We start from the raw sequence: 288,358 nt of genomic DNA, 5'->3' as shown, positions 1-288,358 counted from the left end.
ATCGCCCGTTATTGCATTTTATTGCAAAGTTGTAGCGACCAAAAAAACTTAATTCTGGCGTTTAAAATTTTTTTCTCGTTACGCCGTTTACTGATTGTATTAATTCTTCTTTTATATTGATAGATCGGGCGATTCTGAACGCGGCGATACCAAATATGTGTATGTGTTTTTTTTTTATATATATATATTTTATTTTGAATGGGGCGAAAGGGGGGTGACTTAAACCTTTATATATTTTTTATTTTTTTTTATTTTTTTAAAAACTTTTTTTTTACACTTTCTGCTTGCTTCTATAGTCTCCAGAGGAGACTAGAAGCAGCAGTTGTCTGATTGCTTCTACTGCATACAAGCGATGAGCAGATCGCTTGTATGCAGGAGAAATGCTCACTTGCTATGAGCGCTGACCACTAGGTGGCGCTCATAGCAATTGAGACATGACAACCACAGGCGTCTGCTGCAGACCCTGAGTTGTCATGCCCACCCATTGGTGACCCGCGATCACGTGACGGGGTCACTGATGGGCGGGGCTTAGGACTCCCGGAAGCGCGAGTTAAATGCCACTGTCAGAGATTTAACATGTTAACAGCAGCGGGTGGATTGCGATTCCAATAATCAGCTGACATGTGCTCGCTTCAGTGCGGCCTCACCGCCGGAGCCCCCGCTGAACCGGCCTTCCTGACCTGGTGCGTACTATTACTGACCAGGTCGGAAAGGGGTTAAGGAACATCCTTTCCAGGGTAAAGACTTGTGTATAAGGTAAAATAAATAACCAAAAACAAAAATACTCCTCCACACCTTGGGCTATGTTCACAAGTAGCATTTTTTATGCTTTTTTGGACGTTTGTATTGCTTTCAACCGTGACAAATGCATTCACCGGGAAATGTCATTTTAACATTTTACAGCCTTATCTGGCCATGTGCTGTGTGACACATGCATACAGTGCTAAAAAGACATGGGAACAGCATGGGGAAGACCCCTGGAAGCATCTCTGACACCCAGGTCACTGCCTAAAAGTGTGCCCATCAGAAGTGATCCTTGCCGCATCAGAAGATGCTGACTTGCAACTATCCATGTGCAAGTCCTTGTCCCAGGGCAGTGTTCAATTGTACCTCCCCCATAACTTGCAATACAAGCGCAAGTATGCAGCCTGCCACCCACCCACCCCCAGGCTGCAATACCATACTGCTAGCTTACTTGCACTTGAAATTGGGCCTTTTAGGCATGTGGAGGTGGAATCTGGCCACCACGTCATGGCTGTGTCGGTAGCCTGGTATTCATACTGAGTCCCCAGCCGCCCGGCGGCCGGGTGTCCACGCTTGGTCCCCAGCCGCCAGGGGGCGGCCGGGCGTCCATATTCAGTCCCCAGCCGCCCCGCGGCCGGGTGCCCACACACAGTCCCCAGCCACGTGAGGGTGGCCGGGTGTCCATAAACGGTCCCCAGCCGCCCCTATTTGTCCCGGTGCGCCTTATACACAAGCGCGGATACCAAAACATTACCTGTGCCCTCCCCAGTGCATTTAGTGGGAAGGACAGCCTAACCACAAACACGTGGACAAGTGAATGTGGCCAGAATGGTCCATCTCACTGACGCCTTCACACTGGGTTAATATTGTGGAAGCCAGGACACAGTTGGACACTGGGATGCAACACGTCCTCCAGACATAGAGGATTGCGGGTCCTGGGTCAATCAGGCTTCAACACAAAGTTCAGAAGGTAGACAGCAGCAGTGGTCGGCCTCCTACACAACGAGTAAATTATTCATGATCATGAGGCCATCCACCTCCTTAGCTTTCTGTTCCTTGGAATGCAAGCGCATGTATGTAGTAGCAGCTAGGCCTGAGGTGGTCCGCGTTTTGGCGCATATCCTACCTCCTCCGAGGATTGCTGGATGTTTTCCTGCTACTATCCCAGTTCTATGACTCCCGTTAAAACAAAGCTTCAGGTGATGAATGATGGATGAGGTGGTGGCAAAGGAGAAAGAGCAGGAGGAACAGGGACCATTCACATCAATATCAGGCCAGCCAACCACACATGTCTTGTAGGATATGTTTCTGTAACAAAAGGAGCGGTTCAGCTACACAGTTATAAGGCATACAGTGAATGCAATGCCTACCAAAAATTTTGAGGCACTCCAATGCCCCTTGGAAGTGACATGGAGGTCAGAGGACCTTAACTAAACCGTTTTTTCCATTTATAGCAACTGGGTCTCCTGTACACTGTTGGCCTAAGCAGGGAATGGAAGGCTTTCCAAAAATTATGAGGAACTGCAATGCCCCTTACAAGAGCCATGTGTGGCACCCCAGGGGTCTGGTCACCACAGTAATAGAGATATTACGTCGGAGAGCAAGTGGGAGGTTTCCTGGTCAGGATCCCTTAAACATGCAACATCCTCCTGCCCCAGTCCTGGGAGGGGAGAATTCTGCCCTTATAAACTGGATCTGGGGCGGGGTTGAGTGAGTCAGAGAACAGTCAGAGTCAGAGTGAGAGCAAGGGAAAGTATCAGCAAGGAGCTCTGTAGGAGCTAGGAGCTAAAGACCAGGGGCTGGAAGCTGAGCAGAGTTCGCCCTGGCAGAAGACAATAGGAACCGGACACAGGAGTCCGAAGCTGTGAGGACTTATATATCCAGCAGCAGAAACCAGCCGGCAGGGGATTTCAGGTCCTCTGGCCATAGAAGCCCGGAGGCTCAGTCACAAGCAAGGGACCAGCACCGCCGTCGTGGAGCGGAGGCTAACAGAAGGCCCCAAGTCACCAGCCATACGGGTGAGCACTACATGGTACACTCAGGGACGTGGGCTACTTCTACCTGCTTACAGCAAGGTAGCCAGGAAGAGTGCAGACAGACGGGGAGGCCTACAACTCCACAGGGGAACTCCTGCTTGCTCACAGACTGACCAGGCCTCTTATGCTAGCCAGTACTCCCGGGAGGGTCTACCTTATAATCATCAGTAAAGACCCTGAACTGCACTGCAAAGACTCTGAGTCGTTCCTGCTGCGCTCGTGCACCATCACCCCCATCATCCACACTCACTGCCCTGAGGCTATACTCCTCCCGAGGGAAGTTATCCCATTCTATGCTGCGCACACAACACCAGCCTCAGCGGTCTGCCTCGCAGCGGTGGTACTCCCTGACCGCAATTCACGGGTGGCGCAGTTGGACAATTAACCTCAAAACCTAAGAAAGACTGCCACTGGTTTGACCAGCCTGAGCCACGGGACTGGGTCACCGCCACAGAGACTACAGACCCCAGAGACCCGGCACCGGGTATCCCACACACGTGTACACACGGCCCAGGTGGCGCGTCACATGCAGTACAGCATATTACAAACATAAGTCCCATTATTGGGGAGTGGGTGTCCCATAGTATTTGCTTATGCCTTGCAAGCAAAAGCTGCCAAAAATTAGGACGGAGCAACTTGCAATGCCCCTTACAAGAGCCATGCAGTACAGCATATTACAAACATAAGTCCCATTATTGGGGAGTGGGTCTCCCATAGTATTTGCTTATGCTTTCCCAGCAAAAGCTGCCAAAAATTAGGACGGAGCAACTTGCAATGCCCCTTACAAGAGCCATGCAGTACAGCATATTACAAACATAAGTCCCATTATTGGGGAGTGGGTGTCCCATGGTATTTGCTTATGCTTTCCCAGCAAAAGCTGCCAAAAATTTGGACGGAGGAACTTGCAATGCTGGCACCCTGGTGGTATAGTGGTGGTGGAGGCTGAGGATAAGGAGAAGAAGATTAAACAACTGAAACGAGGAAGCGTATACCCATGTGTGGGTGTGAAGCGGTGCATGTGAATACACCTCCCGAAATAACCCAGTGGATTTGACTTTATGTTACTCTGCTGTCATTTGGTGGTGATGAGAAGTCTGGCCCAATCCAGCCCTTGTTCATTTTGATAAGGGTCAGCTTGTCAGCATTGTCAGTTGACAGGCGAGTGCGCTTATCAGTTATAATTCCCCCAGCGGCACTAAAAACACGCTCCGATAACACGCTAGCGGCAGGGCAGGCCAGGACCTCCAAGGCGTACAGAGCGAGTTCATTCCAAGTGTCCAGCTTGGATACCCAATAATTAAAAGGCACAGAGGAATCACAGAGGACGCTGGTACGATCGGCAAGGTACTCCCTCACCATCTTTTGAAACTTTCCACTCCTTGTGAGAGTACCCCGCGTCTCAGGGCCTGTAAGCTGGGCGGGTGTCAGAAAACTGTCCCAGAACGTTGACAGTGTTCCCCTACCTCTGCTGGATTGGAGTTGCATCTCTCTCGCCTGTACGCCTTGGTTGGGCAACGAACTGTGACCTCTGCCGCTAGCGTGTTCAGATGGGAATTTTTTTAAGAGTTCTGCAGCAAGGGCCTTCTGGTATTGCCCCATTTTTGTAGACCTCTCCACCTCAGGAATAAGAGAGTGAAAGTTCTCCTTGTAGCGGGGGTCTACAAGTGTCACCAACCAGGGTCACGGTTAAGGCAGCGTAACATAAAGTCAGCCATGCGTGCCAGACTGGTAACGGGCAAGATTTCCGTGTCCTCACCAAGATGACGACTGACCATGCTCTCCTCCTCCTCCTCTTCCTCCTCCCCCCTGTCCTCAGGCCACCCACGCTGAACCGACGGTATGACACTTGTACAGGTACTACCGTCTACAACGCATGATAGCAGCTCCTGTTCTTCCTCCTCCTCCTCCTCTCCCTCATTGTCCCCCAATGCACGTTGGGATTAGATGAGGCTGGGCTGTGTGTAATCGCCTGCTACGGCTTCTTGATCCATCTCATCATACTCTGGCTGCAATGCCTCCTCTTTAATTCTCTGCAGAGAGCGTTGCAAAAGACAGACAAGTGGTGGGATGCTGACACTAATGATGGCGTCATCGCCACTCACCATCTGGGTGGCCTCCTCAAAGTTTGTCAGGATGGTACATATGTCAGACATCCAGGTCCACTCCTGAGGTCTTATGTGTGGAGTCTGACCTGAATATCGACGGCCTTGTTGCCACTGGTACTCCACAACTGCTCTCTTCTGCTCACAAATCCTTTGCAACATGTGGAGGGTAGAGTTCCAACGTGTGGGGACATCACACACCAGTCGGTGTGCGGGAAGCTGCAAACGCTGCTGCAACACAGCAAGGGCGGCGGAAGCTGTAGCCGACTTGCGAAAATGAGCTGACAGGCAGCGTACTTTCACGAGCAGATCTGGCAACTCGGGGTACGATTTAAGAAACCGCTGAGCCACGAGGTTAAGCACATGAGCCAGGCATGGTACGTGTGTGATCTCACCTCGCCTCAGAGCCACCACCAGGTTACGGCCATTGTCACACACGACCATGCCGGGATGTAGGTTCAGCGGTCTCAGCCACAGATCTGCCTGCTCTTTCACAGCTGTCCACAACTCACAAGCAGTGTGAGGTTTATCACCTAAGCTTATGAGTTTCAGCACAGCCTGTTGCCGCTTGGCGGAGGCAGTACTGCAATGCTTCCAGCTTGTAACTGATGTGGTGATATCTGAGATGGAGGCTGAACATGAGGAGGAGGAAGAGGATGCGCAGGAGCTGTACACTGTGGGGGCAACTCTGACTGACATAGGGCCCGCAATCCTCGGTGTGGGGAGGATGTGTTCCGTACCAAGGTCCGACTGGGTCCCGGCTTCCACTATGTTTACCCAGTGTGCCGTCAGAGAGATGTACCGTCCCTGGCCACAAGCACTTGTCCACGTGTCCGTTGTCAGGTGGACTCTCCCAGTAACTGCGTTGTTGAGGGCACGGCAGATGCTTTGGGACACGTGCTTGTGTAGTGCGGGGATGGCACACCGGGCAAAATAGTGTCGGCTGGGGACCGAGTACCGAGGGACGGCCACCGCCATAAGATTGCGGAAGGATTCCGTCTCCACCAGCCTAAAAGGCAGCATTTCCAATGCAAGCAGTCGTGAAATGTGCGAATTTAGGACTGTGGCCTGTGGGGCGTTAGCTGCGAATTTCCGCTTTCGTTCAAGGGTCTGGGATATGGACAATTGAACGCTGCGGTGGGACGTGGACGTGGACGTTGATGCTGTTTCTTGAGAAACTGCCATAACAATTGAAGACTGAGAGGAGGGGGCATCTTTACATGCAGTATGGACAGGGGATTGCCTTGCACACACAACAGGGGGTTCTATTGCACGCACAACAGTGGAAGAAGCAGTGGTGACACCCGCTGACACTGGTCGTGGACCCTGGGTTTCGCCCCACAAAGTCGGGTGCTTTGCTGCCATGTGCCTGATCATGCTGGTGGTGGTCAGGCTGGTAGTTTTGTCACCCCTGCTGATGCTGGCATGTCAGGTGGAACATATGGCCTTTTTGGGGTTATCAGCAGAGTCTTTAAAAAAATTCCAGACTCTGGAAGACCTACCGCTTGTACTGGCAACGTCCCTCGTGTTGGTGTTACGGGAAACGGTTGCCTGCCTTCTGTCTGCGGCCACCACACTGCTTCTTCCTGCCTGTTGGGGTACTCTGCCTCCCTCCCCCTGTGTGCTGCTGGCCTCACTCAGCATGTCCTCCTTCCATGTTGAGTCAGTTACTAGATCATCCACCACCTCCTCCTCTTCCACTTGCGCACCACGATCCTCCTCCTCACTTCCTGGCAATTGTGTCTCGTCATCGTCCACCTCTTGTGACAGATTGCCAACGTCGACTTCCTGTGGCCGTGGCTGTTCAAATATTTGGGCATCGCAACATGGGATCTCCTCTTCCACCACTTCAAGCGTATCAGGCGAGGGGCCCAAATATGGAAATGGACCAGTGAACAGCTCTTCAGAGTGTCCAAGTGTGGGATCACTTGCTGTCTGACGACACTCGGCATGGTGGGAGGAAGGAGCATCAGGGTGAGGAGGAGTATGCGGTCGAGACTCACGGCTACTAAGAGTTGACCGTGTGGAAGACAGACCGGAGTTGGTGGTGCCCAGGTAACTGGAAGTATTGTCTGCTATCCAATTAATAACCTGTTCACACTGATCAGTTCTCAATACTGGTGTTGTTCTGTGCTTCCCTAGTAATTCGGTCAAGAAGTGGGAGCGAGAAGATGTGGCTGTTGGTTTTGTCACATTTTCACCTTGGCCACGGCCCCGTCCTCTGCACGAACCATCACCAGAACGTCCACTTCCACGTCCCTTGCCACGCGCCTTGCCCATTGTAAATGAAGTAAAATAGCTTACACTTGCACTATCAATGGAAAAAGGGTAATAAAGAGTAGATTAGAACCGTGGAAGAGGAAAACCACAGTTATTGTTTACTGGGGTATACCACACTTTTTTAAATAGAGATATTTGCGGCTGAACAGTGAGCGACACACTCAAACTGCTTTTTTTTAGATACCAAAGGCCCAAAACTGGATAGTACAGCGATTTGACCCGTGGAACTGCGAAACCACATTGGGATGTCGGGCCTACACAAGACTATTTTCAACAGATATATTTTTGTGTCACAACAGTCAGGAGACACTACTGTTTTTCTTTACGGAAAAAACTACCTAAACCTGAATAATAGAGATTTTTTACCGTGGAACAGCAAAACCACAGTTATAATTTACTGGTGTATACCAGGCTTTTTAAAATATATATATATTTGCGGCTGAACAGTGAGCGACACACTCAAACTGGTTTTTTTAGATACAAATGGCCCAAAAGTGGATAATACAGAGGTTTGTACCGTGGAACTGCAAAACCACACTTGTATTTCTTGGGCCTACACCAGACTATTTTCAACAGATATATTTGCATCTGAAAAATCAGGGAGACACTATTTTTTTTTACAGCAAAAAATGCAAAAAGCAGGATAATAGAGATTTTTTACCGTGGAACAGCAAAAGCACACTTCTGTCTCTCTGGCCTACACCAGACTATTTTCAACAGATATATTTGTGTCTGAAAAATCAGGGAGACACTATTATTATTTTTATACAGCAAAAAATGCCAAAAACAGGATAATAGAGATGTTTTACCGTGGAACATCAAAACCACAGTAATAATTTACTGGTGTATACCAGGCTTTTTAAAATATATATATATTTGTGGCTGAACAGTGAGCAACACACTCAAGCTGTTTTTTTTAGATACAAATGGCCCAAAAGTGGATAATACAGAGGTTTGTACCGTGGAACTGCAAAACCACACTTGTATTTCTCGGGCCTACACCAGACTATTTTCAACAGATATATTTGTGTCTGAAAAATCAGGGAGACACTATTTTTTTTTTTACAGCAAAAAATGCAAAAAGCAGGATAATAGAGATTTTTTACCGTGGAACAGCAAAAGCACACTTCTGTCTCTCTGGCCTACACCAGACTATTTTCAACAGATATATTTGTGTCTGAAAAATCAGGGAGACACTATTATTATTTTTATACAGCAAAAAATGCCAAAAACAGGATAATAGAGATGTTTTACCGTGGAACATCAAAACCACAGTAATAATTTACTGGTGTATACCAGGCTTTTTAAAATATATATATATTTGCGGCTGAACAGTGAGCGACACACTCAAACTGTTTTTTTTAGATACAAATGGCCCAAAAGTGGATAATACAGAGGTTTGTACCGTGGAACTGCAAAACCACACTTGTATTTCTCGGGCCTACACCAGACTATTTTCAACAGATATATTTGTGTCTGAAAAATCAGGGAGACACTATTATTATTTTTATACAGCAAAAAATGCCAAAAACAGGATAATACAACAGTGAGCGACACACTCAAACTGTTTTTTTTTAGATACAAATGGCCCATAGAACTGCAAAACCACACTTCTATTTCTTTGGCCTACACCAGACTAATTTCAACAGATATATTTGTGTCTGAAAAATCAGAGGCACACTTTTTTTTTTTTTGGGGGGGGGGGGGGCACCAAAAGGTTAATAAGATGGGTATTTGTACATTGTGAAGGAGGAAAAAAAAAAGAGGATTTAGATAAAAAAAAAGGATTTTTCCTGGCCCCCGGGACCTGGAGCTAAATCCAGCAATTTCAGCAACAGGAGCAGCACACAGGACTGTAATGCAGCGTTTGCTGGTATAACCACTGCATCTCCTATACAGCCTGCCTGCCTGCCTGATATACCTGGGATGGATATTAGTCCTGAGAAGGACTGTTTGTTTGATCTGGCAGCCTTTACAGAACCTACACTAACTACTTTGCAGGATATATCTCTCCCTAAATCAGCAGCGCTGTCCCTACACTGTCTGATCCGGAGCGACTGTGTCCAAGATGGCGGCGCCCGGTTTTAAATACTCGAGGTGACGCTGTGCGGCCAGCCAATCACTGTAATGCCCACAAACAACATGGCTGCGGCATTACAGTGACTGGCAGGGCGGAGACCCGAGCTCCCGCCCGAGTAACCCGGAAATGCTCGGTGCTCGCCGAACATCCCGAGTAGCGTGATGCTCGGGCGAGTAACGAGCAGTGTCGAGCATGTTCGCTCAACACTAGTTATGGATTGTTCACTATCATTGTTAGGAAAGGCGAGGTGATGTAAATTTCCCAGCTTTATAAAAACCCAGCTTCCTCTAATCTTGTGCCAAAAACAGCAGCCATGGGTTCTCCTAAGTAGCTGTCTAGCACTCTGAAAATGAAAATGGTGGAGGCCCTCAAAGCAGGAGAAGGCTATAAGAAGATAACAAAGCGTTTTCAAGTTGCTCTTTCCTCAGTTTGAAATGTAATTAAGAAATGGCAGTTAACAGAAATAGTGGAGGTCAAAATAAGGTCTGGAAGACTAAGCAAAACTTCAGTGCGATGCTCGTAGGATTGCTAGAGAGGTAAATCAGAACTCTTGCTTGACTGCAAAAGACCTTCAGAAAGATTTAGCAGACTCTGGAGTTGTGCTACATTGTTCTACTGTTCAGAGACACCTGCACAAATATGGCCTTCATGGAAGAGTCATGAGAAGAAATCCTCTCCTGCATCCTCACCATAAAATTTAGCGTCAGAAGTATGTAAAAGAACATCGAAACAAGCCTGATTAATTTTGGAAACAAGTTCTGTGGACCAAGGAGGTTAAAATAGAACTCTTTGGCCACAATGATCAAAGGTATGTGTGGAGAAAAAAGGGCACAAAATTTCAGTAAAAGAACATCTTGCCAACTAGTAAAGAGGTTGTCCACTACATTTACATTGATGACCTATATTTAGGATAGGTCATCAATGTCTGATCGACCGGGGTCTGACACCCGACACCCTCGCCGATCAGCTGCAATCGGTGGCGGCTGCCGGCCGAAGTACTTACTTTCAGAGCTGGCCGTCTACTTGTAGTGCCGGTGCTTGTTACTGCACATCCGCCTCCTATTCAAATCAATAGGAGGCGGATATGTAGCACCCTGCAGTGGCCACTACAAGTAGACGGTCAGCTCCACAAGTAAGAACCTCCGGTTGGCAGCCGCCACCACCGATAACAGCTGATCGGTGTAACATACCTGGCGGCGTCCTTGCATAGTGGTCCATCTCCCACTGTGCAAGAGCGCGCACTTGATTTCCAGTCCAGACAATCACTTTGGCTTCTTTCCATAATCTCTGCTTTGCTCTGCTCTGGCTGTTTAGGGCGACGCCCGCCGAACTTCCTGTTTCTTGTAGCTGCTGCAGACACACCCCTATGCGTCCTCAGCCTATTGCTGTCTGTCACCTGGTATTTAAACCAGCTCCTCCCTAGAATCCTTGCCTGAGCATCGTGTTCTGTCAGTTGGCTTCTATTCACTGATGTGCCAGGTCCTGTCTATGTTTCCTGCCTTGCGGTATCAGTTCCCGTGTCTGAACTGTGTCCTGTCTGAACTATCTTCTAGCCTGTTGTCTTCTGCCTATCCTGGAGGCTGTATTTCCAGGCCAGTGTGAACACGCTCCTAGCCTGTTCTTTCTGCCTTCTAGGGGCCGCATACCTAGACCCGTTCCTGTATCTTGCCTGTTCCTGTCTGAACACACTCCTAGCCTGTTCGTTCCGCCTTCTAGGGGCCGCATACCTAAACCCGCTCCTGTATCTTGCTGCTGTGTCTGTTCTTGTCTGAATACTCTCCTAGCCTGTTACCTGTTTTTCTCTATGTCCGTACCTTCCCTTTTCCTGCAGAATCTGAACCTGTACCTAACTCCTACTCGTTGTCCCTGTACTCCCGTTTGTGAGTTTAGAGTCCACTCGCTACTTCATTGCAAGTATCTTGTGTGTATCTGGTTCTGCCTTTCCCTTCCAGTCTGTTCCGTGTGAACAGAGCCCTGTCCCCTCTGCTCTGCCTTGCTCACCGCTCCGGCGGTTCTTGCCTGCTCTGCCTTGCTCACCGCTCCGGCGGTTTCCGCTCTGCCTTGCTCACCGCTCCTGCAGTTTCCGCTCTGCTCTGCCTTGCTCACCGCTCCTGCAGTTTCCGCTCTGCTCTGCCTTGCTCACCGCTCCTGCGGTTTCCACTCTGCTCTGCCTTGCTCACCGCTCCTGCGGTTTCCGCTCTGCTCTGCCTTGCTCACCGCTCCTGCGGTTTCCGCTCTGCTCTGCCTTGCTCACCGCTCCTGCAGTTTCCGCTCTGCTCTGCCTTGCTCACCGCTCCTGCGGTTTCTGCTCTGCTCTGCCTTGCTCACCGCTCCTGCGGTTTCTGCTCTGCTCTGCCTTGCTCACCGCTCCTGCGGTTTCTGCTCTGCTCTGCCTTGCTCACCGCTCCTGCGGTTTCCGCTATGCTCTGCCTTGCTCACCGCTCCTGCGGTTTCCGCTCTGCTCTGCCTTGCTCACCTCTCCTGCGGTTTCCGCTCTGCTCTGACCCTTTGCTCGCTGCTCCTGCGGTTTCTGCTCTGCTCTGACCCTTTGCTCGCTGCTCTGGCAGTCTCGCTCTGCTCTGACCCTTTGCTCGCTGCTCCGGCAGTCTCGCTCTGCTCTGACCCTTTGCTCGCTGCTCCGGCAGTCTCGCTCTGCTCTGACCCTTTGCTCGCTGCTCTGGCAGTCTCGCTCTGCTCTGACCCTGTGCTCGTTGCTCCGGCAGTCTCGCTCTGCTCTGACCCTTTGCTCGCTGCTCAGGCAGTCTCGCTCTGCTCTGACCCTTTGCTCGCTGCTTCGGCAGTCTCGCTCTGCTCTGACCCTTTGCTCGCTGCTTCGGCAGTCTCGTCCTGCTCCTCTCTTGCTCACCACTTTGGCAGTCTCATCCTGCTCCTCTCTTGCTCACCGCTCCAGGCGGCCTCGTCCTGCTCTTTTCTCGCTCACCGCTCCAGGCGGTCTCATCTTGTTCTGCTCTTGCTCGCCGCTCTGGGCGGCCTCACTCTGCTGTGTTTGTCCACCGCATCTGCGGGTCTGTTCCTGAGTCCCAGTCTGTACTGGGTCCTATCCACTCGGTGCTCCAACCTGTCGTACCTGCCAGTACCTCCCTGCCTGCATACCAGTCGTGCTTTCCAGCATCCGCCAGTCTGCATACCGCCGTGTCTGCCTATACCCAGCAGTCTGTGTGCCAGCCTAGCCAGCCTGTTCCTGTATTCCCCTGTGTGGGTCAACAGCCATATCCGGGGTCTGTCCTGGAGTAGCACCTGGTCCCTCTGCTCGGTTCCTCCTTGGTGCACTGGCGTCGTATGCCGTCGTGCGACCCTGGTCGAATCGGGTGGATACTTAGTTACGCCCCTCCAGGCATTCACTCTCCGGCACGGTCCAGAGGAATCACTACATATACACGCACATGCCACTCAGCCCAGGCGTGTGCATTACAATCAGTTTGTTTTTACATCATTGTTGTCACGATTCCTCCTCTTGGTGTGCTGAGTGGCAGCTCAGCCATCCAATCTGGGGCAGGGGCATGCTGAGCTCTCAGTATCATGATAGGCAGCTAAGTAACAGTCCAGTAGCCAAATCAGGGCTGGAATGTGCTGGGTTTCTTACAGGTGTCTCCTGTTTGGAATGCGTCACAGGCTATTTAGCTGTCTGTCTGTCTCTTATCTCTGCCAGATATAGCTCTGCTCTATGTGGTGTGTGTTTTCTCTGTGCTTTGAGTTCTAGTATTTTGATCTTTGTTGACCGACCATGGATTTGCCTTTGACTATCCATTTGCCTTGCGCCTTTGTCTTTATCCACTACCTTCTTGGAATTCTGACCCCAGACTATGACTTGACTATGCCTCACCCCTCAGTTAATGACGTATTCTCCTGGTTTTTGACCTCAGATTCCTTGACTTCCCCAGGAGTTAACTGGTTACTAGGAGAGCTCAACTCTCCTGTAACATAGCTTGTAATGACTAGGCAGTGCAGTGCTAAGTTGTGTTTGTTGCCTGCTGCTGAAAAAACAGTCATGTGAAATTGCAAATACTACTCTATTGATACATATAGCAGAAGATACTCTTCTGTCATATGTATAAAAACAGTGGAATTTTCAGCATTATTGTAACCTGCAACTATGTATAAGATTACATATTCCTGCTATTCCTGTAAGACAGAAATTGTGGTTCGCTCAAAGTGTGATGTACGGCAAGTGTATCATGTTGATGGCCATGTACCTTAAAGGTAACTTGTCACTTGATTCATACTGCCCAAACTGTGGGCAGCATAAATCAGAACCCGGCTGCATGATTTCAGCCAGGTGCATTACAGAGAAAACAGTTTAAGGCTACGTGCGCACGTTCTGGATTTGAATGCAGAAAATTCCTTAAGGTTTCTTCATCTCTTGGCAGGAAAAACGCTGCAGAAAAAAACGTGTGCTTTGGATGCGCTTTTATGATGCTTTTTTTAGCATTTTTTGATACATTTTTGTACATCAATGAATGCTTTTTGGAGCTAAATAAAGATATTTGAAAAAAGAAACATGGGATATTGCTTTAACCCTCTGATTACCTTCAGACCTGGGGTGAGTATATTGGTTAATTTAAACGATTAAAGAATCTATCTGTTGTATTTCAAATAAAGTTTTTACTGTGTGTGTGCTTATTTAACGCTTTACTTTACTTTAATTAGGTTTAGTAATGAAAGGGTCTGATTGACACCTTGTCATCACTAAACAAAAGGCCTAGATGTCAGCTAATCCCATAAACCCATTCATGTCATTTCTGGAGCAGCTGAGAGCTGCTATTTTTAGCCTAGGAAGGTGCCATTAGGCAAACATGTTCCAAGACTATTAATAACAGCTCACAGCTGTTTCGTTAGCTGCTACGTCCCCATGATCAGCAACCAGAAGCACTTTGGACACAGCGTATTTTTGCTGCATCTAAAACACTGTGTTCTAATGCCGCACTTTCGTTGTCAATACATGCGGATCCATCGCATATAATGACATTTAAATCGGTCAAAATCTGACGTCTCCGCTACAGAAATTTACATGCTGCAGGTGAGTTTGGGTACGTGCCCACGATCAGGAGCCGCTGCAGGTTTGAAGCTGTTTATGCAGCGTCAAACCCACAGTGTCTAGATGTTACAGCATAGTGGATTGGATTTCTAGAAATACCATGTCCACTATGCGTACATCAGAGGCTGCGGATCACCCTCGGAAACTGACATGCGACGTGTCTTTCAGGACCGCAGCATGTCAAATTCTCTGGCAGAGTTGCTAGTCTCCACAACAGAAATTTGACCACTAGAATGTATTGAATGTGGTAAATGTACATGGTTCAATGAGCACATGCAAATTTACCTGCAAACAATAGAACGCAGCGTTTTGGACGCAGCAAAAATATGCTGTGTCCAAAGCACTGCTACATCCGATTCATGGGCACATAGCCTAAAATTAAAAAAAATGGCGTTGGCTCCCTCATCATTTTCATAACCAGTAGAGGGAAAGCCGACCACTGGGAGCTGATATTAGTTGCCAGGGAAGGGGCCATTAGTAGTAATGAGCGAGCACTAAAATGCTCGGGTACTCATTGCTCGGGTCGAGCAAATTGGAATACTCGGGTGCTCGACCCGAGCAACGAGCCCAATGTAAGTCTATGGGAAACTCGAGCATTTTTCAGGAGGCTCCCCCCGGCGGTCTGCAGAGGGCCTAAAAATTGCCCAAATCGATGGGAACAGTGCTCAAATGACATGGGAACAGCATGGGGAAGACCCCTGAAAGCATATCTGACTCCCAGGTCACTGCTGTCAACAACGTTGTCAGAGTATTACGCAACTTTTAAGGACTCACAATAAAACATACAAAAACAAAACCAAAATGGATTTTCCTGGGAAATATATTAAGGAACATCCTTTCCATGGCAATGACTTGTATATAAGGCAAAATAAATAGCCCAAACCAAAAATACTCCTCCACACCTTGGGCTATGTTCACACGTAGGGTTTTTGATGCGTTTTTGCACTTTTGCATTGCTTTCAACAAAGACAAATGCATTCACTGGGAAATGTCATTTTAACATTTTACAACCTTATCTGGCCATGTGGGGTGTGACACATCATCAGTGCTGAAAAGACATGTGAACAGCATGGGGAAGACCTCTGGAAGTATTTCTGACTCCCAGGTCACTGCCTAAAAGTGTGCCCATCATAAGTGATCCTTGGCGCATGCGAAGATGCCTCCCGCCATGCACCTGTCGTTGCAGACTTGCAACAATCACCGTCCACGTCCTTGTCCCACTGCAGCGTTCAGTTGTCCCTAACCCATTCCTTGGAATGCAAGCAAATGTATGCAGCCACCCACCCACAGGCTGCAATACTAAACTGCCAAATTTTTGACAGTTGCTTGCACTTGAAATGTGGCCTTTAAGGCTCGTGGAGGCGGAAGCTTTTCATAACCTCATGCCGGCGGCGGCTGGGTGTCCATACTTGGTCCCCAGCTGCCACTGTTTCTCCCGGTGTCGTCTCCGCCTTTCACAAGCACGGGTCCCACAACATTACTAGTGCCCTCCCCAGTGCACTTACTGGGAAGGACCGCCTAACAACAAACACGTGGACAGGTGAATGTGGCCAGGAATGGTACGGAGCCAGTCCACAGTTTTTTTTGCTGAGTTGTATTTCACCAGAGCCATATTCTTTAGCTCGGTGAAAGGACTTGGGAAACCATATCTACCCAGCTGTCATTTCTCCCAGGAAGTCCTCTAAAGCTGCTTTCACTTGAAATGTGGCCTTTTAGGCTCGTGGAGGCAAAAGCTTTTCATAACCTCATGCCGGCAGCGGCCAGGTGTCCATACTCGGTCCCCGGCCGCCACTATTTCTCCCAGTATCGTCTCTGCCTTCCACAAGCACGGGTCCCATAACATTACCCGTGACCTCCCCAGTACACTCACTGGGAAGGACCACCTAACCCCAAACACGTGGACAGGTGAATGTGGCCAGGGACGGTACAGAGCCAGCTTTTTTTGCTGAGAGTTGTATTTAGCTCGGTGAAAGGACTGGCATAGAGGGAAACCGTATCTACCCTGGGTGTCATTTCTCCAAGGAAGTCCTCTAATGCAGCTTATTGCAGAAGCAATGGCAGCCTGTCCAACATCAACTCGCACTTGTCGGTGGTGCTTTGACACACAAACATCTTTCTTTGCGCATTTAATTTCATGATTACAGAGTTGGGCAATGGCCTGATCTCCAATGCGGTTTGGGAAATGACATGCATAAACACGTCTGATCCGCATTAAAAAAGCAGCCATAGAGTGTCCGGGAACCTTCCCCCACACTTTTCTTAGCCAGGACTGCTTCTCGGCAGGGTTGGACGGTCCCACCAGAGAATCCTCTGGTGTGCCTTGGCTTCTACCTCAGGAGAGTTCATGATAGCTCTAACTTTGCAGCTGCTATCATGAAAAACATTGTGCCCACCAGAGGATTTGATTCTGAGGGCTCTTGATCGGGAGAGAAAGGTGAGTCCTCAGAATCAAATCCTCTGGTGGGCACAATGTTTTTCAATCTGAAACAGCTTCTCAGGGGAAGTTGTATTTCACCACAGCCATATTCTTTAGCTCGGTGAAAGGACTGGCATAGAGGGAAACCTTATCTACTCCGGCTATCATTTCTCCATCACCAGGTTCCGCCCATTGTCACACACGACCATGTCTGGCTGTATGTTCAGCGGTTAGAGCCACAGATCAGGCTGCTGTATTACAGCTTTCAACAACTCTGCAGCGCTGTACGGTTTGTCAATTAAGCATTAAGCATATTATCTTCAGCACAGCCTGTTGCTGCTTGGCCAAGGCAGTGCTGCAGTGCTGTCAGCTTGTGACTGATGTGGTCATTTCGGAAATGGAGGAGGTGGTGCAGGAGCTGAACAATGTGATTACATTGAGGTTAAATTGGTGGTGCTGTTTTTTATACTAAAGAAAGATCCTATTGTTTTGTTTTTTACGTTATTTTTTAAGACAAATGCATTCACCGGGAAATGTCATTTTAACATTTTACAACCTTATCTGTCAATGTCGTGTGTGACACATCATCAGACACATCCTGTTTTATTTATGATGGAGGGACTCTGAAAGTCATAAAGCCTATTTTATAGGGCCATCAGACGGCCCTTACTATTCTTAAAAGGCCAGTAGTCGGCCCTCGCTATTGTTAGAGAGCCATCAGGCAGCTATGCTTTGTTGTTCCTATTATTAACAAGTGGGTCTCTAATACTGTTATTGCGTATCCAGTGACTGCAAGGGCTGCCAAAAATTTGGACACAACCCAATACCCCTTTGAAGAGACATAGAGGAGGGTCTCAGTAAAAAAAATGTTCCTATTATAAAGGAGCGGGTCTCCTATAGTGGTAATGCCCATGCTGTGACTGCAAGGGCAGCCAAAATTTGGGAAAAACAAGATACAGTAACAAGGTACGACATGTTCCCATTAGAAGGGAGGGTGTCTGCTATACAGTTATAGGGTATGCAGTGAGTCCAACAGCTGACCAAATTTAGGAAAAACCCCACTAAGAAAGTAAAGAAGCATAGAGCAGGGCCACAGTAACGACAAATTCCTATTAGAAAGGAGAGAGTCTGCTATACAGTTATAAGGTATAAAAAAACAAGCAATGTGAACTGAGGTCTAAGATGGTACACATGCAAGAAATAGGAGCATGTTCACACTAGCAAAAAGATGCAAAACCTGCAAAAAACAAAAAATATCTCATACCCTACCATCATTATATATAAATGTAAAGCAAAGTTGCATATGAAATATAGGGTACTTAGTGAACTATTTTTGATCAAAAAAAGTATTCAAGCCGTCCCACCAGCGACAAGGTGACCCTAAATTGGGACGGTCCTACACTGTCTATATTAAAAACCTTACTGTATATCAAAGTTGAAGTAATGCATATAAAAGGGTAGACAAATAGAACCGGGTCCCAATATCAGACCACCCAAGCCCGTGGTAAGCTACATATATACTAACCAGCTCAACAAGGGGGATGCCACACCCCTAATTTGCACAGAATGCAAACAAGACAAAAAAAACAAGCAATGTGAACTGAGGTCTAAGATGGTACACATGCAAGAAATAGGAGCATGTTCACACTAGCAAAAAGATGCAAAACCTACAAAAAACACAAAATATCTCATACCCTACCATCATTATATATAAATGTAAAGCAAAGTTGCATATGAAATATAGGGTACTTAGTGAATTATTTTTGATCAAAAAAGTATACAAGCCGTCCCACCAGCGACAAGGTGACCCTAAATTGGGACGGTCCTACACTGTCTATATTAAAAACCTTACTGTATATCAAAGACACATAGAGCAGGGCCACAGTAACAAGGTACGACATGTTCCCATTAGAAAAGAGAGGGTCTGCTATACAGTTATAGAGTATGCAGTGACTCCAACGGCTGACCAAATTTAGGAAAAACCCCACTAACAATTTAAAGAGACATAGAGCAGGGCCACAGAAACGACAAATTCCCATTAGAAAGGAGAGAGTCTCCCATAGTGTTGGCCTATATAGTGAATGCAAGGGCTACCAAAAATTTGGAGGCACTTCAATGCCCCTTGGAAGAGACGTGGAGGAGGGCCTTATAAAAAAATGTTCCCATTAGAAAGGAGCGGGCCTCCTATACTTGTACAAGTGTATGGGCTGACAAACATTTACTCCTGGGGGGTATACATGAACATACTGTATAATTTTTTTTTTTACGGGCATCATAAACACCCTTTAAAAAAATTATGTGGGTGTTGCATCATGGACCACGGTCACCCTGGTGATATGGTGGTGGAGGATGAGGAGAAGGAGGAGGACAAGAGCAAATAGCCAAAATCAGGAAGCGTATACCCTTGTGTGGGTGTGAAAAGGTGCATGGGAATACACCTCCCAAGAAAAGAAACTGGATTTGAGTTTATGTTACGCTGCTATCATTCGGTGGTGTTGAGAAGTCTGGCCCAATCCAGCCCTTGTTCATTTTTATAAGAGTCAGACTGTCAGCATTTTCATCTGACAGGCGAATGCGCTTATCAGTTATAATTCCACCAGCGGCACTAAAAACCTGCTCTGATAAAACACTGGCGGCAGGGCAGGTCAGGACCTCCAAGGCATAGAGAGCCAGTTCATTCCACGAATCCAGCTTGGATACCCAATAATTATAAGGCACAGAGGAATCACAGAGGACGTTGGTACGGTCGGCAAGGCATTCCCTCAGCATCTTCCAAAACTTTGCACTCCTTGTGAGAGTACTCCGTGCCTCAGGGCCTGTGCGATGGGAGGGTCTGAGAAAACTCTCCCAGAACTTTGACAGTGCTCCCCTGCCTCTGCTGGATTGAAGTTGTGTCTCTCTCGCCTGTAGTCCTTGGTTGTCCAACGAAGTGTGCCCTCTGCCGCCAGAGTTTTCAGATGGGAATTTTTTTAATAGTTCAGAAACAAGGGCCTTCTGGTAGAGCCCCATTTTTGTAGACCTGTCCTCCTCAGGAATAAGAGATATAAAGTTCTCCTTGTAGCGTGGGTCTAGAAGTGTCACCAACCAGTAATGACTGTCACCCAAAATTTTGAGAACGCGAGGGTCATGGGAAAGGCAGCACAACATAAACTCAGCCATGAATGCCAGACTATTAACAGGCAAGACTTCCGTGTCCTCACCAAGAGGATGACTGACCGTGCTCTCCTCCTCCTTCTCCTCCTCTCTGTCCTCTGGCAATCCACGCTGAACAGACGGTATGACAATTGTGCAGGTAGTACCGTCTATAGTGCATGAAACTAGCTCCTGTCCTTCCTCCTCCTCCTCGTCCTCATTGTCACCCAATCCACATTGGGATGAGATGAGGCTTGGCCGTGTGTAATCACCCTGTATGGTTCCTTGCTCCATCTCATCGTGCTCAGCCTGCAATGCATCCTCTTTGATTGTGAGCAGAGAGCGTTTCAGAAGATAGAGAAGCGGGATGGGAACGCTAATTATGGCGTCATTGCCACTCACCATCTTGGTGGAGTCCTCAAAGTTTTGGAGGATGGTACATATGTCTGACATCTATGTCCACTCCTGAGGTCTTATGTGTGGAGTCTGAACTGAATACCGACGGCCTTCTTGATGCTGGTACTCAACAACTGCCCTCTTCTGCTCACAAATCCTTCCCAACATCTGCAGTGTAGAGTTCCAATGCGTTGGAACATCACACACCAGTCTGTGAGCCGGAAGCTGCAAACGCTGCTGAAACAGGACAAGGGCGGCAGAAGCTGTACCTGACTTTCTAAAATGGGCACACAGGCGGCGTACTCCGGGTAGGATTTGAGAAACCGCTGAACCACGAGGTTAAGCCCATGGGCCAGGCATGGTACGTGTGTGAGCTCGTCTTGCCTCAGAGCCGCCACCAGGTTCCGTCCATTGTCACACACGACCATGCCTGGCTGAAGGCTCAGTGGTGTGAGCCACAGATCTGCCTGCTCTTTCAGAGCTGTCCACAACTCTTCAGCATTGTGTGGTTTGTCACCTAAGCATATTAGCTTCAGCACAGCCTGTTGCCACTTTGCCGAGGCAGTTCTGCAGTGCTTCCAGCTTGTGATTGATGTGGTCATTCTGGAGATGGAGGCTGAAGAGGAGGAGGAGGCTGAGGAGGTTGAGGTGCAGGAGCTGTAGACCATGGGGGCAACCTTAATTGACCTAGGGCCTGCAAGCCTTGGCTTCGGGAGGACGTGTTCCGTCCCAAGGTCCGACTGGGTCCCGGCTTCCACTATGTTAACCCAGTGTGCCGTCAGCGAGATGTACCGTCCCTGCCCACAAGCACTTGTCCACGTGTCCGTGGTTAGGTGGACTTTACCGGTAACTGCGTTGTTGAGGGCACGGCTAATGTTTTGGGACACATGCTTGTGTAATGCGGGGAGGGCACACCGGGAGAAATAGTGGCGGCTGGGGACCGAGTACCGAGGGATGGCCGCTGCCATCAGGTTGCGAAATGCTTCCATCTCCACAAGCCTAAAAGGCAACATTTCGAGCGCAAGCAGTCGGGTATGGACAACTGAACGCTGCACTGGGACAAGGACATGGACGTGTTTCCTGATGCTGCTACTTGGGAGTGCGCAACGACAGGTGTAGGGCAGGAGGCATCTTCGCATGCACCATAGACAGGGGATTGGCTTGCATGCACAACAGCGGGAAGAAGCAAGGTGCCACCTATAGACACTGTTCCTGGACCCTGGGGTTCGGCCCACAAAGTCGAGTGCTTTGCTGCCATGTGCCTGATCATGCTGGTGGTGGTCAGGCTGGTCGTTTTGCCACCCCTGCTGATGCTGGCCTGGCAGGTGGTGCAAATGGCCTTTTTGGGGTTATCGGCAGAGTATTTAAAAAACAACCAGACTTGGGAAGACCTAACAGTTGTACTGGCAACTTCCTTCATGTTGGTGTTACGGGGAACGGTTGCCTGCCTTCCGTCTGCGGCCACCACACTGCTTCTTCCTGCCTGTTGGGGTGCTCTGCCTCCCTCCCCCTATGTGCTGCTGTCCTCGCTCTGCATGTCCTCCTGCCAGGTTGGGCCAGTTACTATATCATCCACCACCTCGTCTTCCACTTCCGCACACTGGTCCTCCTCCTGACTTTCTGGCAATTGTGTCTCATCATCGTCCACCTCTTGTGACACTTTCCCACCGTCGCCATTGTGTGACCGTGGCTGCTCAAATATTTGGGCATCGCTACACACGATCTCCTCTTGCCCCGCTTCAAGTGGACCAGGCGAGAGGCACAAATCTATAAATGGAAAAGTGAACAGCTCTTCAGAGTGTCCAAGTGTGGCATCAGTTGTCTCTGGTCACTTGGCATGGTGGGAGGAAGGAGGATCAGGGTGAGGAATATGCGGTCCAGACTCACGGCTACTGAGCCTTGACCGTGTGGAAGACAGGGTGGTGGTTAAGTGACTGGAAGCATTATCCGCTATCCAACCAACAACCTTTTGACACTGCCCTGGGTTCAATAGTGGTGTGCTGCGGTCCCCTAGGAATTGGGTCAGGAAGGTCAGTAGAGAAGATATGGGTGTTTGTTGTGGCACAATTTCAGCATGCCCACGGCCTTGTCCTTGCACCATCACATCCAGTTCCCCGTCCCTTGCCACTTGTCTTGCCCATTTTAGATGGAGAACAGTATCTTCCATGCTCACTACAAATGACTGAGTTTGGAGCGAACTTATATGTGATCCATGTGACGGAGAAAACAGAGTTTTGAATACCTGGCCTGTAGGTAAGTAATTTGAACAGCAAACTGGTGTGAATTGCTTCACTGACACACTGAAAGAAATTTTTAATGGAGGCCAGAAATGGCAGTATTTTCTGACAACGTATATGTGATCCGTGTGACGGAGAAAACATAGTTTTAAATACCTGGCCTGTAGGTAAGTAGTTTTAACAGCAAACTGGTGTGAATTGCTTCACTGACACACTGAAAGAAATTTTTAATGGAGGTCAGAAATGGCAGTATTTTCTGACAACGTATATGTGATCCATTTGACGGAGAAAACACAGTTTTAAATAGCTGGATTTCTAGCGCTGTAATATGGAAAGGACCTGGCTGTATTCTGCAGTGCCAACAAGCAAATAGCACAGAAAAACGGTCTTCTCCGGATTGCTTTTTAAGCAAATAATAAGGATTAAGATCCCCAAAAAAGTATTCCTGGCCCCTGAGACCTGGGCCTTTGTATGGAAATATCTAACAGCAGCAGAAGGCAGAATTGGAATGGAGCCTCTTGTGCTATATGCACTGCAGTCTGCTATATGCCCTGCCTGCCTGCCTATATACACTGCCTGCCTGATATCTCTGCAGATGGATTAGTTAGCCCTCAAAAGGACTGTTTGTTACGATGGATATGTGTAATGTACGGTTTTGCTCCCTACACTACCTAATACACAATCAAATCTCTCCCTGACGCAGCAGCACCTCTCCCTACTCTGCCTGATTCCGGAGTGACTATGACGAGCATGGTGGCGCCAGGTCTCATATAGACCTGATGACGCTGTGCGGCCAGCCAATCACTGTAATTCCACAACCAACATGGCTACGGCACTACAGTGAGTGGCAGGCAATCCCTGCATGTTGATTGGCGCTCTAAAGAGCGCCAAACAAGCAGGGAGGGGACCCGAGCTCCTGCCGAGCAACCCCGGAAATACTCAGCGAGCGCCAAGCATCTTGAGCTGTGAGATGCTCGGGTGAGCACTGAGCAGTAGCGAGCATGCTCGCTCATCACTAGCCATTAGCCAAAAATGTTCCCTGGTTATTAATAACAGCCCACAGCTATTTGCTTAGCCTTTACTGGCTAGATTACAGGGGAACCCCAGAAAAAAATTGACGTATGGTCCCCCTATAAAATCTAACCAGAAAAGGCTAAACAGACAGCTGCGGGATGATATTAATAGCCAGGGAAGTGGCTATAGATTCTAGCCTCCTCTGCGGCTAATAATATCAGCTCTCAGCAGTCCCAGAAATTGCGCATCCATAAGATGCGCCAAATCTGGCGCTTAGCCTCCGCTCTTCCCACTGCCGTGTAGCAGTGGCGAGTGGGGTAATAAGGTAGGGTTTCATGTCAGCATTGTATTGTCTTATTTGATTGTAAATAAATTGTCACACCCCTGGTGTAGGTTGGTGCTCGGGTAAGGTACCAAGCCAAATATCAATATATAATAAAACTTGGCACTCGGAGACTCAAATATTTTTGGTTTCGGTCACACATGACCTTCATCAGTGTACAGTTCTCAGTAGTAAGATTGCCTGTAGTGGACAATGTCCACAATGTTGGCTCTGGTGAAGTTGTAGTAAGGAAAATGGACCTGAACGTGGGAACACGGTATCCACCGCTAGTTCTAGCATTGTATTGTAGGCTGACATGAAGCCCAGGTTAGTAATGGAGGGCATCTATAAGACGACCCCATTACGAACCCCGCAGTAAGGTTTTTGACAGTTTTTCAATAAAGACACAGCCAGAATAAAGTCTTTTATTGAAATAAAATTACACACAGTTTTAATAATTTAGTTACACAATAAAAAACACTGTATACTCATTTAGCGCTCAATCCCTGAATCCCTTGTCTCCTGTAAAAAAAAAGACAAAAAAACCCCCATATCCCTCACTTTTCCGCCGTCATGATGTAATCCCAGTGTACCATGGAACCCGGGTCACTTCTACAGCAGTCACACCAGCAATCACTGATGGGATTGCTGTAGAAGTCAGCACTATACACTGACAGGAGCGTAGTCACTTCTGTCAGTGCACATTTCGGCGCTGCTGGGGCTGAGTTCATCAGCTGAAGATCAGCTGATAAGCCCCGATGCCCTCATTTACTGCATCAGTGTTGCACGGGAAAATTCCCGCACAACACCAGTGCCGTAGATAAGGTCCTGGAGCTCTCAGCTGATTCTCAGCTGATGAACTCAGGTGAACGGCAGTGTAGTGATGTACACTGCTGGGAGTGATCACGCTCCCATCAGTGTATCGCTAGTTGCCCAGTGAGCGGGTCGCCGTGGGACATTGGGAGGATGCCAGACAGGTGAGAATAAGGTGTTTTTATTTTAATATAGGTTTTTACTTTTTCTTTTTTAAACACCGAGCACAGATGCTGACTGAGGAGACTACGTCTCGCCTCAGCCGCACCTGGTCCCACTGTTATCAGCGGGAGTGGAGGTCGGATGATGGGAGGAGTAGTCGCCTTCCCCGGCCCGAGTACCATCCCTTGTGCGGTTTTGCAGTGTTTTTGCGGCATTTTTGACTCATTGACTTGAATTGACTCAAATATGCAGCAAACATCCGCAGCAAATACGCAAATTTATTTATACCTGCGTTTTTGCTGTGGATTTGACTGACTCAATTCAAGTTTATGGGTAAAAAGCGTTGCAGAAACGCACAAAGAATGGACATGCTGCAGATTTAAACGCAATGACAATCCTGTCAGGAAAATTCCTGATCATGTGCACAGCACATCAGGATTGGCATTGCATTAGCTGGCGCACAGATTACTTAGCGTTTTTGGTGCATTTCCGCACAGAAAAAACGCATCAAAAACGCGCAGTGTGCACATAGCCTAAGATTTTAGATGCATTCAATGTGACTTCTCCTCTCACTGCTCCAGGTCATTGACAAGTTTCTGTAGCGCCCCGAGGGTTCGGCCGCTACAGGGGTATTGCACCTCTGCCAGAGGTGTGGTATTTCACTCCCGGGTAAGGATGGAGTATGGACCAGGGCTCAGTTAGCTGCATACAGCACACTCACCCCATTTCCGAGGGACAGTTCAACGGTGCTCCCATTAGACAGAAATGCAGGCACGACAGACCATGTCCCTGGCTGGAGTGGGGAGGGGGGAGGAATACCCAGTGATGTAGGAGCAGATAGGGGACGGTTTCTGAGTGTAGATAGGAGCTCATTGGTTGCTGGTCACCTGGGCTCATGTTCTAAGGGAAGGTATAAAAGGCGGGCACCATCTTAGATCAGGGTCAGTCTGTCTGTTCAGTCGAGTTCTGTCCAGTGAGAGAGTACAGGGAGCAGAGGCTCTGTAGGAGCTCTGCTCAGAGGCAGGCCTAGAGAAAAGGCCAGGAACAGAAAGGAACAAGAACAGAAAGGAACAGAAACAGCAAGGAACAGCAGGGAAAGAGAGAGAAGAACAGAAGGGCTCAGGAACAAGAAGGCAGAAGGGACCCTAAGAACCCACGAGAATACAGGGTGAAGGGTCAGGCAGATTAAGGGTACCGGATCCCAAGTTGGTGGAGGAGAAACAACCCTCAGCCAAAGACCGGAGGTCGTGATCATTTATTGGTGCGACACCTCATTAAACCTGCTAGGAAGGCACCATATAGAACAGCGGGGAACGGGATCCATGTTTACCCGCACAAGTTCGCGGCAGCTGGACAATCCACGGGTGGCGTAGTCGGACATCACTTGCAACATATAAAGGACTGCCACTGGTCTGACCACCCTGAGCCACGGACCGGGTTGCCACTACTACCCCCATCGTCTCCCTACTGCCCGGCTCCGAGTGCCCCAAGGCCCAGGGGGCGAGTCAGCTTTGGCGTAGTCGGCAGGATCGTTACCAACCTGCCGCAAACGGGTATTGCGTGCCTGAAAAGAGACTGTTTCACTGTGTTAAAGATGGCGCCCACCCCAGAAGAACGAGCGCCATAATGTGCGCGCCAAAAGACCACAGGAAGCCAGCTCCCATCGTGGGCCAGGTCCCAGAATGGCGCCAAAGAAGGAGCCCACCCCCAACAGCCATGAGCGCGGCTGTGGAGATGTCCATCAAAGTGGGGGGGCTGCCCCTGAATGTGATTGTCACCAAGTTGCCCCGGGACCACCCCCAATGGGGGTGGGAAGAGAAGAAAACTGTGGGGCAGGGCGCGGTCTGGATCAGTCTAGACAGACCGCACCCGGGAATGGAAGAAACGTTCAGCAACACCAATGTCTTGGCCCGGAGCCTGCTGCAGGCTGAACCGCCATGCAGCCTAGCGGAGATCCTGGCGCAGCTCCCTAGAGATCCGGAGCGTGCGCAAGCTACGCTGGAGGACCTGGATCGGAGGATGGTCCGGGCGCAGCGGGATGCGCTTGCCGGGTGGAGAGAAGAACTGGCCCGGCAGGCTGGAACCCGCCAGTGGCAGGCATCACCCGCACCCCGGAGTACGCCTGCCTCTGAGGACGGTGAAGGAGGAGTGAGGGCCGGAGACGACGCCACGGAGGAAGCCGTGAGGACTGAGGCAGGTACAGGAGACGTAACCACCCCAGGCCCAGCAGCTGCCAGCCTGCCCCAGCCTCCCGTCGCAGAACCCGAAGCCCCACTCACCGCACCCATTGCCCCACCGCCACTGCTCCCAGCTAGGCCTCAAGCGGCGAGCGCCGCGCCCCGCCCGACGCCACGCCCCTTGACCCCGGGCGCCGTAAAGAAAGAAGCGTCATCGGCCCGGTCGCAAGGCCTGGTTAACCCGGGCGCCGCTACCCCACCGGCACCCCCCTCCCGGGCTGGGCCGCCACCAGACGTGACCAGAAGACCCCCGGCCTGGTCGCAAGGCCGAGTGCCCCTGGGCGCTGCTCCCAAACCGGGTCCCCCCACTATACCACCCCTGGGCGTGGACCTATTTGCTCATCATACTGGCCCGGATGGACTGCCGCTGGAGTGGCCGGCTGAACTGACCAGCGGTCAGCCCTGGAAAACACAGCCCCCGCGCGAGCCTCTGATACCAGCTCCGGAGCCCGTAGAGGTCACCCCGATCCCATTAGAAGACGCCCAATTTGAGTGGGACCCCGCCGGAGAGAACTTGATGGGGTTCACTCAAGAGACCCGGGCGGACGCGGTCTGTCGTCTGGAGGCTTGTCAGCAGCAACTTGCGATCTTCGAACGGGAACGGCGGGAGAGGCGCGTCAGGGAGGAGCGGCTCCAGGCTCGAAGCGCTGAGCAAAAGCGCAAAGCCCGTCAGGACCCCCGGGCCGCCCGCGGTCCCTGAATCACCGGGACCATAATTAAATTCCACATGGAAAACGGCTGGGGTTTCATCAGGGGCCCAGAAACGGCAGGCGACGTCTTTGCGACCCGCAGAGACGTTGAAAGCCACCTACCGGAGGGACACCGTGGACGTGACCTCTACCCTGGTGACGTGATCACCTTCACCCGACACGAGGGCGCAAAAGGACCATACGCCCTCCATGTCCATCGGCTTACAGAGGAGGAGCTGCAGCACTATGGCTATGAGGAAAGCCAAGAGGACCCGGACGGGTCTGAAGAACCGTATGAGGAGGAGGAAGAAGGAGCATCTGGAGGACACCGCTACTAGTAAGTAGCAAAGTACCTGTGTATATAGTTACCCGTCAGGGTACAAGAACTGTTAAAGAGGACTGTTATGAAACTGTTGACTGTGTGAACGTTACCCCCTACATCCCCTACCTGGCTGAGGACTGAGAGCAGCCATCCCCTTTCCCAACACTGGCCGAGGACTGAGAGCGGCCGCCCCTGTAAATAGTTGCGCTTCCTAAAGCGCCCCCTACTGGTTTTATAAAAAGACTACCACGTCTACCTCGGGACAACGAGTCCCTCATGTTTACAAGTTTGCCATGGTTCCTGCACTTAAAAGAAGAATGCACACCTGGTCGCAAGTTGCACCGCAGCCAGGATCCAAAAATGTGTTTTTGAAAATGTTTTCTTGCAAATGTTTTATATGAATAAGTTTTATATGCTGCCAACTAGTGTTGTGAATGTTTTCTATAATGTTTATATGTCAAAAGAGTTCCAGAAGTATTAGTACGTGTTTTATAATAGTGTAACAAGAAAAGGAAAGTGTTTCCCATAAAGGGAACTGAACCGTGTTGCCTGTTTCTTAATGTGAAAAGTTTTGAAAAAGTTTGCATGTCCTGTATTTAATTGTTTTTGCTCTGTTCCAGCCCGAGGGCGTGCTGTGGTTTACCAGGGGGGAATGTAGCGCCCCGAGGGTTCGGCCGCTACAGGGGTATTGCACCTCTGCCAGAGGTGTGGTATTCCACTCCCGGGTAAGGATGGAGTATGGACCAGGGCTCAGTTAGCTGCATGCAGCACACTCACCCCATTTCCGATGGACAGTTCAACGGTGCTCCCATTAGACAGAAATGCAGGCACGACAGACCATGTCCCTGGCTGGAGTGGGGAGGGGGGAGGAATACCCAGTGATGTAGGAGCAGATAGGGGACGGTTTCTGAGCGTAGATAGGAGCTCATTGGTTGCTGGTCACCTGGGCTCATGTTCTAAGGGAAGGTATAAAAGGCGGGCACCATCTTAGATCAGGGTCAGTCTGTCTGTTCAGTCGAGTTCTGTCCAGTGAGAGAGGACAGGGAGCAGAGGCTCTGCAGGAGCTCTGCTCAGAGGCAGGCCTAGAGAAAAGGCCAGGAACAGAAAGGAACAAGAACAGAAAGGAACAGAAACAGCAAGGAACAGCAGGGAAAGAGAGAGAAGAACAGAAGGGCTCAGGAACAAGAAGGCAGAAGGGACCCTAAGAACCCACGAGAATACAGGGTGAAGGGTCAGGCAGATTAAGGGTACCGAATCCCAAGTTGGTGGAGGAGAAACAACCCTCAGCCAAAGACCGGAGGTCGTGATCATTTATTGGTGCGACACATCATTAAACCTGCTAGGAAGGCACCATATAGAACAGCGGGGAACGGGATCCACGTTTACCCGCACAAGTTTGCGGCAGCTGGACAAAAGTGGGTCACTGGTGAGGCAGGCCAGAGAAAGGACAGAAGGGGGTCCTGGGCCATGCTCCTGAACTGCCTGGGGGTTGACCGAGCCCCTCACCTGGTGGACACCGCACGGCTTGGGTGGTCACTACCTGTACAGAAGTGAGCCGGAGCATCTGAACTGTGAGTTAAAGGCATTGGACTGCAGTATGTTGTCTGTGTCCTCTTTCGCTCCTCCAGCACTAACGGTACTGGGACTCCCTGCACCAACACCCCCACCATCCACTCCACTGCCCTGGGGCTGCACTCTTCCCATGGGGAGTTACACTATCTCAGCTGCATACACCATCAGCCCCAGCGGTCTGCCTTGCAGTGGCGGTTCATAATAGCCGCAATCCATGGGTGGCGTAGTCGGACATCACTTGCAACATATAAAGGGCTGCCACTGGTCTGACCACCCTGAGCCACGGACCGGGTGGCCACTACTACCCCCATCGTCTCCCTACTGCCCGGCTCCAAGTGCCCCAAGGCCCAGGGGGTAAGTCATTTCTCCCTATATACACACATGGGAAAGATTTGTCATGCATATGCAGCAGGGAGGAGAGACACTGTGTCAGACTTACCTCGTCTCTCTTGGCTGGAGCTTTAGGGTATGTGCCCATGATGCAGATTTCAAGCAGAAATTTCCTGAGCGTTTTTCCCTCTCCCTGGCAGAAAAAAGGCATGCAGATTTTACATGTGTTTTTTTCTGCCAGGGAGAAGCGTTTTTTAAGCGTTTTTTCATGCGATTTTGAGCATCACTTGGAAAAGTGCTTGACAAATTGGTCACACAATATAAATCCATTCAACTGCCATGGATTTAGATTGTGTGACCGAGATTTCTGCTTAAAATACTGACGTCACCTGACCGCTGACGTCAGCGGTCGCGTGACCATCAGCTGACTAAATGACGTCACCGCAGGTCCTGGCAGAATACCGTGGGCCACCGAGGAGACAGGACGCCATTGGGAGCAGACCAGGAGCCACAGGAGAGGTACGTATGAATATTTTTTTTATTTTTTACTTTATAATTCTTTTTGAACTTGCAAGAACCATGCTACCCGGGTTGGAGGATAGTCTCCTCTTCTCCAGACCCAGGTACCATCCACACACTGAACCGCATAACATCCGCATGTATACATGCGGATGTTATGCAGTTCAATGCAAGTCAATGGTGGCGATTTCGCCGCAAAGTCGCACAATAAATGGTTGTGCTGCGGATTTTTCCGCAATGATAATCCGCAGCGGAAATTTCCGCAACATGTGCAGAGCACGTGCGGATTATCATTGGGAAACATGGCAGACAAGCGATTTTAATGCATTGCCGCGGCGGAAATACCACAGCAGAAACGCATTAAATCCGCATCATGGGCACACAGCCTAAAACTATGTTTTGTATGAAGTTTTGGTGCATTTCAGAGAAAAACCTGTTTGGCTGCAGTCTTGCAGCTGGGTTCTCGTTTATGCTGCCCATGGTTTGGGCAGCATGAATCAAGTAGCAGGTTCCCTTTAAACTGTCAAGTTATATTCACTATAGAAGACTGCTGAGGTTGTGATGTAACCTGCAAGTTTATAGCCACAGTATTATATTGTAACTGACCAACTGCTTTGGATTGTTAAGACATGTACAATCCAGTATTACTAATCCATATGTTTTGAAAGTTTCTATGAAATGTTTTATGAAGTTCCTATGGCCATACACCGTAAATTTCTATAGACTGGGTTGTTTTGGAGGCACGTAAATGGTTTTCGGCAATGTGAAATTGCAGATATTGGTATATCAAATGTATCACATGTGAACACACTCTTGCTCATATACTACGAAAGTACTCCTGTATAACAACTACATTTGCTAAAAAAATGGAACTGCATCAAATTGGATATTTTTAGCATACAACGCTAACTATAATCATCAATTAGGGACAAGTATTCCAGAGTTTTTGCGGTCTGCAGGCAGCAGTGTGAAATCATATGATGTTCATCATCACACTTCAAAGCAATGAGAAAAAGCTCTCCCTCCTGAGATACTAAAACTTGTCTGCTCCTGTGATTTATGCAAATTGTGACTTTCACAGGGAAAGCTTTGCAATACAGTAAGTATTAACCTTGAATGAAGAACACAACATCATTGGGTGGATGCATTATTTATGCTGTGCATACTCTTTAGAAAACTGTAGACTGAACCTGACAATTATGGAGGGTTCAGCAAATGATATAATGTGTGAAAGGACAACTCAACTGTTTCCTGATATCCACTGTTGTAGGAATCAAGGTTCAGATTTGTTCAATTTTTATTGAATTCTCCAGCTCTTCAACATTGGTGTCCTATCAACTTAATGGAGGGACCTATTAATAGGACCAATCATTTGTTCTCTTGGGAGAAAATCTGCTGCAAAAGTGTCTGGAAGAGACTTATTCCCCTATTATAATATACCCTGGGTTGCATGTTTATAGGAGAGAGAAGGAACAGTTGGACTGGTTTTATTATGTTTACTTGGTCCATCGTAATGCCTACAAAATAATGAAGGTACAGATAGTTACTATCTTACGCACTATGTTCATGTTGAAGTGAAGATGGATCCAGCTCAACACACCAGGCAATTGATTAAAATTCAACAATCTTTATTGGCAAATCCTTTTAAAAATTTGTAGAAAAAACAAAAAATGGACATCTCAGACGACAAAGCATATATTATGGGGTGGTGTGTATAAAAAATGCCATACGCGTTTCGAGTAAAAAAAACTCTTGAACACTGGCTAGTGTAGAACTGGATCCATCTTCACTTCCTCATTGACCCAGGCGCTGTGCAGCAGCGAGGACTCCGTGCTCCATGCCAGACTGGGATTACATCTCAGGGGTGAGCTGAAACTTTTCTTTATTCATACTATGTTCATGTTGCAGAACTAAGCAGTGAAAGAAGATGATTTTTGAGGAGACACTTGAGAACCAAATGAAACTGGCAAAATTATTGAATATGGACATTTCAGTATATTAGTTTATGCTCTTGCATGGCAGCAGGACATTCTAGAGAGATGACAGTAGAGTTTTACTACCAAATCCTTTTCTGATGTGTACAAAATGGAGCAGTGGCTCTGTTGCTGCCCTTTGTTGGATACTGTGATCACACCACTTGTTGGGCTTACTGTGCAAGCCCAACTGCTGATTTCCAAGAAACCCAGACAAGGTCTTAAAATATGCTAAATATGTACACCTAAGGCTATGTTGAACTGTGCATTAGGGAGACTGTTGCAGATTTAATTATAGTTGACAGGAAAATTAGCCAAACATTCTTAGTGGAAACAAGTGGATGGCATTGTAGCCCATTGGAAGTGACTTTCATCTGTGATAATGCATGTTAAATTGTATTGCAGTAGTGTAATGCAGTGTTAACCTATGGAACACATTTTCAAAAACATGAGAGTACAAAAAAACTATAGTGTTGGTTTTGACGCGCCCCCTGGGCCAGTGTTGTTGGGGATACCCGGAGCCGGATCAGATGGGGGTTGTAGTCTCCGAGTGGCTGTGACCCGGTCCGTGCCCAGGGTGTCAAACTCAGTGTGTGGCAGTCCTTACTGATGTTACTAAAGTTCTTTATGTCGACTACGCCACCCGTTGAATTGCGGTCACTACGGCCGCCGCTGCAGCAGGGTCCGCTGAGGCTGATGGTGTTTGTGCAGCTTAGGTGGTATAACCCCCAACGGGAAGGGTATAGCCTCAGGGGGTCAGGTGCAGAGGATGGTGGTTGTGGAAGTGCAGGGAAGATGGTAATGAGAGTCAGAGTCGGGTTGTGCAGTTCAGGGTTCTTTACTTACTGCTGTTCTTGTACTGGTCACTCCGGCCTTGAGTGACCACCCGAGCCGTGCTGCGTCCACCAGGTCCTGGACTCGGCCAACCCCCAAGTAGTTCTGGAGCGTGGTTCTGAGCTCCCTTTCTGTCCTGTCCTCGTCTCTGGCCTTCCCCACCAGGGATCCACCTAAGTCCGGCTCCCTCGGGCCTCTTGTTGGCGAACCCTTGCCTCTGGGTTCCCTGACCCTATGCGTGGTCTGCCTTTCGGGTGGATTTGGTGGGTGGCCGTGGCAGATGCTGCCCACGGCCTCCGGTCTCTGGCTGAGGTATGCTGTAGCCCCCACCAGTTTGGGATCCGGTACCCTGTTGCCAACTCTTCACCCTTTGGTTGTATTTGGGCTCTCAGAGTTCCTTCTTTCTCCCCCTCTGGGTCTTTCGTTCTCTCCTCTCTCACTCTGGGCCTGGGGCTGCTCTGCTCCTCTGCTTTCTTCCACTGCTCTGCAAAGTCTTCACTACAACAGGCTGACTTCTCACAGACTGACCCTGATCTTAGATGGTTCCCACCTTTTATACTCCCTCTATGTGTGAGCTCAGTTGACCAGCACCCAATGAGCTCCTAGCACTACCCAGACTGCTCCCCCTATCTGCCCCTACACTACTGGGATGGTCCACCCCCCTCCCACTCCAGCCAAGGACAGACTCGGTCGTACCTGCACATTTCTAAGTGGGAGTACCATTGGTCTGCCCTCCGGAAATGGGATGTGTGTAGTGCATGCAGCCTTCTGAGCTCAGTTTCACACTCCATCCTTACCCGGGAGTGGAATACCACACCTCTGGGTTGAGGTGCAATACCCATGTAGCAGCCGAATCCTCAGGGTGCTACATTCCCCCCTGGTAAATCACAGCACGTCCTCGGGCTGTAAGATATAAACAACACCAAAACATACAATTTTTGCATAAACATAAACATATAAAACATATAAAACATCATATATATCAGCATAAACTTTTCATATAAACTTTTCATAAAAACATTCTTGTCTTCTGGTACCTCCGGTCACGGTGCAACTTGTGACCGGGTAAAGTGCGACAGTCTCTTGAAGAAACACGGTTTCCTATAAAACCGGAAGGGGGCGCTTTAGGAAGCGCAACTATATACAAGGGGATATGGCCGCTCTCAGTCCTCGGCCAGGTATTAGGAAAGGGATGACCGCTCTCAGTCCTCGGTCAGTGGGGAAATGGGACACACTGGAACAGTTCACACTTGTCCCAACGGGGACCATATTTAAATTAGCAGCATGGCATATACCCTAACGGGTAACTTTATACAGTCTCTTCACTACCGTACTCAACGACGGCGTCCTCCTGCTCTTTCTTTGTGGACAGTTTTAGTTTCAGACCCGTCCGGGTCCTCTTGCTCCTCTTCACACCGCAGCTCCTCCTCCGTCAGGCGATGTACATGGAGGGCGTAGGGTCCTTTGGCACACTTGTGCCGGGTGAAGGTGACCTCGTCCCCTAAATACAGGTCACGTCCTCTGTGTCCCTCCGGTAGGTGGGACTCAACGTCTCTCCTGGTCACGAAGACGTCGCCTGGGGTGCGGTGATCCCTGATGAAACCCCACCCATGCTGCAGATTAAATTTTATTACAGTCCCGATGGTTCGGGGACCATGCGCTGCACGGGGGTCTCTCCTGGTCTGGCTCTTCTGCTCCGCGCTCCTGACTTGGGCTTGCTGTTCCCGGACCCGCCTCTCTCTCCGCTCCCTCTCAAAGACCTCAAGCTGCTGCCGGCAGCACTCTGCACGCTCCGCTGCGGCTGCCCGAGTCTCCTGAGTGAACCCCATGAGGTCTTCTCCGGTGGGGTCCCACTCAAACTGGGTCTCTTCTAGCGGGGGCGAGATCCTCTTTATGGGCTTTGGAGCCGGGATCAGGGGTTCGTCTAGGGGTCTCTCTTTCCGGAGTAGAGGATGGTGAAACTCCGGTGGCCATATGAAGGGCTGCCCATCCGGGCACGTATGCTGGGCGAATAGGTCCTCACCCAGGTGCGGTACTTTAGGTGTTATGGGCGCCGTGGTGGTAGCGGCGCCCGGGTTAACCAGGCCTTGCGACCAGGCCTGGGGCACCTTGAAAGTAAAGGGCACCGTAAGAACGGCGGCGCCCTGTGTTACTTGGCCCTGCGACCAGGCCGGGGGCTCCGCGGAGGTAGGGGGCGCTGTTGGTATTGCGTCGCCCGGGGGTACTAGGCCTTGCGACCAGGCCGATGGTACTTCCTGCTTGGTCACGCTCGGGGTCGAGGCGTGTGACGTCACAGGGGTCGCGGCTCCCGTTTGAGGCCTAGTCTGCGGCGGTGACGTTGCAGCGACGGGCACGGCAGGGGATACTTCGGGCTCTGCGACGGGGAGCTGGGGCAGGTACGCGGTTTCCCGGTTTGGGGCAGAGACGTCCCCTTTACCTGCCTCCTTTCGTTCGGCTCCCTTCTCAGCGCCGTCTCCGGCCTTCAGTCCTCCTGCGCCATCCTCAGAGGCGGTCTGCCTCCTCGTCTCGGGTGGCGTGCTCCGCTGACGGGTTCTTGTCTGCTGGGCCATCTCACGGCTCCATTCTGCTAACGTCTCTCGCTGCACCCGGGCCATCCTCCGTGCGAGGCCCTCCAGCGCAGTCTGTGCACACTCCCGATCTCGGGGGAGCTGTGCCAAGACCTCCACTAAGCCTAGTGGGGTCGTTGCTTCTAGCAGGCTCCTGACCAACGGGTCGGTGCTGCTCTGCTCTCCTCCCGTTGTCTCCAGCAGGCCTTCTGGAGTGGCGACCGGCAACAGGCTCCTGACCACTGGGTCGGTGCTGCCTGGAGTGGCGGCCCGCATCAGGCTCCTGACCGCTGGGTCGGTGCTGCCTGGCTCTCCCTCCATCTCCGGGTAGGCTCTCTCTGGACTCTCTTCCAGACGTCTTGTCTCCGGGTGCGCTCTCTCCAGACTGCTCCAGGCGACACCCATCTTTGTTCTCTTCTTCTGTCTCCGCCCACATCGAGGGTGGTCCCGGGGCAACTTCAGTTCCAGGGGCAGTTCTCTCACGCTGATGGACACTTCCAGCATCACAGTCTCTATTGGTGGGCGCGGTTTCCGCTTTTGGCGCCATTCTTCGACCTGGCCCACGATGGGAGGTGGCCTCTTGCCACCCTCTGGCACACCCATAATGGCGTCCGCTCTTCCAAGGCGGGAAACCTTTGGAAATGGCGGGAATCGTCTCCCAGTGGCGGGAAACTCTGCAGATGGCGGGAAAAAGCTGTTAATGGCGGACAACCGGCGGGAAACGACCTGTGATGGGGCCCGATGGCGGGGACCCTCCGGAACCGGCAGGAGACTTCTTTTTAAGGTAACGATGAACTTTTCTTCAGGCACGCAGTACCCGGTTGTTGCGGGCACGTAATCCTGCCGACTACGCCAAAGTTGACGCGCCCCCTGGGCCAGTGTTGTTGGGGATACCCGGAGCCGGATCAGATGGGGGTTGTAGTCTCCGAGTGGCTGTGACCCGGTCCGTGCCCAGGGTGTCAAACTCAGTGTGTGGCAGTCCTTACTGATGTTACTAAAGTTCTTTATGTCGACTACGCCACCCGTTGAATTGCGGTCACTACGGCCGCCGCTGCAGCAGGGTCCGCTGAGGCTGATGGTGTTTGTGCAGCTTAGGTGGTATAACCCCCAACGGGAAGGGTATAGCCTCAGGGGGTCAGGTGCAGAGGATGGTGGTTGTGGAAGTGCAGGGAAGATGGTAATGAGAGTCAGAGTCGGGTTGTGCAGTTCAGGGTTCTTTACTTACTGCTGTTCTTGTACTGGTCACTCCGGCCTTGAGTGACCACCCGAGCCGTGCTGCGTCCACCAGGTCCTGGACTCGGCCAACCCCCAAGTAGTTCTGGAGCGTGGTTCTGAGCTCCCTTTCTGTCCTGTCCTCGTCTCTGGCCTTCCCCACCAGGGATCCACCTAAGTCCGGCTCCCTCGGGCCTCTTGTTGGCGAACCCTTGCCTCTGGGTTCCCTGACCCTATGTGTGGTCTGCCTTCCGGGTGGATTTGGTGGGTGGCCGTGGCAGATGCTGCCCACGGCCTCCGGTCTCTGGCTGAGGTATGCTGTAGCCCCCACCAGTTTGGGATCCGGTACCCTGTTGCCAACTCTTCACCCTTTGGTTGTATTTGGGCTCTCAGAGTTCCTTCTTTCTCCCCCTCTGGGTCTTTCGTTCTCTCCTCTCTCACTCTGGGCCTGGGGCTGCTCTGCTCCTCTGCTTTCTTCCACTGCTCTGCAAAGTCTTCACTACAACAGGCTGACTTCTCACAGACTGACCCTGATCTTAGATGGTTCCCACCTTTTATACTCCCTCTATGTGTGAGCTCAGGTGACCAGCACCCAATGAGCTCCTAGCACTACCCAGACTGCTCCCCCTATCTGCCCCTACACTACTGGGATGGTCCACCCCCCTCCCACTCCAGCCAAGGACAGACTCGGTCGTACCTGCACATTTCTAAGTGGGAGTACCATTGGTCTGCCCTCCGGAAATGGGATGTGTGTAGTGCATGCAGCCTTCTGAGCTCAGTTCCACACTCCATCCTTACCCGGTAGTGGAATACCACACCTCTGGGTTGAGGTGCAATACCCCTGTAGCAGCCGAATCCTCAGGGTGCTACAGTTTTAGTTTAATTATTGCAGAAAGAAAATTCATGACAACACAGCTCAACCTATCACGGATCAACATAGAAAGCAACATGGAGTCCTATTTAGTTGCGGAACTACCTGGGGGCACGAGTGCTTGTCATCCTGGGCTCACTTACAACTTGGGGCCGAACACAATCTCTGGGTGACAACCACACTTATTTGTATTAACCAAGAAAATACAGCTGAACTCTGAAATGCTATAATATGCAAACATTGAATATGTGAAATTGGAACTGCATTCATGCTGTAGAAAATATGTTTAAGAATGAACTTAGCTCACAAATTGACAAATTCATGAGAGCCCACCAGCCCCAACAAGGTGTACCCCTTTAATGGGACCCAAGCCTAAAATGCCTCCCATGGGCTGAAAGACTACAATTTTAAGGGCAGGCAGGATCCAGCTCTAATTTGGATTGGCATGCATAGTATGCTGATACAATTAAAGCTGCAAGTCAACATAGTCCTATGGCCTACAGAATGGCATGAGTGTGTTCACGACGTTAGAATCACATGCTGGAGAATTGGGTCACACTAAGCTGACACTCCGCTTAAACTCAGAACAGAGTTTGAGCTGAGTGTCATTAACATAATCCAGCTGATTCTCTTGCCCTGAGAGAACATACGCTCGTCTGACCCTGGCCTTAGGCTGTATATAACGGGGCTGAGAAGAGTGTTATACTGAAGGATGGGGATGTGTATAGAGGGATGGGATGGAGCGATGTACTTCAGGTTGGGGAAGAGCAATATTGCAGATATTGTACATACAACATTTTGCCTTTCACTTCATTTTTTGGGACGTTGAGTTATGAAAAATGTCAATTCTAAAGTTTTGATTTTTTTTTCACAGAGTTTACCGTGTGGTTTAAACAATTTTATATTTTGATAGATCCGACTTTTGTGAATTTGTCGACACCAACTATGCTCATCTTTGCTTAGGTTCTTTTTTGTTTTAGAATGAGAAAGAAGGTGATGTAAACTTTTACTTTTTAAAATATTTTTTAATATATTTTTGAACTATTTTTAAAGGGGTTTTCCCACGATAAAAGTACATTTTCACATTTAAACAGATCTGGGAATATTAATAACTTCCACTATTAGATATATTAAAAAAAGCTGAAATAATATTATAAATGTGCCCCTGCTATGTACTGTGTAATGGCTGTGTCTGACTATGCACCAGTTCATCGTCGGTACATACCACAGCTCCTGGCCAGGGAGGGAGGCATAAGTCATTTATGATAAGTGACTATACAGCTAAAACAGCAGGGGCTCACAGCTGCTTCTTTCTGAAGTAACTCTATCTGTTTTATCACAGGAGTGAGTGTTTCTGCTGCATAACCAGCCCTGTGAGCACATCATAAAACAAGTCGGTGACTTATAAGCTCAGCAGCTGCTGGAGCTCTTATGTCAGACTTGATATATGATGATTGCAAAGAACTGGAGAGATGCGTCAGAAACATTTACTCCTGTGCTACCTCATGCAGGGAAATGTGTTACCTCAGAAAGCAGCAGCTGTGAGTTCCTGCTATTTCATCTGCATACTTTCATATCAAAAGTGTCTTATGCTCCCCCCCCCAGCCAGGAGTTGTGGGATGTGCTGACCATGATCTGGAGCAGCTCCACGCAGTCAGACACAGCCATTACACAGTACATATTAACACATTAACATTTTTTAACACATCCAATTGTGGAATTTATTGTTATTTCAAGAGCTATTGATTAAAATGTACTTTGTTTGTGGGAAAACCCTTGTAAGTATTGTTGACATAACATTTGCAGTGCCCCTGATGGAATCATTTGATCACTTGCACAACATACTTATGAAGAATTCCGCTATTGTGTGTAACATCCCTGGGGCGTGCTGGCATGGCTTACCACCTCCCACCATGCAAGACCGCCACCTTACCTATCAGTCCAGGCTGCACACTTTTCTCCAGTACCTGTTGTGTGCATGTCTCTTGTCTGATTGCTTAGGGCGGCGGCGCGGTTACTGCCTGATTCTTATAGTTACTGCGTGCGCACTCCTAATGCGTCCCCAGCCTATTGCTGTGAGTCACTGGATCCTTAAACCCCCTCCACCCAGCAGGAGGTGCCTGAGCAACACTTTCTTTCAGTGTGTTCTGTGCAACTGAGTTGCCAGGTCCTGTCCTGTATCTTGTCTGTTTCCGCCACTCTGGGGGCTGTATACCCAGGCCTGTTACCTGTATCTGTGACTTCTAGTCTGTTCCGCCACCCTGGGGGCTGTATACCCAGGCCCGTTATCTGTATCTGTGACTTCTAGTCTGTTTCCGCCACCCTGGGGGCTGTATACCCAGGCCCGTTATCTGTATCTGTGACTTCAAGTCTGTTTCCGCCACCCTGGGGGCTGAGTTCCCAGGCTCGTTCCTGTATCTTGTTCCGGGTTCAGTTCCTGTCTGAACTGTGTCCTAGCCCGTTACCTGTTTGTCTCTATGTCCGTACCTGCCCTTTTCCTGCAGTGTCTGAACCTGCACCTAACTCCAACTCGTTGTCTCTGTACTTCTGTTTGTGAGTTTTGTGTACACTCGCTACTTCATTGTAAGTACCTTGTGTGTATCTGGTTCTGCTTGTCCCATTTCCCTGCCTCCGTATCTACTTCCTGTGTTCTAACTATATTCCTGTATTTTCCAGTCTGTTCCATGAGAACAAAGCCCTGTCCTGTCTGCCTGCACCTTCTGCTCTGCTTGTCCACCGCATCTGCAGTTTCGCTCTTCTGTGCCAGTCCACAGCATCTGCGGTTTCGCTCTGCTCTGCTTGTCCACCGCATCTGCGGTTTCGCTCTGCTCTGCTTGTCCACCGCACCTGCGGTTTTGCTCTGCTCTGCTTGTCCATCGCACCTGCGGTTTCGCTCTGCTCTGCTTGTCCACCGCACCTGCGGTTTCGCTCTGCTCTGCTTGTTCACTGCACTTGCGGTTTCGCTCTGCTCTGCTTGTCCACTGCATCTGTGGTTTCGCTCTGTTCTGCTTGTCCACCGTACCTGCGGTTTTGCTCTGCTCTGCTTGTCCACCGCACCTGCGTTTCGCTCTGCTCTGTTTGTCCATCGCACCTGCGGTTTCACTCTGCTTGTCCACCGCACCTGCGGTTTCGCTCTGCTTGTCCACCGCACCTGCGGTCTTGCTCTGCTTGTCCACCGCACCTGCGGTTTCGCTCTGCTTGTCCACCGCACCTGCGGTTTCGCTCTGCTTGTCCACCGCACCTGCGGTTTCGCTCTGCTCTGCTTGTCCACCGCACCTGCGGTTTCGCTCTGCTCTGCTTGTCCACCGCACCTGCGGTTTCGCTCTGCTCTGCTTATCCACCGCACCTGCGGTTTCACTCTGCTCTGATTGTCCACCGTACCTGCGGTTTCGCTCTGCTCTGCTTGTCCACCGCATCTGCGGTTTTGCTCTGCTCTGCTTGTCCACCGCATCTGCGGTTTCGCTCTGCTTGTCCACCACACCTGCGGTTTTGCTCTGCTCTGCTTGTCCTCCGCACCTGCGGTTTCGCTCTGCTTGTCCACTGCACATGCGGTTTCGCTCTACTCCGCTTGTCCTCCTCGCCTGCGGTTCTGTTCTGCTAGTCCACTGCACCCGCGGCTCTGTTCCTGTATCCCAGTCTGTACTGGTCCCTATCCAGCCTGCATTCCTACCTGCCAGTATCTGCCAGTCTGCATACCAGCTGTGCCTGCCAGCACCCGCCTGTCTGCATACCAGCCGTGCCTGCCAGTACCCGCCTGTCTGCATACCAGCTGTGCCTGCCAGTACCCACCTGTCTGCATACCAGCTGTGCCTGCCCGTTCCTGCATTCCCCGGTGTGGGTCAACAGCTGTGACCGGTGTCTGACCTGGAGTAGCACCTGGTCCCTCTGCTCAGTTCCTCCCTGGTTCACGGAGTCGACTGAGCCGCCGTGCGACCTTGGTTGGACCGAGTTGATACTTAGTCACGCCACTCCAGGCACTCCTCGGTTCATGGTCCAGTGGGATCACTAACCACCCTCACGCCAGTCAGTCTGGGCGTGTGCGTAACATTGTGTTGTGTTTGTGTGTGGGAGATAATCAAACCACTTAAATACCGCAGTCAGAAATTGATAGCAGCATCTAAGTGGTTAAACAGCAGCGATCGGAGCTGGCACCTACAATGCAAGGAGTGGGTTTAGCCCCTGAGCCTGCTCAATACATGCACACCCAACATATGATGTATACGCACTTCAAATGGCGGGAAGGGGTTAAAAGAAGTGATTGAGGATGTTAATTGTTGCTGTACTTAAATTTGTTGGGTTATCTAGTGAATGGATTTAATGTGTGATACTAAAGTGACATTTCATGTGTAATACTCGCACTAGACATCAATGATATTCCTTTCAGAGCACAGTTCTTGACTATGAATAAAATCACACATCTCAGCATAAAGCATACAGCTGCTGCATGCTCCTAGGATTATGTATTATAATATAAAGTAATGACTCTTTTGACTATTTTCACATTTGTGTCAAGATTACAGATTTTAATATATCCAGACACTGAAGAAAGGCCAGATGCCATTATAAGAGATGAAGTAGGTTTATATAAAGATCCGAAGGGCCTGAAATAAAAGTCAAGTAAAAAAGAACAATGCAGATATTGATTTTATTTGAAACCACACAAGGTCATAAGATCTGAAAAGGAAATGAATGCAAATGAAAAGAGATTGGGAAATATTACTCATACATATACTTTACTATTCATAATTAAAAAGTAGGTATAATGGTATGAAGGATCCACACCTCGTCTCCCGCCTGACGTCACTATTACGTTAGACAGATCGCGTGATTCAGACCCACACTTTGCACCCCCCCCGGGGACACGTAAGGTCAGATTGGTACAGTGTCCTCACAGGCTCAGGAAGGCCCAGGGAGTGAGAAGAGGTGGCCCACTCAGTCACTGACATGGCCCCACACTCGCTCACACCCCTGACAGGCTGAGAGGCCCCTTTCACTAGCACCAGTGATGCAGAACCTTATCAGCCTCCACCAGTTCCTATTTGATATAAGCCCGGTCAGTTAACAGGAATTATATCAGGCCAGAAACCAGCCCTGGTAGCATGGGAAATTAAACTGTAAAACGAACGTGTAGATTGAGATAAAAGAGCATCCCAAGGTTAAATTATATATTTAATTGCCTTAAGGGCACACTAGACAACATACTATATACACAAGGATTGTACATATATAATGGTCAGAGATGCAAATACAATAGTAGTAGGACTAAAGGTATAAGCAGATGAAACATGTCAATTATCAGGGACACTGGCCATGTGTTCGCTGGGCCTCATGGGGGCCTGAGCTTCCAGTGGGTTTCTCAGTACTTCGCAGCACGTTACTCAACTTAAGCTCCCCTGTACGAAGTGTCCGCATGCATCAGAGAGAGAGACACATGGCCTTATCCTAGCTTATATCCCCTATGGGTACCTCCCCTCCTGCTCTCTGGGCTGAATCTGAGTCCCCTCCCAGTGCCCCTGGCAGATAATAACTCCAAAATTTCAGATGGGTCATAACTTCTTAATGGATGGTCCTAGGGAGGCAGTTCTGGTGTCATCAGATCCAGCTGGGCCCCTGCTACGTGTGGAGACTAAACACAGCTGTACTGTCTGTTTCCTATTAGCTATTTTACGTATCTCACCTCCCTGTGAGACCAGAATGGATCGGGACACTGGACGGTGTACGGTCCGGTTTGAGGATCTCGGACATGTACACGTTGTACGGCTAGGACATACAATAAGTCCATATTCTCCTTATGAAATCATAGCTGACTCAGAATGCATGGTATCCACATGGCAAGCAAGCCCTTTGTTCTGAGCTGAGCTGGCTCAAGGTGTGGAATTTGTCACTCACAGTCTTTTCATTCTTGCCCCCCCCCAATGCTGCTAGCTGTTCTGTTACAACTGCACACTGAAAGGGTGTGATGTTTATAACCCCATGCCAAATAGGATGCAAATGATTGACATGGAATTATATTTCAAATATTCTTTACAAATGGCTGCTATCAGGGTATAGAAATATAAAACTGAAGTAGGCAGCGTTTACTTAAAGCTGACCTTTCACTGGATATTATAATTTAAACTGATTGCCTCCTCCAATTGTCGCTACTCCATTGATCCTGTAACAGTTTTTCATTTTCTCCTATAATCTTCTGTTCCAAAGTTATGCCTTCTGATAATAATGCAAATACACTTTTTCTTTAACTAATTGGGCGTATACCACTGAAACTCTTTGTTGGTGTTTGCTTTTTTCTCCTCTGATGCTGGCCAATCAGAACATGGCCACACTCACTGAGAAGTCCTGATGACAATCTGTTTCAAGGAAAAGGTGGCGGTGTCTGAAGCAGGGATTGTGGCAGAAGCGAAAGAAGTGTGGCAATGGCCACTGAAGATGCAGGCGGTGGGGGGGGGGGGGGTACAGAAGCTGCACTCACTTCTTCATCATACCCTCTCCCCTCTCTGAAACTAACCCCTGATGACGTTCTGTTTTGGTGGGGGTGGGATAGAAGCTTTGGGAAAGTGATTCAGGGACATCCTTCTGTGACATCCCATTTGAGAGTCATCTCAAATTAAACGTCACGGGGGTAGAGAAAAAAGAGCCCATGTAAAGTGCGCGAGAGTGGTAGTCATGACTGAGTTGCTATCCGCTTATGCTCTGGAAATTTACAGTAAAACAGTGTCCCAGTTCCAGTGTGCTGGCAGGTGTGGGGTGCATCACACTCACTTGTAGGACGCAGGCCTCCGCTGTTTCTAAGCCTCCATCCTCAGGAGCCGCCACACACAATTCAGGGGACACCAAGTTCATTACAACAAGCAAACCTTTACTAGTCAGTTCAAGTTCATCAAGTTGAAACATGTGGGATAGGGCACAGCACTTCATATTCCTTACTTTCTTAGCACAACACATCTTCAGCCCTACCATTCGTTCCTACTTGAGCATTCCTTCGCCCACTGGGTCTGTTAGCCCCAGGGATCTCCCTTCCCATTCGGCAGTGCACCCGGGATCCATTACCTTCCATCTTGGCGTGTCCCCATCCATCTTCCCTTGTACGCCAAAGGACATGATGTGCCCGGTAGCCCCTATGCCAGACCTTGATCTCTGGGCGCGACAGGAAAGTGCGCTCAGGATTCTAGAATGGTGTTCCACTGACTTGAATGGTAGACACATGCTGACCCTAGCAGTCCACTTGACCTGAACTTGACCTTGATACTACACTTTTCTATCTCATTCACTATCAAGAAGTGCCGACCTTTTATTAAAACTAGTCCCCACCCACTGAGCTAGTTCTATCATTAACTATATGAACCACACATATATACTATCTCAGGTCTAACCCTGTGCTTACCCTGTAGTATGCATTACTTACATAAAACATTAACACTTTACATTACTTACATATGTGGCACCCCAGGTCTGGTCGCCACAGTGGCAGCAATGTCATGTCTGAGAGCAGGTGGGAGGTTCCCTGGTTGGGGACAATTAGCATGCAGCACCTCCTGCCTCAGTCCAGGGAGGGGAGAAACCTGCCCTTTATAAACTGGATCTGGGGCGGGGTTAGACAGACAGAGACCAGTGAAGTTGCAAATAGGGACAGGTCAGCAGCAGGCTGAGGAGTCCCTGTAGGCAGAGGAGGAACAGAAGGCCAGGAGGGGAGCCAGCAGAGCTCGTCCTGGCTAGAGACTTAACAAGCCGGACACTGGAGTCTGAGGCTGTGAGGGTTTTAAGCCCAGCAGCAGAAAACCACCACGCAGGGGACTTCAAGTCCTCTGGCCCAAGGAAGCCCGGAGGCTTCCTTGGGCCTCTACTGCCTCGGAGGGGTGAGAAGTACGGAAGACCCGAGTTGCCAGTCATACGGGTGAGAACAACACGGTACACGCAGAGACGTGGGCTACCACTACACTACAGCGGGATAGCCAAGAAAGAGTGAAGTCAGCAAGGTAGGCCTACAAACTCCCCCTGACCAGTGGGATTTCCCAGGTGCTCTCAGACTGACCAGGCCTCCATTGTTAACCTGTATTCCGGATGGGTCCCTTAATACCACCAACAGTAAAGACCCTGAATTGCATGACAGACTCCGTGTGGTTACTGCTGCTCACGCGCACCATCACCACCAACATCCCTATTACTGCCCTGAGGCTATACTTCTCCCATGGGGAGTTATACTACCCTAAGCTGCACCCACAACACCAGCCTCAGCGGTCTGCCCTGTAGCGGCGGTTCACTCTGACCGCAATCCACGGGTGGCGGAGTCGGACATTCAGCATATAGACTGCCATTTGGGTTGACTGCCCTGGGCACGGACCGGATCGCCGCCACGGAGACTACAACCCCCAGCATCCACAACAGGTCCGGTTCCGGGTATCCCCACACACAGACGGCCCAGGGGGTGCGTCACATACATAACACATTATATAAGACACACATCACTATTCACACCCATATAGGGATTAGCTATATAGCGAGAATGGTAGGGAATTTTATAATAAAGAATATTACAAAAATGGTTAGGGCTTAAAGACAGATATGTACAATCAGTCAACCCCTTTAAAGTAGTTAACCCATGAGGCCAATCTCATTACATTTGAATTATTAAACCATGGATGATATAAAATATAAAAGTTTCCTCCTAGGAAATATCTGGATTACATGATGGGGTTTTGACAAATCAGCTGTATTATACTAGTGCTTCTCACTAAATTAGAATATCATCAAAAAGTTAACTTATTTCAGTTCTTCAATACTAAAAGTAAAACTCATATATTATATAGTCATTACAAACAGAGTGATCTATTTCAAGTGTTTATTTCTGTTAATGTTGATGATTATGGCTTGCAGCCAATGAAAACATAAAAGTCATTGTCTCAGTAAATTAGAATACGTTATAACAACAGCTTGAAAAATGTTTTTAAAATCCAAAATGTTGGCCTACTGAAATGTATGTTCAGTAAATGCACTCAGTACTTGGTCGGGGCTCCTTTTGCATCAATTACTGCATCAATGCGATGTGGCATGGAGGCGATCAGCCTGTGGCACTGCTGAGGTGTTATGGAAGCCCAGGTTGCTTTGATAGCAGCCTTCAGCTCGTCCGCATTGTTGGGTCTGGTGTCTCTCATCTTCCTCTTGACAATACCCCACAGATTCTCTATAGGGTTAAGGTCAGGCAGTTTGCTGGCCAATCAAGCCCAGTGATACTGTTGTTTTTAAACCAGGTATTGGTACTTTTGGCAGTGTGGACAGGTGCCAAGTCCTCCTGGAGAATGAAATTTCCATCTCCAAAAAGCTTGTCGGCAGAGGGAAGCATGAAGTGCTCTAAAATTTCCTGGTGGACGGCTGTGCTGACTTTGGTCTTGATAAAACACAGTGGACCTACACCAGCAGATGACATGGCTCCCCAAACCATCACTGATTGTGGAAACATCACATTATACCTCAAGCAGCTTGGATTGTGTGCCTCTCCACTCTTCCTCCAGTAAATGCAAAATTTACTTTCATCTGAAAACAACACCTTGGACCACTGAGCAACAGTCCAGGTCTTTTTTTCCTTGGCCCAGGTACGATGCTTCTGGCGTTGTCTATTGGTCATGAGTGGCTTGATGCAAGGAAAGTGACACTTGTAGCCCATGTCCTGGATACGTCTGTGTGTTGTAGCACTTGAAGCAATGACTCTAGCAGCAGTCCACTCCTTGTGAATCTCCCCCAAATTTTTGAAAAATTTTCTTAACAATCCTTTCAAGGCTGCTCTTATCCCGGTTGCTTGTACACCTCTTCCTACCACACTTTTTCCTTCCACTTAACTTTCCATTAATATGCTTGGATACATATTCTTTACAGCTTCTTTAGAAATGACCTTTTGTGGCTTACCCTCCTTATGGAGTGTTTCAATGACTGCCTTCTAGACATCTGTCAAGTCAGCAGTCTTCCCCATGATTGTGGAGCCTACTGAAACAGACTAGGGGACATTTTTAAATGCTTAGGAAGCCTTTGCAGGTGTTTTTTGTTAATTATTCTAATTTACTGAAATAATGACTTTTGTGTTTTCATTGGCTGTAAGCCATAATCATCAACATTAACAGAAATAAACACTTGAAATAGATCACTCTGTAATGACTCTATATAATATATGAGTTTCACTTTTTGTATTAAAGAACTGAAATAAATTAACTTTTTGATGATATTCTAATTTAGTGAGAAGCACTTGTACATGGTATTATACTGCATACTAACTTCTAACCTTATATATATATAAAACAAACCAAAAACCTACATGCACACGTTGAATTGTTGGAATCATTTTGGCCACGGTCTTTATTAAAATTTCTTACAAACATTAATAAACCACAACATTTAATTTAATAAAGTAGTTCAACCAAACCGCGTCTTAGCCAAAAGCTCAAGCCCGTTTACTTTATGATACCAGCTGTCCATTCAGTTCCCTGAACGACTAACCCAACGGCCGTGACAAGCAAATCTTATAGGAAGGACGGGTGGGGCTGCAGCTCGAGATCAGCAGCGCCGAGGACTGACAGACTCCTCTGGCGCTGGCATCTTTAGTACCTCCCGCATCCCATGTTTACAAATATCACAGCCCTCTCAGCAGTTGTCGCGAAGGGGGAGAAAGACAATCTTCCCCCGCGACACACTGTGCCTAGGTACCTGCTATCAGAGGTGTCCCTGAATACAGCTATTAGAGCTGTGCCTGGGTAGAGCCAGGCCTTCTGCATCTACCACCCGTGAATTGCTGTACAGAGCAGTTGTGAGGTGAGCACCGGAGCTTAGAATCCAAGAGGGCACCCCCGTGCTGACACCGCCCCCTTCGCTAAGTACTGGCTGCGTCCATTCAGATTACAAGATGGAACTTTATCCCTGTGCAGGTGTTGAGCCTGCTGCTTAGCGCTGGCTGCCTCCACATAGAACGCAGCCACTGCTTATTAAAGAGGCAGCACCAGCACATTAAGTCAGTGAGATCTTGAATTCTGAACTCTGGGGCTCACTTCTACACTGCTCTTGTAGCACCCTGAGGATTCGGCTGCTACAGGGGTATTGCACCTCAACCCAGAGGTGTGATATTCCACTCCCGGGTAAGGATGGAGTGTGGAACTGAGCTCGGTAGGCTGCATGCACTACACACATCCCATTTCCGGGGAGCAGACCAACGGTACTCCCACTTAGAAATGTGCAGGTACGACCGAGTCTGTTCCTGGCTGGAGTGGGAGGGGGGTGGTACATCCCAAGTAGTGTAGGGGCAGATAGGGGGAGCAGCCTGGGTAAAGATAGGAGCTCATTGGGTGCTGGTCACCTGAGCTCACACATAGAGGGAGTATATAAGGTGGGCACCATCTTAGATCAGGGTCAGTCTGTCAGAGTCAGTAAGGAGAGCAGAGGAGCAGAGCGGCCTGAGCCAGAGTGAGAGAGGAGAAGAAAGAGAGACCCAGAGGGGGTGAAAAGAAAGGACTCTGAGAACCCAAATTCAATCCCCGGGTGAAGAGTCGGCAATAGGGTACCGGATCCCAAACTGGTGGGGGCAAAAGCACACCCTAGCCAGAGACCGGAGGCCGTGGGCAGCGTCTGCCACGGCCACCCACCACATCCACCCCGAAGGCAGACCACGTGGAGGGTCAGGGAACCCAAGGCCAAGGGTCTCCCAACAGAAGGCCCGAGGGAGCTGGACCTAGGTGGATCACTAGTGGGGACGGCCAGAGGAAAGGACAGAAGGAGAGCTCAGGGCCACGCTCCGGACTTGTTTGGGGGTTTGCTGAATCCAGGACCTGGTGGACGCAGCACGGCTCGGGTGGTCACTTGAAGCTGGAGTGACCGGAACATCAGCAGTGAGTAAATACCCTAAACTGCACAACCCGACTCTGTCTTCATTACCATCTATGCTGCACCACCACAACCCCCATCCTCTGCACCTGACCCCCTGAGGCTATACCCCACCCGTTGGGGGTTATACTACCACAAGCTGCACCAACACCATCAGCCTCAGCGGACCCTGCTGCAGCGGCGGCCATAGTGACCGCAATACAACGGGTGGCGTAGTCGACAATAAAGAACTTTATAACATCTGTAGGACTGCCACATACTCTGAGCTTGACACCCTGGGCACGGACCGGGTCACAGCCACTCGGAAGACTACAACTCCCATCTGATCCGGCTCTGGGTATTCCCCCTAAAGAATATGGCCCAGGGGGCGCGTCACTCTCTTCAGATGATAAATGCAGATAGACCAACTCTCCTTATGAGAAAAGTGGACAACCGGTTCTTCAGCGTCCGGATCTTGCGGGCCACATAAAATGACAAAGCAGGCCAGATTCGGCACACGAGCCTCAAGTTTGGCACCTGTGCAATAAGATTAATTAGAGGATGAATTACTGATCGCTGATGGTCTGACTGCTGGGACTCCCCAGCGATCCGCAGAACGGGACTCTGGAACTATCAAACCGGACTTTGCAGAGCCTTGCCTTGAATGGAGTGGAGGTGAGCATGCTTGATTTCTGCTTCAATCATTGTCCATGGAACTGCGGGAGAGCGACGAGTATGTCACTCTGCTATTTCTGGCAGTCGAAAAGACAATGAATAGAGTGGAGGTCAACCATGCGCTCCTCCGCTACATTGAAAATGGGCCTCTGCAGAGCAATGATCACAGATTCCAGAGCCCTATTCTAATGATTACTGGGGTCCAAGCAGTCAGATCCCTAACGATCAGTGAGTTACGATAGGGAATAACCTTTTGATTAATTTTTTGGAGAATGAGACTGTCTAAGGCAGTGAAAAATATTACATATTACATATACTTTGAGGTTTACCTATTAAATATGTTTTGCTTGGTACATTTCTCCTACTTTTTTAACTATAAAAAGATTTTTTAGAAAAATAATTATTTTGTTTCACTACATATCAAGAATTATAACTTTTTTTACTTAGAAAAAAAATATTTCATGCCTGATGAACGAGCATTTTTGGATACATCATTCAGTCACTGAATTACACAATTACACAGATTACACAATTATCGTGAACTATGGGCTGTTAGCATCAGAATCTAACAGATTATTTATCCGCCATTGAATATGGGCCTTTACAGCATACATTTGGTGTTAACCAATGAAGTGACAATACAATATATACTGGTGGTTTAAAATGTATATTACAACTTAATGAAGTACTTTGGATTAAACTACATTGCTCTGCATCATCCTTAAAGGGGTTATTTATTTTTACTATGGGCCTAAAAACTAACTTTTCAGGTTGTTGATGACGACCTGCCTATTGTACCCAGCGCTGGCACCGCCCTGCGTTTCTGCTGCTCACGTCAGCAGAGCAGCTCTTCCTCTTCCAGGTTACACAGTTGATGAGATGTCACTGCCGGCGTCATGCTGATTGACAGCTGGCTCCTCGCAGTTCTAAGCATGATGTCGGCATTCATGCCCCGTCAACAGAGCAGAGCGAAAGAGAAGCAGCAGCTCTGTCAACATGACGTCAGCAGAAGTTGCAGAATCGCCGGCAGGAGATGTCAGTGACCACTCTGAGCCAGCAGAGAACAGCAATGGGCACAACAGGCAAGTACCTGCATGTTAGTTCCTAGGTCCATAATAAAAAAAGAAATTAGTCCCAGGTAACAACTTTAAATAATCAGCACACTGACAGCCAAGTAATTACAGTACATGTGCTCAAGCTATCAGAGGTACAAAAGAGAGCTCCAGGAAAAGCAATGTCAGGTGTGAGAAATTCCTGGACTTTGGAATTATCCCTTAAATATAGCACCTAAGAGCAAAAAAAAAAATCCTGAGTCAATACCTCATGAGTAACCTTGTTTGGTGTCTATAGAACAGAAGTCAGGAAGAATAGTGAGAGGAAGGTTTGACTCGCTGGGCCAGAAAAGAACGAATTAGAGCTGAAAAAGTAAAACTTTCTAAATGACCTGATAAAGGCACTGGTTCACACAGGAAACCCATTGTTAGAATGATATATTATATAATTGCTATATCAGTTCAGCAACAAGCTTAAAGACTGAACTAGTAATTTATCAAATCAAACCTTTGTGAGTTATATGGCTTTGACCGTATTACTAAGTCCATGTAATGCAATGACATCTCTGGTTCTGCCTATATCCACCATTATCTGCATCATATAGCAGCTGGGGAGCAACCAACAGGAAGTCTGATTGCCACTAGTCGGGACCATAGCTAGACCCATAGGTGTACACATATGGGAGACATCTGCCAATCACCTGCAGCCGCACTGGGCAGAGCCGGCCGGGGGCGAAGCTGGACTAGTCCCACTTGTGGCTATAGTGCCCTGCCGGATCTTTAAAGTATAGTTTGTCTGAAACTTTGGAGCATATTAGAGATATTTATACTTGGCTGTAATCGTGCAGCCAGGACCTGATACATGCTGCCCGCGCTTTGGGCAGCATGAATCAAGTGACAGGTTCCTTTTAACTCATTAACCCTTTCCGACGTGGTCAGCAATAGTACGCACCACGTCGGAAAGGCCGGGACTCCGGCGCTGAGCCCGCACTGAATCGAGCACATGTCAACTGATTATTACAACTGACATGTGCCTGCAACAGCCGCGGGTGGAAACGCGATCCACCCGCGGTTATTAACTAGTTAAATGCTCCTGTCAATCTCTGACAGCGGCATCTACCAGCGCCGCGCCGGAAGCGCATCACTTACCCCGCCCATCGGTGACCCCGTCATGTGATCGGGGGTCACTGATGGGTGGGCATGACAACCCTGGGTCTGCAGCAGACCCCAGTGGTTGTCATGTAAAGATTGCTATGAGCGCCACCTAGTGGTCAGCGTTCATAGCACAGGAGCATTTCTGCTACATAGAGGTGATCTGCTCATCACCTCTATGTAACAGAGGCGATCGGACAGTTACTGCTTCTAGTCTCCTATGGAGACTATTGAAGCATGCAAAAAGTGTAAAAAAATGTTTTAAAAAATATATAAAAAATTAAAAAAATATAAAAGTTTAAATCTCCCCCCTTTTGCCCCATTCAAAATAAAATAATAAAAAATAAACCCCACATACACATATTTGGTATCGCCGCGTTCAGAAGCGCCCGATCTATCAATATAAAAAAAGAATTAATACGATCGGTAAACGGTGTAACGAGAAAAAATTACAAACGCCAGAATTACGTATTTTGGTCGCCGCAACATTGCAATAAAATGCAATATCGGGCGATCAAAACATCGGATCTACCCCAAAATTGTATCAATAAAAACGTCAGCCTGGCGCACAAAAAATAAGCCCTCACCAGGCTCCAGATCCCGAAAAATGGAGACGCTATGGGTTTCCGAAAATGGTGACATTTTTTTTTTTTTATCAAAATTTGGAATTTTTTTACCACCTAAATAATAAAGAACCTATACATGTTTGGTGTCTATGAACTCATAATGACCTGGAGAATAATAATGGCAGGTCAGTTTTAGCATTCAGTGAACGTGGAAAGAAAAAAAAAAAAACAACTGTGGAATTGCATTTTTTTTGCAATTTCACCGCACTTGGAATTTTTTTCCCGTTTTCCAGTACACGATATGGTAAAACTAGTAATGGCGTTTAAAAGTAAAACTCGTCCCGCATAAAATAAGCCCTCACATGGCCATATTGACCAAAAAATAAAAAGGCTATGGCTCTGGGAAGAAGCGGAGCACAAAACGAAAACTCAAAAACGGAAAATGCTCCGGTCATGAAGGGGTTAAATACTGCTGTCAGTCTCTAACAGGGGTATTTAAAGTGCCTAGTCCTGGAGTCCCATGGACATGGACATGGGACTCCCTGCAACATGATCAAATGGTGCTGCTGATGGTTGCCATGAAGGTCCCCATGCCTGCCATAAAGCTTTTTCTGTGAGGACTGAGGAGACTGTGATTTTGGTCTACATGTTGCAGTATGTAGACCAAGTTATCAAAAGAAATAAAAAACTAAATATTCAAATTATTTCCCTTTTCCGCCATTAAGAATGAAGATAAAGACAAAGAAAAGAAGCATATACACAGTAGTATAATGGCATCCAGAAAAGTCAAATCTATGAAAACATAAACTTAAACCGTACATTAAAAACTCAAAGAAAATAATCGAAATCACAGAATTGTGTAATTTTCACAAATATGGCAAAAAATACAATAAGAAGCAATAAAATACATCATATCTACCCCAAAATGGTATCAATAAAAATGTCAGTCTGCAAAAAAATAAGCTTTCACATACACACAGCTCCATCAATGTAAAAATGAAAACGTTATGGGTCTCAGAAACTAGCGACACAAACCTCAATTTTTTTTTTTTACAAATATTCTGAATTATTTTTCACTATTTAAATCATAAAAAGCTGTACAAGTTCTCCATAATCAAACTGACTTGGAAAATCATGTTGGCAATTCATTTTTACTGCCAATGAATGTTGTAAAAACAAAACCCAAAAAACAATTGCGGAATTGCATCCCCCCCCCCCCCCCACACACACACACTATTTTAGTGCTCTGAGGAATTTTTTCCCCAATTTCCAGTACAATGTATGTTAAAATAAATGGTGTAATTTAAAACTACAACTCATCCTGCAAAAAAAAAACAAGTACTCTTATTTCTATTGCGGTAGATCGGCTCAATCGGCTGCTCACAGAGGTAGACACAGGAATGTTTTCCATTTAAATCTTCCACTGGTTTATTTAAAAATGTGATGCATAAACCAGTGTATAGTTCAGCAAAATTAACATGGCCTTTCTGACATAACGGGAAAACAAAGATAACATATAGCACAGTCTATATGGCTGCCCACCCAGGCAAAATGACAGATTCAGCTCTGTTTAACATGAACACCACTTTGGAGCTCTCATCTACAGAGACACTGAACTTTGAATGATTCAGAGGCTGACAATTTACCTTCTAGACCCCACCCTGTGGTGGAGATATGGTGGACAGCCTCCTACCCACTCTTTAGCTGTTCACAAAAAAAAAACAGCCCTTAACATGGTTGAGTAAACCCCTCTCAGCACTTAGTGTTCAGGAGCATTTTCCCCATGTTCATATCACTGAAGCTAACATCCTCAGTGATACATATCTCCCCTCCAGTATTTTACCAGTGACCTTGTCACACTATGTTGACAGTAAAGTAAAAAAAGTTATGGCTCTTGAAAAAACGAAAGCTCAGGATTGGAAACTCTCCTTGTTGGATGTGGTTAATGAACACCAGAAATTATATTTGGCGTCAATGGAAAACAGGAGATAAAAACAATAGCTGTGAACAATAAGGAAAAATCAAGCAAAAATTCATCCAAACACAAAACATATAAGTTCCTTTAAAACAATCATGAAGTCTACCTAAACTTCTTCTGCAGAAAAGGTCACACCTTGGCGAGGAAATCCTGAAAGTAAAGTTCCTCCATTACAGATATTAGTGTAAGAAATAACATGATGACAGCATAGCACTCAATCCAATCTAATCTGAATGGGGTCAACTCTCAAACTGGACAAACTATGCAGGTTCAATAAATGAAGAAGAGATCTCCGGGAAAGACATTGGGGTTTTCGGTTATGACAGTAGCATACCCAATTCTCCAGACTAATGATTCAGAAGCAGCTATACCTAGAGTAAAATCATAACCATGTTTATTGTTTAAAAATAGTGAGAACACTTACAAAACAATGTGAGCAAATGGGCACATAAGTAAAATATTATCATTGGCACACTCAATGTGGGAAAGAATTAGATGGTGTCCATCTGGGCATTGTAGGTGTCCAGGGTTTCACCCTACTGAATTCTCCCAAGGGTCTTATATACGTGATGTACACTTCTTTTAAAAAGACAGGAGGGTATAACCTTGGTTTTATACTATGTGCAGCTGATTAATATTAGAATACAATCATAGACATATAGGTTTATAGAATCGGTTATCAGCTACTGGCATGACTGAAAGCCATTACCTCAATCCCGGAGGACACATCCTCATTTGTTGAATCTGCATGGCTTCCCTAATTTCTGAGTTGACCGCATTCAGGTTGGATTGTTTTTAGTGTTGAGCTGTCATCACATTATTTCTTACAGTTTTATTTAGAGTGCTGTAGATTGTCACTACTGAAATGCATTAACTTTACAGTGTCATCCATGTTAAAGTATAAAGTACAGGCACAGATAATGAGAGGGCGGTTTTCTTGCTTTTGGAAATCTCCATATGATCTGCTGGTTGTCAGTATAATTTCTGTGACCTTGGTTTGATTAGTGCTGCTATAATGAGCATATGAAGCAAGGCTAATAGGTCAGGATGGCTCTAAATTGATTGCACTAATGGACAATTGTGGTGCAACCACCCACTCATTTATAAAACGAAACATGTTTATTCCCAAGTCTATAACCTTTGCTGGTTTTTGTCAATTAACTTTTAAAGGAGAGTTAGTTCAGTTAAACATTGTGTTTATATGAAGTAAATAGTTCTAAAGTACATTGGGGTAGATGTACTAATATGTCTGTGCTTAGACCTTCTAGTAAAATTTGCTGCATTTATGCTACATAAACTTGTATTGTTTTAGAGATATTTAAAAAGAAAATGAACCGAAAAGAATAAACCACTGAGCTTAGCTCAGCATCTCTGGTTTTCTGGCTTGACATGGGGGCATGGCTTAAACGGAACCTGTCATGTCAAAAAACTCTATTAACCTGCAGATATGGGGTTAATCTGCAGGTTAACAGCTGTGTGGCCGCCACACTGAAAGCCCAGCTACTGGGAGAAAATTGACTTTATTACTCCCGGCAGCCTCCGACTTTTAGTTATATAGGCGTGGCTTCACTCATTGCTTAGTACTTAGTGAGCAGCAGTTTCCTTTGCCTGCTGCACCGACGCTCATGGCCTCTGTGCACACCCAGACCTTAGGCTTGGCTTGAAGGATCCACCTCACAAGGTGAGCCAAAACAGAATACCAATACCACGGATCCCAACAGTGCAGCAACAACAACACCATTGTCATGGGATACGACAAATTGACTGTAATCGTGGTGCAACTGTTTGTCAGCCAATGTGAACTTGTCCAGGCTGTGCAAAACCTCGCAACCCATATGGATGCACTGCCTCGGACTCCTGCATTCTCCCCACTAGCTCCTCAACACCTGCCACAGCCTAATGTGCAACATTCTGCTTGGGAAACAGTTCCACATTTTCCTATGCCTGCACGTTTTAATGATGATTCTAAAGCCTACCAAAGTTTTGTAAATCAATGCACCGTACACTTTGAATTATGTCCTCAGTTTTTCTTCTGACCAGTCTAAAGTGGCATGCATTTTTTCTTTATAGTCTGGTGATGATTTGGCGTGGGCTGCACCATGTGGGAATGGGACAACCCCATGGTACATTCTCTACACTCCTTTCTGATCGCATTCTGTCGGGTGTTTGATGGATCAGGTCGTGTTCGCTAAGCTGCTGATTCAATACTGTGGCTAAGACAAGAAATTAACTCAGTGAGATATTATGCCATCCAGTTTTGTACCCTGTCTGCAGAATAAGCCTGGAACAATGACGGCCTGTCCAGTCATGCCAAAGATTAACTTGCAGGTAGGGATTTTCCTCCTTCACTTGACGACTTAATTTCCCTTGCTATTCGTGTGGACTTACGTTTTAAAGAACAATAAAGGGACAAAACTCCATATTATCGTGTCTCACCTCCAAGAGCGTCTTCAAAATCAAAATCCCTTCCCAGATCGGCCTGCACCGGAATTTATGCAAATCGGTCGTAAGAGATTGTCACCGGTCGAAGGATCCCATCGACTATCACAAGGACTTTGTTTATATTGTGGTGAACGGGATCACTCTCGCGCAGACTGTTCCCAAATGAAGGTCAAACAGGGAAACTTCAGCCCCAGGCGAGAGAGGAGATATTGATTTGGGGGTAACACTGTCCTCCACTAAAGATAAATTACTCATTTCTGTCTGTCATGTCTGTTTTCTTCGGTTCCTCTGTGTTCAAAGGACAAGCATTTGTTGATTCTGGAGTAACAGAGAATTTCATGGACCTTTCTTTGGCAAAAAAGATGAAATTCCTTTTGTTTCCCTGCAGATGCATCTAAAGCTGACTTCTGTAAGTGGCTTTGCAATTCCAGGAGGTCATATCCATTTCTGGACAGAGAAGATAACTCTTCAGATTGGTGCACTACGCATTGAGGACATTTCTTTTCTAATTTTGACATTCTCTGATGCACCGGTGCTTCATGCTCCAGCCATTGACTGGTTGACTTACCAGATTACCCAGTGGGGTCCATCTTGTTTTTGCAATTGCCTCAAAACTCTAAAAAAGTCTGTTCCTGTGAAATTCTACTCAGCATCTTCTGCCTCCAATTTGCCTGCACCCTATCAGCATTTCACGGACGTCTTCTCCAAGCAGAGGTCTGAGACACTGCCGTATGACTGCGCCATTCCACTTCTTCCAGGCATGGGAACACCAATAGGAAGAGTTTATCCTCTGCCTCTCCCAGAGACTGATGCAGTGTTGGCCTACATTAAAGAGAACCTGGTGAAGGGATTTATTGATTTATAAAATCTTCATCCCCAGCCGGTACAGGTTTCTTCTTCAGTAAAAAGACAGATGGCTCTCTAAAACCATGCATAGACTATCAGGGCTTGAATATAATCACTTTAAAAGACCGTTATCCATTGCCCCTTATCTCTGAATTATTTTACAGGATTAAAGGTGCTACTGTCTTCACTAAGTTAGACCTTCATGGGGCTTATAACTTAATTCGCATCAAAGAGGGTGATGAATGGAAGACAGCATTCAGCACCCACGATGGTCACTATGAATATCTAGTGATGCCTTTCGGCTTGCGCAATGCACCGGCTGTGTTTCAGCACTTTGTGAACAAGATCTTTCATGATGTCCACTTTCATTATGTCTTAGTCTATCTGGATGACATACTAATCTTCTCCAGAGACTTGGACTCTCAACTTCATTTTCACTCTGTTCTAATGAAACTGCAATAAAATAATTTCTATGCCAAGTTGGAAAAATGTCTATTTGAGCGACAAGAATTGCCATTCCTTGGCTGCATCATCACTTATGGTGGTCTTCGTATGGATCCAGAGAAAGTTCTCGCCATATTGGTTTGGACACAGACAGTAGTTCTCAAGGGTCCCCAAAGATTCCTTGGCTTTGCTAATTATTACCACCAGTTTATTAAAAACTACTCAAGTGGATGAGCCATGGATGGCCCTAATTCAGAAAGGACGCTAATTCCCGGAACAAGTAAGAATCTGCTGTTTGAGCCTTTCATGAACTCATATCTTGTTTTTCTACTGCTCCAGTTCTGCACCATCCTGATGTGAACATACCATTCTTCCTTGAAATGGATGCTTCTGCTATTAGTGTAGGAACAGTTCTCTCCCAAAATTCCTGTAGAGCAGAGCTGGGCAAACTGCGGCACGTGAGCCACATCCGGACTTCTAGCTGTTCCAGTCTGGCCAGTGGACCGAGACAGCTGACGAGCTGAAACAGTGGCCCACGGGCCACATCCTGCCCTCACCTGCCATCCATTTGCCACCGCCCTCTGTCACCGATATCTGCATCCTCTGGATGCAGACAACGGTGATTACATTGGTGTAGGATGGAGCTGCTGGCTACTTCTTACACCAATCAGCATGTGCAACTGAGAAAGCTGCCGCAATTATGTCATTACATGGCGTCTGCTGTGTGGAGAGTCAGTGCACCAAAGACCGGAGCAGAGTGATGGGGGAACAGGAGTGAGGTGAGTATGTGTTGTTGTTTTATTTGTATATAGCGGGCTATGTTTGGGCTTATACTGTATACAGGGGGCTAAGAACCAGGGCGTGTGTTCACTTAGGAGCTCTCAGTCTGTTGGATGCTGAGCAGAGTGCAGTGTGTTGAAGCTGGTGAGTGACCAGCCAAAAGTGTCAGCTACAGCTGGGGGAGAGACAAGCCAGAGTCAGCTAGGAAAGCTGAGCAGTCTGTATGTTGGAGCTGCAGAGTAATGTGGGGATGCTGCAGCCTGTTCAGTGTGAACTGTGCATGGAGTTGAACACTTCTTTTTTGCCTGGGAAGATTCTGGAGCTTAGGATGAAAGTGAGACCTAGACTGGTAGGACCGTACATCTTCTGTGTATTAAGTTTGCTCTGGGAGAAGAACTGTACTCTGCTCGGGTGAGCCTGCACTGGCATATATGTGCCTGCTGAATGAACTGTTTATTTGCTGTTATACCTTTGTGCTCAGAAGAGGCTGTTTTGGTTTTAAATCACTTAAGAGTTCTATGAAAGCCAATAAAACTACACGTTTTGACCAAACAGTATTACCTGTGTGAAAGCTACCTAATGCCCACCTGAGAGTGTGACTCTCTACAATATATATATTATATAAAATATAAGTATTTTTGGTATCGCTGCATTCATAAAAGTTCCATTTTTCAAAATATAATATTTACCATTGCGGTAAACGCAATAATGAGAAAACAAATCAAAATGTTAGAATTGTGTTTTTTTTTATTCACGGTATCTTTTTAAAAATATGCAATAAAAAAGGATCAAAATGTAATTTGTGCCCCAATATGGTATCTTTAAAAATGTCATGTTACCACGCAAAAACCAGCTCACATACAGTTTAATTGATAGAAAGATAAAAAAAAGGTATGTACCTCAGAATTTGTTTGATGACACTAACCACAGAGCAATAAACTACCGTAAACACAAAAAAACAATGACGGAAGCACATTATTTTTTCACCACCATTTTGGTGTCATTCAAAACTAAAACTTGTCTCAGAAAATACAAGCTCCAATATCGCTATTTCGACAGGAAAAAAGTTATGGCTCTTAAAGGAAAGGTAAGAAAAATGTGAGTATAAAAATAAATGCCCGGCAGGGAGGAGTTACTAGGGTTAGTCCTTGGCTTTTTTGTGCATAATCTGCAGTACTTATAAACATGGATTGAATTTGAAAATTTGCAGCTTGTTTATGATTCTGCACTAATTTTTAGAAATGCAAGTGAACCATCATATAAAATTGTAAGAGGTGTGGATTGAACAGTCACGTTCCTACCCCTGAAAACACCAATCGCATGTATTGTATAATGTGAATATTGTTGTGCATCTTTTGTATATATTGTGTCATGTGAGATGTTCCTGTGTGATATAGTAATGTATGGTGTTAAAAGTGTACACTATAGGGTAAAACATAGTTTAGGACAGGTAGTGTATATGTGGCACCCCAGGGGTCTGGTTTCCACAGTAACAGCAATGTTATGTCTGAGAGCAGGTGGGAGATCTCTTGGTCAGGGATCCTGTGCATGCCACACCTCCTGCCCAGTCCTGGGAGGGGAAGAACTTCCCCTATATAAACCTAGGGCTGAGGCAGGGTTAGTGAGTAGAGAAGAAGTAGAGACAGAGAAGAGAAGCAGATATAGGAAAAGAACATCAGGAGCTCTGTGGGAGCAGTGCTATAAGGAGTCAGGGGCTGGCAGCTGCAGAGCTCGCCCTGACTGAGAAGCTATCACCGGACCCGGAGTCTGAGGCTGTGGGGACTAATCTTTACCCAGCAGCAGAAACCGCCCGGCAGGGGATTTCAGGTCCTCTGGCCAAGAAACCCGAAGGCACGGTCACACGCGTGGGACCAGCACCGCCGTCGTGGAGCGGACGCCACTAGAAGGCCCCGAGTCACCGGCCATACGGGTGAGCACCACACGGTACACTCAGGGACGTGGGCTACTTATACCCGCCTCTAGCAAGGTAGCCAGAAGAGTACAGTCAGTTTGGGAGGCCTACAACTCCGCCTGGCCAGGGGAGATCCCATCTGCTCAAGGACTGACCAGGCCCCGATCGCTAGCCAGTACTCCGGGAGGGTCTATCTTTATCACCAGTAAAGACCCTGAATTACACCGCATCGTCTCTGAGTGATTCCTGCTACCCCATCATCCACGTCGGCTGCCCTGAGGCCATACCCCTCCCGTTGGGGGTGATACTATCACGCTGCACAATCCTACCACCGGCCCCAGCGGTCTGCCCTGCAGTGGCAGCTCCTTCGCTGCATTCAACGGGTGGCGTAGTCGTCCAACATCTACCGCTAATACAGCGCCACTTAGTCTGACTCCCTGGGCACGGACCGGGTCACCGCCACGAGACTACAACCCTCAACAGATCCGGCTCCGGGTAAGCTCCCGCGTGCGCAACGCTGCGCGACACAGGCCCAGGGGTGCGTCAATTTCTGGCGTAGTCGGCAGGATCTCGTGCCCGCAACCACCGGGTACTGCGTGCCTGAAAAAGACTGTTCAAACTTACCTGTGGTGAAGATTCCCGCCATCCGGCGCCATCTTCCGCTTCCTTCCCGCCATCGGTGGAGTTTTCCCGCCATTCGGCGCCATCTTCGGCCTTCTTCCCGCCAGCCGTGGAGTTTTCCCGCCATTGGACGCCATCTTGAGGACGCCGCGCGGGAAGAAGAGGGGCGTGGACTCCGAAAGCGCGCGAGAAACTGAAGCCCCGCCTCACGTCCGGACGTTGCGTAAGGTCCTGGAAGAAGCCCAGCAAACGCCGACGTGACAGGAGCGCGACGGAAGGTCCTCAACCCTGACGATCCACTGCGGAGCCGCGGCCTACGGAAGAGGATCATCGCAAGGTAGGCCACGGTCCACTAGGGGGGAGAAGGATGTCGGATACGGAGGAGAGCTTCACCGCTTCAACCCCCGCCAGCGCCACCGCTGTTGCGGTCATGCCTTTCACCATGCCCTATATCCCGGGGGCAGCCTGGCTACCCCAGTACTCAGGGGAGTCACATACCCTGCATGACTTTAGAGAAAAGCTGGATAGCCTCTTCCAGGTGTATCCCCTCACAGAGGAGCAAAAAGTGAGCATCCTGGTGGCCCAATTAACCGGGGCAGCCCAAAGGGAGGTAAAGTCCTGGCCACCTGGGAGGAGGACTGTCGCAGAGATACTAACCCGGCTGAGGGACACCTTTGATACCCGCACCTCAGCCGAGATCAAGCTTAGATTCTACGGGTGCAAACAGCGGGCACATGAGAGTATAAGGGACTATGCCCTGAACCTACAAGAGGCCCTGAGAGCCATTAAGCAGACCGACCCTGACGGCGTGGGAGACGAGGACAGGCTGTTGACTGAACAATTTATAGAGGGTTTATATTGCAATGCCCACCGAACCCAGTTGCGGGCAATGGCCTTACAGGACCCTCATCTTGGATTTGCACAGTTCAAGGACAGAGCCATCCGGGTGCTCCGAGAACCAGCACCAGGTGGCGTTGTGACCCACAGACGCCCCACTACCACTTACCACCAGGAGGCGGCGCCCTTGTCGGCAGGGCCTGTGGGAGCTGATGCGCAGGCTTTGAACAATGACCCGGCTCCAGACCTGCACCATCAGGTCCAAGAGCTAGCTAAAAGCGTTGCTGCGCTAACCCGAACTGTGCAGTCTTTACAGGTTTCCACTCCAGGAAAGATCCAGCTGGCATCCGGACCGGAGGACATCCCGTGGCGTCGACCAAGGAAGACCCCACCGGCCAGAGGAAGACCCAGCGACCGATACAACGAGGACGGACAACCCATCTGCCGCCGCTGCAATCAACCCGGACATATGGCAAGGTACTGTCCTTTAAACTGGCACAACCTGGGGTAGAGGGCCAACCCCCAGGAAAAAGATCATCAGGCCCATCGAACTGGCGCGACAGATATGTAGGAGGACGTCCAGTCTTGCCTGTGGTACTGGATGGCATCCCTATGAGTGCCCTATTGGACACCGGGTCACAGGTCACCACTATCCCGTACGTGCTCTTCAAGCAGTACTGGAATGACTCGGATATCACCCGCTACCCTGACGACGACTTGAGTATCATCGCCAGCAATGGTCAGCCCGTGCCACAGATTGGATTTAAAGAGGTGACCATTAAAATCGGTAGAGTCGAACTGGCAGCACAGGGACTGATCATTGTAGACATTGATAAACACGAGAGTCACCCAAAGATAACTCTAGGAACTAATGTAATTGAAAATTGTCTTGCAGAGGTGATTTTCCTTTTACAACAGGTTGCCAAGAACGCCAGCTCCGGCCAGCAGCGAGTGCTCCAGAAAGAGATCCGGGCACTGATGCGACGGCAACAGATAGAACTCTCCGGTGGTGAGATTGGTAGCGTAAGAATGTGTGACCCTTTCCCTATTGCCATGCCCCCAAAAAGTGAAATGATGATTTGGTACCGGGCAGCTATTGGTCTGAGAGGTAGAGATTACCAGGCAATGGTAGAACCAGTTTACTCAGACAGTAGGCCCACCATTTTGACAGCACGGGGGGTGGTCAATGTACGCCATGGGAGGGTGCCCGTTCGCATAATAAATATCGGAAAGAGGGAAGTGTACCTGCCCCGGTATGCCACGCTAGCCAAATTGTATACCATCAATCAAAATTCCATACAGTCCGTGGAGCCCTTGCCTCCATCTTCCCCGGAGGAAGGTAACGGCTCTAAGGAAACAATGGAGGACTGGTGTCAGCAACTACATTTGGGTACTGACTCCACTCCCTCACACCAGAAACAGGGAGTCTATCGGGTGGTTCAAGAGTACGAGAGAGTGTTTAGTAAACACCCGTTAGACTTCGGGCGAGTCAAGGGGGTAGAACACCACATCCCCACGGGAGACCATCTTCCCATAAAAGAGAGGTATCGACCCGTACCCCCTGCACACTACCAACACGCCAAGGGGATGCTTAGGGACATGAAGGAGGCTAGGGTGATCAGGGATAGCTGTAGCCCCTGGGCAGCTCCACTAGTCTTAGTCAAAAAGAAAGACAACACCATGAGGATGTGTGTAGATTACCGGAAAATCAACCGTATCACACACAAGGATGCGTACCCCTTACCAAGGATAGAGGAGTCTTTGGCTGCTTTAAGATCTGCTAACTTCTTCTCTACCTTGGATCTCACTAGCGGGTACTGGCAGATTCCTGTAGCAGAGGCGGACCGGGAGAAGACCGCATTCACCACCCCGATGGGACTTAGCGAGTTTACCTGCATGCCGTTCGGACTCTGTAACGCACCAGGAACCTTTCAACGATTAATGGAGTGCTGTCTGGGCCACAGAAACTTCGAGACGGTCCTGTTGTACCTGGACGATGTCATCGTATATTCCAAGACTTATGAGGACCACCTGAAACACTTGGCGGAAGTGTTCGAAGCTCTGGCAAACTACGGCCTAAAGGTAAAACCCTCCAAGTGTCACCTCCTAAAACCAAAGGTGCAGTACCTGGGACACGTGGTGAGCGCTGACGGAGTGGCTCCCGACCCTGATAAGATCACCGCAATTAAGGAATGGCCAAGTCCCTCCAGTGTAAAGGAAGTGCGGCAGTTCCTCGGGTTGGTAGGCTATTACCGCAGATTCATCCCCGGTTTCACCAAAAAGGCAGCTCCTATGCAGGACCTCCTGATAGGCCAGTCCCGGAAGGCCAAGAACCAGAAGCCGCCCTTCAAATGGGAGAAGTTAGAAGAAGAGTCCTTCCACCAGCTGAAGATGGCCCTCACGGGGGATGAAATCCTGGCGTACCCTGATTACAGCCAGCCTTTTATCCTCTACACCGACGCAAGTAACATCGGGCTAGGAGCCGTACTGTCCCAGATCCAGCAGGGGAAAGAACGAGTAATCGCTTACGCCAGTCGAAAACTGCGACCCACCGAAAGAAACCCTGAGAATTACAGCTCATTTAAGCTAGAGTTCCTGGCAGTGGTGTGGGCAGTCACCGAACGCTTTAAGCACTACCTCGCTTCTTCCCGGTTCACCGTGTACACGGATAACAACCCGTTGACACACCTGGACACGGCAAGACTCGGTGCCCTAGAGCAGAGATGGATTGCCCGTCTGTCCAACTACGAGTTCACAATCAAATACCGGGCAGGACGCTCCAATACCAACGCGGACGCCCTGTCCAGGATGCCAAACCTACCGGACGTAGGAGAAGATTCAGAGGGATTGGAAGAAGTCGAACTCCCCGCGTTCCACCGTCATGGGACTATCCAGTATTCCCATCGGGTAAGGAGTAAGCAAGCCGCTACGTTTAACCCCTTGCCTCACTACAACTGGGAGGAAACGCAAGACAGTGACCCTGCCGTCCGACTGGTGAAGGAGATGCTCACTCAGCCAGATGCCCGCCTTGACCCAGACGCTCCGGAGGAAGCCAAACAACTGTGGGCTGAGAAGAGTCGACTGTTCCTTTACAAGGGGAAGTTGTGCCGCAGAATGGTTAACTCCCGGACGCATGAACTAATCTGGCAAGTAGTGGTGCCACGAAGAGACGCAGCCATGGTGATGGAGGCATACCACGACGGGGCTGGACACTTCGGATGGAAGAAGCTGGAGTTCCTGCTGCGCGGGCGGTTCCACTGGGTAGGCATGAGGGGAACCATCGAGAGGTGGTGCAGAGACTGTGGCCCGTGCAACCTAAGAAGGAAGGACCGTGCCAGCCAGAAGACCCCCCTTCAGTCCATTGTCACCAAGCAGCCGTTGGAACTGGTAGCCTTGGATCATGTAAAACTGACCCCAAGCAGAAGTGGCTACGTCTACGCGTTAACCATTGTGGATCATTACTCCCGGTTCTTGGTTGTCGTCCCCATTAAGGACTTAACAGCTCAAACAGCAGCTAGAGCCTTCCAGCAGCACTTCTGCCGTCCACACGGGTACCCGGACCAAGTGCTGACGGACCAGGGACCTGCCTTTGAAGCGGAGGTCTTCCAGGAATTCTGCAATCTGTATGGCTGCCGGAAGATAAGGACGACACCCTATCATCCGCAAACTAATGGACTTTGTGAGAAAATGAACCAGCTGGTAATGGATCTCCTGAAAACGTTGCCCCTGGAAGAACGCAGTCTGTGGCCTGAGAAGCTGCCCGATCTGGTGGACCTATACAACCACATCCCGGTAGGTTCCACCAACTGTACCCCGGCTTACCTAATGAGGGCGAGACCTGGTAAGTTACCTGTTGACCTGGAAATGGGAGTCCTGACACCCGAGGACACTTCACCAGAGGCAGACTGGGACACAGAGAGGCAGCAGCAGTACCGGAAAGTACAGGAGAGCGTGGAGCGAAGTCTCTGTCAGGCTAGGGAAAGACAAGAGAAAACTTACAACCAGTATGCTCCCGCTGTTCCCCTGGTACCCGGAGAGCAGGTCTTGAAGAGGAAAAGACGGCTCCACAAGTTGGACGACCAGTGGGAGAAGGACCCGTACACCGTACTGCCCTCAAGCCACGAGAACCCGAAAGTCTGTACCATCAGTAAAGACGGAGGGGAGACCATAGCCATTGTATCCCGGGATCACCTGAAGAAGTGTCCTGAACAGCTACGGAACCCTGAAGAGGAACAAGAAGACCATCGACCCGTAGAGGAAAGGGAAGATATGGTTAGTACTGTGCTCGGAGACTTCCCTCGGTACTGGACTCAAGTCAATGGTGCAGTTGTGGTACCCGTCCTCACGTTCCTCCAACCAGCATCCCAAGTGCCTACGGAGCAACAGGTAGAGCTGGAAGAGCAGCCGGTCCAGGAGGCAGCAGACTCCACACAAGCAGAACAGGAGGATCAACCCTCTGCTCATAGTGAGCCTGCCGTACCCCTAGTGAGCCAAAGAGCCCATAGACAGCTGCCCAGTTTACCCTTGACAGCTCCTACACCCTGTAGTTCAGGGCCAGACAGTCAACTCCGTAGGTCCACTAGGGCCACTAGAGGCCAGTTACCCGCACGTTGGAGGATTTGAAGTGTTTAAATTGTTTTATTTGTGGTCACCTGTCTGTTACTTGTAAATAATTATGTGTTTCTAGTTATTTTTAGGAGTCCTTGGTGGATTTACCGGGAATCCTTGTACAATTGGTTGGAGCGTAACCCAGGAATGGACTAAAAGACTGTTAAGGACTCGGGGCAGGACAGACCCCTACCTGGTTACGTCTCCCTGTTTTGGTGAAATGGACACCTTGCTTTTCTTCAAAAACTGCACCCGGTTGCGGACACGCCGTGACCATCTTTATATGTTTTTCTTATTGTACTATTATTGTTTATACCTTGTTATGTTTAAAAATATGTTTAGTCCCGGAGTACTAAATTTCACTAGGGGGGAATGTGGCACCCCAGGGGTCTGGTTTCCACAGTAACGGCAATGTTATGTCTGAGAGCAGGTGGGAGGTCTCTTGGTCAGGGATCCTGTGCATGCCACACCTCCTGCCCAGTCCTGGGAGGGGAAGAACTTCCTCTATATAAACCTAGGACTGAGGCAGGGTTAGTGAGTAGAGAAGAAGTAGAGACAGAGAAGAGAAGCAGATATAGGAAAAGAACATCAGGAGCTCTGTGGGAGCAGTGCTATAAGGAGTCAGGGGCTGGCAGCTGCAGAGCTCGCCCTGACTGAGAAGCTATCACCGGACCCGGAGTCCGAGGCTGTGGGGACTAATCTTTACCCAGCAGCAGAAACCGCCCGGCAGGGGATTTCAGGTCCTCTGGCCAAGAAACCCGAAGGCACGGTCACACGCGTGGGACCAGCACCGCCGTCGTGGAGCGGACGCCACTAGAAGGCCCCGAGTCACCGGCCATACGGGTGAGCACCACACGGTACACTCAGGGACGTGGGCTACTTATACCCGCCTCTAGCAAGGTAGCCAGAAGAGTACAGTCAGTTTGGGAGGCCTACAACTCCGCCTGGCCAGGGGAGATCCCATCTGCTCAAGGACTGACCAGGCCCCGATCGCTAGCCAGTACTCCGGGAGGGTCTATCTTTATCACCAGTAAAGACCCTGAATTACACCGCATCGTCTCTGAGTGATTCCTGCTACCCCATCATCCACGTCGGCTGCCCTGAGGCCATACCCCTCCCGTTGGGGGTGATACTATCACGCTGCACAATCCTACCACCGGCCTCAGCGGTCTGCCCTGCAGCGGCAGCTCCTTCGCTGCATTCAACGGGTGGCGTAGTCGTCCAACATCTACCGCTAATACAGCGCCACTTAGTCTGACTCCCTGGGCACGGACCGGGTCACCGCCACGAGACTACAACCCTCAACAGATCCGGCTCCGGGTAAGCTCCCGCGTGCGCAACGCTGCGCGACACAGGCCCAGGGGTGCGTCATATATAGTTGACTAAGTTAGGCAGCGACATTGGGGTAGGATAGAGTTAATGTTTGAGACTAGCCCATAGTGGGAGGGGCTTATTGTTAAGGAAAGAGACCACATCCTGTAGTTAGGAAGATAGGGACAAGTTCAAGTTGAAATAGGAAGTATCTTTGAGTGTCACGAGTATGTCACATCCTGATGAGACCCTTGGGGGATCTGGGATCAGAAAGTCACAATGTTTAATCGATCAAAGGGTTTTCTTCTGTGTCCGTTCGTCTACTAGCTTGAATTGGAGTGGATTTTTTTTCATTTGTGCTGAAAGGTTTAAGGCCCCTTTCTCTTCTGGCTGTTAGCTTGTAGCTTGTGTACTCAGCTATAGCACATTGTGATCACTCCCTTCCACTATATAAACCCACTGCAAGCTTCATTCCTTGCTGGTTATAGTTCTATACTGACCTCTTTGAAGGAGCCTGTCTGCCTCATTTATGTTGATCCCTGTGAAGATCTGAGGTTGTGGCTTGTAAGTATTCACTTAGGTAGGTTAACGATGCAACTATATTTTATTAATCACATCCAAGGTAATACAGCAATTCCAGGTAAATGGCCAAAATACAGTTCTCTCAGTCCTTAAGTTCCCAACCTGGGATCAGTAGTTCCACTGGCTTTGTATCAGGCCATACTCACTGTCTCCCAACTTTAGGTTGGCCCACAGATTTTCGTATCTCCAGCCAGTATAGTCTGTAGCAACAGTCCACGATCCTCCAGACGACAGATAAAGCGATGGAAGCACAGACATCCAGTAGCAACAGTCCTTTAATAAAGTTTAAATCCAACTGACATATCCACAACTGTAGCACGTTTATCCAGTTAGTTGGTAACTGATCTCCAACACTCCGTAAGCCATCCATCTAGTGGCTCCACGTCCACAGCTATAGATCCTCTCTAGTGATGAGCGAGTATGTTATAGAATGCTCGGGCTTTAAGTTTTCGTCGCTCCGTGAACATGATTTGCGACTGTTTGACAGATTTAATACATGTGAGGAATGCCTGTTTTTCCAGCATTCCTCACATGTATTAAATCTGTCAAACAGTTGCAAATCATGTTGACGGAGCGACGAAAACTTAAAGCCCGAGCATTCTATAAATACTCGGTGCTCGGCCGAGTATACTCGGCGAAAGGGTTAACCGAACATACTTGCTCATCACTAATCCTCTCCCTTCAGCGTCCTTTCACCCACTCCTCACTAAAACATGTCGCTTCTCACTCTGGGCTCAGCCCCCTCAAAGGTCAGAAGTGATGATGACACCCTCTCCCTTAAACATTTACGGTACTTTTTGCTGAAACAATGAAGAATATTCCAGGAGCCTTCACCTGAGACTGCATGTAAGATCCACTGTGATGACGGCTCCACTGTGTCCACTATGAACACTTTCACAATGGGCCTAGAGGCTGTTGGGACAATGATTCAAGGCTCTTGAGATACTGATGAGATTAGTGGAATGCTGGACACTTTACAAGAAAAATTAGTGTACATAAACTGATGAGCAAGCAGAGCATTAATAAAACACAGTCAGCAAATCTCTAATAAAACACAATAATAATATCGACGGAACCAGTGCTGCTTGCTGGAAAAGTCTCTTAGTCTTTAGTAAGTGGGCAGCTCCTCACAATCCCGAATGTGTCTGCCTTGCTGACCCTAAGCTACATAAGCTCCAGCAGGGAGACCAGCCAGCTGAGGAGTTTTGCTCAGAATTCCATAGATCAGCCACTGACACCAGATGGAACGACCTGCCCTGAGAAGCCATTTTTGTCAGGGTCTGACTGACAGGTTAAAAGATGCACTGGTGCTCTATGGAACTCCTGAGTCATTAGGGGCTGCTATGGTTCTTGACACACAAATCGATAGATGCCTCAGGGAAAGACCTGTGATGACTCCGCACCCAGTTGTACAGTTGTACTTCCTAAAGCTGAGAATTCTTCTGTGTGCCCTGATGAACCCATGCAGTTAAGGTGGGCCTCTCCTCAGTATGGTTCTCCTGCTGTTCCCTGCAAGTCGGGGATGTGTTTCTTTTGTGGTCGAAAGGGTCATTTTATTAAGGTCTGTCCTTCTGTACCTAAGCACAAGAAACCATCGGAAAACTACTGACCCCAGGTTGTGTGAAGGATTACAACCTGGGCATATATATCTCCTCCTCATATATATCTCAGTTTATCTTACCTGCAGTGGGGGTTTTAGAAATGAAGACTGAGATCATATCTGTCCTCTTAGATAGTGGGGCGGGAGCCAATACAGTGGATGCTCGGTTGGCCCAGACCCATGGTCTCTCCCATAGCGTGCTGGCGAGGTCTATCCCCATATTTGTGATCGACTATGCACCTATTAGTCAGGGAAGTTTTACTCATGTGGTGCATAATGTAAACCTTCGTATAGGGGCTCACCATAAGTAGCTCCTTTCTTACTATGTCTTGGAGGGTCTCCCTACAAGTATTGTACTGGGTCTTCCCTGGTTGGTAATGCATAATCCTGTGGTTGACTGGCAGTCCAGGGAAATAGGTAGATTGATTTCTGCAAGAATAATTGGCCGAGTACTATTATCTCTACCATATCAACTAAATCTATACACTCGTTTTTGTCCAATTTTGTGGATTTATTCTCGGAAAAAGGGTGCCAAGAACTGCCTCCCCACCGTGCATATGATTGCCCTGTTAACTTGCTCCTGGGAGGTAAGCTACCCAAGATCAGGTTATATAACCTTTCTGGTCCAGAAAGGCAGGCAATGAAAGATTACATATCTGAAAGTCTTGCTTAGGGACACATTAGATTCTCCTCTTCTCCTCTGGTGGGGTTCTTCTCTCCTTTAGGAGAAGCTGAGCAGTGTTATTTGTTGTGTCTTTTCCCACCTGTTTGTCTTACCTTCCTCGTGTTGTCTTATTGTAGTAGTGGGACTAGTGTCTCACTGACCTACATACTAGACAGGGTAAGTTCAGGGCCAGCAAGGGCTTAGGCATGTGATCGCGCACAGGGGGAAGGATCGGTCTAGGGGCAATAGGGAGTGCAGGGATCTGTCTCAAATTTGGTAGGAGGTCACCCCTCTGCTGTGTATGAAAATGCTTTTCACTGTGAAAGAAACATCCATAAGACTTTGTACCCGCTACCCCTTGCACATACAATTGTGCTCAAAAGTTTACATACCCTGGCAGAATTTTTCCTTTCTTGGCCTTGTTTCAGAGAATATGAATGATAACAAAAAAACTTTTTCTCCACTCATGGTCATTGGTTGGGTGAAGCCATTTATTGTCAAACTACTTTGTTTTCTCTTTTTAAATCTTAATGACAACCAAAAACATCCAAATGACCCTGATCAAAAGTTCACATACCCTGGTGATTTTGGCCTGATAACATGCACAGAATTTGACACAAATGGGTTTAAATGGCTACTAAAGGTAACATCCTCACCTGTGACCTGTTTGTATTCTCTGAAACAAGGCCAAGACAGGAAAATTTCTGCCGGGGTATGTAAACTTTTGAGCACAACTGTAACCCTTTTCAAGTTATCGTTAAGTGTTCTTTATTGAACACTGAAACCTATGGTACTGGCCAGCCAACACCCTCGGCTACAGGCAGCCTGCATGGGCATAAGGCCCTCACAGCACCAACACCAACAACCAGCCAGGACCAACTCTTTCATGTAGCGCATCGAGGCGTAAAAGGAGAAAACGAATGCCTCGCCCATGGCTGCCGCCCCCACACCTCATTAAAAAAAAAACGATTCACCGGCATTGTCTATGGAATGCTGCTGGATCCTGTCAGGATTTATACATGAAATTCATGAGAGAGGGTGAAGATTTGCTCAGCAAAAGGAAGTTTAGATGCTTATTTATAACTGAAAGTATTGTTACACCAGAGGAGTCGAAGTGCTGATATTTGAGTGTGAAGAGGATTGCAGTACTACAGATGGCTTAAGACTGGTGTTTGTGTTAGCGAATGACACAAGATTACTGAAATATTAGACCCAAGAATGAAGGTAATGCCAGACAAAGCTAAGATACGGCACAGCTGCTAACAGAGCTGACCATGAGGATGACTATGACAAGCACTGTGTATGCTGTGCTGCATTATTATTAGACTGTGCTAAAGAATAAGAGGTGCTGCCGCAAGTGCCAGGAAAGTGTTCTTGGTACATACTGAGTGCTGTAAAGTTAGGGTATGTGCACATGTTCAGTATTTGCGGCAGAAAGATCAGCTGTAAATACTGGAGTGTTGGCAAAAAATGCATCATTGTGTGTATTTTTGATGGTCTTTTTACAATTCATTTCAATGGATGAAAAATGCGGCAAAATCACTGATTGAATTGACATACTGCGGATTTGAAACTGCTTATGTAATGAAAAATTAGCAGCATGTGCATGAGATTTCGGAAATTTCATTCACTTTGCTTGTATAGTAAAACGCTGCTTTTTGTCATGGCAACATTTGAACATTTCCTAAGCTTGTTTCTGAGCACAGTCCAGTTACCTCATGTGAAATTTTGTCATTTCCAAGTACGTTGCCTTATGCAAGACTCTAATCAGGCTTGTTGCCTTCCTGTGAGTAGATTTGTTGAACTGTCACCTGTGCATTGCTTCTGCCATCCCTGATTGTGGAAACAGTCTCCAAAGGCAAAGTTCCTAAAGGGGCATACCATCTTTTATAAAAGTCACCACACCTTCCACATGAGGACATAGAGAGGGCACAGGACATGCACTGGTCACGTATTGAGGGCAGTGAAAAATAGAACAGAGACTCATAATAAATTGGGGTAGAGAAAGAGAAGACACAGGACGCACACAAAAACGGATAGCAAGATTCTAGAACAAGTGTTACAGTAACTGATTAACGATGCAGCCAGAGTGCATAGATTGGAAGAGGTTCAAGAAGGTTCCTTTCACTATCAGTGAGTACCAGCCATAGCAATAAACAGAGCTGAGCGAGGCAGAATTCCCCTTGGCATCTAGAAGGAGCGGCTACATGAAGGCATCATGTAAACCAGTTCTGGAGGTTTAGAGAAGTCCTATTCTAACCAGGAAGGAACACGAGGTACCCATTGCAGTGGAGGATAAAGAAAGTAAGAACAGTGATAGAAAGCTTTTGAAGTACTCTGTTACTCTCGTACTGTATCTTTACTGATCAAAAAAAGTGTAAAAGCCATCCCACCAGCGCCAAGGTGAATGCAGTCAGGACGGTCCTAACTTCTAGTATTAATACCTTACCATATGTCCGCATTTCACATAAGGGCCGAGCAGGACTGGGGCCCAAGTATGGATACCCAGCAATGGGAAGCTATATAAACGTAATGCCCAGCTCAAAGAAAGGGAGTCCCATCACTGTCAACCCTTCTGTGAAAATCATGGTTGTTGTTTTTTTAAGAAAAGATTGCATATTAACGTTTTTATTTTACCTGTGTTCTTTAATTCTCTTTAAAGGAAACCTGTCACCAAGTTTTTGTTACCCCATCTGAGAGCAGCATGATGTAGAGGCAGAGGCACTGATTCCAGCGATGTGTCACTTACTGAGCACCTTGTTGTAGTTTTGATAAAATCCCTATTTTATCTGCTACAGATTTACCAATTCTTTGAATGCTGAGTTCTGTATTACTCCGCTCACAACACTGATTGGCAGCTGCATACACTGTGCATAGGCAGAAAGCTGCCAATCAGTGGAATGTGCGGGGTTATAATATACAGAGTTCATGAATATGGAGCACTACATGGCAGCATGATTACTATTCCTTTAGTGATAATCTCCTGCTGACAAAACAGGGATTTTTTTTTAAAATACAGCAAGCAGACCAGTAAGTGACACATCACTGGAATAAGGGTTTTAGCCCTTACATCATGCGACTTTCAGATTAGGTGGCAAAACATGGTGAGAAATTTCCTATAAAGAGTCTTGAGGCCTTCTACATATTTGCCTATGAATATACTGTAAGTGAATTGACATAAAAAGTTGTTGATGATTCTTCAATCAAATCAATCAACCTTGAATTCTTAAATCATCCACCTTTAATCCGGCTTTCTGTATTATATGTGTTATAGACTGCTGGACTGGTTAACCCTCCGTCACATACAATAGGCCTGACAGGCACATCTCTTTTACTTTCATTTCTCCTTCCTCACCAGATTGTGAGGAAATCCCCTCCCTCCAGGTAGTCTCCTGTCTCTAGCAGCTCTGTGAAACCTCATACCACAGTTGGATTGCAGAGCTTCAGGAGGACAGATATAACTGCGCTAATCTCTCAGGCTCATTGTATGTGAACACGTCACACTCAATAAGGTTGGTATTTTATGTTTTTATTCATCACAATTGTTTATTTAGCTTGTTTTATGAATGTATAGCACAAAGTGTGAGGATATTTCATAGAAATAAGGCAGATTAAAAAAGAAAGTGTGCTGCTCAGGCATATACAGTAGTTCCCTAACACATATTCCTTCTCTTGTTTCCGATTATCTGCTGAAATGGAGAGGAAAATGTACAATTTATCAAAAAACCTTGATGTTGAGGAAGTAACAAACATGCTGTTAGATGATACAGACCCCACACTGAATGAGGATTTAGGAGAGGAAAGTGAGATTGATTCTCATGATGATGTGGAAGTATGTGAAGTGGATTCTGAAACAGAGCAAGATGGTGACAGTGATGAGGATGAAGATGTAGAATCTTATTATATGGGAAAAGATAAAAAAACCTAATGGAACAAGAAGCCACTCCAGAAAAAACGTAGGTAACCTCAAAGCATTATTACTCACCTTCCTGCAGTTATAGGAACTGCAAGTAATGCAAAAACTGCAGTTGAATGCTGGAATAGTTTATTCACAGATGACATTCTGGACTCTATTGTCACATATACCAACCAATATATAGACATTATAAAGGACAAGTTCATCTGCAACAGAACCATCAAGGCCACAGATGAAATAGAACTGCGTTCTTTTTTTGGATTATTATACCTTGCAGGAGCTTATAGGGCAAATAGACAAAGTTTGGAGGAACTTTGGAGTAAAGATGGGGATGGAGTTGAAAAATTTTGCCTTGTTATGTCCATAAACAGATTCAAGCTTCTAATTCGTTGCCTTCGGTTTGACGACAGAACTACCCGAACCGAACGTAAAACACATGACCGACTTGCTCCAATTCGTGATATATTCCAAAAATTTGTTGAAAACTGTAAAAAAAGCTTTTGGCCTGGGGAGAATCTCACTATTGACGAAATGCTCCCTGGTTTTCATGGTAAATGTGCCTTTCGTCAATATATTCCATCAAAGCCTAACAAATATGGAATAAAAATGTATGCCCTTGTTGATGCCAGTAAGACCTACACTTACAACCTGGAAGTTTATGCAGGAAAACAACCAGAAGGTCCTTACTGTGTCAGCAACAAACCCAGTGATGTTGTAAAAAGACTGGCTGAGCCCTTATTTGGATCGGGTTGCAATATAACAGCTGACAATTGGTTTGCAAATTGTGATCTGATTGATTATCTGAAAATGCAGAAGCTTTCATATGTTGGAACTGTAAGAAAAAATAAAAAAGAATTGCCTACACAGTTTGTAAGTGTGAAAGGGAGACAACAGTACAGCAGTATGTTTGCATTCCATAATGGAAAGGTTTTGGTTTCCTATGTACCACAAGCAAAAACAAATTGTACTTCTTCTATCAACACTTCATGATGATGATGCCATCGATCCTGGGACTGAGGCACAAAAAAACCCGGAGATAATTACATTTTATAATGCAACCAAAGGGGGTGTTGATACAGCTGATCAGATGTGCTCAACTTTCAACGTCAGCAGAAACACCAAACGCTGGCCAATGGTCATATTTTTTGCTATGTTGAATTTGGGTGGTATAAATTCACAAGTCATTTACCTTGAAAACAAGCTTGAACCACTCCGTAGATGATTCTATCTGAAAAAATTGGCCCATGAACTAGTGCCTGGAGAGCTACACAGGACAAGTATGAAAACAATCGGTATCCCCTCTCGCCTTCAAGTTCAGCTCCAAAGATTCCGCCCAGAAGATGATAGTGAAAATTCACCACCTGCACCACCTCCCAAAAGAAGGAGATGTACCACCTGCACCACGGAAAGCGGAATCAGAAGGCTTTCTAATTATGAATGTCACAAATGTCATAATGCAATCTGCCTGACACATGCAAAAATGATGTGTAATTCTTGCTCTTTGCTCTACAAGTGTAATTTTTCTGGGGAAACTTCAGGATCTAATTCTGATTGAATATGTGTTTAATAGTACTTAAGGTACCTTAGAATTAAGTTTGTTTCCATAAATTTTCTTTGCAGAGTTTTTTGACAGAGTCGAACTGGGGACTATTTGGCGGGAGTTTTGAAATGTTTGTATTTCAGAGTTATTAGTTTTATGTTAAGTAAATGGTTTTTTTTTGCACCTGATTATGTGTAGTCTCTTTTATTACATCCCTATGAAGGTCACTGATCACTTTTAGAGCCCTGAAATTGCAAACATTAGATATTATAGGTATTTTTCTAGCCTGCGCCTGACAGTCACATTGTATGTGAACTCGTTAGAACCGATATTGTATGTGATGGAGGGTTAAATATGTTTATAGGATTTCATTAAAATCTTTGAGCCAATCTATAATAGATTATGTTTTCATTATCTGTGACTATGAATTGTTATATCCCTATAAGAAATGCTGAGGTGCAATCTTGACAAAATTCTACAATGAAATTGGATAACTATTAGAGATGAGCGTTGTTCTACTCGAACTGTTCGCCAATCTCAAATTCGAGCTGTTTTGGGCGGTGTTCGAGCCGGTCGGCGAACACGAACAATTTGAGAAAAATTCGGCTGTTCGAGGTTATGTTCGATAACTGTTCGTGCACCAAAATCATAACTGGATTTTTTCTCAGTAATGATGAAAATTAATGTTAATACGCAGTTTGAGTGTACAGCGGGGCGGGGGGAGGGGCAGGGGATGGATCTCTGCAGGAACAATGAAGATCTCCATTTTTTTTTCTCTTTCCCGCATTTGCAGTGGGGAGGTGCAATCTGTCAGCCTATCAGCAGCGCACACACGGAGCGAAGTGCTTTTTTTCACACAAGCAAGGGCATGTGTGATTGGCAGTGTATGTCACATGTCCTTGCCCTATAAGACCAAGCCATTTTCCCCGTCGCCACCATTTTCTCACTGCTGCAGCTGCGTGTTAGACGGCACCGCTGTTGCTGTGTGCGCTATACCTTGTTAATTTCAAGCCAATTTTCGCACAAATATACAGATAGCTTGGGAGTAGGGAATAGTTGTGATTGCAGTCCTTTTAAGGACTAGGTTACAGCATTTCCTACGACTTTTATCAGGCAGGTCTGTGCTCTTAAATAGATAGATTGTGGGAGTAAAGACTAATTGTAATTGGAGTCCTTTTCAGGACTAGGTTACATCAGTTCCTATCAGTTTTTGCCAGGCAGGTCTGTGCCAGTGCTGTGCAAGTTTTTTTCACAGCATTTGGCTGAATCTAGCAAAGCTAATCCTTTTTGGCCTATTGCAGAGTGTGTTAGTCAGTGGAGTAGCCTATCTGTGTTGCAAGATATACCACCTGTGTATAGAATACCAATTTTTTTACTGCACCTAGTGAAGTAAAATCTTTTGGGCATAGCATCATTCTATTAGTCCATCTATACTGACCTCCATCAGGTTGCAAACTGAATATAATTTTTTTCTGCATCTAGCTCTGAAAAAATATTTGGGCTTCTAGCGGTGTGTGGGACTTGGTCTATTAGTCCATCTATACTGACCTCCATCAGGTTGCAAATTAAAAATAATTTTTTTCTGCATCTAGCTCTGAAAAAATATTTGGGCTTCTAGCAGTGTGTGGGACTTGGTCTATTAGTCCATCTATACTGACCTCCATCAGGTTGCAAATTAAAAATAATTTTTTTCTTCATTTATCTCTGAAAAAATATTTGGGCTTCTAGCAGCGTGTGGGACTTGTTCTATTAGTCCATCTATACTGACCTCCATCAGGTTGCAAATTAAAAATAATTTTTTTCTGCATCTAGCTCTGAAAAAATATTTGGGCTTCTAGCAGTGTGTGGGACTTGGTCTATTAGTCCATCTATACTGACCTCCATCAGGTTGCAAATTAAAAATAATTTTTTTCTGCATCTAGCTCTGAAAAAATATTTGGGCTTCTAGCAGTGTGTGGGACTTGGTCTATTAGTCCATCTATACTGACCTCCATCAGGTTGCAAATTGAATAAAAAAATTTTCTGCATCTAGCTCTGAAAAAATATTTGGGCTTCTAGCGGTGTGTGGGACTTGGTCTATTAGTCCATCTATACTGACCTCCATCAGGTTGCAAATTAAAAATAATTTTTTTCTGCATCTAGCTCTGAAAAAATATTTGGGCTTCTAGCAGTGTGTGGGACTTGGTCTATTAGTCCATCTATACTGACCTCCATCAGGTTGCAAATTAAAAATAATTTTTTTCTTCATTTAGCTCTGAAAAAATATTTGGGCTTCTAGCAGTGTGTGGGACTTGTTCTATTAGTCCTTCTATACTGACGTCCAGCAGGTTGCAAATTGAATATAATTTTTTTCTGCATCTAGCTCTGAAAAAATATTTGGGCTTCTAGCGGTGTGTGGGACTTGGTCTATTAGTCCATCTATACTGACCTCCATCAGGTTGCAAATTAAAAATAATTTTTTTCTGCATCTAGCTCTGAAAAAATATTTGGGCTTTTAGCAGTGTGTGGGACTTGGTCTATTAGTCCATCTATACTGACCTCCATCAGGTTGCAAATTAAAAATAATTTTTTTCTGCATCTAGCTCTGAAAAAATATTTGGGCTTCTAGCAGTGTGTGGGACTTGGTCTATTAGTCCATCTATACTGACCTCCATCAGGTTGCAAATTAAAAATAATTTTTTTCTGCATCTAGCTCTGAAAAAATATTTGGGCTTCTAGCAGTGTGTGGGACTTGGTCTATTAGTCCATCTATACTGACCTCCATCAGGTTGCAAATTGAATAAAAAAAATTTCTGCATCTAGCTCTGAAAAAATATTTGGGCTTCTAGCGGTGTGTGGGACTTGGTCTATTAGTCCATCTATACTGACCTCCATCAGGTTGCAAATTAAAAATAATTTTTTTCTGCATCTAACCCAGCCAATAGTTTTGGCCTAATACCACAGTTTGGCCACTCAGCTCTGCTCGGTTACCATCCATTGTTTTTTTGTGCAAACAACTCCAGAGTTGTGAATTAGTTAACCACCAAAATGAGTGGAAAAAGGCCTGCTGCTGGTGGAAAGGGGAATAGGCGTGTTGGGAAGGGGAAAAAAGGTTGTGTCCGTGGGGTAGGTGCAGAAGAAAGACCATCTTCCAGCCAAACTAAAATGTCTACTTCTTTTAGCGGACAATGTGATAAGATCCCTTTCTTACGGCCACGCCAATCGCTACAAATTCCAGATGAGACACAAAAACAGCAGGTGCTTCAACGGATATCAAGTGCTCCTTTAAGTGGGCTCTCCTCCACATCAACTTCAACATCACAAATACTCCAGTCCTCAAAGGTGTCACCCAAATCGCACTTGCTTCCTCACAGCTCCCAAATCTCCAGCTGCCCGTCTGAGTATGAGGTAGAACAGATGGTTGAGTCTGCAGAGCTGTTTACTCATACTATAGCCTGGGAATCAGAGGTCGACTCCAGCGCTTCTGTGAATCCAGACGAGGAAATGATCTGCACTGATGCCCAGAATCTTTATGAGTCGGATCCAGGACCAGACGCAGAAGGTTCTGACCATAATGTAGACCCTCATTCCCAAACTGTAACTCCTGTTGGTGGAGACAATGAGGAAGACGATGATAAGACTCAAATACCTGATTGGAGCGACAACTTTAGTTTTTTGTCAGGGCAGGAACAGGTTGGCTCTGAGGACGACGGGTGTGATAACGCACAGGGTGATGATGATGAGGTCGGAGATCCCACTTACTGTCAACCCACAGTCAGCCAAGAGATGAGGTCAGCAGAGGAGGTGGAGGAAGATGCTAGTGACGACGAGGTCAGGTTGCGCCTTCCTGGACAGAGACGTAGTACTGGAAGCACGTCAACAACTGCATCCTCAAACACAACTCTGCCTCTCACCACAAGTCGTGGTGGCTCTTCAGGTCGCATGGGTGCTAAGCCTTGCATAGCCTGGGCATTTTTTCAGATCGATAAAGATGACCCAACTCGTGTTATCTGTAACATTTGTCAGCAAAAGCTAAGTAGAGGCCAAAAAATACATAGTTTGAGTACTTCATGCATGAACCGGCACATGGACATGAAGCATAAGTTGCAGTGGGAAGCTCAGTGTGCTACAATGCGGTCTAGCCGGCCGGGCCAACCACCGTCTGCCATATCTTGTGCATCCGCGGCCTCTTCATCCTCTGTGACTGGGGGGACAGCAGTCACACCTGTTTTGGGGCGCAGACCTGCCACCTCTTTACCCGCAACAGCCAGCGTGATTGGCAGGTCATCATTTTCTTTGGAGGTGGTAACACCAGCTGGTCTTGAGCGCTGTCCGACATCGATAGCACCACCTTTGGATCAAGGCAACCTAACATGTCCGCCTGCATCTTCCTCACAGACCGGCAGTTTGCCGGGGACACCCTTATCAACCCCGTCTAAGCACAATAGCCAGCCCTCGGTCCCTCAGATGTGGACAAGTAAAAGACCATTTCCTCCTAGCCATGAGAAAGCTAAGAGGTTGAATTTCACCATCTGCAAGCTCTTGGCTACAGAAATGCTGCCTTTCCGCCTGGTGGACACAGAGGATTTTCGAGACCTTATGTCCGTCGCAGTGCCCCAGTACCAGATGCCCAGTCGGCACTACTTCTCAAAGAAAGGTGTGCCTGCGCTCCACCAGCATGTCGCACACAACATCACCGCTTCTTTGAGAAACTCTGTGTGTGACAGGGTGCATTTCACCACAGACACTTGGACGAGTAGGCATGGACAGGGGCGTTACATGTCGCTGACTGGGCACTGGGTAACTATGGTGACAGCAGGACAAGGGGCTGCTGTCCAAGTCTTGCCGTCCCCACGAGTTGTGCGTCAATCCTCTTTATGTCATTTTTCCTCCACTGCTTCTGCCTCCTCAACCTCCTCTCGGTCTTCCACCTGCACCCAAAGCCTGTCTGGTCATGCCACAAGCTTTCTAACTGCGCAGAAGGGATCCTGCACACCTCCTTACTATGCTGGCAGTAGGGCTCAACGTCATCAGGCGGTTTTTACATTGAAATGTCTGGGAAATGTGAGTCACACATCTGAGGAGTTGTGGTCAGCTCTAGAGAACCAATTTCATGAATGGTTGTCTCCACTGGACCTGAAACCAGGGAAGGCCGTGTGCGACAATGCTGCAAACCTGGGTGCGGCCCTTCGCCGGGGCAATGTCACACACGTGCCTTGTATGGCTCACGTGTTGAACCTGGTTGTCCAGCAATTTTTAGCCCACTATCCCAGACTAGATGGCCTTCTGCAGAGGGCACGGTCGCTGTGTGCTCACTTCCGCCGTTCGCAACCCGCAGCTCAGCGACTTACATCTCTACAGAAGTCGTTGGGCCTGCCACTTCACCGGCTAAAATGCGATGTGCCTACCCGGTGGAATTCAACTCTGCACATGTTGCAGCGACTGTGGCAGCACCGACAAGCCCTGGTGCAATACGTTCTGACGTATAGCCTGGGCCAACGAGATTCAGAGGTGGGGCAAATCACGCTGGAGGAGTGGTCTCAGATCAGGGACCTATGCACCCTTCTGCACAGTTTTGAAATGGCGACGAAGATGTTTAGTGCTGACGATGCCATTATCAGCATGACTATTCCGGTGATTTACATGCTGGAGCACATGTTAAACAGAATTCGGAGTCAGGTGGTGGCACAAGAGGAGGTGGAGGAAGTAGAGGAGGAGGAGTTGTATGCGGAAGGGCTAACATCTGCAAGGTCCAGACGGTCGGCAGCACCAAGGCGGCAGGCATGTGAGGGTGGGGGAGATGGTTTAACCAGGGCGCATGGTAGCAGCCAAACTAGTGAGGAAGGTGCAGGAGCCCAGGAAGAAGTGGAGGACGAACTGATGGAAGACTCATCAGATGAGGGAGACCTTGATCACATTTCTGTTGTGCGAGGTTGGGGGGAGAGGACAGAGGAAGGAAGCATGATTGTTACCTCGCCACCAACACAGCAGGGACTTGGTGCTCCTGGATGCGCAACACACATGAGTGCCTTCTTGCTGCACTACCTGCAACATGACCCTCGAATTGTGAGAATTAGAAATAATCCTGACTACTGGGTTGCCACACTGTTAGATCCCCGGTACAAAAGTAAATTTGCAGAAATTATTCCTGCCATAGAAAGGGATGCACGCATGCAGGAGTATCAGCAGAGACTGTTGCAGAATCTTACATGTGCTTTTCCACAAAATACCAGTGGTGCACGTAGTGAATCTCACAGTTCCAACTTGCCAACCGTGGGACCGTCAAGTGTTCAGCACTCAAACCATAACAGAACCACAGTATCTGCTGGTAACATCAATTTTGCGGAATCATTTCACCACTTTTTTAGCCCATCCTTTGCAAGGCCACAGGAGACAAGAAGTCTGACACATAGTTAACGCCTAGAGACGATGGTACAGGAGTATCTCCAAGTAAACATTGAAGCCACGACTGTGTCACTGGACCCTTGCTCTTTTTGGGCTTCCAATCTGGATAAATGGCCGGAGCTAGCCACTTACGCCTTGGAGATCTTGTCATGCCCCGCAGCCAGCGTTCTGTCTGAACGTGTGTTCAGCGCTGCTGGTGGTGTGCTGACAGATAAGCGCACGCGGCTCTCCACTGATAATGTAGACAGACTCACGTTCATAAAGATGAACAAATCATGGATCCGAAACGACTTTTCTACCCCTGTGTCATCCTGGGGAGAGTAAAAGCTTGATGATTGGTTAAAATCACCCTACCAACCGTTTTAAGCTTTCAAATTACTAATCATGTTTATCTGTATCTTGACTGGAAAATAATTTGGACTTTGTAGCAGTGTGCAGCACTGATCCTATTAGGCCATCTATAATAAGCTTCACCAGATTTAAAATTAAAAATAATTTTTAGCTGCATCTAGCCCGGAAAATAATTTTGGGGCTCCGAGATGCGCAAGACACATAAGTGCCTTCTTGCTGCACTACCTGCAGCATGACCCTCATATTGTCAGAATTCGAAGTAATCATGACTACTGGGTTGCCACACTCTTAGATCCCCCAAACTTTTCGATCAACCTTTTCATTTTAATAAAGACCAAAAAAATGGTCATTTTTGAAATTATAAGCATTAGCAGGTTGTTAGAAACTGAAATCAAACAGTTTTCAACTCAAAACTTTATTCTAGGTGATGTTACATTTTCACATAGGACCCCTTGTTCGAAAGGAGCTTCTGAACTCTCTCGTCCATTGAATTTGTCAGGTTTTGGATGGTTTCTGCTTCAATTGTTTTGCATGAGGACAGAATACCCTCCCAGAGCTGTTGCTTAGATGTGAACTGCCTCCCGCCATCATAGACACTCCTTTTAATGATGCTCCAAAGGTTCTGAATGGGGTAGAGGTCAGGGGAGCATGGGGGTCACACCATAAGTTTGTCCCCTTTTATGCCCATATCAGCCAGAGATGCAGATGTTTTATGTGCAGCATGAGATGGTGCATTATCATGCAGAAAAATGATCTTGCTGTGAAATACACGGTTCTTCTTCTTGAACCATGGCAGGAAGTGCTGTTTGAGAAAATCCACATACATTATGGAGTTCATCTTTAGCGCCTTCAGGGATCCTAAAGGGGCCGACAATCTCTCTCCCCATGATTCCAGCCCAAAACATTACTCCACCTCCTCCTTGTTGGCGCTGTAGCCGTGTTTGCGTGGGGTGTCCATCAACCAGCCATCCTCCACTCCATTCATCTGGACCATCGAGCGCTGCACGGCACTCATCCGTGAACAAAACAGTTTTGAAATCAGTCTTCATGTAATGTTTGGCCCACTGGAGCCGTTTCTGCTTGTGTGAAGTGGATAGAGGAGGTCGACAGGATGGCGTATGCACAGCTGCAAACCTCTGAAGGACCCTGCATCTTGTTGTTCGGGGGACGTTGTTGGCACAAGCAGCTTCAAAAACTTGTCTGCTGCTATGACAAGGCTTTTTTGCCGCTGCTCTTTCAACCTGACGTAATTGCCTGTAGGAAAGAGTCCTCAATTTGCCCTTATCAGCACGCACACGTGTGTACTGTGAATCAGCTACATACTTCTTGATTGCCAAGACACTTCATCCTGATCATCGCACAATGTTGATTGTAGTCATGCCTTGACCTAAACACTCCACAATTTGTTGCTTCTCAGCAGCCGACACATCCTTTTTCTTTCCCATTTTGGCAGAAAATGTAGGCTGCTTAATAATGTGAGAGAGCCTTCTTAAGTAGTCTTGCCTTTCATTGGACACACCTGCCAAACTAATTAGCACAGGTGTCTGCAATTGCTTACAGTGATATAAAGAGCCCTGACACACATCACCATCAATGAGTTTAACTGACAAACAAACAAATTCTTCCCTTATCACTCCTAAACACTTTTTGCATAATAATTTGGAACGCGGTGTACATGTGCTTTTCCACAAAACACCAGTGGTTCACGTAGTGAATCTTACAGTTCTAACTTGCCAACCGTGGTCTGTATGGAATTGTTCAATAAAGGGCCCAAAATTAAGATAACATAGATGGGAGAGGTCTCTATGAATAGGAATTCCTAAGTATTTGATACCCTGTGAGGGCCAGGCAAAGGGAAAGTTGGACTGGATGGAATCCTATATGGATTTAGGGAGGGAGACATCGAGGGCCTCAGACTTCGCTGCATTGATTTTAAAATTTTACCATGTAACAAAGTGATCTATTTCAGCCATAACAGCAGGGATGGATATATGTGATTGAGTGATATATACTAGGACATCATCAGCAAATAGAGAGCACTTGTACTCGGTGCCTCCCACCTCAATCCACCTAATATTGGGGTTATGGCGAATTGATGAGAGCAGGTGCTCCGTCACTAGGATGTATAAGAGAGGGGACAGAGGACATCCCTGCCTTGTCCCATTGGTGATTGTGAAAGGTGATGAAAATGTTCTGACGCACCCCCTGGGCCTTGGGACACCCGGAGCCGGACCCTTTTTGGTGGATGCTGGTGGTTGTAGTCTTCGTGGCGGCGATCCGGTTCCGTGGCTCAGGGCGGTCAAACCAGTGGCGGAACTATTTATGTGGTTTTGATGTTTAAATGTCCGACTACGCCACCCGTGGATTGCGGTCAGAGTGAACCGCCGCTACAGGGCAGACCGCTAAGGCTGGTGTTGTGGGTGCAGCAGAGCGTAGCATAACTCCCCACGGGAGGAGTATAGCCTCAGGGCAGTGTATGCGGAGGATGGGGGTGATGGTGCAGGGCAGCAGCAGTAACGACACGGAGTCAGTGATGCAGTTCAGGGCCTTTACTCACAGTTCTTATTATCCAGACCACGTCTGCAGGTAACAGCTGCCCACGTCGTACTGTGCTCACCAGGTGAGGGGCTCAGACAACTCCCAGATAACTTTGGAGCGCTTCACAGGACCCCCTTTGTGTGTCCTTTGTCTGGCCTTTCTTACCAACACTTCTGTCCGGCTGCCTCGGGCCTCCTCTTGGTAAACTTGGCGCCAGTTTCCCTGACCCTATGTGGTGCCTTCCTAGCGGGTGGAGCAAGGGGCTGCGCCACATAAAATGTCAGAGCCTCCGGTTTCTAGCTGAGGGTCGTTTCCTGCCTCCACTAGTTCGGGGACCGGTCTCCCCCTTTGGCCTGACCCCTCCACGCAGGTGGATTCGGGCGTGCGGTGGCGACTCGCCCGTCCGCACCCCTGGGATCCCTTCATTCCTCGTTCCTGGAGCCTTCTCCGCTCCTCTTCCTTCCTTCTCCCTCTTGCAGGCCTGGGCCTCTGTTACTAGGCCCGCCTCCGGAGCAGAGCTCATGCAGAGCCCCTGCTCCCTGCCACTTCTGCTCAGACTTCTCTGCACTGAACTAAGATGGTGCCCACCTTTTATACTCCCTTCTCAATGCACCCAGGAACTGCTTCCTCCCTGCTCCTGCACTGCAGGGTTCCCCTTCCTCAGTGTTCCCTCCCCCCACTCCAGCCAGGGACAGGGACTGTCGTGCCCATCTCAGGGGCATATTGGTCGCACTGCCCCACGGCAATGTGGTGTAATGCATGCAGGTGTCGGGTCCTGATCCACACTCCATCCTTATCTGAGAGTGAGATATCACACCTCTGGGTGAGGTGCAATACGTCTGTAGCAACCGAGCCCTCGGTGCTACAGTTCCATTTATCTTCAGCCTAGGTGACGTATTGTGATACAGGGCCGTGATTTTGGCTATAAAAGGGTCCCCTAGACCCCTACCCCAAGCTTTTTAAGAGAATCATATATGGCGTGCCAGGAGACTCTATGGAATGCTTTCTCAGCATCCAACGAGAGTATCTACTTACAAATTTTTAACTGCATCTAGCCCAGGAAATACTTTGTGCCTAGTAGCAGTGTCTGCTAGTCAGCGGATTATCCCGGCTGTTAAGCAAGCTACACCACCTGTAGTTTGGACACTTAATTTTTTCAAAGGAAATGCTTCGGGACCACGGGATACTTAGTGAAGAGCATCAGGAGGCACCCCAAGGCATAGGGGCTGGGACTGGCACTAGGATGCCTTGCGGTGGACAGCCGAGCTCGATCCTTATAAAAGCTTTTTAACTGCAGCAGCTTTAGTGGACGCTACTGGAGCTGGAATTACGCGGCTGCTGGCATGAGACTTGCCCTCCAATAGATCCTTGTAAATGGATTTAAAGTGTATTCATTCAAATTAGAGGGACAATTTAAATTAAAAAGCTTAGAGCTGCCTCCACCACAGGGGGGCTCTCTCGACCCACCAGCGGACAGGCACCAGTATTGGGAGAGGGGGGCTGGCCGTCAGGGTTCACCGCGGCTCTGGCACAAACCCGGCGACACGGAGGTGGCACGGGCAGGAGCGGACTGGCCGTCTCGGCTTCTCACTTTTTGGATTTTAGAAGGGCATGACATGCCTATATCTGTGTCTCCCCCTCCTTTTACTCCTCCACCTCTTTTCTTTTCGCATGACTATATGTACTTGTCACTTTTCCATGTGTTAGTTGTGTCTTCTGAGCAGTTTGTCAGCTTTTGGACACCTTTGAAGGTGTTTTCTATGTGTTTCTATGTGTTTTTGTTTGCCTGCCATTGGTTTTAACGGTGTTCGAAGGTGTTCGACGAACAGTTCGACGAACAGTTCGGCGAACACACGGGTGTTCGACGAACCGAACCGAACTCGAACACTACGGGGGTGGCTCAACACTAATAACTATACTATTTGTGAATAGATTAAATGAAAGCACATGTTGATTTTGTGTATTTTTTAAGTATTCAATTAATCAACATGTTGGATTCCTCAAGTACTAATAATTTAAAATTCTGATAAGTCTTCAATATTCTTTGATATATTTTTGCTTTGATTACAAGGGGTTATTTCTTCCATATCTTTGCTCCTGATTTTCCTCTCTGAGGCCGAGGTTGGGTCTTCTGTGTAAGGGCAGCTCCTGCTCTGGATTGCCTGACCAGTCCATGTATAACATGGTCAGCCATTCATTTGTTTGGTCTATATGTAGTACTATATTTTCCCATCAGCTTCTGTAGAAGGAATGTATGGCCAGCTGGACCTACAAATTACCGGAGATTACAGGAGTTAGACTCGTAGCAACTGCCAAGTCACTGTGTTGCTCTGCTTAGAGATGGGTTTGACTTTTTGAGAGATCTCCTTTGAAAAGTGTAGACTATCTTGCACAAGCAAAAGCAAAAATATAAAAAATATCTTGCACAAGGAAGATTCCTGTCCACTCATGTCTAGGCAGGAATTACATTTACTTAACAAGAACCTTTCACTACATTTTTTATTTTAAACTGCACAGCTCACTAAAGAAAGGCTGAAGCGCTCATTAGAAAGCTTTTTTTTATCTGTCTCTCCACTGCTCTACAGAGATATAAGCTTCTGAAGTCTATGGCGCTAAATATTAAAATTTTCCCCTCAACCATGTCAGTGTTTTCAGTGATTCTTCTATAGGGGTGTTTATTTTTCCCTTCCGTGGCACTGCCCAATCATAAGATTCTAGAATGGAAAAAAGCAAAAGCCCACAGGAAAGGTCAGAACAGGAATTTCCAGCGTGATGAGCGAGGCTTCATGTGTCTCACTTGATCACACTGAGAACTCGTCTCTCTCGTTGCTTCTTGTCATTACAGCGCAAGGAGGGTAGAGAGCTGGAGCATGGGAGCGCCAGAAGATCATGGTGTGAACAGTGTTTGTCCTACTACCTACTACAGGTATGCAGACATAACATCATTCCTTATTCCCCTGTAGTAGTTCCAGAGTGTTGTATGTGACAATTTCTGCTTCCACAATGATTATCACTGCTCTGGCCCTTTCAGGCTGCAACTGTTTTTTTCTATCAGTGCTGTATGATAGGATGATAGAAGGCAACAGATCATGCTAAAAATGCCTCTTTGGACATTTTCTAGGGGCTTTTGCTTGTTTTTTCGATGGTACAACATTGCTTTTTTATGATTGGGCAGCATCATAGAGGGGTAAAAGTAAACGCCCCCAGAGAATAATCTCTGTTACCGTCCTCTTTTCTGAAGGGAGAATTTGCATGTTGGACACCCTAAACTTCAAAAGCATTTCTACAATGCAGTCAAAAAAAAATATTTAATCAGCTCTTCAGCCCATTTTAGTGAGCGGTATAGTTTAAAATAAAAAATGTAGTGAAAGTTTCTCTATAATATAAGGACTGCAACTAAGCTTCTCCTTGCTCAAAAAAGCGACAAGACTAGTTATGATTCAATATGGATACATTTTATATTGCATATTATTATATTACAAAAATATTTTCCCCTTTATTCTATAAAAATAGGAACAACAATTTCCATTATGTCTTATTTTGATTGACACAAAGGATGATAATATTTTCCATTAGAATACATAATGACATGCAATCACAACTCCCATAGGGTTCTCAGAAGAGACATTTGTCAATAAAAGACAAAGAATTCCGTGTCTTTATCTTAAAGTCTTTTCAACCTTTCAATTAATACTTAGGCTTGTTGTTTGCATATAAATTCTTTTTGCTGATTCAAGGTCATGAAATACTATTGGCCAAATTATTATGTGTGCTAATATTTTCGCCGAATTCAGAGGAGTAATCCTGCGTATTGGATACGTTCCAAAGCTGTTAATACATTCTGTCCTGACAATTTCTCCTTGTAAGTTACATTCCGGTACTGACATGACATTCCTGCAAATGAGATTCAGTGTGCCATAGCTCTGTATTAAGCATACTGTAGCATAATGGTTTATGATCCACCAGAGTATACAATCTTAATCTGAGCTTGAAATGTCCTTCACACTTAAGGAATTCTGTAAAACACTTAGATTATGGTCAACTGTATATTATTCACAAAGAGTTTATTTACTTACTAAGCTCTAAATAAGGTGTTGCAAGCCCCCAAAAAATATCACCATCTTCAATTTTAACTTGTGGATAAGTAAAGACCAGATGGGCAGAGAAGGAATTATTTTAATGAAACTCATAGCTGCACAAGAAATGAGAAGTCCTGCTGTGTTCTGGACTGTAGTTGCCAGATGCCCTAGCTTCTCTTTCCAACCAGGAGGAGTAGCAGAGATAAAGACTATCTGAGAGAGGAAAACAAGAAGGAAGGAATCACATTGCCAGGGATAGAGTGCATATCGAATGCAGACTGCAGAGGACACCGCAAAGAGACGCAGAGGGAGCCAACCCCTGCTCCCATTGTATTTGGAAAGATATCTACTCCCATGCACCACTCCGTACACCTCTTATGTTTGGCTTGAAAAAGTTTCTATGCGGCCAAAACTTATTTTTTACCTTTTGTATGTGTTGTGAGCCACGGGGGAGGGGCCAGCTGGAATATGTAGTTCCACTGGCAGCGGAGTTTAATGTCACGGTAGCTGAAGTGGGTCACTGCACCCCTAAACACTTCCCTTGTGTCAACAATGGTCAAAAGCGGGAGGTGTCACATAGGGAGATGGTATAGGACCGCCCCAGGGGCGCTCCTGTAGAGGTGGTGTCTGGATGCAGGTGTTGGAGCACCCATGATGTTCCTGCAATTACAAGCAACCAGACACTTGGTGAACTTTTAAACGTAACACTTTAGTGAAGGAGAGAGCAGGGTACAGTCTCTCTCTCTTAAAGGCAAAGTGGCAGTAATTCAAAGTATAGATTACACTACATATTATGCGTATAAAAGGGAAGTGTCTTCTCTTTATGAAACAAACGAATTCAATGCTTCTCAGGGCAGCTGGAGCACAGTTCTTTTCACTTGCTTTTGTAGGAAATATAATGTACAGTCCAGGTAATGCTACACGGATGGAGGGACCCTCACGGGTTGGCTCCTCGTAGCAACACACTAGTAGCGTGGAAGTACCCATGTATTTTTGGCCCGACTGTTCCCTATTGCAGGGGGTAGGTCGGACAAAGTTTGTGGCATGGCAGACACGGGGATTTGGTTTCCAGCTGGAGGAACATAGGAAAACCAGTAGGCAGGAGGGCACTTATTCAGCCCTATATCTCCTGACTGTTTGGAGAACCTCTTCATGTTCATTCCTACCTATGAGTAATTCCTGTAAAAAGCATATACTGAATGGACCTGTGGTTTAAGGAAGCTGAATAAAGGTTTCTTAAAGATCTCCATACAGATGATACATTTCATAGCATTAGTATATATGAAGAATCTAATACCGACTTATGAAAAAAATGAATTTGCTGCAAGTTGAGATAATAGACTCCGGCTCTTCTTCCACCAGCCATTCTTTTCATCAGGGTTAAAGAACAGAACAGAAGATTTCACATTCAATGCACAGACATAATTTGAGAGTAAATTAATAATGTTGTATTTCTAACAAGATATACATCTCTGGTCGGCTTCTGTGTAATAAAAAATTCCATTAATGGTTGGTTGAATGAATCAGCAGTATAAAGAGATAATGAACACTTTGGCTCTATATTCCTCATTAAATATGCCACTTTTAGTAGGATTCATGCCATGCTTTTCAGCGTTGTGAATGAATATCTTGATGGAGCTTCTAAAGGATCTCCAGAGCTTTATATCATAGGTAGGTTATGTCCATGCAAATGCCATGTATTTATTTTTAACATGAATAAAAAAATGTTCCTTTTTTCTATTACAGTGTGCCACTTCATTGATTTTCAATGGTGCCTCCCAATAATCTTGAGAATAAAGAGGATGCATCACTAATGTAGTGTTACATCCAGTAGACGCCTTAAAGGTTTTAGAACAGTGGTCCTAAACCTTTCTGACCTAGAGAGCCACATTCAGCTCTGTGAGATGGTCAACGAGTGACTTCATATAGGAAGAAATTGTAGAAGACATGTGACCTATGGAAGACAACTGGAAACGGCTCCAAATAACAAACATCATAGAATGCGGCCGGAACAGAGGCGCAGCATGATCTTTAGCTGCATCTGTTGATGTTGAGCGGCTGAATCGCAGGAGTGGTTGGTGACCATTCTGAGCCGGCGCCGGGTAGAACAGGCAGGTAGCTGCCTTTGTTAGAAACTACTTGCCTGTTAGTTTTTAGACCATTAGTAATAAAAAAAATAAAATCGTCCTGGACAACCCCTTTAAGCATACATAGCAATGTTCTTGCGTGTTAGTTTAAAAAAAAAAGTCTTGGATAAACCCTTTAATCCTGAAAACCAATTTCATTAATTATCAAAATTGTTATATTACCTAAATAAACATGAAGTCCCCACACTGTTATCTTAGTATGACATATCAATGTACCAGAGTTTTCTGTGTTCCCGTGAGTCAAACTTGCAAAACTTGCAAAATTCAGCCTGTATAACATATTCTCAATTGACACAAACTCCCCATTGTGCTGATACCTCAATGCTGTGTTTGCTCCTGCCATATTTCTCCATATTACTGGACCTCATGCATTGTAGCCATACTCCTCTCAGTGCCCCACATAGTAATAATACCCATCACTCAGCACTTTTTGTAGTAAAATGCCCTTTTTGTGCACAATAAATGATAAAATTGCCCCCTAGAAAGTAATAATGCCCTCTGTCTTCCTCTATAATTTAATAATGCCAATTAAGTACCTATTTAACATCTAATTTTCTCCCCTGAGTAGCCCCTTTGCAAACAACAGTGCCTCAACTAAGGTAATAATTACCACATTTAGTAATAATGTCCTAAACCCCTCATGTTTAGTAATAATGCCCTAATTTCCCCCATACCTTAGTAATAATGTCCCCCCAGCAGAGGCGTAGCTAGGGTTTTGGTTCGGGGAAGGGCGAAACTTCTGAGTGGGCCCCTTAGCAGGTAACCCTGATTACAAATATGGTGGCGCACCCTAATAGTGGATGTAGAAGAACCGCAGCAGATGACCATGCTGTTACTGAAAATAATCTCTATACAAAGACCAACACTGAAATTACCACCATATGGTGACAATATAGTGATAGAAACCAGTCCTGCAGAACATATAGGAGATTACAGTACAGTTATATATAGTAACTTACAGCTGACATTCTTTCTGATAGAATCGTTCACTTTTCCCGTCTTTTGCATCTGGCCCAGACCAATATGACTTCTTCTTCCAGCCAGGACTCGGCTGTAGAAATTACAGCAAAGTCACATTTGATTTCTCACATTTCCAGCACTGTCCCCACCTACTCTATGTGTCCCTATTACTGCACCTACTGTGTGGTACTGTGTGCCCTCTTGATGGTAAAACAAACTTCTAGAATATATTGATGCCCTGTGCAAGTGCCCTAGAAAACAGTGCCCACATTTTGACCCCTAGAAAATAATAATGCCCTCTGTGTGCCCCTTTGACAGTCACAATAACCTGATTTTCCCTATAACAAAAAGTGCACACTTAACATTTAATAATATCCACGTCTCCCCCTGTACAGGTTCCCTCTATGATGCTCTCTTGTACACAATATAATGCCCCCTCACTGTATAGAACCCCACATACAGTATACTGACCGCTTAGTAGCTCCCAAACTGTTTGATGGATCCAACACTGTATGATAGCCCCCACACTGTACAAAGACCCCACATTATCTCCCACACTGTATGATGGCCCCCTCACTGTATGATAGCCCCCTCACTGTATGATGGCCCCCTTATTAGCCTCCATATAGTATAATGCGCCCCATAGTCCTTCATATAGTATACTTCACTCCTCGTAGACCGCCATATAGTATAATGCACTCCCAATAGTCATTCATACAGTATAATGCACTCCCCATAGGCCTATATAGTATAATGCACTCTCCATAGGCCTCCATACAGTATAATGCACTCCCCATATGCCTCAATATAGTATAATGCACTCCCCATATGCCTCAATATAGTATAATGCACTCCCCATAGGCCTCTATAGTATAATGCACTCCCCATAGCCCTCTATATAGTATAATACACTCCCCATATGCCTCAATATAGTATAATGCACTCCCCATACCATTCTATATAATATAATGCACTCCCCATAGGCCTCTATAGTATAATGCACTCCCTATAGGTCTCTATATAGTATAATGCGCTTCCCATCGGCCTCTATATAGTATAATGCACCCCCCATAGCCCTCTATATAGTATAATACACTCCCAATAGGATTCTATATAGTATAATGCTCTTACCATAGGCCTCGATAGTATAATGCACTCCCCATAGGCCTCTATATAGTGTAATGAACTCCCCATAGCCCTCTATATAGTATAATGCACTACCCATAGGACTCTATATAGTATAATGCTCTCCCCATAGGCCTTTATAGTATAATGCACTCCTGTTAGGCCTCCATACAGTATACATGCCCCATAAAAAAAATACAATACTCACCTCTCCTCCTCTTTCTCCTGCTGCTCCGAGTGCCGGCACATCTCAGCACAGTGGGCGCCATGTAATGTCGTCATCGCTCCCGCTGTCAGTGCCTGCGTCAGTGATGTCAGACGCTGAGGGGGAATGATGGGAGAGGGAGTGTGACACTCTCTCTCTTATGATTGCTTTCAGCTGTATCGGCAACCAGTCAATACAGTTAAACATGCAATGACAGGCCCCATAGCGATCGGGTGGCAGTACAGGGAGATCGAGTCTCCCTGCTCCGCCACAGAGTTTAATTGTATGGGCATTCTGCGCACGCCGATACAGTTAACAGTAGCGTAGCTCCGGGTGGGCCCCTCAGAGCGCGAGGCCCAGGGGCGACTGCACTCTCTGCCCTCCACACCCCGGTAAATACACTACTGCCCCCCACATATAGTTATAATATACCAAATCCCCTATGTATAGCACTGATGACTTCTGAGCTCCATACCAAACCAATAAAAAAGTTATGTGTAAATTAAAATGGTACCATGCAAAAACAAGCCCTCACACAGCTCCACTGATAGGAAGGTTGAAAAATATGGGTCTTGGGAAATGGAGACAAAGCAAATATTTTTTTTTTTAAATTTCAGACATTTTTCAGGATATTAACCCCTTAACCCCCGAGGGTGGTTTGCACGTTAATGACTAGGCCAATTTTTACAATTCTGACCACTGTCACTTTATGAGGTAATTACTCTGGAACGCTTCAACGGATCCCCCTGATTCTGAGATTGTTTTTTCGCGACATATTGTGCTTCATGATTGTGGTAAAATTTCTTCGATATCACTTGTGTTTATTTGTGAAAAAAATGGAAATTTGGCGAAAATTTTGAAAATTTTGCAATTTTCAAAATTTGAATTTTTATGCCCTTAAATCAGAGTGATATGTCACACAAAAGAGTTAATAAATAATATTTCCCACATGTCTACTTTACATCAGCACAATTTTGGAACCAAAATTTTTTTTGTTAGGGAGCTATAAGGGTTAAAAGTTGACCAGCGATTTCTCATTTTTCCAACAAAATTTACAAAACCATTTTTTTAGGGACCACATCACATTTGAAGTCACTTTGAGAGGTCTTTATGACAGAAAATACCCAAAAGTGACACCATTCTAAAAACTGCACCCCTCAAGGTGCTCAAAACCACATTCAAGAACTTTATTAACCCTTCAGGTGCTTCACAGGAATTTTTGGAATGTGGAAGAAAAAAATGAACATTTAACTTTTTTCACAAAAATGTTACTTTAGACCCAATTTTTTTTATTTTCACAGGGGTAACAAGAATAATGGACCCCAAAATTTGTTGTGCAATTTCCCCTTGGCACGCAGATACCCCATATGTGGGGAAAGAGCACTGTTTGGGCGCACGGCAGGGCTCGGAAGGGAAGGAGCGCCATTTGACTTTTTGATTGTAAAATTTGCTTGAATAATTAGCGGACGCCATGTTGCGTTTGGAGAGCCCCTGTGTGCCCAAACATTGGATCTCCCCCACAACTGACCCCATTTTGGAAACTAGACCCCCCAAGGCACCTATCTAGATGCATAGTGAGCACTTGGAACCCCCAGGTGCTTCACAAATTGATTCGTAAAAATGAAAAAGTGAAAAAAAAAAACACTTTTTCATTTTTACGAATCAATTTGTGAAGCACCTAGGGGTTCCAAGTGCTCACTATGCATCTAGATTGGTGCCTTGGGGGGGTCTAGTTTCCAAAATGGGGTCAATTGTGGGGGAGCTCCAATGTTTGGGCACACAGGGACTCTTCAAATGCAACATGGTATCCGCTAACAAATTGTCGGCTCAACCCCATCACAACCCTAGCCCCAAACCCAGCCCTAACCCTAGCCCAACCCTAACCTGAGAGTTTATTTTTTACGCCGTTCCTCATGCGGCATAAGTGATTAGACGACCTTATTCTTCGGGTCGGTGAGACTACAGCGATACCAGAATCATATGGGGTTTTTATGACTGACAGCTGTCACACACTAAAAGACGCATATTTTGTAAAATCTAGTTTTTGCATCGCCATATTTTGAGAGCTATAATTTTTCTAGATTTTGGCAGACAGTCATGTGATGGCTCGTTTTTTGCGGGATGAGTTGACGTTGTTATTGGTTCCATTTTCAGGCACGTGACATTTTTTGATCGCTTTCTATTCCGATTTTTGGGAGGCAGAATAAACAAAAACCAACAATTCAGGAATTGTTTTTTTTGTTTTTTTTTATTCTGTTCCGCGTGTGGTAAAATTGATAAGGCAGCTTTATTCTTAGGGTCAGTACGTTTACAGCGGTACCACATTTATATCGTTTTTCTATGTTTTGCACTTTTACATAATAAAAGCAATTTTATAGAAAAAATTATTTTTCAGCATAGCTTTATTCTGAGAGCTATAACTTTTATATTTTTCGGCTGATGGAGCTGTATGGTGGCTTGTTTTTTGCGGGACGAGATGACGTTTTCAGCGGTACCATTTTTATTTATATTTGTCTTTTTGATCGCGTGTTATTCCATTTTTTGTTTGGCGGTATGATGATAAAAAATTGTTTTTTTGCTTCGTTTTTTATTTTTATTTTTTACCGTGTTCACTGAAGGGGTTAACTAGTGGGACAGTTTTATAGGTCAGGTTGTTCCGGACGTGGCGATACCAAATATGTGTACTTTTATTGTTTTTTTTTTTTTTATAATAATATTTATTGATGGGTACATTATATTTTTATTTTTGGTGTATTTATTTATTTATTTTTTTAAAATATTTTTGCAATTTTTTTTTTTTTTTTCACTTTCTGATAGTTTTTATACTTTTTTACTTTGTCCCACTCTGGGACTTTCACTTTTTTTATTCTGATCGCCTGCATGGCACAGGAATGCAGCACCATCCCTGTGCCATGCAGGCTGTCAGCGCTGGACAGGGAGAAGATTGTTTGGAGATGCACTGCGCATGTCCAAACAATCTTCCTGCTGTCTGGTGACCCGGATGTTGTCATGACGACATCGGGTCGTCATGGCAACATCCTGGAAGCCACGGCAGACAGCGCTGGAGGCCGGAAGAGGAGGTGAGTATCGGCGATCACCTCCCCTTGCCTCCGCAATGCTGCGATCGGCTTCGATCGACTTCCATCGCAGCATCACGGGGGTTAATGTGCTGGGAGCGGTGCATGACCGCTCCCTGCACATAGTACCGGGTGTCAGCTGTGACAATCAGCTGACACCCGGCGGCGATCGCACCCTCACAGCCTGTGTGCGCGCGCGATCGCCATGACGTACTAATACGGGTCTGGCTCTTAAATCCCAGGGCACAGACGCGTATTAGTACGTCAAATGTTGTTAAGGGGTTAAAATATTGAAAACAACTATACAAGTTTGGTAAAAATGTTATCACACTGACCTGGAGAATTGGGGAATCATGTTACTAGGTCATTTTTACTGTACAATGAAAGTTATAAAAATGAAATAAAAAAACAGCAGCTCTTTTTGTTTTCACCATTTCATCTCACTAGAAATGTTTTCTCTGTTTTCCAATGCACTACATGGTAAAGTGAATAGTGTCACTGAAAGCTACGACTCCTTCTGCAAAAAACAATCCCTTCATACCGTTATATAGCTGAAAAAATATTGTTATGGCTTTTGGAAGAAGTGGAGTAAGAAACAAAAATGGATGCATCTTAAAGCCAATGTCACACATCCATACAACACTGACCAGTCTCGCATTGGAAGACCCAATAACACCACTGTGTCTGCTGTGCTGAGCTACCGTAACTCCCGCATTTATGCCTATGGCGGGTTGGGGTCCTTGGATGCAGGCACGGTCCATGTTTCATGGATGTGTAAAACTGGCCTCAGGTTTCCATATTATAATATATTTATATGAAATAGATTTTTAAATCAGTATAAACTGTACAAGTACTCAACTTATCAGATTTTGATCCTATGACTGCTGCCCCTCTCATGTCAAATAGAAGGATCAGGCATCAAGCATAAAGTAAGATGTGAATTACCAGACAGACGAAAATAAAGAATCAAAATGTTCAGATTTTACTAGTAATGTGCTACGGGTTTGTATAAACCATCACCCTGTTTCTATCCTTGAAGTCTTCTTGTCAGACCTATTCAGCTGGTATTGTACTGGGTGAGATACTTTGCCCAGCTGCAGAAATCTGACTTTAAATGGATTATTTTTTTGGTCTATAGAAATTGACATAATTTACTTTACAAAATGATGTGATATTCTGAGCACCTGTGGCCTCAGCCAAGAATATGCTTTTCATATTCCAATAAAGCCATCACACCGAGTTATCACCTTCAAATACAGTTAGAAAAATCTACGGTGAAGAAGCGTCAAACACATCCTGAGTGACAAGATCAGTACCACATGCAAGGAAGACGGGAACCAGTCACAAATAATATAATTCATTAACGGCTAGTACTGTGCTTGTGATAACGCAGGAAAATGCTTCCAAAACACAAAAATTGAAAGATGGCTATATGAGGAGAGATATCTTGCGCCACCAAAACAGGATATCAAAGCCTTCCTCCTGAAGCTTACAGTGGTTTTGTCATGTCCAGTCTGTAAAAATTGGGCACTTTTTCCACCTGTCCATAAAAAGAAATTAAATGTGTTTGTGATTTTTTGAAGTTGGAAAACTTTATATCCATTATTATGACAGTACTAATCATAATTAGAGAGTGGTCGGTCTCCTCATCGCGATGACTTCATCCAGATCTTTCTTTGGTGGAGCACTCTAGTCGTTGATCTTGTGGTATTCAGACTGAACCACAGAGTACTGTGGTTTATGTCCATAACCTGCGACCCTCTAGCGATTTTCTCAAATGCCCTAGCAATCCCAAAGTCTAATTTAGACATCCTGTACCGGTTTCCTTCTCTTCTCCTGCTATCCAGGTTTCTTTAGAAGATGCACTTGGATGGGGCCCCTATCATTCTCATGGCCTCAAAATGGCCCAGGAGATTCCGGTATGTGGAAGTGGACAACCTCCTTGCAGAAGCCCCCTAAGGTCTCCAAAATTGCCCAGTTCTGTTTTCTCTGGTTCCCCTCTTCCATCCAAATTCAGAGTTGCTCAATTTAATGGCATGGCAGTTGAGGGTAGAGTCCTGAAGTTTTCATCCTCTCTCCAACAATGTTGCCTTTGTCTCTTTCGCACTTCTTCTCCTTCTTTTCTACAATCCATTCCTGGGTTTGGTCTGACCTTGGTTCCCTCAAGACTCAGGTCTCGGCTCTGTCTAAGGCTAAGTGCCCACGATACAGAAATGCTCCGGATTTTTCCTGAGCCTTTCTGCATCTCACTGGCAGTAAAAACGCATACGGATTTTACATGTGTTTTTCCTGCCAGGGACAGCGTAAGTGACGTGTTTTGATCATGCGATTTCGCATGCAGGTTGTCAAGTGCTTTCCAAGTGATTTTAGCATCACTTGGAAAGTACAGTCATGGCCAAGAGTATTGAGAATGAGACAAATAGTAATTTTTCCAAAGTTTACTGCTTCATTTTTTGTAATGGCAATTTGCATATACTCCTGAATATCAAAGAGTTATCAGCTTAACAGCAATTACTGTACTTGCAAAGTCAATATTTGCCCAGAAAATGAACTTTAACCCCCAAAACACATTTCAACATCATTGCAGTCCTGCCTTAAAAGGAGCAGCTAACATCGTTTTAGTGATTGATCCATTAACACAGGTGTGGGTGTTGATGAGGACAGGGCTGGCGATCAATCAGTCATGATTAAGTAAGAATGACATCACTGGACACTTTAAAAGGAGGCTGGTTCTTGGTATCATTGTTTCTCTTCAGTTAACCATGGTTATCTCTAAAGAAACACGTGCAGCCATCATTGCACTGCACAAAAATGGCCTAACAGGGAAGAGTATCGCAGCTACAAAGATTGCACCTCAGTCAACAATCTATCGCATCATCAAGAACTTCAAGGAGAGAGCTTCCATTGTTGTCAAAAAGGCTCCAGGGCGCCCAAGAAAGACCAGCAAGCGCCAGGACCGTATCTTAAAACTGTTTCAGCTGTGGGATCGGACTACCAGCAGTGCCGAGCTTGCTCAGGAATGGCAGCAGGCTGGTGTGAGTGCTTCTGCATGCACTGTGAGGCGGAGACTCTTTGAGCAAGGGCTGGTTTCAAGGAGGGCAGCAAAGAAGCCACTTCTCTCCAGAAAAAACATCAGGGACCGACTGATATTCTGCAAAAGGTACAGGGAGTGGACTGCTGAGGACTGGGGCAAAGTAATTTTCTCTGATGAATCCCCTTTTCGATTGTTTGGGACATCTGGAAAACAGCTTATTCGGAGAAGAAGAGGTGAGCGCTACCACCAGTCTTGTCTCATGCCAACTGTAAAGCATCCTGAAACCATTCATGTGTGGGGTTGCTTCTCAGCCAAGGGAATTGGCTCACTCACAGTCTTGCCTAAAAACACAGCCATGAATAAAGAATGGTACCAGAATGTCCTCCAAGAGCAACTTCTCCCAACCGTCCAAGAGCAGTTTGGCACCCAACAATGCCTTTTCCAGCATGATGGAGCACCTTGCCATAAAGCAAAGGTGATATCTAAATGGCTCATGGAACAAAACATAGAGATTTTGGGTCCATGGCCTGGAAACTCCCCAGATCTTAATCTCATTGAGAACTTGTGGTCAATCATCAAGAGACGGGTGGACAAACAAAAACCAACAAATTCTGGCAAAATGCAAGCATTGATTATGCAAGAACGGACTGCTATCAGTTAGGATTTGGTCCAAAAGTTGATTGAGAGCATGCCAGGGAGAATTACAGAGGTCTTGAAGAAGAAGGGGCAACACTGCAAATATTGACTTGCTGCATTAACTCATTCTAACTGTCAATATAACCTATTGGTACTCCTAATATGATTGCAATTATATTTCTGTATGTGATATAAACATCAGACAAACACTAATAAAAACCAAAGGCCAGCAGATCATGTGAAAATATAATTTTGGTGTCATTCTCAAAACTTTTGGCCATGACTGTACATGACAACTTGGTCACGCTATATAAATCCATGCAACCGGCATGGATTTTATATAGTGTAACCAAGTTAGTTAAAAAAAAATAATAAAAATGGTAAAAAAAAAAAAAAAAAAACATATACTCACCTTCTGATGGCCACCGGTCTCCTTATCCGATGCGTCCGGTCTTCCCGGTGTCTCGCGGTTGTGTAAAAGGACCTTCCATGACTTAATTTAGTCATGTGACAGGTCACGCGACCGCCGAAGTCAGCGATCGCATGACTAAATGACGTAATGGCAGGTCCTTTTAGACCATCGCGAACTGCCGGGGAGCCAGAACGCATCACTATGGAGACCGGGGGCCATCAAAAGGTGAGAATAATGTATATTTTTTATTTTAATTTTTTTATTTTTTTTACAGGTACTATGGTACCCGGGTCTGGATGAGAGTCTCCTCTTCTCCAGACCCGGGTACCATCCGCACATTGAATCGCTTAATATCCGCATGTGCACATGTAGTCATGCGGATATTAAGCGATGCAATCCAAGTCAATGGTGGCGAAAACGCCGCAATTACGCAAAATAATTGTTAGTGCTGCGCATTTTTCCACAATGATAATCCACAAAGGAAATTTCCGCAGCATGTGCACAGCATGCGGATTATCATTGGGGAACATTGCAGACCGTCTACCAAGCGTTTTTTAAGCGTTTCTGCAGTGGAATTGCCGCTGCGGAAACGCTTAAAAAACGCATAGTGGGCACACAGCCTAACCCTTTTTAGTGAAATCTGGCCTCCAGGCCTCAAGTCAGGACCTTCTTTCACAATGTGGCTCACTCAATGCTCCTATACCAGACTGTAACTTGTTACTGGGTGCTTTACAGTCCCCTCCTTTTGAACTGATCATGTACATCTCTCCACTCATGCTCTCCTGTTAGGTGGCTTTCTTGGTAGCAATCACATTCATCAGACTCTGTTGTTTGGTTGCATCGGTGATGACAGCGCTGCAGCTAATTACTGAGCTTGTTTGCTCTGCACTTGTAAATTGTATGAGCTGCTGAGCTTAGTGTTTGGCTGCAACACTGTCGACGTGATGTGATTGCTGAAGCCAAACAGAGATCAGCGTAGTGGCGGAGAGTTTGTGCTGGACCTGGGGAGGGTAAGTAATACTCAGATTGTTTTTTTATAGCTAACTTGGCGTATGGCATAAAGCTTTCGGAAAAGAGACAGCCCCGTTAACAGAATAAAGCCATTGAATTTGTATTACTAGATTACAATTACACTCTACCCACACTCCTGTGCCGGGATATCTTGCTGCATTGTGATCTCTATGTCATTTTAAGAATGGCTACAACTGTATATAAAATACATGCATAATAAATGAATAGCTGTGCATGATTACAATTTTAGCTAAACTTTCGAATATTTAAGAAGAAAATTAAAAACTTATGTTATTTTTGCCTCAAGCCACGCCTATCTATGTAATATAGCTGTTATTGCCATGCAGCATAGAAAAATAAATGCAGATCTCTGCCACCAGATGGAGGCATTTCCATGTACAATATACAGTAACAATCCATTCCTTAGACTTGCATAGTTACCAGCTATTTATTGCAGCAGTAAATTTAAATATTTCAATTAATATTTTTTTATTTACCTCTAATCATTGTTATCAGTGAAGGAACAGTTTATTATACCAAATACAGAGGATGGAAAATGTAAGAAGCCTATTTCAAGCATTTTTCTGGTGTTTTTACATCGCTTTATGGTAGTTTTTTTTTTATTTAGTCTCATGTTCATTACAATTGATCAATGGGGGTGCTGTGTGTTGGAACCCCACCAATCTGATATCGAAAAATTATGTGTAGAATGTTGCTCCTGTAGAACCCCTTCAATTTAAATATGTAAGAAAATGGTGCAAATGAAGCCAAATTTCTTAAAATCAATATTTTGTAGCATAGATGTGACACATTTTATGACTCCTCCTAGCTATGCCTCTTACCTAGACATTTTTCAAGAATGTCGAGGGAGGTGTGAGAAATAAGTAATTTAATATTATTATTTTTTTTAATCCCATGCTAATTCTGTTTTTTTTTTAAATAATATTTTAAGACCTTTGAAGCATAAGTTTATTACATTGACAAGGAGGAACTGCTGATAACTAATTATAACCTTTTGCGTGGGTGAATCCCGATATATACGTATAGTCACAGTACACTATATGCAAATTCACTGTCACACATATTGTAAGTAACATTGACAAAATTGTTTTTTTTATCCTTATACCATAATTGTAAATTCCTTTAACATGTGCAACATTAAGAATAATGATGATGATGATGATAATAATAACTGTATAATCGTTGGTATGTATAAAAAGTGAAAAATGTAAATTTAATGACTAACGCATACACAGGTATGTAATTAAAGAGGATCTGTCTCTCTTCTGACATGCCTGCTTTAGTAAATTCATGTATCCTATATTAAAAAACACAATCTTGATCATATTTCCTAGAACACTGCATTGTTCTTACTCTGCTCTTCCTCTTTAAAATGTAACAATAAATTGACAACTTAAAGAGGACCTTTCACCAAATTTTTCATGAAGAATTGTACCTACAATGTTATAGAGGCTGCAGAGCAGAATACAACATTTTTTTTTTACATTTTGCCTCTTCCTCATGGATACATTAGCAACCAAAGTATTTGGGTAATTTTCGTTACGACCAAGTGTGAGTAATCAAAGAGTTTTCACTGAGGGCATGTACTTCTTCCTCCTATATGAAGTTGCCCTGTCATAAGCAGGCAGCAAGACACATCAGAAAAAGAACACCCCCCCACAATAGCTTACAGCAGATTTCTCAGTGAGTGAGACATATAATGCTTGACAGCCCTGATTTCCTGTTGTTAGATTGAGCATGAATAGAAAATACTAGGAGTAAAGCACAGATGACTAAAAGCTTTCAGACTAGGTCCCAGTACGCCATGTGGGGAGAGGGGCAGCCCAGTTGAGTTTAGCTGTGTCACATTACAAACCTTTCTATCACCTCTCCTCCTCTCATAGCACTGTCATCTCTTCTGTACGCCCCCCCCCACTGCCTGTTCAGAGGTGAGCACTCAAAGTTGTCAGTAATCACGCTTATATATGCTGTGCTCACAGTAACTTGTAATCAGTCTGCAGTAAGATTAGGTTGTCTCTTTTTATTTGTCGCACACTGGAGTAGCCTTTCAGTTGTGGGCTATTCCTGTGTGAGACATATAATGACAGTCAACCAAGCAATGTGAACTGAGGTCTAAGATGGTAGACATGCAAGAAATAGGAGCATGTTCACACTAGCAAAAAGAAGCAAAACCTACAAAAGACAAAAATATATCTCATACCCTACCATCATTATATATAAATGTAAAGCAAAATTGCATAATAAATATAGGGTACTTAGTGAACTATTTTTGATCAAAAAAAGTATACAAGCCGTCCCACCAGCGGCAAGGTGACCCTAAATTGGGACGGTACCTATACTGTCTATATTAAAGACTTTTTTCCTTGTGACTTACAATGCGCTGACTTGAGGTCCACCTATGCTCTGCTGTTGGAGTCACCATACACAATGTTCAAAGTGAGGACTACCGCGCCTGCTTCATGGATTTTTCTGGTGGGCACCCACAGAAAAACATAAGCCCGACTCTACCTCAATCCCGACAGTCCCAACTGCTTTGGCCACTGAGATTCTATTCTTGGTCCTGCCCCAGTAATGGCCTTCTTGTTTCCTCAGGTCACCATTGATGAGACACCACCTTAAGCCACTCAGATATAGACATTAAGACATCATTCAGATGTCAGTGAAACACAATTTGAGTACAAAATGTGATGCATGGAATGGTCAATGGTCCCCTGACACAAACTCGACAGTCTCCTAGGCATGTCTGAGGTTGCCAAGTTAGGGTTAGGAGACTTATGACTAGTGGTATAAAGATTTCTGAATTCGGCCTAAAAAGTACCTTTGGTTTGGAGGATAAAAACACTTCTTTGGGATTTCGGCTGGAACTCAGGATCCTCTCGCTCATATCACTCCATTCCTGTCTCTCCTCTCCAGAGAGAATGGCGCGGTCACTGAATCTCTTTGCGGGACCCATCCACTGTGTTCTTCCTCTGCATTACTATTACTTTACAATTCCATCAGCCCTCAAACTTATTTTACAGTTATTCCTACATTAGAAATTCGCCACCCACTCCCCTGTAACTCAGCACACAATTCCACATGCTATGACCAAGGTATTGCCATCATGTGTTAATGATGTTGTTTGATTATATTCAACTCACTGCATATTGCTTGGCCATGTCAGCACACTGTGCATATAACCATTATTTGTAGGTTGCCTGTTGCATGGATTTATATAGTGTGACCAAGTTGTCAAGCACTTTCCAAATGATGCTAAAAACGCTTGGAAAGCGCTTGTCAACCTGCATGCAGAAATGCATGTGAAGAACGCTTCACATCCGCTTGTCGCTGGCAGGAAAAACGCATGTACAATCCGCATGTACAATCCACATGGGTTTTTTCTGCCAGGGAGATGCAGAAACGCTCAGGAAAAATCTGAAGCATTTCTGCATCGTGGGCACTTAGCCTTAGGGACCTTTTAAATGCATTGGAAGCCTTTGCAGGTGTTTTTTGTTAATTATTCTAATTTACTGAGATAATGACTTTTGTGTTTTCATTGGCTGTAAGTCATAATCATCAACATTAACAGAAATAAACACTTGAAATAGATCACTCTGTTTGTAATGACTCTATATACTGTAATATATGAGTTTCACTTTTTGGATTGAAGAACAGAAATAAATTCACTTTTTGATGATATTCTAATTTAGTCAGAAGCACTTGTATATTGCTTAGCCCTCACTCTGTTGTATTGCTTAGTAGCCATTAGTTTTTATGGCCAGCACGACAGGCTTATGTCACATTTAAACACACCTGCTTTGCCTGTTACTGTCTTTTTATCTATTGCTGCTACAGATGTGTGATTCCATATATTTAGCCCCTCACTTTTCTACTATATAATGTTCGGATAGATTTGAGGGTTCAATATGCATTTTTTTAAACCACGGATTATATTATATCTAAGTATACCTGTTATACATGCTGTTATTTTATCATCTACTGCTGCTACATGCGTGTGGTCGTATATATTTAGACCTTTATTCTCTTATTATGTTATTTTTTGATATATGTGAGGGTCTAACTATCTACTTATATGTTGGAGCTCTGTTTTGGGATTTTCATGTCTCTTTTATGGGGGTTATTCCATCTTTCCCCATATCGTTTTTAGCCGTACTGCTCAACTATCCATGTTTACTGTTTATATTATATGATATGTAATATTTATGAAATAAACTTGAATATATTTATTTGTTCCTTCCTTATTGGGTCTCTCCATATATTGGTATATACCGGATATCTGTATATACTATTCTTTTATTTATTGGAAGATACACATTTTTGGTGATAAATTTGTGTACAGAACCTGCAAAAGAATGCCAGTAGCACACAATAAAAACAGGGAGAGATGAACCAGCTCTGAAAGAACAAAATATGAATAAACACACAACTATTAACATAGGGATAACGGGGATGAGACCTTTTCTTGCCACCATTTTACATGCTTAGACTATTAATGAATAAACTGAACTGACACCTACTATGTTTGAAAGTATATTCTCAGCCCATATGTGTATTTGGGATTACAAACAGGTATGGTGTTAGATGCTGATATACATAGTATGCTGAGTGTTCACACATACTGTGTTCACACATATTCACTTTTCTTGTCATTCTACCCTTGTTAGCTATCTATAGAAAGTCAACAAGTACAATAACACAGATGAAGAATTTCTGTTATAAATTAACCATGATGAAATATGATGGTTCCTTGTGTAGTATTAGTGAAGGAAGTAGCTTCCCTCTGGCAATGGAAGGGTTAAAAATAGTGATTAACGAGCATACTCGCAAGTACTCGGTACTCGCCCGAGCATCTCAGTACTCGAGATGCTCGGAGCTCGCCGAGTACTTGCCAGATGCTTGGGTCCCCTCCCTGCATGTTTGCCGCTCTTTAGAGCGCAAATCAACATGCAGGGATTGCCTGCCACTCACTATAATGCCGCAGCCATGGTGGTTGTGGCATTACAGTGATTGGCTGGCCGCACAGCGTCATCAGGTCTATATCTGACCTGGCGCCGCCATGCTCTTCACAGCCACTCTGGAATCAGGCTGAGTAGGGAGAGGTGCTGCTGAGCTAGGGAGAGATTTGCTTGTGTATTAGGTAGTGTAGGGAGAAAACACGTACATTACACATATCCATCTCAACAAACAGTCCTTCTGAGGACTAATCCATCTGCAGAGATATCAGGCAGGCAGTGCACATAGCAGACTGCAGTGCATATAGCACAAGAAGCTCCATTCCAGTTCTGCCTTCTGCTGCTGTTAGATATTTCTAGACAAAGGCACAGGTCTCAGGGGCCAGGAATAGTTTTTTTTGGATATTAATCCTCATTATTTGCTTCAAAAGTAATCCAGAGAACACCGTTTTTCTGCGCCATTTGCTTGTTGGCACTGCAGAATACAGCCAGGTCCTTTCTATATTACAGCGCTAAAAATCCATCTATTTAAAACTGTGTTTTCTCCGTCACAAGGATCACATATACGTTTTCAGAAAATAATGCCATTTTTGGCCTCCATTCAATTTTTTTTTCACTGTGTCAGCAAAGTTTTTGACACCAGTTTGCTGATCAAAATAGTTAACTACAGGTCAGGTATTTAAAACTGTGTGTTTTCTCTGTCACACGGATCACATACGTTTTCAGAAAATACTGCCATTTCTGACCTCCATTAAAAATTTGTTTCAGTGTGTCAGTGAAGCAATTGACACCAGATTGCTGTTCAAAATAGTTACCTACAGGCCAGATATTTAAAACTGCGGTTTCTCCGTCACACGGATGACATATAATTTCACTCAAAATTCAGTCATTTGTAGTGAGTGTTGAAGATATTGTCCTCCATTTAAAATGGGCAAGGCATGTGGCAAGGGACGGGGATCGGGACATGATGGTAATGGTGCATGCAAAGGCCGAGGCCAAGGCCGTAGGCAAGCTGAAATTGTGCCACAACAAACACCCACATCTTCTCGCCCGACCTTCCTGTCCCAATTCCTAGGGGACCGCAGAACACCACTATTGAACACAGAGCAGTGTCAAAAGGTTGTTGGTTGGATAGCGGATAATGCTTCCAGTCACTTAGCCACCACCACCACCCTGTCTTCCACACAGTCAAGTCTCAGTAGCCGTGAGTCTGGACCGCATATTCCTCACCCAGATCCTCCTTCCTCCCACCATGCAGAGTGCCCGGAGACAAATGATCCCACACTTGGACACTCTGAAGAGCTGTTCACTTTTCCATTTATAGATTCGGGCCTTTTGCCAGGTCCACTTGAAGCGGGGCAAGAGGAGATCACGTGCAGCGATGCCCAAATATTTAAGCAGCCACGATCACATGAAGGCGACGGTGGGAAAGTGTCACAAGAGGTGGACGATGATGAGACACAATTGCCAGAAAGTCAGGAGGAGGACCAGGGTGCAGAAGTGGAAGACAAGGTGGTGGATGATATACTACCCCTGGCAAAAATTATGGAATCACTAGGCTCGGAGGATGTTCATTCAGTTGTTTAATGTTATTGGAAAAAAGCAGATCACAGACATGGCACAAAACTAAAGTCATTTTCACTAAAAGAAATCAAGATTAAAAATGTGGTACTCAGTAAGGGTAATTTTTTTTAGACCAAGCAGAGGGAAAAAATTATGGAATCACTCAATTCTGAGGAAAAAATTATGGAATCATGAAAAACAAACACACAATAGAACACTCCAATATATCACTAGTATTTTGTTGCACCACCTCTGGCTTTAATAACAGCTTGCAGTCTCTGAGGCATGGACTTAATAAATGACAAACAGTACTCTTCATTAATCTGGCTCCAACTTTCTCTGATTGCTGTTGCCAGATCAGCTTTGCAGGTTGGAGCCTTGTCATGGGCAATTTTCTTCAACTTACACCAAAGATTTTCAATTGGATTGAGATCCGGACTACTTGAAGGCCATGATATTGACCTTATGTGTCTTCTTTCAAGGAATGTTTTCACAGTTTTTGCTCTATGGCAGGATGCATTATCATCTTGAAAAATGATGTCATCATCCCCAAACATCCTTTCAATTGATGGGATAAGAAAACTGTCCAAAATATCAATGTAAACTTGGACATTTATTGAAGATGTAATGACAGCCATATCCCCAGTGCCTTTACCTGACATGCAGCCCCATATTCATCAATGACTGTGGAAATTTGCATGTACTCTTCATGCAGTCATCTTTATAAATCTCATTGGAACGGCATCAAGCAAAGGTTCCAGCATCATTACCTTGCACAATGTAGATTTGCAATTCATCACTGAATATGATTTTCATCCAGTCATCCACAGTCCACGATTGCTTTTCCTTAGCCTATTGTAACCTTGTTTTTTTTCTGTTTAGGTGTTAATGATAGCTTATGTTTAGCTTTTCTATATGTAAATCCCATTTCCTTTAGGTAGTTTCTTACAGTTTGGTCACAGACATTGACTCCAGTTTCCTGCCATTCATTCCTCATTTGTTTTGTTGTGCATTTCCTGTTTTGGAGACATATTGCTTTATGTTTCCGGTCTTGACGCTTTGATGTCTTCCTTGGTCTACCAGTATATTTGCCTTTAACAACCTTCCCATGTTGTTTATATTTGGTCCAGATTTTAGACACAGCTGACTGTAAACGACCAACATCTTTTGCAACATTGCGTGATGATTTACCTTCTTTTAAGAGTTTGATAATCCTCTCCTTTGTTTCAATTGACATCTCTCGTGTTGGAGCCATGATTCATGTCAGTTCACTTGGGCAACAGTTCTCCAAGGTGTGATCACTCCTTTTTAGATGCAGACTAACGAGCAGATCTAATTTTATGCAGGTGTTAGTTTTGAAAATGAAAATTTACAGGGTGATTCCATAATTTTTTCATCAGAATTGAGTGATTCCATAATTTTTTCCCTCTGCTTGGTCTGAAAAAAATTACCCTTACTGAGTACCAGATTTTTAATCTTAATTTCTTTTAGTGTTTCCTTAAAGCCCTAAAGTTGCCATTTGAAATGACTTTAGTTTTGTGCCATGTCTGTGATCTGCTTTTTGTCAACAACATTAAAACAACTGAATGAACATTCTCCGAGCCCGGTGATTCCATAATTTTTGCCAGGGGTTGTAGTAACTGACCCAGCCTGGCAGGAGGACATGCAGAGCGAGGAGAGCAGCACAAAGGGGGAGGGAGGCAGAGCACCCCAACAGGCAGGAAGAAGCAGTGTGGTGGCCACAGACAGAAGGCAGGCAACCGTTCCCTGTAACGCCAACAAGAAGGAAGTTGCCAGTACAACTGTTAGGTTTTCCCGAGTCTGGTTGTTTTTTAAAGACTCTGACGATTACCCCAAAAAGGCCATTTGCACCACCTACCAGGCCAGCATCAGCAGGGGTGGCAAAACGACCAGCCTGACAACCACCAGCATGATCAGGCATATGGCAGCAAAGCACCCGACTTTGTGGGCCGAACCCCAGGGTCCAGGAACAGTGTCTGCGAGTGGCACCATTACTTCTTCCGCTGTTGTGCATGCAAGCCAATCCCCTGTCCATGGTGCATGCGAAGATGCCTTGTGCCCTGCACCTGTCGTTGCACACTCTCAAGTAGCAGCATCAAGAAGCACGTCCAGGTCCTTGTCCCAGAGCAGCGTTCAGTTGTCCATACCTTAGTCCTTGGAACGCAAGCGCAAATTCGCAGCCAGCACCCCACAGGCCACATTACTAAATTCTCACATTTCACGACTGCTTGCGCTCGAAATGTTGCCTTTTAAGCTCGTGGAGACGGAAGCATTCTGAAACCTGATTGCGGCGGCCATCCCTAGGTACTCAGTCCCCAGGCACCACTATTTCTCTCGGTGTGCCGTCCCACATTACACAAGCACGTGTCCCAAAACATTAGCCGCGCCCTCAACAACGCAGTTACCTGGAAAGTCCACCTAACCACGGACATGTGGACAAGTGCTTGTGGGCAGGGACGGTACATCTCGCTGATGGCACACTGGGTTAACATGGTTAACATAGGGGAAGCCGGGACCCAGTCGGACCTTGGGACGGAACACGTCCTCCCGACGCCAAGGATTGTGGGCCCTAGGCCAATCAGGGTTGCCCCCACGGTCTACAGCTCCTGTACCTCCTCCTCCTCCACCTCTTCAGCCTCCATCTCCGAAATGACCACATCAGTCACAAGCTGGATGCACTGCAGCACTGCTTTGGCCAAGCGGCAACAGGCTGTGCTGAAGCTAATATGCTTAGGTTACAAACCATACAATGCTGAAGACTTGTGGACAGCTCTGAAAGAGCAGGCAAATCTGTGGCTCACACCGCTGAGCTTACAGCCAGGCATGGTCGTGTGTGACAATGGCCGAAACCTGGTGGCGGCTCTGAGGCGAGGCAAACTCACACACGTACCATGCCTGGCCCATCTGCTTAACCTCGTGGTTCAGCAGTTTCTCAAATCCTACCCGGAGCTGCCGGATCTGCTTGTTAAAGTAAGTCACCTGTGTACCCATTTTAGAAAGTCATCTACAGCTTCCACCGCCCTTGCCGTGTTTCAGCAGCGTTTGCAGCTTCCGGCTCACAGACTGGTGTGTGATGTCCCCACGTGTTGGAACTCTACACTGCAGATGTTGGGAAGGATTTGTGAGCAGAAGAGGGCAGTTGTTGAGTACCAGCATCAACAAGGCCGTCGGTATTCAGTTCAGACTCCACACATAAGACCTCAGGAGTGGACATGGATGTCAGACATATGTACCATCCTCCAAAACTTTGCGGACTCCACCAAGATGGTGAGCGGTGATGACGCCATAATTAGCGTCACCATCCTGCTTCTCTGTCTTCTGAAATGCTCTCTGCTCACAATCAAAGAGGATGCATTGCAGGTGGAGCACGATGAGATGGAGCAAGGAACCATACAGGGTGATTACACACTGCCCAGCCTCATCTCATCCCAACGTGGATTGGGGGACAATGAGGAAGAGTAGGAGGAGGAAGAACAGGAGCTTGTTTCATGCACTATAGACGGTACTACCTGCACAGCTGTCATAACGTCTGTTCAGCGAGGATGGCCAGAGGACAGAGAGGAGGAGGAGGAGGAAAGCATTGTCAGTCATCCTCTTGGTGAGGACATGGAAGTCTTGCCTGCTACTAGTCAAGCACGCCTGGCTGAGTTTATGTTACGCTGCCTTTCCCATGACTCTCGAGTTCTCAAAATTTTGGGTGACAGTCATTACTGGTTGGTGACACTTCTAGACCCACGCTACAAGGAGAACTTTATATCTCTTATTCCTGAGGCGGACAGGTCTACAAAAATGGGGCTGTACCAGAAGGCCCTTGTTGTGGAACTATTAAAAAAATTCCCATCTGAAAACGCTGGCGGCAGAGGTCACACTTCGTTGGACAACTAAGGGATACAGGCGAGAGAGACACAACTTCAACCCAGCAGAGGCAGTACTGTGTGTGTGTACGTGTCTGCGTACTGTGTGTGTGCATGTCTGCGTACTGTGTGTGTGTCACACTGACTCTGCGTACAGGAGGTCAGGGGCCTAAGCTGACCCTAAGCTGGGGCCCTGACTAATCCCTCTTCCTGGAGGTACTGTTAAAGATACAGAGGTCCAGGCCGCCAGCGTAACCCCTACCTCCTGAGGATCCCTGCACCTCAGTAATCTAGTCCTGAGAAGGACCCCGATCACAACAATAGGGGACAGGAAATAATATGCCAACACTCAGTACTAAGACGAACGAGACAGTACAAGGGTCAAACCAAAAACCACCTTGCATACAAAAACTACACCACTACTACAGAGGGAACACCAACGGGAAAGGAGATAATGATAAAGCGAGGAAGGGAAAAACCACACCAAATACACTTAGCTCAGAACTCCAAAATACCACGATCCGCTCTGTTTGTCTGTATGAAATGCTTTCACCGACACTTCCCTAACAGACCGGCAGGCATTTGAAGGAGTCTCACTACTGCAGCATTGATTGCAGCTGGGCGAGGCTGGACCTCGTCTAGCACAGAGAGAGAGAGTTAACTCCCTCACTGCCGAAAAACACAAAACACCAAAAACTCAGCTGCGAGAAGTCAGGCTGTGTAATCGTGACGATCTTCGTGGCGACACACCCGTGACAGTACCCCCCCTTCTACGAGGGGCCTCCGGACCCTCAGGGCCAGGTTTATCCGGGTGAGTCGTGTGGAAGGCCCGAACTAATCGGTCTGCGTTAATATCCGACGCAGGAACCCACATCCTCTCCTCAGGACCATACCCCTTCCAATGACCAAGGTACTGAAGGGACCGGCGATTAAAGCGTGAATCGATGACCTTCGATACCTGGAACTCCAAGTTACCATTAACCACCACTGGAGGGGGAGGTAAAGGTGACGGTATCACCGGCGCCACATACCTCTTAAGCAACGATCTGTGGAACACGTTGTGAATTTTAAACGTAGGGGGGAGGTCAAGACGGAATGCCACCGGATTAATTATAGAACTTTATCCTGTACGGCCCGATGAACCTGGGACCCAGTTTCCATTAGGGAACCTTAAGTTTTATATTCCTGGTAGACAACCATACCCGATCGTTCACACTAAGGTCCGGACCAGACACTCTCCTCCTATCAGCCATACGTTTGTATCGGTTCCCCATAGTATTCAGATTCTTCAGCACCCCTCTCCATACTGAAGCGAGTGATGAGGAAAATCGTTCCTCCTCAGGAACCCCCGAAGAGCCCCCCCTACTGAAAGTACAAAACTGGGGGTGAAAACCATATGCCCCAAAAAACGGGGACTTACCAGTGGACTCGCTCCGCCTATTATTAAGAGCAAACTCTGCCAGAGGTAAGAAAGAAGCCCAGTCCTCCTGGTTCTCTGACACAAAACACCGGAGATATGTTTCCAAGCTCTGGTTCATACGTTCCGTCTGACCATTGGTCTGAGGATGAAAAGCCGATGAGAACGATAAATGCATCCCCCGCCGTGTACAAAATGCCTTCCAGAATTTGGACACAAACTGAGACCCCCGATCTGACACCACATCGGAGGGTACCCCGTGAAGCCTCACAATCTCCCCAATGAACACCTGCGCAAGAGTTTTAGCATTAGGAAGAGTGATAAAATGTGCCATCTTGCTGAACCTGTCCACTACAACGAGTATGACCGTTTTACCCGAAGACGGCGGGAGGTCCGTAATAAAGTCCATAGACAGATGAGTCCAAGGATGCTCCGGGATCTTCAAAGGTAAGAGGGCCCCAGACGGACGGGTATGTGAGGTCTTAGAGCGCGCACAAACCCCACAGGACGCGACAAAAGTTACCACCTCCCTATGTAAGTTAGGCCACCAAAACCGACGCGAGAGGAGATCCACCGTTGCTTTACTCCCTGGGTGTCCTGCAAAAACTGAGTTATGGTGTGCCTCGATCACCTTTTGTCGCAACTGATCTTGAACAAACAGTCTCCCTGGAGGTCCAACAGGTGCGTCCCCCTGAGCCTCCAATACCTCCTCCTCAAGCTCAGAGCATACTGCCGAAACCACCACCCCCTCCTGAAGGATAGGAACCGGGTCGTCCGTATTCCCGGCCCCAGGGAAACTACGAGATAAGGCATCCGCCTTAACATTTTTTGACCCAGGATGATATGTAACGACAAAATTAAACCTGGTAAAAAACAATGACCACCTAGCTTGTCTGGGATTCAGACGTTTTGCGGACTCCAGATATAGCAGGTTCTTGTGATCGGTGATGACGGTGACCGGATGGACTGCCCCCTCTAAAAAATGGCGCCACTCCTCAAAAGCTAACTTAATGGCCAAGAGTTCCCTATTGCCGACATCGTAATTCCTCTCAGCGGACGACAATTTTTTAGAGAAAAAGGCGCACGGATGCCACTTACCAGGGGGCGAACCTTGTGACAATACTGCTCCCACCCCTACCTCGGAAGCGTCTACCTCTACAATGAATGGCTGTCACGCATCAGGTTGAATGAGTATGGGTGCCGAGGCAAAACATTTTTTCAAGGAGGAGAAAGCTTGACAAGCCTTGTCAGACCACCTAGAAAAATCCGTCCCCTTTTTTGTCATGTCTGTGAGAGGTTTAACCATGGACGAGAAATTACGAATGAACTTCCGGTAATAATTAGCAAACCCCAGGAAACGTTGTAGTGCCTTAAGATTCTCTGGCAGATCCCACTCAAGAACTGCCCGCACTTTCCCAGGGTCCATACGAAAACCGGACGCTGAAACCAGGAAGCCTAAAAACTGGAGTTCCTGTACGGCGAACACACACTTTTCCCATTTGGCATACAGTTTATTATCCCGCAAGATCTGTAACACCTGCCTAACGTGCTCCTGATGAGACACCAGATCCGGCGAGTAAATTAAGATATCATCCAGATATATGACAACAAACTGTCCCACCAAGCGGCGAAAAATGTCATTAACAAAGTGTTGGAACACCGCCGGGGCATTAGTCAGACCGAATGGCATGACAAGGTTCTCATAATGCCCCTCCGGAGTGTTAAATGCCGTCTTCCACTCATCCCCCTCCTTCATCCTAATCAGATTGTACGCCCCCCTGAGATCCAACTTAGAGAACCATTTGGCGCCCACGATCTGATTAAAGAGATCGGGAATAAGTGGGAGCGGATACGGATCTCGGACCGTAATCCGATTAAGTTCACGGAAATCCAGGCAAGGGCGTAGGCCTCCATCTTTCTTCTTCACAAAGAAGAACCCCGCGGCCACCGGTGAAGATGAAGGTCTAATATGCCCCTTAGCCAGACTTTCAGAAATATAATCCTTCATGGCCTGCCTCTCAGGACCAGAAAGGTTATACAACCTAGCTTTAGGTAACTTGGCCTCAGGGAGCAGTTTTACAGAACAGTCATACTCGCGATGAGGAGGTAGTTCCTGACACCCTTTCTCCGAGAATACATCCTCAAAGTCCGCCAGAAATGGAGGTAAGACCCTAGGAGTAACCTCACCGATGACCGTATTCATGCAGTTTTTATTACAGAATTTACTCCATTGGCTTATCTCTCTAGATTGCCAATTAATAACCGGATTATGCTTAGTTAACCAAGGAGGGCCCAACACTATAGGAGTGGGAAGACCCTCCAACATGTAGCAAGACAACAGTTCTTTATGTATCGCCCCCACTTGAAGTTTTACGTTATGCACAGCTTGCAAAAAACTTCCCTGACCGAGGGGCCTGGCATCAATCGAGAATATGGGGATGGGTTTAGCCAACTCACTCAATCGCATACCTTGAACCCGGGCAAACCGAGCGTCCACCAGATTAGCCCCGGCCCCACTATCCAGAAGAACAGATATCCTCTCAGTTCTCGTACCCACCACCACCTCCGCCGGTACGAGAAACTGAGATGAACCTAGGGACGAAATACCTACTCCCAGATTGCCGTCCACCACACAACCTGGGATCAACAGTTTTCCGACAACTCTTCACTCTGCAAGGGACGGGATGGACAGCCCCCAATAAAATGTCCCTTTCTCCCGCAGAAGAAACACCTTCCTGTCTTAAGGCGCACCACCGGTCCCCTCCCCCGAAATGATGTCCCTCCTAATTGCATAGGCTCCTCTGGACTGACCAGGGGACCCTCCATATAAGGAACCCTTGTAGAAGGTGGAGTCATCACAGGGGGCGGAGTAGCCCCGCACCTCTCCCGAAGCCGTCTGTCAATGCGAATAGCAAGGGCCATAGCGGCTTCCAGTGACGCGGGAGGGTCATACTGAGCCAACACATCCTTTAATTTGTCGGATAAACCTTGACAAAACTGGCTCCTAAGAGCCGGGTCATTCCACTGGGTGTCCGTGGCCCACCTACGGAACTCCGAGCAGAATTCCTCCGCCGGACGATCTCCCTGCTGGATCCTACGTAACTTAGATTCAGCAAGGGAGATCCGATCCGGGTCATCATATACGAGACCCAGAGCTGCAAAAAACCTATCCACTGACTGGAGAGCCGGGGAGCCTGGGGGAAGAGAGAACGCCCAAGATTGTGGGTCCCCTTGTAGGAGCGAGATGACAATTCCCACCCTTTGCTCTTCACTCCCCGACGACCGAGGCCGCAGCCGAAAGTACAACTTGCATGCCTCCCGGAAGACAAAAAACTTGTCCCGCCCCCCAGTGAACCTGTCAGGGAGAGCTACTTTAGGTTCTGGTCCGGCTTGCTCCTGGGGATACAAAACCTTGGACCTAACGTCCGCCAGCTCCATGGACAAACTCTGCAACTGCCGAGCTAGACTGGCTACTGGATCCATGGTAGCTGGAGAGAATCTTAGTGGGTCGGTGAAAATGTCACACTGACTCTGCGTACAGGAGGTCAGGGGCCTAAGCTGACCCTAAGCTGGGGCCCTGACTAATCCCTCTTCCTGGAGGTACTGTTAAAGGTACAGAGGTCCAGGCCGCCAGCGTAACCCCTACCTCCTGAGGATCCCTGCACCTCAGTAATCTAGTCCTGAGAAGGACCCCGATCACAACAATAGGGGACAGGAAATAATATGCCAACACTCAGTACTAAGACGAACGAGACAGTACAAGGGTCAAACCAAAAACCACCTTGCATACAAAAACTACACCACTACTACAGAGGGAACACCAACGGGAAAGGAGATAAATGATATGGCGAGGAAGGGAAAAACCACACCAAATACACTTAGCTCTGAACTCCAAAATACCACGATCCGCTCTGTTTGTCTGTATGAAATGCTTTCACCGACACTTCCCTAACAGACTGGCAGGCATTTGAAGGAGTCCCACTACTGCAGCATTGATTGCAGCTGGGCGAGGCTGGACCTCGTCTAGCACAGAGAGAGAGAGTTAACTCCCTCACTGCCGAAAAACACAAAACACCAAAAACTCAGCTGCGAGAAGTCAGGCTGTGTAATCGTGACGATCTTCGTGGCGACACACCCGTGACAGTGTGCGTGTCTGCGTACTGTGTGTGTGCATGTCTGCGTACTGTGTGCGCATGTCTGCGTACTGTGTGTGCGCGTGTCTGCGTACTGTGTGTGCGCGCGTGTCTGCGTACTGTGTGTGTATGTCTGCGAACTGTGTGTGTGCGTGTCTGCGTACTGTGTCTGTGTGCATGTCTGCGTACTGTGTGTGTGCGTGTCTACGTACTGTGTGTGTGCATGTCTGTGTACTGTGTGTGTGCATGTCTGTGTACCAAATGCGTGCATGTCTGCGTACCATATGCGTGCATGTCGGCGTACCGTGTGTGTGCATGTCTACGTACTGTGTGTGCGTGCATGTCTGCGTACTGTGTGTGCGCATGTCTGCATACTGTGTGTGCATGTCTGCGTACTGTATGTGTGCATGTCTGTGTACTGTGTGTGTGTGTGCATGTCTGCGTACTGTGTGTGTGTGCATGTCTGCGTACTGTGTGTGTGCATGTTTGCATACTGTGTGTGTGCGCATGTCTGTGTACTGTGTGTGTGCGCATCTCTGCGTACTGTGTGTGTACATGTCTGCGTACTGTGTGTGTGCATGTCTGCGTACTGTGTGTGTGTGCGTGTCTGCGTACTGTGTGTGTGCATGTCTGCGTACTGTGTGTGCGCGCGTGTCTGCGTACTGTGTGTGTATGTCTGCGTAGTGTGTGTGTGCGTGTCTGCGTACTGTGTCTGTGTGCATGTCTGCGTACTGTGTGTGTGCGTGTCTACGTACTGTGTGTGTGCGTGTCTGTGTACTGTGTGTGTGCGTGTCTGTGTAATGTGTGTGTGTGTGCGTGACTGCATACTGTGTGTGCTTGTCTGCATATATGAAGGATGAGGGGACAGCCTGGGCCCTGTGTACTATACCTATATTTCTCCGCCGCATCTGTGCATCATGAATGTTGGTATGTACTGTATTAAAGGGCCCACTGAGACTTTTTCGCCCGGGGCCCACGAAAACCAGGAGTCGGCCCTGGTTGATAGCAATGATGGAGGAGGGAACGTCATGTGACACTCTCTCTCCCATCATTCCTCCTCAGCATCTGACGCAGCGGCGTGATGACGCTGCACGCTCTGTCAGACAGTGGAGCTGGCAGCTGCTGAGGTGATAACAGAGACTGAAGCAGCGAGGAACAAGGAGCGGTAACTATGTATTTATTTATAAATCAGTGAGTACTAATAAAACTGGAGGACTGGGGGCTGCATTTTAACCTATGGGGGGCTGCATTCTACTGTGTACAGGACCATGGGGTGCATTATACTGCGTAGACGACCATGGCGAGTGCATTATACTGCGTGGAGGACCATGGCGAGTGCATTATACTGCTTGGAGGACCATGGCGAGAGCATTTTACTGTATGGAGGACTATGGCGAGTGCATTATACTGTGTGAAGGACCATGGCGAGTGTCCTTTACTGTATTGAGGACCATGGCGAGTGTCTTATACTGTGTGGAGGACCATGGCGAGTGTCTTATACTGTGTGGAGGAGCATGGCGAGTGCATTATACTGTGTGGAGGACCATGGCGAGTGTCTTATACTGTGTTGAGGACCATGGTGAGTGTCTTATACTGTGTGGAGGACCATGGCGAGTGTCTTATACTGTGTGGAGGACCATGGCGAGTGCATTATACTGTGTGGAGGACCATAGCGAGTGTCTTATACTGTGTGGAGGACCATGGCGAGTGCATTATACTGAGTGGAGGACCATGGTGAGTGCATTATACTGAGTGGAGGACCATGGTGAGTGCATTATATTGTATGGAGGATCATGGCGAGTGCATTATACTGTATGGTGGATCAAGGCGAGTGCATTATACTGTGTGGAGGACCATGGCAAGTGCCTTATACTGTATGGAGGACCATGGCGAGTGCATTATACTCTGTGGAGTGTGGAGAGGTGTGGGGTCATTATATTGTATGTAGGCCCATTATACTGCATGGAGGGCTGTGTGGGAGTCACAGTTGGGGGATCATACTGTGTTGGGGTCACCATACTTTGCCTTGGTAGTTGAGGTGGGGTACAATACGGTCATTATATTGTGAATGTGGAGGAATTCACCATGGGGGTATCATACTGTGTTTGGGGACACTTTTGCTGGCATTGTTGGCATCACACTTTATGGGGCAATGAAAAAGGAATCTATGACTTCAGCAGGAGGAAAATTACTATGTAAAGGCTGGAAAGTTGTGAGATCTGCTCTTCTGTGACCCCGACAATTATTTACTTTTTTGGGGGGGGCGGCCCAATTAGGACTTCTGCTATGGGGCCCCATGATTCCTATGTACGCCCCTGCTGATAAGCGCTGACAATAACTGACAATGCTGACAGGCTGACTCTTATAAAAATTAACAAGGGCTGGATTGGGCCAGACTTCTCAACACCACCGAATGATAGCAGCGTAACATAAACTCAAATCCAGTGTCTTTTCTTGGGAGGTGTATTCCCATGCACCTTTTCACACCCAGACATAGGTATACGCTTCCTGATTTTGACTATTTGCTCTTGTCCTCCTCCTTCTCCTCATCCTCCACCATCATATCACCAGTGTGACCGTGGTCCATGATGCAACACCCACATAATTTTTTTAAAGGGTGTTTATGACGCCCGTAAAAAAAAACTTTTTATACAGTATAGTGAGAAATAGTGGCGGCTGGGGACCGAGTACCGAGGGAGGGCCGCCGCCATCAGGTTGCGGAATGCTTCCGTCTCCACGAGCTTAAAAGGCAACATTTCGAGCGCAAGCAGTCGTGAAATGTGAGAATTTAGTAGTGTAGCCTGTGGGGCGTTGGCTGCGTATTTGCGCTTGCGTTCCAAGGACTAGGGTATGGACAACTGAACGCTGCACTGGGACACGGACGTGCAAGTGCTTCCTGATGCTGCTACTTGAGAGTGTGCAACGACAGGTGCAGGGCACAAGGCATCTTCGCATGCACCATGGACAGGGAATTGGCTTGCATGCACAACAGTGGAAGAAGTAATGGTGCCACCCGCAGACACTGTTCCTGGACCCTGGGGTTCAGCCCACAAAGTCAGGTGCTTTGCTGCTATGTGCCTGATCATGCTGGTGGTGGTCAGGTTGGTCGTTTTGCCACCCTTGCTTATGATGGTCTGGCAGTTGGTGCCAATGGCCTTTTTGGGGTTATCGGCAGAGTCTTTAAAAAACAACCAGACTGGGGAAGACCTAACAGTTGTACTGGTAACTTCCTTCGTGTTGGCGCAGAAAAACGGTGTTCTCTGGATTGCTTTTGAAGCAAATAATGAGGATTAAGATCCCCAAAAAAATATTCCTGGCCCCTGAGACCTGGGCCTTTGTCTAGAAATATCTAATAGCAGCAGAAGGCAGGACTGGAATGAAGCTTCTTGTGCCATGTGCACTGCAGTCTGCTATATACACTGCCTGCCTATATACACTGCCTGCCTGATATCTCTGCAGATGGATTAGTCCTCAGAAGGACTGTTTGTTGTTATGGATATGTGTAATGTACATGTTTTCTTCCTACACTACCGAATACACAAGCAAATCTCTCCCTAGCTCAGCAGCACCTCTCCCTACTCTGCCTGATTCCAGAGTGACTATGACCAGCACAGTGGCGCCAGGTCCGATACAGACCTGATGACGCTGTGCGGCCAGCCAATCACTGTAATGCCACAACCACCATGGCTGCGGCAGTACAATGAGTGCAGGCAATCTCTGCATGTTAATTGGTGCTCTAAAGAGCCCCAAACATGCAGGGAGGGTACCCAAGCATCCGCCCGAGCATCTGGCAAGTACTCGGCGAGCTCCGAGCATCTAGAGTACTGAGATGCTCGGGCGAGTACCGAGTACTTGCGAGTATGCTCGCTCATCACTAGTTAAAAAGCATGTTCCCAAAAGTTAGATCTCTCTGGGCTGCAGTTAGGTCTTGTTAAGGGATTAGCTGTGATAATCCAGCCCAGTAGAGGGAGGGAGAACCCAGTGCTATTGTTGAGTACAGGAAGTGAAGTGCTCAGTAGTGTACAGGCCATCCCAGTATAAGTCGAAGTGGTCAGCTGTATGTTCTCCTCCAGTGACACTGTTGGAGCGCCAGAAGTGGACGGACACTTTCCTGCGGGGGTGGCTAGAAGGCTCTGATGTGTCTCGGCGGGAGTCGGTGGAAAATTCTCAGACCCGGGGGCGGGTAACCAAGTTTAACCTCCAGAAGGTATACGGTTACCTGGAGGAGGAATGGACTGGTGATGATGTGTATGTCAGCCGAGACGTAGTGAAGAGGAAATACCAGCCTTTGGGTATTCATAATCTTCACGTCGGGGACATTGTGTACTTAGTTAAGTGTGAGTCTGCACGAGGTTGGTACGTGGCTGCGTTAACCCGTCCCTACAAGTGGGAGTACACCTTGAAGATGGACCAGGGGGTCCTCCAGAAGAGGGCTAAATGGGAAGCCCAGCAGCAATGGGCCAGGGAAGCTCCCAAAGGTTTCCTGCCACCACCTAAGTGGATGGCCCACAAGTAGAGAATCCTCAGGTGAGATGCCGAAGGGGAGGATCTGAAGACTAGGAGGAGAAGAGCTTTGAGAGCTGCGGTGTAGCTGACTTTTCTAGTGAGGTGCAGGGCATCGGCTTTCCGCCCAAACAGCCAGAGAAGGTCGGTGTGGCAGGTCAGGGGGCTGCTGGGGACTCACAGACCACCACCAGCCATGTGGTCTAGAAATTCAGGGTCACCAGCTACGGCCCAACCCAGGTTGGCTGTGGCAGCGCCATGTCCTCGGATGAGGACGCTGGGCTTGGCAGGTACCCTGACCAGCCTTGGAGGTGCAAGACTCCTCCTTCATCTACCGCATGGGACACCTTCATGAAGGAGAAGAGGGAGGCCAGAAGGAAGAAGTGATGTGGCTGTGAGGAGGTGAGGATGGTGATGCCTTTCCGGGACTGTTACTAATCCCCGATGGGGGCAGATCGCCCCATGTTTACTAGAGTTTCTGTTCTAAGGAAAAAAAAGAATCAGAGGACTGTTCTTTTACCTTCAGGTCCGGGGAGGCCTAAAGCAGGAAAAAAATTTTGTTTTTGTGAGCTGCTTTCTTTTATTTTTGTTGCACCTGATGCGCCTTTTTCTGCTGGAATTTAAAGCATTGAGGCAAACCTTGTGGATTGAAATTCCCTACCACCAAGAGACTTGCGGCCTAGCGGGAAGAACCGGTGACCCCCGCTAGAGCTTTGTAAAAAGAACTCATGTGGTGACGCCCATGACTGTGTGCCTCAGGACTCTGCCCTTAAGGAAATTAAAGACTGTTGCTGAGTTGACCTATGCTGATAAAATGGACATGGACACTGTGCTTCCAGGGTCCTTACTGAGAACGGCCGGTGCTACCGAAGAGTTTCAAATGTTATAACAATGAACTGTCCTGATTGCTGTTCAGGGACCTTAAATGAGAAGGGCCGGTTCCTTCCCAAGAAAAGGACGTCAGGACCAGTCTTTTACTAACATGTTTTGATAATTTGTTATAATATTAGTGTTAATATTTGATTGGTTGTCTAGTATGGCCGAGGATGACCATAATTAAAGTGTGGGGGATTGTAGTCTTGGTGAGGGAAGTAGCTTCCCACTGGCACTGAAATGGTTAAAAAGCATGTTCCCAAAAGTTAGATCTCTCTCGGCTGCAGTTAGGTCCAGTTAAGGGGTTAGCCCAGTAGAGGGAGGGGGAACCCAGTGCTATTGTTGAGTACAGGAAGTGAATAGCTCAGTAGTGTACAGGGCTTCAGAAAAGTGACAGGCTCTATGTACTGGCTGCTAGGATAGACGTGGGCCTTAATATTCCTGACAGTGGATCATCAGATGCAAGAATCTCTTCACAAGAGTCCCCTTATCCGGCCTGGGAACCTCGAGGGAGTCATTGGAGACCTAGGGGCGCATTCTGTCTGCAGGATTGCGGAAGAAGTTAGGACTCAAGGCTAGTATGTGGAGAGAACTAGGCCCGTATATACTGTCACTGGTGAGGAAGATTCTCTAGGGCTAGAGAGCAGAGCAACAGAGATGCTTCACCTCAATTGGGAACCAGGGCTGAAGTTGTATAAAGTACCTGTGGGAAAGATGACAACCCGTTGGACCTTATCCTTTATACCTGTCTGTAAATATTGTAAATTCTGCAAGTTACCCAGTAAGGTCCCAGTTATTGTTATGAACATTTTGTCCTCTGAATTTATTGCTGCCCTTGTTCCAGAAGAGAAGTTCCTGCAGGCAGAGAAGACCGGCTGGTCAGAAGTAAGTAGAATACACCTCAAACACCACAGCACATCAGAGGGAGGGCACAGTTTGTCTATAGGGTGCCAGAGTGAGTATGGGCCATAGTTCGCCCACGACTACCTCGCTGGGGCAGCTTACATTTGCGTGCTAGACACTTCTCAGCAGCTGCATCAAACTAGTTCATTGGCTCCTCATTTGCTTTGTAGGAGTATCCCAGGATTAATAACTTTCTGAAAGCAAATTCTCCTGTATGAATTGATCATGGAGAGATTTAACCATTGCGATTTCTTCAAAAGCATTATGGTCAACTCTGGCTATTTTTCCTGCAATGCATGGATGACATTTCTTGAAATCTCATTCATTTTACTTCCTCTGTAGTACGCAGAGGATTTTATGCATGCAAATCTACATTGCTAGATCCCGTATGGTCATGCCCTAAGTCTTGATGCAGACTTGAAAAGAGTTTGACTATGTGACAATTTCTTATTCTCATTGTATTGTTTGATAAAAAAACAAAAATCTAAGGCATATGGAGGAAGAATATAGGTTAACATTTTTTTTTAATATGTAATCGATACTAAATAGACATGGGCAAATTTTCAGAAATTTGTTTAAGGCAGAATTCCTTAATTTGGCTGGCAGATTCAATTCAGTCTGAATAAATGCAGTCTGAATTGAAAGTGCCCCAATGCCCGAAAATATGTTAATTATGCTCCCAGGTCTCTCCAGATCCCAAAGCATAATAAATGGAGGGGAGGAGATAAAAAATAAGGAAAAATTATACTCACCTATCCTAGGCCCACATCTCACCTGTACTGCCCATTCCTTCATTTGCCCATTCCTGTTGTTTGATCTTCTGGCTTTGACAAGTCATAACCCCGTCACATGTAGCGTAGCACACATTGATGTCAATGATTAGCACTCAATGTGACCGCATGAGGCCATGTCAGCTCTGTAAACTCAAAAACCAGAGGGCGCGATCAGAAAACTGGACATGGAGCTGTGGCAGTAGTCCAAGGGGGCCTAGATTGTGATGCATTCTTCCAAATGGAATTAAAAACTTAATTTTAATCCAGAAACTACCACAAATGAAATTGGTAGTGTATGGTTAGAAACCTGTTATCATTAAATTAGCAGCTGAAAATGAAAGAAACTGAAGAAACTCATGTACTGTTCTTGTTAGTGTCTATGCTGATGTGTCTAGAGTATTTCAGTCTAGTAGGCAGTGTCATTTAGTCAGCCATTTTCCATTAGGTGAATGCTGTGACACCTTAACAGTTTATGTTATGTGACATCACAGGGTGGTTTTAGTCAGTAGACTGCCATGACGTCAGAAATGTGTGTCACTTAAGTAATCAGCTGTAAAATGCTAAACGTTTCTGTCAGGTAAGAGCTGTCATACTGTAGGGGATAGCGGAGAAGATGAAGATGTGAAGATGCCGTGGCAACAAAAGTATTATCTATATATATGGTGTGATGCTATGTAATGTTTTATTGATTTGTGTGATAAAAAGAATGTTATGTTTTATCCCTATGGCTGTTGTTGTGTTTTGGTACTCCACTAGACTTTGCCTTAAAACCATCCCTAGGAATGCGGGAGGTCTGTCCACTAGGGGAACCATACAGCAGATAAGGACATAGTTTACTCTGCATAGGATGCTAGGTAGTTAACAGTTGGGATTAGCCCACAGTTTGGGAGGGGTTAGATGAGTTTTATAAAAAAAATTTTTCCGGGTGAGATGGAGATGTCACAGGTGTGTCAGAGGTGACAGACAGTCACCCTGCAGTCTCTACGTATAGAATTGCAGATATCTTCTTAGAGGCTGGCTGTCTCTAGGACCCAGCGGATACCTCCCTCTGGCTAATTAGCTCCCTGGCCTGAGTGTATAAATACCTGGTGTGGCTGAGAGGGAGGTGCTGGCGATATTCATTACTACTTGCGAGGCTTTAGCAAGAGCAGTACTTCATCCTCTCTGGAGCTTGAGGCCGTGTGCGCATTTGGCTGGTGTCGTCTAAAGTTAAGCATCCCCCCTGTTTGTCTAACCTTGTTGTCTATAGAGTTTAGTGGAGATCGACTAGTGCTCATCTCCTCCCTTCCCTAGCCTTAGCAATATGCCAGGGAAAGTCAGGGTGGGACACGCGTGCGGCGATTGGTGAAGAGCCAATATAGGGACAGTAGTTGAGACAGGGTGACACTATACCAGATGAGAAAGTCTCCACTCCCTCCTTTCCCTTGTGTCTGGCTTCCCTTTCTCTCTTCCCTCTGTATTGCACTAAGTCTTTCCCACACCCTGCATGACAGGAAAAGAGTCCATGACTCATACAGTTTAGGTTTAAGTTCAGTGAAGGAGAGTGGAGTGGAGAGAAGAAAGGCTAATGACGCACCAAGGGGATGGGGACGACTCGGTACCCGGGCCTTTGCCTGGCTTTGGGGATGTCGCGGTGGTTGGCTCCCGGGCCCGTAACCTGGGGTCACTCTTGAAAAAGCGGATTGGAACTTGGATATTAAATAAAAATAAAGTAAATAGTTTGTGACGCCACCTGTGGTACCTGGTAATGATTACCAGCGCTGCTTCAGACCTCCGGGGGTGTTGGGATGGCAGCTGAGGTGTTTCTGCTCCCCACAGGTGGAGCGGGCCCCCAGGGCAGTTTGGAGTTTGATGGTGGGTGGTTCTGGGACTTGTAGTGCAGGCGGGATGGCGCAGCAGGAGTAACTGACAGAGACAGGGGATTCGCTTCAATACCTTTACTGGTGCGGATGTCAGCTACGGTCCAGGGTACTCAGTAGGATGAGTGCACTTCAGGACTTCTCCCCAGTGAGCGGGTATAAGGCCTCCTGGTTCGTGTCTGCCTCTCTGTATGCTCCTGGCCAGCCTGCAACTGGGCCTAGCTTATGTGTCATGCCGTTCCTTCACCTGTCGCTCGGTAGTAGGACCTTCTGCTGGCAACCACTATCCCTGGTCGCCGGGGCCGTTGTGGTTCCTGGTCCTGTGATGGGTTTAACTTCAGGTCTGCCAGGGACTTGTAGTCCTCCTGGAATGCCGGTGATCCCTACTGGGTATAGAGGACCCTGTAGGCGCGGACCCGGTGTCCGGTTTGTATATTCGGGGTGAGCCTATGATGCTCCTCTACCCCCTTCAACTCCTCTCTCCTCTCCTCCTTGCCGTCGGCCACACTTGGGGCCCTCAGAACTCAGCAGCAGACGTGCTGCATCTTCGCTGCTCTCAGCGTCAGCACGCTCTCCAACAACTAACTGAACTGATCTGCCTGGCTCCACCCTCCATATATATATGTCCCTAACGGGCTCCCTCTGCTGGTATGAGGTGGAAGGGTGGAGGTGTTTGTATGTAATGAGGGCCTCTTGTGGAGAAGTCCGTCCATGCACCCTGGGTTCTGTGGTACCTGTGAATAGCAGGGTGCCACATTCCCCCCTAGTACAATTCAGTACTCCTGGACTGAAGCATTTTGCAAAACAGGTTAACAACAATAACAATAATGATAATAACAATAACAATAATTAAGTTACACTATGTCCCGTAACCCGGTGTCCGTTTCACCGATGAAAGTGTAACAGGGAGAAACATGAGGGACCCGCCTGAAAACCCTCAACGTAGGCCCTGGGCTTGGCTACAGGGCATAAGTGATCCAGGTGCTGGACCACGTCTTCGGCCACGCCAAACGGGTTTTTGTTCTTTGGTCAAATAAAGGGGGCACTTTTGATGAGTGCAACTATTTACAAGAACAATTTTTGGCTGCTCACAGTCCTCAGCCTACAAGTCTTTGTACCCTCACGGGTAACTAAATGCACACATATTATTGACAGTTTATACAATAAATAATAGGCAATACCCAACTGGGTAACTATTTACAATGGTAGGCACTTCGTGCTTATTCCCTAAACCTGGCAGGGATTTGTCCTTGTGTGCTGCGTGTGGACCTTCGTAGCACTGGGGTGTCACTAGTGTCTGTGCGTACCCTTTCTGTTAATCTAGCAGGTGTATGTGCCGGTAGATTATAGAACTGCCTTAATTTCTCTATGGGACTGGCAAGTACACTGTCCACTGGGCCTTCAGGCTCTGTTTCAATGGGTGATTCTCCTCTTACTGGGGACTCTTCCTGTTACTGAGCAGGTTCTTCTAGGACGCTCAGGCTGTGTGCCCACGTAGCGTTTTTCAAGCTTTTTTGATGCGGAATTTCCGCAGCGGAAACGCTTGTAAAACGCTTGGTAACCCGCACCCCATGGTCCCCAATGTGATTCCGCAAATTCTATGCACATGCTGCGGATTTTTCCGCAGCGTTTATGCTGCGTTCAAAAATCCGCAGCATGTCATTTAATTTAGCGTTTCCGCAAGCAGAATTGCCTTTGTCCAATGCATAAAAAACGCAAGGCAATTCCGCATGTGGAAAACGCGTGATAAACGCGCGAAAAATGCGCGATAAACGCGTGCGGAATTCCGCATGCGTTTTTCCGGGAGAGGACTTGCAGAAATGAAGCAGAAATTTTCTGCTTCATAAATGCAACGTGGGCACATAGCCTTAGGCTATGTGCCCACGTTGCATTTATGAAGCAGAAAATTTCTGCTGCATAAATGCAAGTCCTCTCCCGGAAAAACGCATGCGGAATTCCGCACGCGTTTATCGCGCATTTTTCGCGCGTTTATCACGCGTTTTCCACATGCGGAATTGCCTTGCGTTTTTTATGCATTGGACAAAGGCAATTCCGCTTGCGGAAACGCAAAATTAAATGACATGCTGCGGATTTTTGAACGCGGCATAAACACTGCGGAAAAATCCGCAGCATGTGCATAGAACTTGCGGAATCCCATTGGGGACCATGGGGTGCAGATATACATGCGTTTTTCAAGCGTTTACGCTGCGGAAATTCCGCAGCATATACGCTTGAAAAATGCTACGTGGGCACACAGCCTTAGAGGTTCTTCTTGTGGCTGATAGAAGTGTATTACGGGTATAATCACTGCTCCATCAAGTTGAGGCCAGTCCGCAGGGAAATCTCCTAGAACTGTGTGAAGCACATCTTCCTTGGGTTCTTCCGGTGCTATAGGAGGTACTTCTTCTTCCGTTGTCTTCAGTAGTCCTGGGCACACTTTCAGATGGTCCCTTGAGACTGTTGCAGTTGTTTTACCTCCATCTTTGCTAATCAGGCAGGTTTTACTGTTGTCAAATTTGGAGTTCAGCACTGTGTAGGGCTCTCTTTCCCACTGGTCATCGAGCTTGTGACTTCTCTTCCGCTTTAGCACTATCTCTCCAGGTGCCAAGGGTTCTGCTGGTGCATGTTTATTGTACTGTTCTTCCTGTCTTTCCCTTACTCTGTTCAGACTGTCTTCGACACAGGCCTGTACTTTCCTGTACTGCTCTTGCCGATTTGTATCCCACTCTTCAGTGGACATATCTGCTGCAGGTTCTACCACTCCACTCCGAGTTCCAGGTCCATGGGCAGCTTTCCAGGTCTTGCTCTCATGAGGTACGCTGGGGAACAATTTGTAGAACTCACAGGTATGTGATTGTACAGATCTACAAGGTCAGGTAGTTTGTCTGGCCACTGATTTCTTTCTTGCAAGAATAAGGTTTTCAGCAGGTCTATGACGATGTTGTTCATTTTCTCACACAAACCATTGGTCTGAGGGTGGTACGGTGTAGTCCAGGTCTTCTTGCACCCATACAGATGACAGAATTCTTTAAACAGCTCGGCTTCAAAAGCAGGGCCTTGATCCATCAGCACTTTGTCGAGGTAGCCATGGGGCCTGCAGAAGTATGCTTGGAATGTTCTTGCTGCAGTTTCTGCTGACAGGGGCTACCACCAGGAACCGGGAATAGTGATCCACCATGGTCAGCGCATAGGAATAGCCTGACCTGCTGGGTGACAGCTTGACGTGATCCAGAGCGACGATCTCCAGGGGTTGGGTTGTCTTGATGGACTGCAAGGGTGCTTTCTGGCTGCCGTAGTCTTTCCTTCTGAGGCTACAAGGCCCACAATTCCGGCACCACCTCTCTATGGAGCTCTGCATTCCAACCCAGTAGAACCGGTCCTTCAGCAGGGTTTCCAGCTTCTTCCAGCCAAAGTGACCTGCTTGCTCGTGGTAGGCTTCCAACACCATCTGGATATCTGTCCTGGGTACAACAATCTGTCACACCATTTCATGGGTCTTGGGGTTGACATATCTTCTGCACAGCTTCTCTCTGTAGATGAACAGCCGGCTTCTTTCATTCCACAGTTGCTTGGCTTGTGGAGGAGCATCCTTCTCCAGGTGGGAACCTTCCTGGGTGATCAGTCTTTTGATAAGGCTGACAACTGGGTCACTGTCCTGGGTCTCCTTCCAACTGTGGTGGGGTAGAGGATTCAGCGTCCTTCCCTGACATCTTCTGGTGACGTGTTGCTCATGGACCACTCCGCTTCGGTGGAAGGCAGGTAATTCAACTTCCTCTAAATCATCTACTTCATCCTCAGTGTCTGACTGGTGAGGTATCCTTGACAGGGCATCAGCATTGGTGTTCTTGTGACCTGCCCGGTAATTGATGGTGAACTGATAATTTGACAGTCTGGCCACCCAATGCTGTTCCATGGCTCCCAACCTGGCTGTCTCCAGGTGTGTCAAGGGATTGTTGTCAGTAAAAGCTGTAAACTTAGTTGAGGCTAGGTAATGCTTGAACCTTTCAGTGATAGCCCAGACCAAGGCCAGGAACTCCAGCTTGAAGGAACTGTAGTTCTCCGGGTTCCTCTCGGTAGGGCGTAGCTTCCTGCTGGCATACGCAATTACTTTCTCTCTTCCATTTTGCTTCTGGGACAACACAGCTCCCAGTCCCTCATTGCTGGCGTCAGTGTACAGCAGGAAAGGCTGGCTGTAGTCAGGGTAAGCCAGTATTTCTTCACCAGTCAGGATTTCCTTCATTACCGCAAAGGATTCAGCCTGTTCTTTGCTCCACTGGAATGGGGGACTTTTTCCTCTTTTGGACTGTCCTACCAGGAGGTTTTGTAGAGGTGCTACCTTTTTGGTATAGTCCTTTATGAACCTCCTGTAGTACCCGACCAGTCCCAGGAATTGCCATACTTCCTTGATACTTCTCGGTTCAGGCCACTTCTGGATGGCAGTGACCTTCTCCGGGTCTGGTGCTACTCCCTCCGAGCTGACTACGTGCCCCAGGTACTGAACTTTCTACTTGAGCAAGTGCCATTTAGAAGGCTTTAGTTTCATCCCATACTGGGACAATGCTTCAAATACCTCCGCCAGGTGCTTCAGATGGTCCTCATATGTCCTCGAGTACACGATAACGTCATCCAGGTACAGCAGCACTGTCTCGAAGTTCCGATGTCCCAAGCAACACTCCATCAGCTTCTGGAACGTTCCGGGTGCATTGCAGAATCCAAACGGCATACTGTTGAACTCGCACAGTCCCATCGGGGTGGTGAAGGCTGTCTTCTCCGGGTCCTCCTCAGCAACAGAGACTTGCCAGTACCCACTAATGAGATCCAGTGTAGAGAAGTAATTGGTAGATTTTAGTGCAGCCAGGGATTCCTCTATACGGGGCAAAGGGTATGCATCTTTATGTGTTATGCGATTAATCTGTCTATAATCAACACACATCCTCATGCTACCGTCCTTTTTCCTGACCAGGACCAGGGGAGCTGTTCAAGGGCTAAAGCTATCCCTTACTACCCCTGCCTTTTTCATGTCACGCAACATTTCCTTGGCTTTCTGATAATGTGCTGGTGATATGGGTCGGTAACGCTCCTTAATGGGTGGATGGTTACCGGTGGGTATGTGGTGTTGTACCCCTTTAACCCTTCCAAAGTCAAGTGGGTGTTTACTAAACACTTGTTAATATTCCTGAACCACTCTGTAAACACCGTGTTTCTGATGGACAGTAGTGGCGTCAGTCCCAACAAGGAGCTCTTGACACCAATCCTCCAGCTGAGCTTCGGAGTCGTTGTCCTCCACTGCATCTGGTGGGGTCAAGGATTCCACTGTGTGTATGGAATCATCATTCACAGTGTACAATCTAGCAACAGTGGCATACCTTGGCAATTTGACTTCCTCCTCCCCACAATTTAGGAGTCGTACGGGCACCCTCCCATTGCGTACGTCAACTACCCCTCTAGCAGTTAGGAGTGTAGGTCTGTGCTCTGAGCTAATGAGCTCCACTACCACCTGGTAGTTCTGTCCCTTGAGACCTATTGCTGCCCTACACCAAATCAGCATCTCACTCATTGGGGGAATCACAATGGGTATCGGGTCTGTCACCCGTACATTACCAATCTCACCACCTGTTAGCTTTACCTGTTGCTGGTACAGGAGGGCTCAAATCTCTCTCTGGAGCACCTTTCTCTGCCCTGGTTTGGCAGTGTCAGCAATCTGTTGGGGCAAAAACAACACTTCTCCCAAACAGTTACCAACAATATTTGTACCAAGTATCATATACAAGTCTGTATCACCAGGGTTAGATTCCACTACAATCAGTCCTTGGTCCTTTAGTTCCACTCTCCCCACCTTCACTGTCACGTCCTTAACCCCTACTAGGTTAAGAGGAAGGCCTTTAGAGGCATACACAGAGAGGTTCGGGGCCGGCGGGTGGAGTTCATCTATGGACCAGTACCTTTTGTAGAAGACATCAGGTATGATGGTTACCTGTGAGCCGGTGTCCAATAATGCAGGTGTTGCTATACCGTCTAGCATGATGGACAGGAAAGGCCTTCCTCCTATGAACCGGTGGTACCAGCTTGATGGGCTTGGTTGATTTACTCCTGGGTGTCGGCCCTCTGCCCCAGGGTTTGCCCGTTTAAAGGACAGTTCCGCGCGGTGTGGCCTGCCTTGTGGCAGCGGTAGCAGATGAAGTCTCCTGGAGGGCGACGTTGGTCGTTGGTCCTCCCACGGGGCGGCGTTGTCCTCCTACGGGGTGGTGTCGTCCTCCTATGGGGTGGTGTCATCCTCCTTCTTCTCCTCATCCAGGGGGCATACTCAGGACTGTTGGCGAGTAGGATCGTTCCTTCCGGCTCGGGCTCCACCTGTAGCTGCAGGGTGCTCAGGACAGTGGCCTGGGTTTTACTCAGCTGACGCACTTCAGAGCGCAGGTTGTCCAGCTCGCTAGGGGGCACTGTTTGCATCTTTGTTTCAGCCGTCAATGAAGGAGCAGTGGGTGCTGCGGCCACTGGGGTGACCCCACCCTAGTAACGCTGGATAGCAGTCCCTAATGCTTCCAGGGGCTGTAGACCCTTAATAGCCATGTCCTTCAGGGAGTCAAAGGTGGCATTTGGATGATCTAAGGCCCACCACGGTACGGTTCTGCTCTCCTCCTGGGACCTCAACCCCCGGATGAATTGTTCTGTCAGCATTCTATTCTCATCTTGTATGCTGGTTGGACTAACCTGTTTCAGGGCCCGCAAGGCTTCCTGTAAGCGCCAGGCATAGTCCCGGATACTGTCCTCAGGTTTCTGGGTACAGTGGTAGAACCTCATCCGGAGATCTGTCTCAGTGCGGTTTTCAAAGACAATTTGCAGTCTCTTAAAGATAAGGGATACTGATTCCTGGTCCGCTGCTGGCCAAGTTTCAATTTCCCGCTCTGCGGCACCAGTCAATTGTCCCAGCAGAACAGCGGCTCTCTGTTTACCAGTCATTGAGTACATATCCAGTACACCGCATATCTTCCTTTTGAATCCAGACAGGGTGTCTGGTTTGCCATCATACTGGGGAAGCCATTTTGCTCCAGGGATATACGGCAGGGGCATGGGTATTTGTGTCACCCTGGCCTGGATGCCACAAGTGTAATTAAAGCTGTGTCTGAGAGCAAGGGGGAGGTTCTCTAGTCAGGGGAACATTAGCATGCAGTACCTCCTGTCTCAGGCCAGTAGGGGGAGCAGGCTGCCCCTATAAAAGCTGGTACTGGGGGCAGGGTTAAGGAGAACTTGATGGCCTGTCTCAGCACTGAGACTTGTCCCAGAGCAGAGCAGGGACAGACAGTTGCACTGCACCTAAGAGGAAGTGTGGCAGGAGGAGAGCCACAAGCCAGAGACAAGAGGCGAAGTGAGCCTGTCTTGGCAGATAAAGGACTTAATCTACCAGACTTTGGTGTCTGAGGCTGGGAGGATTCCACATTCTCCAGCAGATAACCAGTTCGCAAGGGACTGTATATTCCTTGGCCTAAGAAGCCTGGAGGCCCTGCCACAACCGAAGGGACCAGTAAAGCCGTACAAGGCTGGGAGCAGAAAGGTACCCACGTCGCAGGCCATACAGGCGAGAATACACGGAAAGCTTGGAAACGTGGGCTGTTACCCTATAACGAGGAGATAGCCAGAAGGAGCGCAGAAAGCACGGTAGGCCTACACCCTCACCCTGACCAGGGCCAATTTCCCCGTTGCTCTCAGACATCCAGGTCCCCTCCTAGCTGGGACTGTTTATGGGTCAGTTTACCTGTTTCAGTAAAGACCCTGGACTGGAACCTATTGTCTGTGTGCTCCTTCGCGCCTCCAGCACTACCGGTACTGGGACTCTCACTACCACCACTCCCAACATCCACTACACTGCCCTGGGGCCGCACTCTTCCCGTGGGGAGTCACACCATCCCAGCTGCATACATCATCAGCCCCAGCGGTCTGCCTTGCAGCGGCGGTTCCTAATGACCGCAAATCCACGGGTGGCGTAGTCGGACATAATCAATAGCACATAACGGACTACCACTGGCCTGACCACCCTGAGCCACGGAACCGGGTTGCCACTACTACTCCCATCGTTCCCTACTGCCCGGATCCGAGTGCCCCACGGCCCAGGGGGCGAGTCAGCTTTGGCGTAGTCGGCAGGATTTCGTGCCCGCAACCACCGGGTACTGCGTGCCTGAAAAAGACTTTTGTAAGTTACCCGTGGCGAAGTTTCCCGCCGTCCGGAGTCGTTTCCCGCCATCCGGAGCCGATTCCCGCCATCAGACGCCATCTTGGACCGTTTCCCGCCGTCTTCTGCCGTCTTCCCGCCATCCCCAGCTGTTTCCCGCCATCGGACGCCATCTTCAGGACGCCGCGCGGGAAGAAGAGGGCGTGGACGCCGAAAGTGCGCGAGACCCGAAGCTCCGCCCCACGCACCGACGCTGCGCAAGGTCCTGGAAGGGAGAGAGAGCGACGCTGACGTCATCAGGACGCGACGCAAGGTCCTCGTCCAGAGCAGCAGCAGCGGAGCCGCGGCCTACAGAAGAGGATCGTCGGAAGGTAGGCCACGCTTAACTAGGGGAGAGGAAGATGTCGGATACAGAGGCGCCCACTACCACCAACGCGGCTGCAGGAGCGGTGATGCCCTTTTACCTGCCCTACATCCCTGGAGTGGCCTGGCTGCCCAAGTACTCAGGGGAGCCCCATGCCCTAACTGACTTTAAGGAAAGGCTGTACAGTTTGTTCCAAGTTTACCCCCTGACAGAAGAACAGAAGGTCAGCATACTAACAGGGCAGTTAACTGGCGCAGCCCAAAGGGAGGTAAAATCATGGCCCACTGAGGAGAAAAGGACTGTGAAGGGTATTCTGGCCCGGCTGCGGGGTACCTTTGACACACGTACCTCTGCTGAGATTACAATGTGGTTCTATGGATGTAAGCAGCGGGCACAGGACAGCATCAGAGACTATGCCCTAAATTTGCAGGAAGCCTTGAGGGCTATCCAACAAACTGACCCTGGCAGTGTGCAGGAAACGGATAAACTGCTAACAGAACAATTCATAGAAGGTCTGCTGTCTAGCGCCCACAGGGCCCAGCTGCGCCTCATGTTCTTTCAGAACCCCGACCTGACCTTTGCCCAATTTAAGGACAGGGCCATAAGGGTGCTCCGTGAATCTGCAACCAGTGGCGCTATAAACCCCCGGCGTCCTGCTCTCACCTACTACCAGGAGGCGGCGCCCTCCTCTATGGACCCCGTGGGGGCTGATGCACAGGCCCTGAACCAAGCCCCGTCGAAAGACCTGCACCACCAAGTCCAGGAGCTGACCAGGAGCATCGCGGCGTTGACCAGGACCGTCCAGGCGTTGCAAGTGGACCCGTCAAGACCCATCGAGCTGGCTTCAAGTCCGGAGGATGTCCCGTGGCGTCGACAGAGGAGGATCCCGTCGTTCTGAGGGAGGCCCACAGACCACTACGCAGAGGATGAACAGCCCATTTGTCGTCGATGCAACCAGCCCGGACACATTTCCAGGTACTGTAATTTAAACGGGTCCAACCTGGGGCAGAGGGCCAACCCCCAGGCATAAGATCACCAGGCCCTTATAATTGGCGTAATAAGTACGTTGGGGGGCGCCCGGTTTTACTCGTGGTGCTGGACGGTATCCCCATGAGCGCCTTGCTGGATACTGGGTCGCAAGTAACCACTATCCCTTATGTACTTTTTAAGCAGTATTGGACTGATGCTGATATCACACGGTATCCAGACAGTAACTTGAGCATCATCGCCAGTAATGGCTTACCCGTGCCGCAGATGGGGTTCAAGGAGATGACCATTAAGATTGGTAAAGTTCAACTACCGGCACAGGGAGTGATTATTGTGGACATTGACCGTCGTGAAAGTCACCCTAAAATAACTGTGGGTACTAACGTAATTGAAAATTGTCTTGCAGAGGTAATTGCAATTCTACAACAGGTGGCGGTGAATGCTAGTTCCAGCCAACAGAGAGTCCTCAACAAGGAGATAAAAGCCCTGATGAGACGGCAGCAGGTAGAACTGTCTGGTGGTGAGATCGGTAGCGTAAGACTGAGTGACCCATTCCCCATTTCCATGCCTCCCAAAAGTGAAATGATGATCTGGTGTCGGACTGCAATCGGGTTGAGAGGTAGAGACTACCAAGCCATGGTAGAACCCGTGTACTCAGACAGCAGGCCCACCATTTTGACAGCCCGGGGGGTGGTTGATGTCCGTCATGGGAGGGTGCCCGTCCACATCCTCAACATTGGGGAGAGGGAGGTACACTTACCCAGGTATTCTACACTCGCCAAACTGTTTGTTGTCAAACACCAAGCTATCAGGGCCGTGGAACCCTTGCCTCCATCTCCACAGGCGGAGGGTAATGGCTCCCAGAAACAAAAGGAGGACTGGTGCCAGAAACTCCATGTGGGTGCTGACTCCACTCCCCTGCACCAAAAACAAGGAGTCTACCGGGTGGTACAGGAGTACGAGAGAGTCTTTAGTAAGCACCCGCTAGACTTCGGCAGAGTAAAAGGGATAGAACACCACATCCCCACAGGGAGCCACCCACCAATAAAAGAGAGGCACAGACCTGTACCCCCTGCACATTATCAGAACGCAAAGGGAATGCTAAGAGAGATGAAAGAAGCTGGGGTCATTAGAGACAGCTGTAGCCCCTGGGCAGCCCCCTTGGTTCTGGTCAAAAAGAAAGACGGCACCATGAGAATGTGCGTCGACTATAGACAAATCAACCGTATCACCCACAAAGACGCATATCCGCTGCCTAGAATAGAGGAGTCTTTAGCCGCACTAAAATCAGCTAACTTCTTTTCTACTTTGGACCTTACTAGCGGGTACTGGCAGGTTCCTGTGGCAGAGGCTGACAAGGAGAAGACCGCCTTCACCACCCCGATGGGACTGAGCGAATTCAACTGTATGCCTTTCGGGCTCTGCAACGCACCAGGGACCTTCCAGCGGCTGATGGAATGCTGTCTAGGGCACCGAAACTTCGAGACGGTCCTCCTTTACCTGGACGATGTGATCGTCTATTCAAAGACGTACGAGGACCATCTAAAGCACCTGGCCGAGGTGTTCGAAGTCCTGGCAGGCTATGGCCTGAAGGTGAAACCATCGAAGTGTCACCTGCTGAAACCAAAGGTCCAGTACCTAGGGCACGTGGTAAGTGCGGAAGGAGTAGCCCCCGACCCTGACAAGGTCACGGCAATCAAGAGCTGGCCAAGCCCCTCGAACATCAAAGAGGTGAGACAGTTTCTCGGGTTGGTAGGCTACTACCGAAGGTTCATCCCCGGGTTCGCTAAGATGGCAGCTCCTATGCAGGACCTCCTGATCGGACAGTCTAAGTCCAGAAGTCAAAAGCCACCCTTCAAGTGGGATAAACCAGAAGAGGAGTCCTTCCGCCAGTTGAAGATGGCCCTCACGGGGGATGAGATCCTGGCCTACCCTGATTAGGGCCAGCCTTTTATTCTCCACACGGACGCCAGTAATGTGGAACTGGGAGCCGTACTGTCCCAAAACCAACAGGGCAGAGAAAGGGTGATCGCGTACGCCAGCCGGAAGCTGAGGCCCACCGAGAGGAACCCGGAGAATTACAGCTCCTTCAAGCTAGAATTCTTGGCGGTGGTGTGCGCCGTGACGGAACGCTTCAAGCATTACCTGGCCTCCGCAAAGTTCACCGTGTACACGGACAACAACCCGTTGACACACCTGGACAATGCAAGACTGGGTGCCCTAGAACAGCGGTGGATGGCCCGTCTCTCCAACTATGACTTCGTGATCAAGTACCGGGCCGGCAAAACCAATGCCAACGCAGACGCCCTGTCGAGGATGCCTCACTTACCTGAAGGTGACGAAGACCCAGAAGAGCTGGAGGAGGTAGAACTCCCCGCGTTTCACCGGTATGGAGCCGCTCAATACTCCCACCGCGTGAAGGAGGAGGATCTAACAACCGTGATGATAAATCCCCTACCTCACCACAGCTGGGCCGAGACCCAAGATAGTGACCCTGCCATCCGCCTGGTGAAAGATCTGCTGACCCAGGAAGATGCCCGCATAGATCCGGATGCTCCAGAGGAAGCTAAGCAGCTATGGAAAGAGAAGAGCAAGCTGTTCCTCTACGAAGGCAAGTTGTGCAGAAGGATTGTCAACCACTGGACACACGAGCTGACCTGGCAAGTCGTGGTCCCAAGGCGGGATGCAGCCATGGTCCTGGGGGCTTACCATGACAGAGCGGGACACTTCGCTTGGAAGAAACTGGAGTTCCTGCTAAGAGGAAGGTTCTTTTGGGTCGGCATGAGAGGAGCTGTAGAAAAGTGGTGCAGAGACTGTGGCCCTTGTCACCTGAGGAGGAAGGACCGCACCAGCCAGAAGACACCCTTGAGGCCCATCGTCACCACGCAGCCTCTTGAGCTGGTAGCTCTGGACCATGTCAAATTGGCTCCAAGCCGGTCTGGATACATCTATGCCCTGACAATCGTGGACCACTATTCCCGTTTTCTAGTGGTGGTCCCGGTAAAGGACTTGACAGCCCAAACAGCGGCCAGAGCCTTCCAGAAATATTTCTGCCGTCCACACGGGTATCCGGAACAGGTCCTGACGGACCAGGGACCAGCGTTCGAAGCTGAAATCTTCCAGGAGTTCTGCAACCTCTATGGCTGTAAGAAGATTCGTACAACGCCTTACCACCCACAAACCAACGGGATGTGTGAGAAAATGAACAACATAGTCATTGATCTCCTAAAGACATTGCCCCTGGAGGAACGCAGCCTGTGGCCAGAAAAACTGCCGGATCTGATAGACTTATACAACAATATCCCGGTGAATGCTACAAACTGCACCCCGGCTTACCTGATGCGAGCTAGACCAGGTAAGCTGCCCGTAGACCTGGAGATGGGAGTCCTAATACCTGAGGACACCTCCCCGGATGCGGACTGGGATACGGAAAGGCAACTGCAGTACAAGAAGGTACAGGAGAGTGTGGAGAAGAGCCTGGCCCAGGTGAGAGAAAGGCAAGAAAGACTCTTCAACCAACACGCCCCTGCTGGTCCCCTAGAACCTGGTGAGCAAGTCCTAAAGCGAAAAAGAAGGCTACATAAGTTGGACGACCAGTGGGAAAGGGAACCCTACACCGTACTGCAGTCTGACCACGACAACCCAAAGGTTGTCCCAAGGACGGAGGAGAAACCACTAGTGTCGTCTCCAGAGACCACCTCAAAAGGTGCCCCGAGCAACTCCGTAGTGCAGAAGAGGATCAGAGTGACCTTGAACCCACAGAGGACAAGGAAGAAATGATCAGCACCGTTCTCGGAGAGTTCCCTCAGTCCTGGACTCGCATAAATGATGCCATAGTGGTACCCGTCCTGCATTTCCTGCAACCAACTGTGCAACAACCTGCACCAGAGCCGGAAGGTGAAGAGGAGCAAGCAGTTCCAGAGGCAGAAGAGCCTGTACCAGCAGCCCAGGAGAGTCAACCCTCTGCTGACAGTGAGCCTGCCATGGCTTGCGGTAAGCCAAAGAACCCGCAGACAGCTGCCTGCCCTGCCTGTAAGTCCAGCTGGTAGCTGTACCCCTAACGCTAGTGGGGAAAGCCAGGTTGGTCCACCACCAGACAGTGGGCTACGTAGATCAACCAGGAGCACAAAAGGGCAGATACCCGCTCGCTGGAAAATATAGAGTGTACTAAGATTGTAAATGACCCTGTTGCCAAATGTTGAATTGTTTGCAAAGTTACATGCATGTTTGGTAATTCTGTGTTTCAGTTTCTTGCAGCTACCGTAAGGACTCAAAGGTTATGGACTTTGTATAACCGGGACCTTGTATGGACTGCGTTCGGAGCCTAACCAAGGAATGAACCAAGACTGTGAAAGACTTGGGGTAGGACAGACCCCCACCTGGTTAAGGCTCCCCGTTGTATTGGTGATATGGACACCCGGTCACAGGCCACACTGTGACCTTAAGAACTCAAGCTGTGCGTCGTCTGTCTATTAATGTTTTATAGTCATGTATATTGTCTTTGTTTATTGTTTAGTCCCGGAGTACTAAATTTTACTAGGGGGGAATGTGTCACCCTGGCCTGGATGCCACAAGTGTAATTAAAGCTGTGTCTGAGAGCAAGGGGGAGGTTCTCTAGTCAGGGGAACATTAGCATGCAGTACATCCTGTCTCAGGCCAGTAGGGGGAGCAGGCTGCCCCTATAAAAGCTGGTACTGGGGGCAGGGTTAAGGAGAACTCGATGGCCTGTCTCAGCACTGAGACTTGTCCCAGAGCAGAGCAGGGACAGACAGTTGCACTGCACCTAAGAGGAAGTGTGGCAGGAGGAGAGCCACAAGCCAGAGACAAGAGGCGAAGTGAGCCTGTCTTGGCAGATAAAGGACTTAATCTACCAGACTTTGGTGTCTGAGGCTGGGAGTATTCCACATTCTCCAGCAGATAACCAGTTCGCAAGGGACTGTATATTCCTTGGCCTAAGAAGCCTGGAGGCCCTGCCACAACAAGTGTTCTGCCAGTGCAAGTTTTCTAATAGAATTGGAACACATCTAAAGTTCCATCTGGATGCTGGGACAGTCTTGAGCATAAGGTCCAGAAGAGGTACTGAGAAGCAGACCTCTGTCTGTCTGATGAAGAAGATGTCGGCCGGGACGCAGGTGGAGAGGAAGATGGTGGGTCTCAGGACAGGACGGGACACTGACTGTTAGGACACAAAACCAAGGGAACATCACGAAAAAGAGACTCTGTCTTAATCTGTATGCTGCAGCCATGTGGAGATGAATTGTAAAGCCAAACCTGGTAACCCGGACCGAAGGTCTCCTGTCTTGTTTGTAGCCGGATCCAATTCCATGGTTGAAGTAACAGTGAGTAAAGAACGAACTCCACCACACAGCACACTCCACTCAAATTCTTGTTTAGAAGAGGAGTTGCAGGGCAAAGAGAACTCAGCTCTGGCCTACTGAACATCAGCCCTGTGCCCCCCTTCAATACCATAGCTGTTTCAGTCAGGTAAGCTATCATGACACCACAATTAGGTTGTAGTCAGGTACGCCGCTGTGACAACATGAATGTATCATAATTGTTATTCTGTCAGGTTATCTGCTGTGACAGTACAAATGGATTCAGGCAGGTTAGTTCTGGGATGGACATACTGTATGTACAGTGAAGGAAATAATTATTTTATCCCTTGCTGTTTTTGTAAGTTTGCCCACTGACAAAGACATGAACAGTCTATAATTTTAAGGGTAGGTTAATTTTAACATTGAGAGATAGAATATCCCCCCAAAAATCTAGAAAATCACATTGTATAAATTAGATAAATTTATTTGCATTTTGCAGTGAGAAATAAGTATTTGATTCCTCTGGCAAACAACACTTAATTCTTGGTGGTAAAACCCTTGTTGGCAAGCACAGCAGTCAGACGTTTTTTGTCGTTGATCATGAGGGTTGTGCACATGTCAGGAGGAATTTTGGTCCACTCCTCTTTGCAGATCATCTCTAAATCATTCAGATTTTGAGGCTGTCGCTTGGCAACTCAGAGCTTCAACTCCCTCCATAAGTTTTCTGTCGAATTAAGGTCTGGAGACTGGCTAGGCCCCTCTATGACCTTACTGTGCTTCTTTATGAGCCACTCCTTTGTTGCCTTGACTGTATGATTTGGGTCATTGTCTTGCTGGAAGACCCAGCCACAAACCATTTTTAATGTCCTGGCGGAGGGAAGGAGGTTGTCACTCAGGATTTTATGGTACACGGCTCCATCCATTCTCCCATTGATGTGGTGAAGTAGTCCTGTGCCCTTAGCAGAGAAACACCCCCAAACCATAATGTTTATACCTCCATACTTGACAGTGGGGACAGTGTTCTTTGGGTCATAGGCAGCATTTCTCTTCCTCCAAGCACAGCGAGTTGAGTTAATGCCAAACAGCTCAATTTTTGTCTCATCTGACCAAAGCACTTTCTCCCAATAACTCACAGAATCATCCAGGTGTTCATTGGCAAACTTCAGACGGGCCTGCACATGTGACTTCTTGAGCAGGGGGACCTTGCGGGCACTGCAGGATTTTGAACCTTTAAGGCGTAATGTGTTACCAATGGTTTTCTTGGTGACTGTGGTCCCAGCTGCCTTGAGATTATAAACAAGTTCCCCCATGTAGTTTTAGGCTGATCTCTCACCTTCCTCATGATCAAGGAGGTGAGATTTTGCATGGTTCCCCAGATCAATGTCGATAGACAGTCATTTTGTATTTCTTCCATTTTCTTACTATTTCACCAACAGTTGTCTCCTTCTCACCCAGTGCCTTACTTATGGTTTTTTAGCCCATTCCAGCTTTGTGCAGGTCTATGAACTCATAATGGTTTGTAAGGGATCAAATACTTATTTCTCACTGCAAAATGCAAATAATTTTATCTAATTTATACAATGTGATTTTCTTGATTTTTTTGGGGATATTCTATCTCTCAATGTTAAAATTAACCTAACCTTAAAATTATAGACTGTTCATGTCTTTGTCAGTGGGCAAACTTACAAAAACAGCAAGGGATCAAATAATTATTTCCTTCACTGTATGTTAGCGATAGTGTCAGACTGGCCCACTGGAGAACCGGTGGATCTTCTGGTGGGCCCAGGCACTATTACTGCTGTACATTAGACAAGCCGCTCTCATTAGCTACTCACTGCTGTTCCAGGGGTTTTACATCCCAAGATAACGATAGAAGTCGACTAGACCTATTGCTGCAGCTCATTGTGCTGATTGAAAGGCTGTTCCACATAGTAGACTGTCATCACTGTGCCTCCCTGGTTTACACAGCCAAGGAAAGTGGTTTGGCTGATGTTAAACCTATGCACCTAAACCATTCCTCCGGCTACATAGTACAGCTAAAGTGAAAAGCTGTGCTGAGATTGGTGGAGAGTTGGATCCGCTGGACTCACACTGTCCCCCGGAGAGCTGTGAGGAATACACTTCTCTTACCTGTAACAGCTCCATGCGTGCTTCTGTTTGGAACAAGACTGCGCTTCACGCATGCGCAGTCTATAAAGGCTTCAGACAGAGACACGCATCCCCCATTATATTATAGATATACTGTATATATGTGTATGTGTAAAGATATACAGTATGTGTAGGTTGATACATATTATTATTATTATTATGTGTGTGTGTGTTATAAGAGTTATCATATACTGGACACCTCCTATTAATAGGTCCAGGGGGTGAAAAAAAAGGAAAAAAAAACAAATTGATACTCACACCCTGGGCCGGCGTTGCTCTTTTGTTTTCTGTCCTGTGTCCCCCACTATCTTCTAGCATCTACAGCCGTTGGGGGCGTCACGTGACTACTGCAGGAAATCAGCTGCCGCTAATTATCTTCAGCCTTTACATTTCATCTGAGTTGGAAGAAGCAGTGTTTCTTCTGCGAGGACTAATTATAGTGTGAACGCTGAAGCTGATCGGCGGCTGCTGAAAGACTGCAACAGTCATGTGACGCACCCACCGGATGTTGATGTTGAATGTGTGTTTGCCTACTAGTATATGTATTTGTTTTGGGGGCTATATTGTTATCATACACACATAGCTCTTTACTTATGATATCTACATTTTCTAATGCAGGGTCTGTTAGTGTTGATGGTAATGTGAATGTCACTATTTCTGTTGGTCAATGTGTGTGATCATTTTCTCTGTTTTTTATACTTTTTGCTAAGCTATCTGTAAATTCTAAAGTGACATTAGAAGCTACATGTTATTATGTGCATTCTGGACTATGCCTTTTCTGATACATATACTTGTGTATTATTTGCAGGATGTGATTTTAAATACAGTTCCTGCTATTTACCTTTAAAAATAATAAAGAATTAGTTAAAAAATGCAACCCCTCACTTACTTTGAGACTTTTATATCATGACTATCACATTACACAGCAGGTTATAGCTTTGTAAAGGTATCCCTGAATAAATTGTCAGTTTCTGCATTACATATATAATTTACTTTAAATGTGCAATGTGCTGTATTCTAACTGCCGTTCAGTATTCCAGTTAGGGGTTCTGCTATTCTAATCCCCCTTTCCTCCAGGTCTCAGGTGGGGTGTTGCTTTGTACTCCCCACTCCTGTGCAGTGCATACTCTGCTTGCCTTCATCGCTGTATCATGCTGGTATTTACTATTTATTTTACATGTTTTCGCATATAGTACGTAAGCATGGTTATATTTATTCTACATATTAAACCCTTCCTACCAACCATTTTTTCCTTTTTTTCACTTGTTTTTCAGAGATGTCTTCAGTGACCCACAACTTATATACTTTCTTTTATTTTTCCATTGACATAGTCTTATAAGTTTTCATTTCTTTCTAAATGAGTTTTAGTTTTTAAAACCGCTATCAACGCTCTCAACCTGCAGGTATAGTCAGTACACAGTGAGCAGCAGCTGTAAGCAAGCCCTGACACATTGACTGACTGGTCATTTTGCAGCATATCAGTGCAGAGACGGCTGTTAGTCACTGTGCTGAGGCGTGCTTACAACGACTCCAGCACATTGACTAGAACTGCGCCAGAGTAAGTTCATTTCTTTCCGGTAGCCGAGCTTTCAGTGCAGCAGCTGGACAGCTTTACAACACTATTAACCTGCAGATTGAACGCATTTGGGAACATGACCAGTTCCCTTTAATTTATCTTGTAATGTACTAAAAAAAACTATTTGCATGGATGTATACAAAAAATTACAAATCAGCTATCGTTGCTATGATTTTGTTTTTCCAGCTTTTTCTGTATAGTAATAATAACATGGTAACTTTATTCTACAGGTCATGAATTTTATCTCGTGTTTTAGCAAGCAGAGAAAAGCGCACAAAGAAAAGCAGTGGCAGCATGGATCACATTATACAGCAATACTGAGCAGTGTGAATGTGAATTCAGCTCTGGTATGATATAACAGACTTGTTAGAAGCTCAGCATGATCATTCTGTGTCCTCCTCTACCTGTGTTCTCACTCTGCTCCTCACTTCTTCTTCCCCACCTCCTCTCCATAGAGTACAGTAGAGTTGATGTGCAAACTGATACCTCACTGTGCTAGCAATCCATCTTGTCTTGAGCAAAATGGAGAGGAGATGTTTTTTGCAGAGTAGATGATAAGTTCAGGAGGAAGGGGGGAGATGATCAAATGGCTCATAAGTGGAGAAAGTACTTGTACTCCCTTGTTTGCTGAAAGTACAGTTCCATTTTAAGTGTGACATTTCAGGAGAATTTTTATACATTAAGAAATGTTGTAGTTTTTGCATTTGAAAATACAATCTTTGAATGCACAAATTTAGAAGAAAAATAAGATTTGCATGATAAATATGGAACAGAATGGAACAGCAAATTAATTCATGACTTTTACTGATGTGGCCAGTGGATCTTCTTGGATGCTCAGTCAAAGGAGGTTTCTATCTGATAAATGTCTTCTGCACACTACACTGATTTATCTGACATTGTCTTCACATCCGATTGAGGCCAGAGCTTTAACCAGCTTGATACTATAGTAGATGAGGGAATGTGCACTATATCCTTGAAACCCAATTATAATACGAGTATTTGCAGCATGTATTTATGAATTACCAATCTACTACCTTATGATTTATGGTGAAAGGTATTTGGAGCATTCTAATGATTTTTTAATGATGTGATATACTACAAAGATGGTTTCTTGCATTTCTTTAATTTTCCTAAAGTGTTCCACCTATTAATGGTTTATTTACAACGGACACATTTGCAAAATGAGATTCTCTGATTCATGGCCAAACATTTGTACATTACGACCCACAAATTGCATAATTCATGATAGCTTATTTTATAAAAATGTTGATGTCAGATTACTACAATGTACAAATTGAAGCTGAAAGCCTTTTCATTGTACTGTCAGTACCAGCATTTATCTATGAATGATATCTAACTTTAGATAAGGATGGAACTGTTAATTACTATTTTTTTTTTTTTTTACATTTTAAAAGAATTTAAATATCCTATTAAATCTGAACACATCACTTCAAGCAGGCTCTGACTGTCACACCAAGGGACTGAGAGCTACTATTTACAGCTGGACGTGCTTCCTGGGATGCACATCAGGTTGAAAACTATGCAGAGTAGAGAGCCACTGGCTCCCTGCCCTGCAAAGCTTGTACATGCCACTGGCCTATTAGAGGCCAGTAGCAAGTGACGTCACGCCATCACATGGGGAGCAATGACAGCACTCTATATCACCACCTGCACCTGATGATGGAAGAGGAAGGAGAAGCTGCTCATATTGAGAGCAAGGACAGGTGCGACAACAGGTTGTTTTTGTAATTGCCATGTAAAGCGCGACACAAAAGGGGTCATTATACTGTATGGGGGTTACAAGGGAGGACATAATACTATATTCCGGGATATAGAGGGAGATATTACACTGTATGTGTCACGGGTGTGTCAGATGTAACTGACAGTTTCTCTGCATCTGGCTACAGAAAGTCCTTGCGTTTGGCATTGCAGATGCCTTCCTACTCCTTCTGACTTTTGGACTCAGCGGCAACCTCCCTCCTGCTCTGTTTGGCACACCCTGGTCTGGGTGTTTATAAACTCTCAGTCTGCTTCAGGGAGTCGCCGGTGATAATCACATTTTCCCTTGTGAAGGCTTGGAGCTACAGCAGTCGGATAGCTTCCTCTCTGGTGCCTGTGGAGGACGTTTGGTATTATCTCTCTGGTGTCTGCTCAAGCTAAGTTTTCCCCCTTTGTTTTTCTCCCTTATTGTCTTTAGTTTATAGTGGGGACTGACCAGTGCTCACCCCCCATCAAGGGGCTAGCTCTAGGAACATACAGGGCTTAGGTTTCCTGCTCGGCGATTGGTGTGAAACCAATATGGGGACGGTAGGGTAGGCAGGGTGTTATTAGATCAGCCTAGGGGTCTCCGCTCCCCTTTTCCCTAGTGTCTGGGCTTCCTTCCCCTCATCTCTTCATGTTGCACTTAGTCTTCCTGACACTGTGCGTGACATTATCACCGACCGTGCATATACAGAAAATAAAAAACTTGACAGGTGTTTTTTTTTTGTGTGTGTGTTTTTTTTTCTGGGTGTGGTTGTTTTTTCTTGGCTCATGGATTCCATTGCTGAGCTGTCAGAACAGCTGCACATGCTGTCTCTTGAGGTGACTGACCTCTGCTATGAGGTTCATCAGCAGCAACAGCTTGAACCCAAGGTTGCCCTCCCAGACAGGTTTTAAGGAGGCAGGGACAAGATTTTTGTGTTCAAGGAAGCTTGCAAACTGTATTTTAAACTTCGTCCTTACTCCTCCGCAAGTGAGGAGCAACGAGTGGGAATTGTGAGCTCACTGCTGCAAGGAAATCATCAATCCTGGGCTGTCTCTTTGCCGCAGGGTTCGGTTTGTCTCCAGTCTGTGGAGGGGTTTTTCGGAGCTCTAGCCCTCATTTATGATGACCCTGACCGAATCTCCTTGGCTGAGTCCAGGTTGCGTTGCCTTCATCAGGGGAATAAGTCAGTGGAGACGTACAGCTCCGAATTCCGCAGATGGGCAACTGAAACAAAATAGAAAGACCCAGCACTTAGAAGATAATTTTAGCAGGGCCTTACTGAAAAGTTGAAAGATGCTTTGGCAGTGTATGAAACCCCAGAGTCCTTGGAAGCTGCCATGTTGTTGGCTATATGTGTTGATAGACGCCTTCGGGATAGGTGGGTTAGACCACCTTCTCCAGAGCCTTCTTTTCGGGGTAATGCTCCTTTGCTGGGGGAGGCGAGCTGACGGTGAACCAGTACGGGGGAGGTGGAGGAAACCGTGCAGTTAGGGGGTGCCTCTGCATCATACATTTCCCCGGAGATCCGCAAAAAGAATAGAGTGTGTTTTTTTTGTGGAAAAAAGGGATATTTTATTGGGGCCTGTCCTTAGATTCCTAAGCAAAAGGAAACTCAATTAACCCTTGGTATTCTTGAGTTGGATTAGCAAGGGGTACATTTATCGTCAGCCTGCAGCTCCTGATTTCTCCTGACAGCAGAGGTGGTGCTAGAGAGCAAAACCGAGAAAATTTCTGTGTTTGTTGACAGTGGATCTGGAGTCAGCATGGTTGATGCTGAGTTTGGTCATGGTCTTGCTTGCTGTACTTTAGTTAAGCCCATTCCCATCTTCGCCATCGACTCAGCGCCACTTGCACAGAGAGCTCTGACTCAGATTGTACATGGTGTACAACTGAGGGTGGGATCGGTCCATTTTTGGATAATTCCTTGCTATGTTCTGGACGGTCTTCCCACCCCAATTGTTTTGGGTCTACCCTGGTTGGTGAAACATAATCTGTTGGTGAATTGGTAATCTAGGGAGATCATTGAGTGGGGAGATTACTGCCATGACAACAATATTTCTCTTTCTACTGTCTCTACAGAGACCATACCTGTATTTTTGTCTGGTTTTGAGGACGTTTTTTCTGAGAGGGGGTGTCAGAATTTGCCTCCTCAGTGTGCATATGACTGTCCTATTTACCTGACCCCCAGAGCTAAACTACCAAAGTCCAGACTGTATAATCTTTCTGGCCCTGAGAGACAAGCCATGAAGGATTTCATTGTGGAAAGTCTGGAGAAGGGACATATCAGACCCTCATCTTCAGCCGTGGAGGCAGGGTCCTTCTTTGTGAAGAAAAAAGATACCAGTCTACGTCCCTGTTTAGATTTCCGGGAATTAAATCAAATTACCATCCGGGATCCATACCCTCTTTCTCTGATTCCAGATTTGTTCAGCCAGATTGTGGGAGCTAAGGTGTTCTCCAAGTTGGATTTAAGGGGAGCCTTCAATCTGGTTAGTATCAGAGAGGGGGGGTGAATGGAAAATGGCTTTCAATACCCCTGAAGGGCATTTCGAGATTCTGGTTATGCCTTTCGGTCTGACCAATGAACTTACGGTGTTTGATCATTTCATTAATGATATTTTCCATCATTTGGTGGGCAGATTTGTGGTGGTCTATCTGGATGATATTTTAGTTTACTCACCTGATTTTGAGACACATCGGGGGCATGTTAGACATGTGCTTCAGATATTAAGGGATAACAAACTAGATGGCAAACAAGAAAAGTGTGTTTTCGCCGCCCAGGAGGTGCACTTTTTGGGGTACCTATTGTCATCTTCTGGTGTTCGGATAGATCCGGAGAAAATCCGTGCTGTTCTTGTTTGGGATCGTCCCGAGAATCTGAAGGCTCTACAACGTTTTCTGGGCTTTACTAATTTTTACTGGAAATTCATCCAAAATTATTCAGTAATTGTGAAACCTCTCACTGACTTGACAAGCAAGGGGTCTGATTTTTCCAAATAGTCGGATGCCGCCATGCATGCTTTTTCCTCCCTAAAGAACTGTTTTGCCACGGCACCTATACTCTGTTAACTCTATGTTTCCCAATTCTTTATTGTGGAAGTTGATGCATTGGAGTTGGGGGTTTGGTGCTGTGTTGTCTCAGGGTCCGTCCCCTGGTAAATGGCGTCTATGCGCTTTCTTTACTAAGAAATTATCTTCGGATGAGAGAAATTATGACGTGGGTATTAGGGAACTTTTGGCAATTAAATTGGCGTTCGAAGAATGGCGACATTGGTTGGAGGAGGCTGTCCATCCTATTACTGTTATCATTGACCATAAGAACCTGTCATGCCTTCAATCGGCTAAACGTCTCAACCCTAAGCAAGCTAGATGGTCCCTGTTTTTTATTAGGTTCAATTTTATTGTCACTTTCCGTCCAGGGGTCAAAAATGTCAAGGCTGATGCTTTATGTGACATGCAGAAGTAGTGCTGTTGCAGAGTGTGACATGCAGAAGTAGTGCTGTTGCTTTAAAAGCATTCAGCAACTATTAGAAGTAACACAAGCACAAGAGACAGGAAGTATTGTGCTCCAGAAGTATCCAGCAACTAGAGGGGTTAACACAGTTACAGGAGAAGGGGAGTGTTTTTAGCAGAGCCTCAGGGGGATTGTGGGGAAGTTGTTTACTGTCTGGCTGGAGCCGAAAAGAAAGGTGGCTTATGATCTATATCTCACAGAAGGCAAGGGAACATAATTCAGGTCAGGAGGGAAGCTAAACACAGGTCAGATAGACTCCCTGAGCTAACAATGTGGAGTGTTATTGGCCAGGAAGATAAGGACTGGAAGAGAGTCTGTCATAGAGATCATCTCCCTCATCACACCCTTCACCCCCTCCATTTCCATGCAGGATAAATAATTTTGTGTACTATTGAGTCCTTGTGAAGGAAAAGCCTGTGGTTGTGTATGCATTAAACTGTGCTGTACTGTGCTACCGGATAGTAGACTGTGTACTGCTGTGCTGCAAAGGAGACTGTACTGTTATTACTGGAGCCTGTTGCTCAAAGAGACATTTGCATTGCACTGGCCATGCCTCATTAAACGTTACTGTTCTACCGTTTATGAAGACGCTTGTCAGATGTGTCTGGTCAGCAACTGAATCTATCGTGTGCCTGAGAGAAGCTGCAGCCTATGGTCGCCCTGAGTAACGGTTCCCCCAGGATTCCAACGAATTCATGTAACCGGTCTCGCCCCTATCTGAACTTAGGCAGCGTGCATGTAACATTTGTCCTGAAGATTCTCTGGTAGTGGTGACCATGAGAACCCTGCCCCGATTTTACAGAAAGGGGTAGTCATTTCAGCATTGTACCCTAAACTGGAGGATGAGGTGTTGGAGGCCCAGGGGTATGCCCCTGCCTCCTGCCCTTCAGGAAGGTTATTTGTACCATCTAATCTGTGCAGCAAAGTAATAGGAATATCACAACTCTGTGCTTGCTGGTCATCTAGTTGGTAAGGCAACTGCGGACCTCCTTTCTCGTCGTTTTGGTGGCCGGGGTTGCATCGGGATGTGGTTGAACATGTATCTGCTTGTAGTAATTGCGCACGTTCTAAAGTATTACATACCCATCCGTCTGGTGCTCTTCTTCCTCTACCTATTCCTAGCAGGCCATGGACACACTTGTCCATTGATTTTATTACTGACCTACCGGTAGCTGCAGGCAAAATGGTGGTTTTGGTGGTTGTAGATAGGTTCAGTAAAATGGTTCACTTTGTCGCATTACTGGCACTTCCGAATGACAAGACTCTTGCTCTGGTGTTTATAAATGAGATCATGAAGCTTCACGGGATTCCTTCCAATGTGGTGTCAGATCGGGGGACCAAGTTTGTTTCCAAGTTCTGGAAAGCGTTCTGTTCTTGACTGGGGGTCCTTTTCCTCTGTCTTTCATCCTCAGTCGAATGGACAAACCGAGCGCATCAATCAGAATTTGGAGACTTACCTCAGGTGTTTTGTCTCCGAAAATCAGGAGGATTGGGCATCCTACTTACCGCTCGTATAATTTGCTATTAATAATCATGGTCAAGAATCTAGCGGCAGGTCACCATTCTTTGGTGCATATGGTTACCATCCACAGTTTGGTACTTTTAGTGGAGGAGGGGCTTTGGGAGTTCTTGAGGAAGAACGTTTTGCTTCGTTGCTCTCCTTGGTGTGGCGGGGGGTTATGAGTAATATGAAGATCATGGAAGACAGGTATAAATGTATGGCTGACAGGAGACACTTTCCAGGTCCGGACCTGAATGTGAGTGACTTTGTGTGGTTGTCTACCAGGAATATCAAGTTGAAGGTTCCTTCTTGGAAGCTGGGACCTAGATTTATTGGTCCCTATAAAATAACCAGAGTCATAAATCCAGCAGCGTTTTGTCTTGAGCTACCTAAGGCCCTTAAGATCCACAATGTCTTTCACAGGTCTCTGCTCAAGAAATATGTCGAACCTCTTGAGTCCTCTCCCCTGCTGCTGCCCCCAATAATGGTTGATGGCAATCTGGAGTTTCAGATTTCAAGGATTGCAGATTCTTGTCTCTAAAGTCGTTCCCTACAATACTTGGTGCACTGGAATGGTTATGGTCCAGAGGAAAGGGTTCAGCATCAGGCTGGTTCGTTCATTCCACACCTCTTATCCTGAGAAACCTTGTCCCGAGTGTCCGGAGGCCACTTGTAGAAGGGGGGGGTACTGTCACGGGTGTGTCAGATGTAGCAGACAGTCGCTCTGCATCTGGCTGCAGAAGGTCACTGTGTTTGGCATTGCAGACGCCTTCTTAATCCTTCAGACTTTTAGACCCAGTGGCAACCTCCCTCCAACTCTGTTTGATTCACCCTGATCTGGGTGTTCATAAAGTCTGAGTCTGCTTCAGGGAGTCGCCGGTGATATTCACATTTTCCCTTGTGAAGGCTTGACACTACAGCAGTCGGCTAGCTTACTCTCTGGTGCCCGTGGAGGACGTTTGGTGTTATCACTCTGGTGTCTGCTCAAGCTAAGTTTTCCCCCTTTGTTTGTCTCCCTTATTGTCTTTAGTTTATAGTGGGGACTGACCAGTGTTCAACCCCCTCTCTATCAAGGGCCTAGCTCTAGGGATATACAGGGCTTAGGTTTCCTGCTGGACGATTGGTGTGCAACCAATATGGGGATGGTATGGTAGGCAGAGTGTAATTTGATCAGCCAAGGGGTCTCCACTCCCCCTTTTCCTAGTGTCTGGGCTTCCTTTCCCTCATCCCTTCGTGCTGCGCTTAGTCTTTCCCACTCTGTGCGTGACAGTATGGTGATCATAAGCAGATTATAATGAGGGCAATATGGGCAGATTGCCCTCATTATAATGTTTTGGGGGAGCTTTCCTGGAGCTCCACAGCCGTTAATACAGAATGGCAGCGCAGCTTCAGTCTCCTCTGCTGTGAAGTGCCAGGTTGATGACATTATCAGCCGGCACACCAGCATCTATGCACTGGTCACAAGTAGAAGTGAAGCCGCGGGAACGAGAGCAGAGTGCCGGGGAAAAGGAAGTGAGGAGAATATGTATTTTTTATTTTATTAATATGTGTATTGGATGTGTGCCTATAAATATGGGCAATGTGAGGGTTTGTACTGTATATAGGTTGTTATGTGGGGGATCATAATGTATATAGGGAGTTTTGTGGGGGCTCATACTGTATATAGGGGCTATGTGAGGGCTTGTACTGTATATAGGAGCCTATGTGAGGGCTTATACTGTATATAGGGGGCTCATACTGTATATAGTAGGCTATATGGGGTCTAATACTGAATACAGAGAACTATGTATGTGCTCATACTGTATATAGGAGGCTATATGGGGGTTCATACTGTATCTAGGGAGCTATGAGGGGGACCTGTATATACTGTAGTACGGCGGTGTTTACACTGTGCGGTAATGAGGCAGTGACCCAGTAAAGTTCAACTTAAATGTCTTTATTTTCCAAAAACTCACAAAGTAAAGGTAAATGGTATCCTCCGGATCACAGCTGGGTCATAACACAGTCCGTCTCCAAACCCGTTACTGTGGGCTACTGCACCGTCGTGTCGCGCCGAGGTGTGCCATGAGTTTTGCTTTCCTTGGCTCTGTGTTTGCTTCACATAGACCTTGTAGAGGACATATTGATACTCATGCTAGAGCAACTCCATTTTGTCTACTCGCTTTAAAATCATGTTATTATCACTCCTTGCATAACATACATTCTTTTTTTCTCTTCCCATAGAACTTATCTCACACTAACCTTTTCTCAAGAGAACATTTTGTCGGACACTCTGTTATCTAACTTGTTTAGGCCAGGTTTGACCTTGTAAAATTTCCATAGTGCTTCAAACTAACAATGATAATATGACCATATATGTGGTTTCCGTAATAATTGTACTAACATCAGTTAGCCTATAGTATTGTAGTATGGCTGTAGAGTTGATTGGCTATTTGATATACTCAAAACAATATAAAATGCTAAGCAAAATAAACGAGATCAGAGATTCTTTGAATCCTCCCAATACAGAACATTGTTTCCGTTTGGTTTTCTGTGGATTGCAAACAACATAATAATTTAATAATTTGACACTCACTCGGCCAACCGTGAAGGGTTATTGCCACCTGCTCTGTAGCTTGCAGACAAAACACTGACATACCCAAACCTTTGTGCAGGTTGTTAAAAGGAATCTGTGGCCATGAGCCACTTGTAAGACCCAGCTGGAGGGAGTGAACCGCCCCACTGCCACTTGTAGTTCACTCCCAAAATAAACCCCATGCCGGGTTTTCTTAAATCCAACTTAGCTAAATAGCTTGACCAAGTTCAAACTTTACTTTTATTCTGCACACTGCAACCACAGCTGTGTCTGTGATTGCAATGAACTCCAGCGGGTTCAATATGCCTCCATGCACATCCTAGGAGACACATACCGTCCCTCACATACTGTATGATCCCTCACACTGCCTCACATCAGGGAGCTATGTTGTGGCTCAAATTGTATCTAGGGGGCTATGTGGGGGCTCACACTGTATATAGAAAGCTATGTGTAGGCTCATATTGTATATAGGAGGCTATGTGTGGGCTCATACTGTATATAGGAGGCTATGTGGGGACTCATATTGTATCTACAGAGGTGTGTGCGGGCTCATACTGTGTATAAAGAGGCTATGTGAAGGCTCATATTGTATATGAAAGGCTATATGGGGGCTCATACTATATCTAGGAAGCTATGTGCGGGCTCATACTGTGTATAGGAGACTATATGGGGGCTCAAACTGTATCTAGGGAGCTAAGTGCGGGCTCATACTGTATATAGGCGACTATATGGGGCTCATACTGTATTTAGGGAGCTATGCGAGGGCTCATACTGTTTCCAGGAGGCTGTATGAGAGCTCATACTGTATCTAGGGAGATATGTGTGGGCTCATACTGTATATTTATGCCCATTTAAATTGTAGGTGTTTCAGCCCAGAAATGACATGTTCTGTCCAGAGTTATAGGCTTGTAGCCCAAAAGAGGCATGTAGGCAGAGTAGTACCCATCAGACTTGAGGTCACCTTGCAGCGGTTGATGGGCACACATGAATTGGCCAATTTATGCACTAAGAACCTCCGTTTTTTAACTAAAGTTCATTGAGCAATAACACAGTTTAAATCAAACGTTTTTATTGTCTTTATGTATTTTGGCCATAATGGAGTGCTGCTGCGTTTTCTTTTTATATATCTTATTCAGTTTCTGCAGCTTGCACCTGTTTACATTAGGATGTGCTGGTCGGTTCTTTTTACTCACATATATATATATATATATATAGATATATATATATATACATATATATATATATATAGATATATATACCTACAGTTGAAACCAGAAGTTTACAAACACTATATAAAAAGACACATATGCCTATTTTTCTCAATATCTGACATGAAATTAGAATAAACCTTTCCCTCTTTAAGTCAATTAGGATTACCATCATTTTTAATATTTGCCAAATGCCAGAATAATGAGAGAGGAAATGTTTTAAGGCATTTTTATTACTTACTGCAAAGTCTAAATTTTACATACACTAAGATTACTACTATGCCTTTAAACATTTCTGGGCTGCCCATATGATGATGTTTGTAAGCTTCTGATAGGTTTTTGGCTTTATTCTAAATGGTTGCCACAATGGGGAACTTTATATTGTATGGGGGCCATAAGGAGAAAAATTATACTGGATGGGGACCGCAGAGGGAGACATTATACTATATGAAGGCCACAAAGGAGGACATTATACTGAGTGGGAGGCATAGTCAGGAAGAATATATTATATGTTAGCCACAAAGGGGGATATAATATTTAGTTTAGGTAACGAAGGGGGACATTATGCTGTATGGGGCCAGAATGGGGGATATTATATTATTAGTATATTGGGGCCAGAATAAGGGACATTATACTGTATGTGGGCTGGAATTGGTGACATTAATACTGTATGCGGGCCACAGAGGGGGATATTATATGGTATAGGGGTCACAATGAGGGACATAATACTGTATGGGGCCACCAACAGGAGCATTATACTGTTAGAGCCCACAATAGGGTGACATTATACCTTATGAGGACCACAGAGAGGAAAATTATACTGTATGGGGTCCACAGAGAAGGACATCATTCTGTATGGGTACATTAGTCTAGAATGGGGTACATTATTACTGCATGAGGCTACAAGGGGGGACATTATTAATGTGTGGTGCCACAATGGGGTCTCATACAGACCATCTTATGGTCTCATACAGTATTAAATTCATGGGGCCACAATTTTTAACAATTCAACTGTATCAAGGCATAAAAGATGGATGCTATTACTGTATGAGGGCAGAAAAGGGGTCGTTTACTACTGGATGGTATGTGTGCCACTGGGGAGGGGACAATATTGTTAATTTTGAGCACACAGATGTAACATCCCTGGCGGAGTGCTGGCATTGCTTCCCATCTCCCACCATGCAAGACCGTCAACTTACCCAACAGTCCTGGCTGCACTCTGTGTTCCTCTACTTGCTGTGTGCATGTCTCTTGTCTGCAGGCCTAGGGCGGCAGCGCCAGGACTTCCTGAGTCTTATAGGAACAGTGCGTGCAGTCCTATTCTGTTCCTAGCCTATTGCTGTGAGGCACTGGATACTTAAACCACCTCCACCCATTGGGAGGTGCGTGAGAAACACTTTCTCTCAGTGTGTTATGTGCAACTGCTGAGTTGCCAGTTCCTGTCCTGTATCTAGACTGTTCTTCCACCCTGGGGGCTGTATACCCATGCCTGTTATTTGTACCTGTGACTTCTAGTCTTGTTCTGCCACCCTGGGGGCTGTATACCCAGGCCTGTCACCTGTACCTGTGTCTACTAGTCTTGGTCTGTCACCCTGGGGCTAAGTACCCAGGCCCATTACCTGTACCTGTGTCTACTAGTCTATTTCTGCCATCCTGGGGGCTGAGTACCCAGGCCTGTACCTGTGTCCTGTATCTAGCCTGTTTCTGCAATCCTGGGGGCTGAATGCCCATGCCTGTACCTGTATCTCGCTCCTGTGTCAGTTCCTGTCTGAACTGTGTCCTAGCCCCTTACCTGTTTGCCTCTGTGTCTGATCCTGCCCGTTACCACTTGTGTCCATTCCAGTTCCTTTCCATATACTGCAGTGTCTGTACCAGAACCTATCTCCTACCTGTCGTCTCTGTACTTCAGTTTGTGAGTGTGTCCACTCGCTACTTCATAGTAAGTACCTTGTGTATATCTGGCTCTGCTTGTCCCGTTTCCCTGCCCCTGTATCTACCTTCTGTCTTCTAGATATCTTCCTGCACTTTCCTGACCCTGTCTGTTCCATGTGAACAGAGCCCTGTCCCGCCTGGCCGCGTTCTGTGGCATTCCTGCCTGGCTGCACTCTGTGGCATTCCCACACCTGCGGCTCTGCTCCGCTCCCATCCGCACCTGCGGCTCTGCAATGCTCCCGTCCTCACCTGCGGCTCTGCTCTGCTCCCATCTGCACCTGTGGCTCCGCTCCGCTCCCATCCGCACCTGCGGCTCTGCTCCGCTCCCGTCCGCACCTGCGGCTCTGCTCTGCTCCCGTCCGCACCTGCAGCTCTACTCCTGTATCCCAGTCTGTACTGGTCCCTATCCAGCCTGTCTACCTGCATGCCTGTCTGTATACCAGCCTTGCCCGCCAGTACCTGCCTGCCTGTCTGTATACCAGCTGTGCCCGCCTGCCTGTATATCAGCCGTGCCTGCCAGTATTCGCCTGCCTATCTGCAATCTCGCTGTATTTCCCGCTCCAGTCCTCATTTACTCACCAGCCAAACCAGCCAGTACCCGCATACTCCGGTGTGGGTCTATAGCTGTGTGACTGGGGTCACGACTCGGGTCGTGGAGTTGTAAAGCCACTGTGCGTCCGGGGTCGGATTGGGCTAGGCCCCTAGTTACGCCCCTTCAGGCACTCCTCGGTTTGTGGCCCAGTGGGACCACAAACCACGCTCATACCAAACAGTCCGGGCATGAGCGTAACAACAGACTGACACTACTACTATATGTGGTTTGCTGGAGGGGAGATACATTTCACTGAGGCTGTTGGCTTCAGTGATGTGAAACCTGGAAGTTTTCTCCAGCATGTTATGTGTTGTGAGGGTTAATCAGCCATTTTTATGGGCCAGGTTTAATGTGAACAGCTTTAGAGCGAGTGGGAGGCTGTTCACCATATCTCCAACCCTGGCATATGGTCTGGGATATAAATAGCCAGCCTGTTGAGTCATATGATGTTTATAACTGTAAAAGAGGAGAAAAGAAAGAGAGCCGTGCTCCTGCATTGCGCGGGCACAGGAGTCTATGACATACACAGCACATTACCTGCAGAAGAGACAGACATGTACAGCAACTGCACCAAAGCTCTCACTGACTACTTCAGCCCCAAACAAAACATCAGATATGAAAGATACAAGTTCAGGATTGCTAAGCAGCTTCCAGAAGAATCCATAGACACCTATGTCACACGTAGATGATGAAATTCTAACTCAAGTAATTGTCACCTGCTCGTCTAATAATATAAGACGTAAAGCTTTGCTGCAGGATCTCTCTCTGCATGATTTGCTCAAGATGGCCCGTGCTATAGAGATAGCAGATCATCAGGCCACCGCCATGGAGAATGAGGATAATTTACATGTGCATAATCTCAAACATAAAAGTGCACAAGACAAGCGAGTCCCAAAGCAGAAGAAATGCTATAGATGTGGACAAGATTTCCCTCACCACCTGAACAAATGTCCAGCTATGGGACAAACATGCAGTAAATGTGGAAAAGAGAACCATTTTGCAGCTGTCTGCAAATCAGCACACAACAAGTCTCCTCTACCTATGGCAAAGCCCGCAAATGTAAAAATGGTGAATCAGGATATAGAAGAAATGTCTGTGGCTGAGAATTATGTGTTCACTACCTCTGTCACTGGCTCAGTACAGTCTCCCTGAATCACGCTCGCCTTTTGCAACACTGATATCACTTTTACAATAGATACGGGAGCTTCAGGGGATATCATAGACAGCAATGCATATGAACAATTGAAAATAAAGCCAGTCTTACAGCAAGTGCATACTAAGATCTTTCCATACGGATCTAAAACACCTCTAGTTACCATGGGACAATTTGACGCTGAATTTAGCTATAAAGAAAACAGGCAGAAAACCACTTTTCACACATTGCAAGGATCGGGAGGCTGTCTTCTCAGCTATCACACTGCCTTGAAACTAGGACTCATCCAGATTATTCATACCATAACCGACCCTGCGGATCTGGATGTACAAACCATGGTGAACAGCTTTCCCTCCCTATTTAGTGGGTTGGGAAAACTAAAGGACTCTCAAGTGCATCTTCATGTGGATGACAGTGTTCATCCAGTAGTCCAGTCTCACAGGCGTATTCCATTTTACCTTAGAAACAAGGTAGAAAAGGAACTCCAATTGCTCATGGATGAGGACGTTATTGAAACTGTTACTGGTCCCACTCCGTGGGTCTCTCCACTTGTAGTAGTTCAAAAACCAAAGACTCCAGAGCAGGTGAGACTGTGTGTTGATATGTGCCAGCCCAACACCGCTATTCAGAGAGAAAGACATATCTCACCCACAATTGATGACATCATTCACTTATTAAATGGAGCAACAGTCTTTTCAAAGCTCGACCTCAATAAGGGCTATCATCAATTAGAACTGAGTCCAGAATCCAGATACTTGACAACATTTTCCACCCATGTGGGTCTCTGAAGATACAAAAGATTGACTTTCGGGGTCTGCTCAGCAGCGGAAATTTTTCAAGATACGATAAGAAAATGCCTTTAATTACAGTGATGACATATTAGTTTTTGGGAAAACTCAAGCTGAACACAGTTGTGCTCTATATGCCATTTTCGAATGCTTGCTCTCTGCTGGACTCACTTTAAACAAAGAGAAATGCGAATTTGATAAAAGTTCATTGGAGTTCTATGGTCACATCTTCTCGGCGGAAGGAGTACAACCTGATCCCAAGAAAGTGGAATCTATCAGAGCAGCCGCAATTCCACAGAATGCCAGTGAAGTGCGCTCTTTTCTTGGAATGGCAAGCTACTGTGCTAGATACATTCCAAATTTTTAAACAATCAGCACTCCATTAAGGGAACTTATGAAACAAAGTTGTGTTTTTCAATGGTCCCAAGATTGTCAGGCTTCTTTTGACACAATTAAGAACGAACTCTGCTCAACAACAACCATGGCCTATTTTGATCCAGCTCTTCGAACCGAACTGATTGTGGACGCCAGTCAAAATCCCCACATCATTTCTTATTCAAGTAAAAGCTTACCAAACACTGAAAGAAAATATTCACAACCTGAAAAAGAAAGCTTGGTAGTCGTCTGGGGATGTGAACACTTTCACTTACTTCTCTATGGAGCTCCCTTCACCATTGTCACAGATCATCAAGCCCTCCTCACAATTTTTGGAAATCCCAGAGCTAAAATGCCTGCACGGATCGAACGATGGGGTCTACGTCTACAGGAATACAATTATAAAATTGTTCACAAACCTGGGAAATACAGTAATCCGGCTGATTATCTCTCAAGACATCCTATGAATTGTAGCATCGGTGGCGGCGCCTCAGCCTACTGGTGTCATGGCATCAAGCTCTGGTCCCCGGCTCTCTGCACCTCCTCGTTATGTCGGGGTTTTCTGAACCAGTGCACGCTGCACTTTGAACTCCTGGCACATCAGTTTCCCTCCGACCGGACCAAGGTGGCGTTCATCATGTCTCATCTCACCGGGGAAGCATTGGCATGGCTAAACCCTTTATGGGAGAGAGGGGATTCCCTGGTGTCCGATCTTCCGGCTTTCCTCACTGCCTTCCGGAAGGTCTTCGATGAGCCCGGACGAAGGACTTCTACTGCCTCCTCATTGCTCCGTCTCCGCCAAGGGAGTCTCACCGTGGGCCAGTATGCCATACAGTTCCGTACCCTCGCATCTGAGCTTGCCTGGAACAACGAGGCCCTGGTGTCCACCTTCTGGGAGGGTCTTTCCGGACGGATCAAGGACGAGCTAGCGGGCCGGGACATTCCTACCACCCTGGATGACCTGGTGTCACTAGCTACCCGGATTGACATCCGTTTCCTGGAACGAGTTAAGGAAACTACCCGGGAGAGAAGATTTCCTCGTCTCGCTCCTGTTTTCCAGAAACCTGCCTCCCAACCAGCAACTCCCCGGGCACGCTCGCCCGAACCCATGCAGATCGACCAGACCAAGATGGTCAAGTCTCGCCAAGAAACACGCCGAGCCGAGGGGAGCTGTTTCTACTGTGGTAGAAAGGAGCATCTGATCCGTTCCTGTCCGGTGAAACCAGGAAACTCCAGTGTCTAGGACTGCTCGGAGAGGTCATCCTAGGCAAGAGTAAATCTTCCCCGTCCTTGACTCTATCCGTTTCTATTTCCTGTGGAGAGACCCGCTTCTTTGAAACCCCCCACCTGGATTCCGGAGCCGCTGGGAATCTCATTTCTCAGTCCCTTGAGGAGAAGTATCAGATTCCCACCAAACATCTGGCTGTACCATTGGCAGTCGCTTCTGTGGATTGAAGACTCCTTCCGGTGACCATCTTGTTCGTCACAGAGCCTGTAACCCTTCAGGTGGGAATGCTGCACTCAGAGAGGATCTCCTTCCATGTGCTATCTGGACTCTCTCACTCCCTTTTGCTAGGTCTACCCTGGCTACAGAAACATGAACCCGTTCTGAATTGGCGATCCAGTGAGGTGCTCCATTGGGGGCAGGATTGCCATGAGACCTGCCTGGTTCCGGTTCGCATGGCTTGACCTCCGTCTACTCCGGCTAATCTACTTGGTCTGCCGGCACCCTACTGGTCCTATGCGGACGTCATCGACAAGAAGGAAGCCGAGACACTACCACCTCATAGGCCGTATGATTGCCCCATCGACCTGGTACCTGGCACTTCACCTCCCCGTGGGTGTATCTACCCCTTGTCACTGGCTGAAACCCGGGCCATGTCTGAGTACATCGAGGAGAATAACCGAGACATGGTTAGATGAAAGCTATGACTGGGCAGTTAACTTACAGGGTTACAGTCTGTTTAGAAGAGATCAAAGAAGTCGGAAAGGGGGTGGAGTCTGTCTATATGTAAAGACGTGTCTAAAGCCTACAATACGGGAGGATGTATGGGAGGGAAATGAGGAGGTCGAGTCCTTATGGGTGGAGATACATGGGGCAAAAAACAATAATAAAATTATCATAGGAGTCTGTTATAAACCACCAAATATAGCAGAAGCCACGGAAAGTCTATTAATGAGACAAATAGACGAAGTAGCAAAAAATAACGAGGTGATTATTATGGGGGACTTCAACTACCCCGATATAGACTGGGAAACCGAAAGCTGTAGATCTCAGAAAGGAAACAGGTTTCTGTCAATTATCAAAGACAATTATTTGTCACAACTTGTGCAGGAACCAACTAGAGGGATGGCCCTTTTAGACTTAATATTAACTAACAGGCCAGACAGAATAACTGAGGTGCAGGTCGGGGGGCACCTGGGAAATAGTGACCACAACATTATACAATTCCACATGTGCTTCAGTAGGGTGCCCAGCAAGGGAGTCACAAAAACACTGAACTTCAGGAGGGCAAAGTTTGATCAGCTAAGAGATGCCCTTCACCTTATAGACTGGGATAGTATCTTTAGTAATAGGAGCACGGATATAAAATGGGAAATTTTCAGAACAGTCCTACATAGTCACTGTAGAAGGTACATACCTTATGGGAATAAAAGGGCTAGGAATAGGAGGAAGCCAATGTGGCTAAATAAGGAAGTCAAGAGGGCAATGAAAAACAAAAAAAGGGCTTTCGGTAAACTTAAACAAGAAGGCAGCGAGGAAGCGCTAATATCTTATAGGGAAAAAAACAAAATCTGTAAGAAACAAATAAGAATAGCAAAAGAGGAGACAGAGAGACTAATTGCCAAGGAAAGTAAAACGAATCCCAAACTGTTCTTTAATAGTGTTGAGCCACCCCCGTAGTGTTCGGGTTCGGTTCGGTTCGTCGAACACCGGGATGTTCGAGGAACTGTTCGTCGAACTGTTCGTCGAACACCTTAGAACACCGTCGAACACCGTTAAAACCAATGGCAGGCAAACAAAAACACATAGAAACACATAGAAAACACCTTCAAAGGTGTCCAAAAGCTGACAAACTGCTCAGAAGACGCTTTCTTTAAAAAAGCCGGCCGGCAATTCAGCAGCGGCATACACCGGTACCCGACAATTTAGACAAGAAGGAATAGAGCCTCACACATAGATTAGATAGATAGAAACATGTCAGTCACATATATATGAAGTACAGTGACAGTGTTGCTTACTGTACTTGTCATTTAGTGTAAAGGATTTATTAAAAAATATAATAGTGTTTTCATGCACTGTCTCTTTAAAAAAGCCGGCCGGCAATTCAGCATCTGTACCCGACAATTTATAACAGACAGAATAGAGCTTCACACATAGATTAGATAGATAGAAACATGTCAGTCACATATATATGAAGTACAGTGACAATGTTGCTTACTGTACTTGTCATTTAGTGTAAAGGATTTATTAAAAAAAATAATAGTGTTTTCATGCACCGTCTCTTTAAAAAAGCCGGCCGGCAATTCAGCATCTGTACCCGACAATTTATAACAGACAGAATAGAGCTTCACACATAGATTAGATAGATAGAAACATGTCAGTCACATATATATGAAGTACAGTGATAGTGTTGGTTACTGTACTTGTCATTTAGTATTAAAATAAAGGATTTATTATTAAAAAAAATTGGCGTGGGGTTCCCCTTAATTTTAGTCTCTAGCGGAGGTTAAGCAGACAGCTGGGGCAGATGTTTGAAGCCTGGGAAGGGGGTAATACCCACGGAGCTTCCCAGGCTACTAATATGAGCCCCCAGCTGAATACATAGCCTTTACTAGCTATTAAAATGGGGGACCCCCCCAAAAAAATGACGTGGGGTCCCCCCTAATTTAATAGCTAGCAAAGGCTAGGCAGACAGCTGGGGGCTGATATTAATAGCCCAGGAAGGGTGCCATGAATATTGGCCCCCTCCCAGGCTAGAAACACCAGCCATCAGCCGCCCCAGAAATGGTGCATTCATAGGATGCGCCAATTCTGGCACTTAGCCTCGCTCTTCCACGCTGCCCTGTAGCGGTGGCAGGGGGTAATAGGGCTGGGGTTGATGTCAGCTTATAATGCCAGCTGACATCAAGCCCAGGTTAGTAATGGAGAGGCGTCTATAATACACCCCCATTACTAACCCCATAGTCAAAGTTAAAAGAAAACACAAACACCCAGAATAAAGTCCTTTAATTGAAATAAAGACACAATCCTTTATTGTTCTAAATTAAACCATACTTACCATCACGCCCATTCCAGCTGAAGCCAACGATCTCCTGCAATAAAAGAAAAATAATAAAGCAACATAATCCTTACCTTTCCATGGTTCCCACGACAGCTTCAGCTCTGCTACATCGAGATGACAGGCTGGACCGCAGCAGAACGCTGCCATCCAGCCTGTCATCCCGCAGACACTGAGAAGCGCAGGCTTGCTTGCGCTCTGCAGTGTCTGGCTGTGACGGCATAAAGATGAGACGAGTTCATGTCCAGTGAACTCGGCGCACCTCATGCACGTCACTGACAGCGTGGGAAAATTCTCACGCTGAAGCGCTGAGTGCAGGAGAATTCCCCCACGCTGTCAGTGACGTGCATAAGGTGAGCTCATGTCCAATGAACTCAGCTCACCTCCTGCACGTCACTGACAGCGTGGGAGAATTCTCCTGCACTCAGCGCTTCAGCGTGAGAATTCTCCCACGCTGAAGCGCTGAGTGCAGGAGAATTTTCCCACGCTGTCAGTGACGTGCATAAGGTGAGCTCATGTCCAATGAACTCAGCTCACCTCCTGCACGTCACTGACAGCGTGGGAGAATTCTCCTGCACTCAGCGCTTCAGTGTGAGAATTCTCCCACGCTGAAGCGCTGAGTGCAGGAGAATTTTCCCACGCTGTCAGTGACGTGCATGAGGTGAGCCGAGTTCATTGGACATTAACTCGGCTCATCTGGATGCCCTCACAGAGAGACACTGTGGAGCGCAAGCAAGCCTGCGCTTCTCAGTGTCTGCGGGATGACAGGCTGGATGGCAGCGTTCTGCTGCGGTCCAGCCTGTCATCTCGATGTAGCAGAGCTGAAGCTGTCATGGGAACCATGGAAAGGTAAGGATGATGTTGCTTTATTATTTTTCTTTTATTTCAGGAGATCGTTGGCTTCAGCTGGAATGGGCGTGACGGTAAGTATGGTTTAATTTAGAACAATAAAGAATTGTGTGTTTATTTCAATTAAAGGACTTTTTTCTGGGTGTTGTGTTTTTTTTAAATACTTTACTAGAAATTCATGGTGGTCATGTCTAATATTGGCGTGACCCCATGAATTTTGGGCTTAGGGCCAGCTGATAATGCCAAGCTGGCCCTAACCCCTTTATTACCCAGTGAGCCACCGCATCAGGGCCCTGGATGAGTTGGGTACAGCGCCAGAAGATGGCGCTTCTATGAACGCGCCATTTTCCGGGGTGGCTGCGGACTGCAATTTGCAGCGGGGGTGGCCCAGAAAGCTTGGGCCTCCCTGCGCTGCGGATTCCAGCCCCCAGCTGCATAGTTGTACCTGGCTGGACACAAAAACAGGGCGAAGCCCCACGTCAATTTTCTTTAAATTATTTCATGAAATAATTAAGAAAAAAAAGGCTTCCCTATATTGTTGTGTCCGTCCAGGTACAAATAGGCAGCTGGTGGTTGGGGGCAGCCCGTTCCTGCCTGCTGCACCTGACTGGACACAAATATAGTGCGAAGCCCCACGTCAATTTTTTTTTAATTATTTCATGAATTTCCTGAAATAATTTAAAAAAATTGAAGTGGGGCTTCGCACTATATTTGTGTCCAGCCAGGTACAGCAGGCAGGAATGGGCTGCCCCCAACCACCAGCTGCCTATTTGTACCTGGCCGGACACAACAATATAGGGAAGGCCTTTTTTTCTTAATTATTTCATGAATTTCATGAAATAATTAAAAAAAACTGAAGTGGGGCTTCGCACTATATTTGTGTCCAGCCAGGTACAGCAGGCAGGAACGGGCTGCCCCCAACCACCAGCTGACTATTTGTACCTGGCCGGACACAACAATATAGGGAAGGCCTTTTTTTCTTAATTATTTCATGAATTTCATGAAATAATTAAAAAAAAAATACGTGGGGCTTCGCCCTATTTTTGTGTCCAGCCAGGTACAACTAGGCAGCTGGGGGCTGGAATCTGCAGCGCAGGGAGGCCCAAGCTTTCTGGGCCCCCCCCGCTGCAAATTGCAGTCCGCAGCCACCCCGGAAAATGGCGTGTTCATAGAAGCGCCATCTTCTGGCGCTGTACCCAACTCATCCAGGGCCCTGGTGCGGTGGCTCACTGGGTAATAAAGGGGTTAGGGCCAGCTTGGTATTATCAGCTGGCCCCAAGCCCAAAATTCATGGGGTCACGCCAGTATTAGACATGACCGCCATGAATTTCTAGTAAAGTATTTAAAAAAAACACAACACCCAGAATAAAGTCCTTTAATTGAAATAAACACACAATTCTTTATTGTTCTAAATTAAACCATACTTACCATCACGCCCATTCCAGCTGAAGCCAACGATCTCCTGCAATAAAAGAAAAATAATAAACCAACCTCATCCTTACCTTTCCATGGTTCCCACGACAGCTTCAGCTCTGCTACATCGAGATGACAGGCTGGACCGCAGCAGAACGCTGCCATCCAGCCTGTCATGCCGCAGACAATGAGAAGAGCAGGCATGCTTGCGCTCCTCAGTGTCTCGCTGTGACGGCATCCAGATGAGCCGAGGTCATGTCCAATGAACTCGGCTCACCTCATGCACGTCACTGACAGCGTGGGAAAATTCTCACGCTGAAGTGCTGAGTGCAGGAGAATTCTCCCACGCTGTCAGTGACGTGCATGAGGTGAGCTCATGTCCAATGAACTCAGCTCACCTCATGCACCTCACTGACAGCGTGGGAAAATTCTCCTGCACTCAGCGCTTCAGCGTGAGAATTCTCGCACGCTTTCAGTGACGTGCATGAGGTGAGCCGAGTTCATTGGACATGACCTCGGCTCATCTTTATGCCGTCACAGAGAGACAATGTGGAGCGCAAGCAAGCCTGCTCTTCTCAGTGTCTGCGGGATGACAGGCTGGATGGCGGCGTTCTGCTGCGGTCCAGCCTGTCATCTCGATGTAGCAGAGCTGAAGCTGTCGTGGGAACCATGGAAACGTAAGGATGAGGTTGCTTTATTATTTTATTTTTATTACAGGAGATCGTTGGCTTCAGCTGGAATGGGCGTGACGGTAAGTATGGTTTAATTTAGAACAATAAAGAATTGTGTCTTTATTTCAATTAAAGGACTTTATTCTGGGTGTTTGTGTTTCTTTTAACTTTGACTATGGGGTTAGTAATGGGGGTGTCTTATAGACGCCTCTCCATTACTAACATGGGCTTGATGTCAGCTGGCATTATAAGCTGACATCAACCCCAACCCTATTACCCCCTGCCACCGCACCAGGGCAGCGTGGAAGAGCGAGGCTAAGTGCCAGAATTGGCGCATCCTATGAATGCGCCATTTCTGGGGCGGCTGACGGCTGGTGTTTCTAGCCTGGGAGGGGGTCAATATTCATGGCTCCCTTCCTGGGCTATTAATATCAGCCCCCAGCTGTCTGCCTAGCCTTTGCTAGCTATTAAATTAGGGGGGACCCCACGTCATTTTTTTGGGGCGGTCCCCCATTTTAATAGCTAGTAAAGGCTATGTATTCAGCTGGGGGCTGATATTAGTAGCCTGGGAAGCTCCGTGGGTATTACCCCCTTCCCAGGCTTCAAACATCTGCCCCAGCTGTCTGCTTAATCTCCGCTAGAGCCTAAAATTAAGGGGAACCCCACGCCAATTTTTTTAATAATAAATCCTTTATTTTAATACTAAATGACAAGTACAGTAACCAACACTATCACTGTACTTCATATATATGTGACTGACATGTTTCTATCTATCTAATCTATGTGTGAAGCTCTATTCTGTCTGTTATAAATTGTCGGGTACAGATGCTGAATTGCCGGCCGGCTTTCTTAAAGAGACGGTGCATGAAAACACTATTATTTTTTTTAATAAATCCTTTACACTAAATGACAAGTACAGTAAGCAACACTGTCACTGTACTTCATATATATGTGACTGACATGTTTCTATCTATCTAATCTATGTGTGATTCTCTATTCCTTCTATTCTAAATTGTCGGGTACAGATGCTGAATTGCCGGCCGGCTTTTTTAAAGAGACGGTGCATGAAAACACTATTATTTTTTTTGATAAATCCTTTACACTAAATGACAAGTACAGTAATCAACACTGTCACTGTACTTCATATATATGTGACTGACATGTTTCTATCTATCTAATCTATGTGTGATTCTCTATTCCTTCTATTCTAAATTGTCGGGTACCGCTGCTGAATTGCCGGCCGGCTTTTTTAAAGAGACGGTGCATGAAAACACTATTATTTTTTTTGATAAATCCTTTACGCTAAATGACAAGTACAGTAAGCAGCACTTTCACTGTACTTCGTATATATGTGGCTGACATGTTTATATCTATCTAATCTATGTGTGCAGCTCTATTCTTTCGGTTCTAAATTGTCGGGTACCGGTGTATGCCGCTGCTGAATTGCCGGCTTTTCATGTTTCACTGTTGGCACTGTTCCCATCGATTTGGGCAATCACTGTAATGCCACAACCACCATGGCTGTGGCATTACAGTGAGTGGCAGACAATCCCTGCATGATTGGTGCTCTAAATAGCACCAGACATGCAGGACACGCTTTTGGTGCACGAACAGTTATCGAACATAACCTCGAACAGCCGAATTTTTTGCAAATTGTTCGGGTTCGTCGAACAACTCGAACACCGCCCAAAACAGCTCGAATTTGAGATTGGCGAACAGTTCTAGTCGAACACCGCTCATCTCTATTCTTTAATTATATAAACAGTAAAAGGATTAAAACTGATGGAGTTGGCCCATTGAAAAATAACCTGGGTAAAATCATAGAGGGCGATGAGGGTAAAGCAAACCTACTCAATAGCTTCTTCTCCACTGTTTTCACAAAAGAAAACAATTTATCGGAGGAAATGCAGAGTGATAAAGTAAACCCTCCGCTAAATATCACCCACCTAACCCAGGAGGAAGTTCAGAAACGCCTAAATAATATCAAAATAGACAAGTCACCAGGCCCAGATGACATACACCCCCGGGTACTAAAAGAATTAAGTAATGTGATAGACAGGCCGCTGTATCTTATATTCAAGCACTCTTTATGGACAGGGACTGTCCCACTAGACTGGCGCCAAGCAAATGTGGTACCAATATTCAAAAAGGGGTCTAAAAGTGACCCTGGGAACTATAGACCAGTCAGCTTAACGTCTGTTGTGGGTAAATTGTTTGAAGGATTTCTTAGAGATGCTATTGTAGAATATCTTAATGATAATAACTGTCTAACTCCATATCAACATGGATTCATGAGGGATCGCTCCTGCCAAACAAACCTGATCGCCTTCTACGAGGAGGTGAGCTCACAGCTGGACCGGGGAGAGTCAGTGGATGTTGTATACCTTGACTTTTCCAAAGCGTTTGATACCGTGCCACACAAAAGGTTGGTCTATAAAATGAGAATGCTTGGTTTGGGGGATAATGTGTGCAAGTGGGTAAATAGCTGGCTGAGTGATAGAAAGCAGAGGGTGGTTATCAATGGAGTAAGCTCACGGTGTGTCAGGGTTACTAGCGGGGTGCCTCAAGGGTCTGTCTTGGGCCCTATATTATTTAATATATTTATTAATGATCTAGTGGAAGGGTTGCATAGTAAAATAGCAATATTTGCAGATGATACTAAACTTTGTAAAGTAGTTAATACAGATGAGGATAGGGCACAGCTACAGGAGGATTTAGATAAATTGGGGAGTTGGGCCAAAAAATGGCAAATGGGGTTCAATGCCGATAAATGTAAGGTCATGCACATGGGAAAGAAAAACAGCAGTCACCCATACATATTAAATGGGAAACCGTTGGGGAAATCTGACATGGAGAAGGACCTGGGCGTCTTGGTTAATAGCAAATTAAATTGGAGTGCCCAGTGTCAGGCAGCAGCTGCGAAGGCAAATAGAGTCATGGCATGCATCAGAAGAGGAATAGGGGCATATGATGAGAACATTGTTCTTCCTCTGTATAAAGTGCTGGTAAGGCCGCACTTAGAATATTGTGCACAGTTCTGGGCTCCGGTGCTCAGAAAAGACATATTGGAGCTAGAGAGGGTACAAAGGAGGGCGACTAAGGTAATAAAGGAGGGACTAGAATACCCAGAGAGGTTGTCAAAATTAGGCCTATTTACGTTGGAGAAAAGAAGGCTTAGGGGAGACCTCATAAATATGTATAAATACATCAGGGGGCAATACAGAGATCTCTCCCATGACATGTTTGTACCAAGGATGGTGACAAAGACGAGGGGGCACACTATGCGTCTGGAGGAAAGGAGGTTCCTGCACCAGCATAGAAGGGGATTCTTTACGGTCAGAGCCGTGAGACTCTGGAATTCTCTGGGAGAGGAAGTGGTGATGTCCAACTCACTTAATGAGTTCAAGAGAGGCCTGGACGCCTTTCTTGAGAACAATAAAATTACATCTTATGCTTAGTTAATTAATCCAGGGATTTAATCTGACTGCCAGATTGGTGTCGGGAAGTGAATTTTTCCTCAATGATGTAAATTGGCCTATACCGCATGGTTTTTTGTTGCCTTCCCCTGGATCAACGCTGCGGAATAGCTGCAGTGCACAAGAAATAGGCTGAACTGGATGGACGCTTGTCTTTTTTCGGCCTTATAAACTATATAACTATGTAACTATGTAACTATGAGATGGAGGTGCCTGTGCAAGGTTGTTGCTTTGTGATTCTTACTTTGCTTCAGCCCCCAGGTCCTCTGCAAGTCAATCCTGTTCGCCAGTCTGATTTTCTGCTCAGTCCGCTAGCCTGACTTCTCTTCTGCCCGACAGTCTGTCTACAGTCCAGTCCTCCTGTCTGTCTAAGGGGTCTGCCCGCCTGCTTACCTGGAAGCACCTGCCTGTTACCTGCCTGCTTACCTGGAACCACCTGCCTGTTACCTGCCGTGCTTGCCAGCCCGCTTACCTGGAAGCACCTGCCTGTTACCTGCCATGCCTGCCAGTCCGCTTACCTGGAAGCACCTGCCTGTTACCTGCTGTGCCTGCCTGCCCGCTTACCTGGAAGCACCAGCCAGCTACCTGTTGTGCCGCCAGCTTGCCTACCCGGAACACTCGTCTGACTATCTGCCTAATCAGCCTGCTTGTCTATCCGGACCACCCGTCAGCCTGCCAGCCGAAGCTCATCCGCTGTACCGGTCAGTTCCTGCCTTCTGACCCATGGGAGTCACCTGCTCTCATACAAGGTCGGTCCCAGAGTGGCATCTGGTCTCTCTGCTCGATTCCTCCCTGGTTCACGGAGTCGACTGAGCCGCCGTGCGACCTTGGTCGGACCTAGTTGATACTTAGTCACACCCCTCTGGCCCCTCCATGCACCGCAGCACAGAGGTTCCACCTCCTGGATCCTTAACACGAATAATGATCTACCTGTACATTCCTCCATTGAAGAATACATACATTTTTTTGCAGATCATGCCGTGCCAAAAGCACTTTCTGTTAATCAGTTTGTGAATACAACAAGTGACAAGACACTCTGTGCCTTAATACAAATCATTCAAAATCGAAGGTGGCATGAAATTCAAAAGGAAAAATTTCCCGGTTCTGGGATTGATCTGAAAGAATTAAAATTATTCTCAAATGTACGTGAGGAATTGTCAGTCACTGAAGAACACCTCATCCTTCGAGGTACCAAACTGCTTGTACCTAAGGCCTTGCGCAACTTAGTCATACAAATAGCACACGAAGGTCATCTAGGAATTGTTGGCACAAGAAAGTTACTCAGAGAAAAAGTGTGGTTCCCAAATATGGATAAATTGGTGGAAGAGAAGATTAGACACTGCTCCACTTGTCAACTAGTTACTCCATCATCAAGCTTAGAACCATTACAAATGTCTCCGTTACCTACTGCTGTCTGGGAGGAAGTGGCAGTCGACATATATGGACCATTACCAAATGGCCAATACATTCTAGTAACAATTGATGAATATTCTAGATACCCTGTCATCTCATTCATGTCTACAACGTCTGCTAATAGTGTCATACCAGAAATGGACGACATACAGTGGTGGCCAAAAGTATTGGCACCCCTGCAATTCTGTCAGATAATACTCAGTTTCTTCCTAAAAATGATTGCAATCACAAATTCTTTGGTATTATTATCTTCATTTAATTTGCTTGCAAGGAAAAAACACAAAAGAGAATGAAGCAAAAATCAAATCATTGATCATTTCACACAAAACTCCAAAAATGGGCCAGACAAAAGTATTGGCACCCTCAGCCTAATACTTGGTTGCACAACCTTTAGCCAAAATAACTGCGAACAACCGCTTCCGGTAACCATCAATGAGTTTCTTACAATGCTCTGCTGGAATTGTAGACCATTCTTCTTTGGTAAACTGCTCCAGGTCCCTGATATTTGAAGGGTGCCTTCTCCAAACTGCCATTTTGAGATCTCTCCACAGGTGTTCTATGGGATTCAGGTCTGGACTCATTGCTGGCCACCTTAGAAGTGTGTTTTGGGTCATTGTCCTGCTGGAAGACCCATGACCTCTGAGGGAGACCCAGCTTTCTCACTCTGGGCCCTACATTATGCTGCAAAATTTGTTGTTAGTCTTCAGACTTCATAATGCCATGCACACGGTCAAGCAGTCCAGTGCCAGAGGCAGCAAAGCAGCCCCAAAACATCAGGGAACCTCCGCCATGTTTGACTGTAGGGACCGTGTTCTTTTCTTTGAATGCCTCTTTTTTTTTCCTGTACACTCTATGTTGATGCTTTTTCCCAAAAAGCTCTACTTTTGTCTCATCTGACCAGAGAACATTCTTCCAAAACGTTTTAGGCTTTCTCAGGTAAGTTTTGGCAAACTCCAGCCTGGCTTTTTTATGCCTCGGGGTAAGAAGTGGGGTCTTCCTGGGTATCCTACCATACAGTCCCTTTTCATTCAGACGCCGACGGATAGTACGGGTTGACACTATTGTACCCTCGGACTGCAGGGCAGCTTGAACTTGTTTGGATGTTAGTTGAGTTTCTTTATCCACCATCCACACAATCTTGCGTTGAAATCTCTCGTCAATTTTTCTTTTCCGTCCACATCTAGGGAGGTCAGCCACAGTGCCATGGGCTTTAAACTTCTTGATGACACTGCGCACGGAAGACACAAGAACATTCAGGTCTTTGGAGATGGACTTGTAGCCTTGAGATTGCTCATGCTTCCTCACAATTTGGTTTCTCAAGTCCTCATACAGTTCTTTGGTCTTCTTTCTTTTCTCCATGCTCAATGTGGTACACACAAGGACACAGGACAGAGGTTGAGTCAACTTTAATCCATGTTAACTGGCTGCAAGTGTGATTTAGTTATTGCCAACACCTGTTAGGTGCCACAGGTAACTTACAGGTGCTGCTAATTACACGAATTAGAGAAGCATCACATTATTTTTCAAACAGTGCCAATACTTTTGTCCACCCCCTTTTTTAGGTTTGGTGTGAAATTATATCCAATTTGGCTTTAGGACAATTCTTTTTGTGTTTTTTCATTGAAGACAAATTAAATGAAGATAATAATACCAAAGAAGTGATTGCAATCATTTTCAGGAAGAAACTGAGTATTATCTGACAGAATTGCAGGGGTGCCAATACTTTTGGCCACCACTGTATTCTCTGCATATGGCATTCCAAGAGTAGTCGAAACAGACAATGGACCTCCATTCGATGGACATGTGTTCACACAGTTTTCTGAATACTTGGGGTTCAGCCACAGGAAAATCACATCTTGCTGTCCGCAAGCCAATGGAATCGTAGAGCATTTCATGCGCACTATGGGGAGGCGAATCAAGGCAGCTAGTCTGGAGCACACCCCACTGAAACAGTCATTATTCAAATTAATGCGCAATTACCGCAATACGCCACATTCCACCACTAATGTTGCTCCATCTCATCTAATGTTCAGCAGAACGCCTCTTATACGGATCCCTGATGTGACCAGCCATCCCTTACCAAGTGACTCTTCAGTGCAATCAACAAATTTCTTTAACAAGCAAGCCATGAAACATTATGCAGACAGACGGCGAAGGGCACAGCCGAGTGCCAACAAAAGAGGTGATATCGTTGTTGTGCGTCAACGATCAACCAACAAAGCCTCAGCTGTATATAGTCCTGCAAAATATAATGTTACTGAGAGAAAAGGCAACATGGTCACGGCTGAGCGGGAGGGACTCTCCATAACCAGAAATTCCTCACATTTTAAAATCATACCGCAGAACAATGGTAATGGGCTCCCACTGATCGAAGATTTGGTTTTGCGGACGTTCTTTTGCACTGTTGCATTATAAATTTTCTTCTTAGGTTGTTAGTATGTAAAAAAAAAGAGAGGGATAGTGTAATGTATAATGGTTAGATCTGTCTCTTTAAAAAACGAAGCCTTGTGACAGGAAGTGAGCTGGGGAGGCTTCCAGTTTCCAGTTTCAGTTTTTAGCCTGATGAGAAACATGTTATGCTGTGTGCTGGAGGAAGAGGGAGAGGAATAAAATACAGTTAAAATCTACTCTCTTGAATTCCTTGTACTGTGTGGACACTACAACCGGTTTGGCAGTGGGTCATTAATGGTGTGGGGTGGCATTTCTTTGGAGGGCCGCACAGCCCTCCATGTGCTCGCCAGAGGTAGCCTGACTGCCATTAGGCAACGAGATGAAATCCACAGACCCCTTGTGAGACCATATGCTGGTGCGGTTGGCCCTGGGTTCCTCTTAATGCAGGACAATGCCAGACCTCATGTGGCTGGAGTGTGTCAGCAGTTCCTGCAAGATGAAGGCATTGAAGCTATGGACTGGCCCGCCTGTTCCCCAGACCTGAATCCGATTGAGCACATCTGGGACATCATGTCTCGCTCCATCCACCACGTCACATTGCACCACAGACTGTCCAGGAGTTGGTGGATGTTTTAGTCCAGGTCTGGGAGGAGATCCCACAGCAGACCATCCACAACCTCATCAGCAGCATGCCCAGGCATTGTAGGGAGGTCATACAGGCAGGTGGAGGCCACACACAATACGGAGCCCCATTTGGACTTGCTTTAAGGACATTACATCAAAGTTGGATGAGCCTGTAGTGTGTTTTTCCACTTTAATTTTGGGGGTGACTCCAAATCCAGGCCTCCATTGGTTAATAAATTTGATTTCCATTGATGTTTTTTGTGTGATTTTGTTGTCAGCACATTCAACTTCGTACAGAACAAAGTATTCAATGAGAATATTTCATTCATTCAGATCTAGGATGTGTTATTTGAGTGTTCCCTTTATTTTTTTGAGCAGTATAGTAATAATGGTGTACACTACAAGACAATGAAAGACCTTTAATGTGTCACAGAAGCAGGAGAAGCTACTGAGGGGAACTGAAGGAGGAGTGCCTGCCCTCACAACAACCACCAAGAAGTGAGGAGACTGCAGAGCATTGTTCTGCTCAAGACAAAACTTGAGAATAATTCTGTAAGATCCCATTCTGTAAATCTTCACATTAGCCTCAGCTAAGGTCATTTCACTTTCCTGGGCCATGTACTTGTTCAAATTCCCTGTTATCTCCATATGTAAATATAGTGATAACAGTGTAGACTGTGGTCCATGTTTTAAAATGGTCATGGTCCCATAGCAAAAGTAATTATTCCCCTATTGAAGCCTTCTACTGTTCTCACCCACTATACCTCTGATATGGCCATTGTAGAGTATAATTCCCCCAAAAATGAATGGCTCAACACTCACAGAGTATGCTATGTCCACAGTTTAATTCCTCTCCCAATTTCACCTAAATTACCATAACACATAAGGCATGATGATTCCATAGTGCCTCCAGCAAAGTATAATGTTTACACAGTGCCCTCAACACAGCCTACACACTTAGCAGGATGCCCCTAATGTGGCCCCCCACACAGTATCATGGCTCCCACCCAGTGTGATGACCTTTCACTATGATGATTCCCACTCAGTATGATGCGTAAACAGTCGCCCACACAGTATCATGGCCTCTAGAGCTACAACCCCTGGCAAAAATTATGGAATCACTGGGCTCGGAGGATGTTCATTCAGTTGTTTAATGTTGTTGAAAAAAAGAAGATCACAGACATGGCACAAAACTAAAGTAATTTCAAATGGCAACTTTAGGGCTTTAAGAAACACTAATAGAAATCAAGATTAAAAATCTGGTACACAGTAAGGGTAATTTTTTCAGACCAAGCAGAGGGAAAAAATTATGGAATCACTCAATTCTGAGGAAAAAATTATGGAATCACCCTGTGAATTTTCATTTCCAACACCTGCATCAAATTAGATCTGCTCGTTAGTCTGCATCTAAAAAGGAGTGATCACACCTTGGAGAGCTGTTGCACCAAGTGGACTGACATGAATCATGGCTCCAACACAAGAGATGTCAATTGAAACAAAGGAGAGGATTATCAAACTCTTAAAAGAAGGTAAATCATCACGCAATGTTGCAAAAATGTTGGTTGTTCACAGTCAGCTGTGTCTAAAATCTGGACCAAATACAAACAACATGGGAAGGTTGTTAAAGGCAAACATACTGGTAGACCAAGGAAGACCTCAAAGCGTCAAGACCGGAAACTTAAAGCAATATGTCTCCAAACCAGGAAATGCACAACAAAACAAATGAGGAACGAATGGGTGGAAACTGGAGTCCATGTCTGTGACCGAACTGTAAGAAACTGCCTAAAGGAAATGGGATTTACATACAGAAAAGCTAAACAAAACCCATCATTAACACCTAAACAGAAAAAAACAAGGTTACAATGGGCTAAGGAAAAGCAATCGTGGACTGTGGATGACTGGATGAAAGTCATATTCAGTGATGAATCGCGAATCTGCATTGGGCAAGGTGATGATGCTGGAACTTTTGTTTGGTGCCGTTCCAATGAGATTTATAAAGATGACTGCATGAAGAGAACATGCAAATTTCCACAGTCATTAATGATATGGGGCTGCATGTCAGGTAAAGGCACTGGGGAGATGGCTGTCATTACATCTTCAATAAATGGCCAAGTTTACATTGATATTTTGGACAGTTTTCTTATCCCATCAATGGAAAGGATGTTTGGGGATGATGACATCATTTTTCAAGATGATAATGCATCCTGCCATAGAGCAAAAACTGTGAAAACATTCATTGAAAGAAGACACACAAGGTCAATGTCATGGCCTGCAAATAGTCCGGATCTCAATCCAATTGAAAATCTTTGGTGGAAGTTGAAGAAAATGGTCCATGACAAGGCTCCCACCTGCAAAGCTGATCTGGCAACGGCAATCAGAGAAAGTTGGAGCCAGATTGATGAAGAGTACTGTTTGTCACTCATTAAGTCCATGCCTCAGAGACTGCAAGCTGTTATTAAAGCCAGAGGTGGTGCAACAAAATACTAGTGATGTATTGGAGTGTTCTTTTGTGTGTTTGTTTTTCATGATTCCACAATTTTTTCCTCAGAATTGAGTGATTCCATAAATTTTTCCCTCTGCTTGTTCTGAAAAAAATTGACCTTACTGAGTACCAGATTTTTAATCTTGATTTCTTTTAGTGTTTCTTAAAGCCCTAAAGTTGCCATTTGAAATGACTTTAGCTTTGTGCCATGTCTGTGATCCGCTTTTTTTCAACAACATTAAACAACTGAATGAACATCCTTCGAGACCGGTGATTCCATAATTTTTGCCAGGGGTTGTACTAACTTACCAGTGTAAGGGTTCCCAGAGTATAACACTCAATTTGATGGATCCCACCGCCCTCCACGCAGTATGATGGCTCCCACAGCCCCCCATTCAATTTGATGTCCCCACAGTCCCCCACACCATTTAACAAATTTGGTGCATCCTCTCAGTGGTGTGTGCTTCCACAAGCCTCACCAGAAATGCTACTCCAGACTGGAGTAGCATTACTGATGTAAAAAATGCTGCCACTTTTGTCGAATTTGACGAGCGAACATAGCAGTGCTCCATCCTGCCCAGCCTCCTCCCTAGCGCGGACCCTTTTGGAGGAGCTGCTGCAAATCGGAGTGAAAATACCAAAAGTAGAAAAACTGTTGAGCAAATTGGCATTGTGCAAAAAAATTGTGACTTCTCATAAAAATTTACAGCAGTATTCTGGTGTAATAGCTTTGATGAATCGCCCCCAAAGTCTCCAGATACTCATGTGCGCAACATGCAAATAATCTTGAACTGGACACATAAAGAATATAAGGAGAATGTATTAATCACTTATCCTTTATGTGTGTGACAAATTTTGTATTATGGTCAAAATTCTAGTATAAAACTGTGTACAAGTCATTGATGTTGATGAATTGCAGGCAGTGATAAGCAGCAAGATTACATGCAAGAAATACATAACTGTGGAATGGCTGTAGTATGTAACATGTAATTTTAAATATGAAAGAACACTGCTATTAATTTTCACTGAAATAGACACGACTTTATTTTTTGGGCAAGATAGTCCAATTTTCTCTGTTAGTAATATCTAAGCTCAGTGCTGTTGGCAGCGTTCTATACTAAGAGATACAGTGTCTGATCTTGGTCTTGCCAAGGGAGATATCAGCCCTGCTGAGTCATAGAGCACGGGAGCAGACAAAGTAAATGATATTAATTCAGCTCTCTTTAGTCCAGCCAGCTGGCAGAGATGAATACAGTCAGGCTGGGAAGGCATGTGCATCTTTTCCTATAAAAATAAAGATTTGCCAGTACCAACAAAAATTTCAAGTCACTTGCCACATAATTGTTGTTGTTGGATGTAAAAAGCTAGGTCAAAAAGAATATCACGTCATTAAGAATCCATATAACAAACAGATTTCTATTAAGTGGAATAAAATTTTATAACTAGGGGTTACTATTTTGATCACTAGTTGCAATCACTAAACGTGCTGTGGCACCCCAGGAGTCCGGATGTCACATTGGTATTGCCTCCCTCACAGGGGGTGATGCCATGCCTAGAAGCAAGGAGGGGTCCCCTTATCAGGTTACACCAGCATCCAACACATTTCACAGCTCCAGACCAGAAGGTGGAGTGACTCGCCACCAGGGGGCCGGTGGCTGTTCGCCGGGGAGATATCACGGTGGCTGGCCCAGGGCGGTCAGTGCACAAAGGGGGAATAACATAGATAGAAAGTTCAAAGAGTTTGTGACGCCACCTGTGGTGTCTGGTTAAGGTCACCAGCGCTGCAACAGTCCTCTGAGGCAGGTGTTAAGGCAGCTAAAGATGGAACAGCTCCCCACAGGCGGAGTGGGCCTCAGGGCAGTGTAAAATAGATGTGAGGTGGGCTGGGCATTGTAGTGCGGCGAGGAATAATGGCGCTGGTGAAGAAACAGACGGAGGCTGTTCGATGCAGTCGTCCAAGGTTTTACTTACAGTTTTTAGGCAATTCACAAGTGCACGTTACAGGTGAAGGCCTCCCTCGTCGGGCTGCGTTCACCGGGCAGGGGTTCAATCCTTCCTCAAGCAGTTGAGGAATGCCTGGCGGAACCCCACTTTCTCGTGTTCATACTTTGACCGTCTTCACACTTGGTCCTTCTCACCGCTGCCCTATGCTGCCCACTCTAAATCCCGCTCAGGTATGCTGAAGTCCTTCCTGTACGTCGGATCCGGGACCAACCTGACCCCCTGGGGATTAGAATGAAGTGACCGATCCCTCCTGTCTCCTGGCAGGAGCGGGGCGTACGGGTGCCGTCCTGCACGCGCCGTACCCCCTGGGATCCTCTTGTAGAATGGAGCCTACTGTTATGATCTGCTACAAGAACTAAGGAAAGAAAGGAGATCTGTCCCTACAATAGAACTAAGCTAGATCCCTACGATGTAACGGGGAACCTGATCCTGCGATCAGACCCGCTAAAGTCCTCGGCTAGTCTGTACGAAGACCTATAGATGCAAGGGAGGGATCCCTACAAGAACTAGGGACTGGGATAAAGTTGGACTCCTCCTAGCAGAAATTGTAGCAGTAAAAGACAAACACACAACATAGAACATAAAGGTCCGAAGACCTAGCTAAACTGACTGAGAAAGGTAACTAAGCACCAGGCTAACTTAAGAGTAGAAATTACAATGAAGTCCAGCAAGGCCAGGAGGGCGGAACAGGATTAAATAGGCAAAAAAGGTCATGTGACCAGCAAGATAGAAAAAACCTAACAGGAGAGTTCTAACAGTACCCCCTCTTCTATGAGGATCCTCCGGATCCCCTAGGCCCAGGCTTATCAGGAAACCTCTTGTGAAACGCTCTGACAAGTCTGGAAGCAGAAACATCATCCGCCCTCACCCATGAGTTATCCTCGGGTCCGAAACCCTTCCAAGCGACGAGATACTGCAAACTCCCTCTATACCGTCTAAAATTTAGGATGCGGGAAATTTCGTATTCCCCGTCCTCCACCACCGGAGGAACAGTGGCAGAGGCATCTCCATCTGACACATAAGCTCTTTTCAACAGAGAAACATGAAACACCGGATTAATCTTCCAGGAGGTAGGAACCTCCAACCTAACAGCAGATTGGTTAACTACCTGAAGCACTTTAAAGGGCCCTACAAACTTGGGACCCAAATTTTTAGAAGGAATCCTCAACCGCAGATTCTTAGAGGACAACCAAACCATGTCACCAATAGCAAACAAAACCTCTTGCCGTTTCCTATCAAAGTACCTCTTAGATTTTTTGTTAGCCTCCTGAAGATTACCACGCACATCCGTCCAAACTCTCTCCAAATCACCGGAAAAACTCTCCTCCTCAGGCACAGCCGATACCAATTTGGAGAATGACCCAAAAGACGGATGTCTCCCAGAACAACAAAAAAAAGGCGAACAACCAGCAGAAGAGGATGTATGGTTGTTAAGAGCAAACTCAGCAAGTGGCAGAAACTCAGACCACCCCTCCTGATTGTCTGCCACAAAACAACGCAAGAACTGCTCAACATCCTGATTCTTCCTTTCTGTCTGGCCATTAGACTCAGGATGATATCCGGATGAAAACGACAAATGATCTCCCAACCTGTCACAAAAAGCACGCCAAAAACGAGCCACGAACTGAGGTCCCCTATCCGAAACAATGTCAGTAGGAACGCCATGTAGTCTGACAATTTCCTTGACAAAGGCCTTAGCGAGTGTCTTAGCGCAGAGCAGTTTGATGAAAGGAACCAAGTGACACATCTTGCTAAAACGGTCCACGACCACCCAGATGACTGTGAAACCCTCAGAGGGGGGAAGGTCAGTAATAAAGTCCATAGCCAGATGTGTCCAAGGTGCACTAGGAACCTCCAGGGGGCAAAGCAACCCCGCTGCAGGAGTATGTGAAGACTTAGATCTAGCACACACCGTACATTGACGCACCCACTTAATGACTTCCTTCTGCCATCCAGGCCACCAAAAACTGCGACCCACAAGTCTCTTGGTCTCAGAAATTCCTGGATGACCTGCCAACCGAGACTCATGACACTCAACAAACAAATCTCTCCTAAAGGTCCTAGGCACAAACAACCTCCCATGGGGAGTGTTAGATGGGGCATTCTCATCTTCCAAAACGGAGTCCAATGCAGCAATCACAACACCTTCTTGTAAAATGCTCCCCTCGTCCTCAGCACCGACCATGGGAGAAAAGCTGCGAGACAAAGCATCAGCTTTAACATTCTTGGTACCCGGGATGTAAGTAACGGAAAAATTAAACCGCGAGAAAAAAAATGCCCACCTAGCCTGACGGGCATTCAAGCGCTTGGCAGCATCAAGATAGATCAGATTTTTATGATCAGTGAAAACCTGAATGGGAAATTCTGCACCTTCGTAGAGATGACGCCAGTGTTCAAATGCGAGTTTAATAGCCAGCAATTCCCGACTACCAATATCGTAATTAAGTTCAGTCTCAGAAAATTTTTTTGAAAAAAAAGCACAGAAATGTACTCCATCCTTGTTTTTCTGAGACAACACCGCACCGACCCCCACCGAAGAAGCATCAACCTCAACCAAAAACGGCTTAGTCACATCAGGCTGCATAAGGATGGGAGCAGAGCTGAACCTCTCCTTTAGAAACACAAAAGCTTCAATGGCCACAGTAGTCCACTGAACCGCATTAGCACCTTTCCTGGTGAGATCGGTCAGTGGTTTGACAATAATAGAAAATTTTTTAATGAATTTTCTGTAATAATTGGCGAAACCCAAAAACCTCTGTATCGATTTCAAACCAATAGGCCTAGGCCATTCCTGAACCGCCTGAACCTTCACAGGGTCCATCTCAAAGCCCTCGCTGGAGATAATGTAGCCCAAAAAACTAATTCTCTGTACAGCGAACTCACATTTCTCCAGCTTAGCAAAAAGCGAATTGTCAATTAATAACTGTAATACCTCACGTACGCTCCGCCAATGAGACTCCAGATCCGGTGAATAAATCAAAATGTCATCCAAATACACAACCACATTTTTGCCGATCAAAGGTCTAAGGATGTCATTAATAAGATTCTGAAAAAATGCTGGAGCATTGGTAAGACCAAAAGGCATAACCAGGTTCTCAAAATGACCCACAGGAGTGTTAAAAGCAGTCTTCCATTCATCACCCTCCTTCATGCGCAAAAAATTGTAAGCCCCCCCGGAGATCAATTTTAGAGAACCTCTTGGCCCCCACTAACTGGTTAAACAAATCAGGAATCAATGGCAGTGGGTAAGGATTGCGTACAGTAATTTTATTAATCTCACGAAAATCCAGACAAGGACGTAAACCGCCGTCCTTTTTTTTAACAAAAAAAAATCCAACAGCCACAGGAGACTTGGAAGGCCTAATGTGACCGGCGGCCAAGCTTGTCTGTATGTATTCCTCCAAAGCCTTTCTCTCAGGAATAGTAAGATTAAATAAACGACTTTTAGGAAGAGTTGCTCCAGGGACAAATTCAACGGTACAATCATAGTCTCTATGGGGAGGCAAAATTTGTGACTCCTCCTCAGAAAAAGCTCTCCAAAAATCCTGAATAGGTACAGGTAATTCCCCTTTTTCCACCGCAGCAATACTTCCGTTACAACACTTGTCATAACGCTTAGGGCTCCAGGACTTAATTTCAGAGGTAGACCAATCCAGTACAGGATTGTGCAATTTTAACAAGGGTAACCCCAAAATTACTGGAGAAGGCAAATTATTTAATACCACCAAATCCAAATTTTCTTGGTGAATACCATTAACAGTGAGGGGAAATTCACAGACCTTGTGAGTAACACTCTTCAAGGGGGAGCCATCGACAGAAACCACAGCAATAGGGGATGACAAAGGTTTGGGTTTTAATTTAAGTTTTTCCAAGAATCCCCCATCAATCACATTCAGAGTAGAACCACAATCCACAAATATCCGAAATTCAATTAATTCTTCCTGAGCAGCAGTAGTAGCAGAAATAAATACCCCCTTAGTATTTAAACAGGCAATACGGGCGTGACTGACCTTTTTTTTTCTTTGTTTATACGAAGCACACAGTTCTTAATAAAATGGTCAGATTTCCCGCAATAAAATCACAAACCTTCAGAAGATCTGCGGTCTTTTTCCTGAGAGCGGGGTGCCATCGCCCCAATCTCCATCGGCTCTCCAAAGTCAGTACAGACCCTCTCAAGACTCGGAGCTGACATGGCAGAGGATTTACTCTCATTAACCCTTGCACGCAGTCTCCTGTCCACCCGTACAGCTAATTGCATTGCCTCCTGCAAGTTTCCAGGTGTGGGATAAGCAATCAGCAAATCCTTAACCCTTTCACCTAGCCCCGCAGGAAACAAACTTTTCAAAGCTGAATCGTTTCACCCCACCTGGGCAGACCACCGACGGAAGTGAGAACAATATTTTTCCACATTACCTGATCCCTGCCTCAAACGTCTCAATTCAGTCTCAGCTGATGAGACACGATCAGGATCATCATACAACAAACCCAAAGTAGAAAAAAAACTATCCACTGATCTAAAGCATGGATCACTAGGTTGGAGAGAAAAGGCCCATCCCTGAGGTTCTTTACGCAAAAGTGACATTATGAACCCTATGTGCTGTGATTCATCACCAGAGGATCTGGGTCTCAAACGAAAATACAACAAACAAGCATTTTTAAAGGAAAAAAATTCTTCTTGATCACCAAAAAATAAATCAGGCAAACGTACCTTTGGCTCCACAAAATGTGCTCCAGAACAGCTACTCACGTGTTGTTGGAGCTCGGCCACCTCCAGAGAGAGTCCCTGCAGGCGTTGAGGCAAATCCTGAACCGACACCATGATGGAAACTGGAAGTCTTTCCTTAGAGATATTTTTGGGCTGGACTTACTGTTATGATCTGCTACAAGAACTAAGGAAAGAAAGGAGATCTGTCCCTACAATAGAACTAAGCTAGATCCCTACGATGTAACGGGGAACCTGATCCTGCTATCAGACCCGCTAAAGTCCTCGGCTAGTCTGTACGAAGACCAATAGATGCAAGGGAGGGATCCCTACAAGAACTAGGGACTGGGATAAAGTTGGACACCTCCTAGCAGAAATTGTAGCAGTAAAAGACAAACACACAACATAGAACATAAAGGTCCGAAGACCTAGCTAAACTGACTGAGAAAGGTAACTAAGCACCAGGCTAACTTAAGAGTAGAAATTACAATGAAGTCCAGCAAGGCCAGGAGGGCGGAGCAGGATTAAATAGGCAAAAAAGGTCATGTGACCAGCAAGATAGAAAAAACCTAACAGGAGAGTTCTAACACCTACTCCCTGCTCCCCTCCGGGGCCTCAATGGCTAGGCCCGCCTCTGGAGCAGAGCTCCTACAGAGGCTCTGCTTCTCTCACTTTCCTCCTCAGACTCATCTGAACTCCAAATATGGCTTCCTATTATATACTTACTGTATAAGTGCTTCCTGTATCTGCTTCCTCCACCCACACCCACTCTTGGTTCCCCCTACCTTTGGGTTCCCCCCTACTCCAGCCAGGGTCAGGGCTCAGCAGAAAACTACATTGCGTCTTGCCCCTCCTGCTGGCCTGGAGCAGTGTGGTGTTGGATGCAGGTGTTTTGGGGTTCCGTGCAGCACTCCCATCTTACCTGAGAGAAGGGAGGCACCACACCTCTAAGTGAGGTGCAGTACCTCTGTGGCGACTGAACCCTCAGGGGCGCCACAGGAGCTCCTCTCCTTTAAATTGAAGCCTGGAGGCGGGGTTTAGAAAAGTCAGTTGGAGTGAGAAAAGGAAGTTGGAGACAGGAGAGTGAAAAGGGAGAACCTGAGGAAGGGAGCTGTGGCCAGAGAAAAGTGCAAGAAACAGGACACCGGAGTCCGTGGTTGTTCGGGTACTAAAGTCCCGACAGCTAAATCTGGAGGGCAGGAGACTGCAGGTCTCCTGGCCCCACCAAATGCCCGACGGCTCAGCAGCATATTAGGGCCCGGCGCCGCCACAAAGGATCGACACCTGAAAAGGGCTCGAGCTGCCTGCCATACGGGCGAGGAATAGACAATTGCTCAGGAACGAGGGATGGAACATAGCTTTAAGCAGCAGGGCCAAAGAGGATAGCGCAGAGGGAAGGCCTACAACTCCACCTGGCGAGGTGGCTCCCCAAATTGCTTCTAGGCCACCTGGATCTCCATCACCAGCTATTACCAGTGCCCCCGTCTGCTCCGTCAAACCTCAAGTAAAGGTAGAGGAAACCGCCATTCTTGTGTTGTCTGGTCATTATCTGCACCCTCAGCCTTACACTACAGCAGCAACATCTACCTCTAAAAACCACCATATACTGCCTTGGAGCTCAGCTCTGACCGTGCAGAGCTGAACCATCTTTGCTGCGTCACCATTAGCCCCAGTGGATCTGCCCCACATAGCTGCATACCAAGGGTGGCGTCACGAACATTATCCCCAAATCTTTATTTCCCCAATTGACTGTTCTTTATTTGACCGCCCTGGGCCACGGATCGGGTCATTGCCACCGTGACTACCCCTATACAGGACCGGCCCAGCTACCGAGTACCCCACGGCTCCAGGGGGCGCGTCAACTTTGGCGTCACAAACAGGATTCGAAGCCCGGTATAACCGGGTACTGTGTGCCATAGACTTTGCTGAGCTGTATAATCACGTGGTTTGACGTCAGCGGAGGGGAAGCAGGAGGCCCCGATCCGGAACCGCCGGGTAAGCGATCCCTCTCGCCTGGAGAGCAGCAGACTGGTACGCCAGCAGAAACCCAGGACCTGGCTGAGGTTCACCAGGGGGGGAAGGAAGATGCCCAACCTGGAAGAGGATCCAGTTGCAGGCGCGGCCGCCGCCATTGTAATGCCTTTATCCATGCCGTATATCCCAGGGGCTGCTTGGTTGCCCCAGTACTCAGGGGAGTCGCACACCCTGAGCGAATTTGAGGAGAGACTGCGCAGTTTGTTCCAAGTGTACCCCCTGTCTGAGGAGCAAAAAGTCAGCATCCTTATAGGCCAGCTAATTGGTGCAGCCCAGAGGGAGGTGAAGTCCTGGCCGGGCAGGGACAAAAGCACTGTTAAGCAAATTCTGGCCAGGTTGAAGAATACCTTTGACACCCGCACAGCAGCAGAGATTAAAATGAAGTTCTACGGGTGCAAACAAAGGGTGCAGGACAGTGTACGGGATTATGCTGTAAACCTGCAAGAGGCGCTGCGGGCCATTAAACAGGTAGACTCCGACAGTGTGCGAGACGAGGACAGATTGCTAACCGAACAGTTTATCGAGGGGCTCTTGTCTAACGCTCACCGAACACAGCTGCGCATTATGGCTCTGCAAAACCTTGATCTGGACTTTGCGCAATTTAAAGACCGGGCCATCCAGGTGCTGCGAGAATCAACACCAAGTGGCACTGCACCCCTCCGGCGCCCAGCTATCACATACCACCAGAAGGCGGCATCTTTCTCCCCGGCACTTATGGAGGCTGACGCGCAAACCCTAGATAGTGACCCCTATGCCGACCTACGCCTTCAGCTCCAGGAGCTGACCAAAAGTGTGGCTACACTAACCAAAACCGTGCAGGCCATGCAAGTGTCTCCAAAGGAAAGAATCCAGCTGGTTTCCAGTCCAGGTGACGTCCCATGGCGATGGCAGAGAAGAATTCCACCGACCAGAGGGAGAGACAGCGATCGCTACGACCAGAATGGACAACCCATCTGCCGCCGCTATCAAAAGGCGGGGCACCTCGCAAGATTCTGTGATTTAAACGATCAACCCCTGGGGCAGAGGGTCAACCCCCAGGAGTAAGACGACCAGGCCCACAAAGCTGGCCAGACAAGTACGTGGGAGGACGACCGGTCCTACCTGTCATGCTTGATGGCATCCCGATGAACGCGTTACTGGACACTGGTTCCCAGGTGACAACGATGCCATATATCCTTTTTAAACGATACTGGGCTGATTCAGACATTACCCGCAGTCCAGATGAACACTTTAACATCTTTGCCAGCAATGGTCAGCCCTTGCCTCAAGTAGGGTATAAAGAGGTGACCATAAAAGTTGGCTGAGTAGAATTGCCATCAAAAGGGTTGATTATTGTAGATATTGATCGCCGAGAAAGCCACCCTATGATAACCTTAGGCACCAATGTGATAGAGAATTGTCTTAGGGAAATTATCGTTTTGTTGCAACAGGTTGCGGAGACTGCCAGTTCTAGTCAGCAGCAAGTTCTGCAGAAGGAGGTCAAAGCCCTGATGCAGAGACAACAGGTAGAGCTGTCTGGTGGAGAAGTCGGCAGTGTCAGAGTGACTGATCCATTCCCCATTGCAATGCCCCCTAGGAATGAAATGTTAATATGGTGTCGGGCAGCAATAATTCTCAGGGGTTAAGATTATCAGGCCCTGGTAAAACCCGTGTACTCTGATGGTAGGCCCACCATCTTGACGGCCAGGGGGGTAGTCGATGTCTGCAAGGGGAGAGAATCTAAACGCATCCTGAATTGTGGGGAGAAAGAGGACCAGTTACACAGGTATGCAACCCTTGCTAAGCTATTCACTGTCAGTAACAATGCAATAAAGGCAGTGGTACCCTTGCCTCCGCCCGAACAAGTGGAAGACAATGGCTCCAAGGGGCAGATGGAGGATTGGTGTCAGAAGCTACAAGTAGGCACTGACTCCACCCCTTTGCACCAAAAGCATGGGGTGTACTGGGTGGTCCAAGAATATGAGCGAGTCTTTAGCAAACACCCACTAGACTTTGGGCAGGTAAAAGGGGTCCAACATCATATCCACAGGAGATCATCCGCCCATTAAAGAGAGCTACCGGCCTGTACCCCCAGCTCGCTATCAATGTGCCAAGGGAATGTTACGGGAGATGAAGGAGGCTGGGGTGATCAGAGACAGTTGTAGCCCCTGGGCAGCTCCATTAGTCCTCGTTAGAAAGAAAGATGGTACAATGAGGATGTGTGTTGATTATAGGCAGATTAACTGCATTACACATAAGGACGCCTACTCATTACCCAGAATTGAGGGTTCCTTGGCTGCACTGAGATCCGCCAATGGGCCTCTGCGACTTCAACTGCATGCCATTCGGGCTCTGCAACGCCCCGGGAACAATCCAGCGGTTAATGGAGTGTTGCCTAGGACACAAAAACTTCAAAACCGTTCTGCTGTACCTAGATGAGGTAATCGTCTACTCAAAGACATACGAAGACCACCTGGAACCCCTGGCCGAGGTGTTCGGGGCCCTATCTGGTTTTGGCCTGAAAGTAAAGCCGTCAAAGTGCCACCTGTTGAAGCCCAAGGTGCAGTACCTAGGCCATGTGGTAAGCGCCGAAGGTGTTGCACCAGACCCTGAAAAAGTCACCGTGATCAAGGACTGGCCAAGACCCTCTACTATCAAGGAAATGAGGCAGTTCCTTGGGCTGGTAGTCTACTACAGGAGATTAATCAAGGGTTTCACCAAGATAGCAGCACCCATACAGGACCTCTTAGTGGGTCAGTCCAAGACAGCCAAGAACCGGAATCCTCTGTTCGAGTGGGGTAAAAAAGAGGAAGAATCCTTCACCCGGCTGAAGGTGGCTCTTACGGGAGACGATGTCCTGGCCTACCCCGACTATGGCCAACCCTTTATACTCTATACGGATGGCAGCAACATGGGATTGGGAGCGGTGCTGTTCCAGGTACAGCAGGGCAGAGAGAGAGTGATTGCCTACGCAAGCAGGAAGCTCCGTCCCACGGAAAGGAACCCCGACAACTATAGTTCCTTCAAGTTTGAGTTTTTAGCCATAGTCTGGGCTGTAACTGAGCGCTTCAAACACTACCTGGCTTCAGCGAAGTTTACAATTTTCACAGACAATAATCCGCTGACTCACCTTGAAACGGCGAAGCTAGGTGCGCTGGAGCAGCGATGGATGGCCCGGCTGTCCAGCTACGAGTTTACCATCAAGTAGCGGGCGGGGCATAAAAATGCTAGTGCTGATGCGCTGTCCAGTCCAGGATGCCCAACTTGCTAGATGGGGGAGAAGACCCGGAAGAGCTGGAGGAGATAAAGCTACCGGCTTTCCATCGTCACAGAGTGACCCAGTGCTCCCACTGTGTGACGGACAAGTGCTCCGCCAACAGAGAGGCCACGTTTAACCCATTGCCCCACCATGGATGGGCAGAGACGTAGAATAGCGACCCGGCTGTCCACCTAGTAAAGGAGTTGCTGACACAAGCTGACTCGTACCCTGGTCCCGATGCTCCACAGGAGACCCAACAGTTGTGGAAGGAGAAGGGCAAGCTGTTCATGTACTAGGGAAAGCTGTGTCGGAGGAGCATCAACTCCCGGACACACAAACTGGTCTGGCAGGTGGTAGTCCCGAAGCAGGATGCGCCAATTGTCTTAGAGGCATACCACGATGGAGCAGGACACTTCGGGTGGAAGAAGTTGGAAGTCCTGCTATGTGAGTGATTCTTCTGGGTTGGCATGAGGAAAGCAATCGAGAGATGATGTCGAGAATGTGGTCCATGCAACCTGAGACGGAAAGACCATGTTAGCCAGAGGGCTCCCCTGCAGCCCATAATCACCAAACAACCACTTGAATTGGTAGCCTTGGATCACTTGAAGCTAGCCCCAAGTCGGACAGGCTATGTCTACGCTCTTACCATAGTACACCACTACTCCTGGTTCCTGGTAGTAGTGCCTGTGAAGGATCAGATGGCTAAGACGGCAGCCAAAGCATTTCAACAACACTTTTGTTGCCCGCACGGTTACCCTGAACGAGTGCTTACCGACCAAGTCCCAGCCTTTGAAGCAGAAGTGTTTCAGGAATTTTGTAACTTGTACGGCTGCAAGAAAATAAGGATGACACCGTATCATCCCCAGACCAACGGGTTGTGTGAGAAAATGAACCAGGTAGTAATAGACCTGTTGAAGACGTTGCCCCTTGAAGAACGTAGCCTGTGGCCAGAGAAGATACCGGATTTGGTAGACCTATATAACCACATCCCGGTGAACTCCACCAACTGTACACCCGCCTACCTGATGAGGGCAAGACCTGGCAAGTTACCCATTGATTTAGACATGGGAGTTTTAACACCTGAGACGACATCACCAGGTGCAGATTGGGATACGGAGCGGCAGCAACAATACCGCAAGGCGCAAGAATGTGTAGAGAGAAGTTTGTCCCAGGTGAGACAGAGGCAGGAAAGAACTTATAACCAGCACGCACCTGCAGTTCCCTTGTCACCTGGAGAACAGGTACTCAAAAGGAAGAGACGAGTTCACAAACTAGACGATCAGTGGGAGGTTGAGCCATACACCATCTTACCTTCAAATTTCGGCAACACCAAGGTATGCCTCATCAGTAAAGATGTTGGAGAGACTTTGGCGGCAGTCTCAAGAGACCACCTGAAGATATGCCCTGATCAATTGAGACACGAAGAGGAAGACCAAAAGAGCCCCCAGCACACAGAAAAGGTGGAAGAGATGGTTCAAACCATCCTTGGAGAATTTCCCTTGTCTTGGACGCAGGTGAACCAAGCAATCGTAGTACCTGTCTTGACCTTTCCCCAAGTAGCCTTACCGGAAGCCGCAGAGACTCCAGAACAGCTGGGAGACCAGACGGCCCAGCAATAGATGCCACAACCGTAGTGGAACAAGTGAATCCACCCCCTGTTAGCGGTGAATCTGTCGTGCCCATGGTGAGTTAAAGAGGTCGTAGAAGACTACCAAGCCTACCGGTGTTACTTTAGACTAACCGTAGTGTAGTCCATAGTGCTCTCACCACACCAGCGGTAGACACTAGAGACCCGGGTAGGTCATTGGCAATAACTGTACTGCGTAGATCAACCCATTGTACCAGAGGTCAGCTCCCTGCCCGTTATAGGGACTAAGGTGTAATAAGATAATAGTGTACAGTATATAATTGCAACCGTTGAGCATGAAAGCCTGCAGAAACTTCCTGAAAGAACCTTTAAGCAATCGTGAGTGTATATAGTTATTGTATTTATGGACAAATGGACCACAGGACTAGATGTGGTCAGAACAATGTTGAGTAAATTTAATTGTTGGCCTTGAAAATAAACCGGAGGATGATACACAAAGTGGGTTGAAGCGGTTGAAGCGGTTCACACCAACCAACCTTCAAGTACCCGGAAAAAGACCATTCCCGAATAGCGGCGTAAAGACTAAGCGCCGCAATGACTGCTCCCAATTTTTGTCTGTTTTTTTGTTGTTCGGCAATTTTTGCCTTTCTGAGACTTTGTAAATTTTTTTGGAATATAAATCGTTATTGTTGTTAATTGTTTAACTCTAAAAGGTGTCCTCAGTCTGGGAGTATTGAATTTAACTAGGGGGGAATGCAGCACCCCAGGAGTCCGGATGCCACATTGACATTGCCTCCCACACAAGGGGTGATGCCATGCCTAGAACCAAGGAGGGGTCCCCATATCAGGTAACACCAGCATCCAACACATTTCACAGCTCCAGATCAGAAGGGGGAGCTCCTCCCCTTTAAATTGGAGCCTGGAGTTTAGAAAAGTCAGTTCGAGTGAGAAAAGGGAGTTGGAGACAGGAGAGCGACGAGGGAGAACCTGGGGAAGGGAGCTGTGACCAAGCTTGCCCCAGAGAAAAGCGCAAGAAACAGGACACCGGAGTCCGTGGTTGTTCGGGTACTAAAGTCCCGACAGCTAAATCTGGAGGGCAGGAGACTGCAGGTCTCCTGGCCCCACCAAATGCCCAGTGGCTCAGCAGCATACTAGGGCCCGGCGCCACCACGAAGGAGCGACACCTGAAAAGGGCTCGAGCTGCCTGCCATACGAGCGAGGAATAGATGATTGCTCAGGAATGAGGGTCGCAGTATAGTTTTAAGCAGCAGGGCCAAAGAGGATAGCGCAGAGGGAAGGCCTACAACTCCACCTGGCGAGGTGGATCCCCAAATTGCTTCTAGGCCGCCTGGATCTCCATCACCAGCTATTACCAGTGCCCCGGTCTGCTCCGTCAAACCTCAAGTAAAGGTAGAGGAAACCGCCATTCTTGTGTTGTCTGGTCATTATCTGCGCCCTCAGCCTTGCGCCCTCAGCCTTGCACTACAGCAGCAACATCTACCTCTAAAAACCACCATATACTGCCCTGGAGCTTAGCTCTGACCGTGGAGAGCTGAACCATCTTTGCTGCGTCACCATCAGCCCCAGTGGATCTGCACCGCAGCGGCGGCCCCATTTAGCCGCATACCATGGGTGGCGTCACGAACATTATCTTCCAAATCTTTATTTCCCCAATTGACTGTTCTTTATTTGACCGCCCTGGGCCACGGACTGGGTCACTGCCACCGTGACTACCCCAATACAGGACCCGCCCGGCTACCAAGTACCCCACGGCTCCAGGGGGTGAGTCAGTACCAATGCACTTTAGAGGGAAGTAGTCTGGAGTCACTAAATGGCTTCTTACAAGTGTGTGTAAAGTGACTGACAGCGGTAGTCATGACTGTGTTGCTGTCCGGTTACACTCTGGCATTTTACAGGTAAACACTGTCCCAGTCTTAGTGTGCTGTCAGGTGTGGGGTGTGTCATACTCACTTGTAGGCAGCAGGCCTCCGCTGTCTCCAGGCCTCCATCTTCAGGAGCCGCTGCACACAATTCAGGGGACATTCATTGCAACAAGCAAACGTTTACTGGTCAGTTGAAGTTCATCAGGATGTAACATGCAGGATAGGGCACAACACTTCATATTCCTTTCTTCCTTAGTACAACACATCTTCAGCCCTACCACTGGTTCCTCCTGGACTATCCCCAAGCTCACTGACTATGTCATCCCCAGGAATTTCCTGTCCAGTTCAGTAGTGCACTCGGGACCAGCCCTTCACACGGTTTGGCATCCATCTTCCCCTGTGACACAATGCACCTGTAGACCGTGTACCGAGGAGGTCTCTCTCAGAATACAGTGGGCCGAGGACAAAGGATACTAGCAGACAATTTGTTAGGGAACACCTTTTTACTAAGAACAAAAACTGGGTTGCCCCGGCAACGCCAGAAAGGAACACAGGTGAACCTCACACACACCAAACTCAGGACAACTAGGACTCCTGCGCTGTACAACTGACAGGACCAGGATGTAATAAAAGATGAACTATAATTTGCCTAAACAGTGGTTCCGCCTAATGCAGTAACCGAGTGTTACCCACAGCAAGGATGAAATTGAATGGGTGCAAGAGGTGGCCCCTGCAGTATTGCAACGCAACAGTTCACATATTTAATAATTCTTTACGATTACAATACTGTTATTCTATCTATACACACGCTCACCCACTGAAGGGAGAAGATAGCTAAGGTTCATCCAGCCCTGTTAGGAAACAATGTCTCTAACTGAGAACCTGTGTTTGGCACCAAACTCTCTCTATAGGCCAAGGAAGAAAGGGAAGGCACCGCCTAAAATATGACTAGGGATCTGCCCATCACATACAGTAGTGAGCAACATCAAGTGTAGAGAAAAAAGCAGTATGCATTGATGGGGATCATCAAAAAAATACAGTGCCTACAAGTAGTATTCAACCCCCTGCAGATTTAGCTGGTTTGATAAGATGCAAATAAGTTAGAGCCTTCAAACTGCAAACGAGAGTAGGTTTTATGAATAGAAGCATAAATCTTACAAACCAAAAAGTTATGTTGCTCAGTTGAATTTTATTAAATTTTAAACATAAAAGTGTGGGTCAATTATTATACAACCCCTATGTTTAATATTTTGTGGAATAACCCTTGTTTGCAATTACAGCTAATAATCGTCTTTTATAAGACCTGATCAGGCCGGCACAGGTCTGTGGAGTTATCTTGGCCCACTCCTCCATGCAGATCTTCTCCAAGTTATCTAGGTTCTTTGGGTGTCTCATGTGGACTTTATTCTTGAGCTCCTTCCACAAGTTTTCAATTGGGTTAAGGTCAGGAGACTGACTAGGCCACTCCAACACCTTGACTTTTTCCCTCTTGAACCAGGCCTTGGTTTTCTTGGCTGTGTGCTTTGGGTCGTTGTCTTGTTGGAAGATGAAATTACGACCCATCTTAAGATCCTTGATGGAGGAGCGGAGGTTCTTGGCCAAAATCTCCAGGTAGGCCGTGCTATCCATCTTCCCATGGATGCGGACCAGATGGCCAGGCCCCTTGGCAGAGAAACAGCCCCACAGCATGATGCTGCCACCACCATGCTTGACTGTAGGGATGGTATTCTTGGGGTCGTATGCAGTGCCATCCAGTCTCCAAACGTCACGTGTGTGGTTGGCACCAAAGATCTCGATCTTGGTCTCATCAGACCATAGAACCTTGAACCAGTCTGTCTCAGAGTCCTCCAAGTGATCATGAGCAAACTGTAGACGAGCCTTGACATGACTCTTTGAAAGTAAAGGTACCTTACGGGCTCGTCTGGAACGGAGACCATTGCGGTGGAGTACGTTACTTATGGTATTGACTGAAACCAATGTCCCCACTGCCATGAGATCTTCCCGGAGCTCCTTCCTTGTTGTCCATGGGTTAGCCTTGACGGGAGGACACTTTCAAAGGCTGTCCTGGCCGTGGAAGGCTAACAGTAGTTCCATAAGCCTTCCACTTACGGATGATGCTCCCAACAGTGGAGACAGGTAGGCCCAACTCATTGGAAAGGGTTTTGTACCCCTTGCCAGCCTTGTGACCCTCCACGATCTTGTCTCTGATGGCCTTGGAATGCTCCTTTGTCTTTCCCATGTTGACCATGTCTGAGTGCTGTTCACAAGTTTGGGGAGGGTCTTAAATAGTCAGAAAAGGCTGGCAAAAGAGATCTTTAATCCATACATGTGAAGCTCATTATTCTTGGTGCCTGAACTACTACTTAATACTTTAGGGGGACCAAACAGAATTCTTGTGGTTTGAGGGGTTGAATAATAAATGACACTCTGAATTAACTTTTAACGTTTAAAAAAAAACAAAAAAAAAAAAACAAAAACAAAATTTGCTGCAGTGCATTTCCCACTTCCAGGCTGATCTACAGTACAAATGTCACAATGCCAAGTTAATTCCGCATGTGTCAACCAGGTAAATCTGCAGGGGGTTGAATACTATTTGTAGGCACTGTATATGTAAATTTATTAAACAGACTAAACAAACAGCCAAACACATTATTTAAAAGCAATTTAAAAAAGCAACACTATTATACAACTTACAATGCAATAACATGATAATGTTCTGATCAATCCTCAAATAGATATACAAAGTTATGTCACCAAAACATTAATGTGTCCCTATAAAGTACAACCAAAAATATCATAGAACCACAAATGATATTCAGATCAGAATAGAAGTATTAATCTAATATTGAATTGTACCCACATAATAAAGTACAGAGCCTAAACATAGTACCCAAATAATAAAGTACAAAGCCTTAACATGCTGCTGGCACAATTGTCCTAAATAGAAAAAAAATACTATTACCAAGTGATGCAAATGTTCACCGCTGCTGAGAGCGGCTAAGGGCAATGATCAGTAGTAATATGTCCTGACCATAGGTGACCTACAAAAAAGGGGAAAAGAGGATATGACAAACCTCGACCCCACGCGTATCGCCACTAATCCAGTGGCTTCATCGGGGGAAGCAATCATGTTATGGTATTGTAAATTGTATAAGCGTCTTGCTTTCTTAAATTGTTTTTAAATGTGTTTGGCTGTTTGCTTAGTCTGTTTAATAAATGTACATATTGTTTTATCTTATTTGGTGATCCCCGTCAATGTATACTGCTTTTTTCTCTACACTTGAAACTCTCTCTATAGTTTGCGTGCTTGCACCATCTGGGATACTTGTGGTGGGGCCTGAGCTCAGGACTTACCAGCTGTTAACTGATCTCTGAAGAAACAGTATGATCGTCCGACCGGTCACTTAGCTGGGAGACCGTGGAGAGGATCCTGGAGTTGTTACAGGAGCACAGTTTCAGTCTGACAGGCTAGCAGATGGCCATTCACGTCACACAGATACCTTGGGGGGAATACAACTCTGCATCCAACCAAAGTCGTCTCCTCAAAGTCATTCTTCCTTTCTGGCAGAAGTCACAGGCATAGTTTCCCCTTTACTCAAAGTCCTGCTCAGCTCCCAGCACGTGGCACACACAGACCTTTGGATGCAGCACCACAATCTCCCTCTTCTCCTTACTTCCTGCTTTCACTGACTAAAACACCATTCAGTCCACCATATAGTCCCTTTCGGAGGCAACAGAGACCTCTTGTGGCTGTCCCTCTCACACACACCCATCAGCCCTCACACTGAGCTTTGGGCTCCTGAAGATGCTGGAATGTCCGCAAGGGATATCAGTATGACCTCCCACTGCCTGGAACGCTTGGCACATGTTGACCCTAGCAGCCTACTGTTCTTGGACTTGACCTTGTCACTGTACTTCACTATCTGAGTCACTACAAGGAAATGTCCACTTTTCACTAGCACTCAACCCCCCCCCCCTCACACTATGGGCTCACCCCAAACATTAACCGTATCCTATACTTGTAACTTGAGCTAACTACAACAGTTACTATCCTATAGCAGTATGTACTAAGCCTTTCTTATCTTATGTCCTAGTCTATCTTAATCTATACAGATATATCCTTACCCTATTCACATCCTGCACTATACACTACTCACTTTGTATGTTAACTCTTCACATTACTTAAATACTGCACATTACTATAACACAATACATGGCACAATACATGGCAATTCTTGACTTGCAGCTCTGGGGTCCTGGATTCAAATCCCACCAAGGACAACATCTGCAAGGAGTTTGTATGTTCTCCCCGTGTTTGCGTGGGCTTCCTCCCGTCTTTTCCCACATTCCAAAGACATACTGATAGGGAATTTAGATTGTGAGCTCCAATGGGGACAGTGCCCATAATGTCTGTAGAGCGCTGTGGAATTAATGGCGCTATATAAGTGAGTAAAATAAATAAATAAATAAATTCACATGACACAATACATGTACGAAAATGCATGACAGTATACACATTACAGGATTGTTGTCTTCAGGGACAGGAACAGGGCAATACAGTCCACACCCTTACATGTGCACCATTCCAGAAATCCTACTCCAATGTTTGACTGGAGTAAGATCTCTGGCATAAGGAGTTGAGTCAAAATTTTGCGATTTTTCAAAGTAATTTATTACTGAATTCTGGCAAAATTGCTTTGATGAATCAGGGCCATATACTATCTTTTGACTAAACTGTATACATAAGACCCATCAGTAAAATTTATTTTGGGGTCAATCTACAGCTACATTCAAATATTACCTGATTCCTGGACATGCCCTCAGAAGAAGTAAGGCGAAATGTTCGTCAGGGTGGATGTATGCGGTGCCTATAGGATTACTGCAGCTGGTACAAATTCTTCTTGGTAGGTAACATTGCCTTTCACTTTTATAGTACCAATTGTGGCAGAATTTATACCCCACATAATATATACTGTATGACTGGTACCTTTTCTATTTATTGCACTCTATGTTCTTGTGGGTAAACAGCATTGATTTCTAGGCATTTGCCACGTTCCTTTGTGAGGCACCTTTGTTTTTTTATATTTTATCTCTTATTTATATATTCAATATTTATCCAATAAATGTATTGATATTCTCTTGAGATTTGATTTTTGTATGCACTTCTATTTTCTGGTATTTCGTTTCTATTCTCGGGTTATGGTGTTATATTTAAATTTTTAATTGCTATCCTTTATAGCTTTTTTTTTTACCTTCAAAGCTTGAAGTAAAACATGATTCCACATGAGGAAAATGAAAACACCACTTAGATAATTGTCCATTCAGCTGACAGATATGGCATGCGGTGTGTTCCCAGATATGTTTGCCTGTGTCTGGGGGCTGTTCATATATATTTTCCACGTCAAAGAAAAGAGGAGTGTCACATATATTGGGAGCAGGGGAGAGTAAGTACTTAAGGTACACTGTATTAGACAAATATTCAAACTATACATCATATATGAAAGTTGCTGGGAACCACAAAAACCCATACAGTTCCAACGCAATGGTGAAGAAGAAATCACCCGCAGGTGGAGTACTCCCAAGCAATATATACATAGAGGTCTCAGAGATGGCTACGCAGTATACCTTTATATACAAGAAAAGAAACCATGTGTGACATGCAGAAGTAGTGCTGTTGCTTCAAAAGCATCCAGCAACTGTTACAAATAACACAAGCACAGGAGACAGGAAGTGTTGTGCTTCAAAAGCATCAGGCAACTAGAGGGGTTAACACAGTCACAAGAGACAGTGTTTTAGCAGAGCCCCAGGGGGATTGTGAGAAACTTGTTATTGTAGTCTGGCTGAAGCCGAAGAGAAAGGTGGTGTGTTATCTGGATCTGACAGAAGGCAACTGAACAGGATTCAGATCAGGAGAGAAACTAAACACAGGTCAGAAACTCCCTGAACTAACAGTGCAGAGTATTATCGGGCAGGAAGATAAGGACTGAAAGGAATTGTGTCACAGGGATCATCTCCCTCATCAAACCCTCCCCCCCTCCATATCCATGCAGGATAAAGAATGCTGTGTACTATTGTGTACTTGTGACGGAAAAGTCTGTGGTTGTGTATGCATAGAAGTGTGCTGCTAAGAGATCTAATCTATGCTGAATTATGCTACTGAAGAGACTGTAATACTGTGGTTTGTGAAGAAACTACTGTATTGTTACTGGAGCCGGTTGCTCAAGAAACTCAGACTGTACTGTAATGAAGATTGTTGCTGTAATATGCTTGAATTGCACTGGCCATGCTTCAGATTAAATTACACTGTTAAACTGTTGAAAAAGATTCTTGTCAGATGTGTCTGGTCGCCCTATCTGAACCTAGCGAGTAACCATAAACCACCAATATAGAATAAAAACAGTAAATTTTATTTAGTAGAAATATATAAAAAGAATATGCTTTACATGTTTAGATGAAGTCAATTACAGGAGTAAAAAGAGGGAACACCTGTTCAGATGAGGTTTAATGTAGATAAATGTAGAGTAATGCACCTAGGACGGAGTAATCCTATTGCTGCATATACAATAAATGGGAGTATACTCGGGACTACAGAACAGGAGGCTTGGACTTGGGCATTCTGGTTACAAGTAAGATGAGCAGCAGTACTCAATGTCAAGCAGCAGCCGCAAAAGCAAACAAGATTTTAGGATGTATAAAAAGAGAAATAAAATCCCGCTATCCCAAAGTACTGTTGCCCCCATATAAATCACTGGTGAGACCACATCTAGAATACGGATCCAGGCTTGGGCTCCACATTTTAAAAAGGATATTCAGAAGTTAGAGTCAGTTCAACTAGATTATTACAAGGGATGGAAGGCCTCTCATATGATGAGAGGTTGAAAAAGTTGAGCTTGTTTAGCTTAGAAAAACAACGCCTCAGAGGGGATCTCATTTACATGTATAAATATATGTGTGGTCAGTACAAAGGACTAGCACATGACTTATTCCTTCCACAGACCATACTAAGGACCAGGGCGCACTCATTACGGGTGGAAGAAAGGCAATTCCGGCACCTAAACAAGAAAGGCTTCTTTATAGTCAGAACAGTCAGACTGTGGAATGCCCGACCACAGGAGGCAGTAATGGCAGACACTTTAACTGCTTTCAAAAAAGGGCTGGATGATTTCCTCGATACACATAACATTGTGCGTTATAGTTAAATTAGACAAAATGTTACACCTATATATATACATTTAATACGGTAATAGTAATTACATAACTAGTATCATAATTAGGTTTGATCCAGGGTTCTTGGACTAATTGCCTTTTCTTGGGGTCAAGAAGGAACTTTTACCCGTGATGCAAATTGGCTGAATGTGTCCTTGGTTTTTTGCCTTCTTCTGGATCAACAGATTTAGCAATAGTGATTTTAGTAACACCATTATTAGAATCACTAGATGGTGGCCCGATTCAAACGCATCGGGTATTCTAGAATATGTATGCGGTACACCGGGCGCAATCAGCAGAGTGGTGTTTAAATTTGGCGCCAATATCGCTGATTGGTCGCGGCCGGCGGGTGCGACCAATCAGCACAGTGGTTTTTAAATTTGGCACCAATATCGCTGATTGGTCGCGAACTGTGTTAGTGAGGGCCGGAGAGCGTGTTTAAATTTGCCGCCAATATCGCTGATTGGTCCTGGCAGGCGGCCGCGACCAATCAGCACAGCGGTTTTTAAATTTAGCGCCAATATCGCTGATAGGTCGCGGCTGGCGGCCGCGACCAATCAGCGAACCGTGTTAGTGAGAGACGGAGAGCCTGTTTAAATTTGGCGCCAATATCGCTGATTGGTCGCGGCCGGTGGCCGCGACCAATCAGCACAGCAGTGTTTAAATTTGGCGCCAATATCGCTGATTAGTCGCGGCCGCGACCAATCAGCGAATTGTATTAGTGAGGACCGGGGAGCGGCGCTGCGGGAGATGACCGGCTGCTCGCAGCAGAAGTATCCCGACCGGCGGCGCCGCTTCCCCCTTCACACTTGCCGTCGGGAGATCAGCGGCCCTAGCCGTCGGCAGCGACCAATCAGCATCGTATTAGTGTGGGCCCAGGAGCGACGCTGCTTGTGCAGGTACTTCCGCTGCGAGCAGCTGGGAGATGACCGGCTGCTCGCAGCAGAAGCATCCCGACCAGCGGCGCCGCTCCCCGGTCCTCCCTTCACACTTACCGTCGGGAGATCAGCGGTCCTAGCCGCTGATCTCCCGACGGTAGCCGCATGGAGGTCAGCGCCGGTCACCTCCCCGCTGCATTGCCGCTGACCTCCGTGTAGCAGATGAGCCGCTAACGGCCGCCATCTTTTTTCTGAAATCCCGAGTCGCTGATTGGCCGCGGCCGGACCAATCAGCAACGCGGGATTTACAGGACAGACTGACAGACAGACAGACAGACGGGATAAGACAATTATATATATTAGATAAGAGTAATAGCAAAAATATAAAACTAATCAAAAAAATTATAAACGGGTTCATTTTTAATTTTTATAGTGCATCAATAATAAAAATGGTAATACATTTGTGAGGCCTAGTCCTAGTAAGTTAGTTTGTTAGTGTAGGGAGTACAGTTGGGGGAGGAAGGTTGAACTGGATGGACCTAGGTCTTTATTCAACCTGTTACTATGTTACTATGTATCCAATGGAAACAAACACCAGTAGATATAAATAGGGTTGGTAAAATTACATACAACATTCAAATTATGAAGTCTACTAGAAAATAGCCACCAACCATGTTAATATAGGTCAACCTATGGTATCTCAAAATGACCAATCAAACCACTGAAATACACACAAAAGCTTTCAGTATATCCCAATGTGGAAACAGTAAAAAAAGGGATACAAGTGGAGGTCTAGTGAAACTTGCCCATGGTATGCATCCTATGGTGTCTCAAATATGAGATCTACAATTTTAACAGCATGATTTTAAAGGAATTCTAATAAACATGAAGTTTTAACACACATTCATATTCTCATTTGAATGTCTGTTGCTGGATCCCTGTTTTTTGTTGGTTCTCATCCAGACCTGGGTACCATAGAAACTGTAAAAAAAAGAATTTAAAATAAAAAATAAAGATTATACTCACCTTCCAGTGTCCTCCCGGTGTTTTCTCCCCTCTGTCTGGTTTGCTGTATGGGTCGCGTTGTTGCGAAGGACCTGCCATGACATCATTGAGTCATGTGACCTGTCACATAACTCATTGACGTCACCGCAGGTCCTTCACACCACCGCGAGCCGCCCAAGACACCGGACACAGCAGAGAAAACACTGGGAGGACATCGGAAGGTGAGTATAATCTTTTTTTTTTATTTTTTACCATTCTTATTCTTTTTTTTTAACTAACTTGGTCACACTATATAAATCCATGCCGGCTGCATGGATTTATATAGTGTGAACAAGTTGTCAAGCACTTTTCCAAGTGATGCTAAAATCGCTTGGAAAAGCGCTTGATAACCCGCATGCGGAAATGCATGCAAAAACACTTGACAAACGCTTCTACCTGGCGGGAAAAACGCATGTAAAAACCGCATGTGTTTTTCCTGCCAGGGAGAAGCGGAAAAAATATGCAGCATTTCTGCATCATGGGCACTTAGCCTTAGGGGCTTGTGTATGCAGTTGTTGCAGCATATGAATTCTGTAGAGGCACAGCCAAGTATTACATTTGCAAATAATTATTTTTTTTAACAGAGGGCTGGTTGTTTTAAGGTATCTTTTTTTCTTTAGTAAAAAAAAAAAGCTGCATTTTGTGTTAACTTGGATTGTGTTTGACATATATTACATTTTATTTGATATTTGAAAAAAAAATGTTCACGCCACTGTTTTGGTCCCACACGTGTAACATTCCTTTATTTGCAGATCAGAGACATTAGTATAAGCCCCCAGTTCTTCTCGATATCTCTATGTGTTTTATTCTTGCAATTGCCATCGGCGGCTCCAATGTTTCCTGCTGCATTCAGTAACCCCCCAGGTGCTATAGATGCTTACAGGGTCATGGCCTGACATGCAACATACAGAGAATCTGAGGTCACTAACGAGCAGTAACAATTTACTGGCAATCGCTAAAAAACTATTTTAGCTGCACAAACAGCTGTCAACTCTTGTTGTACATCTTGTAGTGTAGGGCAGTCAGGCTATACTCTTGATATTTTTAGTTTGCATTCTTTGAACAATGAATGGCTGCGAGGAATTTACAACCCTGACATGTTTCTCCTGCTCTCGGACTTCCATTTTCTAGTCCAATAACATATCTACGTAGGTGTCCATGGCAACTGGACAGAAGGCCACGCTCATTTTCAACCTGCATAGGCAACATTGCTATTGTCTGGGGATGACTTCCAGTGATTTCATCATTAGTTTCAATTAGAGATTTCTTGTCTGTGCCAGGCATTTTCCTAATTTTCCTTACTTAGCTGTGTTTAATTAACAACCTCAGCAGCTGACTAACTTCTATAATTAGGAATAGCACACTTTCAGCTTTTGTAGTTAATCAATAGGTACTAAGCCCCTCCAAAACCTTTGATGATTGCACAAAGGGATTTTAACATTAAATGTAATGTAGCAAAAGTATTTATGCTGCCAGCTTACCATATTTTATCACATATGGACCAAAAATCTTTATGAAGCTATATATACAAATAGGTTGTCTACAAAAGAGTCTCTTAGTACATTACTAAAGATTTTTCCACTATCTGGACGCCACTGCCATCCCTAAACTATCTCCATATAATGTCTAACAAATCTCTAGATCTCATTTATTGCTCAACTTCGAATTGCTCCATAGTTTCTCAACGGTTTGACAACAATATTTGAGAAAGTGAGCCAGCCATCGGTAGTGTGGGGAGATCAAATCATCAGTTAGGTTAAACCAGGTGTGATGGTGGAACCACCCGTCAATGGCACTTCTGGTGGTGTCTGCATAAGCCACCCATATATAGTCATCTTAGTGGCATAAATATCCTTCGGTGGCATGGGGGAAACTCTCCATCAATGGCACTTCGGCTGGCATCTAGAAAAGTGGCATGAGGGGGAACAACTTATCGGTAGCACACTTAGTGCAGTCTGGATAAGATGGTGGCTAGGGAGGAACCATTATTGGTGGTTCTCTTCTTAATATACAGGTGAAGGGACGCTCCTGATGGAATCCAGCTAACATTGATTGTTTACAGGCTGAATCCCATCATTGAGCTCAGTGGCTCTGTCAGTGTAGATGACATGAGCCATTGAGCTCAGTAATTGGCTTCAGCGGTGATGTGCACTGTAGTCATGATATCACTGCTGCAGCCAGTAAGCAAACACCAGGGCAGCATCAGAGAGGCAATGCTGGACCCAGGGAGGGTAAGTACTGGCTCCGTTTGTTATTTTCAGCATGTGCAATCCTATGGGGAATTTTTTTTATCAAAGAAAACTTTTTCAATTCCTGAACCCTATTTGTCATATAGAACTGTCATGAGCATATGTGATGTTTTGCTCCATGGTACATGTACATAATGATGATTGCACAGAACAGCTAATTTACCAGAGCTGCAAGATGATGACTGATATTCTCACTGATCCCAGCAGTTTAGCCCCTCAATAATGACAGTGGAAAATGTAGAGTTTGACAGAGGGAGAGCGCTCCCTCTGTCAGTCCATTGACACCCTTGCATTGAAATCACAGGGTGTCAATGGGTTTCCATGGCAACTGAAGGCCTAACAATGCCCTCCAAGACTGCCATACAACATAGACTATCACCATCACCACCGTAGGTAGGGTCTACTAGGTTGTGTGTCAAACACTCATAGGATAAAGTAATGCACTGCTCTACATTACTTGTGCAGTACAACGGTAAAAAAAATGAACTGGAGTATAAGTACGTATGCTGGCAAAATAGGAGCATGTTCACATTGGCCAATAAACAGACAAAACCTAAGACAGAAGCAAAATAAACATATACCCTACTGTAAATAAATAAGTAAAAGCAATAGTCCATATAAATAACATAGGGTACTTAGTAAACACAATTTTTGATAAAAAAAAGCGTAAAAGCCATCCCTCCAGCATCAAGGTGTAGCCAAATTCGGGATGGTCCTAACCTCTAGTATTAAAACTTTACAATGTGTCAAAGTGACGTTAATGTGAATAAAGGCCAAGCAGGACCAGGTCCTAAATATGAATATCCAGTAATGGAAAGTAATTTAAACATAATGTCCAGCTCAAAGAAAGGGAAGCCACACCCTTACCTGCACTGACTGCAGAAACCTGAAACTTAACCGAAAAAAATGAACTGGAGTATAAGTTGGTATGCATGAAAAATTGCAGCATGTTCACACTGGCCATTAAACAGACAAAACCTAAGACAGAAACAAAATGAAGATATACCCTACTGTAAGTAAATAAGTAAAATCAATAGAGCATATAAATAACATTGGGCACTTAGTAAATACAGTTTTTGATTAAAAAAAAAAGCACAAAAGCCATCCGACCAGCGTCAAGGTGTAACCAAATTCAGGATACCAAACAAATGTTTATCTGGAAAGAAAATAAATGTGCCTTAAAAGCACCTATTTGATATTGCCGTATCTGTAACAATGCAGTAGAACACAACACCATTATTTATAACGCATGGTAAATGACAAAAAAAAGAAACACAATGTCCAAATTGCTGCTTTGTTCATCCCACTTCACAAATAATGAAATGAAAAAGGATTAAAAGGTTGTACGTTTCCAAATATGATAATAATAAAAACTATAACTTGTTACACAAGAAAACAAACCCTCATACAGCTCTGCAAACAGAAAGATGAAAAGTTATGGCTCTCAGAATATGATGCAAAAAGTGTTTTTCTTATTCAAAAGTAGCAAAATGTAAAAAAAAATTATACAAAATAGGCATCGCTGTCATCACACCAACTCATACTATAAAACTATATAATTATTTATCCCGCAGAGTAAACTCTCTAAGAAAAAAATTGAAAAACAATACCAGGATAGCTGAGTTTGCTCATCCACTTTAACCAGAAAAAAAAAGTGATTAAAAAGTTGAATGTATTAAAAAATGGCACCAAAATAAGCCATCATACAACTCTGTCTACGTAGAAATGAAAAAATTATGGACCTTGGAATATGCAAAAAAAAAGGATTTGTAAAAAAGTCTATTTTCGTGTAAAAGTGTTAAATATAAAACACTATATAAATTGGATATTGTCATTATAGTATCAACCTGAAGAATGAAGTTAATATGTCTATTAAACTACATAGTGAACAGTAAAATTCCAGGATTGCTGTTTCTTTTGAACAATCTGCATGTCACCTCAAAAAATTGTAATAAAAAGTGTTCAAAAAGTTGTATATACCTGAAAATGTTACCAATGTAAACTACATCACGTCACGCAAAATCCTTATACATTGAAGGAAAATTGTAAAAGGTATTATTCTCAGAATACAGTAACACAGAAACAAATTTATTTTTACCAAACAGTGTATTTATCGTCCAAAGATTAAAAATATAATGTGAAAACTGACACACACTCCATAATCAGGAGAACCAATAGAAGGGTTTGTAATATGACACAGCTAAACTCATCTGCACTGCCCCCTCCCCCATATCCTAACTCTTACAGGATCTTAGACCAGAAGATCAGAGCAGCATCATTATATCTCACAAACTGAGAAACCTGCGCTAACCTTATGGCGGACGCGTGTTATTTTTTCCTTTGAGTGTTGCTGCCTGCTTATGATTGGTCAGTATCATACAGGGAGAAGAAGTAGTCTCTCAGTGAAAACTCTGATGCTGCCTGCTTGGACTTTAAGAAAGTTAACTTATTAGGTTCCAAATACGTTGATTGCTAGTATCTCTGCAACAAAGTGAAATTTTAAAAAAACCTACAACAAAATGTTTTAGTCTGCTCTGCAGCCATTATTACATTGTGTGGCCACTTCAACATGAAAAATTTGGTGGAAAGGTTCTCTTTAAGGAATAAATGGCCAGATAAAAATTCTATCGACATCTTGCAGAGGATTTGAAATGAACTGTGAATTCAAGAAACTAGAGAAGCAGTGAACTGAAAAATAATCTCCGTGGTTCAAAGTGAAAAAATTCTCCTAAATGTTAGGCCAGTTTTACTTGTCTGACATTTCTGGTCTGAGTGTGGATGACAATGTCCGGATTGGCTACTGGTTTTCTGGTCAAAATTCAGCAGCCTCATGCAGACCTATGAAGCTAGTGAGTTTGTGTCAGTCAAGGTATTACTATAAAAAAAAACAAAGTAAATGAAGAAGTTGGTACTCAAGCGGTTGCAGAGAATGAAAATGGTCTTATTTGCAATCCTTATACAGTGGGGAAAAAAAGTATTTAGTCATCCACCAATTGTGCAAGTTCTCCCACTTAAAAAGACGAGAGAGGCCTGTAATTGACATCATAGGTAGACCTCAACTATGAGAGACAAAATGAGAAAACAAATCCTGAAAATCACATTGTCTGATTTGGAAAGAAATTTTTTTCAAATTTTGGTGGAAATTAAGTATTTGATCAATTACAAAAGTTCATCTCAATACTTTGTTATATATTCTTTGTTGGCAATGACAGAGGTCAAACGTTTTCTGTAATTCTTCACAAGGTTGGCACACACTGTTGCTGGTATGTTGGCCCATTCCTCCATGCAGAAAAAAAATTACTTTTACCTATTGTTATCACGTTTAACGGTAAGAGTGTGGAGGGCTATGCTTTTGTTGATTGCGGGGCTGAGATAAGTTTTTTAAATGCTGCCGTGGCCAAGGAGTTGGAGGTTCCTCTAATCTCCTGGGATGCTTCTATAACATTATCTTTTCTTGATAACTTTCCCCTTGCCCAGAGTATTGGGTATCGCACTGCCGAATCAGTATCTATCACCACAGGTTGTCTGCATAAGGAAAGAGGCATGCTTTTTTATTTTACAGAATCTTCCTACTGCTGTGATGTTAGGTCTCCCTTGGGTTCGCACTCATAACCCTATTATTGACTGCGAAAGGGGAAATATTGTTAAGTGGTCCTCCAACTGCCAATCCCTTTATATTATCAAGCCTCCTAAAGTAGTAGGTTCCACCTCCCAGGTCCCATGATATGTGGTAGAGTTCCCACAGATGTTCTCTGAAGAGGCCTCCCAGAAATTACCTCCACATAGAACTTGTGACTGTTCCATCCAGCTCATTGAGGGGGGAAAGTTACCTAAGGGCAGAATTTTTAACCTGTCAGAACCCGAGAGGCAAGGCACGAGGGAAGATATTTAGGAAAATTGGAACCCTACTTGGACACCTCATCTTTTTACCAGGATTGACGTATATCTTTCTAGTACAGAAAAAAAACAAAAAATAGGACCCACAGACCGTCAGTATTAAATTAATGTATAGGTAGACAAATATGCTGTGTGGCCAATCAGGGGTGGATTAAGAGTTGTCAGGGTTGCGTGCAGTTTAGGGGCATAGGTCCAATCCCAGGACCTGATATATCACGTGACATGTCACATGATTTTCTTGAGAGATCATGTGATAGTTCAAGTGATTAACAGACAGGTACTCTGGTGAACATCTGCAGATGCAAAATTACAGAGTCAGAGTCAATTTTTTTCCCTTATGCACAGCGCTATAAATAACATAGCGTTCTACATAATAGTGAATACTATGTAATAAGAAAGAGCGCTATAATTAATAGAGGATACTATTTAATAAGAAACAATGCTGTTTGCCACAACACAAAGAATTGCTCATGAATATTATAGCTGCTGCCGTCCCATCGGCAAATGAAGATAAACCCTCTTTTGCATATTGATTAGTAGAAAAAGGAGGTTGACCTTTCAGAGTAGACTGCACTGTTGTATTAAGGAGGCAGTTCCAGAGTGAAAAGTAATTTCATACTTTTTATTCTTATGTGTTTTGTGCGCGCACCAAGCAATTTTTCAAAAACAAACTACATAGCACAGTAAGTATAACAAGGAAAGGGGGTTTAAATACTGAAGAAAAAACACCAACACCTAAAAAAGGGGAACTGCCCATTTGGCGTGAACAAATAGTTAACATTGTAAAAAAATCTTATCTTGTTATAAAAGTAAATATATACAGTAATTGAGACATAACAACATGACAGGAAGGAAAAGAATCATGTTTAAAATCAATATTTGCAAATTGCATAAAAAACAGACAAATAATAATTGTCTACTTCCTTAATAAAATACAATAGGTATAAGCAGGTATTAATGCAAAGCAACAGTTTGTTTATAGACGGCACAATGAAACTTATAAGAAAAAGAACACCGTACCAATGTTAGAACCCTCCTGTCTGTATTTTCCATCTTGTGTTTTGCGGTCACGTGACCACCTTCCTTTATATTCCAGCTCCGCCCTTTTGGCTGTGCTGGACTTCAGTGTTTGACTGTTTTTCTAGCCAGGTGCTTCGGTGCCTATCTCTGTAAGTTCGCTTTGTCCTTCTGGGACCTCTAGTACCTTGTTGTCTGTTTTTATTTTTGTGTTCAGCAAACAACTTCTCTGTTTAGGAGGTGTCCCATTTTTGTTCCAGTCCTTAGTTCTTTTAAGGACCCCTCCCCTTATGCTATAGGTCTTCATTCAGACTAGCCAAGGACTAAGGCGGGTCTGTTCGCTAGGAACAGGCAGCCCGCTACATCGTAGGGATTCAGCTTAGTCTTACTGTAGGGACAGCTTTCCCCTATCTTTCCTTAGTACATGTTGCAGATCATAACAACCAACAGTTAAGCATGGTGGAGGATTCATAATTCTGTGGGGTTGCTTAGCTGTGTCTAGTACTGGAGGCCTTGACCGTATCACAGGAATCATGAAATCAGAGAATTATCAAGAGATTTCAGAGCGAAATGTCCTAGCCAGTGTAAGAAAACTTGGTTTGAGCCTTAATACATGTTGCAGATCATAACAGTAAGTCCAGCCCAAAAAACAAAAAGGAAAGAAATTCGGGGATCAGTATGGTTTCCATCTAGGATTTGGCTCAACGCTTACAGGGACTGTCTCTGGAGGTGTCCAAGCTCCAGCAACATGTGAGCAGCTGTTCCGGAGTGCATTTTGTGGAACCCAAGGTAGGACTGCCTGATGTTTTTTATGGCAAACAGCAAGATTTTTTTCCCTTTAAAAATGCTTGTTTGTTATATTTTCGCTTGAGACCAAGGTCCTCTGGGAATGAATCACAACCTAATGATCCATGCTTAAGGTCTGTAGAAGAATTTTTTTCGGCTATGGGTCTATTATATGACGATCCTGATAGAATCTCAACTGCTGAGGCAGAACTCAGGCATTTGAATCAGGAGTCAGGTGATGTTGAAAATTATTGCACACACTTTAGAAGATGGGCTTCAGAAGTCAAATGGAATGATCCTGCTCTGAAATGTCTATTTCTTGCTGGTCTGAGTGAAAGGGTTAAGGATTTGCTAATTGCATTCCCCGCACCTGAGACTCTGCAGGATGCCATGCAATTAGCTGTTTGTGTGGACAGGAGGCTGAGATTTAGACAGAATGAGGTAAAGACTCCTGTAATGCCAGGTCCTAGTCCCCAGAAAATCTGCTCTGACAGCGGAGAACCGATGGAGGTTGGGGCAAAGTCGCTCTCCTCTCAGGAAAGAGGCCGGAGGTTCGCCGAGGGATTGTGTCTTTATTGTGTTAAAGCTGACCATTTGATTAAGTATTGTGAGCTTCATTTAAGTAAAGAAAAAAAAAGGTCAGGTACGCCCGTATAGCTTGTTTACGCTCCGCAGGAGTATTTCTTTCAGGAAGTACTACTTTGCAGGAAAATTTGATTGAATTTCAGGTATTTGTGGATTGTGGTTCAACACTTAATGTGATTGATAAAGGGTTATTGGAAAAACTTAAATTGAGATCCAAACCTTTGTCATCACCTATTTCTGTGATTGCAATTGATAACACTCCCTTGAAATGTATCACTCACAAGGTTGCTGCATTTCCCCTCACTATCAATGGAGTTCACCAAGAAATTTTGGACTTGGTTGTTTTAGATAGTTTAACCTCTCCAGTCGTTCTAGGTTTGCCTTGGTTAAAACTGAACAATCCTTTACTGGACTGGTCTACTAATGTGATTAAGTCTTGGAGTCCGAAGTGCTATGATAAATGTTGTAACGGTCGCATTGCAGCTGTGGAAAAAGGGGAATTACCGGTACCTATTCAAGATTTTTGGAGGGTTTTTTCAGAGGAGGAGTCGCAAGTTTTACCTCCTCATAGGGATTACGATTGCGCCATTGAGTTTGTTCCTGGAGCTACTCTTCCCGAGAGTCGCTTGTTTAATCTGACTATCCCTGAAATAAAGGCCTTGGAGGAGTACATACAGACCTAGCCTGGCTGCTGGTCACATTAGACCTTCTAAGTCGCCTGTGGCAGTTGAATTTTTTTTTGCTAAAAAAAAGGACGGGGGTTTACGTCCATGTCTGGATTTTCGTGAAATTAATAAGATTACCGTACGCAATTCCTACCCATTGCCGTTAATTCCTGACTTGTTTAACCAGTTAGTGGGGGCCAAGTGGTTCTCTAAAATTGATCTCCGGGTGGCATACAATTTGTTACAAGTAAAGGAGGGTGATGAATGAAAAACTGCTTTTAACACTCCGGTAGGTCATTTTGAGAATCTGGTGATGCTTTTTGGTCTTACCAATGCACCTGCATTTTTTCAGAACCTTATTAATGACATCCTGAGACCTTTGATTGGTAAGAATGTGGTTGTGTATTTGGATGACATTTTGATTTATTCACCAGATCTCGAGTCCCATTGGCAGAGTGTACGTGAAGTTTTGCAGTTATTGAGTGATAATTCACTCTTTGCTAAGTTGGAGAAATGTGAGTTCGCTGTGTAGAAAATTAGTTTTTTGGGCTACATTGTCTCCAGCGAGGGCTTTGAGATGGACCTGGTGAAGGTTCAGGCTGTGCAGGAATGGCCTAGGCCTATTGGTTTGAAATTTATACAGAGATTTTTGGGTTTTGCTAATTATTACAGGAAATTCATTAAGAATTTTTCTTTAATTGTTAAGCCTCTAACCGATCTCACTAGGAAAGGTGCGAAAACGGTCCAGTGGACTAGTGAGGCCATTGAAGCTTTTAAGTATCTCAAAGAGAGGTTCAGTTCTGCCCCTATCCTTATGCAGCCTGATGAGACCAAGCCTTTTTAGGTCGCGGTCGTTGCTTCATCGGTGGGGGTCGGAGCAGTTTTGCCTCAGGAGAACAGGGATGGAATACAACCTTGAGCCTTCTTTTCAAAAAAATTTTCGGAAACCGGACTGAATTATGATGTTGGAAATCGGGAGTTGCTGGCTATTAAACTCGCGTTTGAACATTGGCGTCATTTTTTGGAAGGCACTTGATTTCCTATTCAGGTGTTCACAGATCATAAGAATTTGATCTATCTGGATGCTGCCAAGCGCTTGAATGCCCGTCAAGCTAGGTGGGCACTTTTTTTTTCTCAGTTTCATTTTTCTGTTACCTATACCCTGGTACTAAGAACGTTAAAGCCGATGCTTTATCTCGCAGCTTCTCTCCTATGGTCGGTGCCGAGGAGGAGGAGAGCATTTTACAGAAAGGAGTTGTGGTGGTGGCATTGGACTCCGTTTTGGAGAATGGGATTCTGAAAGCTGAAGATGATGCTCCATCTAACACTCCCCATGGGAGGTTGTTCGTGCCTAGAACCTTTAGGAGAGATTTGTTTGTGGAGTGTCATGAGTCTCGGTTGGCAGGTCATCCAGGAATTTCGGAGACTAAGAGACTTATCAGTCGCAGTTTTTGGTGGCCTGGATGGCAGAAGGAAGTCATCAAGTGGGTGCGTCAATGTACGGTGTGTGCTAGGTCAAAGGCTTCACATACTCCTGCTGCGGGGTTGCTTTGCCCTCTGGAGGTTCCTAGTGCACCTTGGACGCATCTCACAATGGATTTTATTACTGATCTTCCAGTGTCCGAGGGTTTTACTGTCATCTGGGTGGTCGTGGACCGTTTTAGTAAGATGTGTCATTTGGTTCCATTCATTAAGTTGCCCTGCGCCAAGACACTCGCTAAAGCGTTTGTTAAGGAGATTGTCAAGCTTCATGGTGTTCCCACGGATATTGTTTCTGATAGAGGACCTCAGTTTGTGGCTCGCTTTTGGCGTGCTTTTTGTGACAGGTTGGGAGTCCATTTGTCATTTTCATCTGGGTATCATCCTGAGTCTAATGGACAGACTGAAAGAAAAAACCAGGATGTAGAACAGTTTTTGCGTTGTTTTGTGGCGGACAATTGTAGCACCCCGAGGACTCGGCTGCTACAGGGGTATTGCACCTCAAACCAGAGGTGCGGTATTCCACTCCCGGGTAAGGATGGAGTGTGGAACAGAGCTCAGACAACTGCATGCACTACACTCACCCCATTTCCGGGGGACAGAACAACGGTACTCCCACTAGGAAGATGTGCAGGTACGACAGCGTCTGTCCCCGGCTGGAGTGGGGAGGGGGGAGGAATATCCCTGTAGTGTAGGAGCAGATAGGGGAGGTACTCTGGGTATAGCTAGGAGCCCATTGGGTGCTAGTCACCTGGGCTCACACATAGAGGGAGTATATAAGGTGGGCACCATCTGGAGACAGGGTCTGTTCTGTAGAGAGAGGAGTTCAGCCAGAGTGGGCTGACAGGGAGCTGTGGCTCCGGCTGGGCCCAGCTCCAGGGCCAGGCCTGAAGCAGAGAGAAGGAGGCAGAAAGGCCCAGAGACGCAAGGAGAGAGGGAACCCTGAGATCCCACAGGAGAACGAAAAGGGTGAAGGGTTGGCAGAGAAGGGTACCGGATCCCAAACTGGTAGAGGCTAATCATCCTCAGCCAGGAACCGGAGGTCGTGGTCAAGCTTTGGCACGACCCTCACCACATCCACCAGGAAGGCATACCACGCATAGGGCCAGGGAAGCCAGGAAAGGTTTCACCACCAAGAGGCCCGAGGGAGCCGGACATAGGTGGGTCCCTGGTGAGAACGGCCAGTAGGAAGGAAGAGAGGGGAGCTCTGGACCACGCTCTGGAACTACCTGGGAGTTGGCCGAGTCCCTGACCTGGTGGACGCAGCATGACTCGGGTGGTCCTTACTGTGCACAAGCGACCGGATAAAGAACAGTGAGTAAAGCTTTTGAAACTGCACTTCAAGCCTCCGTGTTTCGTGGTCACACCTGCACCTTCAGTACTGGGACACCCGCACCATCACTCCCCTCATCCAACTCACAATAGCTGCCCTGAGGCCATACCCCTCCCATTGGGGGTTATACCATTCACGCTGCACAATCCTACCACCGGCCTCAGCGGTCTGCCCTGCAGCGGCAGCTCCATAGCTGCATTCAACGGGTGGCGTAGTCGAACAATACAGTATCATCTGCCAAACACTGCCTCCTAGTTTGACACCCTGGGCACGGACCGGGTCACCGCCACGAGGACTACTACTCCTATTCAGATCCGGCTCCGGGTATCCCCTGAACATGGCCCAGGGGGCGCGTCAACTTTGGCGTAGTCGGCAGGATTACGTGCCCGCAACCACCGGGTACTGCGTGCCTGAAGAAAAGTTCACATGTACCGTAAGGAGAAGTCTCCCGCCAATTCCAGAGGGTCCCTGCCATCGGACGCCATCTCGGGTAATTTCCCGCCGTTTGCTCGCCATCTGCAGCCTTTTCCCGCCATCCGCAGAGTTTCCCGCCATTAGGAGACGATTCCCGCCATCTGAGACGATTTCCCGCCCTGGCAGAGCGGACGCCATTATGGGCGTGCCAGAGGGTGGCAAGAGACGACCTCCCATCGTGGGCCTGGTCCCAGAAGAGCGCCAAAAGCAAAGACCGCCCCCACCAGCAGAGACTGCAATGATAGAAATGTCCATCAGCGTGGGGGGACTGCCCCTGGAACTCACAATCACCAAGTTGCCCCGGGACCACCCTCAGTATGGGCGGATCAAGAACAAAAGAGAGAGGATGGGTGCAGCCTGGAGGAGTCTGGAGAGATCGCACCCGGAGATGGAGGGAGAGTCAGGCAGCACCGACCCCGTGGTCAGGAGCCTGTTGCAGACTGCCACCCCAGAAGGCCTGGTGGAGATCCTGGCACAGCTCCCCAGAGAAAGGGAGCATGCACAGACCGCGCTGGAGGCCTTGGCCCGGAGGATGGCCCGGGTGCAGCAAGAAACACTGGCCGAGTGGAGCAGGGAGATGGCCCAACAGGCTGGAACCCGCCAGCAGAGGACGCCACCCGCAACGAGGAGCATGCCTGCCCCTGAAGATGGTGCAGGAGGGACGAAGGCCGGAGACGACGCCGTGGAGGGAGCCACAGAGATGGAAGCAGGTAAAGGGGACGTCACCACCCCGTGCCCCGTGGCCGTAAGCCTGTCCCAGCTCCCCGTCGCAGAGCCTGAAGATCTACTCACCGCGTCCGTTGCTGCACCGCCACTGCTCCCAGCTAGGCCTCAAGCGGCAGGAGCCGCAGCCACGCCCCTTTCCGCGCCACGCTCCTTGACTCTGAGTGCGGCGAAGCAGGAGATACCACCGGCCTGGTCGCAGGGCCGAGTACCCCCGGGCGCTGCCGTCTCTAAGGTGCCCTTCACCTTCAGAGTGCCACCGGCCTGGTCGCAAGGCCTGGTGAATCCGGGCGCCGATGCCCCCACCGCGCCCTTGACCTCCACAGTGCTGCCCCTGGGTGAAGATCTGTATGCGCAGCATACCTGCCCGGATGGGCACCCTTTGTGTGGCCCCCGGAGTACATTAACCCCCAACTCCGGAGGGAACGGCCCCTGTGTGAGCCCCTGATCCCGGCTCCGGCGCCCGCCAAAATCGTTCCGCTCCCGTTGGAGGAGGCTCAGTTCGCATGGGACCCCACCGGTGAAAATCTCATGGGGTTCACCCAGGAGACCCGGGCGGCCGCAGCCCAGCGTGCGGAGTGCTGCCGACAACAACTGGAGGTCTTCAACGTAGAACGGCGAGAGAGGCGGGTCCGCGAGGAGCGGCTGCAGGTTCAAAGCGCGGAGCAGAAACGACGGACCCGACGAAACCCCCGTGCGGCCCACGGTCCCCGCGCCACCGGGACCGTAATAAAGTTTCAACTGGAGCACGGTTGGGGCTTTATCCGGGATCACAGAACCCCCGGCGACGTCTTTGTCACCCGCAGGGATGTCGAGAGCCATCTACCGGAGGGACACCGCGGACGTGACCTTTACCCGGGTGACGAGGTCACCTTCACCCGGCATCAGTGTGCCAAAGGACCGTACGCCCTTCACGTGCACCGGTTGACGGAGGAAGAGCTGCGGTATGAGGGAGATCAAGAGGACCCGGATGGGTTTGAAGACTACCCTCAGGAAGGAGCAGGAGGGCATCGTCACCAATAAGAGGTGAACAGGACTGTACAAAGTTACCCGTCGGGGTATGAGAACTGTTGTGAATTAAGAGTATGGTCCCCGTTGGGACTAGTGAACTGTTACCTGTGTGTCCCTATCCCTAACCAGGCTGAGGACTGTGAGCAGCCATTCCTAATCCCCACTGGCCGAGGACTGAGAGCGGCCAAATCCCTGTAAATAGTTGCGCTTCCTAAAGCGCCCCCTACTGGTTTTAAAAGGAACTGCTTTTAGAGATGGTTGCACTTAACCTGGTCACAAGTGGCACGGTGGCCAGGAATCAATAGTGTGTTGGTCAAGAGTGTTTTATAATGAAAAGTTATATATGCTGCTAACAGAGTTTACAGTGTTTTATATGTATGTAGAGATAATATTGTAATGTTTATTAGTGTTTAATACATGTAGTGTAAAAAGAAGAAAAGAACCTCCCATAAAGGGATGAGTTTACAGTTTATATTTTATAAGTAAGTGCACTTTAAAATGTTTGTATGTTTCTTTTGGGTTTTTACTCTTTTCCAGCCCGAGGACGTGCTGTGGTTTACCGGGGGGGAATGTAGCACCCCGAGGACTCGGCTGCTACAGGGGTATTGCACCTCGAACCAGAGGTGCGGTATTCCACTCCCGGGTAAGGATGGAGTGTGGAACAGAGCTCAGACAACTGCATGCACTACACTCACCCCATTTCCGGGGGACAGAACAACGGTACTCCCACTAGGAAGATGTGCAGGTACGACAGCGTCTGTCCCCGGCTGGAGTGGGGAGGGGGGAGGAATATCCCTGTAGTGTAGGAGCAGATAGGGGAGGTACTCTGGGTATAGCTAGGAGCCCATTGGGTGCTAGTCACCTGGGCTCACACATAGAGGGAGTATATAAGGTGGGCACCATCTGGAGACAGGGTCTGTTCTGTAGAGAGAGGAGTTCAGCCAGAGTGGGCTGACAGGGAGCTGTGGCTCCGGCTGGGCCCAGCTCCAGGGCCAGGCCTGAAGCAGAGAGAAGGAGGCAGAAAGGCCCAGAGACGCAAGGAGAGATTGAACCCTGAGATCCCACAGGAGAACGAAAAGGGTGAAGGGTTGGCAGAGAAGGGTACCGGATCCCAAACTGGTAGAGGCTAATCATCCTCAGCCAGGAACCGGAGGTCGTGGTCAAGCTTTGGCACGACCCTCACCACATCCACCAGGAAGGCATACCACGCATAGGGCCAGGGAAGCCAGGAAAGGTTTCACCACCAAGAGGCCCGAGGGAGCCGGACATAGGTGGGTCCCTGGTGAGAACGGCCAGTAGGAAGGAAGAGAGGGGAGCTCTGGACCACGCTCTGGAACTACCTGGGAGTTGGCCGAGTCCCTCACCTGGTGGACGCAGCATGACTCGGGTGGTCCTTACTGTGCACAAGCGACCGGATAAAGAACAGTGAGTAAAGCTTTTGAAACTGCACTTCAAGCCTCCGTGTTTCGTGGTCACACCTGCACCTTCAGTACTGGGACACCCGCACCATCACTCCCCTCATCCAACTCACAATAGCTGCCCTGAGGCCATACCCCTCCCATTGGGGGTTATACCATCCACGCTGCACAATCCTACCACCGGCCTCAGCGGTCTGCCCTGCAGCGGCAGCTCCATAGCTGCATTCAACGGGTGGCGTAGTCGAACAATACAGTATCATCTGCCAAACACTGCCTCCTAGTTTGACACCCTGGGCATGGACCGGGTCACCGCCACGAGGACTACTACTCCTATTCAGATCCGGCTCCGGGTATCCCCTGAACATGGCCCAGGGGGCGCGTCACAATCAAGAGGTGTGGTCTGAGTTTCTGCCTCTTGCAGAATTGCTCTTAACAATCATACATCCTCCTCTGCTGGGTGTTCTCCTTTTTTTTGTTGTACTGGGAGACATCCATCTTTTGGTTCGTTCTCCAAATTGGGGTCGGCGGTGCCGGAAGAGGAGAATTTTTCCGGTGATTTGGAGACAGTTTGGACTAATGTACATTGAAACCTTCAAGAGGCTAACAAGAAGTCCAAGAAGTATATTGACAGGAAACGTAAGGAGGTTTTGTTTACTGTGGGTGACCTGGTTTGGTTGTCCTCAAAGAACCTGCGGTTGAGGATTCCCTCTAAGAAACTGGGTCCTAAGTTTTGTGGGTCCATTTAAAGTGCTTCAGGTTGTTAACCCATCTGCGGTTAGGTTGGATGTCCCTACTTCCTGGAAGATTAATCCTGTGTTTCATGTTTCCTTGTTGAAAAAGGCTGATGTATCAGATAGGGATTCCGCTGTCATAGTTCCTCCTGTGGTGGAAGACGGCGAATATGAAATTTCTCGTATCCTGAATTGTAGATGGCATAGAGGGAGATTACAGTATCTTGTCTCCTGGAAGGGTTTCGGTCCCGAAGATAACTCCTGGGTAAGGGCGGATGATGTCTCTGCTCCTAGGCTTGTTAGAGCTTTCCACAGGAGAATTTTCTGGATAGGCCTGGGCCTGAAGGATCCGGAGGATCCTCATAAAAGAGGGGGTACTGTTAGAACCCTCCTGTTTGTTTTTTCCATCTTGTGTTTTGCGGTCATGTGACCACTTGCCTTTGTATTCCAGCTCCGCCCTTTTGGCTGTGCTGGACTTCAGTGTTTGACTGTTTTTCTAGCCAGGTGCTTCGGTGCCTATCTCTGTCAGTTCGCTTTGTCCTTCTGGGATCTCTAGTACCTTTTTGTCTGTTTTTCTTTTTGTGTTCTGCAACAACTTCTCTGTTTAGGAGGTGTCCCATTTTTGTTCCAGTCCTTAGTTCTTTTAGGGACCCCTCCCCTTATGCTATAGGTCTTCATTCAGACTAGCCGAGGACTAAGGCGGGTCTGTTCGCTAGGAACAGGCAGCCCGCTACATCGTAGGGATTCAGCTTAGTCTTACTGTAGGGACAGCTTTCCCCTATCTTTCCTTAGTACATGTTGCAGATCATAACAACCAACAGTTAAGTATGGTGGAGGATTCATAATTCTGTGGGGTTGCTTTGCTGTGTCTAGTACTGGAGGCCTTGACCGTATCACAGGAATCATGAAATCAGAGAATTATCAAGAGATTTCAGAGCGAAATGTCCTAACCAGTGTAAGAAAACTTGGTTTGAGTCGAAGATCATGGGTCCTCCAGCAAGGCAATGACCCAAAGCACACATCCAAAAGTACACAGGAATGATTGAAAAAGAAAAAATGGACTGTTTTAAAATGACCAGCAATGAATCCTGACCTCAATCCCATTGAAAATCTTTGGGGTGAGCTTAAATCTGTCATTGGGAAAAAGAACACTGCAAACATTCAAGAGCTTGAACAAACTGCAAAGGAAGAGTGGGAGAAAATTCCAGCTGAGACGTGCAAGAAGCTTATAGATGGCTGCCAGAAATGTTTGGAGGCTGTCAGCAATGGTAAAGGGTGTGCAACCAAGTATTAATTATGGGTGCCTTTATTACTGCACATGCTGTTTATTCTGTTTCTTCTTTGAAATTGCAACATGGAAGTTGAAAAACAATGTTTTATTGTCGTATTACTTCGGACCACTAATTAAAAAATCCTGAGGATATAACGTTGGTACATATCCATTTATTTCTGAAGATATTGTACAGTCTATAAAAAAAATGAAGGGGTGCCAATAATGGTGAGCAGCACTATAGATATTTATTACAGAATGCTATTTCATAGTGACAATAACAAATAGACAATAATTAAGTCCATCTACATCTCCCTTCCCCTCAATTAATTATGTCTTGTCCTCTCTCCCACCCATCACCCTCAATTCATTATAATATAATTTCTACTCTCCCACCCACATTTCATTCACTGTATTGGAAAAAAACACATTTCTTATTGTGGCTTGCGCTTACATGCTGTCGTGATGACGTCATTGCGCCGATGCCAGCTGAGGCACATCACAGAAAAGGCGACACGAGCTCCCCTAGAGTTGCACTGGCATTTTTTCTTGCCGGCAGTGAAGCTTCAGGAAAGTTCCCTGCCCAGGAGTAAACGTTGACGATGGTGGCACACAAAATATTATACTGAGGGTAATCTGGCCACTGCCCCTCCCCCCCGGATCCCCAGGCCCCAGGCGGTAACCCAAGTTGCCTTCAGTATAATCTGCCTAATGAAGGCAATATACAAACATATATATACACGATGCATCAGCACACTGCAAGTAAAGAATACATGAACCCAACTTATTTCTGTATATATTAAAAACATAAGGTACTTAGCGTTTTTTGATCAAATAGTGCAAATGCCATCCAACCACGTCAAGGTGTACCTAAATATGTATGGTCTCTATCACTAATGTCCTACCTCTCCATGTGCCAAATCAGGCCTCATCTGAATGGGGAAGTGAAAGAAAACCTCTCTGGAATATCATTCTCATTCTCTGGAATATCAGACGTGTCAAACCAGCCTTGGTTAATTATAAATTTCTGCTTTTTGTGTGATATGACAATTAGTATTAATCTTGGCATTGTGAGTGTAAGGAGATGGACAAGTGAGAAGACACACAGTTAATGCCTGCGAGTGTCTGCAAGCGGACACTGCTATCTGCTGGTCAAAGATGGTAGGAAAAGGGAAAGCAGAGAGAATCGCATTAGCAAGAACTGAAGAGTGAAGTGCATGTTCCCTCGGGGAAGAGATTGGAGGAGACACCAGTTCAGGTGATAGCTGTGGCGCAGTTAGTAATTATAAAAAGGCCCAGGAGAGCAGTGAAGGGGAGGAGTTGACGCCTGAACATGTAGCAATACTAACGTAGGGTGCAGTGAGGTTGGCTTATAGTTGCCATTACAAGTGACCATACCCGAGTAGAGAACTGAGTGATCTGAACGGGACCAAACCAAGAGAAGAAGTGAGTAAACAGAATCGGTGGCGAGTGACCACAGCTGGGTAGCTAGAAACAGAGACCAGAGACCAGAGCTAAGAGATCTGAGCTGAGGGAGCAGAGCCAGAGCCGAGAGAGAGAGAGAGAATCAGGCTGTTGAAGAAGGATGTTCTTGTTAGCTGTGACTTCCGGTGTAGACATACGGTACACAGGGGACTGGGGTGGTGCTTCAGGGGATGAAGGCGGCCAGTGTAAAGTGTGCAAAGTGACTCATTGATAAGGGACTCGCGGCCTAGCGGCGTGGCATCATAGGCCTGTATTGCGTCTCGTATTGACTAAAGAGTGACATAGAGAAGGCGGTAACGGGCCCTATAGTGACGGTGATGCACCTCAGGTTAAGGTATTAGGACCAAGACATCCCTGTCGATAATATTTGTTTATTAGTAGAACAATAGTGTGTGATTAGAATTGTGATGATTATATTATGTATAAAAGAATTGCTGTATTCTATTGTACAATAACTTATGGTCCTTTCACTTGCTTTACCCTTTATGTTGTGCCATAGGCACCATTTATACTTGTGTTAATCAAATAAATATTTGTTGGTTAAGTTACTGTGTCCTCTGCACTGTTGCATCTGCGTACCTGTTTATATGTTGATGAAACAGCAGTAATCACAATTATTGTCAATCCTTGCCACTACGGCAGGAAGGTGACTGTTAGTCAGCCCACACCGTACACTTACAGCAGATGGCGCCAAGGGGTTAGTGTGTTTTCCACTCTTGAGCCACCTTCACAATTCAGGTTTTTCCTCAAATTTGAAAAAGTCTGTTTTATTTGCAGGTGGTGAACGTATTTTGGATCCATGTGTCAGTTTTTACAATCTTTGTTGCAACCATTTTTCTTGTAGGAAAAGCATATTCTTAGCTTATTCTATCAATTAAACAATAAAATACTGACAGCACAGAGATGACTTCCGTGTGCTGTTTTTTTTTTCAATGAGCCCTTGACTTGCATTCCCGAGTTTGATCCACAACATGGATCTACGCAGGACATTTCTCTATTATTTCTTTTTTCTTTTCTTTTTGCTGACAATCGGTCTACAAAAAGGAAAGGACACGTGAAAAGACACAAAATCTTAAAAACAATTATGCAGCAGTTATTCTTCTATTACAGACAGAATACAACATCACTTAGTTTCATTACACTGAATGAAACCAATAATGACATTTACAGAAATAGAGCATGCTTAAATGAATAACCATGAGCAGGAACATAGGCCTGTAACCATTAACTACTGATGATATGTCCCTCATATTAATGTTATAATAAGATATGATACATGTTTTAATCATTTTTTTGGTTTCCAGGCAGAATGTGATCTGACAAGTGACATCCCTTTTCCTGAAAGTGATCCTCAGATGACTCAGTTCTGCCTCTAGAGAGAACATTCTTGACAAGACAACATGCTTCTTACAGCTTCTCAGCGCTCTCTTAGGAAGATCAGTAGGATACGATTCCAGTTTCTCAGCACAGTGTATCTATTGCATTGAACATTTTAAAAGAAAATTTGCTGACATTACCCTCCCTTCCCACCACTATTGCACATGCAGTGAATGGGTATAGTATACTTGGGCATAATTAAATCACCACTAAGGGAAATTTTTTTTTTTTACATTAATTCTAATTAATAATGTACTCTTCACAAATATCATAATACTACATGGTCAGGTAAAGATATGATCATTGTATTATATTATGGACAGTTTTCGGCTTGAGTACACTGGGAATTGTTATTGAAGGGCCACCTTCTATCTATCCAATAAACTGATTAAAAATAATACTCTACATATTTGAGCAAAGAGAAATAGACCATAAGTGTTTCAAATAACCCCAAGGTATATATAATTATGACACAATGTGATGACTATAAAATGGTTACTTTATTAAATATATTTAAAAAGATGCACATTGTCTAATTTCATGTATTTAATAGGCATAATATGGGCAGGTGAGGCAACAGAGGGTAGATAGAGACACTGTTGGCATCAAGTATAGGCAAAAAATGCAGTCACATAATCCAACCAATACAATCAATTAGTTACAGCAAAAAGGTGTGTGAATCAGATCTCAATAGTAATAATCATATGGCTGAAACAGCGGTCAATGTAAATATTCAATCAAGGATCAGATCATACAACACACAATGATACAAGTATTACATTAGCAAGGTTAGATAAGGCAGTGGTGGGCTGCCCCCCGAGGAAGTACGGAAACACGTGTCGGGGCTTCCCCTGACACTGTTGGTATATCTCCTTCCGGTCACTAAGTATGCCTTATCTAACCTTACTCATGTAATACTTGTATCATTGTGTGTTGTATGATCTGATCCTTGATTGAATATTTACATTGACCGCTGTTTCAGCCATATGATTATTACTATTGAGATCTGATTCACACACCTTTTTGCTGTAACTAATTGATTGTATTGGTTGGATTATGTGACTGCATTTTTTGCCTATACTTGATACCAACAGTGTCTCTCTCTACCCTCTGTTGCCTCACCTGCCCATATTATGCCTGTTAAATACATGAAATTAGACAATTTGCATCTTTTTAAATATATTTAATAAAGTAACCATTTTATAGTCATCACATTGTGTCATAATTAGTGTTGAGCATTCCGATACTGAAATATCGGGTATCGGCCGATATTCGCGGTATCGGAATTCCGATACTTAATTCCGATACTTTTACAATATCGAATACCGGAATCGGAAGTTCCCATAATGCTTGCGCTCTGCAGTGTCTCTGAAGGATGACAAGCTGGATGGCAGCGCTCAGCTGCGATCCAGCCTGTCATCAGAATGCCATCCCAGCTTGAAAGAATTCTCCTGATTGTTTAAAAGCCGGCGGGCGGTAAAAAGCCGCCGGCTTTTAAACAATCACACAGCCCCATACTGCTTCCTCGCAGCCTCCCACCCCGATCCTCCGCTCCCCCCATCCTGATCGTAAGTTAGGACCGGGCGGGGAGCGCAGCACCAAGGAGCGGGGAGCGAAGGACCCGGGTGGGGAAGCCGGCAGTGAAAAGACTTCACCGCCGGCTTTCCCGTTCTGTGCTGCGCTTTCCCGCTGGTTATTTCAAATTAATAGCTGAGGTATCAGGTGATGCCGATCAGCTGTTCATTTGAAGTAGCCGCGGTGCCCTCAGAGGGTTCATGCGAGTTCATGCTTGACTGTATTGCATGAACTCACATGAACTTTCCCACGGCCGCACAGGTCAGCCACACCTCCCAGACCATCAGCCCGTCATGATTAGTGTGTGCGCGGTGTCTGTGCGATGTCTGCGGGTGTGTGCGGGGTGTCTGTGCGATGTCTGCGGGTGTGTGCGGTGTCTGTGCGATGTCTGTGGGTGTGTGCGCGGTGTGCGCGGTGTCTGTGCGATGTCTGCGAGTGTGTGCGGGTGTGCGCGGTGTCTGTGCGATGTCTGCGTGCAGGCAGACATAGGCCGATGTGACACTACTACTCCCATCGGCCTATGTCTGTCCCCCGTCCACTCGCGCCAGTGTAATAGTGGGGAAGGGCGTAGCCTTCCCTTGGTACTGAGATAGTCAAAGGAAGTGTCCCTGAGGTCAGACCTCCCTCTCTTTGGTAGACCAAGCTAAGGGGTTAGCTTCAGTGGTCCAGTCAGTAGAGTAGAGGGGGAACTTAGTGCCCGGATCAAGCCTTGAGAGATATAAAGCTTGTTCCTGGTATAATTCCTTCTGGGCTGTAGTACCTGAAAACAGCCACAAGATGCCACTGTTCTGGGTGCAGATGTCAGGTTGAGTCTGCCAGCAAAGTTATAGACAGTGATGGGTTAAAGTTCTGTGATGACAGCTCACTGAGGGTGGGCATATTAGGAAAGTCTCTGTTTAGTTTCCAGAATCATGAAGTGATTCTTCAGTACGAGTTGAGACCGCAAGTTGTTCAGACAGCCTGATTATTGTGGCTGCTAGGGTAGACTGGAGCTCCGTACCCTCAGACAGTGGGATCCCAGTGTGCAAGTCTCCCCACACAATAGCACGAGTCCTGTCAGCCCGCCGGAGAAACTCATCAAAGCGTAGTGAGGACACGGGGCACTTCTAGTCTGCAGGAAGCAGAGGAAGCTAAATAGGACTCCAGGCTAAGACGTGGGGGAGAGATATCGGATCCAGGTCACTGTCAATACAGAGGAGTCTCTTGGGCCAGGGATTATAGCCACAGAGATGCTCCGCTTAAAGAGGGAACCAGGGCTGAAGCAGTTAACTGCGCCTGTGAGAGAGATGATTGCCCGTCGGGCCTTATCCATTATATCTGACTGTAAATATTGTATATATTCCTCTTCCCCAAGTAAAGTCCAAGTTCTGGTTAAGAACCTCGTGTCCTCTGAAATTATTGCTGCCCTGGTCCCAGAAGAAAATTGCCTGGAGACAGCCGCGATCGGATGGCTTGAAGTAAGTGAAGAGCACTACATACACAGCCACACTTCAGAGGGAGGACACGTATTGTCTGTAGGGTGCCATAGCGAGAGGGGGCTACAGCTCGCCCACGACTACCTCGCTGGGGCACCTTACACCAGCAGGATGAGCTCGATGGGAGCAGTAGCTCCCATCAGCCTGATCCTGCTATTTAAACTGCCCCATGTGCTATTTTTGCCCCTATACGTGTTTTTTTCAGTCCCCAATAAATTTTAAATACATGTCATTGGTGGCCAGTGGTTACCTACAATAAATTAGTTTATACATTACCTGTACCCGCCGATCGCCACCTAAAATAAAGTAAAAAATAAAAAACTACACCTAAACTCACCTAGACACCTAATTCCCCGAAGCCATCGATCTCCTGTAATAAAATGTAAAATAATAAACCACAACCTTATCCTTACCCCTCCGTAGTAGTCCACGAGTGTCCCACAAAGATCTCCAGTTTAGAGCAGCCACATAGAATGTGACCGCTCTGAACCACTGCCGCCGCTAGAATGACGGGGCCGTAAAGCAGCCCCGCGGGTTTCTCCGGAGTTCAGTCAGCGCTGCTCCGGTAAGCTGCTTTACGGCCCTGCTGTACCGTGAGAAATTCCCACGGTACAGCAGTGCCGTAAAGGAGGTCTCCGGAGCTGCGCTGACTGAATGCACTCCGGTGACCTCAGTCAGTGGCTCCTGCTGCCAGGAGCGGACGTGTTCCCGGCAGTGTGAGCATGCAGCAGCCATGCACAGCTGTCACCATCTCCAGATTTGACAGCTGTGTATGGGAGATCAGCGCAGGAACGTGGACAGGTAACTATTTTTTTTTAGTAAACTAAGAATTAAATAAAATGGTGTGTTTTATTTCAAATAAATTATTTTTTTCTGGGTGTAGTGTGTGTTTTTTCTTTTTAACACTTTGTAGGTTAGTAATGTGGGTGTCTTATAGACGCCCATCATTACTAACCTGGGCTTCATGGCAGCTGGCGCTGACATGAACCCCACCACTATTACCCCCTGCCACCGCACCAGGGCAGTGTGGAAGAGCGAGGCTAAGTGCCAGAATTGGCACATCCTATGAATGCGCCAAATCTGGGGCGGCTGAGGGCTGCTGTTTCTAGCCTGGGAGGGGGCCAATATTCATGGCACCCTTCCTGGGCTATTAATATCAGCCCCCAGCTGTCTGCCTAGCCTTTGCTAGCTATTAAAATAGGGAGGACCCAACGTCATTTCTTTGGGGTGGGTCCCCCATTTTAATAGCTGGTAAAGGCTAGGTAATCAGCTGGGGGCTGATATTAGTTGCCTGGGAAGCTCCGTGGGTATTACCCCCTTCCCAGGCTTCAAGCATCTGCCCCAGCCGTCTGCTTAACCTCCGCTAAAGACTAAAATTATGGGGGATCCCACGCCAATTTTTTTTTTAATAAATCTTTTATTTTAACACTAAATGACACTTGAGGAGTTAATAAAGATGCAGTCCCTAAATTATTATATATTTTTTAATTAATTTTTCCCAAAAATTTTGACGTGGGCTTTGGCATATTTTTGTATGCCAGCCAGGTACAGCATCCAGGAACGGGCTGCCCCCAACTCCCAGCTGCCTAAATGTACCTGGCCGGACACAACAATATAGGGAAGCCCTTTTTTTATTATTATTTCATGAATTTCATGAAATAAGTAAAAAAAAAAAAATACGTGGGGCTTCGCCCTATTTTTGTGTCCAGCCAGGTGCAACTAAGCAGCTGGGGGCTGGAATCCACAGCGCAGGGAGGCCCAAGCTTTGTGGCCCCCCCCTGCTGCAAACTGCAGTCCGTAGCCACCCCAGAAAATGGCGCGTTCATAGAAGCGCCATCTTCTGGCGCTGTATCCAACTCATCCAGGGCCCTGGTGCGGTGGCTCACTGGGTAATAAAGGGGTTAGGGCCAGCTTTGTATTATCCGCTGGCCCTAAGCCCGAAATTCATGGCGGTCACGCCAATATTAGACATGACCGCCATGAATTTCTAGTAAAGTATTTAAAAAAAACACAACACCCAGAATAAAGTCCTTTAATTGAAATATGTAAAGAGAGGAGAGAACAAGGCGCAATGGGTGACTCAGTATTGCAATTGTTAGAGGGGTGTGAGGATGGCTACTAACCTTATGAAGTTGTGCACCTCTGCACAACCCCAGTGTAAAGCTCCACAAGCTCCGCTCTGTTGGTGGCTGTCATCTATTTCCAGCGGCGTTCACAGATCCTGATCTCTCGGTGGTGGATCACGTGGTCAGGTTAGTTGCATGTAACGCCGAGATGGACGCCCAGCTTCACCAACACCCCCGGCAGCGTTCCGGAGGGGTTAGGGCAGCGCAGCTTGGAAAACCAGGGTAGTGATTCTAATTAAATTCCTCCCACAGGTGAAAGAACAATAAGTTAAAGGCAGCTCTACCGCACCCCAACAGGGGGAAAGGGACAATAAATGGATATGAATAGCGGTACCAGAGCGCCAATAACAGGGCAAAAATATTAAAAGGACTGATTTATTAATATACACACAACGCGTTTCGGTGGACACAGCCACCTTCATCAGGTGGCTGTGTCCACCGAAACGCGTTGTGTGTATATTAATAAATCAGTCCTTTTAATATTTTTGCCCTGTTATTGGCGCTCTGGTACCGCTATTCATATCCCTTTAATTGAAATAAACACACAATTCTTTAATGTTCTAAATTAAACCATACTTACCGTCACGCCCATTCCAGCTGAAGCCAACGATCTCCTGCAATAAAAGTAAAATAATAAAGCAACATCATCCTTACCTTTCCATGGTTCCCAGGACAGCTTTAGCTCTGCTACATCGAGATGACAAGCTGGATGGCAGCAGAAAACTGCCATCCAGCCTGTCATCCCGCAGACACTGAGAAGCGCAGGCATGCTTGTGCTCCTCAGTGTCTGGCTGTGACAGCATCCAGATGAGCTGACAATGAACTCAGCTCACCTCATGCACATCACTGACAGCGTGGGAGAATTCTCCTGTGCATGCGGTGAGCGTGAGAGACTCGGCTCATCTGGATGCCGTCACAGCCTGACACTGAGGAGCGAAAGCAAGCCTGCGCTTCTCAGTGTCCGCGGGATGACAGGCTGGATGGCAGCTTTCTGCTGCGATCCAGCCTGTCATATCGATGTAGCAGAGCTGGAGCTGTCCTGGGAACCATGGAAAGGTAAGGATGATGTTGGTTTTCTATTATTTTTCTTTTATTGCAGGAGATCATTGGCTTCAGCTGGAATGGGCGTGATGGTAAGTATGGTTTAATTTACAACAATAAAGAATTGTGTGTTTATTTCAATTAAAGGACTTTATTCTGGGTGTTGTGTTTTTTTTAAATACTTTGCTAGAAATTCATGGCGGTCATGTCTAATATTGGCGTGACCCCATGAATTTCGGGCTTAGGGCCAGCGATAATACCAAGCTGGCCCTAACCCCTTTATTACCCAGTGAGCCACCGCACCAGGGCCCTGGATGAGTTGGGTACAGCGCCAGAAGATGGCGCTTCTATGAACGCGCCATTTTCCGGGGTGGCTGCGTACTGCAATTTGCAACGGGGGTGGTGCCAGAAAGCTTGGGCCTCCCTGCGCTGCAGATTCCATCCCCCAGCTGCCTAGTTGTACCTGGCTGGACACAAAAATAGGGAGAAGCCCCACGTATTTTTTTTTTCTTAATTATTTCATGAAATTCATGAAATAATAAAGAAAAAATGGCTTCCCTATATTGTTGTGTCCAACCAGGTACAAATAGGCAGCTGGTGGTTGGGGTCAGCCCGTTCCTGCCTGCTGTACCTGGCTGGACTCAAATATAGGGCGAAGCCCCACGTCAATTTTTTTAAATTATTTCAGGAAATTCATGAAATAATTAAAAAAAAATTGACGTGGGGCTACGCACTATTTTTGTGTCCAGCCAGGTACAGCAGGCAGGAACGGGCTGCCCCCAACCACCAGCTGCCTATTTGTACCTGGTTGGACACAACAATATAGGGAAGCCCTTTTTTTCTTAATTATTTCATGAATTTCATGAAATAATTAAAAAAAAAAATACGTTGAGCTTCGCCCTATTTTTGTGTCCAGCCAGGTACAACTAGGCAGCTGGGGGCTGGAATCCGCAGCGCATGGAGGCGCAAGCTTTCTGGGCCCCACCCACTGCAAATTGCAGTCCACAGCCACCCCGGAAAATGGCGCGTTCATAGAAGCGCCATTTTCTGGCGCTGTACCCAACTCATCCAGGGCCCTGGTGTGGTGGCTCACTGGGTAATAAAGGGGTTAGGGCCAGCTTGGCATTATCAGCTGGCCCTAAGCCCGAAATTCATGGGGTCACGCCAATATTAGACATGACCGCCATGAATTTCTAGTAAAGTATTTAAAAAAACAACAACACCCAGAATAAAGTCCTTTAATTGAAATAAACACACAATTCTTTATTGTTCTAAATTAAACTATACTTACCATCATGCCCATTCCAGCTGAAGCCAACGATCTCCTGCAATAAAAGAAAATTAATAAAGCAACCTCATCCTTACATTTCGATGGTTCCCAGGACAGCTCCAGCTCTGCTACATCGAGATGACAGGCTGGACCGCAGCAGAAAGCTGCCATCCAGACTGTCATCCTGCAGACACTGAGAAGCGCAGGCATACTTGTGCTCCTCAGTGTCAGGCTGTGACGGCATCCCGATGAGCCGAGTCTCTCACGCTCACCGCATGCGCAGGAGAATTCTCCCACGCTGTAAGTGACGTGCATGAGGTGAGCTGAGTTCGTTGTCGGCTCATCTGGATGCCGTCACAGCCAGACACTGAGGAGCGCAAGCATGCCTGCGCTTCTCAGTCTCTGCGGCATGGCAAGCTGGATGGCAGCGTTCTGTTGCGATCCAGCCTGTCATCTCGATGTAGCAGAGCTAAAGCTGTCCTGGGAACCATGGGAAGGTAAGGATGATGTTGCTTTATTATTTTTCTTTTATTGCAGGAGATCGTTGGCTTCAGCTGGAATGGGCGTGATGGTAAGTATGGTTTAATTTACAACAATAAAGAATTGTGTGTTTATTTCAATTAAAGGACTTTATTCTGGGTGTTTGTGTTTTTTTTTAACTTTGACTATGGGGTTAGTAATGGGGGTGTCTTATAGACGCCTCTCCATTACTAACCTGGGCTTGATGTCAGCTGGCATTATAAGCTGACATCAACCCCAACCCTATTACCTCACTGCCACCGCTACAGGGCAGTGGGAAGAGCGAGGCTAAGTGCCAGAATTGGCGCATCCTATGGATGCGCCATTTCTGGGGCGGCTGACGGCTGGTGTTTCTAGCCTGGGAGGGGGCCAATATTCATGGCACCCTTCCTGGGCTATTAATATCAGCCCCCAGCTGTCTGCCTAGCCTTTGCTAGCTATTAAAATAGGGGGGACCCCATGTCATTTTTTGGGGGGGTCCCCCATTTTAATAGCTAGTAAAGGCTAGGTATTCAGCTGGGGGCTGATATTAGTAGCCTGGGGAGCTCCGTGGGTATTACCCCCTTCCCAGGCTTCAAACATCTGCCCCACCCGTCTGCTTAACCTCCGCTAGAGACTAAAATTACAGGGAACCCCACGCCAATTTTTTTTTTAATAAATCCTTTATTTTAACACTAAATGACAAGTACAGTAATCAACACTGTCACTGTACTTCATATATATGTGACTGACATGTTTCTATCTATCTAATCTATGTGTGATTCTCTATTCTTTCTATTCTAAATTGTCGGGTACAGATGCTGAATTGCCGGCCGGCTTTTTTAAAGAGACGGTGCATGAAAACACTGTTATTTTTTTAAATAAATCCTTTACACTAAATGACAAGTACAGTAAGCAACACTGTCACTGTACTTATTATATATGTGACTGACATGTTTCTATCTATCTAATCTATGTGTGATTCTCTATTCTTTCTATTCTAAATTGTCGGGTACAGGTGCTGAATTGCCGGCCGGCTTTTTCAAAGAGACGGTGCATGAAAACACTAATATTTTTTTTAATAAATCCTTTACACTAAATGACAAGTACAGTAAGCAACACTTTCACTGTACTTCTTATATATGTGACTGACATGTTTCTATCTATCTAATCTATGTGTGAAGCTGTCTTCTTTCTGTTATAAATTGTCGGGTACCGGTGTATGCCGCTGCTGAATTGCCGGCTTTTCATGTTTCACTGTGAGCACTGTTCCCATCGATTTGGGCAACCACCTCCCCCAATACATTCTACATTATTGTTAGTTGTTTTCGTTCATGTAGAATTAACCTACAAGGAAAGAAAGGGTTTATTTTCATTCCGATATTTGTGTCCCATTGACTTGCATTGGTTTCCGGTATCGGAATCGGCGATATCCGATACTTTTTGGGTATCGGCCCGATCCAATCCGATCCGATATTTCCTGATATCGGAAGGTATCGCTCAACACTAGTCATAATTATATATACCTTGGGGTTATTTGAAACACTTATGGTCTATTTCTCTTTGCTCAAATTTATATCTAGTGGTGTGCCCCCCATTATTTATGAGGTCTTGTTCTCCAATGTTATTTTCTTGCATTATAATACTCTACATATGTTTATAATACCATATAGAATTAATTTCACCATGTACTGTACATATAAATGTCACAATATACAGTACATATAAATAATATTACCATACACTTTACATATATCTAATACATATACTGTACATATAAATAATGTACCTGGTAGTAGTGTACATAACCATATGTACACTACACTGTACATATATATAATACATACACTGTACATATAAATAATATTACCATATACTGTACATATATCTAATACTTATACTGCATATATAAATGTCACCATATACTGTACATATAAATAATACTATCATACGCTGTACATATATCTAATACATATACTGTGCAAATAAATAATATTACCGTACACTGTACATATATCTAATACATATACAGTACATATAAATAATATTATCATACACTGTACATATATCTAATAAATATACTGTACACATACATAATATTACCATACGCTGTATATATATATCTAATAAATATACTGTACACATACATAATATTACCATACGCTGTATATATATCTAATACATATACTGAAGTATGGAGCCAGCACACAATTTAAGTGAAAAAAAATGGATGATTTTTAAATCCCATATGCCGACGTTTCGGTCCAGCAGTGGGGACGTTTCTCAACAATTTTTTTCACTTAAATTGTGTGCTGCCTCCATACTTTTGGATATATTGAGGACTGGCATGTACCTGGGGGGCTTTGACCTTAAGTTTTTGCTGGTGCTGTTTTTTGTCGTGTTTTTTAATACATACACTGTGCATATAAATGTCACCATATATTGTAGATATAAATAATACTATCATACACTGTACATATATCAAATAGACATAGTGTACATATAAATAATATTACCATACACTGTACATATATCTAATACATATAGTGTACATATAAATAATACTATCATACGCTGCATATATATCTAATAGATATAGTGTACATATGAATAATACTATTATACACTGTACATATATCTAATATATGCACTGTACATACATATAAATAATATTACCTGTACATATATCGAATACATATAATGTACATATAAATGTCACCATATACTGTAGATATAAATAATACTATCGTACACTGTACATACAGTATATGAAATACATATAGTGTACATATAAATAATATAACCATACACTGTACATATATCTAATACATATACTGTATATATAAATGTTACCATATACTGTACATATAAATAATACTATCATACACTGTATATATATCTAATACATATAGTGTATATATAAATAATATTATCATATACTATTTAAATAAATAATCTATTTATTTGACATAAATACAGTGGGTAGAGAAAGTATTCAGACCGCTTTAAATTTTTCACTCTTTGTTTCATTGCAGCCATTTGGTAAATTCTAAAAAGTTCATTTTTTTTCTCATTAAAGTACACTCTGCACCGCATCTTGACTGAAAAAACACAAAAATGTAGAAATTTATGCAAGTTTATTAAAAAAGAAAAACTGAAATATCACATGGTTATAATTATTCAGACCCTTTGCTCAGACACTCATATTTAAATCACATGATGTCCATTTTCTTGTGATCCTCCTTGAGATGGTTCTTTCATTGGAGTCCAGCTGTATTTAATTAAACTGATAGGACTTGATTTGGAAAGGCACACACCTGTCTTTATAAGACCTCACAGCTCACAGTGCATGTCAGACCAAATGAGAATCATGAGCTCAAAGGAACTGCCCAAGGAGCTCAGAGACAGAATTGTGGCAAGGCACAGATCTGGCCAAGGTTATAAAAGAATTTCTGCATTACTCAAGGTTCCTAAGAGCACAGTGGCCTCCATAATCCTTAAATGGAAGAAGTTTGGGACCACCAGAAGTCTTCCTAGACTTGGCTGTCCAGCCAAACTGAGCAATCGTGGGAGAAGAGCTTTGGTGAGAGAGGTAAAGAAGAACCCCAAGATCACTGTGGCTGAGCTCCAGAGATGCAGCAACTATCACTACAGCCCTCCACCAGTTGGGCCATTAAGGCAGAGTGGCCCGACGGAAGCCTCTCCTCAGTGCAAGACATATGAAAGCCCGCATAGAGTTTGCTCAAAAACACATGAAGGCCTCCCAGACTATGAGCAATAAGATCCTCTGGTCTGATGAGACGAAGATAGAACTTTTTGGTCATAATTGTAAGCGTTATGTGTGGAGAAAACCAGGCACTGCTCATCACCTGCCCAATACAATCCCAGCAGTGAAACATGGTGATGGAAGCATCATGCTATGGGGGTGTTTTTCATCTGCAGGGACAGCACGACTGGTTGCAATTGAAGGAAACCTTAATGCGGCCAAGTGCAGAAATATCCTGGATGAAAACCTCTTCCAGAGTGCTCAGGACCTCAGACTTGGCTGAAGGTTCACCTTCCAACAAGACAATGACCCTAAGCACACAGTTAAAATAATAAAGGAGCGGCTTCGCGTTTGGAGAGCCCCTGTGTGCCTAAACAGTGGAGCTCCCCCACAAGTGACCCCATTTTGGAAACTATACCCCTCAAGGATTTTATTAAGGGGTATAGTGAACATTTTGAACCCAGAGGTACGACACAGAATTTGATAACATTAGGTCATCATATTGAATAAGTTGTCATTACTCTTGAGTACAAGTGTTCGCTACTTGAGTTTGCATCGGGTACTCAGGTATGCACCATGTATCATGGGTGCTCAAGTGAAATGCTCGAGTCCCCACCCGCATGTTTCACGGTTATTAGACACCCCAAAAAAAACATGCGGGGATCGCTCGTGCATGGCAGGCAATCCCCGCGAGGTTTTTTTGTCCGTGAAGCATATGGGGCGGAGACTAGAGCACCCGCGATACTCAGTGCATACCCGAGCACCCGATGCAAACTCAAGTAGCGAGCACTTGCGTTCAACACTAGTTGCCATATCGTCATCTTTTTTTTTTTTTTTTTTTTTTACCTTTGAAAAAAAAAAAAACCCCAACCCTAACATTAGCACAACCCCAACCCCAGCCCTAGCGTTTATTTTTTACGCCGCTCCTCATGCGGTATAAGTGATGAGATTACTTTATTCTTCGGGTCGGTGCGATTACAGTGATACCAGAATCATATCGGGTTTTTATGATTGACAGCTGTCACACACTAAAAGACACATATTTTGTAAAATCTAGTTTTTGCATCGCCTATTTTTGGCCGACAGAGTCATGTGATGGCTTGTTTTTTGCGGGATGAGTTGACGTTTTTATTGGTGCCATTTTCAGGCATGTGAAATTTTTTGATCGCTTTCTATTCCAGCTTTTGGGAGGCAGAATAAACAAAAACCAACAATTCAGGAATTGTGTTTTTTTACATTTTTTTATTCTGCTCCAGGTGTGGTAAAATTGATAAGGTAGCTTTATTCTTCGGGTCAGTACATTTACAGCGGTACCACATTTATATCGTTTTTTATGTTTTGGCGCTTTTACACAATAAAAGCTATTTTATAGAAAAAAATATTTTTTTGCATCGCTTTATTCTGAGAGCTGTAACTTTTTGATTTTTCGGATGATGGAGCTGTATGGCGGCTTGTTATTTGCGGGACGAGATGATGTTTTCAGCGATACATTTTTTATTTATATTTGTCTTTTTGATCGCGTGTTATTCCATTTTTTGTTTGGCGGTATGATGATAAAGCATTGTTTTTTGCTTTGTTTTTTATTTTATTTTTTTACCGTGTTCACTGAAGGGGTTAACTAGTGGAACAGTTTTATAGGCCAGGTCATTACAGATGCGGCAATACCAAATATGTGTACTTTTATTGTTTGTTTGTTTTTTTTTCTTAATAATATTTATTGATGGGTACATTATATTTTTATTTTTAGTAGATTATTTTTTTAATTTTTTTTTTAAATATTTTTACAATTTATTTATTTATTTTTTTTTTTCACTTTCTGGGAGTTTTTTTACTTTTTTACTTTGTCCCACTATGGGACTTTCACTTTTTTTATTCTGATCGCCTGCATGGCACAGGAATGCAGCACCATCCCTGTGCCATGCAGGCAGTCAGCGCTGGACAGGGAGAAGATAGTTTGGAGATGCAGTGCGCATGTCCAAACAATCTTACTGCTGTCTGGTGACCCGGATGTTGTCATGACGACATCGGGTCGTCATAGCAACACCCGGGAAGCCGCGGCAGACAGCACTGGAGGAGATGAGTATACCGATCACCTCCCCTTGCCACCGCAATGCTGCGATCGATTTCGATCGCAGCATTGCGGGGGTTAATGTGCTGGGAGCGGTGCGGGACCGCTCCCTGCACATAGTACCGGGTGTCAGCTGTGACAATCAGCTGACACCCGGCAGCGATCGCGCCCGCACAGCCTGTGCGAGCGCGCAATCACGATGACGTACTAATATGGGTCAGGGTCTTAAAGCCCAGGGCACTGACGCGTATTAATACGTCATGGGCTGTAAAGGGGTTAAAGAGAAAAAAAAATGAACTTTTTAGAATTTACCAAATGGCTGCAATGAAATAAAGAGTGAAAAATTTAGAGGGGTCTGAATACTTTCCATACCCACTGTAATACTGCCAACTATATTAACATACATTCATTCATACATACACATTGCATTAAGAAAAGAACTGTAATCCCAGTGGTCTGTTGCAAGCCTCCAGGCCATTAGCCTAGTGTGTTCCAAATAGGAAAACAAATACAATGAAGACACAACTTCATAAATGTTCAAGTAAAAAAAATGGTCCCTTTATTCCCCCATATGTGTAATATTTCTATTCTAACTCATAGAGGCCCATGAGGCTGAAATGTCCCACATGTTGGTGGATAAGGAGATCAGCTATTTTACTCTTTGTAGTGCTGTGACTACTTTGGATTTATTTTTTTTCACATCACAACAAATATACCCACAGAAATATCTAGACACATTACACACATGTAATTAACACAAACATACCTCTCCTAAAGATTTGTGTCATGCAGCCAGTGAACACCAATAACGTCCTTTCCATTTGCAGGACAGTAGTGAAGGGAAGCCATAGGGTGAATGAAAAATCACTGGCTTGAATGGTCTAGCAAAGGTAGATGACACAAGACTGATGAGCCCAGTGATTGGCGGAAGAGGACACGAGGTGTAATTGTGATATTAGCACTGCAGTCCTGTAAAAAAAAAATCAGGGCAATGGCGGAGAGGACGCACTGGAACAACAAGGTGAGTTAGGCTGATTTTGTTATTTTTAGATAAAGGTAGTCTATGCCTAAAAAAATAAACATGGAAAACACCTTTAAGGCTTTGCACAAGCTTAAACTTGTATAGAGCTGTAATATATTACCCTTAGTATTCTGTATTAGTCACCCAGCTGGAGCAGATTTATTTATACTGACTTCAATTTCTACAGAATAATTAGACTAGATGTGCAAATTTATTATTGTGGTTCATTTTTGTTGATAAATTTGGCGCATCTTTAGTTATCTTTGTACAAATTTATATCACCTCTTAGTTGGTTTTCTCTAGGCCAATTTTTTTTGGCTGGGGCATTTTAAGGCATGCTTCTTTACTAGTACACCACACCAATTCCATTAAAAGCATGCAACCTTGCTCTGCGTTCTTAAAGAAGCACATACTCACCTACCAGCGTCTTCTCTGGTATCTAACACTGATGAAGTCCTCTTCTCAGTGACGTCACCTTTCTTCATACTATCCAGCTTACTCTATGCGTGAGCCATAAGTCTCTTTTACAATGTAAGCCCATGGACCCTCATTCTGAGCCTCGTTCTGACACTTCATAGGCTTACATTGTAAAAGTCACTTCCAGGTCATGCAGAGAGCAGCGTGACCCAGAGAGTCCGCAGAGTGGTGACGTCACTGAGAAGAGGAGCAGAATGGCGCAGGATCCAAGCTTGCAAGCAGGACCCTCACTTTTTGTTGGTATCTGAGCTATGTGTTATTGTGTAATGTGTTTATTGTCTGTACAAGTCCCCTCTAAAATTTAAAGTGCTGCTAAATATGTTGGCTCTATCGAAAAAAAAAAAAGATTATTATTATTATACTGGAGAAGGTGGCAGTAGGCGAGTATATTCACACACTGAGATGTCAGTAAACACAGATTTATTTAAAAAAAATCTTCAAGAGAGAGTGTCTTTAAAGCACCACTCCAGCGTTTTGTTTTTTCTCACTGCTGGAGTGACGTTTTAAATGTAAGGCTCTACCCCCGGTCATATACTGATTCTCTGGCGTCTTCCCCATTTTTCGGCACCACTCCGATCCTGCGGCACCATCTTGTGACAGTAGCTTCTGACTGGTCGGAAGTCAGAAGTTACATCACAAGCTCTCAATACAAGTCTTGCAGTACAATGCAAGCCAGGCCAAGGCTCTCATAGACTTGTATTGAAAAGTGACCTCTGCGTAGCTCCATGAACCACTGGAGCAGTCGGCAGGTCACTTTTTGCTGGAAACCGATGGGAGTAGTGGAGAAAACAGATGAAAATGCCAGAAAGGTGAGTATCAGACAGGGGGCAGGGGACTTACATTTAAAGCTCCGCTGGAGTGGTGCTTTAAGAACACCATGAACAACACAAATTTTTTGTTGTTTTTTGAATAGTAACTCTGTTCTATTTCAGCTTAGTAGCATTTGACCATATACAGTACAGACCAAAAGTTTGGACACACCTTCTCATTTAAAGATTTTTCTGTATTTTCATGACTATGAAAATTGTACATTCACACTGAAGGCATCAAAACTATGAATTAACACATGTAGAATTATATACTTAACAAAAAAGTGTGAAACAACTGAAAATATGTCTTATATTCTAGGTTCTTCAAAGTAGCCACCTTTTGCTTTGATGACTGCTTTGCACACTCTTGGCATTCTCTTGATGAGCTTCAAGAGGTAGTCACCGGAAATGGTCTTCCAACAATCTTGAAGGAGTTCCCAGAGATGCTTAGCACTTGTTGGCCCTTTTGCCTTCACTCTGCGGTCCAGCTCACCCCAAACCATCTAGATTGGGTTCAGGTCTGGTGACTGTGGAGGCCAGGTCATCTGGCGTAGCACCCCATCACTCTCCCTCTTGGTCAAATAGCCCTTACACAGCCTGGAGGTGTGTTTGGGGTCATTGTCCTGTTGAAAAATAAATGATGGTCCAACTAAACGCAAACCGGATGGAATAGCATGCCGCTGCAAGATGCTGTGGTAGCCATGCTGGTTCAGTATGCCTTCAATTTTGAATAAATCCCCAACAGTGTCACCAGCAAAGCACCCCCACACCATCACACCTCCTCCTCCATGCTTCACGGTGAGAACCAGGCATGTAGAGTCCATCCATTCACCTTTTCTGTGTCGCACAAAGACACGGTGGTTGGAACCAAAGATCTCAAATTTGGACTCATCACACCAAAGCACAGATTTTCACTGGTCTAATGTCCATTCCTTGTGTTCTTTAGCCCAAACAAGTCTCTTCTACTTGTTTCCTGTCCTTAGCAGTGGTTTCCTAGCAGCTATTTTACCATGAAGGCCTGCTGCACAAAGTCTCCTCCTAACAGTTGTTGTAGAGATGTGTCTGCTGCTAGAAATCTTTGTGGCATTGACCTGGTCTCTAATTTGAGCTGCTGTTAACCTGCGATTTCTGAGGCTGGTGACTCGGATAAACTTATCCTCAGAAGCAGAGGTGACTCTTGGTCTTCCTTTCCTGGGGCGGTCCTCATGTGAGCCAGTTTCTTTGTAGCGCTTGATGGTTTTTGCAACTGCACTTGGGGACACTTTCAAAGTTTGCTCAATTTTTCGGACTGACTGACCTTCATTTCTTAAAGTAATGATGGCCACTCGTTTTTCTTTACTTAGCTGCTTTTTTCTTGCCATAATACAAATTCTAACAGTCTATTCAGTAGGACTATCAGCTGTGTATCCACCTGACTTCTGCACAACACAACTGATGGTCCCAACCCCATTTATAAGGCATGAAATCCCACTTATTAAACCTGACAGGGCACACCTGTGAAGTGAAAACCATTTCCGGTGACTACCTCTTGAAGCTCATGAAGAGAATGCCAAGAGTGTGCAAAGCAGTCATGAAAGCAAAAGGTGGCTACTTTGAAGAACCTAGAATATAAGACATATTTTCAGTTGTTTCACACTTTTTTGTTAAGTATATAATTCCACATGTGTTAATTCATAGTTTTGATGCCTTCAGTGTGAATGTACAATTTTCAAATTCATGAAAATACAGAAAAATCTTTAAATGAGAAGGTGTGTCCAAACTTTTGGTCTGTACTGTAGTTGCACATAGGATGCCTGCCACTTTGTAATGTAGAGCCATAGGGTCTTCATGTGCATTGCAGGCTCTGTGTACCTTGGTATGTGTTTCGTCTCATACATCACACAAATGCCTATGTTTATTGCCTCCCAATAAAAATTGTCCCAGGTGTAGCATATACAATATATGTATGATCATAATTCACTCCATTTATAGGGACCGATATGGCTATATGGCTGCATTCTCCGTTCAGTGATGCAGAATATGATAGTGCTATAAATTAATGGCTTGTAGATAGCGAAACAAAAGATTTGTCACATTGTGTTGCTATTATTTAATCAGCGTTTTATGATAAGTTACTCATCCTGTCTCGCAATATTTGCTTCATATTCAACCACACAAGTACATGTTACTTTCTATTGCATCAAGCAGACAAAAACCATTGTGGTTAACACTATGGGGCTTGATGGGTCGGGCTAAAGAAAATGTGATTTATTATAAATGAGGAGTAATGAATGTGAATTGCTATTAAAGGAAGCACTTCTATTAAATTTGTACATTGTTCTGATGACCGGATGTTCTGTTGCTAAGTAATGGATCTTGTACAGTATCTCTCTTTTAAAATCTGGATATTGCAATGACTGATGAAGGGAGTGTCAGATGTAAGCTCTATTACTTTCATTCTAACACCTTAAAGTGAAAGGGAACATTTCACCCTCCAGGAAACATCCCTGGCATCATCTCAGAGGCAATGTGTTCCAATGTAATGGGGGAAGAGAGCTCACAAATCCCTTTATTGCATTAGATTGAAGCATATCACACACACATTAAAAGCATTTGACAATGTTATCTGAGACCATATTTACCATTTACTGTAAGTTTATTGCAACTGGATTTATATCCATGTCTGTCTTTTCACTTACCACAGATGGCATTTCTGTGTACTATGGTTTCAGTTTGACCCATAAATGACAGGTGCCATAAATTCAGATATCCCCTGAAATTATTCTCCCCCATCCCTCTGAAAATGCAGAGACATGATATTTAATCTATGCTTCTAAAGCAGTGGCCTATGCACTACCTTTATAGGTGAAATGCTCAGATTGTACAATTTCTCATACCATTAAGTATGGTTACATAATTCCTTTAATCGGTGTCAGCCTTGATGCGAGTGGCCCCACCAGTAAGACTGATACTGGGGCTCACTATTCAGCTGCATGCAATATTACTTGACCCTTGTTCAAAAATTCGCAAATTTTTCTATATAATAAATTGGGTAGTTTGTTAAATGAATGATGAGATGCTGTTTTTGTTTGTAAATGTTGCATTAACTGTACTGTGACAAGTGCTGCTCTTGTGGGTGAGCCACACCTGAACAGGGGCCCACCAAGGGATTCCCCATTATCCTATGGGCCAGTTCGAGTCTGCTTCTATTTAGTATCAACAAAGCTACTGAATGCTAGCCACAAAGCCTACCATTACAAAACCCCCGATCAGTTGCAGACACTGAGCCCTACATACAGTTGAAACCAGAAGTTTACATACACTATATAAAAAAACACATATGCATGTTTTTCTCAATATCTGACATGAAATCAGAATAAACCTTTCCCATTTTAGGTCAATTAGGATTACCATAATTTTTAATATTTGCCAAATGCCAGAATAATGAGAGAGAGAATGTTTTAAGGCATTTTTATTACTTACTGCAAAGTCAAAAATTTACATACACAAAGATTACTATGCCTTTAAACAATTCGAGACTGCCCATATGATGATGTCATGTGTTTGGAAGCTTCTGAGTTAATTATAGACACACCTGTGGATGTATTTTATTGCACACCTGAAACACACTGCTTCTTTGTGTAGCATCATGGGAAAGTCTAAAGAAATCAGCCAAGGTATCAGGAAGAGAATTGTGAACTTGCACAAGTCTGACTCATCCTTGGTTACAATTTCAAGATACCTGAAGGTGCCTCATTTTTCTGTACAAACAATTATACGCAAGTACAAACAAGATAGGAATGTCCAGCCATCATACCGCTCAGGAAGTAGATGGGTTGTGTGTCCCAGAGATGAACGTTCTTTGGTCCGAAATGTGCATATCAATCCAAGGACAAAAACAAAAGACCTTGTGAAGATGATGGAGGAAGCTGGTAAGATTGTGTCAATAACCACAATGAAACGAATACTGTATCATCTTAGGCTGAAAGGCCACTCTGCCAGGAAGAAGCCATTACTCCAAAAGAAACATAAAAAAGCCAGACTAATCTTTGCAAATGCACACAGGAACAAAGACCTTAATTTTTGGAGACTTGTCCTGTGGTCTGATGAAACTAAAATTGAACTTTTTGGGCATAATGACCATCGTTATGTTTGGAGGAAAAAGGAAGATGCTTGGAAGCCTAAAAACATCATCCCAACTGTGAAACACAGGGGTGGCAGCATCATGTTGTGGGGTTGTCTTGCTACAGGAGGGGTTGGTGCACTTCACAAAATAGAAATGAGAAAAGAAGATTATGTGGCAATATTGCAGCAACATCTCAAGACATCAGCCAGGAAGTTAAAGGTTGGGCGGAAATGGGTCTTCCAAATGGCCAATGACCCATAGCCTACTGCCAAAATGGTAACAAAGTTACTTAAGGATAACAAAGTCAATGTTTTGGAGTGGCCATCACAAAGCTCTGATCTTAATCCTTTTGAAAATGTATGGGCAAAGCTGAAAAGGCAGGTGCGAGCAAGGCGCCCTACAAACCTGGATCAGTTACACCAGTTTTGTCAGGAGGAATGGGCCCAAATTCCGACCAACTATTGTGAGAAGCTTGTGGATGGATATCCCAAATGTTTGACCTAAGTCATTCAGTTTAAGGGCAATGGTACCAAACTTTTGACTTTGCAGTAAATAATAAAAATGCCTTTAAACATTGTCTCTCTCATTATTCTGGCATTTGGCAAATATTAAAAATTATAGTAAAAATGATGGTAATCCTAATTGACCTAAAACGGGAAAGGTTTATACTGATTTCATGTCAGATATTGAGACAAACATGCATATGTGTCTTTTTATATAGTATATGTAAACTTCTGGTTTCAACTGTAAGTGCTGGCTAGAGCATAGAGGCTTAGAAGCAAAGGAAACCCACCCCACAACTGTCAGTCCCCTGCTCCTCACATTCTAGATAATACATGTAAGAAGTCAGAAGCTGCTCACATATTTTTTTCTATAGAGGTAAGAGGATGGGGCTCTTCAATCTCTTAGTTAGAAGGGTATGTATACCTTTTATTGAAATGTTCTGTACTAAAAATCTCCAACATGGACCCCAACTATCAGGGGTCTGTAATAGTATTCGTCTTCACATATGGGCCAAAGATATTCCCTCTCAGTCTTAGACCCAAGCTGTAGGTGTTACTGTAGCCCCTGCACCCACTATAGTTGCACACCTGGGACGAGAGAGTTATGTGTTTCTTCAACAATTGGAATGAAATGAAGGGATGGTAGTGTAAGGTTGTGGACTGCTCTGTCCCTGCCCGTGAAGATGTTGAGTGATGGGAATAGTGTTGCATGTTTTTACTGCATTTTATTGTGTGAACTGTGTCATGTGGTTTTTAGTAATGTAATATAACTAATGTATACTGTTGTAGGTACTGATGCTTCTGTGTAGGTACTGTAAAGGTAATGCCTAGTGTGAGTAATATACACTCTAGCATGAGTATATGATAAGACATAGAATAAGATTTAGGACATAAGATAGAATGTGATAGGCATTGTAAGTGTAATATGCTTAGTGCATACTGTTAAAAGATAGTAGTTAAGTAGTGATGTTAGGCTGTGTGCCCACTATGCGTTTTTTAAGCGCGTCTGCAGTGGCAATTTTGCCGCGGAAACGCTTAAAAAACGCTTGGTAGAAGGTCTGCAATGTTCCCCAATGATAATCCGCATGTGCTGTGCACATGCTGCGGAAATTTCCGCTGCGGATTATCATTGTAGAAAAATCCGCAGCATGTCCATTAATTTTGCTGAAACACGGTGTAATTGCCGCCATTGACTTGCACTGAATCGCATAATATCCGCATGACTACATGTACACATGCGGATATTAAGTGATTCAATGCGCGGATGGTAACCGGGTCTGGAGAAGAGGAGACTCTCCTCCAGACTCGGGTACCATTGTACTTGTAGTTAAAAAAGAATTAAAATAAAAAAAAAACATTATACTCACTGACGTCAGCGGTCGCGTGACCTGTCACATGACTAAATGACGTCATGGAAGGTCCTTTTACACCGCCGCGAGCCGTCGAAGACACCGGAGAAGGAGACCGGGGGCCATCGGAAGTTTTTTTTAAATTTTTCACTATTTTATTCTTTTTTTTTACTATTGATGCTGCATTTGCAGCATCGTAACTTGGTCACACCATATAAATCCATGCTGGTTGCATGGATATATATAGTGTGACCAAGTTGTCAAGCACTTTTCCAAGTGATGCTAAAATCGCTTGGAAAAACGCTTTATAACCCGTATGTGGAAATGCATGCAAAAACGCTTAACAAACGCTTCTACCTGGCAGGAAAAACGCATGTAAAATCCGCATGCGTTTTTCCTACCAGGGAGATGCAGAAAAAATCCGAAGCATTTCTGCTTCGTGGGCACTTAGCCTTAGAATGTAGGTGAAAGATTCAGTCTGTCCAGCAACAGACTGCTGGGGCTGACAGACTAAAAAGACAGTTACTGTTTGGGACTAGCCCAAATTGGGAGGAGGTTAGGGCCAGTAAAAAGAAGATTACTCCCTGTTTTTAGATATTTAGTGAGCAAGTTAGTGAAAATGTTTGTTGGAGGCAAGATCAAGGTGAAGTGGGCTGGAAGCATGGTGTGGATAAAACCTTCTGGCAGCATGAGGTCGTACAAAACTCCATGCGGACGCTCTGTTATCATCCGGAGCCTACGGCTCGGTACAGGTGCTATGGAGGGCACCTTAACCCCTTCTGTACAGAGGAAGATGAACATGGAACCATGTGAGGGAAACGTAGCGGATCTTGGTAATACTGCAGTGCCGGATGGGAAATCCCTGGGGTTAACAGGATCTGTTAAAGTAGGTATAGTTCATGCTGGACATAAGAAAGTTATGGAAATTATGAAAATGTACTATGTGAACGAAGCAAGTGGCGACGGGGGCTGTGTCCAATATGGTGTGTTAAAGACTGATGTACTTGAACTGTCCAGTAAAGTTGATCTTGTTAAAATGAACAGGGTGTCTGTGATGTGTGTGTTCCTGGGACTATGGACATGGAGACAGGGAAGCCTGCAAGTGAGTGCACTGCACCATACACAGCACAACACATATGGACTGGGACATGATTTTCTTGTGAAGTGCCAGGGCGTTATGAAGCAGCAGCTTGCCCACGGCTACTCTCCTGGGCACCTTACAGTACAAAGCTAAATGGTAACCCTGATGTGTCTCCCCTTTGGCGCAGGGTCTCAGCAAAGAGAAATTGAATAGTGCATCATGCATATGATTCCTCCTTAGTGTAGTATATCAGCTACCATAGCTGCTCTAACAGCTCTTCATTCGTTTATAGAGACAGAGTTCCTTTATGACACCCATATACATTAATGGGGTATATGAGCATGGGCTATCTTGACAGCTTATCTGCCATGATTACAAAAAATAAATAGTGATGAGCGAGCGTACTCGTTTAACCTTTTAAACAAGCACGCTCGGGTGCTCGTCGAGTATTTTGGCGTGCTCGGCATTTCTGTTACTGTCACCTCGGCTGCAAGTGTAACGGCTGTTAGACTGCTGTGACACATCCTTGGATTGCCTGACAAACAGGCAATCCCTGCATGTGTCACAGGTGTATGACAGATGTGACACATGCAGCCGTGGCGACACTTTAATCAATGCCGAGCACACCGCAAATACTCGGCGAGCACCCGATCGTGCTCGCTGAAGGGGTTAGCAGTTCATACTCGCTTAACACTAAAAATAAATAAAATAAAAATAAAGAATTTGGACCAGTTAACGAGTTCTTGTTTTGCTAAACATACCGGATGATGTATAAAAGATAGAATGCAATAGGAAAATATCTTTATAAATAATTCTAGAAGTTTTTTTTCTCTTACTATCAGTATAAACACCCTATTTTTCCCAGACATTCTTATTTTCAGACATTCTGCTGCAGCTTAAATGTTATTCACCAGTCTCTGTGTGCATCTCTTAGGTGACACGAGAGGTAACTGACAGCTGACTTGCAGAACGTGTGGGTGAGCTATTGCTTGAAAGATATGGTAGTTGTATTTTGTGTAATTGCTCCCAGGAGTTCAGCTTGCTGCCACCTTACCACAGAATGTCAGAAGGGTCGGTCTATGCCAGCTGTAATGCAGGTGGCTAACCTTGTCATGTTTCACTACCTAACAAATGAATATGTGGGTTAGGGTTCTATACCACTCCATGAAATAAAGCAATATTCCATTAAGGTAGCAAAACAGGCAGTTTACACTTTTTATACCAAGGAAACCGATTTATGTTATAATGAGACGGTATTTACATTAGAGCCAGCACAAATAGTGACACGTGACTGATTCCACTTGCTTCTTCTCTGGATGCTTAATTCTAAAAATCATAATTTCATTACAAAATTTATAAAAATACTATCGACACTTTGGAATCCACCATACATTGGCCATGCTTGTAATATATGCTTCTTTTAATAGGGAGAAGGGAATAAGTCACTGTCAGACCTTTCTGTGAGCCACTCTGTCAGCTACTCATCTGCTCAAAGAGAAAAAAGATAAACCAAGTTGAAATCTTACATGGCTGGTCTTTTTTTCCAAATGTCTGCCACATATGTCAGATCTTCAGTCAATCTTACTGAAGTCAGAAGGTTCAGATGTCTTTAATTTAATGTGCTATTGTGGCGCCCCTGAGGGTTCGGTCGCCACAGAGGTGTTGCACCTCACCCAGAGGTGTGGTATCTCACTCTCAGGTAAGGAAGGAGTACAGCTCAGGACCCTAACACCTGCATCCAACACACACCACTCCAGGCCAGCAGGAGGGGCAAGATGCCTCCCACGTACTTGCTGAGCCCCTTTCCTGACTGGAGTGGGGGGAACCTAGCTGGTAAGGGGAACCACATAGTGGGTGTGGGTGGAGGAAGCAGTTAAGGGAAGCACATAGAAGGAAGATATAAGTAGAGAAGCCATCTTAGAAAGACAGTTCAGTCAGAGGAGGAAAGTGACAGGAGCAGAGGCTTTGCAGAAGCTCTGCTCGAGAAGCGGGCCTAATCAAGGAGGCCCGAGGTTGAAGAGAAGGAGAGGAGAGGGAGCAGGAAGGCTCCAGGGACCAGAAGAAAGGACCCTAGGGGTACGGGCAGTGCGAGAGGCCACCCGTACACCCGAATCTACCGGGAGGTGGAGGGGTCAGGCTGCATAAAGGGAACCGGTCCTGCAGCTAGCAGAAGACTGTACGTCTTAACTAGAAACCGGAGGCTGCAGTATTTCATGTCCTGTAGCCAACATTCCATACCAGTCTCCTGAGGAAGGTAGCTATATAGGACCCAGGGGACGGAACAGACGTTGCCCGCCAAGGCCCGCAGGTACTGGACTGGGACACTTGGTATGAGGTTCAGGGAGACAGCCAGAGAGAAGACACAGAAGGGGGTCCTGCTATGTACTCCGGAGTTACCTGGTGGTGGACTGAGCCCCTCACTGAGTAAACGCAGCACTTCATGGGAAGTTACTTTGACGTTTGTAACTTGGACTGCAATAACCGTGAGTAAAGACCCTGAGGACTGCACTTCCTTGTCTCTGTGTTTCTTGCTGTGCCATCAACCCCTGCACTACAATGCCCAGCACAACCTGCAGCATCTACACTGCCCTGGAGCTAGCTCTTCCTGTGGAGAGCCACACCATCCCTGCTGCAGTAACATCAGCTTCAGAGGACTGCTCCCCAGCGGCGGCTCCCTTTAGCCGCATTCCACAGGTGGCGTCACAAACTCTATAAACACTATAAATCCCCTATCCATAACCCCTTTTATTGACCGCCCTGGGTCACGGACCAGGTCACTGCCACTGTGACATCCCCCAGCATCTACCGGCCCGGCACCGGGTACCCCATGGCCCAGGGGGCGCGTCACTATGCCAGCTTAAAGCTGGAGCTCCAACGTTATAGTCGGAATGTTGAAATTATTACAATTGTTAAACAACTTTTTCTCATATAGGAAATTGTTAAGAACATAGTGGCAATTTGCGTCAACAATTATATGGCTATTAATTCACACAAAGCCCTAGACTATTTATACCTTGTGGATTGTGACTATGCAAATTGAACAACCAGGTTGGGACTGGCCCATTGAGGAGTGGGTGAATCCCTGGTGGGCCATGGAACTTCCCAGTGCAATAGGTCTCCCATGTTCACTGCCCCCACACCATGTGCACTGTCCTCCACCCTCTTGCAGTGCACAAGATCAAGATAACATCTTGTGCCATTTCAGTTTTTGCCAGACCATACGATTACAGAGTTTTTTCCTGTGACTTTCTGAAATCCCATTTACCTTTCAGTAATTTTTAAAATGTAAAAGATGAAAAGATATATATTTTTGCCTGAAATACAAAGGAAATGTGTCATCTTTAACTGTAGGCCTTTAGAGATGATTTCATCTTCAACTTTCTTAACTGTTCACAATAGCAGCAATTTTGACCAGGGGTGCCCAAACTTTTACATGCCACTTTACAAACTCCTGGCGGATGTTGTTCTTGGTTGTATTTGAATTCAGGACCACAGCGCTGCAAAGCAACAGTGCTAATTACTGAGCCACCATGCTGCATTTTCACAGCTAAGCCAATGGATCTCTTTATGACCCCCAAGAGATGATCCTGCAGCTGAGAAATCATTTTTAGAAACTATATATGTGTCTGGAAGTGCATTGGGGGGGGAGGGTGACGATGCATCAACTGCTCCTCATCCTCATACAATACTTTGATAAATTGAGCACAAATAATGGCAAAGTACAAAAAATAGAGAGACCCTCCACACCTTACAAATAGTAACATTATATATAATATATCACAAATGGAGAACCAGCCATCCAGTTTGTGAAGCTGAGTTGTAATGCGTAGTGATGAGCGAGCACTAAAATGCTCGGACATTCATTGCTCAAGTCGAACAAATTGGAATGCTCAGGTGCTCGACCCGAGCAACAAGCCCAATGTAAGTCTATGGGAAACGCGAGCATTTTTCCGGCGGCCCCCCCAGAGGTCTACAGGGGCCTAAAAACTGCCCAAATCGATGGGAACAGTGCTCAAATTACATGGGAACAGCATGGGGAAGACCACTGGAAGCATCTCTGACTCCCAGATCACTGCTGTGATCAATGTTGTCAGACTATTATGCCACTTTTACGGACTCACAATAAAACATACAAAAATGAAACCAAAATGGATTTTCCTGGGAAAAATGTTAAGGAACATCCAGGGTAATGACTTGTATATAAGGCAAAATAAATAACCAAAAACAAATATGCTCCTCCACACCTTGGGCTATGTTCACACGTAGCGTTTTTGATGCATTTTTGCACTTTTGCATTGCTTTCAACGGTGTAAAATACATTTACCCGTAAATGTCATTTTAACATTTTACTACCTTATCTTCCCATGTGGTGTGTGAGACATGATCAGACACATCCTGTTTCATTTATGAAGGAGGTACTCTGAAAGTCACAAAGCCTATTTTTATAGGACCATCAGGCGACCCTTACTATTCTTAAAGAGCCAGCAGTCAGCCCTCACTATTGATAGAGAGCCATCAGCTGGCTATGCTTTGTTGTTCCGATTATTAAAGAGTGGGTCTCCAATACTATTATTGCGCATGCAGTGACTGCAAGGGCTGCCAAAAATTTGGACTCACCCCATTATAAAGGAGCGCGTCTCCTATAGTGGTAATGCCCATGCAGTGACTGGAAGGGCTGCCTAAATTTGGGAAAAACCCCAATACCAATTTAAAGACACATAGAGGAGGGCCTCTGTAACAACATGTTCCCATTAGAAAGGAGCAGTTCTGCTATACAGTTATTGCGTATGAACAACATTCTACTCACACGGTATCCTATAAATATTATTGGACCTCAACTCCATACAAATATCAATGTCACAACAACCTGAGCTTATACAGAACGCTTAATAGACCAGAGTCTTAATGTCCAAAATAGAAAATACTTTATTAAACACGTATCAAGACATTTAAAAATAGCACAGTGCTGCTAGGAAAGGACACACAATGATTCCACAAAGAAATTTCTACCCCGCATAGCTATCTCATTCTAAAGATATGAATGATCTAGTAGTAACCTTTAGATTTAATATCTCCCTATTATTTTAAAGTGCTAAATGCTTAGTGCAAAACAAGGCAGAATAGCCCATGTTAAATTGATCCCCATGTAAAACATATAAGGGAACAGGGGAAAAAAGTGGGATCAAATACCCACCGGTTGCAACTCACATGTGTAGTGCCGGCGTCCCTGCCCTCTGCTAGGCAGGGACGCTGCTCCCCTCACCGCTCTGCCCCGTGCCCGGCGTCCCTCTCCCGCTCTGCTGTCAGCGCGCGCTCCTTCCCGGCGTCCTCCTCCCGCTCTGCTCTCAGCGCGCGCTCCTTCCCGGCCCCTGTGCTTAGGGCGCGCGCGCGCTCCCCTCCTCTTAAAGGGGCCGCGCGCGTCGTCCTAAGGAGTCCCCGGCCAATGGCCGGAGGACTTCATCATATATAAGGCACCTCCTCCAAAATGGAGGTGCCCGAGCAATGTTGTTTGCACCTGTGTCTCACCTGTGCTTCAGCCCTCAGGTCCCGTTGCCAGTTACCTGCCAGTTTCCTGTCAGATTCCTGCCTGATTACTTGCTACCTGTCTGCTAGTCTGAGGTCCGACGGTCTGCCTTACTACTCCTGTCAGTCTGTCTAAGGACCAGCCTGCCCGCTCACCTGGGAGCGCTTCTCCGCTACCTGCCTGCTTGCCTGCCCGGAGGCTCCGCTGTCACGTGCTGTGACCACCAGCTATTCCAGAGACTCTCGCCCGCTCACCTGGGAGCGCACATCAGCTACCTGCCTGCCTGCCTGAGGTCCGACGGTCTGCCTACCAACTCCTGTCAGTCTGTCTATGGACCAGCTTGCCCGCTCACCTGGGAGCGCACATCTGCTATCTGCCTGCTAGCCTACCTGGAGGCTCCGCCGTCACGTGCTGTGACCACCTGCCTGTCCAGTGACTCCTGCCCGCTCACCTGGGAGCGCTCATCTGCTACCTGTCTGTTTGCCTACCCGGAGGCTCTGCCGTCACGTGCTGTGACCACCCGCCTGTCCAGAGACTTCTGCCCGCTCACCTGGGAGCGCTCATCTGTCGCCTGTCCGCTGGTCTTCCTGGAGGCTCCGCCGTCACATGCTGTGACCACCCGTTCATCCAGAGACTCTCGCCTGCTCACCTGGGAGCTCTCGTCTATCTTCAGCCGCCACAGGTCGTACCAACCCTATACCTAGAGACTGCCCCGGTCACTTGCCGTGACCTCCAGCCCCGTTCACTCAGAGACTGTCCCGTTCACTCAGAGACTGTCCCGTTCACTCAGAGACTGTCCAGGTCACCTCCTATGACTGCCTGCCTGGTCGCCACCCGCTCCCTTACAAGGACCGCCCCCTTGTATTGTAGCCCAGAGGTTCCGCCTCCCAGACCCGTTACAGTTTGCTCGGGCCATGGAACCCGGTGGCACCCAAGCTCCCTCGCTCTCGGACCTGTGTCATGAACTGTCCCGTCAAAGGTCCCAACAGGAGTCCATCTTGGGTCACCTGCGGAATGTCAATACTCGCCTGGATACTCTGACTGCTCCACCGACAACCTCCGCCAGTGCCATGTCTCGCAATCCGGCAGCTCCGCTGCCCACTAATACCATGGTATCCTACCCCGGACCCCGGCTTTCTGCACCTCCTCGCTTCGGAGGCGACTCCGTCCAGGCTCGGGGCTTCATAAATCAGTGCACCCTGCACTTTGAACTATTGTCCCACCAGTTTAACTCCGACCGAGCCAAAATTGCATTCATCATGTCCCATCTCACCGGGGAGGCTCTGGCCTGGCTAAATCCTCTATGGGAGAGAGGAGACCCCCTGGTGTCCAACTTGCCTGCTTTTCTCACGGCTTTCCGGAAAGTCTTCGACGAACCCGGACGGAAGACCTCATCCGCATCATCATTTCTACGCCTCCGTCAGGAAAGTCTCACCGTGGGCCAATATGCCATACGGTTCCATACCCTTGCCTCGGAGCTGGCCTGGGATAACGACGCTCTGGTTTCCGTCTTCTGGGAGGGTCTGTCCGGCCGTATTAAAGATGAACTTGCCGGTCGGGACATTCCTACCACTCTCGATGACTTAATAACTCTTGCCACCCGGATTGACCTACGGTTCCAGGAGCGTGCCAGAGAGGTCACCCGTGAGAGGAGGTTACTACGTCTAGCTCCTACTTTTCAGAAACCCGTCACTCCTTCTGTCTCTAACCAGGTACACCCTCCTGAGCCTATGCAGGTCGACCAGACCAAGATGGTCAAGACCCGTCAGGACTTACGCCGTGCCGAGGGGACCTGCTTCTACTGTGGCAGTAAGGAGCACCGGATCCGTGCCTGCCCGGAGAGGTCGGGAAACGCCTGTGTCTAGGTTCGCTCAGAGAGGTCCACCTAGACAAGAATAAATCCTCTCCATCCCTGCTGTTGTCAGTTTCAATCGTCTACGGGGAGAACCGTTATTTCGAACTAGCCTAACTGGACTCTGGAGCAGCCGGGAATCTTATTTCACAGTCCCTGGTAGAGAAATACCGCATCCCCACCAAACCTCTGGCTGTACCCTTGTCTGTGGCTGCCGTGGATGGGGGGCTCTTACCACGCCCCATCCAACTCATCACCGAATCCATTACTCTGCAGGTGGGAATGCTGCATTCTGAAAGTATCTCCTTTCATGTTCTGCCTGGACTCTCTCACGCCCTCTTGCTAGGTCTGCCTTGGCTCCAGAAACATGCACCCGTGCTTGACTGGCAAACCGGAGAAGTCCTTCGCTGGGGACAAGACTGTCATAAGACCTGCCTGGTTCCCGTCCATCCCGTCCGTCCCTCTCCTACCCCAGCTAATCTACCTGGACTTCCGATTCCTTATTGGTCTTATGCTGATGTCTTTAATAAAAAGGAGGCAGAGACATTACCCCCTCATAGACCATACGACTGTCCCATCGACCTGTTACCCGGTACTACTCCTCCCCGTGGGCGTATTTATCCTTTATCCACTGCTGAGACCCGGTCGATGTCCGAATATATTGAGGAGAATCTGGCCAGGAGATTCATCCGGAAATCTACCTCCCCGGCGGGAGCAGGCTTCTTTTTCGTCAAAAAGAAGGACAGCTCTCTCCGTCCCTGTATAGACTATAGAGGCCTAAACCAGATCACGGTGAAGAATAAGTACCCCCTTCCGCTCATTCCAGAATTATTTGATCGTCTGAGGGGGGCTAGAATCTTCACCAAACTAGACCTCCGTGGGGCGTACAACCTGGTTCGTATCCGTCAGGGGGATGAATGGAAGACGGCATTCAACACCCGGGACGGCCACTATGAATACCTGGTAATGCCCTTTGGTCTCTGTAACGCTCCTGCCGTCTTTCAAGAGTTGGTCAATGACATCTTCCGGGACCTTCTCTACTCCTGCGTAGTGGTGTACCTGGACGACATCTTGGTCTTCTCTCCGGATCTCCAGACTCACCGGAGGGACGTTCGTCAGGTCCTGCTCAGGCTCAGGCAGAATCACCTCTTCGCTAAATACGAGAAGTGCCTCTTTGAGCAGACCTCGCTTCCGTTTTAGGGCTACATTATTTCTCAGACCGGCCTACGAATGGATACAGAGAAACTGTCTGCCATCGAGAAATGGCCCCGACCGGAGGGGTTGAAAGCCATTCAGCGGTTCCTGGGCTTCGCCAACTACTACCGCCTCTTCATACCACACTTCTCTTCCCGGACTGCCCCAATTTCCGCGCTCACCCGTAAGGGTACTAATCCCAAACAGTGGCCGCCCGAAGCAGAAGAAGCCTTTCTTTCCTTAAAACAGGCCTTCTCTTCCGCCCCGGTGCTGCATCGCCCGGACGGCAACAAGCAGTTCTTCCTGGAAGTGGACGCCTCCTCCTCTGGAGCTGGAGCGGTACTTACTCAAAAATCTTCTTCCGGGAGGATGGTAACTTGCGGCTTCTTCTCTAAACTCTTCTCCTCCTCAGAGCGCAATTATTCCATAGGAGATCGAGAGTTATTGGCCATCAAACTGGCATTGGAGGAGTGGCGTTACCTGCTTGAGGGGGCTCTTCACCCGGTAATAATTTACACTGACCACAAGAACTTGGCTTACCTCCAGCATGCCCAGAGACTTAACCCGCGCCAAGCCCGGTGGTCCTTGTTTTTTGCTCGTTTTGATTTTGTCCTTCATTTTCGCCCGGCTGACAAAAACGTCAAGGCGGACGCCTTGTCTCGATCCTTTCTGGTATCTGATCTCGAGGAAGATCCGAAACACATCATCGATCCCGCCAGAGTAATGCAGGTGGCTCCCGTGAGTCCAAATCGTCTCCCTCCCGGAAAGACGTTCGTATCAGTACCTGATCGGGAGAAGATCCTTCACTGGGGTCACTCGTCTAAACTGGCTGGCCACGCTGGTCAGAAGAAGACCCTCCAGCTTATTTCCCGTCACTACTGGTGGCCTACCCTGCACAAGGATGTAATAGACTTTGTTTCTGCCTGTGTGTCCTGCGCCCGCAACAAGGTTCCGAGACATCTGCCAGCCGGTCGCCTCCTTCCGCTCCCAGTACCTGCTGCCCCCTGGCAGCATATTGCAATGGACTTCATAACTGACCTCCCACTCTCTGCCGGTTGTACGGTCATTTGGGTGGTCGCTGACCGCTTCTCCAAGATGGCTCATTTCGTTCCCCTACCAGGCCTCCCGTCTGCACCCGAGCTAGCTAGAGACTTTATTCGTCACATCTTCCGTCTTCATGGCCTGCCCCTCCACATCGTGTCGGATCGTGGGGTACAGTTCACCTCACGCTTCTGGAGAGCCACTTGTAAACTACTAGACGTCACCCTGGACTTCTCTTCCGCTTACCACCCACAGTCCAATGGTCAAGTGGAGCGGATCAATCAGAACCTGACCAGTTACCTCCGGCACTTCGTTAATGCCCACCATTCTGACTGGGTGGATCTCCTACCATGGGCCGAGTTCTCTTATAATAATCACGAGAGCGAATCCTCCTCCAAATCCCCGTTTTTTGTAGTCTTTGGTCAGCATCCTCGGATTCCTTTTCCTGTCTCCACCTCTGTGGACAACCCGGCTGCGGAATCTCTCGTTAGCAAATTTTCCTCCATTTGGGAGAGTACCCGATCCGCACTCCTTCAGTCGTCCGAACGGATGAAAAGACACGCTGACAAAAAACGCCTGGATCCTCCTCAATTTCGTCCAGGAGATAAGGTCTGGCTCTCATCTAAATATGTTCGACTCAAGATACCTTCTTACAAGTTAGGGCCTCGGTTCATTGGACCTCTGGAGGTCACCAGTCAGATCAACCCGGTGGTCTATAAATTGAAACTCCCGGCCAACTTACGGATCCCTAACTCCTTCCATGTATCTCTCCTCAAACCTGTGGTACTTAACTCTTTTTCCAAGTCTACAGGTACGCCTCCTGCTCCGGTTTCCGCTGAGGACGAGTTTGAGGTAGAGAACATTCTTGCCACCAAAAGGGTAAGAGGAAAGACCTTTTTTCTGGTAGATTGGAAGGGGTTTGGTCCTGAGGAGAGAACGTGGGAGCCCCGGGAGAACATCCATGCCCCTCTCATCCTAGCTAAATTTCTGTCTGGCCTAAAAAAGGGGGGGCCTAAAGGGGGGGGTACTGTAGTGCCTAGCAGAGGGCAGGGACGCTGCTCCCCTCACCGCTCTGCCCCGTGCCCGGCGTCCCTCTCCCGCTCTGCTGTCAGCGCGCGCTCCTTCCCGGCGTCCTCCTCCCGCTCTGCTCTCACCGCGCGCTCCTTCCCGGCCCCTGTGCTTAGGGCGCGCGCGCGCTCCCCTCCTCTTAAAGGGGCCGCGCGCGTCGTCCTAAGGAGTCCCCGGCCAATGGCCGGAGGACTTCATCATATATAAGGCACCTCCTCCAAAATGGAGGTGCCCGAGCAATGTTGTTTGCACCTGTGTCTCACCTGTGCTTCAGCCCTCAGGTCCCGTTGCCAGTTACCTGCCAGTTTCCTGTCAGATTCCTGCCTGATTACTTGCTACCTGTCTGCTAGTCTGAGGTCCGACGGTCTGCCTTACTACTCCTGTCAGTCTGTCTAAGGACCAGCCTGCCCGCTCACCTGGGAGCGCTTCTCCGCTACCTGCCTGCTTGCCTGCCCGGAGGCTCCGCTGTCACGTGCTGTGACCACCAGCTATTCCAGAGACTCTCGCCCGCTCACCTGGGAGCGCACATCAGCTACCTGCCTGCCTGCCTGAGGTCCGACGGTCTGCCTACCAACTCCTGTCAGTCTGTCTATGGACCAGCTTGCCCGCTCACCTGGGAGCGCACATCTGCTATCTGCCTGCTAGCCTACCTGGAGGCTCCGCCGTCACGTGCTGTGACCACCTGCCTGTCCAGTGACTCCTGCCCGCTCACCTGGGAGCGCTCATCTGCTACCTGTCTGTTTGCCTACCCGGAGGCTCTGCCGTCACGTGCTGTGACCACCCGCCTGTCCAGAGACTTCTGCCCGCTCACCTGGGAGCGCTCATCTGTCGCCTGTCCGCTGGTCTTCCTGGAGGCTCCGCCGTCACATGCTGTGACCACCCGTTCATCCAGAGACTCTCGCCTGCTCACCTGGGAGCTCTCGTCTATCTTCAGCCGCCACAGGTCGTACCAACCCTATACCTAGAGACTGGCCCGGTCACTTGCCGTGACCTCCAGCCCCGTTCACTCAGAGACTGTCCCGTTCACTCAGAGACTGTCCCGTTCACTCAGAGACTGTCCAGGTCACCTCCTGTGACTGCCTGCCTGGTCGCCACCCGCTCCCTTACAAGGACCGCCCCCTTGTATTGTAGCCCAGAGGTTCCGCCTCCCAGACCCGTTACAACATGTACTCATTTCCATATGACATATTGTGCATAGATGGTACCAGGTCAGGAAAATCAAATAAATAGGAGGTAGCAATACTTACATAATGGGTCAATAATAAAATGTGCGTCCGGCGCCCCATTTTATTATTGACTAGTGTTGAGCATTCCGATACTGAAATATCGGGTATCGGCCGATATTCGCGGTATCGGAATTCCGATACTTAATTCCGATACTTTTACAATATCGAATACCGGAATCGGAAGTTCCCATAATGCCTGCGCTCTGCCGTTTCTCTGAAGGATGACAAGCTGGATGGCAGCGCTCAGCTGCGATCCAGCCGGTCATCAGAATGCCATCCCAGCGTGGGAGAATTCTCCTGACTGTTTAAAAGCCGGCGCGCGGTAAAAAGCCGTCGGCTTTTAAACAATCACACAACCCCATACTGCTTCCCCGCAGCCTCCCACCCCGATCCTCCGCTCCCCTCGCCACCTCCCATCCCGATCGTAAGTTAGGACCGGGCGGGGAGCACAGCACCAAGGAGCGGGGAGCGAAGGACCCGGGCGGGGAAGCCGGCAGTGAAAAGACTTCACCGCCGGCTTTCCCGTTCTGTGCTGCGCTTTCCCGCCGGTTATTTCAAATGAACAGCTGCGGTATCAGGTGATGCTGATCAGCTGTTCATTTGAAGTCGCCGCGGTGCCCTCAGAGGGTTCATGTGAGTTCATGCTTGACTGCATTGCATGAACTCACATGAACTTTCCCACGGTCGCACAGGTCAGCCTCACCTCCCAGACCCGTCATGATTGGTGTGTGTGGGTGTCTGTGCGATGTCTGCGGGTGTGCGCGGTGTCTGTGCGATGTCTGGGGGTGTGTGCAGTGTCTGTGCGATGTGTGCGGTGTCTGTGCGATGTCTGCGGGTGTGCGCGGTGTCTGTGTGATGTGTGCGGGTGTGTGCGTGCAGGCAGACATAGGCCGATGTGACACTACTACTCCCATCGGCCTATGTCTGTCCCCCGTCCACTTGTAGCACCCTGAGGATTCGGCTGCTACAGGGGTATTGCACCTCAACCCAGAGGTGTGATATTCCACTCCCGGGTAAGGAAGGAGTGTGGAACTGAGCTCGGTAGGCTGCATGCACTACATACATCCCATTTCCGAGGAACAGGCCGACGGTACTCCCACTTAGAAATGTGCAGGTACGACCGAGTCTGTTCCTGGCTGGAGTGGGAGGGGGGTGGTACATCCCAAGTAGTGTAGGGGCAGATAGGGGGAGCAGCCTGGGTAAAGATAGGAGCTCATTGGGTGCTGGTCACCTGAGCTCACACATAGAGGGATATATAAGGTGGGCACCAACTAAGAACAGGGTCAGTTGCAGAGAGAAAGTCAGCGAGCAGAGGAGAAGAGAGACCCAGAGTGAGAGAGGAGAAAGAGAGACCCAGAGGGGGAAACAGAAGAGAGGACTCTAAGAACCCAAATTAAATCCCCGGGTGAAGAGTCGGCATCAGGGTACCGGAACCCAAGCTGGTGGGGGCAAAAACACACCCCAGCCAGAGACCGGAGGCCGTGGGCAGCGTCTGCCACGGCCACCCACCACATCCACCACGAAGGCATACCACGAGGAGGGTCAGGGAACCCAAGGCCAAGGGTCTCCCAACAGAAGGCCCGAGGGAGCTGGACCTGGGTGGATCAATAGTGGGGACGGCCAGAGAAAGGACAGAAGGAGAGCTCAGGGTCACGCTCCGGACTTATTTGGGGGTTGGCTGGATCCAGAACCTGGTGGACGCAGCACGGCTCGGGAGGTCACTCGAAGCTGGAGTGACCGGAACATCAGCAGTGAGTAAACATCCTAAACTGCATAACCCGACTCTGTCTCTGATTGCCGTCTACACTGCATCACCACAACCCCCATCCTCTGCACCTGATCCCCCTGAGGCTATACCCCACCCGTTGGGGGTTATATCACCAAAGCTGCACCTACACCATCAGCCTCAGCGGACCCTGCTGCAGCGGCGGCCGTAGTGACCGCAATACAACGGGTGGCGTAGTCGACATTAAGAACTTATTAACATCTGTAGGACTGCCACATACAACTGAGTTTGACACCCTGGGCACGGACCGGGTCACAGCCACTCGGAAGACTACAACTCCCATCTGATCCGGCTCCGGATATTCCCCCTAAAGAATATGGCCCAGGGGGCGCGTCACACTCGTGCCAGCAGGATCAGCTCGATGGGAGCAATAGTTTCCATCAGCCTGATCCTGCTATTTAAATTGCCCTACTGTGTCCCCAATAAATTTTAAATACATGTCATTGGTGGCCAGTGGTTGCCTACAATAAATTAGTTCATACATTACCTGTCCCCGCCGATCGCCACCTAAAATAAAGTAAAAAATAAAAAACTACACCTATACTCACCTAGACACCTAATTCCCCGAAGCCATCGATCTCCTGTAATAAAATATAAAATAATAAACCACAACCTTATCCTTACCCCTCCGTAGTAGTCCACGAGTGTCCCACGAAGATCTCCAGTTCAGAGCAGCCACATAGAATGTGACCGCTCTGAACCGCTGCCGCCGCTAGAATGACGGGGCCGTAAAGCAGCCCCGTCATTGCATAAGCGGGTTCACCGGAGTTCAGGCAGCGCTGCTCCGGTCAACTCCTTTACGGCCCTGCTGTATCGTGAGAAATTACCACGGTACAGCAGTGCCGTAAAGGAGGTCTCCGGAGCTGCGCTGACTGAATGCACTCCGGCATGCTGCCGGGAGCGGACGTGTTCCCAGCAGTGTGAGCTTACAGCAGCCATGCACAGCTGTCACCATCTCCAGATGTGACAGCTGTGCATGGGAGATCAGCGCAGGAACGTGGACAGGTAACTATTTTTTTTTAGTAAACTAAGAATTAAATAAAATGGTGTGTTTTATTTCAAATAAATTATTTTTTTCTGGGTGTAGTGTGTTTTTTCTTTTTAACACTTTGTAGGTTAGTAATGGGGGTGTCTTATAGACGCCCATCATTACTAACCTGGGCTTCATGGCAGCTGGCGCTGACATGAACCCCAACCCTATTACCCCCTGCCACCGCACCAGGGCAGCGTGGAAGAGCGAGGCTAAGTGCCAGAATTGGCGCATCCTATGGATGCGCCATTTCTGGGGTGGCTGACGGCTGGTGTTTCTAGCCTGGGAGGGGGCCAATATTCATGGCTCCCTTCCTGGGCTATTAATATCAGCCCCCAGCTGTCTGCCTAGCCTTTGCTAGCTATTAAAATAGGGGGGACCCCACGTCATTTTTTTGGGGGGGTTCCCCATTTTAATAGCTAGTAAAGGCTAGGTATTCAGGTGGGGGCTGATATTAGTAGTCTGGGAAGCTCCGTGGGTATTACCCCCTTACCAGGCTTCAAACATCTTCCCCAGCCGTCTGCTTAACCTCTGCTAGAGACTAAAATTATGGGGGATCCCACGCCAATTTTTTTTTTAAATAAATCCTTTATTTTAACACTAAATGACATTTGAGGAGTTAATAAAGATGCAGTCCCTAAATTATTATTTATTTTTTAATTAATTTTTCCCAAAAATTTTGACGTGGGCTTTGCTATATTTTTGTATGCCAGCCAGGTACAGCATCCAGCTTCTATGAACGCGCCATTTTTCGGGGTGGCTGCGGACTGCAATTTGCAGCGGGGGGGGGGGGGGGGGCCCAGAAAGCTTGGGTTTCCCTGCGCTGCAGATTCCAGCCCCCAGCTGCCTAGTTGTACCTGGCTGGACACAAAAATAGGGCGAAGCTCCACGTATTTTTTTTTTTAATTATTTCATGAAATTCATGAAATAATAAAGAAAAAAAGGGCTTCCCTATATTGTTGTGTCCGGCCAGGTACAAATAGGCAGCTGGTGGTTGGGGGCAGCCCGTTCCTGCCTGCTGTACCTGGCTGGACACAAATATAGTGCTAAGCCCCACGTCAATTTTTTTTTAATTATTTCAGGAAATTCATGAAATAATTAAAAAAAAATTGATGTGGGGCTGCGTCCTATATTTGTGTCCAGCCAGGTACAGCAGGCAGGAACGGGCTGCCCCCAACCACCAGCTGCCTATTTGTACCTGGCTTGACACAACAATATAGGGAAGCCCTTTTTTTAAAAAATTATTTCATGAAATAATTAAAAAAAAATTGACGTGGCGCTTCGCACTATATTTGGGTCCAGCCAGGTACAGCAGGCAGGAACGGGCTGCCCCCAACCACGAGCTGCCTATTTGTACCTGGCCGGACACAACAATATAGGGAAGCCCTTTTTTTCTTAATTATTTCATGAATTTCATGAAATAATTAAAAAAAAAAAATACGTGGGGCTTCGCCCTATTTTTGTGTCCAGCCAGGTACAGCAGGCAGGAACGGGCTGCCCCCAACCACCAGCTGCCTATTTGCACCTGGCCGGACACAACAATATAGGGAAGCCCTTTTTTTCTTAATTATTTCATGAATTTCATGAAATAATTAAAAAAAAAAATACGTGGGGCTTCGCCCTATTTTTGTGTCCAGCCAGGTACAACTAGGCAGCTGGGGGCTGGAATCTGCAGCGCAGGGAGGCCCAAGCTTTCTGGGCCCCACCCGCTGCAAATTGCAGTCCGCAGCCACCCCGGAAAATGGCGCGTTCATAGAAGCGCCATCTTCTGGCGCTGTACCCAACTCATCCAGGGCCCTGGTGCGGTGGCTCACTGGGTAATAAAGGGGTTAAGGCCAGCTTGGCATTATCAGCTGGCCCTAAGCCCGAAATTCATGGGGTCACGCCAATATTAGACATGACCACCATGAATTTCTAGTAAAGTATTTAAAAAAAACACAACACACAGAATAATGTCCTTTAATTGAAATAAAGACACAATTCTTTATTGTTCTAAATTAAACTATACTTACCATCACGCCCATTCCAGCTGAAGCCAACGATCTCCTGCAATAAAAGAAAAATAATAAACCAACCTCATCCTTACCTTCCCATGGATCCCACGACAGCTTCAGCTCTGCTACATCGAGATGACAGGCTGGACTGCAGCAGAACGCTGCCATCCAGCCTGTCATCCCGCAGACACTGAGAAGCGCAGGCATGCTTGCGCTCCTCAGTGTCTCTCTGTGATGGCATAAAGATGAGCCGAGTTCATGTCCAATGAACTCAGCTCACCTCATGCACGTCACTGACAGCGTGGGAAAATTCTCCTGCACTCAGCGCTTCAGCGTGAGAATTCTCCCACGCTGTCAGTGACGTACATGAAGTGAGCTGAGTTCATTGGACATGAGCTCACCTCATGCACGTCACTGACAGCGTGGGGAAATTCTCACGCTGAAGCGCAGAGTGCAGGAGAATTTTCCCACGCTGTCAGTGACGTGCATGAGGTGAGGTCATGTCCAATGAACTCGGCTCACCTCATGCACGTCACTGACAGCGTGGGAAAATTCTCCTGCACTCAGCGCTTCAGCGTGAGAATTCTCCCACGCTGTCAGTGACGTGCATGAGGTGAGCCGAGTTCATTGTCGGCTCATCTGGATGCCATCACAGCCTGACACCTTGGAGCGCAAGCATGCCTGCGCTTCTCAGTGTCTTCGGGATGACAGGCTGGATGGCAGCGTTCTGCTGCAGTCCAGCCTGTCATCTCGATGTAGCAGAGCTGGAGCCGTCGTGGGAACCATGGAAAGGTAAGGATGAGGTTGCTTTATTATTTTTCTTTTATTGCAGGAGATCGTTGGCTTCAGCTGGAATGGGCGTGACGGTAAGTATGGTTTAATTTAGAACAATAAAGAATTGTGTGTTTATTTCAATTAAAGGACTTTATTCTGGGTGTTTGTGTTTTTTTTTTAACTTTCACTATGGGGTTAGTAATGGGGGTGTCTTATAGACGCCTCTCCATTACTAACCTGGGCTTGATGTCAGCTGGCATTATAAGCTGACATCAACCCCAGCCCTATTACCCCACTGCCACCGCTACAGGGCAGTGGGAAGAGCGAGGCTAAGTGCCAGAATTGGCGCATCCTATGGATGCGCCATTTCTGGGGCGGCTGACGGCTGGTGTTTCTAGCCTGGGAGGGGGCCAATATTCATGGCTCCCTTCCTGGGCTATTAATATCAGCCCCCAGCTGTCTGCCTAGCCTTTGCTAGCTATTAAAATAGGGGGGACCCCACGTCATTTTTTTTGGGGGGTCCCCCATTTTAATAGCTAGTAAAGGCTAGGTATTCAGCTGGGGGCTGATATTAGTAGCCTGGGAAGCTCCGTGGGTATTACCCCCTTCCCAGGCTTCAAACATCTGCCCCAGCTGTCTGCTTAACCTCCGCTAGAGACTAAAATTAAGGGGAACCCCACGCCAATTTTTTTTAAAATAAATCCTTTATTTTAACACTAAATGACAAGTACAGTAATCAACACTGTCACTGTACTTCATATATATGTGACTGACATGTTTCTATCTATCTAATCTATGTGTGATTCTCTATTCTTTCTATTCTAAATTGTCGGGTACAGATGCTGAATTGCCGGCCGGCTTTTTTAAAGAGACGGTGCATGAAAACACTACTATTTTTTTATATAAATCCTTTACACTAAATGACAAGTACAGTAACCAACACTGTCACTGTACTTCATATATATGTGACTGACCTGTTTCTATCTATCTAATCTATGTGTGAAGCTCTATTCTGTCTGTTATAAATTGTCGGGTACCGGTGTATGCCGCTGATGAATTGCCGGCCGGCTTTCTTAAAGAGACGGTGCATGAAAACACTATTATTTTTTAAAATAAATCCTTTACACTAAATGACAAGTACAGTAAGCAACACTGTCACTGTCCTTCATATATATGTGACTGACATGTTTCTATCTATCTAATCTATGTGTGAAGCTCTATTCTTTCTGTTGTAAATTGTCGGGTACCAGTGTATGGCTGATGAATTGCCGGCTTTTCGCATACATTCTACATTATTCTTAGTTGTTTTACTTCATGTAGAATTAACCTACAAGGAAAGAAAGGGTTTATTTTCATTCCGATATTAGTGTCCCATTGACTTGCATTGGTTTCCGGTATCGGAATCGGCGATATCCGATACTTTTTGAGTATCGGTCCGATCCAATCCGATACGATATTTCCTGATATCGGAAGGTATCGTGACGCGCCCCCTGGGCCATGTTCAAGGGATACCCGGAGCCGGATCTGGATAGGGGTAGTAGTCCTTGTGGCGGTGACCCGGTCCGTGCCCAGGGTGTCAGACTAAGTGGCGGTATATTAGCAGTAGATGTAGGACGACTACGCCACCCGTTGAATGCAGCTATGGAGCTGCCGCTGCAGGGAAGACCGCTGAGGCCGGTGGAAGGATGGTGCAGCGTGGATGGTATAACCCCCAACGGGAGGGGTATGGCCTCAGGGCAGCAGACGTGGATAATGGGTGTAGCAGGAACCACTCAGAGACGATGCGGTGTAGTTCAGGGTCTTTACTGGTGACAAAGATAGACTCTCCCGGAGTACTGGCTAGCGGTCGGGGCCTGGTCAGTCCTTGAGCAGATGGGATCCCCCTTGGCCAGGCGGAGTTGTAGGCCTCCCCAACTAATTGTACTCTTCTGGCTTCCTTGCTAGAGGCGGGTAAAGGTAGCCCACGTCCCTGAGTGTACCGTGTGGTGCTCACCCGTATGGCCGGTGACTCGGGGCCTTCTAGTGGCTTCCGCTCCACGACGGCGGTGCTGGTCCCACGCGTGTGACCGTGCCTTCGGGTTTCTTGGCCAGAGGACCTGAAATCCCCTGCCGGGCGGTTTCTGCTGCTGGGTCTGGGTTAATCCCCACAGCCTCGGACTCCGGGTCCGGTGGTAACTCTTCAATCAGGGCGAGCTCTTCAGCTGCCAGCCCCTGATTCCTTTTAGCACTGCTCCCACTGAGCTCCTGATCTTTCTTTCCTAAGCTGCTCCTCTTCTTCTCTTCTCTCCTCTCCTCTCTAACCCTGCCTCAGCCCCAGCTTTATATAGGGGAAGTTCTTCCCCTCCCAGGACTGGGCAGGAGGTGTGGCATGCATAGGATTCCTGACCAAGAGACCTCCCACCTGCTCTCAGACATAACATTGCTATTACTGTGGAGACCAGACCCCTGGGGTGCCACATTCCCCCCTAGTGAAAGTTAGTACTCCGGGACTAAACATACTTTTGTAAACATAACAAGGTGCAAACAATAACATTCTAATAGAGACAACACATAAGGTGGTCACGGCGTGTCCGCAACCGGGTGTAACTTTTGAGGAAAACAAGGGTGTCCATTTCACCAACACAGGGAGACGTAACCAGGTAGGGGTCTGTCCTGCCCCGAGTCCTTAACAGTCTTTCAGTCCGTCCTGGGTTACGCTCCAACTATATGCACAAAGGATTCCTGGTAAATCCACCAAAGACTCCTATAAATAACTAGAAACACATAATTATACACAAGCAACAATAAACAGGTAAACATTAATAAAATAGCTTGAACATTTAGATCCTCCACCGTATGGGCAGCTGGCCTCTAGTGACCCTAGTGGACCTACGGAGCTGGTTGATTGGTCCTGAGCTACAGGGTATAGGAGCTGTCAAGGGTAAACTGGGCAGCCGTCTACGGACTCTTTGGCTCACTAGGGGTATGGCAGGCTCACTATAAGCAGAGGGTTGATTTTCCTGGTCTGCTTGTGTAGGGCCTTCTGCCTCCTGGACCGGCTGTTCTTCCAGTTCTACCTGTGTCTCCGTAGGCACTTGGGATGCTGGTTGGAGGAACGTGAGGACGGGTACCACAACAGCACCATTGACTTGAGTCCAAGACCGAGGGAAGTCTCCGAGCACAGTACTGACCATATCTTCCCTTTCCTCTACGGGTCGAGGGTCCTCTTGTTCCTTTTCAGGGTTCCGTAGCTGTTCGGGACACTTCTTTAGGTGATCCCGGGATACAATGGCTGTGGTTTCCCCTCCGTCTTTACTGATTGTACAGACCTTTGGGTTATCGTGGCTTGAGGGCAGTACGGTGTACGGGTCCTTCTCCCATTGGTCGTCCAACTTGTGGAGCCGTCTTTTCCTCTTCAAGACCTGCTCTCCGGGCACCAGGGGAACAGCGGGAGCATACTGGTTGTAAGTTTTCTCTTGTCTTTCCCTAGCTTGACAGAGACTACGCTCCACGCTCTCCTGTACTTTTCGGTATTGCTGCTGCCTCTCTGTGTCCCAGTTGGCTTGTGGTGAAGTGTCCTTGAGTGTCAGGACTCCCATCTCCAGATCAACAGGAAGCTTACCAGGTCTTGCCCTCATTAGGTAAGCCGGGGTACAGTTGGTGGAACCTACAGGGATGTGGTTGTATAGGTCCACCAGGTCGGGCAGCTTCTCAGGCCACAGACTGCGTTCCTCCAGGGGCAATGTTTTCAGGAGATCTATCACCACCTGGTTCATTTTCTCACAAAGTCCATTAGTTTGCGGGTGATAGGGTGTTGTTCTTATCTTCCGGCATCCATACAGGGTGCAGAACTCCTGGAAGACCTCCGCTTCAAAGGCAGGCCCCTGGTCCGTCAGCACCTGCTCCGGGTATCCATGCGGACGGCAGAAGTGCTGCTGGAAGGCTCTAGCTGCTGTGTGAGCCGTTAAGTCCTTGACGGGGACGACAACCAAGAACCGGGAGTAGTGATCCACGATGGTTAACGTGTAGACGTAGCCACTTCTGCTTGGGGTCAGTTTTACATGATCCAAGGCTACCAGTTCCAACGGCTGTCGGGTGATGATGGACCGCAGGGGAGTCTTCTGGCTGGCACGGTCCCTCCTTCTTAAGTTGCATGGGCCACAGTCTCTGCACCACCTCTCGATGGTTCCTCTCATGCCTACCCAATGGAACCGCCCGCGCAGCAGGAACTCCAGCTTCTTCCATCCGAAATGCCCAGCTCCGTCGTGGTATGCCTCCATCACCATAGCTGCGTCTCTTCTTGGCACCACTACTTGCCAGATTAGTTCATGCGTCCGGGAGTTAACCATTCTGCGGCACAACTTTCCCTTGTAAAGGACTAGTCGACTCTTCTCAGCCCACAGTTGTTTGGCTTCCTCCGGAGCGTCCGGGTCAAGGCGTGCATCAGGCCGAGTCAGCATCTCCTTTACCAGTCGGACGGCAGGGTCACTGTCTTGCGTCTCCACCCAGTTGTAGTGAGGTAAGGGGTTCAACGTAGTGGTTTGCTTACTTCTTACACGGTGGGAATACTGGATAGTCCCATGACGGTGGAACGCGGGGAGCTCAACTTCTTCCAATCCCTCTGAATCTTCCCCTACGTCCGGTAGGTTTGGCATCCTGGACAGGGCGTCCGCGTTGGTATTGGAGCGTCCTGCCCGGTATTTGATTGTGAACTCATAGTTGGACAAGCGGGCCATCCACCTCTGCTCTAGGGTACCGAGTCTTGCAGTGTCCAGGTGTGTCAACGGGTTGTTATCCGTGTACACGGTGAACCGGGAAGAAGCGAGGTAGTGCTTAAAGCGTTCGGTGACTGCCCACACCACTGCCAGGAACTCTAGCTTAAATGAGCTGTAATTCTCAGGGTTTCTTTCGGTGGGTCGCAGTTTTCGGCTGGCGTAAGCAATTACCCATTCTTTCCCCTGCTGGATCTGGGATAGTACGGCTCCTAGCCCGATGTTACTGGCGTTGGTGTAGAGGATAAAGGGTTGGCTATAATCAGGGTACGCCAGGATTTCATCCCCCGTGAGAGCCATCTTCAGCTGGCGGAAGGACTCCTCTTCCAACTTCTCCCATCTGAAGGGCGGCTTCTGGTTCTTGGCCTTCCTGGACTGGCCTATCAGGAGGTCCTGCATAGGAGCTGCCTTTTTGGTGAAAATGGGTATGAACCTTCGGTAGTAGCCTACCAACCCAAGGAACTGCCTCACTTCCTTTACGCTGGAGGGGCTTGGCCATTCCTTAATTGCGGTGATCTTATCAGGGTCGGGAGCCACTCCGTCAGCACTCACCACGTGTCCCAGGTACTGCACCTTTGGTTTCAGGAGGTGACACTTGGAAGGTTTCACCTTTAGGCCGTAACTTGCCAGAGCTTCAAACACTTCCGCCAGGTGCTTCAGGTGGTCCTCGTAGGTCTTGGAGTAGACGATGACATCGTCCAGGTATAACAGGACCGTCTCAAAGTTCCGGTGTCCCAGACAGCACTCCATCAATCGCTGGAAGGTTCCTGGTGCGTTGCAGAGTCCAAACGGCATGCAGGTAAACTCGCTAAGTCCCATCGGGGTGGTGAATGCGGTCTTCTCCCGATCCGCCTCTGCTACAGGAACCTGCCAGTACCCGCTAGTGAGATCCAAGGTGGAGAAGAAGTTAGCAGATTTTAAAGCAGCCAAAGACTCTTCTATTCTTGGTAAGGGGTACGCATCCTTGTGTGTGATACGGTTAATTTTCCGGTAATCTACACACATTCTCATGGTGTTGTCTTTCTTTTTGACCAAGACTAGTGGAGCTGCCCAGGGGCTACAGCTATCCCTGATTACCCCAGCCTCCTTCATGTCTCTAAGCATCCCCTTGGCGTGTTGGTAGTGTGCAGGGGGTACGGGCCGATACCTCTCTTTTATGGGAGGATGGTCTCCCGTGGGGATGTGATGTTCTACCCCCTTGACTCGCCCGAAGTCTAACGGGTGTTTACTAAACACTCTCTCGTACTCTTGAACCACCCGGTAGACTCCCTGTTTCTGGTGGGAGGGAGTGGAGTCAGTACCCAAATGTAGTTGCTGACACCAATCCTCCATTATTTTCTCAGATCCGTTACCTTCCTCCGGATGAGATGGAGGCAAGGGTTCCACAGACTGTATAGAATTTTGGTTGATAGTATATAATTTGGCTAGCGTAGCATAACGGGGCAGGTATACTTCCCTTTTCCCAATATTTATTATGCGAACGGGTACCCTCCCATGGCGTACATCAACTACCCCCCGGGCTGTCAAAATGGTGGGCCTACTGTCTGAGTAGACTGGCTCTACCATGGCCTGGTAATCTCTACCTCTCAGACCAATAGCTGCCCGGCACCAAATCATCATTTCACTTTTCGGGGGTATGGCAATAGGGAAAGGGTCACACATTCTTACGCTACCAATCTCACCGCCGGAGAGTTCCACTTGTTGCCGTCGCATCAGTGCCCGGATCTCTTTCTGGAGCACTCGCTGCTGGCCGGAGCTGGCGTTCTTGGCAACCTGCTGTAAAATGAAAATCACCTCTGCAAGACAATTTTCAATCACATTAGTTCCTAGAGTTATCTTTGGGTGACTCTCGCGCTTGTCAATGTCCACAATGATCAGTCCCTGTGCTGCCAGTTCGACTCTACCGATTTTAATGGTCATCTCTTTAAATCCGATCTGCGGCACGGGTTGACCATTGCTGGCAATGATACTCAAGTCGTCGTCAGGGTAGCGGGTTATATCCGAGTCATTCCAGTACTGCTTGAAGAGCACGTACGGGATGGTGGTGACCTGTGACCCGGTGTCCAGTAGGGCACTCATAGGAATGCCATCCAGTACCACAGGCAAGACTGGACGTCCTCCCACATATTTGTCGCGCCAGCTCGATGGGCCTGGTGATCTTTTTCCTGGGGGTTGGCCCTCTACCCCAGGTTGTGCCAGTTTAAAGGACAGTACCTTGCCATATGTCCGGGTTAATTGCAGCGGCGGCAGATGGGTTGTCCGTCCTCGTTGTATCGGTCGCTGGGTCTTCCTCTGGCCGGTGGGGTCCTCCTTGGTCGACGCCACGGGATGTCCTCCGGTCCGGATGCCAGCTGGATCTTCCCTGGAGTGGAAACCTGTAAAGACTGCACAGTTCGGGTTAGCGCAGCAACGCTTTTAGCTAGCTCTTGGACCTGATGGTGCAGGTCTGGAGCCGGGTCATTGTTCAAAGCCTGCGCATCAGCCCCCACAGGCCCTGCCGACAAGGGCGCCGCCTCCTGGTGGTAAGTGATAGCTGGGCGCCTGTGGGTCACAACGCCACCCGGTGCCGGTTCTCGGAGCACCCGGATGGCTCTGTCCTTGAACTGTGCAAAGTCCAGATGAGGGTCCTGTAAGGCTATGGCCCGCAACTGGGTTCGGTGGACATTACAATATAGTCCCTCTATAAATTGTTCGGTCAACAGCCTGTCCTCGTTTCCCACGCTGTCGGGGTCGCTCTGCTTAATGGCTCTCAGGGCCTCTTGTAGGTTTAGTGCATAGTCCCTTATACTCTCATGTGCTCGCTGCTTGCACCCATAGAATTTAAGCTTAATCTCGGCTGAGGTGCGGGTATCAAAGGTGTCCCTCAGCCGGGTTAGTATCCCTGCGACAGTCCTCCTCCCAGGTGGCCAGGACTTTACCTCCCTTTGGGCTGCCCCGGTTAGTTGGGCCACCAGGATGCTCACTTTTTGCTCTTCTGTGAGGGGGTACACCTGGAAGAGGCTATCCAGCTTTTCTCTAAAGTCATTCAGGGTATGTGACTCCCCTGAGTATTGGGGTAGCCAGGCTGCTCCCGGGATATAGGGCATGGTAAAAGGCATGACTGCAGCAGCGCTGGCGCTGGCGGGGGTTGAGGCAGTGATGCTCTCCTCCGTATCCGACATCTTCCTCCCCGCTAGTGGACCGTGGCCTACCTTGCGATGATCCTCTTCCGTAGGCCGCGGCTCCGCAGTGGATCGTCAGGGTTGAGGACCTTCCGTCGCGCTCCTGTGACGTCAGCGTCTGCTGGGCTCCTTCCAGGACCTTACGCGACGTCTGGACGTGAGGCGGGGCTTCAGTTCTCGCGCGCTTTTGGAGTCCACGCCCCTCTTCTTCCCGCGCGGCGTCTTCAAGATGGCGTCCAACGGCGGGAAAACTCCACGGAAGGCGGGAAGAAGGCTGAAAATGGCGCCGGATGGCGGGAATCTTCACCGATGGCGGGAAGAAGGCTGAAGATGGCGCCGGATGGCGGGAATCTTCACCACAGGTAAGTTTAAAAGTCTCTTTTTTCAGGCACGCAGTACCCGGTGGTTGCGGGCACGAAATCCTGCCGACTACGCCAAAAGCTGACGCGCCCCCTGGGCCATGTTCAAGGGATACCCGGAGCCGGATCTGGATAGGGGTAGTAGCCCTTGTGGCGGTGACCCGGTCCGTGCCCAGGGTGTCAGACTAAGTGGCGGTATATTAGCAGTAGATGTAGGACGACTACGCCACCCGTTGAATGCAGCTATGGAGCTGCCGCTGCAGGGAAGACCGCTGAGGCCGGTGGAAGGATGGTGCAGCGTGGATGGTATAACCCCCAACGGGAGGGGTATGGCCTCAGGGCAGCAGACGTGGATAATGGGGGTAGCAGGAACCACTCAGAGACGATGCGGTGTAGTTCAGGGTCTTTACTGGTGACAAAGATAGACCCTCCCGGAGTACTGGCTAGCGGTCGGGGCCTGGTCAGTCCTTGAGCAGATGGGATCCCCCTTGGCCAGGCAGAGTTGTAGGCCTCCCCAACTAATTGTACTCTTCTGGCTTCCTTGCTAGAGGCGGGTAAAGGTAGCCCACGTCCCTGAGTGTACCGTGTGGTGCTCACCCGTATGGCCGGTGACTCGGGGCCTTCTAGTGGCTTCCGCTCCACGACGGCGGTGCTGGTCCCACGCGTGTGACCGTGCCTTCGGGTTTCTTGGCCAGAAGACCTGAAATCCCCTGCCGGGCGGTTTCTGCTGCTGGGTCTGGGTTAATCCCCACAGCCTCGGACTCCGGGTCCGGTGGTAACTCTTCAATCAGGGCGAGCTCTTCAGCTGCCAGCCCCTGATTCCTTTTAGCACTGCTCCCACTGAGCTCCTGATCTTTCTTTCCTAAGCTGCTCCTCTTCTTCTCTTCTCTCCTCTCCTCTCTAACCCTGCCTCAGCCCCAGCTTTATATAGGGGAAGTTCTTCCCCTCCCAGGACTGGGCAGGAGGTGTGGCATGCATAGGATTCCTGACCAAGAGACCTCCCACCTGCTCTCAGACATAACATTGCTATTACTGTGGAGACCAGACCCCTAGGGTGCCACAATCGCTCAACACTATTATTGACCCATTGTTTTGCACTAAGTATTTAGCACTTTAAAATAATAGAGCGATATTAAATCTAAAAGTTACTACTAGATCATTCATCTCTTTAAAATGAGGTAGCTATGCAGGGTAGAAATTTCTTTGTGGAATCATTGTGTGTCCTTTCCTAGCAGCACTGTGCTATTTTTAAATGTCTTGATATGTGTTTAATAAAGTATTTTCTATTTTGGACATTAAGACTCTGGTCTATTGAGCGTTCTGTGTAAGCTCAGGTTGTTGTGACAGTTATTGCATATGCAGTGAGTACAACGGCTGCCTAAATTTGAGAAATACCCCAATACCAATTTGAAGACACATAGAGGTGGGCCTCAGTAACAAAATGTTCCCATTAGAAAGGAGCGGTTCTGCTATACAGTTATTGCATATGCAGTGACTACAACGGCTGCCTAAATTTGGGAAAAAACACAATACCAATTTAAAGACACATAGAGGAGGGCCTCCGTAACAACATGTTCCCATTAGAAATAAGCGGTTCTGCTATACAGTTATTGCGTAAGCTGTGAGTACAACGGCTGCCTAAATTTGGGAAATACCCCAATACCAATTTAAAGACACATAGAGGAGGGCCTCTGTAACAACGTGTTCCCATTAAAAAGGAGCGGGTCTCCCATACTGTTCTTGCATATGCAGTGACTGCAATGACTACCAAAAATTTGGACGCACTCCAATGCCCCTTGGAAGAGCCATAGAGGAGGGCGTTATTAATTTTTTTTTCCCTTTATTAGGAAGTGGGTCTCCCATACTGTTATTGCCTATGCAGTGAATGCAAGGGCTGCCAAAAATTTGGAAGCACTCCAATGCCCCTTGCAAGAGACATAGAGGAGGGCCTCATGAATTTTTTTTTCCCATTATTAGGAAGTCGGTCTCCCATACTGTTATTGGCTATGCAGTGAATACAAGGGCTGCCAAAAATTTGGAGGCACTCCAATGCCCCTTGCAAGAGACGTAGATATGGTAATATGGTACATATGGTGGTGATATGGTGGTGGAGGATGAGGATGAGGAGATGGAGGAGGACAACAGCAAATAGACAAAATCAGGAAGCGTATACCCATGTCTGGGTGTGAAGAGGTGCATGGGAATAGACCTCTAAAAAAAAGACACTGGATTTGAGTTTATGTTACTCTGCTATCATTCGGTGGTGTTGAGAAGTCTGGCCCAATCCAACCCTTGTTCATTTTGATAAGAGTCAGCCTGTCAGCATTATCAGTTGATAGGCGGATGCGCCTATCAGTTATAATTCCCCCTGCGGCACTAAAAACCCGTTCTGACAAAATGCTAGTGGAGGGCATGCCAGGACCTCCAAGGCGTAGAGAGCCAGTTCATGCCACGTGTCCAGCTTGGATATCCAATAATTATAAGGCACAGAGGAATCATGGAGGACGTTGGTACGGTCGGCAAGGTACTCCTTCAGCATCTTTGTAAAATTATCCCTCCTTGTGAGACTACCCCGCGCATCAGGGCCTGTGCCATGGGAGGGTCTGACAAAACTGTCACAGAACCTTGACAGTGTTTCCCTGTCTCTGCTGGATCGTATTCGTGTCTCTCTCACCTGTACTTCTTGGTTATCCAAGGAAGTGTGACCACTGTCACCAGCGTTTTCAGATGGGAATTTTTTCAATAATTCCGCAACAAGGGCCTTCTGATACTGCCCCATTTTAGTAGACCTGTTCGCCGCTGTAATAAGAGATAGAAAGTTCTCTTTGTAGCGTGGGTCTAGAAGTGTCACCAACCAGGAAAGACCAGGAACGCGAGGGTCACGGGAAAGGCAGTGTAACATAAACTCAGCCATGTGTGCCAGACTGCTAACAGGCAAGACTTCGGTGTCCTCACCAAGAGGAGGACGACTGACCATGCTTTCCTCCTCATCCTCCTCCCTCAACGCTGAACAGACGGTATGAAAGTTGTGCAGGTAGTACCATCTATACAGGGCCGGCTCCAGGTTTTTGTGGGTCCTGGGCAAAAGAGTCTCAGTGAGCCCCTTTAACACATACCACGATTCATGATGCACAGATACCGCTGAGAAATATATATATAGTACAAGGCCGAAGATTTCACTTCTTACATTACATGAGCGATATCTATTGTAAATTCTACAATAGCTCAGAAACCGATGAATTCTCTCAACGCACAGTTCAGACCGGACAGTATAGTCCACCATACAGTATTATGGGCCCCATATATTGCTTAAAGCAGAATACTAGTCCCCATATAACGCTCCATACAGGATACTGGTCCCCATATAACGCTCCATACAGGATACTGGTCCCCATATAACGCTCCATACAGGATACTGGTCCGCATATAATACTCCATACAGGATACTGGCCCCCATATAACACTCCATGCAGGATACTGGCCCCCTTATAATGCTCCATACAGAATACTGGCCCCCACATAATGCCCCATGCAGGAAGTCACCACCCCTTATAATGCCCCATGCAGGATGTCACCTCTCCCCCTCCATATAATTCCCATGCAGGATGTCACCCCTCCCCCCCATATAGTTTTGGAGGACCGCACAGATGTCTGATATTCATGCCCACTCCTCAGCTCTTATGTGCGGAGGCTGACCTGAATACCAACCGATGTTTTGAAGTTGGTACTGAACAACTGCCCTCTTCTGCTCACAAATCCTTCCCAACATCTGCAAGGTTGAGTTCCAACATGTGGGGACATCGCACACCAGTTGGTGAGCTGGAAGCTGCAAACGCTGCTGAATCACGGCAAGGGCGGCGGAAACTGAAGCTGACTTCCTAAAATGGGCACACACGCAGCATACTTTGACAAGTAGATCTGGAAGATCTGGGTAGGTTTTGAGAAACCGCTGAACCACGAGGTTAAGCACATGGGTGTTAGAACTCTCCTGTTAGGTTTTTTCTATCTTGCTGGTCACATGACCTTTTTTGCCTATTTAAGTCTGCTCCGCCCTCCTGGCCTTGCTGGACTTCATTGTAATTTCTACTCTTGAGTTAGCCTGGTGCTTAGTTACCTTTCTCAGTCAGTTTAGCTAGGTCTTCGGACCTTTATGTTCTATGTTGTGTGTTTGTCTTTTACTGCTACAATTTCTGCTAGGAGGTGTCCAACTTTATCCCAGTCCCTAGTTCTTGTAGGGATCCCTCCCTTGCATCTATAGGTCTTCGTACAGACTAGCCGAGGACTTTAGCGGGTCTGATCGCAGGATCAGGTTCCCTGTTACATCGTAGGGATCTAGCTTAGTTCTATTGTAGGGACAGATCTCCTTTCTTTCCTTAGTGCTTGTAGCATATCACAACAGTAAGTCCAGCCCAAAAATATCTCTAAGGAAAGACTTCCAGTTTCCATCATGGTGTCGGTTCAGGATTTGGCTCAACGCCTGCAAGAACTCTCTCTGGAGGTGGCCGAGCTCCAACAACACGTGAGTAGCTGTTCTGGAGCACATTTTGTGGAGCCAAAGGTACGTTTGCCTGATTTATTTTTTGGTGATCAAGAAGAATTTTTTTCCTTTAAAAATGCTTGTTTGTTGTATTTTCGTTTGAGACCCAGATCCTCTGGTGATGAATCACAGCGCATAGGGTTCATAATGTCACTTTTGCGCAAAGAACCTTAAGGATGGGCCTTTTCGCTCCAACCTAGTGATCCATGCTTTAGATCAGTGGATAGTTTTTTTCCTGCTTTGGGTTTGTTGTATGATGATCCTGATCGTGTCTCATCAGCTGAGACTGAATTGAGACATTTGAGGCAGGGATCAGGTAATGTGGAAAAATATTGTTCTCACTTCCGTCGGTGGTCTGCCCAGGTGGGGTGGAACAATTCAGCTTTGAAAAGTTTGTTTCTTGCGGGGCTAGGTGAAAGGGTTAAGGATTTGCTGATTGCTTATCCCACACCTGGAAACTTGCAGGAGGCAATGCAATTAGCTATACGGGTGGACAGGAGACTGCGTGCAAGGGTTAATGAGAGTAAATCCTCTGCCATGTCAGCTCCGAGTCTTGAGAGGGTCTGTACTGACATTGGAGAGCCGATGGAGATTGGGGCGATGGCACCCCGCTCTTAGGAAAAAGACCGCAGATCTTCTGAAGGTTTGTGCTTTTATTGCGGGAAATCTGACCATTTTATTAAGAACTGTGTGCTTCGTATGAACAAAGAAAAAGAAAAGGTCAGTTACGTCCATATTGCCTGTTTAAGTACTAAGGGGGTATTTCTTTCTGCTACTACTGCTGCTCAGGAAGAATTGATTGAATTTCGGATATTTGTGGATTGTGGCTCTACTCTGAATGTGATTGATGGGGGATTCTTGGAAAAACTTAAATTAAAACCCAAACCTTTGTCATCCCCTATTGCTGTGGTTTCTGTCGATGGCTCCCCCTTGAAGAGTGTTACTCACAAGGTCTGTGAATTTCCCCTCACTATTAATGGTATTCACCAAGAAAATTTGGATTTGGTGGTATTAAATAATTTGCCTTCTCCAGTAATTTTGGGGTTACCCTGGTTAAAATTGCACAATCCTGTACTGGATTGGTCTACCAATGAAATTAAGTCCTGGAGCCCTAAGTGTTATGACAAGTGTTGTAACGGACGTATTGCTGCGGTGGAAAAAGGGGAATTACCTGTACCTATTCAGGATTTTTGGAGAGTTTTTTCTGAGGAGGAGTCACAAATTTTGCCTCCCCATAGAGATTATGATTGTACCATTGAATTTGTCCCTGGAGCGACTCTTCCTAAAAGTCGTTTATTTAATCTTACTATTCCTGAGAGAAAGGCTTTGGAGGAATACATACAGACAAGCTTGGCCGCCGGTGACATTAGGCCTTCCAAGTCTTCTGTGGCTGTTGGATTTTTTTTTTGTTTAAAAAAAGGACGGCGGTTTACGTCCTTGTCTGGATTTTCGTGAGATTAATAAAATTACTGTACGCAATCCTTACCCACTGCCATTGATTCCTGATTTGTTTAACCAGTTAGTGGGGGCCAAGTGGTTCTCTAAAATTGATCTCCGGGGGGCTTACAATTTGTTGCGCATGAAGGAGGGTGATGAATTGAAGACTGCTTTTAACACTCCTGTGGGTCATTTTGAGAACCTGGTTATGCCTTTTGGTCTTACCAATGCTCCAGCATTTTTTCAGAATCTTATTAATGACATCCTTAGACCTTTGATCGGCAAAAATGTGGTTGTGTATTTGGATGACATTTTGATTTATTCACCGGATCTGGAGTCTCATTGGCGGAGCGTACGTGAGGTATTACAGTTATTAATTGACAATTCGCTTTTTGCTAAGCTGGAGAAATGTGAGTTCGCTGTACAGAGAATTAGTTTTTTGGGCTACATTATCTTCAGCGAGGGCTTTGAGATGGACCCTGTGAAGGTTCAGGCGGTTCAGGAATGGCCTAGGCCTATTGGTTTGAAATCGATACAGAGGTTTTTGGGTTTCGCCAATTATTACAGAAAATTCATTAAAAAATTTTCTATTATTGTCAAACCACTGACCGATCTCACCAGGAAAGGTGCTAATGCGGTTCAGTGGACTACTGAGGCCATTGAAGCTTTTGTGTTTCTAAAGGAGAGGTTCAGCTCTGCTCCCATCCTTATGCAGCCTGATGTGACTAAGCCGTTTTTGGTTGAGGTTGATGCTTCTTCGGTGGGGGTCGGTGCGGTGTTGTCTCAGAAAAACAAGGATGGAGTACATCCCTGTGCTTTTTTTTCAAAAAAATTTTCTGAGACTGAACTTAATTACGATATTGGTAATCGGGAATTGCTGGCTATTAAACTCGCATTTGAACACTGGCGTCATCTCTTTGAAGGTGCTGAATTTCCCATTCACTGATCATAAAAATCTGATCTATCTTGATGCTGCCAAGCGCTTGAATGCCTGTCAGGCTAGATGGGCACTTTTTTTCTCGCGGTTTAATTTTTCCGTTACTTACATCCCGGGTACCAAGAATGTTAAAGCTGATGCTTTGTCTCGCAGCTTTTCTCCCATGGTCGGTGCTGAGGACGAGGGGAGCATTTTACAAGAAGGTGTTGTGATTGCTGCATTGGACTCCGTTTTGGAAGATGAGATTCTTAAAGCACAGGAGAATGCCCCATCTAACACTCCCCATGGGAGGTTGCTTGTGCCTAGGACCTTTAGGAGAGATTTGTTTGTTGAGTGTCATGAGTCTCGGTTGGCAGGTCATCCAGGAATTTCTGAGACCAAGAGACTTGTGGGTCGCAGTTTTTGGTGGCCAGAAGGAAGTCATTAAGTGGGTGAGTCAATGTACGGTGTGTGCTAGATCTAAGTCTTCACATACTCCTGCAGCGGGGTTGCTTTGCCCTCTGGAGGTTCCTAGTGCACCTTGGACACATCTGGCTGTGGACTTTATTACTGACCTTCCCCCATCTGAGGGTTTCACAGTCATCTGGGTGATCGTGGACCATTTTAGCAAGATGTGTCACTTGGTTCCTTTCATCAAACTGTCCTGCGCTAAGACACTCGCTAAGGCCTTTGTCAAGGAAATTGTCAGACTACATGGCGTTCCTACTGACATTGTTTCGGATAGGGGACCTCAGTTCGTGGCTCGTTTTTGGCCTGCTTTTTGTGACAGGTTGGGAGTTCATTTGTCGTTTTCATCCGGATATCATCCTGAGTCTAATGGCCAGACAGAAAGGAAGAATCAGGATGTTGAGCAGTTCTTGCGTTGTTTTGTGGCAGACAATCAGGAGGGGTGGTCTGAGTTTCTGCCACTTGCTGAGTTTGCTCTTAACAACCATACATCCTCTTCTGCTGGTTGTTCGCCTTTTTTTTGTTGTTCTGGGAGACATCCGTCTTTTGGGTCATTCTCCAAATTGGTATCGGCTGTGCCTGAGGAGGAGAGTTTTTCCGGTGATTTGGAGAGAGTTTGGACGGATGTGAGTGGTAATCTTCAGGAGGCTAACAAAAAATCTAAGAGGTACTTTGATAGGAAACGGCAAGAGGTTTTGTTTGCTATTGGTGACATGGTTTGGTTGTCCTCTAAGAATCTGCAGTTGAGGATTCCTTATAAAAAATTGGGTCCCAAGTTTGTAGGGCCCTTTAAGGTGCTTCAGGTAGTTAACCAATCTGCTGTTAGGTTGGAGGTTCCTACCTCCTGGAAGATTAATCCGGTGTTTCATGTTTCTCTGTTGAAAAAAGCTTATGTGTCAGATGGAGACGCCTCTGCCACTGTTCCTTCGGTGGTGGAGGACGGGGAATACGAAATTTCCCGCATCCTAAATTCTAGACGGTATAGAGGGAGTTTGCAGTATCTGGTCGCTTGGAAGGGTTTCGGACCCGAGGATAACTCATGGGTGAGGGCGGATGATGTTTCTGCTTCCAGACTTGTCAGAGCGTTTCACAAGAGGTTTCCTGATAAGCCTGGGCCTAGGGGATCCGGAGGATCCTCATAGAAGAGGGGGTACTGTTAGAACTCTCCTGTTAGTTTTTTTCTATCTTGCTGGTCACATGACCTTTTTGCCTATTTAATCCTGCTCCGCCCTCCTGGCCTTGCTGGACTTAATTGTAATTTCTACTCTTGAGTTAGCCTGGTGCTTAGTTACCTTTCTCAGTCAGTTTAGCTAGGTCTTCGGGCCTTTATGTTCTATGTTGTGTGTTTGTCTTTTACTGCTACAATTTCTGCTAGGAGGTGTCCAACTTTATCCCAGTCCCTAGTTCTTGTAGGGATCCCTCCCTTGCATCTATAGGTCTTCGTACAGACTAGCCGAGGACTTTAGCGGGTCTGAGCGCAGGATCAGGTTCCCCGTTACATCGTAGGGATCTAGCTTAGTTCTATTGTAGGGACAGATCTCCTTTCTTTCCTTAGTGCTTGTAGCAGATCACAACAATGGGCCAGACATGGTACGTGTGTGAGCCTGCCTCGCTTCAGAGCTGCCACCAGGTTCCAGCCATTGTCATACGACCATGCCTGGCTGTAGGTTCAGCAGTGATAGCCACAAATCTGCCTGCTCTTTCAGAGCTGTCCACAACTCTTCAGCGGTGTGCGGTTTGTCACCTAAGCAAATTAGCTTCAGCACAGCCTGTTGGCGTTTGCCCAAGGCAGTGCTGCAGTGCTTCCATCTTTTGACTGATGTGGGCATTTTGGAGATGGAGGCTGAAGAGGAGGAAGAGGTGCAGGAGCTGTAGAATGTGGGGGCAACCCTGATGACCCAGGGCCCGCAATCCTCAGCGTCGGGAAGACGTGTTCCGTCCCAAGGTCTGACTGGGTCCGGGCTTCCACTATATTAACCCAGTGTGCCATCAGCGAAATGTACCATCCCTGCCCACAAGCACTTGTCCACGTGTCCGTGGTTAGGTGGACCTTCCCAGTAACTGCGTTGTTGAGGGCACCGCTAATGTTCTGGGACATGTGGTTGTGTAATGTGGGGACGGCACACCGGGAGAAATATTGGCGGCTGGGGACCGAGTACCGAGGGACGGCCGCTGCCATCAAGTTGCGGAAAGCTTCCATCTCCACGAGCCTAAAAGGCAATATTTCGAGCGCAAGCATTCGCGAAATGTGTGAATTTAGTAGTGTGGCCTGTGGGGCGTTGGCTGCGTATTTTCACTTGCATTCCAACGACTGGGGTAGGGACAACTGAACGCTGCGCTGGGACAAGGACATGGACGTGGTTGCTGATTGTGCTAGCTGAGAGTGTGCAATGACAGGTGCAGGGCAGGAGGCATCTTCGCATGCGCTATGGACAGGGGGTTGGCGTGTCACCCGCAAACATTGTTTCTGGACCCTGCCGTTCGGCCCACTTAGTCAGGTGCTTTGCTGTCATGTGCCTGATCATGCTGGTGGTGGTCATACTGCTAGCTTTGCTATCCCTGCTGATGCTGGCCTGGCAGATGGTGCAAATGGCCTTTTTGGGGTTAACTGCAGAGTCTTTAAAAAACAACCAAATTCGGGAAGACCTAACAGTTGTACTGGCAACTTCCGTCGTGTTGGTGTTCCGGGGAACGGTTGCCCGCCTTGTGTCTGTGGCCACCACACTGCTTGATCCTGCCTGTTGTGGTACTATGCCTCCCTCCCCCTGTGTGCTGTTGACCTCGATCTGCAAGTCCCCCTGCCAGGTTAGGTCAGTTACTATATCATCCACCACCTCATCTTCCACTTCCGCACCCTGGTCCTCCTCCTGACTTTCTGGCAATTGTGTCTCATCATCATCATCCACCTGTTGTGACAGTAATTGCACTTTCCCACCATTGTCTTTGTGTGACCGTGTCTGCGCAAATATTTTCGCATTGCTGCACTCCTGCCCTGCTTGAAGCTGGCCGGGCGAGAGGCCTGAATCTATAAATGGAAAAATGAACAGCTTTTTGGAGTGTCCAAGTGTGGGATCAGTTGTCTCTGGGCACTCGGCATGGTGGGAGGAAGGAGGATCAAGGTGAGGAATATGCGGTCCAGACTCACGACTACTGAGACTTGATCATGTGGAAGACAGGGTGGTGGTGGTAGTGGCAAAGTGACTGGAAGCATTATCTGCTATCCTATCAACAACCTTTTGACACTGCTTTGGGATCAATAGTGGTGTGCTGCAGTCCCCTAGCAATTGGGACAGGAAGATCGGGCAACAAGATTTGGGTGTTTATTGCGGCACAATTTCAGCTTGCCCACAGCCTCGGCCTCTGCATGTATCATCTGCATCAAGTCCACTTCCCAGCCCCTTGCCATACTCCTTGCCCATTTTAAATGGAAGACAATATTTTCCATGGATTTTTACTGCAGTTATATGTGATACGTCTGACGGACGCCAACGGTTTTAAATAGAGGACTTTTAGTTTCCTATTATTCACAGTGACCACATGTGAATAACTTCACTGACATGCTGCTACAAACTATAAATAGAAGACAATATTTTCTACGGTTGCTACAAATGGCTGGATTTGTACCGCAGTTATATGTGCTACGTCTGACTGACACCCACAGTTTAAATAGTGGGCTTGTAGTTTCCTATTATTCGCAGCGACCATGTGTGAATAGCTTCACTGACACATTGCTACAAACTGTAAAAGAAGGATAATATTTTCTACGGTCGCTACAAATTTCTGGATTTTTATTGCTGTAATATTGGATCACATCTGATGATGGAAAAGATCTAGCTGTATTCTGTAGTGCTAACAAGCAAATGGAGCAGTAAAATGGTGTACTCTGGATTGCTTTTTAAGGAAATAATCACGATTAAGATAAAAAAAAAAATAGCCCTGGCCCTTGATATCTGCGGCTATGTCTACGGATATCTGTAACAGCAGGAGCAGACAGAACGTGCAATGGACCCTCTTGTGCTGTATATGCTGCCACAAACCCTGCCTGCCTAACTCCTGCTATCAGGATTAATATATGCAGCTGGATTAGTCCTCAGAAGGACTGTTAGTTCAGATGGATATATATATACTCCTGGAGTACCACTACCTATATGTAACTATGACACCACCAATTCTGTCCCTCACACAGCAGCACCTCTCCTTACTCTGCCTGTTTCCAGGATAGACTGTGATGAGCCTAACGTAACCACGTCTTATATAGACCCGATGACGCTTTGCGGCCAGCCAATCACTGTAATTCCACAACCAACATGGCTACTGCATTACAGTGTGTGGCAGACAATCCCTGCATGTTCATTGGCTCTCTAAAGAACGCAAAACATGCAGGGCGGGAACCCGAGCTCCCGCCCATGCAACCTGCCGAGCACCGAGCATGTCGAGCAGGGTGATGCTCGGTCGAGTACTGAGCAGTGGCGAGCACGCTTGCTCATCACTAGTAATGAGACTTAGCCGGTTGACACAATGGTATATTTTAGATTTTCTATTAATATGTGAGGGCATAGAACATGTATAGACCTACATAATAATAAAGACCAGTAGCTTATTCAGCTTGCTTTCAGGGCATTATAGGGTATGTCACTAAAATAGTAAATGGAATTAATGTGTTGAAATATTTACAAAATGTATTCACAATTTCGATCAATAATCATTGTTAGGACTGATCTCTCATCTGAATGCTCATCAAAACGCAAAACACATAAGAGCTGATTGTGATGAATGATCACTTGATTTTTTTTATGTAAGAGAATGGCAGCTCTGACGCCAAAAACAAATGTCATCTTACTGCTTTTACTTCACAATGTTTTAGCTCAATGACAATTTGAGACAAACAAGTGTATATAACACTAGTAACTGTTAACTATGAGTGTATAAGTATATTCATAGCTGTGGTGTTGTTATGCAGACGAAAGGAACTCCAGAAGGCCACACAGAGATGCTGGATGGTAGGTTTAAACAGCCATACATTTATTCTCCTGCTTCCGTTCCCTTCTCTCCCCTTGTCCCCTCCTCCCCATTACATCATCGTTACTAGGCAGAAACTGAAACAAGGATAACAGCCAACCAATCACAGATGTAGTAATAACATCACATCTCTCCTCTTCTCACAAAACAAAACAACAATAGAACTGGATAACAGTTCAAAAATTCACATTAGTACAAAGGGTTTTTTTTTTTTTTTCTTTTTTTTTCTTTTTACTGCAGAACATAGTCCAAGAGGTGGGCTGGCGGTCTTCGATTTGCCCTCGCTGGATAGCGGTGAGACATCTCAGTCCCAGATGAACTTTCCGAGTCCTCTGAGGTATCCTCCCTTGGAACTGCTGAGCCCTGGGGACCCGGCAGGACGTCATCGCCATCTGCCTCGTCTGTTTCTGGGATATAGTCACAAAGTTTTTTAAAATGTGACACGTTCCTTGTGACCTGGCGACCGTGATCTTGAGCAGTGACCATGGTGCCTTTGACTTGTGTGACCTGAAAGGGTTCAGGATAGTATCGTGATGCAAACTTGTCACTAGGTCTTAGTCTTTTTACAAGGACCCAATCTCCCACCAAAACTTCCGGTGGCTTGCAACGATGACTGCTCTTATCTGCATACCTCTTCATCTTCTGTTTGGATATGGCATCCTTAGTAGCAATTGGTGTTTGAACAGGACTCAGCGGAACGCTCGGGAGTATGACACGCATAGGCCTGTTGAACAGCGCAGTGGCGGGTGGTACCCCGGTAGTAGAATGGGGTGTAGCTCTGTACTGTCTAAGAAATCTGTGTAGCTCTTGCTGTAAATCCTTGTGCTCCATGGTAGCGATCCTCAAAGTTTTGTTGATTGACTGCATGAACCGTTCCACTTCACCATTGGCCTGAGGCCAGTAAGGAGTTATTTTCCTGTGAGTGAAACCCAGATAGGTTGCGAATTATCGAAAGTCTGTGCTATTAAAAGGTGGTCCATTGTCGGATTTCACTGTTTCCGGTATGCCATATGCCGAGAAGATCTTGTCTAATTTTGGTATAACAGCCCTGGCAGAGGTTGTCGAAACATGTTCAATGACTGGGAACCTCGAATAGTCATCCATGACAACCAGCAGATAGGAGTGATCCGGTAAAACACAGAAGTCAACACTAACAGCAGTCCACGGGCCCTCTGGCAGGGGTGTCATTTGTAAGGGTGCGCGTCTATGGTCAATTGTAGTTGCTTGGCAAGGTATGCAAGTTTCAATAAGTGCCTCTACTTTTTTGTCTAGTCCTGGAAACCAGACTTTCTCTCTCAGTAATTGCTTTGTTTTCACCACCCCTTGATGAGCGTCGTGGGCCAGATCCAGTACTCTGCTTTGAAGCTTCTGGGGTATCACCAGCCGATTGTTACGCAACAGTAGATTTGAATCAGACACGGAGAGAGCATGTCGTGCATTAAAGAAAACTGTCAAGTAGGTTGTTTGATCTGGTGTTTGGAGGCGGGCTTCAGCAAGAAAATTGCTCCAATTTTTAGATCGAACAGTCTCTATAACTAACTGAAGTTGGTGATCGGAATCCACCGTTTGTTGTATTTCCTCCATAGTCATGGCTTTTGGCACAGAATGTGCAACAATAAAATTGATATGTTCCTCTGCAAGGATAGTTGCTGGGATGTCGTCCTTGGTAGTTTGTGGTGTTGGGTGTCTCGAGAAGTAGTCTGCCGGATTACCAGCTCCTGCCTTGTATCTCAACCGAAACTGGTAGTTCTGTAGGCGGAGCAACCAGCGTTCAAGTCGTGGGGGAGGCTTTGAAGAATGTTTGTTGAAAAGCGGAATGAGCGGTTTGTGGTCACTTATCACTGTGAATTTATGTCCCATAAGGTACAGATGAAAATGAAGGCATCCCCATACAACCGCAAGAGCTTCCCTTTCAGTTTGTGAATAGCGTTGTTCTGTCTCTGTTAAGGCTTTGCTTGCATAGGAAATGGTAGAGACGTTGCCTGCTTTGGACACTTGTGTGAGAATTGCACCTAGGCCCACCGGACTTGCGTCCACGATCAGCTTGGTGGACTTTAGAGGGTCAAAATAGGCCATGACGGTGTCGCCAGTTAGACTGGACTTCATGGAGTCGAATGCTGCTTGGTGTTCAGTAGTCCATGTCCAAGGAGTGTCTTTTTTCGTGAGTAGTCGCAGGGGTTCGGAGACCGTGGCCAGATCAGGTATAAATCGTCCACAGTACGTGACTAGTCCTAGAAAACTGCGAACCTCTGACACATTTTGAGGTTGGCTAGCTGACTTTATGGCAGAAATTTTCTGAGGATCTACTGAAACTCCTTGCTCAGAAAA

The sequence above is a fragment of the Phyllobates terribilis genome, unplaced genomic scaffold (genome assembly GCF_046119375.1).
Source record: "Phyllobates terribilis strain yellow unplaced genomic scaffold, ASM4611937v1 Scaffold_4__5_contigs__length_816908805, whole genome shotgun sequence".
NCBI classification, from domain to species: domain Eukaryota; kingdom Metazoa; phylum Chordata; class Amphibia; order Anura; family Dendrobatidae; genus Phyllobates; species Phyllobates terribilis.
Note: the sequence above shows the minus strand (reverse complement) of the source record.